Source organism: Maylandia zebra, linkage group LG10 (genome assembly GCF_041146795.1).
Source record: "Maylandia zebra isolate NMK-2024a linkage group LG10, Mzebra_GT3a, whole genome shotgun sequence".
NCBI classification, from domain to species: domain Eukaryota; kingdom Metazoa; phylum Chordata; class Actinopteri; order Cichliformes; family Cichlidae; genus Maylandia; species Maylandia zebra.
This window is the reverse complement of record NC_135176.1, coordinates 16710025-16985867: the sequence shown is the minus strand read 5'-3', so window position 1 is coordinate 16985867 and position 275843 is coordinate 16710025. Positions and strand designations below refer to the sequence as shown.

The 275843-nt window shown below is 39.8% G+C and overlaps 9 protein-coding genes and 1 long non-coding RNA gene across 21 annotated transcripts; 6 read left to right on the top strand and 4 right to left on the bottom strand.

Moving 5' to 3' along the window:
- Nucleotides 1-14245: 14245 nt before the first annotated feature.
- LOC101482226 (rho guanine nucleotide exchange factor TIAM1) lies at nucleotides 14246-65305 on the top strand. 2 transcript variants are annotated; one of them, XM_004550058.4, is made up of 29 exons: nucleotides 14246-14443; nucleotides 28325-28414; nucleotides 29872-30527; nucleotides 31336-31622; nucleotides 32712-32984; nucleotides 33063-33294; nucleotides 34629-34801; nucleotides 35356-35580; nucleotides 37228-37413; nucleotides 39365-39511; nucleotides 39706-39780; nucleotides 42292-42462; nucleotides 43698-43802; nucleotides 44783-44864; nucleotides 45123-45209; nucleotides 47073-47285; nucleotides 48232-48365; nucleotides 56997-57221; nucleotides 57510-57578; nucleotides 57690-57815; nucleotides 58089-58197; nucleotides 58328-58507; nucleotides 58661-58779; nucleotides 58882-58990; nucleotides 60668-60726; nucleotides 61055-61151; nucleotides 61986-62073; nucleotides 62509-62681; nucleotides 62929-65305. In XM_004550058.4, the coding sequence occupies exons 3-29, from the start codon at nucleotides 29879-29881 to the stop codon at nucleotides 63558-63560; spliced, it is 5025 nt and encodes a 1674-aa protein (XP_004550115.3). In that variant the 5' UTR covers nucleotides 14246-14443; nucleotides 28325-28414; nucleotides 29872-29878; the 3' UTR covers nucleotides 63561-65305. The 2 variants fall into 2 exon arrangements, with proteins under 2 accessions (XP_004550115.3, XP_004550114.3); XM_004550057.4 differs by having other exon boundaries at nucleotides 28320-28414.
- A 1293-nt stretch (nucleotides 65306-66598) lies between these two features.
- grik1a (glutamate receptor, ionotropic, kainate 1a) lies at nucleotides 66599-106667 on the top strand. 4 transcript variants are annotated; one of them, XM_004550055.3, is made up of 18 exons: nucleotides 66600-66999; nucleotides 79171-79338; nucleotides 79737-79994; nucleotides 81558-81739; nucleotides 82330-82383; nucleotides 82596-82766; nucleotides 83115-83258; nucleotides 85378-85485; nucleotides 85767-85811; nucleotides 91441-91557; nucleotides 91909-92112; nucleotides 92489-92712; nucleotides 93256-93374; nucleotides 95011-95228; nucleotides 96639-96864; nucleotides 99392-99642; nucleotides 100354-100522; nucleotides 103550-103688. In XM_004550055.3, the coding sequence occupies exons 1-17, from the start codon at nucleotides 66873-66875 to the stop codon at nucleotides 100477-100479; spliced, it is 2742 nt and encodes a 913-aa protein (XP_004550112.1). In that variant the 5' UTR covers nucleotides 66600-66872; the 3' UTR covers nucleotides 100480-100522; nucleotides 103550-103688. The 4 variants fall into 4 exon arrangements, with proteins under 4 accessions (XP_004550111.1, XP_004550113.1, XP_004550112.1 ...); XM_004550054.4 differs by lacking the exon at nucleotides 100354-100522 and having other exon boundaries at nucleotides 66599-66999; nucleotides 103550-106666; XM_012918939.3 differs by lacking the exon at nucleotides 85767-85811.
- A 1380-nt stretch (nucleotides 106668-108047) lies between these two features.
- map3k7cl (map3k7 C-terminal like) lies at nucleotides 108048-121489 on the top strand. Of its 3 annotated transcripts, none has more exons than XM_076889198.1 (5): nucleotides 108048-108482; nucleotides 109416-109526; nucleotides 114482-114552; nucleotides 115569-115684; nucleotides 120598-121489. In XM_076889198.1, exons 2-5 carry the CDS (start codon nucleotides 109451-109453, stop codon nucleotides 120776-120778), a joined length of 444 nt encoding a protein of 147 aa, XP_076745313.1. In that variant the 5' UTR covers nucleotides 108048-108482; nucleotides 109416-109450; the 3' UTR covers nucleotides 120779-121489. The 3 variants fall into 3 exon arrangements, with proteins under 3 accessions (XP_076745313.1, XP_004550110.1, XP_076745314.1); XM_004550053.3 differs by having other exon boundaries at nucleotides 108054-108482; nucleotides 114494-114552; XM_076889199.1 differs by lacking the exons at nucleotides 108048-108482; nucleotides 109416-109526 and adding an exon at nucleotides 109545-109838 and having other exon boundaries at nucleotides 114494-114552.
- Nucleotides 121490-123067: 1578 nt separating this feature from the next.
- Nucleotides 123068-128957, top strand: bach1b (BTB and CNC homology 1, basic leucine zipper transcription factor 1 b). Its single transcript, XM_076889197.1, has 5 exons — nucleotides 123068-123294; nucleotides 123432-123681; nucleotides 124218-125693; nucleotides 126629-126835; nucleotides 126938-128957. Exons 2-5 carry the CDS (start codon nucleotides 123448-123450, stop codon nucleotides 127166-127168), a joined length of 2148 nt encoding a protein of 715 aa, XP_076745312.1. The 5' UTR covers nucleotides 123068-123294; nucleotides 123432-123447; the 3' UTR covers nucleotides 127169-128957.
- A 2784-nt stretch (nucleotides 128958-131741) lies between these two features.
- Nucleotides 131742-137817, bottom strand: rab38b (RAB38b, member of RAS oncogene family). The gene is made up of 3 exons (XM_012918857.4): nucleotides 137419-137817; nucleotides 135603-135880; nucleotides 131742-134214 (listed from the first exon to the last, which is right to left on the bottom strand). Exons 1-3 carry the CDS (start codon nucleotides 137645-137647, stop codon nucleotides 134065-134067), a joined length of 657 nt encoding a protein of 218 aa, XP_012774311.2. The 5' UTR covers nucleotides 137648-137817; the 3' UTR covers nucleotides 131742-134064.
- A 5771-nt stretch (nucleotides 137818-143588) lies between these two features.
- LOC101480670 (nectin-3-like protein) lies at nucleotides 143589-148453 on the bottom strand. 3 transcript variants are annotated; one of them, XR_003024603.2, is made up of 7 exons: nucleotides 148370-148453; nucleotides 146669-146783; nucleotides 146529-146558; nucleotides 145633-145980; nucleotides 145077-145186; nucleotides 144833-144982; nucleotides 143589-144548 (listed from the first exon to the last, which is right to left on the bottom strand). It is a non-coding gene; the product is annotated as a nectin-3-like protein (long non-coding RNA). The 3 variants fall into 3 exon arrangements; XR_003024604.2 differs by lacking the exon at nucleotides 148370-148453 and adding an exon at nucleotides 148223-148361; XR_013100572.1 differs by lacking the exon at nucleotides 146529-146558.
- A 2394-nt stretch (nucleotides 148454-150847) lies between these two features.
- On the bottom strand, nucleotides 150848-173168 carry grm5a (glutamate receptor, metabotropic 5a). The gene is made up of 18 exons (XM_004550051.4): nucleotides 172959-173168; nucleotides 172360-172671; nucleotides 171914-172047; nucleotides 170958-171219; nucleotides 170425-170539; nucleotides 167843-168092; nucleotides 163283-163518; nucleotides 163068-163189; nucleotides 162866-162990; nucleotides 162606-162774; nucleotides 160795-160921; nucleotides 160213-160330; nucleotides 159709-159895; nucleotides 157281-157439; nucleotides 157072-157197; nucleotides 156734-156916; nucleotides 156455-156624; nucleotides 150848-154918 (listed from the first exon to the last, which is right to left on the bottom strand). The coding sequence occupies exons 2-18, from the start codon at nucleotides 172585-172587 to the stop codon at nucleotides 153997-153999; spliced, it is 3633 nt and encodes a 1210-aa protein (XP_004550108.1). The 5' UTR covers nucleotides 172588-172671; nucleotides 172959-173168; the 3' UTR covers nucleotides 150848-153996.
- A 2491-nt stretch (nucleotides 173169-175659) lies between these two features.
- Nucleotides 175660-181659, top strand: LOC101480088 (tyrosinase). Its single transcript, XM_004550050.3, has 5 exons — nucleotides 175660-176561; nucleotides 176812-177028; nucleotides 179707-179854; nucleotides 179953-180134; nucleotides 180314-181659. Exons 1-5 carry the CDS (start codon nucleotides 175740-175742, stop codon nucleotides 180577-180579), a joined length of 1635 nt encoding a protein of 544 aa, XP_004550107.3. The 5' UTR covers nucleotides 175660-175739; the 3' UTR covers nucleotides 180580-181659.
- A 1945-nt stretch (nucleotides 181660-183604) lies between these two features.
- chordc1b (cysteine and histidine-rich domain (CHORD) containing 1b) lies at nucleotides 183605-192353 on the bottom strand. The gene is made up of 12 exons (XM_004550049.6): nucleotides 192156-192353; nucleotides 188530-188579; nucleotides 188390-188446; nucleotides 188066-188226; nucleotides 187457-187557; nucleotides 187189-187247; nucleotides 185723-185793; nucleotides 185384-185489; nucleotides 185116-185235; nucleotides 184954-185016; nucleotides 184572-184773; nucleotides 183605-184343 (listed from the first exon to the last, which is right to left on the bottom strand). The coding sequence occupies exons 1-11, from the start codon at nucleotides 192217-192219 to the stop codon at nucleotides 184594-184596; spliced, it is 1032 nt and encodes a 343-aa protein (XP_004550106.1). The 5' UTR covers nucleotides 192220-192353; the 3' UTR covers nucleotides 183605-184343; nucleotides 184572-184593.
- A 114-nt stretch (nucleotides 192354-192467) lies between these two features.
- Nucleotides 192468-266692, top strand: fat3b (FAT atypical cadherin 3b). Of its 4 annotated transcripts, XM_076889192.1 has the most exons (53): nucleotides 192468-192800; nucleotides 193605-196600; nucleotides 196703-196837; nucleotides 197759-197960; nucleotides 203851-203969; nucleotides 206117-206315; nucleotides 214623-214684; nucleotides 215693-216007; nucleotides 217371-217581; nucleotides 218250-218321; nucleotides 219924-220060; nucleotides 220597-220872; nucleotides 221134-221344; nucleotides 221479-221693; nucleotides 221936-222094; nucleotides 222649-222770; nucleotides 222872-223054; nucleotides 223150-223264; nucleotides 223388-223669; nucleotides 224005-224355; nucleotides 224665-224838; nucleotides 224941-225471; nucleotides 227026-227390; nucleotides 227710-227863; nucleotides 228467-228574; nucleotides 228661-228844; nucleotides 230224-230444; nucleotides 231057-231509; nucleotides 231712-231846; nucleotides 231962-232355; nucleotides 233507-233703; nucleotides 235435-235588; nucleotides 235675-235908; nucleotides 236071-236249; nucleotides 243460-243673; nucleotides 243773-243987; nucleotides 244625-244762; nucleotides 244967-245110; nucleotides 245188-245385; nucleotides 245562-245839; nucleotides 245944-246506; nucleotides 246817-246948; nucleotides 247062-247219; nucleotides 247807-248338; nucleotides 248548-248701; nucleotides 250063-250219; nucleotides 251699-252091; nucleotides 253129-253384; nucleotides 257747-257845; nucleotides 258902-258961; nucleotides 259245-259283; nucleotides 260596-260661; nucleotides 262099-266692. In XM_076889192.1, exons 2-53 carry the CDS (start codon nucleotides 193628-193630, stop codon nucleotides 262854-262856), a joined length of 14376 nt encoding a protein of 4791 aa, XP_076745307.1. In that variant the 5' UTR covers nucleotides 192468-192800; nucleotides 193605-193627; the 3' UTR covers nucleotides 262857-266692. The 4 variants fall into 4 exon arrangements, with proteins under 4 accessions (XP_076745307.1, XP_076745308.1, XP_076745309.1 ...); XM_076889193.1 differs by lacking the exon at nucleotides 258902-258961; XM_076889194.1 differs by lacking the exon at nucleotides 260596-260661.
- Nucleotides 266693-275843: the final 9151 nt, after the last annotated feature.

Here is a 275843-nt window from a genome sequence, read left to right as displayed (position 1 = left end):
AATGGACTCCAAGAAGATACTGTAAAGGTCATCGGGGTGTTTTCTTAATCTCTGAGCATATTGTTTTGGGCTCACCTGTGTTCCCAGTCATTACACATTTGTGTCTTTTGTCCATTCCTGGTTGTCGAATTGAGAGAATAAAAATACTAGTTTAGATCTGTGGTCTCCTAACTGGTGTATAAAGGAATTTCTTCATATTCAGGTTCGTAATGAAAATGCAATCACCGATAAATTGGTAATGGACTGTGCAAAAGTCTTGAGCTACCCTTCATCTCTTTATGTTTTGCATCCAAGGTGCTTTTAAGAGCTGTCCAAGCTCTCTGAAGTTCTTTTTTAGTTTGTTTTATGAATTTTTATTATTTGACATTGGATGCTTTTACACTCACTTTCAGTTTTCAGTTTAGTTCTTCTACCTTTAAAAAGGATTTTTCTTTGTTTGTTAAGCCACTTAAACAAGCGCAACAAAGGCACCTACCTCAAGGGATGAACCAGTATTGTGTCTACCTAACAGACAGCTTTGCAAAGATCATCTTGACAGAGAACAGAACAAAAGTCAGGCAACATCCAAAGAAGAACTCTGAATGTCCTTCACGAAGTCTGGAGCACTATTCCTGAAGACTACCTACCTTGACGTTCAAGCTTGTTAGAATTGTTTGAATTCTGTTTTTGGATTTTAAAATATATTTGCATGTTTGTTTGCTTGTGTCTCAATAAAACACAGCACCTATGGCTGGCTTATGACGTTTACTGCAGTATTTGTGACTTAAGGTACACTCCCCCTCTTGGGATTTAGGCACTACATTGTACGCTTACCGATGAAATTAAAATTGAAGTTTAATTCTAGTTTGAATTCTCATGTTGAGGTATATATAGTAACTCCCCTTTGAGGTTCTGCCGTACTCTAAGGTGAAAGTTCACTTTCCTGTATACTGTTTACCACTGTCTACCACGGGGATATTTTAGAGACTAGGAGCCATAGGTCAGGGGTGAGATGCCATAAACGGTGCTCATCCTATGATGCTATTCTATGCTTTGTAGCCAGACTAATTACAAGGCCCCTGTGACCTAACCTCTGACCTCTGAGTTATGTGTCATGTGATCATGAGAGTGAAGCCACTGAATACTCTCATGATATTTATAACGCCAATATACATTTGTGCTCTCAACCTTTAATAAAAGTAATGTTAAGGTTCATGGTTTTGTGTACTCAAGGAGATGCTTATTATTCTTTCTAGAAAGGATGGCTTTATCTCTAGCTATTAGCATGATCCAAATCTGCAGTTTCGGTATGAACAAATTATTTTTGCCTATACTTTTTCACTCTTATAAAGCTTTTGCGTGCAATTATACTAGCTTTGTAAGTTTTGGCTTACTGTTCCAATACTACCTTATACTTGAGATGTAACTATAGTCTATATATATGAAATATGGATGAAATCTGGCTCTGAAAAGTGAAATTGTTTGAAAATGCATTAGTTCTATGCTGCAGTTGGGTAAGCTTATGGATGCAAAGAGTAGTACTGTATGGTAATAGCATCACTTCCCAATTAATTAATGCCACAGTAAAGACTTTTATTATGAATCTATAGTCTCAATCACCAGTTTAAAGTCTAATGCACTGCAGAATAGTGTTTATTTTATAGGTTATTTTCGAATACAAACTAAGACAGGAGGTAAAGTGGCGGTGTACTTTAGGACATGAACTACCTCATGAGCATGCAGTGTTCTTGATATCATGTTAAAAAGCCACATGCTGCTTGTCATAAAGGGGAAAAAAACAGGGAATGACTTATCTTTTTCAATGATTATTGCTTTTTAACCCATGTTAAACAAATATTGCATTATATATCATAATTTAATAAGACTGTTAAAGTGAAATTAAGTCTTGTCTGTACATTAAAAGTTTATGGAGTAGCAGCTTTGGAGGCTTTATGTATTATATAAATGCGTACACAGACAGCACTTACATTCTGGTCACTATGTTGTGTTTTCACAGCCGTTAACACGACATTTGCATCAAAGCACAAGAAATAAAAGGGACATTTTTGTCACTTATCCACATATTTTACATATATAAATGGATTTGAATAAGTTTTAAATATTACACAACCCTTTTTGTTCTACTAGTTGGTTCATTCAGATTTTCCCCTGCTAACAGAATTCTGTTACGGAAATTCATACCCCCATTAGCTGTTATCAAAGCAAATGTCTATACAGGAGCGGAAAAGGGGAAGTGAATTAAAGGTTTTGCTGCCTGGAGAAACTTTACATTCTGTCTTTATTTGAACTTTCATTCTGTGCTGTGGGCACCTGTGTGTATGTTTGAGATTTTTGCATTAAACACTCTTTTGCGTGTGTGCACGAGATGTCCTGCACAGCTGTGAAGTGTTCCCAGCAGGATATATATATATATGTGTGTGTGTGTGTGTGTGTAGCTGCTCCTTCCCTCACAGTCTTTTTCTTCTTGTTTCTGTCCATTCCAGATAAAGGAGAAAGTCTTGGCTCTGACCCCTACACTCTCTGAGATGAAGGAGGAAATTACTGTGCTAATATGCGCATATTTTGGATCCTTTGAAACATCCAGCCTGGAATTATACACTTCTCACCATGCTTCGCTTAATTATTCATCTACTTGTGAAACGTTTCTGGAAAGTAAAATATGTTCAGGCAAGTTGAACTGGAAGAGAAACATGAGGGCTGCATCAGCTGGGTAATTTCTCACTTAATTGTTTGACCTATAAAATCTCAGAAAATAACATGAGTTATTTAAAATTTGGTTTTGTGCAAACAAAAATTGAAAACCCCCAAATATTTTATTTTTTTCATTAATGCAAAAAATTATAAAACTAAATAAATCAGAAAATCTAAAATTTAAGAAACCGAAGCAAACATGTTTTTTCCATCAGCAACTAATTTTCTGTTGTTAATTTCTGAATGCACCTCTACAAACGATTTAGCCTCGCATGTAGTCTTAGATGCATTTTTCTGTTGTGCTGTGTGGACTTTCTTTTCTGCTTGATCTTCCTCAACTGAGGTGTTTTCATTATTTGTTTGTAAATCAGCAAATACTATGGAACTAAACTCTATGAAATTTGGTGGAAAGGTGGAACACAAGGGGAAAACAAATGACATTAAATTACTTAATTTTGTTGTAGATCTGTGTAACATTCTGAAAACCGACATATGCCATAAGCTCTTGAGGAGGATACAAGACCACTTGACCTCCACTGTGCACCAATATATATCAACTGATGCAAATTAGCCAAAGGTAACCCATAAGCAGTTAAATGCAGTATGTTCTTGTTACATTAATGTAACCATTAATCAGAACTACACCTTAATTGTATGATTAGGCTGTGTTTCCTGCATAGCATAGGAGCATAACTCACGCTGTGTGCACACAAGGGATAGAAATAATCTCTTGCTGGTGTTTAAAGTTATCTCATTAATTACTTGTGGTGCCCCCAGTCTTGTTAGTTCTGGACAGCAATTAACTTGTTTTAATTGGTCTCCTGTTGCTGAGGGAGGTGAGTCAAAAACACCTGCAATTACACAGAGATGGTTAGAGTGAGGGTCATCATTCTGCCGACTGGCTTCAGGTGAACAATCTGTTGCTGGTGTATATGAGCACGAGAAAGGCTGAACAGTCTATCTGTGCTGTATAATTTCGATTTTTTTAAATTGACCAAACTCTGCTAACAAACTAGTTAACTGTACTAACTGATGGAGATGTTTTCTAAAGCAACATCTAAATTACACCCATACAGTTGTTATTCTATTCTCCTTCACTATTTACTTACAATTTCTTACATGAACACAAAGTCTTTATAACAATTTATGTGACTTGATCCCAGCTAATACTGACCATAAAATTTGATGGGACCCAGCTGCTGATCATATGTCATTACCACTGGTGAATTTAATCTTGTTTGCCAGTACGCCAGTCAGCCAGTTACAGTTAACATGGTGAATATCAGCCGATACCAGATCATCAACTCTAATTCAATTTTTACCGTTTCCGATATCATCACACCCAAAATAATACATCATATTATGTCAATCAGTTGAACACACCCGGCAGTCTACACAATTCCACCCTTTTGACCTGATAGGCTCTTTACTTCCGTACCATCAGAGTGAGAACAAAGGGAACTTTGTAAGGTAAGAAAAATCTGCTTAATCTCCAAATCAGCTGGTTGCTGTTTAATGTAAAGGGATATCATATCAGTGATCATGTATATTGGTTGTATATTAATTGTGTTACATTAGATTCCTTTATTTTGTTACTTTAAAAGTCGGTGGTAGTACCAAAACGGTGGATGGATTGGTGATGTAAGTTGAGTTTATGATAACTTGTTTGTCTTTGGTTTTATTTTTAAATTATACAATTAGTCCATCCATCAATCATACATAGGTTTGTGAGTCAGTGGAACCAACTTTGCTGTATTTTTTTTTTCAGGGTATTTTTATTCAATCTTGTGCTTACAGTTGCTCAGCTGTTTACAGTAAATTAGCCTGCAGAGCTCTTAACTTCCTATAGAGCAGAGGCAAAGGTAAAGGCAAAGGATTAAAATTCATCCATCCATCCATTCACTTCCGCTTATCCTTTATCAGGGTCGCGGACAGCTGGAGCCTATCCCAGCTGTCATAGGGCGAGAGGCGGGGTACACTCTGGACAGGTCACCAGTCTGTCGCAGGGCGAACACACAGGGACAGACAATCATTCACACTCACATTCACTCGCACATTCACGCCTAGTGGCAATTTGGATTATCCAATTAACCTATCCCCACAAGCTGCATGTCTTTGGACGGTGGGAGGAAGCCGGAAAACCCGGAGGGAACCCACACAAACACGGGGAGAACATGCAAACTCCACACAGAAAGACCCCAGCCATATGGTGGAATTGAACTCTGCCAGAATTAAAATTATGAATGAAATTCTTTCCATCCCTTCAGCAAAAGAGGATGAAAGCAAGGAGCGAACCCTGGAAGATAGACAACTACCCCCTAAACAAAATCAGAGGGGAATATATATTTTAGGAGCAAAGAAATCCTGTCTACTCTGCACCTCTCCAAATATACCATCGCAAAACTGCACCTGGTGCAAAAGCCCTTGATCTGCAGGCTATAAGAGTAACAGCTGTGACAGGCAGCTCCTGGTATACCTCCATTCTCCTGGGAGTAAACCAGCTGCTACAGATGTTAGAGAGGCAGATAGACGTAAGAGGTGAGATGCTTTATAGAAACCTACAGAGAGATTATGATGTTGAGTGTGAATTACAATCACTTGTGGAGTGGAGTTTTTCCTAAAAATAGAGTTCCATCCATCAGCAGCAAAAACAAACAAACACAAAAAAAACATGGAGAAAATTCCTGCCAGATCAAGTGACTGTCACTTATTCCACACACTGCAGGAGAAATAAAAGACATTGATGTGATATGTATATCTACACAAACTAGTTAAAAGCCCATGAAACAGCAATGAATAAATTAAGCTATCAAACACAGTTAGACTTTTATTTGTTTATTGCTCTTAATTAATATTGCTATTTTATTAAAGCAGTATCATACACGGTTATATTCCTATACTGAATATGAAAACTTGGCCTCCATTCTCATGTCTGTCACCAAATCACAGCTGTGCTGATAGTTACTATGACAACACTCCCTGTTCAGCTTAAACAACATTTGGGTAAAGATTAAAATTAAACCTGTGGATAGAGTGGTTAGTCTTGAACTACATATTATACACTGATGCCCTTCAACAGGATCAGCAGCTGCTCGCTAACTGTGACACTGAAGCCACTGACCCCGAGGTTGTGGTTCAAACTTTTTGATCACTTAATCGATTTAAAGGTAAAGAGGAAGGGCAATTTGACACTCTTTTAAAAGTATCGTATCAAGAGGAACAATCAGTTTGTGTCTGACATGAAAAACAGCTTCTTCCGCTTCACCTCACACACGTAAAGATCAGCATCCATTGCTGTCACATGACCGAAAGCAGCAGATACTTGCGTTAGCAAGAGAGAAACTGAGAGCGTCTAGAGAGGGCCCATCTTTCTATGATGGGGCATAATTGAGATATATGACCAGTGCTTTCCATTTAATTCTACTAACTGAAAAATCAATTCACTAATCCAGTAATTCAGCATCAGATCGCCTGTTTAAATGCCACAGTGATTAGTGTGGAAGCATTTTTTTTGAATGCGAACAATACAGATCCTACAAAGAACAATGACGATAGCAAACATGTCCTTAACAGAACAATCAACAAGTAATCTAATATACAAGACACAATGTTATACTGTTTTTGTTATTATGATATTTGAGATCTGAGCACTTTTCATTTGATGTTGTGAGACATTGCATGTTTTTTTTAATTATTCAGGATAAAAAAAAGGGACAATAACATAATATTTGTTGTCTGTTTATTATTTGTGGTGTCAAATTATCAAATGAAATATTGGCTTTTTCAGTGGCTTGGCAGCATCTTTTAGTGTCGCTAAATCCCATCCTTGTCTGCCTCCTGTTGTCTGCATTTTTCTGGCTGTTTTTACTTTTAATTATTTGTGCTTGCTAGACAGCATAAACCTACCAAACGATGTGTAAGTAGGGTTGCAGCAGTCCAAGTCTGCCACAGACACAGCAGCAGAAAAACACCCTCAGTCCTGTCTTCTTTCTTTTTTCTTTTCTTCTGAGGGCACAATGGCCCTTGGTTTTGCTGATGCATACAGAAAGCTTCAAGTTAGACGATGAGGACACCTGACACTCTACAGCACAATACCTGCCACCTATGCACTCTGGAGGATTTTGTCATTTAGTGTCTGCTTGTTCAAATTTGTATATATTTTATTTTTCTGATGATTTAATTTTAGCACCCAGATGTAAAAAAGAAAACTGGTCTCTGTCTTTGTGTATAGCTTCTCTGTGGTCCCAAAGCTGTGCATCAGTTTATTGTCTGTGCTTGCTGTTCGTGTACATATGTGTGCATGTCTGTGTACATGTTGTGGTTTGTGTAAGTGTGGGTTGTCTCTGTCTCTATGTTCCTCTCTCAGTGGGTGGTAACTGTTAAACTCTTCCATTTGCTGGGATTACTCCTCCAGTCAGTCCTGTGGGAGCAGCCATCAGCCCGTCATCTTTCAGAGCAACACTATACCTTCTGAGGCTTTAATCCCTTCTTCCCTCTCCTTCCCCTCCTTTTCCCACACTCAACCTCTGAACCTCATCTCCAATTTTCTTTTCCCCCCTCCCTCGTTGGCATTTTTTTTTTTTTTTTTGCTGGGGCTGTCAACTTTTAGCTGAACTGGCTAAAACTCAGTGGATGCAGCAGTGATTGCATTAAAAGCTGTGATTTTACACCTTTTAAGATGCTACTGTTCTTAATCCTTTTAGGGAGAAACTGTCGGCTTTTTAGCACCAATCACCAAACTGATAAACAAAATGCTATAGAACAAAAAAACATTTATTTCATTAGTATTAAATATGTGCATTAATTTGTTAATCGTTGCAAAATTCGTAATAATGGTCATATTATACAATAATATCTTGAATGCTGAAACTAAACTTTGCCTGTAGCACTATAGGCTAACCCTGTCCAGTACAGGCAACCCGGGGCTAGATGATGTGGATTTGAGATGGCTGTTTGTTACAGATAAAGAGTGATGCAGTGAGACAAGCACAACTGGAGGACAAGAAAGGGTCTAATTCTGTCTCTGCGGCTTGACCTGGAAACAACCCATACATAAAAATTTCTTAAATGAGCAGGAAATGTGTGTGTGTGTGTGTGTGTGTGTGTGTGTGTGTGTGTGTGTGTGTGTGTGTGTGTGTGTGTGTGTGTGTGTGTATTGGGTGGTTGCGTAGGAGAGGTTTTTGCAGGTGCTTCCATTGGGCAGCTACCAGTTAGCTATCTAAATCATTACTGAAATAATAATATATATGTTTGTAGTTTTTATCAATTATAGTAAGGGTTTATTATTCTGTTATTAGGCATCCTTTCATTGCCTTTGAGTTCTTTCTCATCTACCTTGCTGAGCCATGTTACGTGACATATTAGCACTTTGACAGGATGTCACATCTGAATCCATTTAAAGCCTTGTCCAAGAGTCCCTGAGTGGTGAACTCTTTTGATGTTTGAGGCTGTAACCACACAAGAGTTTGAGCTCATGGGTCTCATAACAAAAGAGCAGTCTAGTGTGTGTATGTGTCAGTGTATGTGAGACTGTATGGGGCAGTGGAAATGATGCTGTGCAGTTTAGTGCTCATGAGGTTGTGACGAGGTCAGAAGGTTATTTTGTGTGCACAGTCATCTGAGCACCCCCCGCCCGCCCAGATGACAGACCTATGGTGCATTGTTCTCCATTTTTTGCTCACTCTGTCTTTGGCTCACTCACTCACACACACACACACACACACACACACACACACACACACACACACACACACACACACACAGATGTCACGTATTATTTTTTGCTGCCGCTTGTTGGTACGTATTTATTTTACAAATAAGCGTAAGTAAGAAAGCTGAAGTAAGCCAAAAGAACATAGAAACAAATACAGTGTTTTCACCCCTCCCATGTCCTGCTATCCCACATAATTGTTTTTTAATCCATCACCATAATTATCTCTGTTCTTGGTTTACATTGAAGGTTATTATTGTTGTGAGTATGATTTCATGTATTTACTCTGGTGATCTGGGCTGAGCTATGCTGAGTGACAAGTGATTATTTCCTGTCTTTTGATCGCTCAGAAAAACTGCACATAGATACCCACAACTTAATTCTGCATCTGGCTTAGTCATTTTGGAGTATTAAGAAGAGTTTATCCTGACTAAACATTATTAATGATGCACTGTCTCTTCAGGTGCCCTGTGTATATTTTAATGGATTACTATGTGGATACAACTGGCGTCTCTACTGTATTAAAGCATCCCTGTTTCGTGTAGACCTCTGTTGAAAGATCTCCATCTCTGCTGACTCTTCCAACACACGTTACATATTTCTTTCCCTTTGCGCACTAATTGACTATTTTAGTCTCATCTCAACCCAGATTCGTGCTCCTACCATTGTGTCTTAAACCCACCTGATTCCAAAATAAATTCATGTTGACTGTAGTGCCCATCTTGTTTAATTTATCATGCTGTTTATCTCAGTATAAGCTACAAAAAGACATATGGTAAATTAGTTTAGTGTAGTAATGATTTTGTAGTGTCTCCAGGGAAAGGATTTGTAGTGGTTCTGCTGTGAGGGTCTAACTGCTACTTCAGTGTGTTATCTAATTAAGGGCTAAACATTGCTGCCAGTGTTTTTCAGTGAGTGCTTTATTAGTATGGACTGAGCTAGCTGTGTGAGCTAACTGTAATACAGCCCATAAATTTACAAAGGGAATCAGGGATTTACTGATTTACTCCAAGGCAGGCCATCAATGCCTCTGTGTTTATGTTTGTCTTGTACTGATTTTGAAACTGTTTAAAAATACTGGGTCTTTATTCTTAACATGACTATGTTGCTAGCTTCCACCTCACTTACAAAGAATTATTATGAACACTCTACTTTTCTGGGCAATCCAAAGTTGCTTAACTCAACTTCACGGAGTCTTCGGCAGATTTAACTGCACTGTGGCAATAGCACACTCCTGCATCTGACACAACAATGATGTAAATGACTAACTCCATTCTTTTAGACAGCAGGCAATGGGCTTACGGTCATGTTTGTCTTTGCTGTAAAAGCCTATTAACAAACCGCATAAGTGCAGCAGTGGTTTAGGAGCAGTAACATGAGAGTGACCAGAATAAAAAGAACAATATATAATGTTCCTGTTCGATAACCACACCGCAGGTAATGAACTAACCTCTCCCACATGAATATTCAATATAGACTCATCGCTTTAGGCTAATGTGGTACTGTGTGACCTTGCAGTCTACGGGAAATAACCAGCTAGCCCATTAGTAATTGTTAACATCAACTCACCAGTATATTTGCTCTTTTTGTCCATCTGCTCCTAGGGGCTATCAGCTCCTAGGCTGATAACAGTGAAGTAGAATTCATTCACTTGCAGCATCTAAAATAGAATTGGAAGCATATGTACATCGCATCCAGTAATGTGGATCTTTATAGTGTTTCTCTTTTGCTGTTGAAATGATTACATGCATAAACATTTATTTTATTGGTTGAGATGAAGATATTTGTCAAGAAACTGAGATAAATAAACAAGGGAAGGTACAGTATGTGTGCTCTATGTGCATACATGGTTGCATGTTGGGGTGTGTATAACCCAGTATACTTGACGAATGGAATAACAAATATCACATTTTTTGCCAAACCCAAGATATCCAGCGTACGCGATATGAACAGTAATCTTTGAATTCAGCTGTCTCATTGCCAAATGTTTATAAAATCAAGCACCTAGCCATGCAGTCTGCCTTTACAAACATTTGTAAAAAAAAAAAAAAAAAAAGGGGTTATTCTAAAATGCTTACTGAATTTAAGCGTGGTACCAGTGCAATGAGACAGTTTGTTAAAGTTCTTCCCAGTAGATAATTCACATTCACACATGGTACTGCTACAAAGTGAAAGCATTTAGGAACCACAGCAACTCAGCCATGAAGTCACACACCAGTATTTACATCAGCACAAACAGAGTGTGATGGGAGCTTCATGGTACAGGCTTCTGTGGATGAGCAGCTCCTGTGTATGTGTCATAATGTTAATCACTAGACAACCATGCAGTCTAACTACTGATGCTCACCTTATTTTAAAAGTCCAGTCAGTCAGATCTGTTGTCACTATTCACGAGTGAAGTTGTGTCTTCCTCTGTAGGCATGTCCATGTGTCTGTCTATTCAACACATGCTTTGTCCACATACTGCTCTACATGTGTCTTTATAGTGATGTCCCCTGCTAATGGAAAATGTAATAGAGACTAGCTATTATGACCCTAAGCAGTGGAAAGAGCAACCAGTAGCTAATATGACTCCTGGAGAAAGGTAGAAGGCCAGGAGGAATGTGCTATTGTGGACCAGCAATGCATGCATTATTCAACAGTTCTACTCGCATGGCTGATGATAATGATTTTATCAAATCTGGCACGGTGGATGTTGGCGGGTTGGGGGTGGGGATGTGCACTTTTTTTTTGTTCCCTTTCCAATACAGTATGTTCATGAATTTCAATATGATATGTTTCGCAACAGAGATGGCAGGAACCATCAAATGAGAAACCGATCTCATCCCGTCAGCTCTTAACTGATATTGCCACCCACACATACACACTGTGATGACATCTGATAAGGATCAAAAGGTGGAGTCTATTGTGCTGAAAGGCCAGCTCAGGTGGGGTGGAAGAGAGAGGGGAAAAACACTTGTGTAGTGGTGCTCCTACCAGTGTTTATTCAATAGAAAACTCTACTGGTCAATGGGCTTTGATATTCATTTACCCTGCCCTATCCTAAACTCTGACACACAGCTGACAGAAGACTGTGTGTGCGTTCTTATTACACAAAGATCCCACCAGATGATGAGTGCAGACAGAGCAAAACAACAAAAAAACACACCCCAACATCCTGATGTTTTTGCAGCCCCCCTACTTCTCTACTTGCATAACATTCTCCACCTGCAGTTGTTGTTTTTACCAACTCTGTTTTCTACTTTTTCAAACATGCCATCACATACAGTACATAACTTGGAGTTATCATTAAACTACTGACTAATTTCTTCCCACTCCTTGGATAATTGCATTACAGTCCAATAAAGGAATGTTTGGGTTGGAGTGTGGGAACAGGTTTCTGTTCATCCTCCAGGACCGGCTACTTCCTGTCTCAGCCAGTTCACAGCACGACACTACCTTCCCCAGTCATGCTGTTAGATAACACGGAAGACTGGGAAGGTAATCGGGTCTGATGTGTAGACAGGGAAACTAGGAGACAGATACATAAGTGGACGTCCATGCATACAATCCTACGCAAAGGAATTATGTCATGCAAGAGGCACAGCGGTGGGATAGTCTCAGTAAGGTGCTGAAATGTCATCATGTGCCTGGGGGGGAAAGTGCTGTGAATGCATGTGTGTGTCTGTGTGTGTGTTTTGTCTGTGCATTATCATGTAGTGACTTTGTACTTGTGACTGTCTCCCCTCTTTCCCCTGTGGAGACTGTATGAGGTCCTTTTGTTGGGTAGATCTGTAACCTCTCCTGGCCTTTGTCCTGACATGTTTGCCTGCATAAATGCTAGACACCTAAACACCAGCTATTTCAGTAACTTCACAGTGCAGAAAACAAAGACAACAGGGATCATTGGCCTATTATATAAATGCGGTTGTCTTTCCTCATAAATGTTCTGTTTTTGGTGATTAAGTTTGGTAATATTAAGAACTCCGAGAGCTCTTTTGCCAGACAGTAAAGAGCAAATTATCTGCAGACAGAGAGACAGTTACTGATTGTTGTAGAGTAATTTACGCATTTTTCTTACTGGGATTTGCAGAAACACTGAGCATATTTTGAGATGGAAAACTTTCACTAGTTCTGGATGAAACTCCCCACTGAATTTCCCGCACAACCGACAAATCAAAAATGTTCCTTTTGAAAAAAATGCCTGAAGGATATTACTTTCTTTCTTGATTGTGCTAAACCTGGTTTTAGCTCCATAAAAGCCCAAACGATCATTTCTTTGCATTTCCTGCTCTTTGATCTTGGCATTCCTGTTTGAATCTTAAATGAATTAGGTTAAAAAAGCATAAAACTATTAGTTACTAAAGAATAAACGAGGAGCCAATTGGGAAATACCTCATTATTGATACTGCTCATTATCATTTCTCAAATCCAGATCCAGGATATATTTAAAGATAATTATTGTTTGCCAAAGAACTGCCTAGAAGATGCTATTGCTGAACCATTAGGGAATAATTGGTTTAAAATATCTCTAATCAATCTAATTCCCCATTTTCTAAATGAATCACACCTGAATAACTCAGCAATAAAAATTAAGTGGTACAAAACAATACTCAAGATTACTCCAAAGTCAGTTGTTCTTTTTTAATGCTCAAGTACTGAGAAACTACTGAGTATGATTAATGTTTTTATGACTTTTTGTTTACTGCCACTTAGTTTTTGAGGCAGAGGCAATCAGTATTAAATACAGTGGGCAGTTAGATCTAAGTCTTACCTAATGATTCGCTTATTTAGTGTCTTACATAGTTTATCCCCAGTTAATAATCAGCATCTCTTATGAAGTTGTACTTAATGACTTATTAGGAACTCATTGATGAATAATTCTTTCACAGTTTTGTTTCTTGTTCTTGGTCTCAGTAATTATGAAGTATATATTATAAGGTGTGTCTGTGTGTGTTTGCTTGTGTTGACCACAAGGCAAATAGCTATCCCATATATGATGTAGTCCTGCAACAGTGATTTGGACTTTGAGGGTCCACCGTAGATGATGTTAATCCAAGCTGACAACCCATTTCAGAAGGCTGCAAAGGTTCAGCACCATGTTTCTTGATATTCAAAATAGTCAAATTGAGAGAAAATAGTCAAAAACATCAGAAGAGACTTAATCCTTTTTTATTTGATACTTGAAATAAGAATGCTGGCTGGGTTATAAAATAGTAAATACAGAAATGATGGAAGAAAAAACAAGATTGCAGCAGAAGCATAACATGAGCAACAGCAGCTTGTGCGAAAGGCTTCAGAGAGACAGAGAGTGAGAGAGAGATGCGTTTTTCATGTACTCCACCACGCAATATCTTCACCTTTCTATTCAAAACCACATGTGCCTTGCAGGGTATTTTACTTTTCTCAAGTTAGCTAGCTGATAAGTATTTCCTGCTAGCTTACCATCAGTAGAGCGTTGGTTTGGGCTATCTATTATCTTTCCCCAGAATTACTTACTATATCAGCCTATCTTTCCTTGCAGGCAAATATCGTTTTCTTGTGTGTTTGTGCATGCCCATGCTTGTCCACTCCACTCCACTGTGCCTTTGTTTGTGTTTAGAACGAGTCCAGAAAGCCAGCAATTAAAAAGAGGACTGGGACATTTAGGCTTAGAGGCACAGACCCAGCATACACGCTGGCAAGCCAGAGGAGGCGAAATTGGAGCGAGAGAAAGAGCGAGTGAGCTGTAGATGAGAGAGGGGAGAAGGAGGGCTGGGTTGGAGCGCATGTGGGAGAGAGAAAAGGGGAAACCAGAAAAAAAGGGGCGGGCTTACACTCAGTACACACACACCCTCCACTACTAAGCCTTCAGTCTGGTGTAGGCACGCAAAAAGACAGCAAGTATTCAAGTATGAGCTCTAATGTGTCTGTGTGTGCGTAAAAGCTGCGCTGAAGTCCGGGAGACGTTTCACTGATGCAAGGATTTCCCTCTTTTTAATTCTTGAAGAGGACGCACACAGGCTGTGTTTTTACCAGTTCAGGGGATTAACTGCAACACGCACGGGGACCTATTAAGTAAAGGTAAAGAGACCTGTTTCTTGTTTTGAGGACGTTTGGTGAGCTTTGTGAGAGGTAGAAACTGTTGCCTATGGTGACTGGCTTTGTGTTATGTGTGATTAGATAAGTTACTAACTGTGTGTAGCACGTGTGCGTCTTCATAGAGTATACGATTTGTGGCATACCTGTGTGTACGTCTTTATGTGTGTTAAGATATGCTGTGCAGTCCCACACATGGTGTGACTACTCTTCTTTGCTAGTACAGTATAGGCTCTGTTACTGTTTGGGGGATGCCTTTTTCTTTCTTCCGCTCTTTAGGTTCTTCCGCTCACTTCTTGTCACACACAAATTGAAATAAATACACGAGAATTGCACAGAAAGCCCATTTTGCTTAAATGCTAATCCTGCATGGCCATTTTATGTGTGACGATGAAAGGAGCTTATCAATCATTAATTTTCTGTGTTGGGACTTTGCCTAGTTTCCCAGTGGTGCTAATTTAATGATGATAAAATACCTTAACAGCTCTGAACCCACAGCACCTGGCAGTGCCCTTTGAGCTGTGGCGTTTGTTCTCTAAGAGTAGGGGAAACACGGTGAGGCGTGTTATATCCAGTGCATGTGTTTGGTTGTGTGCGTTCACATACTGTAACAGATCTGATATGCAGAGTTATGAAATTTCTTGAGATAAAAGTGTCATTACTCTCATTTCAAGATCAAAAGATCAAGTGCTGCTTTCAGTAATTATGGCCTGTCAGAAGCTTGTTAGCATCTGCTCTGTGAAGAAGCATAAAAAGCACTCAGTCCTCGACATTATACCATCAAAGGTTCACGATGGAAGATGTAGAAAGACAGATTCACTGAGAAATTTGGATAAAGACATCAGCCTGCTCTGTGCATGTGCGTATGTGTGGGAATATTAAGAGAGGAGAAAAGCAAAAGAGTGAAGCGGAGGATGAGACTGGCAAAGAGGGAGACTTTAGAGCTACTGAAAGTCTTGAGGGAACAGCAGTTAAAGGCAGATTGGTACAGAAGACTTAGCAGAGTTGCAGTAGGCAGCAATACATGATAAAAAAGTAGGGAAACATTGTAAAGTAAGGGAAATACAGAAAAATTGGTGGGGATTCCTCAAATATCCATTTCCTACTGAACACTGCAGGCATATTTAGCATCTGTCACTCAAACGTGTGTGCATTAGAGGAGGTGTGAGGTCTCAGCTGTGCCAGGATCCAGACAGCAAAAAAATTACAGCGGATCAAAGGGCAAGTAGCCTCTGCTGTCCTTTCCTCCACCCTTAAAATCCCTCTTCGTTGCTGGGAAGGAAAAAAAAACCTTTGGTGGTTGGCTTGAGATTTTTCTCAACACCAATTATCTACTCAGCAGAGACCATGTGAGGAATCCTTTCATTTTGCTGTCATTTTGTTGTTTTGGGACCTAATAGGGAAAGCAAACGCCTCACTGCCTATCAGCAGTATTTACAGTAGATGGTTTGATATCGGTGTGGTTGTTTGATAAGCCAAGCAAAGGGCTAACCCCAAAAGATATCCCTGTTATATAAAGTCAAATCATAACAGCTCAGTAGGCAAACTTTTAAAGAGACTGTTACACGCCTCTCTTCCACAGAATCCCGATAAGAGCTGTCACAGCACATTTTTGAGTCAAACTGTAAAACAAAGAGCTCTACAGCAAATCAATTTCCCCGCTCTGCCTTGTAACTTGGTGAAAAACTGTGTTCATTCTGTTAATATTTGCTTTTCTCTCTTTCTTCTGATGACTGTTAAACCAGATCTCTGTGTCGCTTTCTTGTGTTTTCTTCACCTTATCTGTCTCGCCTTCTTGCCACAATTCAATGCCTCACTTGCCATGAGGAAGTTGAATATTGGCAGGGTCTTTTGAGGAAGCGATCCGTGAAAGGATTTACAGTGACAGATAAAAACTGGTGTGTGTGTGTAAGCGCGTATATATCCGCACACTTTTGTTTATATATATATATATATATATTTATTTATTTATAAAAATGACAGACTTTGCAAAAGCTGGGGGAAAAGAGGAGGGATGGAGCCATTATCCCATTCAGGTTTTTTTGTGTCCATTTACTGTGTACGCAAGCGTGTGCACGGAACAAATATGTGCACATCCACACAACCACACTGTGCTGTGTATACTGTAGGCTAATAATGTGTGTGAGCATGAAAGGGGGATGGGACTTTGTTAAGTGAACCCTCTGGGTTGGTGAGTGTGTGTCTGTTTGTTAAGGTGTACATACTGACCCAGATTGATACACTTGCTCTCATGCTCTATCAGCTCACTTTTAAGGCCTGTGTGTGCTCAGTTCAGAGAGAACATTGAATTTACCGACAGCTTGGATAGGTCTTAATCACAAAACAAGTTAACTTAACAATGACGAGTTTCCTTTGGGGGAAGAGAATTTTGCTTTCTGATGTAGTCCATCTCACGTGACGACATTAACACATATTCTTTATAAATGCACTGATACGTAGGTATAATTAGTGTATTAAATAAGAGTCACCAAATCAACTATACACTCTGATCTTTTCATGTAAATTTCAGTTTCCTGCATACATTAAATAACAAATATAGTATTTTTCTTCATCATCGTCTGTTGTGTGTTGTCTACTGCAGTGAATAAATCTAATAATTAAAGATATAACACACACGATGCAGGAACAGTCTTTATATGTGTCTTATTTTCTAAATTTACCTTTTATCCCTCTTCCTCTGTGGTCCACTCATTTCTGCTGTTAAACAAATGTGGGGCTTATGCTCTTCCCCACCAACCCCACCACCATCCCCACATGCAATCAAGCTGTTTAAATGTTTGTATTTCAGTGTGCGCCTCTGGGTTCTCTGTGTGTGTCTTCTACGTGTGTGTGTGTTCATGTTTCTCACTGTCTGTTGCCGTCATTTGGAGCCAAGTAAGAAGAGAAATATCGCTGAAGTCTGTTTTGGGAAAAGCAAGGGAAAACTGACAGCTGAGGGTGGGGGGAAGTTAAAATGTTGTTTTTTCCCTCTCTCTTCTCTGGCTTCACTGAGTTTCTCTAATTACGCTGCTGGTTCAGTTCCGGCTATACGCAAAAGCAGAGGGAATCCCTTTGCAATGCAGATTGTAACAAAAAAGGCCGTAGCTCTGAAACCGAGCGGGTCAAGATCAAGTGGATGAGATGAATCTGTGGGTTAGTAAGATGAGTTACGGAACAGGGGAAAATATGTTTATGCTGCAAAAAAATCAAAAGCAAAGATACATTTTTCAAATATTCCCCCAGCTCTTCTTTCTGGATAATTTAACTTCCTCAGTTGTATTTAATAAAAATGACTCTAATAAAATCTCGTAATGTCATAAACCGTGCAGTGGGGGTTGATGGGTCACCCTATTAAAGTTGAATAGGTTGGAAATCATTTGGATATCACATATACTGCATACACATCTGGATGTTTCTGGGCACTTGTGAAATATTTGGAAATTATGAAATGCGTATGTGACTATGCGTGATTATGTCATACTAACGTCTTTGCTTTTCCATTATGAAATGTCACTAGTCTGGTTGAGCAGGACTACTTTGTTGTTACCTAAGCACTGCAGATCAGGTGGAGAACATTGTCCCAGACTCCTTAACATTAACCCCCTGATGAGAAGTAAAAAAAGCAGAAGGGATGCCTCTAATTTGTAACGGGGGTCTAAGCAGGGGAGGGGTGTCTGACATGAGCTGGCATGTGCTCTCATCATTTCCTCCCTTTTGTCTGTTCTGTCTGCTGATGAATTAGGAGTTTCCTCCTTCCTTCCTTCCTTTACTCCCTCCCTCATTCTCCCATGCTTTATTTTCTCTTTGTGTCCCTCTTTCCGTCTCTTGCTCCATCATGAAATATTTCAATCCTTACTCTCTGTGTGACAGCATTACCACCCTTGTCATGTCTGCCCATTATCTCTGATCAGTGTGGTGTTCCAGCCCACACATCAGCTCCGGATACCAGCTGATGAGGTTGAAACACGTTTGCGTGTGTGTGAATGCATTTTAGCGGTTAGATTTTATTTTCTAGGGCACCCTCAATTCATAATATGTATAATTTGGTATACTTTGCGATCAGTCTCCACAGGATGTGTGCAGTGTGAGATTATACCTGTCCTTCTAAAGAATATCGTTTCAAAGTGTGTGGTTTCATGGAAAAAGGAAGCTTTGCTTTGAGATAACCTGAACAGGAAAATGCTTTAAAAGACCTCAGAGTGCGAGAGAGGAAATGCACGTGTGTGTGTGAAGTGCTGAGTAGGGATTTAGAGCTAGTATTACTGCGGCAGTGCAGAGAACTTTTTCAATGACTGTGTTTATGCTTTGTTTGCACTGGGAGATTTGGCCTTCCTGGGATCTTTTTTTTGTTTGTTTTTTTATCTCTGATTGGAAATCTTTACTCTCCTGTTTGGAATCTGTTTCTCTGTCTAACTTCACACTCACTGGCTGTATAATTAAAGCACAGGAAACAGGCCACTTAGCCATTGTCTCTTCTCTTTATTCCTTCTTCGGCCCCATCGTTCTCCTCAACCCCCTCATAAGAGCTGGCAGGCGACTCAGTTCTCATCACACAGTCGCACTTTACGTCCCTGCCTGTTGACCTGGAAGTGATGCAGTGGGATATTGCAAGGCAGTCTGAAAAGCCTGTATGTGCATTTGTAAGTGTGTGCAAATATGTACGTGTATGTACAGTATGATGTGTGTGTGTGTGAGAATGACAAAAGCAAGGGCTTACAGGCAAAGCTGCATGACTTTTCTTTGTTCTATGGAGCGAGTTTCTTTGGGGTAAGAATAGAAAAAGCTGTGATGAGTCCTTTATGAGGGCTCTTTCATATTGAGTGATTTTGTTATTGTCCTGTGGTGTGTTAGCTTTTAGGCACGTGAAAGTGTGTGCATATGTGCCTGCGTGATGTCAGGTTGTCTTTGTTGTTCTCCCCTCAGGCTGGCACTCAGATGTCGGTCGTGTGGAGCTTTTACAGGTCACTAATGCACTGACAGAGGAGGATCTATTCACTGTAGCCACTCAAAGTCCAAACAATAACCCCCTAGCTTTAGCCTGCACAAGAGATCAACTCCAAGGAAATGGACCCATTGACCTAGATCCAACCCCATCCTCCGAAGAGATGCCCCATAAGTAACATGCCGTTGATATCCTCATCTCAACAACAGTGTTGTGTTTGCCACAAGATATCTCATCCCCATTGGCTCGAATCAGGGTATAGTAATGTGAGGATCCGTGTTCTAACAAGCCCACTGTGGTTTACTAGTCTTCATGATGTTTATGACAGGTTTTAGAACTGATAATCAGAAAAAAAGAAAGATGACTCAGTCGTGCATATAACCATTAGTTTCAGCCCTAGACTTATTTTAGTCTTCCTGTGTGTGGGAAACTGACCTATTGTCTACTAGAATTACTGGTGTGTGTGGTTTTCAGCTGGTGAAATTTGCAGAACTGGGCGTCGGTCCCCTGTGTCATTCTCTGAATGCTTCACACCTTACTGCCACGCAAGTTATGTTTCTGTTTCTGCATGAGATGAACAAATGGAGAAAGAGACCACAGTTTGTGTGGTGGTAACTGAGATAAACAAATTAGATCATATTGAAAATTATAGTATGTGTGTTGCAAACCTAGCCTTGAAATTCCAGCTTATATTTTCAGCTACTGCCATAGTTTTGTGTTTTTATTTTCATGTTATTTTGAACGATCTCGTCTTCTAATTCCTTTGAATAGTGTATAGGTTTAAGTTTCCCAGAACTAAACTGTATTGTTTTTGGTGGTTTGTGACCTGTGTTGACCCGAGAGCCGGCACAGTGAGCCGATGTTTGCCTGTCACATTCTTCCTGAGCATTTGTTACCCCTGTCCCTCGCTGCAACACATTGTCTCCTGTGTCTCCTTCAAGCTAAACTTTGTTTGCTATCCTTGCTATTGACTCAGGTGCACGGATGCACTAAGATAACTTCCAAATCCTGCTGTTCCCCTCCCCCAACTCCCTCAGGCCTCACTCTGTGCTGCCCATTCCTCTGCTGCTAACATATTTCATTACATTACCTCTGACAGGTTTATACTTTGATGTTTTCCCCCGCTTTTGTCTCAATACCGTCTCTTCCCATAATTTTTAATTTTCGCTTTCTAGTACTCCCACGGTACCCACTAATCTACGCCTTACCTAGTTTGTTGTTGTGCCAAAGCCTCGCTCTTGCTTTCTGGTAATGATTAGGGTAGTACTATAGCTTTAGCAGTAATCTTAATTAAGTGATAACAGTGTTGCTTTGTGTATTATTAACTCTCTTGGCATTACTCTGAAATGTTGAATCATTTTCAATAATATAAGTAAACTTGTACTGGTATAGTTGTAATAATTAAAGATTAATCCTGCTGTTTTTGTTTCACTGAGCTCAGGCGTGGAATTAGCACAGAAGTCCATTTACATATCTGGGTTAATAACCATTTTCAAGCAGATCGTGTAAACTCGTATTTGTTAGAAAGACTGGATCCTATAAGTCCTGTGTAAACAACTCAGTCAAAGAATTACATCAATGTGGATAATCTCAGTTTGTGTGCAAAGATTAATTGTTTTTGTGTTTAATGTGCATAACTCCCATTTTCTGCAAGCAACTTTTATTTTGAAAGGTAATTAAAGACTGCAAACATATTTGAGCTTTTTCATCAAAACAGTAGCAAACTACCAGTTTTCCTGGAACAATTGCTCCCATCATTTTTAGAGACAGTGGTTTGGTCACCTCCTAACTCACTGTAACACACACAATGGCCTCTTCAATGGCTCTCTTTTCTGATAGTCTTGCAGTCATGTCATTACTGACAACAAATCAGGTCCGTTCACGTCTGGCCTACTTTGAACTGACACAACATCCATCTCTATCAGCCCCTCAGGACCTATCAGCACCACTACACCTCTTTACCTCTCGTGTCTCCTTCCGCCTCAGCACACATCATTCTCATCTGTCTACCTGTGGCCCAACACTCGATTCCACCAGCTCCCCGCCGCATTAACAGCCTCTCATCCCCCTTTCACCACCATCATCATCTTTTTTTTCAGACTCTCTTGCCTCTCTCATCTCATCCCCCTGTCTCAACCTCCCACCTCAATCAGTCTACCTTTGCCTAAAACCCTCTTATCCCTCTCTCACACCCACTCTCACTCTGTTTTTTCACCGTCCCTTCCGCCAGCACAGAGCACAACAGAAGTATTACCCGCCAATTTGGCTCCATTGAAAGCACTTTGTGGTTGTCTTTGACTGTTGATGTGTGTCAGTGTGTGACTTCGTGGCAGTGCCGGGGTTTGACTTACATTTCTGAAGATGCTAATATAAAGATTGTTTGGATTTGGCCATGATTTTTTTTTAACCTTGGTGAGGTGATCAGTTCAGACTTTATTCGTCACCACAGTTTGAACCCTTTTAGGCAAGCTTTCTTGTAATTTCAGGAATAGTTTTCCAGGCTTCTTAAAGGATATTCAGAGCTATTATCTGTATGTTCCCTGCCTTTTTTTGTTCTCTGTCAAAATTTCCCACACTGTTTGATTAATGGTAAGGTCCGAGCTCTTGGGAGGCCATCACTGATATTTATGCTTTTACTGTATTGGCAGTGTGTTTGGGATCATTAACATACTGAAAAATAAAAGTGCTGCCAATCAGATGCTTTGCAGATGGTATTGCATGTGTTAGTAATTTCAATTCAAGTCAGTTTTGACAATACCACTGACTAAAACGCAGCCTCAAACCATGACAGAGCATCCGTGTTGCAGATAGCTGTAGATACCTCACTCCTGACCTTTCCTGTTTATATCGCTGATGATTTGAACCCAGACATTTGAATTTATCACTCTGTAATTCCTGTTGTTTTCAGCCAAGTTCTGGTGTCTTTTCCGAGTTAAAAGTGTGTTCTTGACAGCTATCCTTGGACTGAGACTGTTTCTGATGAGGCTTTGGCAATCTGTAGATAAATCAGCTGAAGGGCACGATGCATCTCTCAGGTCAGATGTTTAGTGGAGTTTTTCCACCAAGTTTCTGAAGGTCTTGACTTTTTATCTGGTGGAGATAATATGTTAGGCCTGCCATGTCTTCTGCTGTCTTCTTTCTTACAGCTCTTTGGGATTCACCTTGGTGCAAAAATACTATTATATGCCTGTCAACCTGTGTTATCGTTGCCATTTTTTGGAGATATAACAAAAGAATTGTGGATAAATTGCACATTTCTGCAACAGGCTCCTAGTAACAAATCACCTAGGGGGTCAATTTCAAAAAGATTATTTGCTGTTGTCTGTTATATCTGGTGATCCCTTGAGTTAGGTTCCATTTATGATTCATAGATCAGTGTTAAATGACTTAACAAACAAACAAAGACAATGAAACTGAAAATTAGTGATTGCCAAAAGATTAAAAACTGTGAAAGACCTACAGAAAGACTGGAGAACTATTACCCAAGAACTTCTTTTAAAATCATTTGGAAGTCATGCTCCTTGGAGGCATAATATTTGAGACTTTTGTATAGTACTGTACTTGATTAAAAATAGTAACAGATTAGTTGTATTTTTGCCTCGTCTTGACTCCAATTTTTAGTTTAATGCGTTATTCTTTTTTCATCTTTTTCTCCTTCTTTTGACTCATCTTCCTCCAACATGTTTTCACGCCCATTTCTTTTACTCCTCCTCACATATTTGAAGCAGAAAATCACCACATGAATATTCAGTTGATTGGTTTTGATGACTGCGAACCGATTGTCTGCGCAATCACCATCTCATCAGGAAGGACGAGTGAGCGTTGATTGAGCAATGGCAAAAAAGGGGATGATTTATTAATATTTAACAAACCGCACACGGTAGTTTTTCACGTGCCAGTCAGTCCGCTACAACATGTGGTTTTGACCTTATCATGTCACATATTAACCTACAACAAGAGTCTGAGTTGGATGTAATACAGAGATATCTTGATCTTCTAGTGTAAAAGCCTTGCATTGTAATGGAGGTTAAATTGTGGGGTTTCCTGACTTTGAATTCATGCAGCGACTCCTGATAGTTGAGGTTGTAGCAGTAGCTACAGAGCAGAGCATCAAAATCTACACACTTTCATTGACTCTTTCAGGCTCCTCGCTCAATGGAGAGCGGGAGGTAGAAGAAAATCTTCTTTAAAATATGGTAATCCCTGACTGCACCCTGCTGCAGAGACAGTCAGCTGAAATCTGAGTTAAGGAGCATACAGCGTAAGCTCTTAGAAAGCCAGAGGAGCGTATTTAATGAGGTTAGTGACACTTGAGGAGCCAAGCAGAGTGAATTGGCTGACAGTGAATTCCACTGGCCTTTATCTTTTTTTTTTAAACATGAGCCTCGGTTGCCACACTGACCCCAAATCTCAAGTCTTTTACGTCACATTGCCAATCTGTGCTACATTTTTTTTTCTAGCTTTCCAAAAACATTTTTTTAAGGAATTGTTTTGTCTACTAAAATAAAACCCAGTCTAATTTTCTCCGCTTCTGTGTTAGAGGATGACAAGCAGTGGGGAACATAGTGAATGAATAACAATCATCTCATATCCTTCCACTCCACTTTGTTCTGTCATCTCTGCGTTTTGCTTCTGTGGCCTCAAAATGAAAGCCCTCTTCAGGAAGGAATTATCATTTGTCCCTCGCCAGTTAAAAGAAATTAATGTTTGATTTAAGGAGGCGAGACTCGTGCTTGCAGCCACACACTGTTTGTGTATCTGCATGTGTGTTTAAGCTTAGAATTGGGGCGCGTGCCTTGTCAGATCCCGGAAGGATGAATAGAAGCTAATCTCCCTCTTCCAGGGAATTCTGCTGGTGATGTCTCAGGCAGTCCTGTCTCAAAAGAACTGTGGGAGTGCGGCGGAGCGTGCACTGCCGTCGCAACAATGGTTTAATGCTGATTTTATCTGTTGTCACGCTCTGTTTTGTAATTTTAACTTATTTTTATGTATTTTATGACTATTGTTCCTTTTATTAATTGTGTTTTTTGTAAGGTGACCTTGGGTTTCTGAAAGGCGCCCTCAAATAAAATGTATTATTATTATTATTATTATTATTATTATATTTTCAAAAGCATATCTGACTCTTGTCTTGGCATTAGATAGACGGGGTTCCTCCTCAAATGTGAACAATGTGCCCACCTATGTTTGCAAACAGATGCATACTTGTGAATAACCCCAGTGATTCTTATTCATTTGGACCAAGAGGCTTCCTGCACCCAAACATGCTCTTATTTTGGTAAGTTTGGTGGTTTGCTAACATGTGGTGTGTGCAGGTGCGCATGGAAAAAAAGAGGAGCATAGAGATCCTCTGATAAGGCCTTGTTGTCACATTCCCATGGCAGTCTGTCTGGACTTGTTTTTGGATTGAATTTTCCTCCAATAGTAATTCCTTTTTTTTAACTCCCCAGAGTAAGCATAAAACCTCACTCCGCCAAGTGGGAGGAGAAATGGTAACAATTCAAAGAATGTGAGAGGTGCAGGAGAAAGGCCTCAGGGAAGGGTGATTCCAATAATTACGTCATGTGTTTTAGAGCTTCGTGGGGGGTGTTGTAGTTTGAAGATGTAAAGAAAGGTCAGTCAAGCTGGGAGCTTTTCTGGTTTCAGCAATGTTTAGCGTAGTCACTGTTGCAGTCTTTAGCAGAGATTGGATTTATTTCTTTTGATCTCCTTTTTTAAGCATCATTTTTTAGGTTTTTGGATGAAGCACATCTAAAGAGTGTCGTTAAGGGCTTCAAAGCGGCCCAAAAGCATGTGAGAGACTGTTTGCCGCCATAGAAGTAAATTTGTAAAATACTATGATGTCGTGATGAGTTGTTGTCTTTAACAGTGAGCTCAGTGATTCACTTGTGAAAATTCAGTGTGTCTGGTTGCAACATTTTTTTCCAGAATACAGTCAACACAGTGACGAGATGAAAGACAACAAGTGACATGTTTTGTTTGGCTTCAGTTGCATACAGTGTAGAGCTACATCAGCATCACGTACAGTTTGCGTCTGCTGAGCTGAGCTGTGTGTCACGTAGGGCGGTGCTGTGAGACAGGTGCAGAGATGAAAAGATTGGCAGGGGAGAGTAGGGTGTGTCTCCTTTGAGTGTGTTCTGACAGGCCTTTGGTATTTTTCCAAAAAGTGTGAGTGCATGCTGTGACTCGGAAAAACCAGCTCTCATTTCTCTTGGGATCCTGCAGGTGTGTCTGACTGAAAGTGTGCGCCTGCCTTTATTCCACAGTACTCCGCCGTGTGCCACAGCAAACTACGTTCATGCGTTAGGTGATAGACGTGCGGGCCTATAGGTGTTGAGCAACTGACTAATGCAACAGTCACAATGTGGCACAATGAATGTGACAGCTCCAGTAGAGAGCTGTTATCGGCAGCGCAGGTAAAAGGAGCCTCCAGTCCCGGTAATCCTCGGCCCTGTGTGGTTTGTAGTCAGACAGATGTGAGTGCTGCTGTTTGTGACATATTTAGACAATGCTTACCTTCTTTATCTTCAGTTGTGGAGATTAAATATGGAATTTTGTTGTCTCCAGTTTTCTTTCTTTGTCCCCTCTGTGTGTGTGTGTGTGCATGTGTGTGCTTGATTGCGAGTGGGCATGTGTGCATGGTAATGATGCTTTGGCGGCTGTTGCACGGTGCGCCGTGGTAATACACTCTCCCGATGTGTTAATATACTGCGAGAATGAGAGGCTGAGAGAAAGAGAGCGAATAATTATGTTTCCCCTTTTGTCTCGGCTCCCTCAATTAAGCCTGAAGAGAGGCAGACTGAGCACATGTCTACTTATCCACTTAAAGCTCAGCAACAATAGGACCCCCCAATTTCTCTGACTTTATCTCTCCCTCTCACGCCGTCTTTATTTCTTCCTCCTTCCCATTTTCTCACTTTTCCCTATCAAACTTCTTGTCATACCCCAGTATTTTTTTCCCCTCCCTCTCTGTCTGTACCAGACTCGACCTCCCCCCACCCCTCTTCATGTGTTTCGCCTCCAGCCTCGCCTCACCTCTCAGCTCTACAGGGGTTTAACAGAGAGCTCTCCCTCCTCTCCTTGTTACCCTTCTCCCTCTGCGGTGCCTTGCTGGGGGGCACCGGGAAGAGGAAAAATGAAGAGACTAAACATTTTAGACTGTACACTGCCAGAGGAAAGGCAGTGGTTTGATTTCCCCTGTGTTTTGTCACTCAGGATTGTGTTGTTTGTTTGACCCCTGTGCATTTGTGTGTGTGTTTTGCACCTTCCCGACATAGCCTGTATGTTATAGAATATATGGGTTTGCAAAAAGGATGTAAATTCAGTGAAAGGGTCATCAGTGTTTTTGTGTGTTAGTGATTTGCATTTACTCCACATGTTAATCTATCTATAAAGCACTCCAGCTGAGACAATGAAGTCCTGTTTTTATAGTAATTGTTAAAAATGAACCAGCAGAGGAGCCATAAGCCCAAAATGAATATTCAGCCTATTTTTTTAAGGTGGGTGGGGGGCAGCATGTGGGTCGGCCTCAGTGGGACAGAGGGTGTAGGAGAGATGAGATATAAAGGACTGCATGAGAGGCAGGAGAGCTGTATCAGGGTCAAGTTCAGCTTATGTAACTGCTTCCCACAGCTGGGGTTGGGATGCGCTGCACTAGCCTATCTCGGATGCGTTTGCACACATGGTGTTGTGGTGCAAAGTCAGAGTTGAAAATCCTCTTTGTAGTTTCCATCAGGTTTCTGATCAGATGCCTTCACTTCTCTTATTGTCCTGTTTACTTCTTGTTATCTAAAGTCTCATTTCTGTGTCATTTCCCAGAACTGTAACACGGTTGACTTATTGTTTTTGTGCCCCAGAGAATTAAAAAAAAAAAAAGATTACTGTATATAGAACAACAACACTAATAGAAAAAAATAGCAGCTGCAGTCAAAGTTTAGTAAAATTAAGATTTTACTTAAACCTGCAACATAGACCTCGGGGGAACAATTGATGCTTTTGCATTCGAAAAACAGGTGACTCACCAGATGTGGTATCTCAAAACAGATGCTCCAAACAGTGCGCTAGTGGCCATATGCTTTGAAAGTACATTGTTGTACATGGCAACACGAGGGCTTTCTTCCATCATTTTCCTGCTTATTGGCTTATCCGGCTGCAGTCAAATGCGTTTGCAGCAGACTAACTACTGGGCAAATGTTCACAACAGCAAGCATGTTTGCTCTTGCATTCCTTCACACTATACATAGCACATTATGGAAATCTCGGTCTACTCTGCGCAGCTCAGGGCTGGTATTAGAGAAAATTAGGTCGTGTTGGCATGGATCATTTAATTGAGTCTTAAGCACAAAATCGTTCCCATAGCTTCTTTCATCTTCTGTCATTTTGCTGTTGGTGTGTATGTGTGTGCGCTTCTCTTTGTCTGCACCGAAATAGGGGGTGTTTCCCAAAATGTTTTGTGCACACGCCGGTACACGTCTGCGTGGATTTGGTGGGCAGTGAGTTTCAGGGTAGAGTTAGAAGAAATTGTGGTTGTTTGTGAGTCCCCCCTTCCCTTCCCCCCAAAAAAACCCTTCAGGCTCAGACAATACGTCTTTTCTTTGTTTCTGATGAGCTGTTTATATGTGTGCATTTGATTATTTCTTGTTTCTCTGTCTTTTTTTTAGTCAAACTGCATTATCTTAAAAACCATTGTGATTTATTCCCTTTTATCATCCACATTCATATTCTACAGACCGTCTTATATTGCATTCTTCACAGCTGCCTTTTCAGCTTTACTTGAACAGCTTTATGTGACATACTGGGCAGGTACTCCTTCCTTCTACTTGTCTTCTCACTTCTTCTCTGTGTGCGTTTGACACATCAGGTCACTTTGAAGTTGTGAGAGCACTGCTAAAGATCTCTCTCTCTCCTTGTTTCTGTCAGGGCAGACTGACACCACCGTATGAGGATGTGTGGAGGATTATGGGATCGCAACGCTCTGATGCGGGGAAGCTGGTGATGTGGCTGCTTAATCATCGGTAACTACAGTTTTCACACTTTAATGATGCACAAATCTCCAGAAATAATAGATTTTTAAGGACTGATAGACTAAACAAGCAAAAAAACAACTACTTTTTAAGGCAGATTTTTTCACCAGTGTCTTTGCAGCTCGAGCCCACACTGAGAACCTGATGGTGTGGGTTTGATGATGTGTGACTCTCTGAGGACAAACTGATCCGACAGCCTTTGACTCAGCACTTCCATGTGCTTGTGTAACAGAGAGATTGAGGTGAAGTGGGCTGCTGAGATAACTTCATGATGAAAATAACACAGCTCTAAAGTGATTTCTTTGATTGTTTTGATTCTCTGTGTTGGGAATATAGTTAGTGCATAATTTCAACACTGCTCAGGGAGAAAAGGCGCTGCAGTGCATTTGTGTTGGAGTTCAAAAGTGCACTGGCAGAACACTTAAATTAGTCAGAGTTGAGAGATTTATAACTTCAGCTATTTCATTTTTTTGAATATTTTATAGGCACTTAGAAAAGCAAAGAAGGTTTTGATGCATTATGAACAGCAGGCTGGGATAAAATGGAAAAGCAGGAAACTTTTAACAAACCTTTTATATAATGTGCGTACACATCCAAGCATGCTGTGCAAATCAAATGAGACCACTGATACTTTTGAGCCATAAGTTTTAATGTGCCATCAAACCTCTCATGCAGCACACTGATCTACTTCATTACCAGCAATTTAGATCTTGCAGAGGGCTGGTTCAAACCTTTTTACTTTTAGAAGTATGGCACACAAGGAATATTTGTTTAAATGTTTTGACATTGCAATTAAAAGACAGATTTGTCAATTTAATATTGATTCAGAAACAAGTTGTATATCTAAACCACTACTTTTGCCAGTTGTGAGGTTATTTTTCTTCTTTTCTTTTATCAAAATCGACTGACCTTACATAGATAGATATTCTAGTACAGAATATCTGACCAGGGGTCTGGCACCTGCTTTGAGTATTTGACAGTTTTTGTAGTTGAAATGAACACATTTTAAGGCTACTAACAAAATCTCAAGGCCAGACGCCTCCTTTAACAGAAAGGACTGATTAAGTTTTTAAATCTTTTTTAATTTTCTTATTTAATTCAAACTCTTTCTTCTTTCTTTGATCTCCACAAAGCAAGTCATCCATGTACAACAGATGGCAGATATGCGTGTTGTCTAAAATCTGTGCTGCTACTTGTGAATTTGACAATGTTCACTCACCATTAGATAAGACACCAGCTCCCATTTATGCAATTTGTGTGTGCTAATGACTTTCTGTGATTCATAAACTTTGTGCATACAAGTAAAGATGCAAATATATTATCTTATACCGTATGATGTGGCAAACATTACGGAATAATTTTAAACTACTTTTGTATCTGGTTTCTGATCTTTTAAGAAGAAGTTGTCTAAATTATGTAATATGCAAACTTTATTACTTGATCCACAGTTGAATCATGGGAAACGTGGAGAGTCAAAATGGAGAGAGTAGTATCCATGGTGATGTGCCGAGACATCTCTCCCGTAAGCACACGACCCGCTCACTCCGTGTCTCCAACAAGCAGCAAATCAACCGCCGTTCGAGGCACTCTTCCTCAGTGAAGCAGAATCACAGAAACTCTGAAGCCTCAACCCGTTCCTCCAGCACCCCGAGCATCCCTCAGTCCTTGGTAGAGAACGGACTAGAGTTTTTCAATGCAGCAGATGAGTTTGACAAATTTGGCATCAACCCTCACTGGACCCAGCGTGTCGCTATGACAATGAGGCCGGAGTCCTATCAGCACGATGATGACCCCTTGGCCACGCCGACTCCCGAAACCTCAGAGGCAGACACCATTGCCCAGGATGGAGGAGAGGACTCAACGGGGGAAGGGGACACTATTGCAGAGGAAAGGTTCCTGCAGCAAATGACTGAAGGACCCCGAGAGGGAGCAAGTAATAAAAAGAAGCGATCAAAGTCAGCAGACATGTGGAGAGAAGACAGCTTGGAGTTTTCTATGTCTGACCTCAGCCAGGAGCATCTGACCAGCACAGAGGAGATGGTTGATGGAGGAGAAGAGGAGGAGGGGCAGTTTAGATGCCCTAGAGGCAGCAAAGGCAGCACAGGTGAGAATGTACACAGAAGCAAAAGCATCATATTTACCGGTAGATTGTATAGACCTGCAGAAAGCATGTGTAGTTTTCTCATTCAGAAATGTAGACATCATTAGTGACAGGATATGTGGGGCCTATGCTTTTATTTGATGACTTGAAGTCTTCACCGACATATTTTCTGATACAATAGAATTAAAATATATTTCAAGATTTCTATTTGTATTATTTAAAAAACAACAACAAATAAAAGCAAAAGACAAGACAATGTAGCTGTCCAAAAATAACGACAGCTACACTGGTGATGGCTAATAAGTGGGGGGAAAAAAAGTTCAGGGGAACATGTTCAAAGCTGTTGATTTGATTCAGTGAACAGGTGATGAGGGGGAGGGTAGTGGGAAAATTGCAGGCACTCACTGAGTAGGGAGAAAATGATCTGAGAAAATCTGCTGATTGAAGGTTAGCTGCCATCTATCAGTTGCAGCAGTTCAACTGATCACAGGGTTGTTAGCTTAACTGGTTTTGTGCAGGAGCTGCAGGGGTTCAGTGTGACAGCAGGCGGTACCTGGTAACTCAACCGCTGAAGGTCTGAGCACTGCCATAGGTGGTCGTCTCATTCAGAATAATGTATGGGTTTGCCTCACACACACACAGATTCATAATCACTCAAGAAAAATCACAGACTTTCACTGAAGGACACAGGCACATATGGAGAAGGTCAAATGTTTCAGAGGTAACTGAAAGTACCTGACAGTAATCAGAACTCACCTTGCCCACAAATACACACTGTGCTCTGCAATAACCACCTGTGTGTGTGTTCCAGGCTCAACTGAGAGGGCATCGTCTCTGGACCATCTGTGCAGCCAGCAGAGTCCGGGCTTCAGGGGGCAAAGGAGCCGTTACATAAAAAACTGCAGAGAAGCCGAGTGCGACGGAGACGGGGAAGTGGAGGAGGGTTTGATGTCTCCAGCAGAGGATGATGGTGGGGGGTATGGAGCTTTCACGCTCCCCTGCCGACGCTCACACTGCCTTTCTGAAGGCTTGACTGGGCTCGGTATTCCGGCTACACCTTGCCCTACCTTCCAGGGACGACGCGCACAGACTACTCAGGTATTTCATGAATATATATACCGATAAGTATTGAAAGCAGATGGAACAGGACTAAGGGTAAAAGTCTTCTTGCTCTATTTTTTTCCAGTATTGGAAAAAATACAGACTTCTAAACTTAGAATAATTGAGGACTTTGTTTACCAGTGCTGTCCAGGAAGTTCAGGGGCATCACAGACATGACACCAGTTCATCAAGTAATTAACATGTTGTTGACAACCAACGGAATTTCCTGTCTGTGCTCTGGACTGGTGTATATGCATGTTATATCTTTGCAAATCCAAGCATCCAAACATGTTTGCATATTTGTGCAGTTGGGAAGAGGATTACACAGAAAGATAGTCAGATAGAAAGTCACCGTGGGACTTCTGCTCACATACTGAGCTTTGAACGACAAAGACATTTTGAACTTTGAACTTTATCTAGAGGATTTTCTTTGTCATCTTACTAAAACAGATAAAATCAAAGGGTAAGAGGAGGAAAGTAAAGTTTATGTAACGTTCATGCAGGTAAACATAAAAGCTAAATTAGTAGAATAAATAATAATATCCATGCCTCCCTAGTTGCCGTGCGTCACTGATAAAAACAAAGTTGCTAAACAAAAAGTACCAAAATACTGAACCAAGCTTTTCTTTCAATGCATTCCCAGAACCCCCAAGCACCCTTGGATAGAGATCACCATAAGTGCTTATTATATATTCATCTAGTCAGGCTGAGGGGGTTGTTAGATATAAATAGACTGACAGCACAGCGAAACAAAAAGAAAGAACAGAGGGAGACTCAGTTTGGTGAAAGCACAGAAAATTTCATACTCAAAGTGGAAAGCCTTTTTTTTAAATCAGAAATTCATACAAAAATGAGCACAAAAGGATATTAAAGTGCACTTATGCAACTGCCAACTCATGTATACAAACAAAAGTAAACCCAGAAACCGCTTGTGCAGCCTACGCTGTCAGTTCTGTGTGAGAGAATTAACGTCTTGTGTTATGCAGATTGAAGCTGTTACTTCTCTGTCTGATTTTGTGCAAATAAACCAGTTTCCGTCCATTAATAATGCTTAATCTGTTTCTACCCTGTTTTTCTGGATGACAGGACATCTCTGGTGTTTTAGGCGAGGGGAGCGAGTATGGCGACAGTGGGATTGATGGCGTTGCCCCTGAGATAGATGGAGAAGGAGAACTGCTCTCCCGGCGGTGTAAGGCCATGTCTGCCTCTTTTTCAGTGTACTCAGCTACAGAGAGCAGTTTTTTTAATGGCAGCGACAGTGGGAGCAGCAGCGCTGGAGGAGTTGACGGAAGAGGAGGCGAAGGAGGCAAGGGGGGAGTTTATGAAAATTTCCGGAAGGAGCTAGACAATCAAGCCTGGGTTAGTTACACTTTTCCTATGTTATTAAAATATAGGTAAATTCCGTGTATTTCTAATTCCTTAATCTTTTCTCGTCAGACAAATCGGGGCCGAGACTGCACAGAGGAGGCAGGCTCTGCTGTAAGTGATGAGCAGAGTAGCGGCACACTCAGTAGTATGTATCCGCCTGACACTCTGATTAGCTGTGCACACGGCACAGTCAGGAAAGCAGGGACTCTGGCTGTGAAGAACTTCCTGGTTCATAAGAAAAACAAGAAGGTGGAACCTGCAGCGAGACGCAAGTGGAAACAATACTGGGTTTCTCTGAAAGGTGTTGCACAGATTTTCAGCACTATTATGTTTAATGTTTGTGTTGGATTTTACCTGCGTGTGACTGATAGATAGGCAGAAACTGTAAGGCAGCAGGTGTCCATCCAGCTTCAGTCTGAGTACTTTATGAATGCTTAACTAAGCACAATTGTTAGTACATAAAAATGCTTCTGCACCTTTACTCTTTTGGCTGCTGCCTTTAGGGGTCACCACACTGGATCATCTGCCTCCATCTTACTCTATTTCTAGCATCCTCCTCTGTCACGCAAACCAAGCATGTCCCTCTTCACTACATCCATGAACTTACTATGTGGTCTTCCTCTTTCCTTCCTGCCTGGCAGCTCCTTATTCAACATCACTTTTCCAAAATATCCTCTGCACATGGCCAAATCATCTCAGCCTTGCCTCTGGAACTTTATGTCCAAATCCAACCTGAGCTGTCCTGCTGATCTACTGATTTCTAATCTTTCTATTCTCTCTCCTTCCAGCAATAAAATCTTAGCATCTTCAGCTCTGTCTCCTGTGTTTGTGTCTGCTCCACCGTCTCCAAGCCTTACATTATAGCAGACCTCACTACTTTCCTGTAAACCTTCACTCTCAGTCTTGCTGCTATCCTTATCTCACACATTACCCATGACATTTGTCTCCACCCACTCCACCCTATGTGCATTCCTTTCTTTAACACCTCTCTTGTGCCACATGTTTGAGTTGGCACAGATTTTAAGTTGAATGAACTTGCTGCCGCAATCCGACCGACACTAGCAGCTTCCTGGCTTGTGGCCTCTGTGGCTGGGTTTCAAATGCTTCTGCAACTAAGAAAATAATCTTAATCTCATTCAGATAACCAACCCAAAGCTGTTTAATCTTCCATACACTCTCTCTGCTGTTAAACTACATTCATATAAGCTTTAACACATTCCCTGCCCTTGGTTTTCACCTCTGCTGTCCTCTCTCACGCTCTTCAATGCAGCCTTGCATTTTCCTCCCCTCAGCTTCATCACAATTTAATTTTACGGCGAAATCCATGCCTAATCCGATCCTGTCCTGTTGAAATGCATAAGATAGAGCATCTCTTCTATGCATCATGCTAAAAATAAATCAGTCTTATCTTCATAATGTAATGTTATAGGTTTAGTTGTACTGATAGCAAAATAGGTTCATGTATTAAACTATTACGTTTTATAATCGTTGTTTAAATAAAGTTCAGGGAAAGGAAGGATGTTTAAATTGATTTAAGGGTACTTATTATAACCTCTGTAAAAAAACAAAACAAAACAAAAAAAACATATTTTTGTCTTTTTTTTTTAACTCCTTTCTTTTTGTGCGTTCTTCAAGGCTGCACCCTCTTCCTGTATGAATACGATGGCCGTTCAGGTATCGACCACAACAGCGTTCACAAACACGCGCTGTGGGTGGAGAACAGCATTGTCCAAGCTGTACCTGAGCATCCCAAGAAAGACTTTGTCTTCTGTCTCAGCAACTCAGTGGGAGATGCTTTCCTCTTCCAGGTGAGAGAAGCACTGGAATTTAAAACATCGGCTACTCTTAAAGCTGAGTTGGCATGACAATATTTTATGCAAGTTAAAGTTAAATCAGGTTGGCATTCATGCATACAGGTCAAGTGTTTTTATATCCTGTCTTTGTTATTTGGTGCTACTGTACATACCAGCATCAAACATAAAGAGAAACAGGAAACTGGAAGCTATTTTCCTCTAGGGGATTTGCATGTGGCACACCAATACATGTTCATCATGTGCTGGAGATAGGCAGCCCTGTGTCCTTGTGTTTATGTTTGACATGTTTAAAGGCCACGCTGTCACACCGTGACAGTGATCCACCAGACTGACCATTGTGTAATATTAAAATCTGTCTATTTATATTCATGACAGCTCTCCTCACTGAATGGGAAGAAAGTAATAAAATGATGATGAGATTATAATGACCATTTCCTCCCAGAGGCCGATATTGGAAGTCATGATTAAATTCTTTCAGCTGTCAGTTTCTTTATTTTATCTGCTCACTATCGTTACTCACTTTGTCATGGTCCCTTCCTTCTGTTCAGACATCAGGCCAAACAGAACTGGAAAACTGGATCACGGCGATCCACTCGGCGTGTGCTACTGCTCTTGCTCGGCAGCACCACAGGGAGGACACCGTGCGATTGCTGCGAACTGAAATCCGCAAGCTGGAGCAGAAGATTGATATGGATGAGAAAATGAAGAAAATGGGAGACATGCAGTTGTCCACTGTCACTGATGGCAAGAAGAGAAAGACCATACTTGAGCAGGTATGGGGTCAATCGGGTGGTCGTTTGGGGCTAAAAGTGGAGCTAAGTGTCAAGGAGTCTGACATACTGAAAGCGGTCAAACAGATTAAAGCTGTACATGAGGTGGTGGAGCATTACAGAAACAACACCTATGAGACAAATGCCCTTTAATTTTGTCATATTATTGCAAATTAATAACACTTTATGCCCATAAAATGCGACTGTAGGGAGGTTTGTTATCTCATGGCTAAAAACCGTCCTCACCTCTTTATCTTCCAGTTAATTTGAATGAAAACACCTGAAGGCAGTTTATAGATGTGACTTAAACTGCACCGACACTCTCCGGCACTGAAATCATGGCACTAAATCATCTTTACAGCATGCCGTCATCCAGGCAAAAATGCTCTAAAGCAGCCTTTCCAACCAAAAATGGTTTCACTTATTCCAGCTGGCGCTCATTTAGAAACACATGCGAGTCCACTTGCACGCAGTGCATACAGACACATAGCACACAGGTAAACCTGACTAATCTTTTTAGATTCAAGAGGTCTTTTAAGAACATTGCAACTTTTTCAAATCTTTTCCAGAACCCGTTTTTGTTCAGTTTCAAAAGAACATTGATTTAGGCTTATTCCATGCAGGATGTCTGGAGTTGCTGGTGATGGTAGCCAGTACTGACTGGAAAATCTTACAAAAAGAAAAAAAGCCTAGAAGTGTGGTCATTAACAATAAGCCTCCTTGTCCTAGCAAGTCTTTGCATCTGTCTTTATACTGGTGTTGTTGCATAATGCTCTTTCTATTTCTTGTTATATGTAACATAAAAGGAACTAGAAAGCACTTAATCCTCATCAAGTAAAAGAGCTGCAATTTAAAAGGAAGCACTTTGATTGCCTGCTGTAAAGACATAGTAACTGAAACTGTGGCATCAAAGAAGAAAACAAGCCTCAAGCAGGGTTTATGTCATTGACTGACTTCTTTCAGTTGAGTCACGGAGCTGCCAATAAGGATATAGTTGTGGGAAAAAAAGAAAATGGGGATTAACCACAGAGATAAAGAAAAATAAAAGATCAAAAAGTGGAAAGTGTGGAAATATAATGACATATAAAACATATAAGAATTGTTGCAATTATTTGAATGATAATTATATTTATTTATTTTATCTGTACATATTTATGTAAACTTTATAAATAAATCTGAGGAGAGGTGAGGGGAACAAACAAATGTGAAAAAACATTCAAACTTCTACTTCCGTAATTCTTTATATTTTTTAATTGTGTTAATATTTTCACACTTCCACATAGGTGACCACGGGAACTAATGCAGCGTTAAGTCTAGTTTTGTGTTTCACTGTGAGTGTGTGTCCCCGTGTTTCACCTCCCACGGCCCACCCTGTGATACATTGCACGTAGAACAGCAGGTCACCAACTGGTGGGGGCTGTGTTGGTGAGTAATACCTCTCCACAGGGGCTGCAGTACTCCCACATCTCACTTCTCCTGAAACAGCCGAATAACCACCTAACACAGCGTCGGTTCTTTATCTTTTTACTTTTTGTTGTTGTTCTCATTAGAGATAAAACTGAATAAATCTGGATCTCATCAGCAAAGTTTGTTTATATTGCATAATCACACACGCATGACTTTTTACTCTGTAATCTCTGCTGCTTATAGATCTTCTTGTGGGAGCAGAACTTGGAGAGATTTCACATAGATCTCTTCCGCTGCCGCTGCTACCTGGCGAGTCTGCAGGGCGGTGAACCTCCCAATCCCAAACGCCTCCTGGGCTTCGCGTCACGTCCCACAAAAGTTGCCATGGGACGACTGGGGATCTTCTCTGTTTCCTCCTTCCATGCACTGGTATGATTAGACATGTTTAGTGCTGGTATCTGACTATTCACTCCAGGTGTTTTTCAGGTTGCAATTTTTTAGTAAACTTGATCGGAGCTCATGAATCCAAACCTGAAAAGTCAGACTCACGTGTCTCTACATGTTCCGTGTAGAGATTGCATGAGAGGTTTCCAACTGTCGACCCTCAATAACAGCCCAGCTTGAAGAGTGGGTGTGTTTATCTGCCTGTGAGTGCCTTGTCACATACGCCTACTGAAAGCAAGAATTTCTGCTTGCCTCACAAATGTTCAAAGAAATAGATACTGCCATATACCCCAAGGTTATGAAACAAATGAACAAACCAGGTATGCTGGTTTGATTCTCAGGCCCAAAGTTAGCATGAGCGCTGTAAAGTGGAGTGAGTTTTTATCTGTAACACGCAATTAGCCACAACATTAAAACTGGTGAACAAGTGAATTATAGCAATAATTTTCTCATTATAAAGATTTTGTTTAAGTGATGGAATTTAAGTAGATATAAGTAAGTGCCAGCTCTCAAAGTTGATGTGTTGGTAGCATCAAAAATGTGAAATGAACACCTGCATTATTTCTGCTTTCTGTCATAGTGATGCATGCAAGTTTTTTATTCTAAGTGTGCAAAAACAGCTGTGACTCTTAAGCCTAACACTCAAGGCTAAGGTTACATAGATGGTTTACTTTAACAAGGTTCAGAGATTCAGACTTGGGTAGCAAACACACACCACATATTAAAATGTATCACATACACGCTATCCTAAAAGCTTGAGAGAAAAGTGAAAGCAAAACATTCTACCTATAAATCCTCTCTGAAACCCAAGTTATTATCTCAGTGCTGCAGAATGTACAGAATGAAACCCAACCTGATCTCTATGCGATTGTGTGTCATTGAGCTGTAAGCTCTGCGTAGTATCATCCAAAGAAGAAAGAGCAAAAACGAAGAGCAAAACATGGAAAACATTTCTCTACAGAGCAGTTTTATACGAGCAAGGTAACGGATATGCCAAACATACACTAGCACGCACACACAACATCAAGCACTGACAGTGTTTTTTGTGATTGGTCGATCAATACAAACTCTTTTAGCAAGCTAGCATCCCTGAGGCACTTTCCCACAAACAGGCTTAACACTCTCTGGCCCTTGCTCCCCCTCCTTTTACTGCCTACACCCTCACTTCCTTTGTTTGTGTCTCGCTCCCTCAGTGTCTTCTTCTCCGTATCTGCCATATTTTATACCGTCCTTTTTTATGTCTCTCCTGTCCCTTTCATATTCTTTTTACTCTATTTATTACCACATCCCTTCTGACTAATTTGAAATGTCATTATTGCATCGCTTAAATATGATAAATGTGGCATATTTATAAGGAGAATCACATTTATAAATACATGTAACGCAAAACTACTGAAATGAAATGCAATTAAAATAATTGTTCATGGCTACTAATTAATGAATTGCAAAAATATTCAAATGAACTCATTTGTCTTGCCTAAAGGGAAATATAATTGTTCTCTCTCTCAGCTCTGGTATTCAAAGTTTTTGGTCACAAAAGCAATATTTCTGTTTTTTCCTTCATTTACTTTCTACAGTAGATTTGGGCTGTAATAACAGTATAAAGGCCTCTCATGTGGGGAATGAGAAGATGAGTCTAAAAAGTGGTTTAAGATGTTATGTTTGAAGTGTACGTGTCTGATGTCTGACCAGCTCTATACTAGTGTAATGCATAGTTGCTCATACTATTTGAGCTCTGATTGAACCCAGAGAAGTCAAAAAACGGGAACGAAAAGTTTCCCTGTGCCAAGTCGTAGGTGACTGAAGGGGATTAGAGGTTGAAAGTATTCAGTAGCTGCTGCAAATGATTGCTTTTGTGTGTCAAACTGTTTTCATTCGGGTGTTAAAGGTGTCTGTTTCATTTCTGTTGTGTTTTCTGTAACTGTCACTGTCACAGGTGTCTGCCCGTACAGAGAGCAGCATGAGAAGGCGGAACCAACCTTTCCCTCGCACCTTCAGTAAACGTCGAAGCCGTTTCTCCTCACTCTGGGGTCTGGACACCGCATCTAGGAGAAAGAGCAAAGGACACCCTTCAATTGACCAGGTACGTCTGACTTTGAGTGACTTTGCAGTGCTTGATGTTTAATTGAAATCTGTAAAATTAGATTTTGGTGAATAAATACTACTGCAGCTAAATATTGTGTGTTCGTAAGTTTATGCTTGAAACTGCTTCTTGGTGTCAAAGTAATAACTATACTTATGTGTGTTTTAATTTTGCGGTGCTTTGTGTTATTGCAGGTGTTTGCTGATGGGGCGGAGCCAGTGAGAAAGTCTTTGCAGAAGGTGTTCGAAGACTCCTCCAGTGAAAAATCTGTAAGCTTTTAACTCTGTTTGTGTAAAAACCTACATTAGATTACATTTTGTTGTCGATGTAATATTTTATGTCTGCCCTCTTTTAACATTCCAGAAGATGAAGCAGTTTTGCTGTTTCTGCTGAACATTAAGTAATAGTGCAGCTGAACGTCTCCTCACTGGGTGAAATTAAGTGCTAAATACATATAATCCAGTATCAGCGTGTTCCCACTTCTGCTGTACAGTGCAATCATTTCCCATCAAGAAATTAAAGGGAGTTGACAACCACATTGCGCCATTTACAGTAATAACCTCCCTTAGGTTAAACATGAAGCTCCTCCTCCCTTTATTAGTTTGGTATTCACCACAAATCAGCAGAGTTCGTGTGGCTGTGGACTCATTTCTTCTCATTGTTTGCTTTTTGCATACACCAAGAGGAAAAATCACTGGCGCATCAGATGAATCTTTGTTCTTGTATAATGGGTAATGGGCTTCTTAAGACCCCGAGGCCAGCTACATCACTAGATTTTCCACCTCCTTTCACTTAACTAAGATCCTTTTGGGGCTCTGGCTCTTTGCAGGGTGGGTTATCTAAGGGAAAGCACAAAATCCCTGCACCCTTCTGCACCATTGAGCATTTTTTTTAGGTCGTTTTTAAAGCCCTTGCTTTAATATTTTCAGACGTTTGCTTCTCTCCTCGATGAAGAGTGATTGGAGACATTTGCAGACTCATAAAGCTTTAAAAGCGGCAGAATATCTGTGTCTCTCTCAGCGTCATTGGACAATGCTCAGGTTTATTTGTGTTGAATAAACAACCCTTGTCATCTTCTGCAGCAGTTTTTTAATATTCTGAGCAGTGTGGACAGAGTCCCTTTATTTAATTTGCTTCAGGCAATTCCATCTTTATCAGTATCAAAAAGGCTATCAACTGGAGGGATTTTCTGTCTGCTAATCCCACAGAGACAAATTTAATCTGATATGTTCACATCATTAGTGTTCTGACGTTTCAACAAATATGCAGACATTTGCTACCATAGGACTCGCTGGTTTCACACCATCTGTGTTCTCTTGTAACTGCTGTACTGACCACACTTGCACACAATTGCAAATAATTAGCTATATATCATAAGAAAGAAAAACATGTTTCCTAAGACAACCATATCAATGTAGTTTTCCAGTATGCGACAAATCTATATGAATTTTAAGGAAAAATGTCCAGTTGCACATAGGTTGTATAGGACAAGCCTGCTGGATCCATATTTTATGAGCACTGGTAAAAAGCACCAGAGATGAGGAGAAGAGAAAAGATAGGCTTTAGTCTGAACCAAGCAGACAGAAGCTAAGTCTGCAGCAATAACCTGCTCTGGCAGTGCAGGCCCCCAGTGGCACAAAGAGAGATCAATTTTTTTTTTCCACCCACGCCAGGCTTCAGCTGGCAGTGTATGGGATGACTGTAAAGAAAAGCATAAGATGTAACGTGCTGTAGTTGGCAGTAAACTAGAGCTGGAAATGCTTTATCAGTGGCAAAGATTTTCCTCATTGAGCATTTCCAGCAAGAATAGCTCCAAATGTTCACATCTGATTGACTTTCCCAGCTTTAATTTGCTGTTTGTTCTGGGGAATCCCTTTGTTAGCATAAGCTGGAAAGGAGAGTTTAGCAGGGATCTGAGAACCCCGCCGCCCCACACACACCATCACCACCCTCCAGCAGAGGCATCCTAGATAGGCCAGGAGGGGAGCCAGATGGTGCTGAGCAGGACTGGGAGTTCAGGGAGTTGGGGGAGGTACTACTTACAGGCCCCCCAGTCTGTTGTCTGTCTGAGATAATGTGTGCGCGTCTGTATTTTGTTTGCGCATGTGGCCTGTTTGTGTTTGTGAATATAAAAATGTGCTGTTGCATGTAGTTTACTGTGGCTGTTTCCCTCTTTGTTTCACTTTATCTCTACCACGCAGATTCACACACAGACACACACGCGTACAGATACAGCCAAGTCGAAGTTCATTTCGACAGGGACCACCGGGCCTGATTGTTAACTGCCGGCAGATTGTATGGCGTGAATGAAAGATGGGGAGGAGAGAGCTGATGGAATGATGTACAGATAGGGGGAAAGGGCACCAGAAGGAGAGGCAGTGATTAATTGGAGGCTGGCGTGATAGAAGAATGAAAGAATAAATGTGGATGCTGTTACTCGATAGGTGGAGATATATTACAGATGGGGGGATTAGAAGCCAGCAAGGCGGCTGACAAGGCTGCCAGATTGTTGTAGGTCAGACTGATGGGCCGAAAGGTTACAGATTATGCTTTAAAAACAGTAACACACCCATAAAAATGCAAGTGTAAGCTATATAACATGTGCTACATGCAATGCAAAAAGCTTGTACTGCAGTACAAGTGTCATTACTGAATTACTGTTTGTGAGTTTCACGATTGCATTAAATCTGCCTTGTCTGTTTATGCTTTCTGCCACTGCAGCTGCTCAAAGATGCATAAACTTAAACTTGCTGAGTGTCTGTGCTTGTTTTTATTTTCAGAAGGAGAGAGAAGCTTCTGTGAAAAGTCTTCCTCAGCAAAATGTAGACAGTGATATTTGGGTTCCTGAGTACCTGAAACCCTCCTGGGTGTGTTTGCCGAACAACCAGCCCATCCTGGCCGTCATACAGCCCGGAGAGACAACACTGGAAGTCTTGAACACTGTCTGCAAGGTGGGCCATTAAAAACAGCATTGATAATATTGCATTACCAGAGACTGCACATAAGAGAAATGCATTTTACACAGTGCACTGCATATAATCACCAATGTAACACTGATGTACTTTAGATTGACAGTTTGCAAAGTGACAGACTGCACAATGTTTCCTCTTTTTATTGCATACACAGTAGCACTTTATAATACTGCAAATTTTAGTATTGATCCAAAGTAAATACAGGGCCAATATTGCCAATACCAATACAGTCACCGATACTTTAAACCTGCAAAGGCAGCTGAGAGAATTATGTCATGATTCATGTGATAAATCATCATTAATTAGCAAATTCTCAATGGATTTTATGATCACTAAATCATTTGTGATTTGGAGGCTTTGGAAGTGTGGCTGTCTGTCACCCACCTCCAATATGCAGCTTTATTACCTGCTAGCTTGCAGACGCAGAATGACACACACAGCATTCAAGCGGCTAGGAATGCAATTAATTCTTCTCAACAGCTTTTTCAAAACACAGGCAATCCCCAAGGTATTAAGAAATTAGACACAGCCCTGTAGAGAGGTCAGAATACCATTAAGTTATATGAGGAAAATGAAGATCTGCCATATTACTGTCAGCTGTCATTGTTGACAGCACATTGATGCACATTATCAGCGGTTCATATACGGTCTTCTTCAATGTACATATATGAATTTGAATGTAACCGAGTTCTTTCAGTTCTACTTCTATGACAGTTCTCACAGAGTCACAGATCTTTTAATAATGCTCTTACCTTTCAGGATACACTGTATATTGCTGTCATTCACAGTCCATCACTTGTTTTAACTTCATTACCTTTTCTCCTTAATTGGCTTCAGCAAGAGACACATAATAGGCGTAATATTGCCTAATGACGCAAATGTGCATGCAAGTCACAAACGTAACAGAGTGAAGCAGAGCATCCATCATCATCATCGTCCATGATTTTGGACCAGCATGTTAGACAGCATTCCCCAGCACTATTATTAAAACTCAATATAGGGAATGTCTTTTTGAATAGAGTTCCAGTCATTTGTTGAACTGATGTCAAAGTGGACTGAAATTTGAAGTATCTGTGGTAGGCGGTGGCATAACATTTTAATGACACACTTTATGTTGGTTTCTCTTTACCTTTCTCCTTATTGCCAGTCACCAGATACTTTAAAGCTTAAACATGTACTCGCATGTACAAGTAATATGTTCTTGTTGCCCCCAGACCCATAAGATCGATCCCTCTGGCCACTACCTGCGTTTGAAGGTGCTGGTTGACAACCAAATACTTTATTATGTTCCCACATTTGAAGAGGACATCTCCGATCTGGTGAGGAAATACACACTAAGCCACATTAGATATATATTTTTAAGTAATAACCAGGTGAATATCCTAGGTTTAAATATCCATATAAGTTAATCAAAGACATGCAGCACACATTATTATGCTGTTTGTGTGATTCTAAGTTTATTGCAGTATGTTATTTGGATTTGCCATCTTCTTATTCATATTTTTATTGTCAGATATGGATGAATGCTTGTGCATTTTTCATGAGTTGGTTGCCGTTTTGATTTGCCGTGCATACAAAATCACCAGGATGGAAAAGAAGCACTATTGCATAAACTATAAATTATGCAAAGTAGCATTTCAAGTCTATTGTGTGCACTACGAAGTCGCCGTTTGTGTTTGTGTGCGTCTATTTATCATAAGAACAGTCACACTCACTGAAAGTCCCCACCACCACCGCATTATTCATCTGCTGTAAACCCCAAAACAAATCCTCTTTTTGATTGCGCCTTGTAGGTGATACACTGAAATCTTTCTCAAAGCACAATCATTTTTATAACTCGCTCTTTTCCTCAAGAGCTCTTTTATCTTCCTGCTTTGATCAGTGACTCATTTCACCCGCTTTCATCCTTAGTCTATGATATTACGTTATTATTTCGCCTCAGTGAAGGCTACTACACACTGCGGACTTCTGTTCCTGTCTGTTGCTGCATACACACAGCTGTGTCCATGTTCTAGGCTTTTGTGAGCTCAGGGTCTTGTCTGAGCACCCACTCACTTCATAGCCCTGACCTGGATTTTGACCCCACAACCTTCAGATACAATTGCTTGGCTAAGGAGCCAGAATAATACATGAACCTGTTCATTTCTTATTAATAACAACAGCATGACCTTGACCTTATCTGTCCAACAACACTGCTACCCATCCATTTTTCCCTATATATAGATATATCTATCTCTATTTGTTTGTTTCTCTTTAATTACAATTATTTATTTATATATGTGCTGTTGTGTGTTTACAGCTCTACAAAGAGATTGAGATTTATCCCAAAAGTACCAAAGTCGTCCAGTTTGACAAAGCCGAGTTCTGCAACAACGGATATGGTATGCTTATTTCTGACAATAGCAGTCAGTTCTTGACACACCCATAAATTCTGTTTCAAATTGATTTTCTAATGGACTTCATCTAGTCATGCTTTGTTAATGAATAAAAGGGAATTACCCAAATGAAGGGCACACATGATATGGAGTGGATTTAATTGCTGTGGTTATACAGCAGTTTACGCTGTCAAATAGAAATATTTCAAAGACGACCGAAGGAATTAAATGAATTTCTCTGTGTCTAACTATCTATGTCTGCAGGTTTTTCTGTGGCAGTTTTAGAGGAGGATGGGGTGCAGCAGCTCCAAGTTACTGAAGTGAAAGCAGGAGGAATGGCTTCAGCGAAAGGTACACATTTTATGCATACGTTGACATGTGTAAAGGAGATTAACCCGTTACTGTAGCACACTTACAAGTGATGCTTATAGAGAACGCATTCCCAGCCAAGAGATGCTAGAGTCAAGAACAATGGCCAAAGTGATGTTTTTATGCTTTTATTCTGAAGGCATGACGTTCCAAAACCTTTATCCATAAAATAAAAAAAACAAACAAACCATAAAACAAGAACAAAGAGATTTTATAAGGCGTTGATTTGTGGCTGTTTTCTATTCTACTCTCTGCTTTGCACTGCTGGGTCTGGAGATCAACCCCCCCCCCCTCCCCTTCACCGGTCCCTATCTTCTAACTGAGACAGTGACACTCTAATGGGTTTGAGAAACATATGGCTGCTTGGTAGATACAACACTAATGTATAGAAAATAACATGCCCCAAAACTAAGCCCCAGGGTCAGACCAAGGTTACTCAAGTGTGAGATTGTGCCCTCTAGTGTATTAGCAATCTGAAAGCTGCTATCTTAGCAGGCTGCCAAAAGACACAGGACTCAGTTGATGTTAGAAGTAGAAAAAGATTGAAGCATCCACATACGACAAAGCATCTTATTGCAATCTGGGCACGATATTCTGCTGAATCACAGAGTTAGATGCAGTTTAGTGGGTCCACATGAACACTGTGATGAGCCTGTGTGTATGTGTGTGGTTTATTAACAGTGCAGAGAGTGAATGGGGAATTGAAAGACATCACGCTTGATTTTCTGCAGGGTACATGCAGAAACCAGGCCAGCACTGGACAAGGAGCCCCAAAGGGTCTATTTCTCTCTCACTCCCGCTCTCGCTCTTTCACTGTAATTCCCGTTTCCCCTCCTCACACAGCAGCACACACAAAGGCACATCCATGCATTGCACACAGGCATACACACGCAGCCGTATATGACCAGAGGGGTTATCTCTCTCTGCCCAATAAAGCCTCTGCTACAGCTGACACTTCACATTTCAGACAACTAGGTCATAACTTAAGGCTAAATGTGTGCCTTATGCGTCTATATGTATGTAACTGTGTGTTGCTGTTCTATGAGAATCCTACTGAATAATGTCGCTGCTGTCTCTGTTGCAGCAAATAATTTAAAATGAGACTGAAATAGGAAGATAAGCTCATACTCACAGATGACTGCAGTCAAAACATGTCCAAAAATCCCCTTGTGTGTTACTAGATGAGATGAGGCTGCTGCCACATCTCTAAACAGCTGTCACAGCCAATTGGGTTTATTGATAAGGTTAGCTGCTAATTGGATTGCTGATTGAGTGATGATTCTCAATTAACAGAATGGGGCACAGGTGCTTGAGAGGAGGAGCAGCAAGACAAAGAGCAAGGCTCAAACTGAAGCTATGTTCCAGTGTTTTGTTTGTTCACCTATTGTACCATGAAGAACGTATACACACAGTGGGCAGGACAGGACAGGACAGGAATAGACAGACATTGTACTTTGCCTCTTAAACCCACCCCGTCTTGTTAGATCAGTATTTGCCTCAGGCAAGCAATCATAGAAGGATGCATTTTTGATGTGATGGAACACATTTGCATCTCGGAGCACCTGATTAGTCTCCGAGGTGCTGCTGGGAAGTATGGTGCAAAAGTTTTGTTTACATAAGTCATCTGTGAGTAGTGCTTTTGAGCGGCCCATAGGAATTCTGCTGTTGGTTGGATGTTTTTTGGGTCATGAACTCACAGATAATGCTTTTACTGACTGTGCATTGTTTGAAAACTTTCTCTACAATAATTTATTTCATATTGACTTTGTTTCTTAAACTGTTTTTTACCATATGCTTAGTGAAATTTCACATTTGTTACATTTTTTTTGCCCGATTCTCTGTCAGGTTTGAAAGCAGGGGATGAGATTCTGTTACTTAATGGTAAAGAGGCATCTGCCCTCCAGAAGGATGACATGATGTCTGCATTTACAAACCAAACCCTGACCTTGAGCATCAGCACCCTGCCCCAGTTGGATCCTCGGATGGTGTGCTCCTGTCCACCCCGGCGCTCTGATGTGGAACAAAACCTAGCCACAGACATTTTTTCCCAGAGCCAAGGTAAGGTTTCCTGTCTCAAAAGATTTGGGGATCAGTTGAATAAGCTGTTTGCTTTTTAAAATAATCTACATGTAAGCAGTTTTTCTTAGTTGATATTTATATACTGACATATTTACTTAGACATGCATAGTTCTGAATGAATGACAATAAAGGAAAAAGAACAAAATGATTCTTCCTTTTTTTGTCCTTAGCATTGCATTCACATATCTTGTGTTGCGTGATCATTCACCCTCTAAAACCCAACTTTCTGTGGTGAAAAAGAGAGGTTTCAGATACATCTTTTGCATGCAGTGAGGTGAACAGGGCGATCTACTAATTATGCATGGATGCTGTCTGATAACTAACCTGCAGGCAGCCGCCATCCTTCCTTTGACCTGCTCTTTTTATTTGTGCAAGGGCATCATTTGTATTCCTTATAAACCAGGACTTGCAATGCGCAGCCTGACAAGCTGGCATTGTTTGGAACTCGGAGCAATATGAATATTAATATGAATCCTTCAGCAGCGTGGAGCTGTCATCATGCAGGATATGCCATATGCAAAGGGTCAGATGGAGAGAAAAACACTTAAGCAGCCAGATGGAGGTTATTGATGATGTCATGCTTTGAGGACACAGGTGTATAAAAGAGTTCTTCAGCACAGAGACTTTAAAATGGAAGGAATAATAACTAATTTTACTAAACAGTGATATCATAATAAGAAACACTAAAGGTTATAGGAATCTTTAATTGCTGTCACTTTAATCCAACACAAAGAGGATGCTATTAAATTATTATTTTCATTAAAAAGTTACGACTACATACTTGTGACCTTTTAAAAATCAGCCAGACTCACCCAGGCTCTCAAAGTAAATGCAGATGAAGTGCACAAATAAATGAAAGCAGCTTGGTATAGGTATGTGTATGTGTAGTCTTCTTTGTCAGCTTTGCCTTTTGTCCTTTTTGTAGAAGACATCCTGGATGATGTGTCAGGTTTGCCACTGGAGAGCCCAGATGATACTTATGAGGAGGAACCTTGTCTGTCCTTGCAGAGCCACAGGGATCATCCGGAAGATAAAACTTGCATTGGGACTGGATACAAAGTAAGATATGTTTTACAAAGCCACAGTTTCACACACCAAGCCAGGTAAAAAATTCAGACATGCAAAAATAACAGTTTAGCCCAACAGAGGATGGAGTTTTTGGTGCTCAGTGTTTGATGTTTTGGCAGCTTTAGTCTTAGCTTTCTTAGTCTTTGATTTGTTGCATTGTCATCTTGCAGCCTGACATCTTCGGGGACATTTCTTACATTTCATGCCAGACAGCAAAGGAAAACACAATCATTTGATCAACAATCCAACACAGGCTGGATTTATGTTTGAACAAATTTCAGCAGTCGCTTTGCTTTCATGTTTTATATAGGAAGAGTTTGCCAAACTAAGTCTGAACAAAGCTAAAAGGTTCAATAGAATGAGTGCTGGATGAAAAAATTCAGCAGATACGAGAAGTGATTGACCGGCACACCAGTAAGCCCTAGCATGATACTTAATGTGCGATGCTTTTCCTCAGACTTCTAAAGAAAAGATGCACTATGATCTCATCTCCCCTGGGTTACAATTGATCAAACAATGTAAAAAATGCATCACTATCTACACAACCAAATGTATCCAAGTTATATGTTATATACAAGGTATCTAGTTTAACATTAAAAAAAAACATACACCAATTATTGTTTGTGTTATATACAGGACTATATACAGGAATAACACTATGGGCAAAATTACACATACAAAAAAAGGTGTGTGTAAAACGCCACATAACAAAACAGCAGTGTGGCTATTTTTGCAAAAGGCTGTCACAAAAATGTTGTAATATCAAATTTCTTATTTATTTCTTTAGGCATGCAGTGTGTTTCTCCAGAATAGTTTGTCTTTCCCTCTGCGTGAATGATTTATTATCTCAGCTCCTACAATATCCAAGAACATTGTTTTGCTGAAAAACTCACAATTAGTTGTTTCTGATGCACACTGTGGTGTTTAACTATACCTTTTTAATGAGCTAGTGATTTGCTAATCTATGCCAATCCATAAGGATATGTATGCATGTATATGATGCAGAATACAAACTGACCTTCTTTATTTTGTAGTTTCCCACATAGGGGTCACTGAATAACTGTGAAATGGCATTGTTGGCAATGACCACATGGGTCATTTCCACAGGGGGTCACAATGACACAATAATCCGCTTCAGTTTCTTTTAAACTTGTAGTAGCAAGACACAGTTAAATACGTACAGACACACAACAGTTGATTTATGCTCTTTTTTGTGTAATTTTTCCAGATCCTGTTAAATGCAGGAACGTGTGTGGATTTTCTGATTACTTTGCTTTGAATTGTTTCTGCATGTCACATGAAACCAGAAAAAAAGTGTTGGTCTAAAAAGATGGGAGATTCTCAGTGGATTTTCTGTTGTCACAGTCATAATATATAGGGCATATATAAGCCCAACATGATGGTTACAGTGAGTCTGTGAATCCTACGGATTTAACACTGTAATCATAACCATATTCTTCCTCCGATAACAGTTTTCTGTGGTGCTGACAGCATATTGCATTAGCAGCACCGTATTCATAGCAAAATGTAGTGTGTATGTGTCTTGGCACATTAACAGATGTGCACATAGTACGTGTTGGGTGCGAGTGTGCGTTCTGGAACACTGAACTGGAGACAGGTGAGTGAACAGCATCACTTTCTAATTAAGATTATGTCTGGACTGATCAGGGTCGACGCAGTGATTGCTGGGACAGGCCGTGTGCCATCCACTCTCCTTCTGATACGCTTGTCACTTCCATTACCATGGCACTGTCTGATAGCCAGTAACCACCGGAAACATTTTTTCCTTTTTTGGACCAGTGTTGATAACCTAGGCATGAACAAAGAAGAAAGGGAAGGGACATCGCTGTATTCACTCTTCATTTTGTGTCAATGAGTTTCAATCTCAAGGGAGAGCTAATGGGTGAGGTCAAATGCAGCTTCAGTGAAGACTCCTCCATGATTCCAATGTGCCAGTTGTAGAAGTGAGTGAAATACTTAAAGAAAAGCTTGCCTTGCTCTTGATATAGATGAGACTCTAATTTGAACTCATGATGAAAGAAAACATTTAGTTGAAGATGCTGCACAAAACTTTCTGAAACTCTTCGCAGTTTTTAATTAACATCGAAAATTGCTTTGCCGTTTTAACCTCACAGTTGTTCTTCTGTGTATCTGCTGTATGGTTAAATTCAGTAATCAGTCAAAACTGGGATCCGAAATATATGGCCAACAAATCCAAAGCCTTTTCGGGGAATCGACCTCTTTCAGCCACACAGCCATACAGGCTAATGTACTTGACTAATCGGGATTGTTTATAAGAGGAAAAAATATTCACTGCAAACCAGTAAACAAGAATAGAACACAAGTGTTAAGTCAGTGATCTTCATCTCAGCTTTGTGTCTTTCACCTCCTGCTCTCGTCTAACACGAGCTGTCTGATTTGTGCCCTGCTGCTTTTTTCCATCCTTTCCTTTCATCTTTACCTTTGCTGTACCCCTAATTTCCTTAGATTTTTGATTTACTGTCATATTATTTTCCACATTGAGAGCAACAATGTGACCATGACCATCAGACACAGCAGCTCTTTTCTTTTCATCCAGCACCTTCATCTGCCGTCTTGTTTTGAATGCCCTTTCTTTCCTTCTGTCCTTGTAGTTTCATTCTGATCTTGGGTCTTTTTCCACCCTCCTCCTCACGAACCCCCTGCTGTTCATTACCATAAACAACATGAGGATGCCGTTGGCACTTAAAACAGCCCCGCTCCCTTAGCTCTCCAGCCGGCTGTGGGCACTGACCTTAGCCTGAACACTTGGATGCTCAATCCAAACTTGCCACAGACTGCCAAAACTGTGGCATTTTCTTCAAAAACAAACACACATTCACCCAAACTATTTGTCCTTTCTTTATGTTGATCAGCCTTTTGTTTCTCAAGTCTCCTGTTTGGAAAAGCTTCGAAGTGCTGCGGATTGCGTCTTACCTCATTTCACCCAGCGCCTGCGGTGCCATGGTGGCAGAGGAGTGAGGAAAACGAGGCAAAGTGGGACAATTTTAATTATCCCCACATTCTAATTACTCCATTCTCCACAGTGTTTCACATCATTTAGTGGAGATAAATGAGTGTCTGGCTAGCCGGGGGATATGGGAATGTTCATTATTTTAGACAAAGCACAGAGCAACCTCCCCGCTATGATAAACCGACCAGAGAAAAAAGCGCCGATTTCTCAGGATAACGGTGATAGTAGAGATGTCGGTGATTGCTAGTGTTCTCCAAGGTGTAGTCAGCCTCACTGACAAGTGTGATAATAATTTACAAATGTCTAATAGTTTGGCTTGAGGGCATTTGAAATAGAAAATACATTATTCAGTGTTTGAAGGGTGGTGTGCAATTTTTATCAAGGTTTGTTTTTGATTTATTCTTGATGATATAATTCCAGTTGTTCATTTGGAGTTAGTCTATTTGTTTAATATAATTATTATAGCTTCTGGCTATTATGACTGTATAAGTGGCACAAGTCTTCAGTTATGCTTTCACTTGCCCCCCTTCCCTCCAATCGGGCCTTTTCACCTTTGTCTCAGATGCTGTTGTTCTTCCACAGAAATTCCACTGGAGGGAGCACTGTGCTGATTTATGAAGCCTCTAAGGCAGCAATAATCTTCACAAAGTCAACACTGAGGATGCAGAAATAACACATCAATTTGTATGTTAGTGTTAGAATATTTTGGTAAACACACACCAAGAAAACACATTCTTTCTGATGGTTTTCCAAAATTTAAATAAATTCAAATGTACACGACTTAATCCTCTAATGCTGTGTTATCAGAACTGGCTGGTTGCTGCTGTTTAAGGGAATAAAAAAAGTGCCTCTAACTTTTTTCACCCATTACAACTTTGAGTTGAAGCCTGTAGTCTGCAAATCCACGGCTCTGAATTCGAAATGTTCCTGTGCAGATTTATGAAGACTCATGTCGTAACATAATCATGCTTTCAGATTATATGATTTAAGTCTCTCTCTGTATATCCCATCAGTCCTTGCAGGGATTTATGGATTTGCATGTTTTCCTGATCTCCAGTGAAATTGAACTTCAAGACATATCCTCCTTTCCTTTCCTTTCCTTTCCTTTCTCCTCCCTCCCTCCTTCCTGTCCATGCTCAAATATTGACAAGTAAATGCTTGTTCTTTTAGACAAACACTGTGCAAGGAGGCATTGGAGGCACGTCCGTAAGAATTGCTAGACATTTCCATTTACTTATACGTGTGTGTGTGTTTATTGCATGTCAAAATTCACTGCATAGCTGTGAAATGATGTGTGTGCTGTGCTTCTGTGTGCCAAGTGTGTGGATATGAGCAATCTCTGGTTATTCTGGCTCTCGCTCAGCATGGTTTCAGCTGATGGGTGTTAGAGCAGGTTTGTGCTTGCCTCCATGCTCCTCTGTCATACTAGACTTTCCTCCCTGTCTGTTCCGAGTCAAGGATATAGTACATTTAGTCACTGTGCTAATAAAGACTGCATGTGCTGGACTTGGAGAAAAGCTGCGACTCTCTTTCTCCACTCCAACTGTTGTTTTTATAAAAAGGATTCTGACCTGTGTGACATAGTTTCTGGAAATGGCAAGAACTGGTTTGACTGTGGGATGCATAGTTGATGCATTAGGGCACAAACTTTTTCTGAGTTGGTTTCCACGTGTTCTTTTTGTCGTTATTCTAGAAATAATTGCGTTAACCACGGTATTTCTTAAAACCCATTTCCAAACGGAGCGCAAGTTCAAATACAAGCATGTAGTGACATAAGTCTTTCTCAGCAGTGATGAGTGAGAGAGAGAGAGAGAGAGAGAGAGAGAGAGAGAGAAAGAGAGAGAGAGAGAGAGAGAAGGCAGATGCCTGTTGGAGTGTTTGGCTCCCACCACCCACTGCCTCTTCAACACCCATTCTCTCCTCCCTCCTTTCTCCTCCCATCTCTTCTTACATCTCTCATGAGGGTGTGAGGTTTGATCTTGTTATTTAATGTTTTGTTCTACGCCGCCTGCCACCGCTCCTCTCAAACACCTGGACAGAAAAGTGGAAGAGGCAACGAGGACAGATACGAGGCAAAGAAGAGAGTGGAGACTGGCGCTCAGGGCAGCATGCAGAGACAGCCGGTGGATTGAAAAAATAGAAAGTGATTGGATAGACGCTGTAGGATAAGGTGACATGGGAGTGCTGTTGTTCATTGCAATCTGTTCTGTTCAGTCTGCCTAATGACCCATTTGTTCAGCTGCCACAGTAATGATTTTACCAGCTGCAGTGTTTTGCAGAGCAGGGTGAGTGTTGAATAGCAGGCATCTCCTTTAGCACTTCTGATCAGTTTAGCTGGACAAGTTCGGCAACTCTACATTCTGCACAGGGCAGAAAAACACAGCCTTCCCGGGGCAGAGGAAGAGTGGAAGCACTCTGGAATTGAAAAGCAGGACAGGAAATGAAAACCTGATTTCTCGTCGAAACCTCACCTGCCGGGATGTCCGCTTTTAGGAGAAGAAGAAATTCTAAGCCACCGACTGAATCCATCCATGACATGTTACAGCTGGTGAGCTGTGCACTCTTGTTTATGTGTGTGTGTGTGTGTGTGTGTGTGTGTGTGTGTGTGTGTGTGTGTGTGTGTGTGTGTGTGTGTGTGTGTGTGTGAGTGAGGTGGCTTGTGTTGTGGATGCAATCCCACAAAGGTTAGTGATAATGTCATGGTATTGTACCAGCAATGCTAAGCTTATGCTTAGTGCAATCCCTAGTTGTACAACCCTTTTTAACATTTTATGTAATATTTGTATCTTATGACACATTTTGAGTGTATGAGCTACCCTTTTTTTTTTAGACATTATTATTATTATTATTATTTACTATATCGTGTTTATATCTCAGTGGCATGGGGAGTAAAATGGCATCGATTCTGGACGAGCTAATGACTGTTATACTGCACATTAGAATCTGCCATCGAAGCTTGCACTTGTTTGTTTTGGGGTTTAAATAAACCCCAGATAAATAGTCATTGAATCCTATTAGTTATGCTCTTCACAATTTTCTCTATGTCACTTAGATTGCCAGTGTGAAAGTTAGTTATTGGTCATGGTGCGGCATCATGTTGCCATTCTTCTTCTCCTTCCTCATTCCCCATCTCTTGTCATCTGTCTCTGCCACTGCCCCATCTGCCACTCGGCAGTCAAGGGCGAGACCTCGCTTTTAGGGCCAAAAATGGCAGTGTCATTGCTCGGCTTGTTGTGTTTAGAAACACGAAGGAATTCTCACTGCACAGATCGCAGCACATTCATCCTTGCATGCTTTTCCAGTCCTTAGTATTCTGTTTTCGGTGAACAAGATTTAATGTCTGATAAAACTTGTTCTCGGCGATGTGTAAGGTCAGTTTGGGGAGTTTAAAGGGTCTTTATTGTGGATATGTTTTTTAATGCGGTTATTACCTTTGTAAGCAATGTAAATTATTTGGATGCTACACAAAATTCAGTTACCTGTGTCATTTTACTTGTATTCAGACTTTTAGTTAATTTTGTGGTAAGTGTTTATTATTGTGACTGTAGTTAGTTAGTGATAGGAGGACTGTCGATAATCTTTGTTTGCCCAATTCTGCTGTGCAAACAAGTGTGTGTGTGTGTGTGTGTGTGTGTGTGTGTGTGTGTGTGTGTGTGTGTGTGTGTGTGTGTGTGTGTGTGTGTGTGTGTGTGTGTGTGTGTGTGTGTGTGTGTGTGTGTGTGTGTGTGTGTATAGCAAACTTGCAAAACTGGTTTGAATACCACAATGGAAAATTATGTTTGTCATTGCTGCAGTCCAGCAGGAGACAAGGCATTGAATCAGTAAAGACAAGCTACTTCCCCAGCTGACCAGTTTATGTAAATCAGCTATCAGCAGCACACAGTGAGGTGTACTGCCATATCAGAGATTACAATAAGTAAACACTTTCACTGAACCCATAAAAATGATAGTTTTGTAACATATGTTCTCAAAAGCGCTTCCGTGAGTAACACTGGTGGCATCCTGTTTAAGTAAATGGCGATTGAAATAGGATCAAACCTGTTTTGTGCTGCCTACAGATAATACAGATTTAAACTTGCATCATCAATCAGCTTGACACGACTCAGTTTGTAGTTTTACTTTGTGATGGTTTTAGTGTCTTTGTTTGTCCCTTAGAGTTTAAATTACCTGTAGTTTTCTTCTCGATTACATTCTTTTGCCTTTCTTTAAAGGTTGCTTTATAAATGATTAACATGTACACTGGAAATAAACAATAAAGGTTCAGTGTCATCTCTGGACAGGAGGACTGGTAATTAATGAGATTTTTAGAGTTGAGCTCTCTTATAGTTGGTGTTAGAAAGAGAATCTATAATATGCACATGTACATCTATTTTTTTCTAGATTTCTCAGAAGAACTCAGTCCTTGTGACAGCCTGCCTGGGCTTGCAAAGAAAACTATTGAACTCTGGGTTTGAATTCAGAGACACCTCTTTACCTACAGGAAGTCTGTTGTAGAAAGTATTGGCAGATGCTGGAAAGACTCATAACCATTGGTGCAGCAGGGAGACATGCTGCTGTATTACTTGTAGAACATTAGATTTTTTTTAAAAACACACTCAGCCTGTTGGTTTGGATGCTGCTGCTTTTTCACTTTGTCCATTTTCAATATGCAGCGCTCTGTTGTGTTCATGTTCATAATATATTCTTCTCAGTATTTGGTTCCAGTGTGTAATGTTATGGATGATGTGTGACATGTGTTTCTGGTCATTACTGAACAAGTTCTAAGAGTAATATCAGAGAATGCTGGTTTTATAGTTGCAGAAAAGGAGCAGGAGGCGACAAGTCCCTTATTAGGTCTGCTAACAATCTGAATCTAGCAGGTTTCTTCATGTTTGGTATGTCTGTGAAGGTTCTCAGTCATCCAGGCCATTGTAGTCTAAGGAGCTTGGAAAGAAAAGCTTCTGGACTTCTTTAAGTTGTTTGAAGACGTTTCACCTCTCATCCGAGAAGCTTCTTCAGTTCTAGGGTCAAATGGTAGAGAGTCCCAGTTTTAAACCCTGTGGGAGTATCCCCCCAAGAGGGACAATGGACCCCCCTAATGATCCTCTACCTAATCGCACGAGCCAAGGTGTGAAACTGGGTGTGGGTCACAATCAGCCAAGGTTTCGGGTGGGCTCATTGTGAAACCTAACCACACCCTATCATTTCCTGAGGTCAGATGGCCCAGGATGTGAGTGGGCGTTAAGGCGTCTGGGAAGGGATCTCAGAACTGGATGGCAGACAGTTCTGAGATCTGTTCAAAGATGGTCGTTCACAGAGGACATAGATGGCTTCTTTCTCTTCCTCAAAAGAGGACCCTCATTTGACCCTAGAACTGAAGAAGCTTCTCGGATGAGAGGTGAGGCGTCTTCAAGCAAATTAAAAAAGTCCAGACTCTTTTCTTTCCAAGCTCCTTAGACTTCATGTTTGGTGTCTTTGATACATAGCAGACTGTAGGAATGCGTTTAATGTCTTGTTAATGATGAATGCGTACGTCTAAAAATAAACCTACATATTATAGTCATTTAGTTATTTTATTAATTTTTGTGAGTGGTTTTTAAAGCGGTCCCTTAAAAATTCTGCATGCTCTGCTTCCTTTTCTTTCTGAGCAGAGCACAGAGCAGGTCACTGTTTTCTGCCGCGGCCTTCATGACATCAATCCCCCCGAGTGCCCGATGTCGTCGTCCTCCTCATCGTCTTCGTCATCCCTTTCTCCGAGCCCTGTGTCGGTTTTACCACCCACAGCAGCCGCGGCCACACAGAAACAGCTCTCCCACGCTGACAAACTGCGCAAGGTCATCAATGAATTGGTGGAGACGGAGAAGACTTATGTCAAAGTGAGTACAGGGTCTCTGAAGTGTTCTTTGAGCGTGCCGCAAGAATGCAGCTACGGTCTCAGACTCACAAATGTTTTGCCAAGTGTGTTCCTGTGTCATCGTCGCTGAAATACTTTTGTGTCAGTGTGAGTTATGTTGAAACCCGCAAGCGGTTGACTTCTATCCATTCTTTAAAATCTTTGCAAATGATTCATTAAATAGCCTTCAAATCAACAGACACAAGACATGCCTCATTCCTCCTCGAGCATCTGATGACAGGCTGATCTTGTTTATATCTGTCTCATTCAGGATCTGAACTGCCTAATAGAGCGCTACTTGAAACCTTTGCAGGAAAAGAGCTTCCTGACTCAGGATGAGGTACTCTTCACTTGATATTTATTATCCAAGAATTGAAATAAACTGCTTAGATACCATAACCTATACACGATTTTTGCTCGAAAGTAGTGCTGACAGTGATGTGTGTTGCAGCTGGACGTTTTGTTTGGTAACCTCGGAGAGATGGTGGAATTCCAGGTGGAGTTCCTACGCACGCTGGAAGATGGAATCAGGCTGATGCCAGACCAGGAGAGGCTGGAAAGGGTGGAGCAATTTAAGGTGAATGAATGTTGATTTTAGACCCAACTGCTTCATTTGGCTTCAAATCCTCTAATTATTTTGTCTCATTTAGGGAACACTCCCCCTTGGTACTGCTGTTTGTATAACGCATAATAAAGAGCTTATGTTAGTCAAAAAAAAAAAGAAAAAGTTGAGACTCTTTCTTATTTAGCAGCTTCTCAAAATTGGAATTTCCACATAATGTGCGTTGCCATCATTTAAATGCGATCATATAATCTTATGATTGTATGTTATGCTCGTCTGTTTTTGCAGAAGGTGCTGTTCTCGTTGGGTGGGTCATTCCTGTATTATGCTGATCGCTTTAAGATTTACAGCGCCTTCTGCGCCAGTCACACCAAAGTCCCAAAGGTCCTCGCTAAAGGTAAAAACATTAACAGATTCTTGCCTCATGCCAAGCATGCAGTCACCCCTTACTATTTTTAAAAGCAAGTCTTTGCGTTACCTTGTGCCTTACACAAAATAAATCGGTGTTTAAATTTCCGCTCCTCCAGCAAAGACCGATCCAGAATTCAAGGCCTTCCTGGCTGAGAAAAATCCCAGACAGCAACATTCATCCACTCTCGAGTCTTACCTGATCAAACCAATCCAAAGAGTGCTGAAGTATCCACTTCTGCTAAGGGAGCTCTATTCTCTCACTGACCCGGACAGTGAGGAACACTACCACCTGGATGGTAAGTATCCTTTTTTTCATTGAGCATTTAAAACTGTGGTGAAATGGTACATCATCATCTACTCGCCTGCTACATAGAACTTTGTATATTCAGGATATGGTGTTGGTGAATCAATGATTTGGGGTTTTAACTATAAATATTTGCCCCATGTAGTTGCAATTAAGGCCATGAACAAAGTTGCAAGTCACATCAATGAGATGCAAAAGCTTCATGAGGAGTACGGCGCTGTTTTTGACCAGCTGATCAACGAGCAGACTGCTGATAAAAAAGAGGTAGAACACATTAATGTATCAGCCTTAAGCCCAGTGAATGATCCTGTGACTTATTTGCTTTTTTTGTTAACATGTTGTTTTTTTTTACTTTATGCATCACAGGTGGCTGACCTCTCGATGGGGGATCTTTTACTACATTCTACAGTGGCATGGATAAACCCTCAAACCTCTTTGGCCAAGAGCAAAAAGGACCCGGATTTAGCTGCTTTTGGTACGGTTTTATGTAGATTATACCACCTGAAATTCAGGCTGCCGGGAATACCTCCTTACATAACACAGAGATATACCTACAATATAACAGAGTCTCCATAAAGTGGGGATTTGTTGTACTGATGTTTAATGTGATTACAAACCTAAGCTGATCAACTGTCTACATTTTGAGTTATCATAGGTTTCATTTTCAGCCTCAGCTCTTCTTTATGAATAATCAAAAAAGGTCAATATACAGTTTGCGTCTTTATGCACAGGATAGATTAAAAACCTGTGTAGACCAAGCATTGCTAATTCTAGTGCACTCTGCCATAGATGCAGCTGAAGCTGGAAGTTTGCATAATGGACATGAATGTCATTATTATATTCTATTTTTCATAATTTTAACAGGGTTTTTTTTTTTCATGGGGCAGAATGATTGTAGAACAAGCACAATTAATAGAAATCAACACCCACATGAGGGACTGCAGGTGAAAAATTGCTGTCACATTTACATAATGGATCCAAGTACTAATGCTAAGTAATGTGCCGTCCTGTTTTAAATTGAAATGACGTAAACTTAGATTATTAATTCAGTGGTGCTGAAAGCTACTTAACTTTACTTAATGTCCTTGTTCTTAACTCCCCTTTAGTCCTCACAGTTCACAGCTAGTAGCTTCTCTATCGCAACCCTCAAAGAGTTAATTTGACAACTCTCATTGGCTCAATTGGCACACAGTGCAACGGGAAAGTCTCAGAAACTCAGTGTAGATATGACTGAAGATTAACACAACTCAAGAATATCTCTCGGAATAATCTACAACCCTCAGCGCAGAAGAACTTGGTTCTGATGGTCAGGATCCTTAAGAGGAACCTGAGTTTGCAGCTAACTGCACTGAACCCAGTATAAATTTGAGGTCAGATGAGATAAAGAGACTGGAGGTATGTTGGAGAGATAAAGGTGATGCATTCAACTCAATGAACACCTGCACTGATGGATGAACGGGGCTAGGATAAACATTTTAGAACGGTCTCCACAAATGATGGCAAATATGTGGTCTGTCTGTGAAAGTTGGGTATTTCCCAGGAAACTATTGATGCTGCCAAAACAAGTTGTTTCAAATATGTGACCAAGCAGAACCTGTCATGTATGTAATAAACCACAACTTTTGCACCTTTTTTTATGTCAAAGATGTAAAAATATCATCCCAGAAAATAAACCAGTGTTGCCATGACATTCTTGTTCATCATGAACATTTCTAAACTTATCAGAGGAGCTACATGCAGTTACATTTTTATGAAAGAGCACTTGCTCTGCATTTATGAATACTTTACTGTTTCGTGTGAGGCTTTACTGTCAGGCTTTGGTACTGCTCGGTGCTATTTCAGTTAATGGGCAAATGGACCCAGTCATGCAAACTGGGATCTTTACATTGTTTTTCACTTTTTGGGTGAAGTGATTATTAATGGTGTGATATGCAGTTCCCACACACCTACTCAGAAGTGCCTGGGATGTGTTTTAAAATGCACTCAGCTGAGACACTTTTGACAATAAATATTATATCTGCTTATTATATGTGCTTTCTTGGGCAAGGCGACAGTGAGTAGAAGTTGCTTGTTGCGCAAAGAACGAATGCAGACCCTGTTAATCAATTCTCTCACTTCTTTTCTCCCCCTCTCTCTCTCTGCCCGCATGCAGTGTTCAAAACAGCAGTTGTATTTGTCTACAAGGACTGCTCTAAGCACAGGAAAAAAATTGTAAGTACCTTTTTTGGACTTTTAATTTTAATTGCATTTTAAGACACAGTGATGGAGGGTGCACATCCTCTGAAGTGCTTTTAACGTGTTCTCTTTTTACATTGCATGCGGGACAGAAATAATTAAGCTAATGTTTCATGGTTGTGTGAGGGCAGTTATTGGCAGCTGCAGTAACTGCGTGTGTGCACGCTCCCCATAGTACAGTATAGTAGATACTTGTGTCTGTTCAATGAACCCTCTCTCTCCCTGCACTCTGATGCTCTCTGCTGTCATGTTGATGCACTGCAGCGGTTATGCATTAAATATCTGACCAGTCTCTATCTTTCAGGGTGCATCTCATCGCGGGTCTGGGGGCGATGAAAAAGATCCCATCCGCTTCCGTCACATGATTGCAACCGATTCTCTGCAAGTCCGAACCCTCCCAAGTGAGTATATTTAAATATACTAACATGCAGCAATTTTTAATATTTTCCCGTAGGTACTGTTAGCATTTTGAGGACTGATTTGGAGTTTTACATAAACATGAATGAACTAATTACACCAGAAACACATGGATTTAGTTATAGCATATCTTCAAATAGAAGACCTGTGCAATAAAAATGTATTATTTGACCATTAGTCTATAATGTATGAATGTGTTGGACAACAACATATCAACATTTTTTTTATTATTATTTTTTTTTAGGAAGAGTAGCGATAAGCTCAAAATTTACATTAATAAAAGTGTTTTCATGAAGAAACGAGAAAAAATCATGAAAGGATTTTGGATTTTCTATGTGTTAGAGGCTATGACTTGTTTAATGCATTAATTAGCCTAACCTTAAAGTGCCTAAAGCCATAACCAGACTATCCAAGGCAAAATTGCTCTTTTTTTAGTTTTTATGCCAAGATCATTGAAAAGATCATTTGCATGTTACCCTGTTCCCCAAAATAACCGCGGTTATAAATCAGCATTTTGTGACAGACGCTTAAGATGCTTTGGAGGCCTGTCAGTGATGCTGCTTTCCTCTCCTGCAGAAAATAAATAACCTTTTGTAGACACAACAGATAAATACTCATTAGTAGATCTGCATGCCTTCTTTCTCACATCTTCTCTGTGTCCTAAGTGAACTTTAAATCACCCTCCGGCGATTCAGCCCAAACAAGGCTGTTTATCTGCCTAATGGCCTGTTGTTAAGGGAAAAGAAATTGATGATGGAAATTAACTGAATACTTCTGCAAATGTATTTCACATCTTTTCTCTTCTGGGCCTTTCTCAGACTCAGAGGCCACGGCGGACTGTGAAATTGTCCACACGAGGTCTGAATCTGAAGGAAGACCAGAGAGAAGCTTCCAGTTGTGCTTCAGGTAAAACTGCACATACAGATTCAAAACGTATGAACATGAATAATAAGGTTATTTGTATAGCACTTTAAAAAAACATTTTTTTAAATTAAATGTACATATTTATACATGTTTCACAAAGTCATGGTCATTTTTTCCTGCATACACACAAAAGGCCACAGATAATTGGCAAAAGATTGAAGAAAAGAGAACCTATAGAAATTATTTTTAGTAGTCTTTCAAAACTAGGCACTGATTCAGCTGACCTGATAGGCTGAGGAAGAGCGTTCCAAAGTTTAGGTGCTCTGGTTTTAAAATAAGAGCATGAAACAGTTAGCAGACCCCCAGCAGTTACAAAAATGAAGATTTGTGGGGGGGAGTTAGAACCCCATCAAACTGAAGCTACCTCTCTCTTACAATATTTTCATGGTCTTTCATGTTTTCTTGTCTGATCTGCAGTTCTCCAGAGAGTAAGAAGGACTTCCTGAAAGCAGTTCACTCCATCCTTAGGGAGAAGCAACGACGGCAGCTGCTTAAGACAGAGTGTCTTCCCCCCAGCCAGCAGTATGTCCCATTTGGGGGCAAGCGTCTTTCTGCCCTTAAAGGGGTGCGGCCTACCATGAACAGAGCAGGTGACAGAGTTTGAATATATGTTCTGTTTCAATAGCAATGCAGACAAACATGCTTAGGCAGTAACAGATTGATTATAGTTCTGTATATTACTTTTTATTATAAATGCATCATATTTTGGCATTAATTAGGAAAGACAGGAAAAGTCTAATTTGATGTTTATTTCAGTTAACTAAAATCTTCTCAGTTTAGTTTGGGTTGAGAGTAATGACCTTGACTGGTGACGCCTTCCTGTCTTTCTCTGTTTAGCCTCAGCTCCATCTCGAACGCTAGCTCGCAGGCGGTTGGTGAGGAACCGCATCACCATCGATACCGACTTGGTTTTCCACGGAGACAACAACAACAGCACTCATGAAGACCCCTCGTCTCGTTCTTCCCGCCCTTGCTCCAAATCCGACTTGTCTGATCAACTTCAGCCTTGCAAACCTCAGGGAGAGGACACGGACCGCTGGGTGGAAGAGCAGTTCAACCTGGGCTGCTATGAAAATCAGTGTGAGGGCACCGATGTCGGGCAGGTGAAGGAGACGGACATTTTGAGCGACGACGACGAGTACTGCACGTCTGTCCGAGCCATGTCGACGAAACTGGACAACCTGGAGGAGCAGATGAAAGGACTGAACCTACAGGGCAAAGACATCAGCCTGAATGGAGGAGCAGAGTGTGAGATCACGCAGGAGGAGGACGCTGATCGAACAAAGCATGGGGATGACTCCAGCTTGGTAGACTCCATTACTTCCTGCGGTGCTTCTCTCCCGAGCAGTGCAACCTCAACTTTAAAGGTCGCTTCCTTGAAGCAGTGTGCTGTGGAGGGGGCCACAAACCAGGACCACGATGTCATCTGGGTGCGGCGGGACGACTTTGCCAACAGTGACGTCTTCTGATAGATGATGAAGATTATGTAGGATAATGTAGGAGTCAAAGAAAAGGTGTGAGGACAGATAAAAGCTTTAAAAGTGTAGAATTTGGGGAACCTCAACAAATCCTGCCTGTATCTCTGCACAACCCTCTCCTTCCACCTCACCCACATCCTCCCGTGTTCTGACAATCCTGAAGTACTGAAGCACCCAGAGGGGGGGAAAAAGTAACAAGGAAGTGCAGGTAAACATATGAGGAACACAGCACTGGATGTGCACGCGAGTCAATGAGCAAGCGTGTCTTCATGTGGATAAACAAACAGTAAGTGCATGTGTGCACAGACACAGAAAGTAAAGGCAGCTACTGCACCATGCACACATTTTACAGAGGAGACATCACCACTGAACTGTGACCTTCAGGCCAAAAAGTCTATTTTTCAACACAGGAATGTGGGTGTTTATATTTTTCTGACGTTTGTATTCGAACACTCAAGGGCTGTGTGTTACTTTTTTTTCCGTTTTTTTTCTTCAGGGGCTTTTGGCTTAACGACTGCTGCATAAAGGACGGTGACATCTAACTAGCTTTATTGTGCTTTGTAAAAAAAAAAAAAATTTAACTTAATATCAGCTACACAACAGTGTATAATCAGGAGAACAATAGAGTGCTGTTGACTTGTATAGCTGTATAAAAATATCACTGTCCCCTCTCATATCCTTACCTTGTTCTTTATTTAATTACTGCCTTCAAAAAAATACTGTAATTTTTCAATGTTTACATCGCATACAGATGCCCAGTGTTACAAACTACCTTTTGTGTGTTTGCTGCCAGAAACAAGCTTCTATTTTTCCCTTTGTGTGAATGATGAGTCTTTAATTGTGTTTCTCAAATAAAATGTCTTTTTATTTTGGTAACTAATTGATTTCATCAAGTCCATTATTATTCTGGACTCTTCTTTTTTTTGCCACTGAGGCCATGTCGTCGTCATGTCTGTGATAAATACCAGAGTAATTTCTATAGTCCTGTTTACTTGAATTGTCTCTTGTGTTTGAAAGGACCGTGTTAGTGACTGTACTATAATTTAAAGGGGGGGGCAGTCATGCAGTTGACCAGCTTCACTCAAATACAGGACTGGGCGATTCACCTCCCGTCAGGGGTCACAAATTGAATACTGATCAAATCCATTCTGCTCAGTATTAATCAATAGTTCCAGCTTCTCATGTGGCCCCTTGAGGAAAATTATTTGCCCACAACTGCTCTAATGGATTCAGACGTCATCCTCAGCTTTCATCTGTTGCGTTGACTTTTGTCGTGTGGCATTTTCTATATATATTTCCACTTCTGCGTTACTACTCCTGTCCACCAGGCTGTGCTGTTTCACTTTGTCGTCACAACAATAACAACCTGCTGATTGCTGTGCTCAACATAGTCATGCGCACCTTAATGGATGTATTGAACAAGCACTTAATACCCAACTGTTTGTGTGTGTGTGTCGGGGGGATGTGTAAGCAGCTACGTTTCAGAATGAAGGGAACATGGATGGAAATTATATACTCTCTTCTTAATTCTGTCTTTTTAATGATGAAGCTGGTTTCTTAGATTTTAGCCAGCTGGCTCAGAATGGTCAGTACGGTCTTGAGACTGAGGTACAATCACTTGTCCTTGGAAGCAAATGATTCCCTTTGACCCCCGACCCCATCCCTTTTGTACGTTTAAAACTGTGGAGCATTTTTGATTTTTTTTAAATGTAAAAATAAATCTTTTTCTAAATGTAGTTTGGTGTGAATGTTCCATTTCTTCATTTTCAAAGGAACTCGTTTTCTGCAGCCAACAACCACAATTTATTGTCGCATTATCTGTCGTAATTAATTTTCCCCACAAAGAAGCTGTACACACCAATTCTGTTTAAAATGTATCCTTGTTGTGGATACAAGGATACATTTACCCTTGCTTCTGCTGGAGTGTCAGGTATTCTACATGTGTGGCACAGAAAAAAACTTTACAAGGAGACGACTCTGCTCGGTATTCATATCAGACGAGATGCCCCTCCCCCCCTTTATTTTTTGTCCAGGACCATTGCCCGAGGCCTATTTCTGGAGACGCAGGCTGGTCATTTTCCGAGTTAATTAAGTTTGTCTATAGGCTGTTTGTCAGGGCTCCAGGTTGAGCTAGCTGGTTGTCTTAGATCACTTGGCTCCCAGATTTTAAAGAGCTCGCAAACATCCTGATAAACAAATGTCATTTCTGATGTGATGGGTTTTTGCTTGAGACTTGCAAGATTGTGAGATGCCAGGTTGTTGGTGTCTTTGCCCGTTTTTAAATGTCACAATATTAAGCAGTAGCGCAGAGTTGGCAAACCCCATGGAGCTTTCAGTCAAGTAGTGGACAGATGAGTTTCCTCCACAAGGTAATAAAAATGATTCTCCACCGGAAGTCATTATGATTGAGCCAATTCTCTTTCAGGGATGTTAAAGCGCATTACACAACAATTCGTTATTTTTGCTGCCTTGTGAGAGTCATGGGACTGAATGGGAAGGCATCCAGTGATCCAATCAGATACAAACCTCGTTTTTGCCTGAAGTGAGAGATAATCTGGCCTCTGCCCTGGAACCTGAAGATTATTCTCCTCTCATCAGGACCGGTGGGGAGAACCGCTGCCAATCCATCTACCATGCTCCTTAATCCAAAGCGACTGCAGCCAAACTAGCAAAAACGAGCTGAATCAGACCGCGAGTACCTTCAGAGTAAAAGCTTTGAAAGTTTGACAAAATTATTTCTGATTACCATTAGGAAAAAAAAAAACATGATTCAGTGTGATTCCAAATAGTTGATTGAAATACGGTAATAAATGTCAAAATCTTTATTCGAACGTTCATAACTATCGTCTACACACTTTGGGTCAATGCAGATTTTTAAAACAAGCAAAAAGAAAGAAAGAAAGAAAGAAACTCCATCCATTGCCTACTACGTATTTTTGCAAAACCTCCAGCTTTGAGTTCTATTCTGAAAATGCTCACCGGAAGCTAATTGAATTTAAGCTCGCTTGGCCCGACTCGTGCGCCCTCACTCCCCTCTGGCATCTGCATCCTCGGAGGCGCACGGACTCTCGTGGACGCGTTTGCTGTAGCCCACCGCAGCCAGCTATGTTAAGAAGACGTGACTTGATTTGACTTTGCATGTGAAAGTTGGACACGTGGAAATTGTTGTCGTCGTCTTTGGTTTCTTCTGCGCGATGGAGTGATGCAGAGTGGGATCATCAAATTGGGAATAAAACTTGGGTTGCGCGCTGGCATGGCGCGTCAGGTGTGCCCGGGCTCGTTTAGAAGCTGCTTCTGTCTGTCATGGTCTCGACATTTGCCGTGACTTCGAGAACGAGAGGGAGAATAATGGAAGAAAGAAAGAGACTTTTTGGCTATTTTCTTTTCGCGGCTCAGCTCTTTCTGAGCTCCACGCAAGTCCTCAGAATCGGTAAGCGCAACAGTTTACGCACGGTGCTGATGTCGTTTCCCTGCGTTTGTAAATTGACTGAAAAGTCAGAACGAAAGTCTAGCGTTTGTGTGACCTGTTTCATTTTCCCTTTGAGATTTAAGAACACTCTGGGTCTGCGATGGCCGTTTTGCATCCGAATTTTCAGCCTTTATACACATCGAAAGTGATTGTGCTATTATCATTAATGATTGGGATTAAGCTTCACTGAGGGTCAATACAAAGGAAACGATTACCGTACAGCTTCAAAAAAAAATACTTTGACAACTTTACTCGCGTATTTAAGGAGATCGATTTGCCACAGATTCAGTGTTTTGCATTTTCATTACTATATAAACAGCAATGTGAGAAAGATAGTTTACATAGAAATCAATACAAGATAAATATCCCCTCTGACTAAGATAAAATTAATTTAAACTCACACCTCTGTTTAATTCATCATCTTCACTAGACACCAACTTGCTGGTAAATGTAATTATATAGAAAGTCTTGAAATGCTGCGGATCAATGTGTTTTTAATTACAAATGCTGCAGTTCTGACAGAAACAAGCTCGTGAACAGTTGTTTCACCAACAGTGGGTTTGCACGAGGTTTCACACAAACACGTAAAAGTAATAGATTATTGATTCTTCTCTGGATGTTGTCATGGCTTCACACACTCTTGTTGGAGACATTTTCATTCAAAATATGCCCGCCAGTTATTCTCAATCCTGCTGTCATCAGCTTAGTAGAGGTGAGGAGTCAGAAGGCTACACCTAGATTTGATTAGACAGGAGGAGCTTGGTGAGCACTGAGGGCTGTGTTCATTATCCAAGCATATCACTTTCAGGCTTTGAGTCAGGCCAGACTCGAATATGTGGATCTAATTGACTGAATACATTTAGGATTGCTGTCACTGCCACCCATTTGAATCTTTGGGTTTAGCAATAGGCTAAAGGAGTTATTTTATTTTATATTTTATGCATCTAAAGAATAAATGTTAAAGTTCCATGATGTTCAGCCACCCTTCATTTAGTCATATTTTGCTGGGAAAATGGAAACTAGATGCAGTGATTAATTGAATTATCTGCAAATATGCCTGAAAACACAGTACTTGAGAAGTCTGTGCTATTATAATGAGCTTGAAAGTCTAATTTTTGGTGTGAAAACCTTTATGCTTGAAATTCTTTTGTAATTTCTGTTAGTAGTCTTGAGAAATAGTTCTTTGGGCTTCTTGAGAAGTATTTTTTACCCAGATATGTTTTTTTTTTACTGCATTGGCAGTGTGTTTAGGATCATCATCATACTGGAAAAAAAAATCATTGGCTTCCTCCATGTGATGGTACTTTCCTGTGTTCATAATTCCATCAATTTTGACAAAACCTCCAACACCACTGGATGAAATGCAGCACCAAACCAGACAGTGCCTCCACACTTTCTATGGACTGTTTTCCTTCTTTAAGAGAGACTTCTTGACAGCCACCCTTCCACTGAGATCATTTCTGATGAAGTTTTGTTGATCAGTTGAAGGGTCAGATGCATCTCTCAAGAACCAGGAAACGGGCAGGGAAAATCATCACAGACACCTCACACCCTGGACACAGACTTTTTGATCTGCTGCCCTCTGGCAGATGGTACAGAAGCCTGCAGACCAGGACCACCCGACATAGGAACAGTTTCTTTCCCCTCGCCATCTCCCTTCTTAACAGTTGACCTGTCACACTGCTCCCACTGCCAGACTGCAGCTGCACCTTATGTACATTTTGTAGTATTCATTCCACCTCATTCATTTCTGTAGTTTATGTATATAAGTTTAGATTCATTATCTATAGTTGATTTACACATCTTTGTGTATGTATGTGTAATGTGTATATATAGACACGTGTGTGTGTGTGTGTGTGTGTGTGTGTGTGTGTGTGTGTGTGTGTGTGTGTGTGTGTGTGTGTGTGTGTGTGTGTGTGTGATTTACATTGCTGTGCTTGAGAGCCACCATCTACCGGAACCAAATTCCCTGTATGTGTCTGCACATATACTTGGCCAATAAACACGATTCTGATTCTGATGTCTTATCTCAGTATTTCTCCTATTTCTTAAGGACATGACCTTTAGATACTGTTCATCTACTATAGATAGATTTTAGCCCTGCAGTGTCTGTTCCTGTTCTCACTTTTTCAGTTTCCTATTATTTTTAGTGATACTACCAAGAGATTTGCCAAGTTTTTGTGTAATAATGCTTAGGGAATCATATTTTCGGTGAAAAATACGATTTTATCCCTGTCAAACTGTGTTATCTTTGGTATTTTTGTAAACTCAACAGAAGAATTTGGAAACAAATATGTTTTTGCAACAGACTGCTAGAAACAAAGTCCCTAAAGACACTATTTAAAATAAGCTCTTTGCTAAGTTGCTAAGTTGTTGTCCACAAGGCTGCAGGCCCTGATGGCATCCCCGGGCGTGTTCTCAGAGCGTGTTCTGGGGAGCTTGCAGGAGTGCTCACAGACATATTCAATCTGTCCTTGGCCCACGCTGTGGTACCGGCCTGCTTCAAATCCACCTCCATCGTCCCGATACCCAAAAACTCCAACCCATCTTGCCTCAATGATTACCGCCCAGTAGCACTCACCCCCATCATCACTAAGTGCTTAGAGCGACTGGTCCTAGCACACTTCAAATCCTGTCTCCCCCCCACCCTGGACCCCCACCAATTCGCATACCGCCGGAACAGGAGCACAGAGGATGCAGTCTCCATCGCAATGCACTCTGTCCTCTCACACCTGGACAACAACAACACCTACGCCAGAATGCTGTTTATAGACTTCAGTTCAGCATTCAATACAATCCACCCCTCACAACTCATCAGAAAACTGACAGACCTGGGTATCAGTTCCCTCATCTGCAAATGGTTACTGGACTTCCTGACCAACCGCCCCCAACATGTCCGGCTGGATAACCGCTGCTCATCTACCATCACAATGAACACCGGTGTACCACAAGGCTGTGTGATGAGCCCTTTCCTCTACTCCCTCTTCACCCACGACTGCAGACCTGCTGATGGTTCCAACACCATCATTAAGTTTGCAGATGACACCACGGTGATTGGCCTCATCAGTGACAACGATGAGGCCGCCTACAGGGAGGAGGTGGATCGTCTGGCTGAGTGGTGCGACAGAAACAACCTGCTGCTTAACACCGAGAAGACCAAGGAGCTCATCGTGGACTACAGGAGGAATGCTGACCCACATCCACCCATCCACATTAAGGGGACGGCTGTGGAGCGTGTGAGCAGCTTCAAGTTCCTGGGAGTCCACATCTCCGAGGATCTCACCTGGACGACCAACTGCTCCAAGCTGGTCAAGAAGGCTCACCAGCGCCTCTTCTTCTTGAGGACTCTGAGGAAGAACCACCTGTCCTCAGACATCCTGGTGAACTTCTATCGCTGCACCATCGAGAGCATCCTGACCAACTGTATAACAGTCTGGTACGGGAACTGCTCTGCCTCGGACCGGAAGGCGTTGCAGAGGGTCGTGAAAACTGCCCAGCGCATCGCCGGAGCACCACTTCCTGCCATAAAAGACATCTACAGGAAGCGGTGTCTGAAAAGGGCTGGGAAAATCATCAAAGACCCCAGTCACCCATCACATGGACTCTTCACCCTCCTGCCCTCTGGGAGGCGCCACAGGAGCCTCCGGACTAAGACCACCAGGTACCGGAACAGCTTCTTCCCCACAGCTGTCAGACTCCTGAACTCTGCCTCCTGACATCTGACCCACGTTAAACTCATGGACTGAACATACACACACCCACAATGGACAACTGTACCCTCAAACACACAATAATAACATGGACTGAACCACCACTCACAACCACTAGCACTTTATATAGCCTCTGTAGGAATTATATCTCACTTATCTTAACTGCACTACTGTATAGCTCTGTGTAAATAATCATTCTGTACATTCGATAATCTTTAATCCTACAACTGTTTACACCTTGCATAGTTCCCATTCTGTATAGCTGTATATCCCAGATTCTGTAAAGTTATTTATTTCATATTCTGTATAGTTTTTCATATTTATATCCTGTTCATATCCTGTACATAGCTTGTACTCACTACAGCCTGTACATACTTATAGTTATAGAATATTCACAACATACTTCATACCGTGTACATTATAACATACCATAATAGACCCATTTCTGTAATATACTCACATATCTATATTATTGCTAATATATATTGTAATATATACTGAAAAGCCCAATCTTGTATGTGGCCTGATGTTTCAAGTTTCCACATTACATTTGTAAATTGTATATTGGATCTACTATGTATTTAAGTTGTACAGTGAACCCACATTTGGTAAAGAGGCACTTTGGTTCTTCTGCAGATTAATTGGACAATATTGTCTCTTGTGTCAAGCTCAGCAAAACTATACATCAGTCTACAAAGCAGAGGTTGCATGTTTAAGAAGTGAAGAAAAAAATAAATATGAGACATTTCTGAGTGTTGGGGGTGGGACCTGGGTGTTATAACAGGTTGCTAAATGGTTGATTTCTAAAACAGAGCTTACATTAGCCAAGTGGATTCCAACCTGTCAGCTCCAATTATTATTATCTTTTAATAATCTTCATGCCCACACATTTAAATTTTGTTTTGCATGCACAGCATTGGTTCCTGTTTGTTGTGAAGTCCAGCTGCACATGCACATGGTTTTATCATCAGGAGTGTAGCCCTTGGTTACACATTAAAATTCATGATAATTCAGGACCGATGTGTTTAGTTTTGGTGGGTCAGACTTCTTAAACAACACAAGCCCAGAAATAATTCACAACTCCAAAACATTTACATACAGATAATATCAATGTCTTTGTGTGTGTGTGTGTGTGTGTGTGTGTGTGTGTGTGTGTGTGTGTGAGAGAGAGAGAGAGAGAGAGAGTGAGAAGAAGAAGGAGAAATCAAAGAACTGCAACGTTTGGCTCCAGGTGTTGCCATCTATTAAATCGATTTGCTAAAGCTGAGCAGGAGCTGTAACCTACATTTATAAACAGAGGACCTGATTAATATTATAGATTACCTGATTTTATTCCAACACTTAAGAAAAGCTATTAGGAAAATGAATGAATGTCTTCTCGGGCAAATTACTTCATTTTGGCACGTTATTGGCTTCTCTTCATTGGCTTCATTGTTAAATCTAGAAGTGCATTCAAAAGCTTCTCACAAACAAAGTTTTAAATAATGTGACTCCAACATAAAGACCTCATAGTATTATATCATCCCAACAGAGAACTTTGCTCACTGACGCCAAGCTTACTGATTACTGGATTTCCAAAAGTAGGAAGGAAGCCAGAGCTTTCAGCTGTCAGACTCTTCTCCTCTGGAAGCAGCTACCATGTGGAGTACAGACAAACACGCTCAAAACTTTTAAAACTTTATTTGTTGATAATTCTTATATGTCTGGATCAAGTGACCCTGAAGCATCCTTATTATGCTACCATAGCCTTAGGTTGCTGGAGCACACCCCACGATGCAATATGCATTAGTTGCCTACGCCTCTCATTTCACTCCTGTCATTAAATTTTTTCTTCTCTCTTCCATAATTTGCATCTTTCCCTTTTTTTTCCTTTTGCCGCAGCTGGTTGAGGAGTAAGGGGAAAAGAGGCACTGGTCTTGCGAGAGGTTTTTGTTCATGTTAAAAGGGTTTTTTCTTCCCACTGTTTCCCCAAGTGCTTGCTCATAGGGGGTCAGCGTAGGGTGGGGCTCTTGGTTAAAGTTTTCTCTTTGGTGCCTTGAAGTGTTATATAAATACTATAGATAGATAGATAGATAGATAGATAGATAGATAGATAGATAGATAGATAGATAGATAGATAGATAGATAGATAGATAGATAGATAGATAGATAGATAGACTATGGCTAAATGAGCTCTGTCAGAAACACAGTTATCAAGTAGGTAGCCAGTATTTTTGTCCTTGAGACATAAGAAGAAGCTGCAGTCATGAAACTACCTGACTGACCTTATTTATTTGTATGTATTGATCCTCCAGTCTCATAAAACTCAGGATTGCGAGTAATAAAGTGGCATCTGTACATGTCCAGCATGCTGGCAGAGAGACTCTGTCGGGCATGATTTCAGCTATAAACATATGGCTTTCATATCTCAAAACCAGGGCCAAGATATGGCAAACGTCAACTAATAATTTATCTAAAGTCTCCTTCTTAGACGTTTATGTATTTTAAATTTGTCAAATATAGAGGATGTTGAGTGTCTTGGCTTTGATTTTCGAGATTTCTCTCTGTTACTAAGCAATATCAGACATCATGACATCATTTGACCTCTCAGAGTTTTTGCACTTGTATTGAAAATGTTTTTAAAAAACTCGCTCGGTTGACACAGTACACCATGACTTCACTCCTTGCCCTTTCGGTGCCCTTGCAGTAATTTCTTGGTGTTGTTTCTCTCTGTGTCTCCCTATTTTCTCTTTCTCTCCTCAGTTTTTACTTCCCCAATTGCACGTTTGCCTTGTTTGCCCGTCACACAGCTCCCTTGATTTGCTCTTGAGAACAAAATGTTTCCTATATTTTTCCTCAGCCAGAACGACAGTGCGACACCTGAGGCCCCTTTTATATCCTCCCAGATGTATTTGCCCTTACCTGTGGCTTCATAGCCTGTCCAAAGTGTGTGGCAATGACTGTTTTCAGAGTAACTGATGGCTGTAGTTTCTGTCATCGTGAGCAAAAAGATGAACTCTCTTACTCATCCAGCTCAGTGATCTTTCGGAAGTGTTAGAAAGTGCCACCTTTCATCTACCTCTGGTACTGAGTGGCAGTTTGACGTCTAACTGCCCTCCGGTGACTCAACTACAGTGTGTGCCAGACAAACTTCTGCAAACAAATTAGGACTGAAACAGCCGTTTTAATAATCATGAATAAGAGTAGAGAAGAAGACAAGAGTTAATGAAAGGCAATGAAAAAGACAATAAAAGAAAAAAAGAAAAATATAGTTTCTTTTACAGTAAAGTAAAAATGGTGAAACACCTTAATGGATGTTGCTGTTTCCCCCAGTATTCATATTTATGTGGCAAAAAGGCTTTTGACATGTAAAATAGCCACACTAGATTTTAGTGGCAGTCCCCGGGACAGCTTGTTACAGCTTTAATGACTATACTGGCTTCAAAGAAAATTGATTTCTGCATAAGAAAAGAGCGCTAACCCATCAAAAACAATCGTGACTGACCAATAAAATCATTAAAATAATGACTGCTAATTTGTAAGGGTTACCGAAGCCACATTATTTGGATGGCTTCAGGTCTGATGAAAAATCGGTTAAATCGATCATCATTTGGAACTGTGTTGCATAAAAACAAATTGGGACTTTGATATACTGCAACACAGCAGACTAAGCTTCCCTCATTTGTGCACACAGTTTGTATCCAGATTGTGCCAGAGTACTGAAATATCTCAGTAATCTTTATGCAAATGGAAAATGAGCTCATATTGTCATCAGATCAAACGTCTTTTTGATGAAAAAGGAGAATCTTGTGGCAGTTCACTAAAACACATTGTTAACGTCTTGGGTTTTGTCTCTGATCTGGGATTTTTTTGGTATCATATTATTGGTCGTTTTTTATGGCATCAGAATGATCATTAAAACACTGCTGAATAACACCCATCTTAGAAAAGCACTAATTTTCTCTTAATAAATTAAAAAATAACTTAGATTTTATGTTTATGGTCACCCTTATCTACACAACCGCTGTTCAAATGCATTTATAGAGCCTGTAGGTCCCCCGAAAACCTTTCACGTCCATTTATGTGCCAGGCAGAAGCGCATTCCTGTGACAAATTATTCTTCATTATTGGGATTATAAACGAATGCTTTTAGTGCTCTTAGTTACATGAATTCATTTGCAAGGAAAAACACCTTGCTTAAAAAAAATATATAACTTTTGTAAGTGCAGCAATCATAAGCCACAGGAGAGTTCAAGCTGCTCTCCAAGAAGGAATCACACATGACGGATGTAAAACATAATTGTTTGTAATTAGAGAGCAAAGTGAAGATGGATCATTCACAGTTCTTCATGCACCGACACAAACATATTTATCTCTCCGCAGTGGGTTGGTGAAGACGCTGATCAGGTCTGCATGGCAGTCTGGCACAAAGATCAGATTTATTCTTGAGTTTTTGGAGCATCAGTGGCTACTCAGACACACAGTTTGTGCTACTGTTTTCCTCTGATTATAATTGGATTTGGTGTCATTTATAATGATTTATTTTAGGGATCCACCAATTGTGAAATTCTATGCTGATACTAATGATTTGCTGGGTAGAGGATTCAATTTGGTTACTTGTTTATTTATTTTTGATATCAGATTATTAGATTTTGGCTATTTTTTTCAACCCCATTATGCAGCAGGGGGAAACAAACAATAGCTGACCTGTTTAAATGTGACTGTGAATTTTATGCGGGTGCGTGGGAATCTGTGGTGTTTGTGCTCAAATTAATATTCATTAAGCATGCACAGAATGCTAACCGTGGTTTTACAGATAAGTCATTTCTTATAATCCTGGAGTGGGCATTGAACCAATGCAGACCCAGTGAATACCATTGTTCACTTGGATTTGAAAAGCCTTTGTGTTGCATTTATAAGTGAATGCACCAATAACACCGTTTTTGAAATCCAAAAAACATAACGACTTGTGAAGAAATTAGTTTTTTCTACTTTTAAAGTCCATTTCACTGAGATTGAGATGACATAATTATAATAATTAATAATATGCTTTCAGAAATGTTCGCAGCTACATCCCATAAAGCCAAACTTTTTCTTTTTGCTCTTTCTTTTTTGAGGATTTGTACAAATTGAAGTGATAAAGCACAGCTTGATAATTTGTATGTTTTTACCAGAGTATTATTCAGTTGTTTGACTCTTTTCTGCCTTTTTGCTGCTCGGAACTTTGATATTTTTTGTACAGTATGGTGTAAAAGTCTTGAGCGATCCCTCATTTCTTTATGTTTTGCTAGGAAAATGGGAAATAGGTGCAGCAATTTGTTATGAAATGCATGTATAGTCCAAAGCTCTTCTTTTGGATGTTTGCTGCCCTTTTTCCATTCTCTATCAAGATGATGGAGGCCAGTTCATGACTGACAGTGTTATACTGTGTGTAAGTACGATTTTACTACATTGGTAGTTTGTTTGAATGACAACAAAGTTGTTGCTAATAAGATTTTGTGACAGGCTGCTAGTAACATAAATATACCAGTTAAAATGTAAAATTGTTGCTTGAACAATAAAATGTCTGTAATGTGCAGACACAACACTGGTTCGTCACTTTGGTTAGATTAGGTTTCTTTCATAGGTCAGTCTTAAGTGGCTTAAAAAGAAAAGAAGGGAGAATCCTCTGAAAATGGTCAGGTACAAGGAATGGACAGAAAACTGGTGACAAATCAACCAATGACCAAAACAAAACTTTAAAAGATATCCAGAAAGCCCGGAAAAGTGTTGCTCAAGACCACTTTTAAAAAAAACTTACAAGAATATCCGGTTGCTTGGTGTTTCTTGTTCTTACACACCACTCTTCATTTACAGTCATCTTTAGTTATTATTTATCTCTGTCTCTCTTCCACAGTGTGTCTTTTGTCCTGTCTCTCTATCATCACTCCCAACTGGTTGTGGCACGTGGCTTCTCGTCTCTGAGCCTGGTTCTGCTGAAAGTTTATTCCTTTTAAAAGGGAGTTTTTCTTTCCCACTATCGCCAAGTGCTTGCTCAAAGAATCTTTGATGATTGGGCTTTTCTCTGTATTATTGTAGAGTCTTTACCTTACAATATAAACCATACAGCAGACAACTGCTGTTGTGATTTGGTGTCATATAAATAAAGCTGAATTGAATTATTTAAGGTATTGCTTCTCTTCTGTATGCTGCCTGTCACCATATCAGCATTAATATCATAAAAATTCAAATATCTTTACAACATCTCAGCTATAATTTAATGTGATTTTGTGGATGTAGTGAAATCTGCCCACTCCTTATTTTATCTCAGGCTGTTGTTGAACACCATCCTTGGAGCTAAGCTCATTATCTGCTTGGCCTTGACCAACACCACACACAATGTGGTGAGCTGTATTGTGAAGCGTGACAGCCTATTGATCAGTGATACAAAATCCCTGATCCACAGGGTAATATTATTCACATGTTACAGTACTGTTTATTTTAAGACATGCAAACCCATTAACTTGCATTTGAAAACCAATAAATTTGTAGAAATAAATAAATTGCCCTAAAAATGTTACAATGTTTTTTAAATTTCATTTTGTTTTAGGACCGGGCCAATAATTCAATATATAGATAATAGAACGTGTTTTAAATCAAGAAACTGCATCTGCAGTCGCAGAAAATTATCCTGGTTATCTTTGTATTATTACAGGTCATTGGGCTTTTCTTTGTATTATTGTAGAGTCTTTACCTTACAATATAAAACGCATCGAGACAACTGTTGTTGTGGTTTGATGCTATATAAATAAAACTGAATTGGTAAAAGTGAAAAAACCTACTAAAAGACTAACAGTTACTTCTGCTTTTCCTGACTGCGATGCCTTGACTCATCTCAGGAACTCCATAGCCTTTTTTATTTCTTGCCCTTTCACACAGTGGAAGTAATTATACTTTCATTTCATCTGCCCTTTGAATTCACCCAGATCATTGGATGTTGACGAGGAGTTTAAGGGCAATTTCTGTCTGAACAGCAATGTTCCTACAACGTTACATGCAGCTTTGGGTCTCTGCAGTGTAAAAGTGAGAGTGGAAGAACAAGTACTTATACGAACCATCCTTCCTGTGTGAGAAGCAATAAGTTCAGAATGTCTTTTATGGCCGGTCACAAACTTTCGATTATTTACCTCAAGCTCGTAATATTCATCATCATTATCATGCGACCATGGCAATTTCAATTTCCTTCTCTGCTTGTAGAAAACTCAGGCTGAAGGCAGTGAAACTTTAACTGTGCGCATAATGGATTTACAGCGTTTTTATGACTCAGAGATATAGCTTGCGTAAAAAGAAAGTAAAATGTGACCACCATTAATGCAGAAAGCAGAGAATAGATGGTGTAATTGTGAAGAGGCTGTGTTGTTGTTGTTGTTGTTGTTGTTGTTGTCTTGTTGTTGATTTTTACAACAAGTATAGGACTTCAACCTGTCTATACCATCTATTAAGGAAAAGAAGTCTATGTTTTGTCTACTTTAATATCATCTCCTTATATTTTGACATGGCACATTTATCTCTTAAAATGTTCTGTCATTGTTAACTGTTAATAATGTTTCCATTCATAACTTTTTAGAATAGAATAGAATAGAATTCAACTTTATTGTCATTGCACATGCACAGGTACAGGGCAACGAAATGCAGTTTGCATCCATCCAGAAGTGATATAGATATATTACAATATATATTAGCAATAATATAGGTATGTAAGTATATTACAGAAATGGGTCTATTATGGTATGTTATAATGTACACGGTATGAAGTATGTTATGAATATTCTATAACTATAAGTATGTACAGGCTATGAACAGGATATAAATATGAAAAACTATACAGAAATGTTAACTATGCAAGTTATAAACAGTTGTACGATTAAAAATTATCGTATGTACAGAATGATTATTTACACAGAATAAAAATACTTTTGCTTGTCAATTTGTGTTTTACTATTTAGACTTAGTCCATTCATTATTATTATTATTACTATTATTATTATCCTATTATCTTCTACTACCAAGACTGGATGAATATTAATGACTTATTAACATTTTTAACAGCTTGAAAAGCTGATAATATTGTGATGATAATGTTATTAAGTGCTTATAATTCCAAAATTGTTTTTTCTAGTCCTACTGGCGTTGCATCTCATCTATATAACATCTTTAATGAAGCTGTTACCGAGAACAAAGCACATCTTGACTTTAATTCACTTCAGCTGCTGACTGAGGTCATGATGTTTGGTCTTCTGGTGGTGGTTTCCTATGTTTGATCAAGTAAAATAAAGTGAAACTCAGTGCAGTAAAAGTGGTTTGGTGCAGAACACGTATGCACTAGGTGCGGTCTTTTGCGGCTGTCTCCTGATCTCAACACAAATGATTTCTTTTTAACCTTCTCGTCTGTCTCAATGTTCAGGTGGGATTTTTGAGACCCGAGAGAGCGAGTTAGTGAGTACGGACGAGCTGGCCTTCAAGTTTGCTGTTAACAACATAAACCGCAACAAGACCCTGATGCCCAACACCACTCTTACCTACGACATTCAGAGGATCAACCTCTTTGATGGCTTTGAGGCTTCCAGGAGAGGTAGGGAGTTAAAGTCTAAAACGCTGACTTTAACTAGTTTAAATGCATACGTTTTCCGCAAAATCCAAAAATGAAATGTTACTGGTAGATTCAGTATTTATCAAGCACATAAAGAACCACTAGCTTCTGGTTAAGAATCTGGTTAAGACGGACATGTTTTTTTGACAATTTACTTGTGATCACAATGAAAATAATAGCAAGCTATAATTCTGTCCTGTAGCTGGAAGACAACTTACTTTTTAAATCAAAGTCTAATGCTATCCCTTTAAATTACATAACCAATTTAACACTTGAATTTGGAAGCACATTAACAGTCTTCACCTGTAATCAAGAATCATCTGATTGCAACAATCAAATCCATCCAGCTGCTTTTCTGCTGTTCTGTTTTTTTCCACTAGTGTGTGACCAGCTCGCTCTTGGGGTGGTTGCTGTGTTTGGCCCCTCTCACAGCTCCTCGGTTAGTGCTGTTCAATCTATCTGCAATGCTCTGGAAGTCCCTCACATACAAACACGATGGAAACATCCATCGGTGGACAACAAAGACACCTTTTTCATCAACCTGTATCCGGAGTACACCGCTATTGCCAGGGCCATCCTGGATGTAGTCACGTTCTTCAAATGGAGGAAGCTAACGGTGGTCTATGAGGACAGCACAGGTAGGCTCTGTTAGCTGTTGTAGCTTTTAAAATTGATTCACAAGCACTTGATTAATACATTACTTCAAGGATTCAAATGTGAAGAAGGTCAAAGAGAGCACTTTTAAGATACAGTCAGGTGGTTTTGGATTAAGTGAATTTGTCAAAGCTATTTCACTATTTTTCAGTTTATCTGTATGCAATAAATCAGTATGCTCAAGAAGAAGATTAGCCAATTCTACTGAGCTAACAACAGCCACAGTCATTGTGATGTTACCTGTTGCTGCACAAAGTCCCATTTTAAATTCTCAGTTTTCTCTTTTTGGACATCATCACCTAATTCTTTAGAGCCAAAAGCCAAAAAACCCTCAAAAACCTAACCTACACTGTTCAGTGACTCAAATTAGCAGAGACTAAGTGTGCTAAGTCATTGCAGCCACTCCCTAATACTGATATATGATACAAATACTTTATATAATTGGTGAGTTTGAAGAAAAGAAAAAAAACTGCTTTTCAAATAACTTTAGTGACCAAAACTCCTGTATGCACCTGACTATGAATATTTATAATTCTGCCATAATGGTCCTTGCTAATGGAAACACCTGCAAGTGTCCGTTTGAGTAACTGCAGTATTTTAGTATTTGGAGCTTGGGCCATGAGTTATGTATGTGTGCATGTATTTTATGTAATTTGTTTATTTTTTTTTTGCCCTGGACGTTTCTGCTTGACTGCACCTCAGTGATTAATCGCTCACAATATCTTATTTCCATTATGACTTTGAAAAATAACTTTTACACCACGTGACAATAACCAGAAGTGCTATAAACATTTATCACCCAGCTGTAAAATATGAATATAGATATTTGTTTAAAAACAAAAAAACATCGTTTTAAGTTTCAAGTTCAGTGTTTTAATAATATTTGACTGAAGACAGCATTTTATCTTTGATTTTATTTCCTCCTGTAAGGCTGGTTGTCAACCTTAAAATGGCATGGCATTTAAAGTGAAGAACTGAGAGGGATAAGAGGTCAAAGGAGCTAGCTGGCGTTTTCTGGACCTGGCAACATATTCATATGTCATGGTCGTAATTACAAAATAAAATTCTGTCTTACAAAGTCACCTCCATCGCGTTGGCCAGTGAACCCAATCTGTGACAGGGCACCAGGGCCTCATATCAGACAGCTGCCAATGTTCCTGCCCTCTGACTTCCAACTGCAGACATCCAGACCACAACACTGATAGCCTCCACATCCTGCGGTTTCCCATAAACAGCAACTGCCCACAACACAGAGAATATGAAATTCTGTTGCTAAAATGTCATAGCTTATAGATTTTACAAAGATTTATTCTTCCTGAAATGTCACATAAACACACACCTGCGCATTTACACTCTATTGTGCATGTACACGTTCAGGCTACAGGAAAGCAAGGCGTGCGTCCAGCTTATGTAACAGAATAGCGATCAGTCTGGGGAGAAGCTAAAATGATGTAGTGTATGTTTTGTATCTGACCACAAGAAGGAAGTAACAATTAGAATTAATGAGGGGGAAAGTATAATTTACTGTTTTTAACTTTTTTTAAAAGGTCTGATGCGGATGCAAGAATTGATCAAAGCGCCAGCAAAGTTCAACTTGAAGATCAAGATCCGCCAGCTGACGCCGGGTAACCAGGATGCTCGACCGCTGCTTAAGGAACTGAAGAAAGACAAAGAGTTTTTTATTCTTTTTGATTGCTCCTACCGCATGGCTGCTGAGCTCCTTAAGCAGGTCTGTGCAGTACTTTATCTAAGATTCATTTCAGTAGTTTATTTGTTTAGACCACGGATTTTACACCACATTTATTTATCTTTTGGGGGACAGGGGACGGGACGGTGCCCCGTGCACTGATTCCTACATACAGAGAGCTGAGATCGTCTTGCATATTTAATAACAACCCATTTCTGCTGTCCTGGTACTTGCTGGGTTTCTCACACTACATTTGTATTATTTGCTTGTGTTGTTTCTGTATCCATTGTCTATTATTAAGTAATAATCAATTTGTTTCTTTTTTTTTATCCAGATAGGTTTTGGTGTCAATCTTACAGAAACAGAAACTTAGAAAAACTTTCATTGTCCTTTTTATTCAGCTTCGGGGAATTCAGCTATTTAATTCATACCTAAAGACTGATAAATTTGATGAATACTCTTAAAGAAAATGCATGATATATTTGACGTGCTGTGCAAGAGAGAAATGACCTGCCAAATTACTTTGTTATCAAGCTCCTACATTAGCTGTAGCACTGGAGAAATCATGATATTAAAAAAAATAAATTGTTTGGCAGTTTCTTTTTCTTACTTTATTTTTTCCTTTGTTGCAGCTTTCATCAATGGGAATGATGACAGAGTACTACCATTTTTTCTTTACAACTTTGGTGAGTTAGAAAAATGCACAGCTGAAGTTTTATTATAGTTTTTTAAGGCGATAGTAGGCAAATAAGTAAAATAAAGATCTGCGTATTCATTTTTCCTTTAACTGGCTTTTTAAATTTACTGGTTACACCTTGAACCAGTCCTTACATTTGTACATAACAGCACATCCTTCCTGCCATCTTGCACCTTTACCTTCATCTTGCATCTCTTGCAGGATTTATATGCCTTGGATCTAGAGCCATACCGCTATAGCGGGGTCAACATGACTGGTTTTAGACTGCTGAACATTGATGACCCTTGGGTCGCATCTACAATGGACAGGTGGGCCATGGAAAGACTTCAGGGTCCCAAACAAGAAAGTGGTCTGATGGATGGAGTCATGACCGTAAGCTGCTGTTATTTTACATAACAAACACCTGCACCTGCAAAAAGCCACATCTGTTCTATAAGCTGCATCATACAGTTGCAAACAAAAAAGTATGAGCTAACATGTAATGCTTTTGTAAGCTTAGTAAGAATTGAAATGCTGATTTTCTCAGTTATATTCATTTCATCGTTATAGCCAAACATTATATGTTTTGCACATTTTCCCAGAGGAACTTTTAGAGTTTTTAGAGCATTTTTATCTGCAAAACCTGCTCTCTTGGTTTCATAATTTAGCTGTTTACAACTGACATTTAAGTGCAATTTTATTACACAAAAAAGCAACTTTCTCTCACTGCATCCTCTACAGACAGACGCAGCTTTGATGTATGATGCCGTGTACATGGTTGCTGTCGCGTCCCAGCGGGCCACTCAGATGACCGTCAGCTCCCTGCAGTGTCACCGCCACAAGCCTTGGCGCTTTGGTCCGCGCTTCATGAACCTTTTTAAAGAGGTCAGTGTTAGATAAGTTATTGGGAACTTAAAAAAACATGCAAGATCAGCAGCATGGCTTAAGGAGCTTCAATTGCCTTTAGCCTAAACACGATGCATTTTTGATGCATGTTTGTAACAGATGCCTCAGATGCAAACATAAAAATTTACCAAAACTGGGTGTCAGATCATTTCTTCTGATATAATATTTTATAGGTCCCTTCTGACAGTCCGCGCTTTGCCTCTGAAAGCTCGCAACATGAAAATACACGGTATTTATGTACTTATAAGTTTAAAGCGTGCGGCTCAGCCCAACAGTCAGACTTGATGCCTACAGACAGAAATGAGGCCTTTGATGCACGAGTGTTTTGATCTCTTAAGTCTTAAATCCAGCAGAGGACCGTTGCCTGCCACGGAGAAGGAACATTATCATTCAGGCGCCTCACTCATATTTTCCTCTTCATGCCCCCCGTCTTCCTTCTCTCACACTTTTTCTTTATCTTTTCTTTTTTTCCCCAGCATCTTAGTGGCTCTCCTCTTCAGCTTTTCATTTTGTTTTCCACTGCTCATTTTTTGAAGCATCTGTCCTCATGTGCTATTCATCACTTGATAATAGCCTTTTCGGGGGGAAAAATCCAATAGTGATATTTCTCTCACTACACTCAATTAAAAAGCACTGCTGACAAGAGAGCACAGAATATGAGGACACAGCTTTTTTTCTTAGTCAGCTTTAATCAGGAAACACAGAACAAAGAGCCACATTGCACACTTTAAATGTTTTAGACATGTCCGTTTCTACAGTTGTGTGTTTTTTGTTGAATTTCTTTGAATGATGCTAGCAAATTACACTTCTGGCATGCATCAAAAGATTGTATTCAGTTTTTCTCATTATAAATAAGTAAAAGGTGGAGTGAACTTACTTTAACTTAGTTTGTATTTTTAGTACGCAGTTAGAGCAAAGGTTTGGGTAGATCAGAGAAAAATGCACATTTTGTGGATTTTGGCCCCAAACAGATGTTAAAAAAGAGTTTTTTGTTAAATGTGCATGAAATCTGCAGACAGATTAGAAACGGCAAAAGTCAGGGGATGACTGTTGCCACAGAATGTCACAAAATCGTATGTAAGCCGGGGTGGTTTTGCAGACAAATGCTTTGGATAGATGGAGTCAAAAGTGAGCTCTTTGGCCACAATCAACAAAAGTAGGTTTGTGAAAAAACAAAGGGGAGAAGAATTTGTCAGAAGGACAAAAATATTATGCTTTGGGGTTGTGAGGCAGCCTGAGGCACAGGAAACAGTGCAGAGATAGAGGGAAGAAGGGATTCCACTAAATCTGAGTAAATTCTGGATGCAAATGTGTAGTCGGTGAAGAAAGTGAAATGAAAACAAGGCTGTCTGAAAGGACAATGATCTAACACAGACCTCAGACTCCACCATCAACTACTGCTAGAAACACAAGCTGAAGCTTTTGGAGCAGTTCTTACAGTCCCATGATTGAACAAATCTGTGGGTAGATCATAAACCTGTTGTTCCTAATAGACAGCCCTAAAAATATCTCAGCACTTGACGTGATCTGCAAGACAGACTCGCAGACAGTTCCTAAAAAGGCGACACATTATATGGTTGCATGTGGTGCAATTATTTTTAATGTTTGTGAAATAAAAAGGAACAGTCCATTAACATTTCAATTTGAAGTGCTATAGCTGTAGGGTTTATATTTGTTCTCTTCTCTAATAAAAAAGAGGTGCCAGATGTACCTCCATCACAGTCTGTCAATAATCAGGACAAACAAGAAAAGAATGGTATACATGCAAAGCAAAGGGAATCATCCAATAGGAAGTATATTCAGAAAAAGGTAAAATATTTTTGGTTTTATTTGATTAAGCGAGAAAAAAAATGTATGCATATAATTGCTTTGGCTATTTTAAACAAAAGCTTTCATGCGTATTGAGACTACACAACCTGTTGATCTTCACTTGTTGTGATCCCGTGAGCCTTCAAGCTTCCTCTCTTCTTGCATGGACCTCCTTCACTTCTCCTGCAAGCAGCCTGTTCTAGAGTCCGACTTCCAAAGGTCTGGATAGACGAGGAACTCAGATGGTCTTCCAATTCTCTGTAAATCTCTCTCTCTCCCCTTTTTGTAGGCACAGTGGGATGGACTGACAGGGCACATTGTTCTTAACAAGACAGATGGCCTGAGGAGAGACTTTGATTTGGACATCATCAGCCTCAAAGAGGACGGCATTGCCAGGGTGAGCACAGAGGCCTGGAACAGCCAATTACAACGCTCTCATGCTGCTTTCGCACTGGCTTATTCGTTCCATTAGGGCATGTGTTTGTGTTTGTGTATATGAGAGACAGAGCGAGAGCGAGAGCTGATTAGTCATTTAGTTTTCTGTACTTACATCCTTTTAAAACACACTTACTAGCTGTTTTAGATTGTCCAGCCATGAATATTAATAATGCTGCACTAACTGATTATTAATTTCCACGCTGTCTGTGCTTCACGTTGCTCTCATCACAATTCCTAAAGGGTGTTGTGGAGGGCGGAAGCCGCCTCACGAAAAGGTGGATCGAGGTTTGTGCCAGTGCCTTGTTTGGTGGAAGCCTTTGTTGTTTGCCCCCTCTTCTTGTTTGCCCTACTCTCACTCTACATGCCGTGCACCTTGCTGCTCCCTGCCTTGTCAACTTTGTCTCTCTTCACTGATTTTGTGTGCAGCAATGCCATGTGTTTGACGTTTCAGTTTTTCCCCTGTTTGGGTGCAGGCATTGCTTTGACACTCGTCAAAACTTTCAGGAAAAAAAGTACAAATTTACTTTGTTTAAATGCATATAGCTGTACCTCCATTAGGATTAGGAAGTAAGTGCTGCAATTTCACATTCTTTGATGGCAGGAAAGACGTAAGCAAATATATAAAAATAGCTCTCTGTCAGCTACTAAGCTATAATTTGCTTCGCTATTAGATTGCCTTCATACGTACTTTAATGGAAATCATGCAGGTTACACTCAATAAGGGCCACATGTTTTTGAAAAATGATATTTACTGAAATTTTTCTTCTGAACACCACTAAAGAGGACTCTAAATCACATATTCAAAGTGCAAACTTTAAGCTTTAATTCAAGAGGTTTAACAAAAATATTGAATTAAAAAATTTAGTGATTAAAACTGTTTTTATACATAGTCCCTTCATTTTAGAAAGATTAAATATAATTGAACAAACCAACATAACTGTAAATATAAAGGTTGTTTCTAACATCTGGATGAAAATCATTTGCAATCAACAATTGCCTAAAATCTAGAATTCAATTCAGCTTTATTTCTATAGGCCCAACTCACAACAACAGCTGCTCAAGGAGCTTTATATTGTAAAGACCCTACAATATTTAAACGAAAGAAATGCCAATAATTATATCATCCCCTATGAGCAAGCACTTGGCAGTAGCGGGAAGCTATTTTTCTCTTCCCATCATTCTGGTATAAATACATCTTTGTTTTATTTGTCCAAATAATTAGTTTCACAGCTGTGCAGGCCCCTTTAGATGTTTTCTTGCAAAGCCTAATCTGGTCATCTTGCTCTTGAGTGTCATAGATGGTTTGCACCTTTTTGTAAAGCCCGTGTATGTAATGTTATACCTACCCGCTTTTAGGGTGTTTTTGACTTGGTTTGATGTTGTGAAGGGATTTTCTTAATCTTGGAAAGATTTATGCTATGATCCACTTTAGTAGTCTTCGGTGGTCTTTCGGGGCTTTTGGTGTAGCTTGTCAGTGCCTTCTTTTTAAGAATATACCAGGTTGTTAATTTGACCACTCGTTAAGTTTTTGCTATGTTTGCAATGTTTTTTCAGCCAAATGATGGACTCCTTCACTTCACTTGCATTAACACATCTTTGGACCTCATATTGAGAGTTCAAGTGACCAGTTACCAAATACAAGTGAAGCACTTTGAATCAACTCTAGATTTTTAACTTGTCATGGAACAATGAGGGAACAGACCTCACCTGGTCATGAGACTGGGTTGTCATTTGTCCAATTAGGTTTCAGTTTCTGAACATGGGACACAATGTATAAAAATGGCTGTAATTCCTAAACAGCTAATGCAACACTTTGGTTAAACTTCTTGAATTGAAGCTCAAAGTCTGCACTCCCTGTGGTGCTCTACAGAGGCGAAAACACAAAAATGTGCCATTGTCCAAATACCTTTAGATTTATTTGTACCAAAAAGAATCTGATAAGCATAAGCAACACCTCATCTCAAGTTTAAAAACTTTAAATCTATAAAAGGAGTAGATTTACTTTCCTGGCCTTTGATTGGCACAAAGAGCAGAGTTATAACACCCTCTGGTGCACTGATTATACAACAAATCAACTTCATAACTCCATTCAGATTCCTTTCTAGTTTAAATTAAATTAAATTTTAACAGCAATTATGCAAAAGCAATGCTTTGATGATTGAAAGAGTGAATGTTCGATTCATTCATAGCACCTGCGTCTGTCTCAGTTGTCAGACAGGTATGTAGGCAGGCAGGAACTGTCAGTTTGCAAAAGCTCTGATTTATTTGTAATTTTAATTCCATTCAATACCTTCAGTCCTCAAAAGCCTCACCTCAGAGGAAATGCCACTATATAGTAAGCACATCACATAAATTGCCTGGCTTTATGGTAATAAAAAATGAATTATCAGTCCGTTGCAGTTGTGTTAGTTCTTGGGCACTGGAGTGTTAAATACACTCTGAAGAGGATGATGAGACAAAACAAAGTGAAAGTCTCTTGAGGAAAAAAAAGTATTTTTTTTTAAAAGTTGTTGACTTCCTGAAAATATATATTTTTTTCTCCTCAGCTTTCTTGGCCTGGCTTACTAAGTCTGTGGTAACGGTTTTCCACTCTGATTTGGTTCTGGATGAGGATGAGCGTTAGGATTCACAGATAACATTTTCCTCACAGCATATATGAGCCAATTCATGTCAGTTTTTATAGCACACTTAGTTGTTGGGAGCTCCTCTGGTGTACACGATAAAATTGCAAGGCTATACACAGAAAATCCATGACTCGGGGGTTTTAAAGATGCTGGCTGCATGCGGTACGGATGTCCTAGGCTATATTTTAGGATTAATTTCATTGACTTGGCTCGATTGCTCTTTTACCTAAACTTCAAACTGTGCAATCATACTGTTGATATTCGACAGAGGAGAAGCAGCCCTCTACAACAGCATGTAACGCAAGCTAAATGATGCAAGACCAAACAATTTTAGACCAAAATACTCTCCACATCTTTAATATTCTCACTCTGACAAATTATCTTGGAGATTGAGGACAATGCAATTAATTCAATCCATCCCCACTCACAGTGTTCCTCATCTGCAGTGTCCACAGATAAGACAGATTTATGGTCCCTTGCAAAAAGTAACTCGGTGGAGATATGGAGTGCTTTTAGCGAGGTTATAAGTGAACACATTTTCCATCAGTCGGACTTGGTTAACAGAATAAGACAGAGTGTAATGAAGAGTGAAAAGCATTTCATCTTTTGGAATAGGTAATCCCACCCAGCCATTTTCAGAAAAATAAATTGTAAAAATAAGACTGTACCTTCTGCAGAGCTCAGTTTAATGAGAGGTACTGATGCGTTCACTTCTCTTCATCCTCTTAGGCAGTGAATGAATGGAGAGGGCATTGTTTCTGAATAAAAATACTAAAAGGCACATTTTTGTTCACAGAATGACTCGCCAGAGGAGAAAAGCTTATCTGGCACTTACTTTAGTTCTATTAACAATAAGGCCTAATAATTTAATGTTCTTAGCTTCATTCCAGACCTGTCATGACCTTTGCTAAAGCAAAGGGAGTTGAAAGGTTAAAAAAAATCCAGCTGCCAGACATCTGTTCTAATCTGATAACTGTCTGGATTATGCCGCCTGGTCTGATGATTAAGACAATCTCATTCACCATGTTGTCCTCTCTTCCTCCCAACCCTATCTACCCTTCTTTTTCTCTTGACTGCTGGTGTAATTTCCCTTTCTCCACTACTTATTTAAGTTTACTAACTGAATTTTTTTAAAATTAATGTTTGGTTTTGATATTATTTTTTGTAGTTATTAGAAAAAAATGGTCAGAAATGTAATAAATCCAAATTAATGCAAAAATAATTTCCCAAAGCCCAGCGTAATATCCTCAGATGTCTTTTCATGTAATGCTTTTCATCATTTAATTTCATGATCACATAAATAAAAAAGACAAAAAAAAAAATCCCAACAATTCTTATTGTTTTTGTTTTTTTTTATCTGAGATGAAGCATAATTGTTCATTTTAATTAAAAATGACTTTTTTGTCACGCTGGTAGTCAACTAATTGTTTCAGCTCATTGTTAAAATGACAACATGGAGAAAAATAAATTGTTTAGCAGTTACTGGATGGTATTGTTGTAACACGTTTGCACTGTAGTTCTACTATTCAGTATTATATATTTATATATTTAAACTGGGCTTCCCTTTTGCTGTCAGCAGCAGTTATTTCAGGTTAAAGTAAAGGATGTATTTCAGTAACATATTCAGTACTGTGCAAAGGTCTTGATCCATCCCACATTCCTTTATGTTCTTTGTATTGAAACATGTTCAAACATGGAAATAAAACAGGACCAGCGTTTTTATAGTTCTCCCAAACTTAAAAATCAATTCTTGATACGACCACCTTTATTCTTCAACACGCAGCCTGAACTCTCTTAGGAAAGCGCTTTTGTAATTTTTTGAAGTAGTCTTAAGGAATAGTTCTCCAGGCTCCATTATAGATATTCAGAGTTCCTTGGATGCTGCACTTTATTCTGTTCTCTGTCAACATGATCCCACACTGCTTTAATAATGTTGAGGTCCGGGCTCTGGGGAGGCCAATCCATAACCGATAGTGCTCCATTGTGTGTTTTTCTATCCAGTTTTGATTTTACGGCATGGCTTCATCTCTCAGCATGAATCATTGTCATGCTGGAAAATGAACAATATATGGATCAAATGGGGACCCAGATGGATCTCTCAGGTCCTGTGTCAGGTCTTAGCTGGATTTCTTTTCCTATTATTTAAGGGAAGAAATAATGCTCATCTTCTGTGGAAAGCTCCTCGGTCTGCCACATCTTCTTTTGTCTTCTCCTTTTTCATCTGATAGCTTTTTGAGAATCAAGTTGTTGGAAAAATACTATTTTATATCTTTCAAACTGTGTTATCTTTAGCATTTTTGTAGCTAAACATAAGAAATGGAAACGAATGGTATGTTTTTGCAACAAGCTGATGGCGTCTAAAGATATAATTTAAATTGGGTTCTTTGCTCACATGTATGCTATGTGTATACACAACCCTGGTTCATCCCTTGAGTTAGGTGTCATTTTTAATGCTTGAATGATTTATAGGTCAGTGTTAAGTGGATAAACCAACAACAAAAATAATTTATCTAAAAACAGTCCGGTACAAGGACTGCACTGAAAATGAGTGAAAAAGCAGCCAATGTCCAAAGAAACTTTAAAAGACCCTCAGAAAGCCTGGAGAACTATTCCTCAAGACCACCTTTTATAAAAAACTGCTCAAAAGTCAAGCATCTAGGTTGCAAAATACAAAGAAATGAGGGGTGGCTCAAGACTTTTGCACATCACTGGATGCTACTCAAATACGAGTGCTAACTGATCCAATAATTGTCATAATGAAATTGTTGTACTCAAAATCTGTTTGGTCCAAACTGCTCCTTCAGTTTCATATTTGCTGTATATAAAATTACATTTTTTAGCTCTTTGCCCAAAATCATCAGAGCAAAGCTCAGCAAAGGGAAAGGCTGTAGAATAGTGAATGAAGCAGAAAGTTGAAAAGGAGGCAGTGTCAGGTCTTTAAACCTTTATACTTCTTTTTCATTTTTCTGTTCGGCGAATCAGAAAATATGATTAATATGCGGTGTGTCAGAGCAAGTTCTATTTTCCCATTAAGATCTGGAGATTAAATCAACTTCGTTATTCTTTATTTTTCTGAAATAAGTGGAGTAATCAGTCAGCTTATTTTCCTGCACAGGTGATCGCTAATCATAAAAACGCAGCGTTGTTTAAAGCTTAAACAGAAGTAAAGGTCAATACGCTGCAAAACAGTCTTACACAGAGACTCCAGAAGGTGTCAAATGTAACATCCTGTGTTTGATCAAAGGAGCAAATGTGGTTCAATAATTCTGAAGCCCTGTTTGCTTTTGCAGATTGCTGTGTGGAACTCGTACAGGGGGATGAACCTGACGGAGGAGTCCAGGCGCGACAAGAATAACAATGTGACAGACTCTCTGGCTAACAGGACTCTCATTGTCACCACAATACTGGTGAGTAGGAAGGTTAAACAGAGGACAGCATAGAAAGAAGAAGGGAAGCACATGTGAGATATGGTTAATGTAGATAGGGGGAACAATAGATGGGAATGCAATGAAAAAGGAGAAGGATACAAAGACGGAAAGAGGTGTTTAGGAGATGTGGCTGCACAGTTTTTGTCTCGTTTTGTCAGCACAGAGCGAAGCCGATTCTTTATTAATCCCGTCCATAAAATAATTTGCACGTGCTCATGCAAAGGATCTACAAGCTAAAATAACAAAACTAGTTCATTTAGGATACTAAGCATAAAAAAGGGTCAGAATAAAGAATATACCATAAAAAGATGAATGTTTTGTTTTACACAGGAAAATCCTTACGTGATGTTGAGAAAGTCAGACAAGGAGCTGGTTGGGAATGATCGCTACGAAGGCTACTGTCTGGACCTTTTGAAAGAGCTCTCAAACATCTTGGGTTTTACGTATGAAGTCAGACTGGTGGCTGATGGGAAATATGGAGCCCAGAATGATAAAGGAGAGTGGAACGGGATGGTCCGGGAGCTGATCGACCATGTGAGTTACTAGATAAAGTGTAAACCCCTCAAATTAAATTGGGAAATAAAGTAGAGTAACGTTTTCCACGGTTGAATTCACAGATTTCATTCAAGCCTGTTTGCAGGCCTTGTTTAAAGACCAGTACAAGCTTCTTTCTTTGATAAAAATCAATGCTCCCTCTGACTATATTAACAAGGCTTCTAACAAAAACAAAGCTATCTGACCAGAGTTATGAGCTATAAATAAATATTACATTGCTTTCTAACAGTTTTCTCAAGTAAAGAAAATCTTTTAACGAGGTGTATTCATCATGTGAATACTGATGCACCGATGAGAGCCCTTGAACAGTGCTCACTTTACCTGCAGTGGGTTACTTTTGTTTGGTGTTTTTTAGGTTGCAGACCTTGCCGTGGCTCCCTTAACCATCACCTATGTCAGAGAGAAAGTTATCGACTTCTCCAAGCCCTTCATGACCTTAGGCATCAGTATCTTGTACCGGAAACCTAACGGCACCAATCCAGGCGTGTTCTCATTTCTTAATCCCCTGTCTCCGGACATCTGGATGTACGTGCTGCTGGCCTGCACAGGGGTCAGCTGCGTCCTCTTTGTGATTGCCAGGTGAGAGGATGCACTGATGCTTGAGGGGACGAGCTGAGGTGTGATGAACTGTCCAAAGCCCCAGCTCAGCTCTGCCACACTCTTCTTTGGTTACTAAGGAATGCCACCACAGAGCTTTTTAGAACAATAAAAAATGGGCGAGCCTGACAAGAATCACAAATCAGCTGTGATGTTTTGGCTCGACTATATTTTAGCAAATTTCTGCTACTCAGAAATAACGGAGAGTGTGCTTTTAGCCATCAGCTGCCAGAGTGGATTTGATTGTGGCTGTTAAGTAGCTGGGAGTAATTGCAAACTCTCCACCTTTTTCTACGGTAGTACGAAAAAGAAATCTGCCAGCTGGTTGCACCTTGCAACCTGTAAGTGACAATGAAAATGTGAGACTCAAAATACGTGTTTTGCATTCTGTGAAAGTGCAGATTGCACTGAAGCACTAATGGAAGCCTGTTTTAATGTGAACTGCATGACTGAATTATGATTACCTGCAGCACACTGGTTCCGTACTTCTTTTAATCTCGCTTCCTTTCTGTCGTTGTCTTGCAGGTTTACTCCTTACGAGTGGTACAACCCACACCCGTGCAACCCGTCCTCGACTCTAATTCAGAACAATTTCACTTTACTCAACAGTTTCTGGTTTGGAGTTGGAGCGCTGATGCGGCAAAGTAAACTATTTTTATATAGTCGGTTGATGAAATTGTATGTTGACTGTCAAATTAACAAAATGCTTTGGTATGTACGGTGTCTTTGACAATCATGAAGAACGTGTTTCTGTTCAGACACCTGGCAAAACGTGCATTTACCAACATGTGTGTGCTTTAAAATTTTTATGCTATTAGTGTGTCCCTGCAGTCAGATCAAATCGGAGGCCACCTGGATATTATTCATTTGGGGCTCTATAATCATTGACTCACTTTGGAAACAACCTTCACTGCAGTTTTTGGTAGTTCTGCAGTGGCTTTGTTTTCCCCCCAAAAAATAATAACCTAAAAATATTTGTGCATTCTTAAATTCTTTTTTAAAATATGGTTTTCAGCTCAGACAGATTCGATCTCACTCTTTGTACACTATGTACCCGGCAGCACACAGCAGACAGACAGTTAGCACAACGATGGTGAACATAACAAGAAACATCAGTTAAATGTTTGATTGAAATTGATCAGGTTAGGACACAAGCACACACAAACCAAAAATGCTATTGTTTAAAAAGTTAAAACTTTACTAATAGAAGCAGCAAAAACTGGGGTCTTACTGCAGAGCTACAGTAAATGAAAACCCTGCACAGCGGCTCGGCTGTGAGCTGTTTAATGCCAAACATCAATATTTTCCTCCTATTTTCTTTGAATGCCCTTTCCATGTATCCTGGCTCCAGTTCACATGAATTGCATCCAAACCCTATTATAAGAATTATGTTGCACATCATAAGGACTTTATCTCTCTAAAGGCAGGAGATTTGGGCAGGCAAAGTCTGGCGTGCCTGATTGAGTGGTCAGCAAACCTACTGACAATATCAGCCGAGTGCAAGCCAAGTGTAACTATCAGTAAGCTATGTGTGTAATTTGTTAGCTCTTTAGAAAGGCAGAAAATGAAGAGATGAGCAAGTGGGGCTCATTTTGGATTCGTGCAAATTTCAATGTTGGTTTATTTTCTTATCTGTAAATCAGATTGCCGATAAAGCTTTAATTACATGTCTCCTGCTGCACTGATTCCCTTTCAGCATTTATCAAAAAACAAGCTCAGGCAGGTTTTATACTCTCCGCACTGTATTCTGCATATGAGCTTTTTGATGCTGTGGGTTCTTCTCTAGAAGCACATTTAGGGATTCTTTTCACTCAGAGTGAATAAAAAAACGAGCACAGATGAATCCAAACCTCAAACCCTAAAAGTGGCAAATGTATTCTCCAGTTATCTGAATATGTTTTCCCCAATTTCCTTCAAATAAAAATATAAAGCACTTTGCTTATTTTGGTGCTTAGGTGTTGCACTTCATTACTTTTTACATGTGCTGCTACATTTTCTTTACTTTCAGCTTTCCTTTGTCAGATCTTCTAAAGTGTACCATTGTATTTACTGTGAATCTCACAATTAGGATTAAGAAAAAATATTGCGATTAAGAACAATGTAAATCGGTTTCTCCCATCTTTTAAACATGCAAACAACACCTATTATTATTCTAGTTTCACTATTCTGATATTAACAAAATGATTCCTGCATTATCAACATGTTTCTCACCTCCCTTTCTTAAACCTTTACCACATGTGCTCGTTCTTAACCCCTTGGTTCTGTTTTCCGTGCTTCCAGGCTCAGAGTTGATGCCTAAAGCTCTATCCACACGTATAGTTGGTGGCATCTGGTGGTTTTTTACCTTGATCATCATCTCATCCTATACGGCCAACTTGGCAGCCTTCCTCACAGTGGAACGAATGGACGCACCCATCGACTCAGCAGATGACCTGGCAAAGCAGACCAGGATTGAATATGGTGCAGTTAGGGATGGATCCACTATGACTTTTTTCAAGGTAAACCTGCTGTAGTGTCTAGTATGAGGCTTTTAGAAATATGTGACGCAATACGTATTACATTATATAATCTGTCTTTCAAGGGCTTTTCTCTCTCTTTATGTTTATATTAAGCTATATGTTTTCCATGGTGACGAACTGAATATGTGGTAATGCTGCTGGAGAGGAAAGTGATTTTTCACACTGAATGCAAACCATAGATATTTGATTTTTGCATCCTTTAAGAAAATGTTTTGTTATCTTTCAGTAAAACTAAGTGCTTGCAAAAGGCTGTTTGTCCATCCATTAATCTTTTTCCATTTCTCTCCAATTTGGGGTTACATGCGGGCAGCAGGCTATACCAACTGTGCAAAAAGCAGGATACACCCAGGACAGGTCACTGTTGGTTAATCACAGGGAGACAAAGAACCATTCATATCTATTGCCAGTTATCCTAATGAGCATGTCTGTAGATTGTGGGAGGAGGCCAGAGAAGATCGTCAGCTGGTTGGTGGATTCAAACCCAGGATGTTATTGCTATGGGGTGACAGTTCACCCCATAGCAATAACATCCATAGCAATATTTCATATTTCTTAAAACTATGAGGTTTTAATATATTTAAATACATAACTCAGGAGTCACAGTACCAACCAAAATTAACATCAGCCATTGGGCATAGCCTTAGTGCCTCAACACTAAATTTGTAATTTACCTTTGTCAAAATGAGTTTATTACAGTTTCTCAACATAATTCACGGGAACAGATACTTCTTAAAATCATATAATTTCCTTTCTGTATCATCCTGCATTTTTGCCAAAATTCTGTTATAATGAAATTAAATAAAAATAAATAAATAAATTCTTTCATGGCTGGTGATGTGAATCCATCAAGAAGGATTGTATGATGGGAAATGGAGAAGATGCATATCGAGAATTTGGGAGTGTCTGTGTTGAAGTATACGGTAATTTGTGAGTTCCTATTATATAATGCATTAGTGTACTAGTGTCCTTGGGTGGGCTGTCACTTCCTTGCCTCACAGCTACCCTGGCTCTGTGCCTCCTGTGGCTCAGCAGGGGTGATCCATGCACGGCTTTATCCTCGCAGATTGCAGCCAGTGATTATGGCTGCCTCGATAGGAAGAAGCAGGCTGTGTTGATGGCTTGAACAAATTGAATCAGCTGGAGGAGATTTAGAACACAGCTGTCCCATTTTCTCTGACTGAGCAAAGCGAAACACACACTCACACACATCGACTGAGACTCCCGCTGAAACACAGTCCCACACAGCTTGCTTGTTAAACTTGTATGCATTTATGGAAGCGTTGAAATCCAGTTAAGCACATATAACTGCGCTTGTGTAGACACGAACGCACAAAGTCTATTTTAAACACTGTACACTTTTTATTAACTTTTGGCTGCTTTGCTCCTTAGAAATCAAAGATCTCCACTTATGAAAAGATGTGGGCCTTTATGAGCAGCAGGAAGAACACCGCTTTGGTTAAGAACAACAGAGAAGGTATCACCCGCGTCTTGACAACAGACTACGCCATGCTGATGGAGTCCACCAGCATCGAGTACATCAGCCAGAGGAACTGCAACCTCACACAGATTGGGGGTCTCATAGACTCCAAGGGCTATGGAGTAGGAACACCTATTGGTAGGATGAACAAGAAAGATGTTTATGCCTCAACATCATCTTTGTCACCTATCTCCGAATGAAAAGCCCCTGAAAAAGTAAAGAAAAAAGTCATGTAGAGTCACATATTTTGAATTGAGAACTCCTTGTGTTTGACATATTTCACTGCAGCAAGACTCATTTCTTATTAAATAAATATATCAATTAAAGCAAGCCATAGACAATTACTGCATATCTTCAAGCACAACAAATTAAATTCTGATTAAAAGATCCTGGTGGTCTTATTTTACTTGAAAATATTTTTTATAGAAACGTCTGTAAATGAATGTTTTGCATGAGAGATAGGAATTTTTATTTCATTAGGAATTTGCATATTTTTCTCAGGAGTTCAAGTGCAGAGCAGCTACCCTTTATCCTCAAAATGCAAATACCCTTCCATCAGAAAGCTCTGCCAGCTGTAAGGCTTTAGGCCAGTTTGTTAGAATTTGAACTGGAAGCAGGTCAACCTCTGCACTTGATGTCAGGAGTGTTGGATGTTTACTCAAGCAATACTTAATATATATCTCTCTTTCTTCTCTTCTCTTATCAAGATGCAAAGGTATTGCAACTGATGTAGGTTTGAAACCCTCCGTCAGAGATTCAGGCTTATTTGATAACAGCAAGCCAACCTGACAAGCCTGTTAATTTTCACTCTGCTGCTCCTGTAGAAAACATTCTGCATTGTTGAAAATATTAAAGGCCACCACAGAATGGAGGAGCATCTGTAGCATAGTATGACAGAGAGGGCCAATAAACAGAAAGCCTCCCTGGGTAGTTAAGTTGGCATTAACTGTTCTTGTACAGGATTTTTCTAATCCAGTCCAGTTTGATGTTGACCTATTATTTCTCTGAATTCAGTTTTACTTCCCTGCTGGCCAAAAAAGCACAAAAATGAGATGTGCATAGAGTGGTAAAAGCAAGAGAAATGACAAAGCATTATCTAGGAAGGCCAGACCAGGACCAGTCTCTCTAAATACTTTTTTTGCTGTTGTAGTGGAGAGTAGTGGTTTAGTGTGTTTGGTAGGATGTTTTTTTCAGAGCACGGGAACTCGGTACATGGTCAGGTTTAGGTTAAAGACATCCTTAAGAGATAAACACAGATGAGCGGCTCACTGCTTTAGGCTAAATCCCTCAGAGCAGAGGTAGCTGTGCCCACGCTGTGCTAAAAAGTTAGTCCATTCAGCGCTTTTCTCAACTGATCAATAGGCTCTGATAGAGTGAAAGTTGTGTATGAGTGTGGAAGTATAGCAGGAAAAGAGGGGGGATGCAGAAAATAACAGGAAATAGTGATTATAGGGTGTAAGAGTTCTTAATACTGTTTAAGAATTCTTAAACCTTATATATATATATATATATATATATATATATATATATATATATATATATATATATATATATATATATATATATATATATATATCACGTTTATTGGCCATGTATATGCACAGACACATACAAGGAATTTGGTTCCGGTAGATGGTGACTCTCAAGCACAGCAATGTATATCTCAACAATCTAAGCAACACAATTCACCCACACACACACGCGCGTGTGTGGATATATCAAAGACTGTCGACTAGTTTTACTCAATAAAAATGTACAAAACTCTGTATACTGCAATGTAAGCTCCAACAAGGCAAAACAACAACAGAAAGGACAAACAAGGAAAAAAGTCTTCTTCCAGAGCTGGTCAACCTGAAAAGCCCAGTGTAGTACAGACAAAATAGTTATTCTGGGAAATCTTGTGTGCAGCCTGTAGCCATGTTCCTTCTTTCTTCGCAAACTAAACACAACTCTTTTGCAGCACTTCTCACAGGCCAAAAGGTGTGACACACTGTTCTCGCACGCAAAAAATACCTTCCAAATTTAGCGGCTGGAGAAAGAAAGATATTGGCAGTGTTTAGTTTTTAGAATTTTTAGTTTCTTGTCATCTCAAACGCGTAGGAAAATAAAATAAAAATGTGCAGAGTCTCATGCAAGTGGTGACTGCCATCATGTTCACATGCATGTGGGTGGAGTTGCAGCTAATTGTTATTATTATTCCTGTTCTGCTAATCAAATTATGGTGAATCAGGTGGAAAATAATCTTCATCACTTAGTATTACAGACTTAGATCACTCAGATAAATTCTGCTTTAACATGAGAATGTGCCCTCCCCATCACATAGGAATGATTTTTTTAAAAGGGCAGACGAAGCACATGCAGGACATGTTTTGACTTGCATGTGACATATTTTTTTTGCATGTTATGTCTGCAAGGTTATGACTGAGTCTTATGTCACATAAAAGTAAGGCTCCAGTTCTGGGGACTGTTGCTGTTTCTGAAAAAAAAAATACTACTTCAGAAAAACACAATAAATATTTATATCCAATTTAATAGCATGGATATTTAATGCTAGATAATGGTATTCGTCAACAAATAATAATGAGCAAATAGTGGCATATAAATGTAGTGATGTAAACTGTAAAGATTGACTTTAAAAACTTTTTTCTACCCTCCCTCTCACCAGGTTCTCCTTACAGGGATAAAGTGACCATTGCCATCCTTCAGCTCCAGGAGGAAGGGAAGCTGCACATGATGAAAGAGAAGTGGTGGAGAGGAAACGGCTGTCCAGAAGAGGACAACAAGGAAGCCAATGCCTTGGGCGTGGAAAACATTGGCGGTATCTTCATTGTCCTGGCTGCCGGTCTGGTTCTCTCTGTGTTCGTGGCCATTGGAGAGTTCATCTACAAGGCCCGCAGGAACGCCGACATAGAGGAGGTAAGTGAGGTGATGCTATAAACTGCTGTGTGATGATGCGAAATGACCAGATTAAAGGTTACATTTTGCTCTGAGTAGAGGGTTGGGTTTTTTTTCTTTTCTTTTTTTAGAAAAGACCTAGTTTTTCTGTAGATCGTTTAAAAGCAGAAGTGATTAATGTCTGGAAGTATGCACTGACAACGAGCAAAATTTTGTTCATTCCTCATTCTGCGTGTTGGAAGGTATGTTTTTTTGTTGAAATCAATGGCTCATCTGAGTGATATTACTCAAATTAAAATTTGCAATTGCTGCCGGTGTCTTGGCTAGACAGTCATTAGAATGATTTGTGACTTATTGCTTTGACACAGTGAATGCTAGGTTTTGATACAACTAGAAATTGTAGTCAAATAAAACACAAAGGTCTGTATGGGGTGTTTTTTTTATATACTACAAATATCAGTACTGGATTATCCTTCAGTTCACATGATTTTAATCTTCTTTTTGGAGGTAACAAATATATTTCTCAAGAAAAGCATACCATTTCACACGTAACAAAGGCAGTATTATATCATGAAAGATCAACAATGCCATGCGCATGATTCGTGTTTTCAGTCTGCCTTATTTTTCTTTCTTTCATGTTGTTTCCATATTGTTATTTATTATCAGAATATTTTTTTTCAAGTTTTTCTGTGTTATCTTTTCTCATCCATCCCTTTTTTTTCTTTGCATCAGGCATTTTGTTTCTTTTATGGGGTGCAGTCTCGTCAGTTTCAGCGCCGTGGCTCCACCTCCTCCTCTGGCACTTCCTTATCTACAGATCTAGAGAGTGGCAGGCTACTGGGCGATGACACTGAGTAGCCATGACAACACAAATACAACACATGCTCACTCTTATTGATAGGTTTGTAACCGGGTGTCCTTCTCCCTGCCACTGTTCCCAAAATATGCCAGCATAGCTAAACCTTCAACCTTCAGCGTCACCTAATCCTTAATCATTTCTATAGTTGACCCTTTTTTCCTTCAGCGTGTACCTGCAAAGTGCTTGTTTATTTCCAAAGTGCTCCCACCACCCTCCCTCATGCAGAGCTTAATAAAATTATATAGTTCTCTAGAAACTTAACAGTACAATTTCAGTAGTTGGGTTTACAGTACTTGCAAGTGATTTCTGTGGCATCGTGCTGGCGTGTCTCCGTGATGACTTGCCCTCCCCTCTCATTTGTATGCTGTTTCTTATCTGTAAGGAGCAAATTAATGATTAGAGCCTTAAAATACAGCCTCCGTTCCAGAAAGCACTCAAAATAGTTGCACATTTTTGGTAATGTGGAGTCTAAAAATCCTAAAAATTCAATATAGCTTTAAATTATAGCAACTAGTTTTACAATGTGCATTAAGTGTGGCACTATAGGGGAGACCGGGGATAGTTGTAATGTGGGTCAGTTGTAAGACTTCCAATTTCTCCAATCAGGGCCAAGTTTCAAATGATGTGATTCATCCTGTACATGCCCGATTCAGTTCTTCTATCACATGTGAAAAATTAGCACATTTTGGCAAACACAGACAATCTAAGAAGATAAATAGTAATTTTTTTAAACTTTATTTCAACGTTTAATAGCATTATCTGCTTTGCAGTTAAACTCATCAAACCTAAATCATGTTATTTGTATGTCTATGGGGATATATTCTGTGTAGGTCTTTAGTGCTAATGTTTTAGCCGTTGGCTGTAATGTTAGCTAGTTCATGGCTATAGGAGTCTGGGTCATTTGTAAAAGAAAAAATCTGGGTTAGTTGTAACAATAATGCAAATGTTACAACTTACCACACTACTACTTTAACTTATATTAAACAAGTTGGGGCAACGACATCAGCAGAGAGGTTCACTGGTCACCTTTGTATATGCGGTTAATGCCATTGGCAACACAATTCCTCCAATGTTTGTGCTCCCACACATACGTTATGCAGACCACTTTGTCAGAGATGGGCAGTAGGAAGTATTGGTAGTGGAAATAAATCAGGATGGGTGCGAGAAACAGATTTCCTCATCTTTCTGAAGCACTATGCAAACCACACCAAGGCCATGAAAAAAAGTATTTCTTCCCATGGACATTGCGATGGAATTGCGATACTGGCGCACAACTACATTTTTTCAGCTTCATTGTTATGTTCAAAAGTTGGTGCAAGAGTTGTAGGTTAGGCCCACTGAGCCAATGAGGCCAAACTCAAGGAAGACCAACCAAAATTAATGAAATATTCAGTTTTGAAAATTCCATAATTTGTTTTAGGGGTTGGAAAAGCTAGATTTCTGCATTCTGTCACACACACATAGCTACATAAATGGCTCTAAGTGCATTCAGGTGTTGAATAACAAAGATTACATGTTAAGATTTTGTCAGTATCCTTATTTCATTGCGTTACATTTTACCCCAGGATATGTTACAACTAACCCAGACTATGGGGTTAATTGCAACACTTCACTCTTTGTGTTTGAGGCCATACCATGTAATGAGTAATTGTGCTGCAGAGAAAATAGCTGCACTATTTAATAGCAGAGACATGTAGATACTTTGCATTACATTTTGAATCCACCACCTTAAAAGAGCTTCAATTTACAGACAGAAATGTCAAAAATGTTACAACTATCCCCGGTCTTCCCTACTGATGTTTTCTTCACTCTGGTTAAGTACCCTTTCTTTTGGCAGTGTAGTCTCAGTAGACCTTTGTGTATACTCTCAATGCCTTTTGGGAAATCAAAAGATAGGAAAACTCATTTGAATATTTCCTCCTCATTAAGCTCATTAGTAGACTGGTTTGGTTGGCTGAGGTTAGGATAGCAGTGACTGAACAATGTGTTGAGTTAAGATGTCCCTTGACACAAATCCGGGGCCAGAAGTAAAGTCGTCCTTTCATTAATAACTTATATTACTGCAGAGAATTCTCAGCGAGGAAATGATGGATGGTATTGCAGAGGAAAATAATTTTCACTTTATCCCTGGACTGACCTTGTGTTCCTTTTCTTCTCTGAAAGGCAGTATGAGAGTGAATGCAATATTCAGTCAGATAAAGCAAATATTAACTACTACTGTGAATTAATAACTTTACTACTGTTACAGGGCATACAGTCGGTGCATGCAACGAGTGCATATCCTATAACCTACTTAGTAAATTGATAAGATACTTAAATTATACAAGAATGAACATTGTATTTAATGTATGCATATCCAGTGATAAATTGGTGTTTTCACAAGTAAAGTAAATATAACTTTTTTGTTGTTGTTGTTGTAATCAGGTATGATTTTGTTTTTACAACTAGTCACCAAAAAACTTGAATTGTCAGTTGTTCAGGTCAAAAAAGAAGAAGTTTTTTCTGGTATTCATAGGAAACCCATACTAGATCAAGAAGCCCGAAGCCCAAGGATGGAACAGGAAGGTTTTCTTCTATGTTGTAAAGCTCAGCAGATAAAAGCTGGATGACTTTCTGCTGTGAATTATGATTTCATGAGCACGTCATCCAGAGTAGGGCAAAATAAAAGGCAAATAACTGTGATTGAAGATTAATGTGTTCAATGCAATGTACTGTTCTACAGATTCAGATAAGCCTGAGGCTTTTCATTTCAGATGGCCTACTTTTTTATAATTTCAAATGATTACCATACTATAAATCCATAGCTCCCTGCAATAGAATGCACAGCAGACACTGTGCTTTATCTCTGTCAGTAATTGGTTTTCATGATGAGACAACAGAGTTTATAAATGTTTCACAACTCTTTCAGAGAAAATTTACAATATATGTGAGTTTTCCCATTCCTGGTCACCTGACTCAAACCAGTTCTCTAATTCATCTTCACCCAAACTCCTAGTAGCATGTATCTACTGGAAATCAGTTTATTTTGGTGTCTTAACTCCGGCCTTTAATTCTTTATCTCTCTGGCAGTGTGTGTCTTTTAGCGCCGTGATGGAAGACTTGGGGATCTCCCTGCAGTGTTACAAAGGCATCCGGAGGAGGTCACGACCTCACGGCGGTGCGAGGTCCGCTTGCATCTTCTGTCAACCCAAACGTACTTCAAAGAGGGAGGGAGCGAGACGAGATTCCAACACTTAAGCTTTGAATCAGAAAAGAAATGGAAATGCAGAGACTGGTATCAGTTCTCTTATTTTTTTGTGTGGGCCACCAGCAGCTATGACGTTATTTCCTGAGCACCTGTAGACTGCTTGTGTATGGATAACGCATTAAATACTGTACCGTAAATGTAGTTGACAACACTTTAGCCTTGTATCAACATTAATAATGTTAAAACAGGTGATGACCGCAAGAATGAAATCCCTGTCATAGTGCAAACCATCGATGTTCCCTCATGGCTGTAGTTTGGGTTAAGGCGTCCGCAGAGTTGAATCTGCAGACTTTATAGAACCTCCCATCGTTTAATGACAAAAATTCACTGATTTTAACAATAAAATGACTTTTGCATTTTTTTAAATGGTTTAAAAATGATTTCTTGCTCTCGTTTCTTGCTGGCAGCAGTGTGTGTGCGTTTCTTGTAGGCACACACTGAAGTAGCTTCAGGGAGGATTGCTGAGCCAACGCTGACCTGCGAAAAGAGATAACGACCTCTAAGGAAAGACACAAACACACCTGCTGTTTTATAGCCTTCCAGTACCAGCATCTCAAACATCAATCCTGACACACAGACACACACACAGACTCCTTACAAACACCTGTGATCATGATGTCATCCCGGAGATGGATCAGAAAAAAGAATATAATACAGGGAGAATGGAAGGACAAAGTGAAAAGGACGTTTTATAATGCTGTAAGCTGTAAGGAGGTCAAAGACAAACACAGTTTTTTCCTTCCCTTGAGAGTAACAGTCTTGTTTTTCAATAAGCCTCCTTTTTTTCAGCGTGTCTTTGTCAAATTTGACAACGTGAGGAGAAATCGTGTCTTCCAGGAGTGACAGTAGATCCCAGTGGATGTTTGCATGCCACAATGAGATTTGTTACATTTAAGTACATTTTAAGCTTGACATACACGCTGCAGTAGACCCATCAGCAGATTTAGAATTTACAGCACCAAGCCTCAGACTGAACCATAAAATTAATAAAAGCCTATATTTTGGAAATACAGAATATTCCCATTAGTATTCTTTATAAAAGCTTGGTTTTAGGGATGGAGGCTTATGACAGCTTCATTTAAATTTAATATTGTTTGACTACTGTACACATTCAGTGTGTCTTTATTCCCCTCTCTTACTCAAACAAGAGATGTCTCAACTGACAGGTGAGGATTATGCTGATGAAAATGTTCTTAGGAGCCTCAGCAGTATTATCTCTCAGCATTACTAACTAATTCACGCACCCCTGCTGGAACTCTACTCCTGAGGACACGGTGAAGGATACCAACTTTGACACTTGACACACATCAAACGGATACCCCGGCACAGCACTGATTAACATATGTGACAACAAAGTCTTTACTGACAAATCCAACTCTCATTCCCCTTTTGGTCAGTCCCCACATTACAGTCAAAGCTTCCCCATATCAACTTTTGTTCCTGTCCTCTTGGACTTTTTTTTAAGATCAAAGACTGAATAACCAGCTCTTACCCAACCTGTGTACTTTTCATGACTGTGTCCTCCTTTTACCATTTGAGGCTTTCCGCTCACCTGCCCTAAACTCTAGCTGGGTGTGTGCTCTGTCCACCTTTGTGCCTGAAGCCATCTGCTGTTCCTTTCTTTCAGTTATTGTATAAACATTACTGCAATCGGTTTTAGAGTTAACTCCAGAATATTTCAAACCAAATGATAGTAAGGAAGCAATTCCAAGGGGACAGAAACTAAGACAAACTGTTAATGGATCATCTTAAAGTTTAAGTCTTGATAATGTCAGGACATTCAAAACTGACCTTCACTTCCCTGATCTTAGCAGCTAATGCAATGACATTTCAAACAGGACAGAGCACTAAATGCTGTAAATAGCTTATAAATTGTTGGAGTCAGAGGTTTTGTGCTGTCGTTTCTCTCTGTAGACTCTGTATGCTGGTTTGTGTGTATCTTGAGAGAATTCGACCAAGCGTTTCTTAATCTCTTCATGTAATGAGTTTTCTCTTTTTTGGTATTCAGATTAATTCTGGGATTGGGCTCAGTCCAACGTAGCGTTTGGTTGCCCCTAATCTCCTAACCCCATAATTCTTAATCAAAACCAAAGGCAGTATTTTTTTTTTATCATTATCTAATCCATCACGAATGAGGCCATGGATTACAACTCCAACCTTGGCATGCTGCTAAACTGACCGTTATTGCTAAGCCAGGATGTCCTCACCTGACTAATGCTCTGTTGTCTCTGGCTTAAACTCTTCGTCGCAATGATCTCAAAGCACAGAGCTCTCAACCTGGGGAGGTGAAAGAGAGATGTGGAGACATGAAGGGATTGTGGCGTCTGTCTGTTTTTGCTGTCAGTAAGTTTGAAGTTGTGGGGGAAGAAGAAAGCTGTCAGAAAGCCTTCAGAAAACAAATTAAAAAAAGGGTAAATTACAGAGCCTGCTGTTTTCCATTCAATGCCAAAATGGAGAAGTAGAATGCACTTTCTCTAAGGTGGTTTTGAGAGTCTTTAACAAAGAACAGGAAAAACTCAGCAGGACAAAGTTTAAATTTGATTTCATCACATTTCTGGAGAAAAGCTTGTTTCTCACCAATTTAAGTCCTTCAGACCTGTCAGACTTTGTCCATGTATTACAATATAAAGCTCTTAACTGTACATGCAAGTACAGAAGGCCCAAATCTAAATAATGACTGCGGAATAAAAGAGGCACAGACATTTGAGTGCGTCCCATCCATCACAATGTAATGAACAGTCTCTGGGGCTGATAAGGCACATCTCTGTCAACCTTCCTGTCAATGAAGACAAACGAGAGGGAGGAGGACTCTTAGAGGCGCAGAGCATTATTTATCTATCCCCTTCTGTTTCTCCCTCCCTGCGCCTGCCTTTCTCTCCTGCTATGTGAAGTCCTGGCTGCAAAAATCCAGGGTGAATGCTGCCATCTGCTGGTGTGCAGGGGAACTGGGCTTGTGAATAAAAAACTGAAAACTTTTGAAAACCTCTGCAGTTCTTACACGTATGGAAGCCCGTTTCCGCCACTAAAAAAAAAAAAAAAGCTAGTATCCATAACTCGAAATTTCGAGTTATTTTCTCGAAATTTCGAGTTATTTTCTCGAAATTTCGAGTTATTTTCTCGAAATTTCGAGAAATATAACTCGAAATTTCGAGTTACTTTTCTCGAAATTTCGAGTTAGCTCTGCCAATCAAAAATATACGTGAATGAGGTCGCTTTCTTGTTACCCGGAAGCATATGGCGCAGGACCGCGCACTCAAAAACGGATCCCAACAAATTAAAGTATGTTTGCTGATAGTAACACCATGTGATTCAGCTAATAACACAGGGATTTCATCATTTGTGAAGCCAGGCTGAAAACACTCAGCAATCTGTGCATTCACGACTGGATGTAATACCGGTAGCTTAGCTGTAGCATTTGTAGCTGAGGGCTTCAGCTTCCGGGTAAATGGAAATGACGTCATTCACGTAGATTACTGATTGGCAGCGCTAACTCGAAATTTCAAGTTGCTTTTCTCAAAATTTTGAGTTAATATGTCGAAATTTCGAGATAATAACTCGAAATTTTGAGTTATGGATCCTTTTTTTTTTTTTTTAGTGGCGGAAACGGGCTTCCATATACACGGGACGTTCAGTTATTTATTTATTTTTTCTTAAATAGACTTTGCAGACTCAAGCTTTATCTGGCGCATATTATAAATATGCTGGGATTTATAGTTAGCGTCCGATTTAGGACCCCTCTTTATGCATTTTCAGTAAAGCATTTTACATTTGAAAGCTTCATTAAAAATTGGTTCTCCGGTAAAAACTCTCTATGTCTAAATGGCTTTTTGGCTTTTAAATGGTCCCTATGCTACTGGGTCACAGCACAGATATTTCTAGATACACAGTTTTCCCTTTAATTCTCTGACAACGATGGGATGATGAAACCCCAACTTTTAATTTGTATCTAATACAATAAAAAAAAGCATATATCATTCTAAAGCACAATGTAATATTAACTTAACCCTTATCCACTACCAGTATACAAAACATGTTTTGTATACTGTTAGGTATACAGGTATTAGGTGCACCTAAACAGTGTATCACCTAACCCTTTTAGGTTTGAGCTGGAGGCTACTGCAACCCCATAAATCAAAATATAAACACACAAGGATGCCCTGTTTTGTCGTCCACATGAGCTATCATAACACGAGATGCTCGTTCTGAACAACTGCCTCACTGCACAGCTATTGCAAAGCCCAACACCATCCGAGCGGTGTGACCGTGTCACTCATAGCAGTGCCGCAGCTATGGGCATTTTTGCGGGCTAAAGTCATGTCATCTGAGACTTTTAATTGGGCCCGGGCCGCCACAGGGGGACAGCGGACGGCATTCCTCCTCTGCCTGCGCCCTGTGTTGCTCTTCGCTGCGTGGCTCTGTGGATAACATGCACATGCCTGCGCAAACATGAGCTGCTGGAGTCCCTCTGACTGTCACTAATGTATTGACGCCTTGGCTACGTGCTGGAAAACGTAAACTTTGATAATTACAAAATAATAGAGTTATAGTCTCAAGATAGCGGAGGTAAGCTCTCGAAGAGACAGTGGTGCCATCTTTGCTGGGATTTGCGGATTGACGGCTGAGACGCCTTTCTTCTGAAGAGACCTCAACATTGACCTCACGGGAAGCGGACCGAATCGGTGTTGAGGACTCACACTGCTACCTGATTTAAAACTTTAACACTGACTTTTCTGCGTCGAATTCTTGCTGCTTCAGGTAATAATGACTTGTTGGCACAGACGGTGCATTTCAACTGTTGGGTGCGTGCAGAAGAGGTGCATATTTATGGAATATCCTATAGTCTCCATCACAGTTTTGATTAAATAACGTATAATACGGTTGCATTTAGATGCATCACCTGTGTTGATCTGTCGCCAAAATCGGACCTTCTGTTTCCCTACAGAAGGACGCATTATGGTTTGAAAGAATGTTTCTTTGCAGTAGAAGGTCACTGAGGTGTGTTGGCTGAGACAGTGAGTGTACCAGGGTTAAAGCAGGCAAACGCACTGTTATAAAAAGCCAGTACATTCACTGGAAAGCGGAATGCAAAATCCAGACCTCAGAGCCAGTCTGTCAAAGCTCCCAAATTATTTAATCCCACAGCTACTCCAAATGCATGATGAAACCGACGGCTGTGTGCCTGTATGTGTGTGTGTGTGTGTGTGTGTGCTCTGATAGGGCTCCTTTGTAGTGGTTTTAATATCAAAGGGTTTGCTGTACACCTGCTGAGTTCAGTGTTTAGTTTCTCTGGTGAGGTAAAATCACATTAATATGCTGGGATAAAAAAGAGTTTGTGCGTTCCATGGCAGATAGAAAATTTCTAGTTCTACATTCCTGGTCTTACTACCGATTAATCTGCTGATCTGCTGAATAAGCTGAGATGTGGAAACAGTTAAAAAAAATTATGCCTTTGAATTTCTTAGACAGAAGGAGACATTTAAAATCAAGAAAATGCAAATTTCACATCATAAAACATTGAAAAGATGGAAACTGCTACATTCATGAAGCTGGAAACTACTTTCAGTTAGAATCTCTGAATTTATTAACAGTCTATTCGGATTTCTTTATTTCTTATTAGCTGATTAACTAACTGTGTCATTGTAGCATCATCACTTGTCTCTCATGGGGTCATTTGGCTTGTGTTAACAGCTTTGTTGTGTGCCTGTGACCTTACAAAGGGATAAATGATCACCTCAACCAGAAGAGTGTCTCCTGATAAATCTGAAGTTAGAATTGCCTTCAGCCTTGATGACAACTCAGGTAAACACACACAAATACATACTGTAGGTGCACACTCATATTATGCTTAGTTCACTGAATTTGGAAAGTTACTTTAAAAATGATAACACGTTACCGATAACTTCTGTTGTCAATGTAAGCAATCTTTTTAATCATTTCAATAATTTAACAGTCACTTTATTTTTTATAACAAATTATTTTAATTTGTGAGAAAACAGAAATAACAACAACTTTCAGATGCTGTAGGCTGTAGTCTAGGTGTTTCCTCAGGTTTGCCACAGATGGTGTGCATGTGGGCCTGTGCAGGTGCTATTCCATCAGGGATGGTTAAATGTGAGTTATACAGCTGTCAAATCAAACCTTACCTTTACCACCCTTACTCTAAAAAATGCTGACTTCATGTATAGACAAAAGTGTGAATCTGTTATAGATTGAGGAGTTACATTATCCTCCAGTACGGTCAGTGCTGTATGTTTCTCCCAAGAGCTTAAAACACACTAAAAAGCAGCATAAGAACAAATATATATCACATTGTCCAAAGCTATGTATCCACAAGGTAAAATAACACAGTTTTATGATGAGCTTATAGTTTCTGGTGCACATCAGTACTTCCAGTGTGTGTGCATTTTCATTGTTTTGAGGTGGTTGCGTGCCTTCCAGTTTTTATGAGCTTGTAACGTGTAACCTCCGTCACAAGTCTGTGAGCACCTCTGTCTCTACTCTCTAAAATGATCAATGCAGATGACACAGAAAATGGCAGGAATTGTGGCTCAGCAGTGCATAGTGGGTATTGATTCTGGAGAGTATGCCAGTGTTATGGTTATCTATCAGCAATTTGTTGTCATTGTACAGACCTCAGTCCAACACTACATTACAAGGGCACTAACTGTGGATGTGCCCTCCACGTGCATTACTGAGTACTATGAGGAGTACTATAAGCTAAGGAAATTTACATCACTCTAATCATAGCAAATGCACACATATGTTCAAATGCTTCGGGTATAGCACTGGCAGGTTGTTTAGACCATTTAGGATTTATTTGATTGGCAGGTGGAGATTAGTAGCAGTTTGGTGCAACAGTTAGCACTGTTTCATTTCACCAAGAAGATCCTGGTTTAGAGACTAGCAGCCTGCTGTGTGAAGTAGGCAAGTAGGTTCTCTCCAGCTTCCCTCCACAGTCCTAAGACATGCTTGCTAGGTTTAATGTTGTGAATGTGACTACCTGTGTTAGCCTTGTGATGGCCTGGCAACCTGCCCAGGATTTAAAGCACCTCTAGCCCAGTTACTGGTGGAATAGGCTCCACCTCCCCCATGACCCTGACTTGGAAAGCAAATTTTCATAGAAAAGGCCAAATGAAAAATTGTCAAAATGTAAGCCTATCTGTCAGCCTAGCTACGATAGCTTTGCTATTTCATTTTTTGGAAGGATTCCTTGCACAGCCGAAAAACTGCAAAGTAATGGTAACATGTTAAATTCTACAAGTACTTGGATTACTGCACCTGTGTAATCACAAAAAATTGAATTAATAAATGTAATCAGTCTACATTTATCTCACGGTAACTGTAAACAGATGTAAATGTTTACTTTGTATTTTTTTATGTAACTGTTAAATTTAACAAACACAACACCAGCTATCGAATGACACACGCACAAATCTGTGTTGCAGTATCCGAAAATGAAGTTAACACATTATTTTGAGGATAGTTACGTATATAGCATTCAACACCAAATAAATCCCGAGGTTCAACTTTCACTGCATTTCCAGTATGTGGGGAACATGTGAATGATACAACCCGCACACCCTGTGACTTTAACTGTCTTCATTCTTCTACACTGTAACTGAGACAGGTGCTCTCTCTATTTCTGTATGACCATAGCATATTAAAGAAAGAAAAAATCACACGCGTTTGTGTATGTGCAGCTGTGTGCTTGCATGCATCTGCATGCGCAAACATATACAAGTCAGCTGATAGTCCGTATAATATTCCATCATTTATTAGTACAAACATAAACAGTTGTCTTTGTCCCTAAGTAACACACACATACAAACACCTACACTACCTATGGTTCTAGGTGCTGTCTGTCAGGATATTTTACTGCAGTGGGGCCAGGCACTGGGACAGCAGCTGCAACTATGCAATGCCAGAGTCGGGTTTCCTCTCTAATACTAACAGTGTCCCGCTGCCTGATTCACTGTTCAGCTTTTAGAACACTGGTCTAAATTTATAAGCAGTTAACAGTTCCAGTCCAGCTCCACCCTCTGATCCCCCCCAATCCCTTGTCTTTCTCTTAGGAAACAAGATGAGGCCACAGAAGAAAGCAGATACTCAAATATGTCTTTCAACAGAGACCGATCGTCTCATGATCATCTGCTTGTAATTCAGTGTCTCTTCCTGAATTATCATTTTTTTCATTATACTATATCAATATCCATTATCATTCATATCCTCCTGATAACTGAGGAAAAATGAATCTTCCCATTGAATGTTTTTTGTGATTTCCTTTCTCTATGGAGCTAAAAGAGGCCACCCAAACGCATGAGATATCAATGGAAAGACCAGAGTGTCCTCTATTTAGTCCATCTTATTAGGATAGCTCAAATAAGTCAAAAGATATAGACCAAAAACAATTGTTTATTACAGAGGACATAAATGAATAGGATGGTTCTCATGAGGATATTATGAGGATAACATATATGGATGAATGGATGAATGGTCACAGAGGTCTTTGCTGTACGTAGGTGTAGCTCTGGAGCTGCTCAGACTCTAAACCTCCAAAGTCCAACTTTGGATCTTCCCTTGGCAATCATGTTGTTGTGTCTTTGAACTCATGTTTCTCAGCAAGGGGGCTAAGAGCTGTGCTCTGTTTGGGGATCATCCCCTAGGCCTTTCATGGCTTCATGCCTGGCATAGTTATAACCCCACACTGTGTCAATTCTAAGCATGAGAACTGTATTTATTCCACATCATAATTGCCCCCATGGTTTTTGGCAGGCCGTCTAATTCTCCTGCTTTTAGAAGGTTGCATCATCCTGGGATTCTCCACATGTGTTCCACAACTCCAGGGGGGCATTACTATCAGGGCAGAAGCTGGGGCAGACAACCTGTCTGTTTCTGTCTGGCTTCCTATTTATCTAAACCACTCGCTGTCTATACATGTGGTCTGTTTGTTCTGCTTACTTTGTTTGCCCTGCTTACTTTGTTTGTCTGCCTGCCACATAGATGTCCCTCTGTATTCTTATCCTGCCTGTCTTTCAACCTGACATCTCATTACTCCTGTTCAGTAAGAGGACGTGGCTCATTTATAAGTGCAGCACTATGTTGCTATGTTGTGGTGTCATACAAGAGACCCATATAGTGTTTCAATTTTGGCCATTTTATGAGCCGGAGGAAAGCCTGTAGAACAAGTGGCGCATCCAAGGAAAACACTGTTATCTGTCTTTTTATGGGAAAAGTTATAAAAAGTTATAACTAAAAAAGCAATAACAATAATAATATTGACACATTCTTACTTTACTGGCACTAAATTTAGCCATTAATGTTACCATGCAGAGTTTAAGATTACAAGTTTTCATTCACACTTTCTTTTTTTTTTTTTAAGAGAGGCCTTATGCTTCAGACTGTCCTTCACCAACAGCAGGTGAAATGATAAACCGTGCATTGTTTGTCTTCAAGGTTTGATCATTTAGAAAGTTCATACAGTTCTTGATTTTGCAGTTGTTGGAAAATTATTAGTTTTGTGCAAATTCCAAGCTTCTGTAGATGAATTATGATAAGACCTGATATATATGAGTATCAGAAGGAAGGAAATCAGCACTGGGTGACAGTGATCAGTAACAGGAAGAGACTTCTGAGAGAACCGGGCTGGTCCTGCTGTGAACAGCTGGAGATGAGGGGGAAGAAAAGATAGAAAACAGGAACGGTGAGGAATCATGAACAACTGCAGAACAAAATGCAAACTATGGGAGACAGCAGACAAGAAAAGTGTAATCGTAAAAGCAGAGAGGGTGTCTGTCTCCTGAACCCACACTGGGAGCTGGTTCCACAGGAGAGTCCTGATAGCTTGATAGCTGAAGGCTCTGACTCCCATTCTACTTTTAGAAACTCTAGGAACATAAAGTAAGCCTTCATTCTGAGAGCAAAGTAACACAGTATAGTGAGACACTGAAGATATGACGATACGTCATCATTCAGGGATTTCAACAGGATTTTACAGGCTCAACCGAAGGCTTTTCATTGAGGTTTTAGAACAGCCAGATAACAGGTAGTTAAGCCTAAAAGTAGGGTATACGTTTTAGTTTTTCAGCATCACTCTGAGACAAAAATATTTCTAATTTTATCATATTTTCCATGGATAAAGGCAGGTCTAGAGATTTGTTTAAAGTCAAATGACATATTTTGGTCAAAATGACACCAAAGTTGAGCTCATTCATACTTTTACTTTTACTTCAGTGTATTTCAGGTGAAAATGTTGTAGGTTTCGGGCAATTAAAATTATCTGACATCTGCAGTTACCGCGGTTACTTATTTTTAGGATTTTCAGCTAAACGTATAACTTCTCTGAAGAAGCATTTTACATATTGGAATACTAAGCAGTGTAAATTCGCATCACCATCTCAGATTTACATGTGGTATACAGTATGTTAATGCATCATTAATACAGCAATTAGCACTAAATAAAATACACAAAACCTCTGTGCTATTCTGAACAGTTTTTTATCATTTAAATTCTTTTGTTTTTTCAGTTTTCTTTACAGTGTTTTCTGTTTACATCTAGTAGACTCTAGTAGATCTATACTTCTACTAGGTGGCAAAGGTAGTATAATGTTATAAGTTTTATATCATTTGAAAATCTACAATTTCACTGTGACAAGCTTTCTTTTGCTATAAATGTATTGTAACATTATTTTGTAATGTTACAACATTATGTTGCGCAACATTGTAACATTTTTACTCTAATTAATTCTAAATGAAAGATGTCTCAACAGATGTAAAAGATGTGGAGGACCTCTCCCAGACTTTCCCAGATCTTGAACAGCGGCTACAGGTATCTGTTCACCATGCTGCATCCTACAGCAGTACTGATGCATTTGTTTGCAGTACAGCACACAAGAGGATGAATACAGCAGAAAATTCACAAAGCTAAGAATGTATAGCACTGCATGTGGATTTCATTAAATTGCTTTAATCTCACTGTTGTCATTGTTATTTGCTCCATATTGTACAAAGTTACATCTATAAATACTACACAATTTCTCCGACAACATTTTTACTGAGGTAAAAGAAGCAGATCAGAAAATATGTAAAAAATAGAATAGAAAATAAACAACAGTTGAAAAGAAAAAAACATACATTGGACATTGCTGGTTACAAATAAATTGGATACTGCTGGGATTTTCCTTCAAATCTCCATTGTAGTCAGGGAAGCAGTTGAATCTTTAAATATGAACCAACCTGGGTTGTAGTAATCAACCTCTGTAAATTGAAAAAACAAAACAAAAACCCAATTCACTCTTTGCCCTCCCCATACGGTTAGTGTTGTCATTGAATTATCCTTCATCGAGTATCATTGACAGGGGCACATAAATTGTATGTGGAGTACCAAAACAACAAGAGTATCAAATGATAATGGTACCAGACCATTAAATATAGCTTTCAGACAGTGTATTATTACACACTACATACAAAGAAGAGGCTTTGGAAAGTTTGGAAAGTGTTTTCTTGTTTACACAATATACACATATTAAAAGGATAACTTGTGGGACCTTCTGCCTTATTTAAGACAGGATTTTAGTGGTTATAAAAAATAAATTTACTCAAGCTGAAAGAATTAAATTAATCTAATTGGCTGCTAACTAAATGTTCTTCTCAGATATGATGATTTTAAAGCAGATTTACTCTTTTGGACTGTTGTTGAGACAGCCAACAACAAAACTGACGGCTCAAATTCCAAGAAACCGTAAAGGACACGGCGTACCATACTCTGATATGATTCAGAACTAATACTTCATCTCTCTCATGTTGCATGCTTTACATCTTTTATTTCTCTCTGACCTTTTGCAGCCAGTGCCTCCTTGTGTGTCTCTGAGAGAGAGCGTTCAGGTGTACAAGGAACACTGCAGGATGGCAAGAGAGTTCCACCAGGTCAAAAATGAGATTGCTGTGCTCGAGGATCGCAAGTAAGGCACTAGTACAGTCGCTTCCATGTTAATCGCAGCAACCCTTTTAAGCCATGTTAAAATACAAAGTCGAAGCTCCTTGTGACAGGGAGCTTCGACTTTGCGCAGCGTATCTCACTCCAAATTAGAGTGCCAGGACGTGTACTACTGAGGTCGAATTATTGCTTAAATCTCTCCGAACTCTCCAAAGATTTAGGAGTTCAATTCCCACTATAGCATTACATTCACTAAAAATAGAACTGCAAAGTATTTTGGATCAACATGTCCACCAGATGGCACAGTTAATAGCCTGTATACAGTATTTTGCATGGAAACCATCAAGAGCATTTCCCTTAACATGTTGTTTTAAAGGGTGATAATTTAAGACTTTCAGGTGTATATTTCCATTTTTGTTTTTTAATTTAATTCTTTCTAATTTTGTTAGAAACAACATCAAGCACATGCGAAAATTACAGTGTGCTAGGTTTCTTTGATTAGTTCAGAATCATCTACTGGGAGGATATTACATAAAGTGCAGCTCTGGTCAGGTTTAATTGAACAAGAACTATTGTAAGCTTTAATACACAAACTCATTGTATGTTGGCATAAAAGTGGGGATGTGTCACACGCACGCAGTTGACAATGCACCCTGTGTCCCCAGCAGCTGCGGGTAGTTTTAGCAGTGGGATTTTCATGGGCCTTACTCTTACCCCACCACCACACCTACATACACACACAGACATGCACTGACACAACCGAAACCACTTCACAGTTCCTAAATAGAGAACAGCATGCGGACTCCGACTTAGCCTTGAATCTAGACGAGGTGGGTAAGGCTGGTAGAAACTCCTGTTTCTTCACGCTAGCAGTCGGAGACATTCACGGTCACATTTATACTACACGACAATCTGCTTTGTAATGCTATACTATAAAATTTGATATGGTAACTTAACTTTAAAAATGTGCACACTGTTGTCCTCAAAAATAAATAAATACCTGCAAAAAATGAGGTGCAAGTTATACTAATTTATTTTGAGTTTGCAGTAAATAAGTTACATGAAAGTAGCGATACACCAAAATAAATGAGCCTGTATACTTCTTTAAGTTAAATACACTTTATACAACCAGCCCTAATTTTAGAAACAAACTCAGAAAGTCAGTCCACATGATCTAGTTTGGTTTAGATAACCAAAAGAACTTAAACACTATATTTACATATTGTGTTTTAAGAGACAGAGATCTCATGTTGGGTTACATTCATGTGTTAGATACAACATGCACATACAGGAAGAACCGGTTTTTAACATACGAGCCACAATCCTGAACATGAGCACTAGCCAGGACTCCTTCAGCTCCACAGTCATGGATGCCTGCTCCACTTAAACCTTCACAATCTTCTAAACCACACAAACATATCCCTAAAAAACAAAATCTAAACCTGAAACAACAACAGTACTTATTCAAACACTACTTATCAAGCTTAATTTTAACATTAACACCCCCATGAGTTCTGTCATTGAAGAAGTTTTAGAATCAGTATATGTCGGCTTTAAAAACTATTGCAAATTAAGCTAAAAGCTTTCATTGACATTAAGTCAGTACTTTGTGTTTACGGCATAAGATTTTCCTGATGTTGAAACTTCTCATTAATAGAAATGTTTTTTTCACCAAAAGGAGGATATGCTTACTCTCTATTCTGAGCATTAAGAGAAATACATCATACAATACTTCCTTTATGGGGAAGTGCACACAGAAAGAGGAGGGCTTGAGACATACAGTGAAGTTTTGCAAGGATGACTACAGGAACAACGCTTTAACACAGTGGGGAGGGATTTTCCAGGACGTACTGCTCCTTTTAGTCATTCTCAGACAAGTACACACTAGTTTGATGGAATTCATATTTCATTTACCTTCCAGTTTCTAGATCATCTCTACGTTCAGTGTTTTTGTTGCCAGTGGATTTAGCCTTATTCCAGTAAGATACACAAAAAGGTTCAAAGTTGGTCAAAGGGAAATACAAGAGTTTACAAAAAGTTCTTTGACTAATATTGGGGCTTTGGTTTTTTGTTGGGTTTTTTTTTTTTGCGTGTGATGAAATCGTGACATGGCAGATTATGCAAGATAGAGGAGCTGACAAAACTGGTTTTATAGCCAATATCTCAGACAGTGTGTGAGATATCGCCCCCTCCCCCCCAATTTTTATAAACTTTGGTACACAAAAGTAACAAACAGATGCTTTAATAATAAGTTTATTTGTATGTATAGCACTTACACATGATTTAAAAGTACTTCACATTTTAGATTAAACTACCCAGTAAGAAAGCGTTCATGTCCCAACATACAAACTCGGTTGACACATACAGTATTGCTTTAGTTCATACACACTACCATACAGACAGGTCAATTGAGATATTAAGCCTTTGTGAAACATCATATTGTAATACTGCAGGAACCATAAGCACTTTGCTCTTTTTATTCAAGCAACAAAGCATCCTAAAAGTTTTGCTTACTAATTCAGATCAATTTTCAGTCTGATTTAGTCTAAGGAACTGAAAAAAAAAGAGTGTGGCTGTACATGCTTTCATCATACTTTGCATACTTTCGTGCTTGCATCATATTTTCAACCAGTTTCTTTGTTTGTGGCTCACACATTTTGTTCAGGAAATAAATTGTGCAGACCTGTTTTAGAGTGTGATCCAAGACCTCAGTGTATACCAGAGCTTCCCTAATACCAGCATTTCAACAATTTAAAGTCCACTACTACTCTCAGTTAAGTATGCTTCTCACTTAATGCTTTTATCCCATTAAAACTCCTCACTCTACCTGTTGTGGATAATACATATCATTTTTCTTTTTTTTTTCTTTTGTTGCTGTTCTGTAACCTAATAGTAGCTGTAATACAACACTCACATACATTCATAGATGTCAGGGCGTTACACGTAGAACCACACTGTACACATAGCATGTCCATGCAGTACTGCTGACAATGTCTTTCAAAGTCCAAAGGCTGTTCGTTTTTTTTTCGCCAAAGGAAGTCAGATCACGCCGTCTAAACCTGCTCTACAGTGTTTCAGTTCGGGTAGCTTTATTGAGGATAGTATTTATATTTGGTTTAGGAGGTTATTGTGAGCCCACATGGACTGGAATAAGCGTTCCAGTGGGCAGAGAAAGATTTTATTTCTGTATACATCATTATGCCTGAAGAAAACATTAGAAAGGGATGAGGTTTTATTGAAAAGAGTAGCTCTCGGAGGTGCCATCAGTATTTTTTATGTTATTTAATAGAATACAAAGGATGGAACAGAGTTTATTTACATCTTCCAAAAAACGGATGCATTCTCCAAATGTAAAAGAAATCTATTAAAAATACATAGGAGCGGGTTTGTGGTAGCCACCATGTTCCTCTACCATATTTGAATACAGTGCCTGGAAAGGACATCTCTCTTCCCGCTCGTGCTGTTTTACATATGTGGCTAGAGACCGGCCACATACGTAGTAGGCAGAGGAGAAGTCAAAGGCATTTGTGTGCCATGCAGGGACATTTGATCCATGCTTGCACCTTCAGACTCAAGATATGACTCATTATACCTATGTTTTATTGTCAGAGGAGTCCCCGTTGTCTCTGTCATAAAGGACAGAGACAACACCACTGGCCTCTTAATAAAATATTATCCTCTTTCTACCTCTTCCTTCCAGCCTAATCTCCCAAATTGAAGTCAAGGCTCTAACACATAAAAACATGCATAAAAATACTTATTTATTCCCAATATTGTCGCAATTACTTATTGTCAGTAGATTAGACAGCTGACAACAGGCTAAACAACAACAGCTGATTATAAGCTAACATTATACCAGCTAATGCTAGGAACTTAAAAAAAAAATCACACTTTCCCACCGATAAACAAATTGATTAAACTCTCACATTGTATGAGAATTTATTCACTAAATCCCAGAGTGCAACAAAGTTACGTCCACTTCAAAGACAGTTTCACCAGTCCTGGCTAATAGCAACTAACATTGGCTAACAGAGGCTAACATTAGCAAAAACAGCAGTGTTACTGACAGAAAAATTCAAATATCCACAATAACTCATCTCAGTATGAATGGTCAACAATGAGCTCTGACTCATTGACCTCTATTGGACTCCTTTCACAAAGTTTTACAGCCTTTTCCAGTGTAAATAAATGTGGATGCATTGACAGCTGAAGTAAACAGTGGACTGACAATCTACACAGATAGTTTTTCCTCTATCTACCGAGAACTACCGATATGAGGTACAGGCTAAATTTAATGTTTTGCATCTTTCTTGGCTGATTAAAACATGTTTATCCTAAACCAGCCACATAGCTAGGATTATGACTGCAATCTGAATCCTACTGACATTTAGCAGTGAAAAAATTTACACACTGTAAGTTTAAGTTAATAAACTGTGATCTTTAAAACATTTATTTTGATTTCAATCCATTTCAGTGCCATCATGACCATGAAGTCTTTTTGTTCAGGGAGCCAATAATAATGTACTTATGCACAGATAGATCTTTGATCTGTGGCACATAAGCCTTGGAGCGCTCAACATACTTTGTTATCTGCATTTATACCACTCATCAACAAACTATATTTTCCTACATGTGGAAAATGTTGTGAATAATACACAGTATTTACTTCCACATAAAAATGTTAGTTATTTTTTCAGGTCTGTGAGTGATTTCCCCTCTTGGTCCTTCCTGTGAGTTTGCATTGTTTCTGTGTTTATTTTGGCTTCCCCCCCAAGTAACCAAAAAGCTGAGTACTCGAAAATGCTCATCTGCATGAATTTGAGAAATCTGACTTTTCCATGAACTGGGAACCTTTCCTGGGTATTTCCCTGCCTCAAACCGAGTTTATTCTTGGATGTCAATAACTGGCTGTTAACATTTTCCCATTCATCCATTTAGGCGCAAGTTGCTGGCGGAAATGGTGGAGGATGAGAAGGTTGCCATGGAGATCGCCCATTTGGAGGAGGAGTTTCGGCGTCTGACAGAGGAGAACCGCACCTTGGTCACAGTCCATAAAGAGCGTGCTAAGCAGCTGGAAAGGCTCTGCGTTAACAATCGAACGAGGCAAGACTCCTCGTGACCTCGGCCAGAACCTAAGACCACCAGACTCTAAGCTGACACTAGGGCCAGGAACCAGGAACAAATACTCAGCTAGTGCTCGTTTTACGCAGTCACAGTCTGTGAATCAGCTAATTACACAGAAAGCTGTGGTTTCTATTCATGTCTGAGTCATTTGTTTGAACCACATACATGCAGTTATCAAGTTGTTTTAGTGATTCCACCAAGCTATTACACACTGCCAGTTAACTGGGTACTGCTTTGTCTCTATATGATTATGCATAACCCTCCTGGTTGCCAGTGGAAAATCTAAAAATACAATATTTCCATACATAGTCAGTTGCTGTGACTCTGATATCTGTCTTAGGTCCGGTGGAGACTCAAATGTTTTGTCTGAGATCTGCTGAGGGAGCCAAAGGTGGTACGATGTGGTCCAAGTATTTTATTTAAGGAGTGTTTAACCTCCTCTCCCTCTCTCCTACACCCAGCTCATGGATGAATGTTTCACACACTGTCAGGCATCTGGAAAATATAAGTATTTGTGAAGAACAGAAATATAATGGGTGACTAAGTATTTCACAGTATATGCTGCAACACAACACTGTAAGACTTGTACATTTTCTTTTTTTTCTTTTTTTTTTTGAGGTAGTGTATGTAGTAGAAACAGGGAAATGTACAGCATGACGAACTGTTGGTTATTGTCCTCATACAAATAAAATGTGTTTTATTTTGACACTCGCATCAGTTCCCTATTTTCATTTCTCCAAGCCAGTGTTATGTGTGTGTTTTTATGTCCATAGTGATTACAAAGAAAAGGGAACTAGATTGTTTTTTTTATGTCAAGATTAGATCATTCTGGAGTTATGAAACTGTCATCTGATTGGCTGGTTTGACTCTTGACAGGCTTCCCTGTTTCTCCAAATCACGTGATATTAGAAACAGCACTTTGTAGTTTTGCACTGCTGTAGCTCCTCCATTCACTGAAGCTGTCCCTTTTCTTTACAGAAAACCCATTGTCTACAGTAACATTCACACCATTGTCTGACGTTATGACTTTTCACCTCCTATCACAGCAATTTCATCAGTATTTTCTTGGCCAGTAAAAGTTGCTGACACATATAATTATATTAGCTATTCAGATACTGTTTGATGCATAATAATGATAATGTGTAATTATATGGGGCAGCGGTGCTCAAACAGGTGCCGTGTGGAACCACTGGAGGATGGAACACAGACAAGTGGGTGAAAAATATGAAGTGAAACTGATGTGATTTTTTTTTTTTTTGGGGGGGGGGGGGGGGGGGGGGAATAATAACCAAACAACATTTTGCTGACTGGATCTTCTTCTCTTTTTTTGCAAATGATTCATGGAAATTGTTGTGTGTGTGTGTGTGTGTGTGTGTGTGTGTGTGTGTGTGTGTGTGTGTGTGTGTGTGTGTGTGTGTGTGTGTGTGTGTGAGTGAATTGGGCACTGAAGAAAAAAACTTAAAAAAACCCTCATCTAAGACATATCACAATAAGGGTGCAGAGTATTTTACACCAAACATAAAGCCTACCATAAACTAGTAAAAAGTAGATTTAAAGTCATTCATAAAAACACCCAACAGGAGTGGAGTGTAAAACACAAGGCGTGTGGTGATGCTTAAAGTAGAGCCATGTAACTTCAATGATGAAAATAAAATGCAATGCAATAGGCACAGCTGTGACAACTGTTCAGTTCCTGTACCCCTGCCAGCAAAGGTTTTCTGTGCCTCTCTCTGGTACAGACGCATTTGCACTGAGCTCACACAAACACTTGGTGCTTTTAAAAACTGCAGCTATGAAGCAACACGGACCTGCTGGGAAACAATAACCGTCAGATTAGTCCCTCCTCCCCTTTTTTTCACCAAGAGGTGTTTGTCTTTACGCTTTATTTTTTCTACAACAACCGCGTCTCATAATTCACTGTGTATGCAAATGGTTGAGTAACTCCAGGTAACCTTCAAGCCAAAGATACACACGGAAAACAATATCCTGTTTAAACACGAGCTTCGCTTCCCAGCCTGCCCCTTAATCTGTGAATTGTCCGCTCAAGGTACGTGTATAAAAGGATTTTCTGAGGAAACAAAGCTGTTGGTTTACCAAACAGATCTGAGGGTGGGATTTGGTAAGGACGGGAAAACTGCTTGCTCATCCTTTATCAGCAAGAGTGCATGAGTCAGCGCCGCTCTGATACACCCAGGGTTGTTACAACACACATAGGCAAGCACACAGACGCACACTCCCTCTATGCCTCTCCCCCTCCTCCTCTCGCTCTCTCTCTTTCTCTCTCTCTCTCTCTCTCTCTCCCTCTCTCTCACACACACACACACACACACACAGGCCATATGACTGAGTCAAGCTTAGATTTTCGTTTGTATCTGACTCGCGATAAGGATTTATGGGAAACATAGTCCGGTTAGACAGCATTCCATGTAGAAAAAACATGTGTGTTAAGCTTGCTGGGACTTAGTTACACACCCTAACCAGCGCGGAAATCTACTCCAGAGTAAGACTAAGGTAGGCATGCTTTCGTTCCTTTGTTTGTGGTTGTGTTGTATTTTATGAAGTAACATTAAAAGTATATCATGTTGTTGTGACAGAAGGGAACTGGTGAACTCTGACGGAGAGACTCTGTGTGTTTGCTGTACAAACAGATATCTATCGGTGGCCATGTCTGCCCCACGGTCGTCTATGTTTACATTCGAGTCCACCGCTCATTCCTCCCATGTGCTGAGCTCCCTGGACGAACAGCGGCGGCGGGACGTGCTGTGCGATGTCACGGTAGTGGTGGAGGGCCAGAGTTTCAGAGCCCACCGCTCGGTGCTCGCTTCCTGTAGCGAGTACTTCGCGCAGAGGATCTCCTCATTCACACAACATGGGGCGGTCGTCACTCTTCCCCAAGAGGTGAGAAATCACGTCGTGACGCCACAGAGGTCGAAATTATTACACATGCACAAGCTCACGATAACAAAATGTTTTCTGAAAGTGAAGTGAGAAAGGCGCTTGTGAGGCTCGTTTCCTCACAGGTAGTCGCAGAGTTGGGAATTTGTTTGTTGTTGTTTTTTTAAATAATAAATGAGACCGACTGTTGTTTTAAAACGCACGGAAGCGCCAACATATAATCTCTGGCGTCAGTGGACAAATCCATATAGGAAAGATCAGGTCAAACCGGTTAGTGGCTAAATTTTGGTTAAAAAGTCAGACTTAGAGTACTTTTTTTATTCAAGTAAAACCTGCTTTCATAGACAGTCAGAGACTGTCATCATATTAACAGTTAATCCTTTTTATTTCCCGAAACTTCTTTAGTTGGCATAAATCAATCTATTTTCACATGTGGACATACAGTACTTTTCCCTTCATCGTCTACTCTTACAGGAAGTACAGAATTAGGCAGAACATGCTCTTTTTAAAAGAAAATATGTATTTGACCTCTTTTACAGGTGACAGTCACTGGCTTTGAACCCTTGTTGAAGTTTGCCTACACGTCCAAACTACTCTTTGGAAAAGAGGACGTCCTAGAAATCCGAAACTCGGCGGTCATTCTTGGCTTCAAAGACCTAGATGAGGGATGCTTTGAGTTTCTGCTCCCTAAGTTCCTCTCCACCACCACCAAAGGTCCTCCTCCATTCAAGAGAAAGACCTGTTGTAAAGAGAAGAGCAAGCGGCCGCCTTCAGAGGAAAACAGCAACACAGACTCTGACAGCGTATTGTTGGATGAAAAAGAAGTACAACCAGTTGCTGAGTCATCATGCCAGCGGGAAGTGGTTCAGGACTGTAACAAATCAGTGAACAACAAAGTGGGAAGTCAGAAGAGCACAGACACAAGTGCACTAGTAGCTGAGGGAACAAATGACAGTTTTATGCAGTGTCCAAAGTATCGCAAGTTCCAGCTAGCTTGCGGGAAGGACGCTTCTGTCACAGAGAAGAGCCTGGTCAAAACAACAGGGGTCAGGAATGACTGTGTCATCTCTGACTTGCCGTGTTCCAGCAGTGCAAACAGTAAGAATGAAACTAAGACTGAAATCTCTGGAAATTCAGTCTTAAGTGGCTACAGACAGAATAAAGGAGGGACTGATGAGCCATGGAAAATTCAAATAAATGATGGGAAGACAGAGAACTGCTTGGGCCGAGCGACAGCTCTTATGGTTAAGAAGAACACAAATGAAGGAGGGGGCAAATGGAGCGAGAAAGTACGAGAGAATGATATTGAAATGGACGACGGGCTAGAGGGTGCAAGTGCAATCGCCTCCTTGGAAATATCCAGTGTCCAGTCAGACTCCTCAGAGTCAAGCGCAGTGCTGACTGAGAGGTCATCAGGGTTAATGCTGCACCATGGCCCTCAAAGGGCCTTGAATGAGGGTCCTGTAATCTGTAGACCACTGAGGCAGGAAAGGTTTTGTATGGACATTGAAGAAGTAATAAGCCCTATTGTACGATGGCCAATCTCCAGTCAAAACAAGGCAGAGGATAAGATAGAGGGAGAGGGGAAGAGGGTAGATAATGGCTTTCAAGAAGCAAGAAAAGAAGGAAGCAAAAATGGAAGAGTAGCCTTGCCTGTAAATAATATCACTGCGGAGAAGGAAATGGCTGAGAGCCTGGCACGGCAGCTGGGATCTGATATAGACCACTGTCAGCTCAACTTTCATGACCCCAAGGGCGGATGTCCCACCAATATAGGGGCCCAATGCCCACAGAGCACATCTTTAGAGTGGCCGAAGCATAACACCCCCAAAACAAGCTGTCCCCTTTTCCAGGATCTGGACCAAAGGAAATATTCATGGAAAGGAGAAGGGCTGTCTGAGTGTGAGGGGGCATCTCAGTCAGGTGTGTCCTCCTTTAACTCGGGGGAGGACGGCGACTCGGAGACAGAAACGGAAGGAGACAGCGAGTCCTCCGCAATAGAGAGGGCCAGGCAGGTGAGAAGTTAAAATGAATCTCTTCTCCTCTGTCCGGCCCTGCTTAGCCACGACACCTTCTTCTGTAGTTCACGTTGTTCAGAAACTGCAGTGCCTTGAGAAGCATCACCACCTTGCCTGTGGGTGACTTCACTGTGCTTGTTATAGATACCAGTTTTTGGCACATTTTATCATATTCAAATTTGCTTTCAGGCAACAGAAAGGAGAGTTGCCGTGGAGGCTGGTTAAAAATTCACCCAGCTGCGTGTGCGTTGGGACCGTGTATATGCGTCCAACCAGCTGGTTCAGAGTCCAGTTTAGCTTACATTCACAGCTCAGCCTGTTGAGTTAGTAATAAGTGTGAGTCAAACAACAAGTCTGAAGAAGCTCTCAAGTCCAAGCTGACCACTCGGATTGGACAAATAAGGCAGTGAGTGTGCAGACGAAGCTTTTATTTATAGTAGATAAAACAGTACATGGCTGATACTGTTCCAATATTTCCTGTCCCAGTTTAGCAGCAGCAGGTTTTTAGAGTTAACAATTAACACCTTGGTAAAAATGTAACTCCTTGTTCACTTTTTTTACCCGTTTACACCACTTACAGGAAGTCCCACAAGGGACTTTGACTAAAAACAAAGTAAATGAATTAAATTAAATTCGATAAATTAAAATATGCATAGCCATAAGAAATACACACTGGCCGTAATCATTTCATACCAATAGAGAAACAGTTGTGTTTTTTCTGTGCCATCCTGTTTTTTTGTGGGTGTTATCTAACTTCCAGCTTTCTTTGTTTATTTATCAAAGCCTCTTGTAAGACAAACAGAGACAGTCCTGTGTTGTGATGTTGCGTAAAGATTTAAAAGTATGTCATTAAGGAACACTCTTTGTCTCATTTTAGAAACGATGTCATGTAACATTTTCTTCTTCTTTTTTTTCCTGCTGGGTTTCTTCAGGTGCAGCTGCCATTCTCTGTAGACTGGATAGTGGAGCTGAGCCGAAACGACTTCCAGCAGCTGCTAAAGCAACATGCCTTCACGCGTGAACAGCTGGACTTTGTCCATGATATGAGACGACGCAGCAAAAACCGCCTCGCAGCTCAGCGATGCCGCAAGAGAAAACTGGACTGCATATATAATCTGCAGTGTGAAATCAACAAGCTGGTAAGTATGTTTCGTTTTGTTTTTTTTTAATCAGTAAATTTATCCAAAAGATGCTCTCGGTCGTGCTAATCGGATTGTGTGTTTTGTGTATGTGTATCACAGAAGACGGAGAGGGAGAAACTGATGCTGGAGAAGAGCCAGTTGAGCCAGCTAAAGTTGAAAACGTGTCACAGTGTTTCTGCTTTATGCCAGAGGGTCTGCAGTGAAGCAAATCTACAGCCAGAGCAGCTGCAGGTGTTAGCCAAGTACACCTCCCCAGACTGCCCTCTGTCCTCTTTCTGTCCTCACACAGACACTCTTCTCTCACAGCATGGGTTGCCACTCCAGCCATAGGTGTCCTCTGTGGGTGTTGAACAGTATATGACAAATGAGGAAGCTCCATGAAGTTCCAGCAGGGACACAGTCACTGGACAACATTGACTTTAGATACAGAACAAGCACACTGATGTGGCGATACAGGGTGTCAGAGGACTGCGGCTCCTGAGGTTTTTTATTTCAAACTGATTTTGAAGCCTTACTGTAACCCTTCTCATACATTATCTGAGGGCCTTTACTGTGTATTGTGGCCTGTGTGCAAGCTCCAGTATGAAGCAATGGCTTTGCCAAGTACGATTTTAATTGTAATCGAAAAATTAATTTGCAAATAGAGGACCACAATCAACTGCATTTTTTATTAACTACCCTTTGATTTCCAAATGTATATCGAGTGGGCGGGAATGTGTTCCTTGTGTTTAAAATCATTTCGATTGTCCACCGGTTAGAAGTCCTTCGATGGCTGTAGCAGATGGGTTTTTTTAACACTGTAAATAGCTTACTATAGTTGAATGTCTGGGGAAGCAAAGCAACACAGTCAGGGAGACATTTATAGTTTTAACTGTAACCGAATGGGGACATACATTTATAACATGCCTCACTGCCTGACTACCTCAGGATGACGTGTACATACTTTACAACACAGGTCTCAGGTGTGAACAAGACTATTTGGCCAAAATTACCTCTTGCCGAGGGTGTTGGTTCAGCCCTCTTACTCAGAGTTAAACACACATCAGCATTTTGCACCAAAACCACGCAACTCAACTAACAAAACAAAAAGGACTTGACATAGTGTGGCATGTTTACTTTTTGTCTGGCTCTGTTTTCTGGCTGTCATTGTGGTTTTATATCATCCGCATTCCACAATGACACAGCTCTTTTAAACTGCAAACGCCTCTCACAGTTTTACTGTAACTCAGTGAAACACACCTCAGGAATTTTAGCTGATTCTTTAGCTCCACTGCGTGAACAAAGCACGCCCGTCTGAGGAAAGGGTGGAATTAAAATGATTGAACCAGCCTCCATGTTTGTCTAACCTTTCACTAAATGGAAATATTGTAAGTTATCCACAGCCGATAAAGTTATCTTTATCGTTCGTATCTAAATTATTGGAAAAGATCAATAAGCACGCAATAAATAACGCAGTGATAGATTCAGATGTACAAACTGTTTTATGGTTGTCTTTTAGACTTTATTCTAGCAACTGCACTTTTTTTCCCTCTATTCAGCATTCCGTTTATTAATCTGCTTTCTGTAGTGTTTAGCATTTGTTGCTTTGCAGCTACTCTTCTGGTTTTTCTGTTCACTATTTGCTGTTATTATATGTTTGCATTTATGAAATTGTTGTCACTCATAATAATCACCTGAACGTAGCTGGACTTGAACTGATTAGTGTAAAATGTGATTTGAACAATAGTGTAAATCAGATATGCTGAGTAACCACACTGTGTTTTCGATGACAGTAAGCTTTGAGGGACGATGACAAAACAATCCTTTGCTTTCTCTTTCAAGCTGACTGCACACTGCACAAGAAATGCGTGATAACTTAGGTGCGTATTGCCCTCTAGTGGCAGTATGTGTGTTTATGCAATCATTCCACTAAGTACAGACGAGTAGTTTGTACTACATTGAGCTCTTCTATTGATTGTGTGTGTTTTTTAAGCCATGTTCCAAAAGTACCGTTTCTTTCTATGAACTTTTGCAAGTGCATTCCCGATTTTTCTTATTTTTAGACCATATGTAAAAACAAACCAAAAAAAACCCAATATTAAACTGAATAAAGAAGCATAAAGTTTCCCAAACAGTAAAATATGTTTCTTTGTCCTTCACTTTTAATCCCGGAAAACATCAGTAACGTTAATGAGATGTAATATTTCTTAGCATGTATGACAGATAGCTGAGCTTACGGGGTCTTCAGAGGACTCGTCTTTCAAATTGGACAGACATATTAATGATTTATTACTACACTACATTGTTAATATTAGTCCCTTTAAATTTGTAGACAATCTCTACCACTTTGTCTCACCTCTGTGCTTTTTAATCTCCTGCCTGATCTTCCTTTGTTTTCGCCTCTTTCATCACTGCCCCTTTCCCCCCTTTTTTCTCTGTCAGGAGGCTGATTTAATTAGCAGCGTCTTTATGTCATCTCTTAGTTTTCTTTTATGTGAGCAAAAACAGCACGATAACACTACACCAAGGTTTTTTAATTGCAGCAATAACAGTCATTCTCACAGCTTACTCAGGGTGAAAGAATGTATGAAAATGGGTGCAAAAGGTCAAGTGGGTTAATTTGGCCAAATTGATTGGGTGGGAACCGACAAACGATAAGTTCCAAGGGCTTAAAGATGAGGAAATCACCTTAAAGCAGGTGGTCCTAAGCCTGGGAAAGATTTCACGAAATGTGATTAAGTTCAAAATCCAGTCATTCTCGAGTGGCTGCACTTTTCTTTCTTTCTTTCTCTTTGTCTGCAGAAATTGGACAGCTTGGAAATGCACTGAATGAGTCATATTTGTTTACGACCCCAGTTTATTGCAAGTAAAGTTTAGGATTTGTATAAAAATACAAATGTAATTCATATGAACTGTTTCACTTCTCGGTCACTAACTGGTATCTGAGTCTTGAAGTAAAAGCAGCTGCAATGTGCCTAACGTTACAAGAGGTGGCTCCACATGAACAATTCTTGGCAGTGACCACAGGGAGAAAGGCACTGTCAGATCATCAGACCAAGTCATTTTTATGATCTCCATACTCGTAACTGATTTATCAAACTTGTCACATGAGATTAATTAAGGTAGCTGATTGTGTGCTGATAAAGTACAGAGTGATCTGTTTTAATCAGTGTGAAATGTTTAAATGTTTTTTTTAAAGCAGTTGTGATGACAACTTCAGCGTGTCTGTTGGTTTACCTGCACTGACTCCTTGGTAACCTTTTGTTGCTGTAACATTTAAGTGTCTCTTCGATCTTCTCTTACTACCACCTTCTCTCTCTTCCTGTCTCACAGAGAATATATGGGCATTTTCTGTAGGTGGATCTTTGGCAGAGCCCGAGAGCCACACAGTGTGCCTTAATGTGCTCATGATTCCAAATTCCAGAAATCAAGAGTTAAATCTACCCCATCTCTCATCACACAGTGAGTTTAAACTTTAAGAATAAACAGAGAATGAAATAAAAATGGCCATTTGTTTTATTTTGTATGCCATATTTTGTGACTAATAACCTCAAACAGCTTTTCAGTGATTCATTTACAGATTGGTGACAAATTAAAGGAAAAAACAAACCCTGACCTGTTTACAGTCGAGGGCTGTTTTGCTATTTGCGGATATTTTTCTGGTTTGATTTGGGATCTTAAGCATCCTAAGTGACAGAAATGCCATGCTGTGTTTCTATCCTGCCCCCTGACAGCACAAGACAGTACAAGAAGGGTCAAATGAATGGTATAAATATGAAAATTATGATTTAGATGTTACAGCCTTCCAGAGTTAGACAATCCTCTTCACCATCACCGTCAGAACATCAATTGGAGAACATAAGATTTTTCAGGACACCTGCACAAAGTAGTTTCCTAAATAAAGAATTGTGTTGCTGGAGGTTTCATAGAGAAAAAAATACAAACCATTTTCATGTGTTTTGGACTTCCCCACAACTCCAGCAACACTGGTCTCAGCTAAAGATAGCTATAGGAAGAATATTTAAGATAACAGTCCCCTTTTCTTTTGAGATCTTATATTTACGTTTAAGAGCAGATACACTGGATGAGTTCGAAAACAAATATCTGTACAAAATTTAATTGACTCCGACAAGAAAATGGTGAAAAACTGGATTATTGTAGTTCACGACATTTACATGATTGAGAAGCTGACATTTATTTTAAGACAGGAAAAGGAAAGGAAAGGAAAAGGAGTAATGTTTAAGTCTTGGGATCCTGGATTGACGATGTATTATCATTTAGAGCAGATACTTCCGCTCTCTACTTGCTAACCTCCTCAAAGTTATGTTAATATTACCTTATTTACTTACTTTCTTCATTGATGTTGGGTTTACATGTGTTATCAAAGAAAATTATAATGTGAAAGCTGTTGTGGTGTGAATAGCATGTACACCCCTGATTCCAAATAAAAATTTAAATAACAACAACAACAAAAGATCAAATGGGTGTTTATCCTTTGGAAAAATACATTTCCATCCCTAGATTGCTGCTCCGCAGATTTATAGACAAAAGACAACTGAACCTCTTCTGGCTGGAAGCACATGGTAGCCCAGTGACTTTCTTTATCTTATTTTGTCCTTTGTCACTTTTCTGGAAATCCTGTTTCGTCAAAATACAACTTGATGGTTTTCAGATAACTGAGCTCTAAAATGCTTTGATGCTTTCTTGGTAAGGATGCCTTAACATGCCACAAGCAGATGACCTAATCTTCTAAACCCTCGGGCAGAGATTAATCAACAATCATGTGGCTTCCTTATGAGAATCTTAGAGTCCTGATTCAGCCTTACACACACACACACACACACACACACACACACACACACACACACACACACACACACACACACACACACACACACACACACACACACACACACACAACTCAGTGTATAATTTTTATTAAACTAATAAAAGTTAGACACTGATTTTCTGTTCACTGTCTTACAGTGGTCCTCAGAGTGATCAGAAAATAAATGTTTGTTCCAGGTTAAAGTGGATGAATAAAATCATTGTTTTATGAAGTTTTATGAAAGTGTTAGAAAAACAGATAACATGGTTTATATGTGTTAACTGATTTCACAGCTTTAAAATAAATACACAAGTACAATCTGCACACAGCATAACAACTAAAGAAGGGATGTTAAGTCTTTCTTTGCTTCTCAAACACACCATACAATGACTTCTCACAGCACATTTTCCTGTGCCTGTAAAGTGTAACGCTGCCATTCTGATATCATATGAGAGATGCATGATATTTAGACGCTCTCATGATGAGCTAAAAAATGTGACATTTTTCTGTGGAGAGGCCCTTGTTTAAATCCACCCTTATGCAAGCTGTAAATAACCAATAAAAACTCACACTACCACATGACACTGCCATATAAACCTCAGTCAGCTATGAAAGCAACCTCTCATAGTACATTTGCAGAAATGCCAACAAACCAAACAATTAATTTAATCCAGATTAGTGGGCTGATCCAGATCAGGATATGAGAGCTAACTTAAATTTATGTCTTAATTCACAGAAGAAGAAGAAGAAGAAAAAGAATGGCATGAATTGAGAGGCTAATACTAGCAAGTAGTACACAGGAGCAGGCTCAATGCAAGGCAACTGGACAATCAGGTTAAGTACTAAATCCCACAGTATGTAGAAGATGCTGTATACAGTATCTGCATAATGTACCTAATGTATAAAATGTAAATCAAAGAATAGAAGCAAGCAAAAGGAAAAAAAAAAAAAAAAAAGCAGAAAACATACAAAAGAAAAACTTCAAATAGCTAAGCGAGTAAAAAACACAGTGAAACAATAAAAAGAAGAGGAGAACAGGAACAAGGATGCAGAGATTACAGAAACCTGCCTATATGGGTATGAGCGTTGATGTGTGCCTGCAAAGAGAGAGAAATAGCTTCACAAAGATGTTGGAGGATACTCCAAAAAGACTCCAGTTACCATGGATACAAGGGGTTAGGTTCTGATGAAGAAAAATTACATACACAGACACTTAATAATCACTTCTGATAAAAGTGTGACTCAGGAGGTAGCGTGGGCCAAACTAACACTGTGAAGTTTTGGTAATCGGAAACTGATGGTTTGGTCCACGGCTCCAGCTGAAATGAACTGAACTGTCCTTGCGAGTAAGATGCTATGTGAGTGTAGCTTGTAGTGTAAGGCACTGTGAGAGATCAATAACAAAGCAGTCCATTTACCATTTAGATGTTATAAGCCTAAAACCCAGTGTTTAGCAGTATGACAACCACTCCCCTACTATTGACAAAGACATATGTCTGGGAAATCTTTGACCACATAAACTTGAATTGCTCCAGCACGTCTGTTCCATGGCCATAAAAGTCTGTTTACACCAAGCAGGCTCCAGGATGTTTGTGTGCCTAAAATATTTCACTCCACTTCTTTGCAGCTTCTTGCCACAACCAAACTGTTATTACAGATATAACCAACAAATTAAAGTTCGTTAGTTGTGTGACAGATTTGAAGCAGTTTATCTTGATACATTACCCAATGTTAAATACTCAAAGTTAATTATATAAACAACCTATTTGATTTTTTTATTTATTTTTTAAAAAGTGAAAATTTCACATCATTAGAAAATAGCAAAAAAATAAATAAATAAATGGGATCCTCTGAAAGAGGTCAGTACTGTTTTCTTTGGCTAGTGCAGATGTGTATTTGCATTGAGTCCTTTGGGTGTGTTGCATCAAGCGTATCGGGAGAACTTTCATACCATTCATGAGGTGAAGATGTTGCCAGTGTTTTTCCAAAGCGAGCTGTTGTTGTAAGAGTAAAAATTTAATTAGGTTAAAAAAAAAAAAAATAGGCAGAGATGACCAGAGATTTGTGTCTATGCTCTCTGGCTCAACACACCACATCGTGACGAAAAGCACAGACAGCAGTGTTATTTCATTATTCCGGCAGAAACTTCACACTCGCAGCATGGCACGTTACAACAAAAAGTGTTAAATAAATGAGCAACTTCAAGTGACTTCAGTCTGCAAGCTTTGGTTTGCTCCTCAAAAGCGCAACAAACTAAAATGTTCAACTCTAGTTTGGACCAAAGAGCCTAAACTGTTCCAATCGTTTCATAGTACACACCACCACTGCTCCCCTTTCCTTGTAAGATTCAGATGGCTTTGCCTCTTAGTCCTGCTGTGCATCCATTCTTTTTCAGTTCTCACACTGATCTGTCCTTTCATTATTTCAAGCAGCCAGAGCAGCTCATCTGCCTGTTGGACTTGAGCTGCGGAGAGATTGTGTCGGGTACCACAGTTTTCAGGATGTCGTTTTCTGTGGCCATGATGTGCTTGACTAGGAAGTTTGCAGCTTCACTGATGTTGAGATTGTCCTATATGAGAGAGAAGAACTCATTAAAACAACGTCCCAGTTTTGTTAACCTTGTGTCAGAACACTAACAGAGCATTAGAAGCATTTACATGATCCCACCTTTAAAAATGTGACCGATCGGACTGCTTTTACCGTCACAGAAACACCATCATGTATGTACGTCTTTAAATAAATGCAGTAAACGTTCTTCTGGCTGCTCCACATAAGGAGTGGGTACATCTGTTTGTATAGTCTACCTCTGACACTTCTGGGCAAATCTGCACCTTATAAACTTTGACCTTTCAGAATGTCGAGTCTTGATGCCACAAGCAGCTCCAACACATCAGTGTCAACAGCAGATGTGTAAGTGCATGCGATATTAGCAGAATTCTATGCAGCAGCATAAAAGTAAAACAATTTTACGGCGTTCTTCTGGAAATGTCGACAAACACACCGAGTACTGAGCGTGAACATTTTATTTAAACCTAGTAATTTAAATGGTCAAGATCGCAGAACACCAAATGCATGTATATCATAACTACAGCAAATTATATGGTGCCTAAAACACAAATTATCCAGCACATTAAGCAGGTAGAAAATGTATATGTCATCAAACTGAGGTTTTATAATGCCCACTCAAGAACAGAACTGAAAACAGTTCTGTTTTGATTGGAAGCAGAACTCCCCGTAGGATGTGGGAGTTTTTGAACACCAGACAGTTAACAATAACTTATGGAATTTCTTCTAACCCTGCACTGTAAATGTATCTCATGAGCATATAAAAGCCCAGTTAGCTCTATGGAGATGATCATTTCTGACTAAAGTGACCAGAGTGTGACTCAGAGATGGCTGGGATTCTTTCAATCCTAAACAGTGCTTATATTTTGAGAAGTATCCCTAGATGCACTCTTGCTCGGGGTTGTATGTTTCTTTAATGGTTGCTCTGGGAAGTAACTGATTACCTTAGCTTGGCTTCTCTTCTGACACTTAGGAACAAAGCTAAAAAAAAAATAAATCTCTGTTTCAGTCAGATAAGACTATTTTAAAATGACTGATTGATTAAAGGAGCACAATATAGTCAGCATTTGGCATCTAGGCTCTTGGCTCATTATTCCCTGCTAATATATTATATGTAAAATTAGGGAGAGATGAGTCAATATCCCCCAGGGCTTACAGTTGGGTGCTATGGTGCTGGTGGAGAAGGATGCAGGGAAGCTGTGGCTACATGTTGGTGGGAGAGATGGGAACTATAACAGCTTAAAAAGACTTCCAATAGGAAGGGTGTGTCTGTTATATGATGTTAGGAAAATGAGGTATGTTCTGTGTTTGTTTAAGAATCTGTTTCATTCCATACTTCGGAAATGACTAGCAAACTGTAGCAAACGTATTATAACTGTACTTTGATCGCACCTTGGCAGAAGTCTCAAACCAACCGACAAAGCCGTGGTCCTTGCAAAACTGGTCCATTTTAATGCCATTGTTGGTCAGCTCCCTGCCCTGGTCACACTTGTTGGCCAGCAGCACGGTGGCGATGCTCTTTCCATTAGCCAGCATTAATTTAGAATCCAGATCTTCTTTCCACTTAACGACAGCCTCAAAGGTTGTTGGCCGTGTCACGTCGAACACTATGAAGGCCCCCATGGCTTCACGGTAGTACACTCGTGTCATGTTCCCAAAACGCTCCTGACCTGTGATTCACAAACACAGACAAACACGGAGATTCATTCATTCGTAAGACAGCGTTGTTGTTGCCAGCATCAGATCCAATGACAGATTTTCATTGTTCTTCCTGCATGTTTGCAGCAAAACAACTAATACAGCTGACTGCAGTCAGCAGTGCCTGCATTCCCATGAAACAGCACATTCCTGTAGTCTTACCATCATGTTGCACATAAACATATGGCCAATGTGACTGCTTGATTTGCTTAATTTAGACATGCAATTTGCAAGTAGGTTAAAACAGCATTTATCCCTGTACGCATGTGAAAAGTCTATATGGAAGATGTATGCACGTGGATGTACGTGGGTTCATCTGAGCTTGTGCAAGAAATGAAAATTAGAGGAGCAGGTTAGCTGTTAACAACACATTCCCTCAGAGATGCGTGATGCAGTCTAATTTGACTTGTTGGTCCGGAACAGAGCGCGTAGGTGTGTGCATCCTGCTTGCTGTGCAGGAAATGTCCTCTCAGCAGAAAAGTTAATACTAATGGATGGATGAGAGGCCACTTCTGGCTTTAATAAAAGCTCTCTGAGAAAGACAAAGTGTTGCCATTTACCATCATAAGTAAGGGGAAATTGATAGCTTCCTCCTTTCGTGCAAGGCTGTATATAAATAATTGCCATTGTGTAAGAGAAGTCACAGACAGATGTGTCACATTTGTCACTTGACAAACTGTCATTCAGTAAGCCTAGGGTGCGCTTTAAAGTTTTGCATGACTTCCAATCAAAGCATATGAAATGTATTCCCCGCATGATGAAAAGAGGATTAATGTTTCACTCCTCAGTGCCTATCTGCCCATCTGGATTAATTCAACCAGGTAGACAAACTAAATCAGATGTGACTTACTATATTTACTTGACCCTGACATAATCATTTAATTTAATGAAGAAAAATTAAACCCATAAGGCATGTACCTCTGTGTGTGTCTCACTTTGCTCGTTGTGACTGAGTAAGGTGGTTTTGTTTTTTATTAGGGCTACAAAACACTCCTGTAACTCCTTTAAATCTCCCTCACATGGCTCTAATCACATGATGCAACATCATACCTTAAATGAATGACTGAACAACAGTGTGCTGGTCTTGTCTAAGCAGTGTGTGTGTGTCAGAGAGAGAGAGAGAGAGAGAGAGAACGTGGGTTGTGTCAGATACCAGCTCTCCACAGTGACAGTGCATCTCTATGTTGTGAACGTTTCATAAATATAGAAGAGTCATGCCTCGTTGTCACTTAGAAGATAAGTGTTATCTACCCAAAGGATCTTTTTTTCGGGAACTAAGCAGCACTGCTACAAATTTTCTAACTTTTTCTTCCTCCACTAGTTCTTTTACATTTCATATTTTAAAATACCAAAAGGAGGAAAAATGGTGTAAACGGCGTATAATACAGATCCCTTACACCCGCCATAAACTTTTGTGGAGGAAAAGCAAGTTGCCAGTTTATTTGGCCTGCTGTCACACCTACAGACAGATACAACACGTAACACACACTCAGCTTCTTCACTGCCCTACCTGCAATGTCCCACAGCTGGAGCCGCACCGTCTCTGAATCCCAGTTTAACACTTTCAGGGCGAAGTCAACTCCGATCGTAGCCCGGTAATTAGTGGAGTAGGTGTGGTGGACGTAGCGCCTGATGATGGAAGTCTTCCCGACCCCCAGGTCTCCGATGACCAGCACCTTATACAGGTGCTCTTTCCGTAGACTCTGCATACCATTGGAGTGTGAAGGATAGTTGGTCATCCCACCTGTCAGAGCTCAGCAGCGGTAGCAGTTTTCAGTAACTCTGACCTGGCTCGAGTGCGTTCCCCTGGTCTCCTGCGCGTCTTTCTCCGCCCTCCCTGTGGCGGGAGTGTGTGATTGCTGTGGGGCTGTGTTTGGGAACTTGTGACCTCGCCTCGCCACTCTGAGGAGACGTCAGTGAAGTAACAAGACTTTGCGAGTGTCTGTACTGCCCCTTTATACAACGGGTTAACCGTTTACGTGCTGGCATCACAAGTTCGTCTGACCGTTAAATATTAACGAAACTATAAGCACTAACAAGAGCAATACCCGAATCTTGCTCTTAAAGAAAACAAAAATTACACAACAGACACTGGTACCGTTTTGTATTGCGGTAGGGTAACTGAGGATAACTTTTAATTGAGAACATCACGGTGTTCTAAACATGGACCAGCCAAGGAGCAGAGGTGGATAAGTGAGTCTGTATCAAAAATACTCTTAGTGATTAGTTTTAGCCAGTTAACAGAAACGGATTTATTCTGTAACTTCAAATTTGAACCACATTTGAATTGGATATTCATCTGTTTGGGTAGTTGCTATCTGTTCTCTGGGGGAATAAAACAAACAAAAACAAGTGCTGGCATATACGTACTTAGGTTGGTTGCAGAAGTATACAATGGATGCAATAATATTAAATGCTTTAATAGGATCTACATGGATGCATATGCAGTGAGACTGTGAATCTACTGTACATATGTTCCTGCAAACCCAGCCCTCATGCCTTCAAGCCACATTATGTTATTGTGTGAATATAAAATAGTCTGGAGGAGTGTGAGAATCATCAAATGCCTGTGCGTGAGCTCAGCCAAGAAATATATGTTTGCATTTTTATAGCAGTATGCATAGGAGGCTCAAAATAAATAAAATAAAAAAAATTATGTATTGTATCTTTATTTGTTTCAGACATATAAAACAAAAAACAATATATACACACTACATATATTTTCATTTACAGATACGAATATATATGTAGATATACACACACACACACACACGTATGTGTTCAGATAAACAAAAAATATATAATGAAATAAAACAAAATCGTCTGACATAATGTAACAATGTTTGGTCTGAAAAGGAGTAGGAAGAAGTATGAACATACTTATTAATTCCTACCCCTGCTCAACATCTTATTGATCCCACATAATTCACCTAATTCCCATCATCACATACTCCACACGATACACGAGGAGAACCTATATAAACTTGGCTACCGTGATTGATATAATTTGATATTTTTATACATACAATGGGTGATCATCTTTATCGGTATCATATTCTTCCAAAATCAGTTTTCGAAGTATTTTCATGAACTTACTAATTCCTGAGCATTGCTGTAGATCTATAGTAAAACTATTCCACAGTTTTACCCCATAAATAGTGACACAAAAGGTTTTAACCTTTGACCGTGCTTTAAGAATCCTTAGATTCAATTTCCCCCTCAATTCATAGTCTCCTTCTCTGTCATAGAACATCCTCTGTATATTTCCTGGTAACATATTGTATCTGGCCTTGTACATAATTTTTGCAGTTTTATATTTTATAAGATCCATAAACTTCAGTATTTTTAATTTCAAAAACATGATGTTAGTATGGTCTCTAAATCCTGCTTTATTAATCATCCTGATTGCTTTTTTTTTTTAATTTTACATATTGGTTGAAGTGCAGTTTTATATGTGTTTCCCCAAATTTCCACACAGTATTCCAAATATGGCAATATAAGTGAACAATAAAGTACCCGGAGTGATTTGGAAGGCAAAAAATATTTAACTTTACTTAGTACGGAGATGCTTCTTGACAGTTTGGCTTGTATATGCTTTATGTGAGGTTTCCAGCAGATTTTGTTATCTATTATCACACCCAGAAATTTTGTATCCGAAACTTGCTCTATTTCAACATTGTTTACTAATAATTTTGCTCCTGCATCTTTTTTACAATTTCCGAATAACATAAATGTAGTTTTTTCCAAATTTAATGATAGCTTATTTCTATCAAACCATGTTTTCAGTTTAATCATTTCTTGTGTGACAATTTCCAAAAGCTGCTGTAAGTTCTCTCCAGCACAAAAAATATTTGTATCATCTGCAAATAGAATAAACTGTAGTATATCTGATGTTCTGCATATATCATTGATATAGAGGATAAACAGCTTTGGTCCCAATACTGACCCCTGCGGAACTCCACAAACAATGTCCATACACTCTGATTGATATTCCCCAATTTTCACAAATTGCTGCCTGTCTCTCAAATAACTCTTTACCCATTCTAACACCACTCCTCTAATGCCGTAGTACTCCAGTTTATCAAGTAATATGTCATGATTAATTGTGTCAAAAGCTTTTTTTAGGTCAATAACTATACATTGTCTTTTATCTATATTGTTGGTGATATTTTCGATCAGTTCCATTAATGCCAATGATGTTGATCCATTTGATCTGAAACCATACTGACTATCCTTATTATTTTGTGTTTATCTATAAATTTGTCAAGTCTATTACTAAAGACTTTTTCCAGTATTTTTGAAAATTGAGAAAGTAGAGAGACAGGCCTATAATTTGTGAATTGGTGTCTGTCACCATTTTTAAACAGTGGTGTTACTTTAGCTGTTTTCATTTGTTTTGGGAATGTACCAGTTTGTAAGGACAAATTGCAAATGTGTGTTAAGGGTTTGGAAATGCCCTCTATCACTCTCTTAACGATTTCCATATCAATGTCGTCAGAGTCTGTAGAGTTTTTTGTTTGTGATTTCCCAACAATATCAATGATTTCCATTTCTTCCACCACCGTTAAGAACATTGAATGAGGATTGCGGTCAATGAGTCTAGTTTCTTTCTCTACAGAATCTGTTATATCAGGAATTGTTTCAGCCAAGTCTGGCCCAACACTTACAAAGAATTTATTGAACTCATTTACTACATCTCTCATATTAGTAATATTTCTATCATTATTTGCGAAATACGAAGGATAGTCTGCCTGCCCCGAGCCCTTTTTGATGATGGTATTTAATGTTTTCCAGATCCCTTTAATATTATTTTTATTCATAATCAGTAATTTTTCATAGTATTCCTTTTTACATGACCTTAAAATACTCGTTAATTTATTTTTATATTTCTTATATTTATTTTCAGCTTCTGTGCTTCTGTTCATTATAAATTCTCTGTATAAGGTATTTTTCTTCTTACATGCATTTTGCAATCCTTTTGTAATCCATGGGCACTCTGCATATTTTTGTTTTTTACTATATTTCTTTACTGGGCAATGACTATTATATAACAGTTTAAATTTTCCTATAAAAATCTCATAAGCTTTATCAATATTTTTTTCCTTATACAGCATCTCCCATTCTTGCTTGAGTAAATCACTTTTGAATGCGTTTATTGACTCTTCTGTTCTCACTCGTTTGTATTTTATTGTGTTTTGCTGTTTAACCTTCCTGTAATTGCTGTTATACACTATAAAAACAGGTAGATGATCACTGATGTCATTAATTAGGAGACCACTTATGGTTCTATTTTCTATTTCATTAGTAAATATATTGTCTATTAGGGTTGCCGACTGTGCTGTAATCCTGCTGGGCTTAGTGATCACTGGAAAAAGTCCCAAGCTATACATTGTATTAATAAATTCCTCTGTCGCTCTCTGCTTGTTTGGATTTAGTAGATCTATGTTAAAATCCCCACAAATGAACATGACTTTTTGATTTGTCCTAATGAATGTTTTATCTACCCACTCCTTAAAAATTTCAATATTAGAACCTGGTGTTCTATATATACAGCTTACAATGACATTTTTCTCTTTTCCCATACTAATTTCTATTGTTACACACTCTAATATATTATCTACCGCCACCGTCATTTTTTCTACCATCTTGTATTTTAAATTTTTATCCACAAACAAGGCCACACCACCGCCATTCTTATTCTTTCTATTTGTAAGATTTAATCCATCTATTACAAAGTCCTCTCCTTTCTGTTTATTAATCCATGTTTCAGATACTGCAATCACACTGAATGGATGTGTAAATTTGCTTAAATATTCCCTTATTTTGTGAAAATTTGCATATAAACTTCTACTATTAAAGTGGATTATAGATATTTTGCCGTCGACCTTGACAGTTTTGTTGAATTGTTCTTCAGTATGATAGTAGCAGGTATTTTTGATGTTAAAAAAGTTCAGTTCTGGATCAATGTCCTGCTCTGTGAAGTGTGTTTTGTATTCCGTGTTTACTGGTGAATTTATCTCCTGATTAGCAATCCTTTGTGGTAGCAATGTATAATTCCCAGATAATGAATTAATTGATTGTTTCATCCTTGAATACGTTACGCTTTAGCTTCCGTTGTTGTCTTCTATTACCTGCTTTGATGACTGTAGATTGTTTGTCCCGCTCCTTGCCTTTGTAGTCAAGTGACCTGTTAATATTTTTCCAGATCCTGGATGCATTTGATGACCAGCACCTTGGCTTCCTCCGGTGTACCGTTGAGCTTTATAAATATTTTACAGTTTGCAGTCCAGGTGTTCTGAATTTTACCCAGTTTCTTTAGGTATCTTGCTTTCTTCGCTATGTCAGCATTGGATTTGGTTAGATGGTCATTCATGTAGACGTTCGATCCTTTTAGTTTCCTCCCCTGCTTCAGCAGTGCATTCTTGTGTTTCCTGTTTACAAATCTTATGATGATAGCTGGTTTATCACTAGCATTTCTCCTGGGCAAGGGGTGGCATGCCTCGATGTTATTACAGTCCAGGTCGATCCCTTTCGACTGCAAGAAACCAGCTACTTGTTGCTCCGCAGAGCTCCCATCCAGATCTCCTTGCTCCTCTTTACTGCCAGCAGTCACAGCCCGAGCATATGACCGGGGTTTTATGTACAGCCCTGTGATGATCACGTCGTTCATTCTGGTATATTGCTCCAGGTCCGTGACCCTGCTCTCCAGATAGACGATCCGTTTCTCCTTCTCTGCATTCTGGTTACGTAGCGACCTTATTTCCTCGACTAAGTCTAGGATATATTTCTGTTGTAGCTTGATAGCCGATGTTTCCTCAGTTAGAAAGTCCAATGACTTTTTGATGTCCTCAATTTCATCGGCGTTCGGTGTTCTCTTAGGCCCCATTGAGCTTGTTGTCTTGCTCGCTCCGTTCACCGTCTTGTCACTGTTGATTTACTTGTTGGTGCCTTGCTAGAGGATCCTGGGCCCAGTGGCTGCTGGAGGATCCTGGGCCTGGTGGAGCAGTAGGATCCTGGGCCCGGTGGCTGCTGGAAGAGCCTGGGCCCGGTGGCTGCTGGAGGAGCCTGGGCCCGGTGGCTGCTGGAGGAGCCTGGGCCCGGTGGCTGCTGGAAGAGCCTGGGCCCGGTGGCTGCTGGAAGAGCCTGGGCCTGGTGGCTGCTGCAGGAGCCTGTGCCTGGTGGCTGCTGCAGGAGGATCCTGGGCCTGCTTGAGATTAAATCAGTTCATCCCCTGAGAAAGAGAATCCTGGTACTACTGCATTAATATTTTGCAATGCCTGCACTAGTATCTTTACTTGGTTATAGAATTTAAAGCCCTGATTTACTAAAAGCGTCAGCGCTGCACAGACCAATCATCTACTCCTTATTCTGGCTGCTAACGTCCTCCTCTGTCACACCAACCCTCTGCATTTCTTAGCACAGCCTTTTAGAGTTTTCACATACTGAGCAAATGCAGAGCTTTATGTTGCTTCAAAATATTACAATGACAAAACTTTTATTTAACTTTACAAGTGTATAGTTTTAATTTCCCTTTGTATTGCTGTTTGACCCCTTTGCAGAGTACAGCTGCAGCCTGCTTAGCATTGACAAAACAGGATACTATTTAGCTTTCTGTCTAGCCATAAAACAAAATAACAAAATACAGAGAAGGTTAAATTCTTAAAAACAATATCCATCATATTCCTGGTTTTTGATCATTTATTGCTCACACGTATTTACAAAAATGGCACAAACATCAGACCTAAAATACTATGGCTAAAATAGTTGCAAAGCTAATTGCTTGTTTGTCCAAAAGCCTCTTGTAGCCTTTGTTTTTCTCAGAAGAGATAATTATACAATAAATAATTTTAAAGTGTTTTTGTGGATATTTTGTTGACTCCATGTGGGGGTTTTTCACATACTACTCTAAAGAGGTATGTGCCACTCTGCCTAGACATCTTGCCCCACATATAAAATTTTTCAGTTCCACCACTGACCTGTGGCAATGGGACTGAAAACACCTGAATTAGAGATTAAGTGATGTAACCCAATACTTTTGTCCACGTAATGTTTCTATATGAAGAATTTATATGTTGCAGAAATGTAGCATTTGTGGTTTATTGGTCTGTAAAACTTAGTAAATCAGAAATACAAATTATAATAATAATAAAAAAAAAAAAGAACAATTGTGGAAATTGGATCAGAGCATATACAGGATTATTTACTCAGGTTTTATGTACTTGTATTTTATTTAATTGTTGGTTTATAGCTCAAGGTACTGAGAAATATATTAAAATTAAAAGTAATTGAAATCATCAACAGCTACAACTGCAAAGCTATATACACAAAAATAAATCAACAATTGCCACCTCATTCAAAAAAAAAAAAAAAAAAAAAAAAAAAAAAAAAAAATCCTGAAAACACCTTTAGACAGAGCTACATTTGCAAAACTTCTGGTTTGTACTGGTTTCTAATTAGTAGAGAAGACATGGTTTAAACCCTACTCTACTATTACTTCACTTTTCAGCTAATGAACTGACATATTTCATATTTGAATCTGTGTCAAAGATGGGGAAAGGCTCTGTTGTAGTCTTGCTCTACCTTGCAGCTGTATACTTGACTAAAGCTGGAGGGAGATTGAAAGGAGGTGGTAGATCCATCCTAGGAAGAGACAGAGCACAAATATTGACTTGTGGCTTTGTTAGACAGTTACTTGAATCTATAAAGCATGTACAGGTATTGTATGCACATCTATTGGCTATTTTGACAGATATCACTATTTTTTGTCTTTCACAGAAAAACCAATGTAAGCAGGCATAGGACATTTAAATGAACAGATAGTAAGACTTTTACCCGTTTTGACTTGAGGCTTTGATTTTATAGTTTAAATGTCATTTATTATGACACAAAGAGGCAAAGAGCAGCAACGAACTGAAGACGCTCACCTGTCTTCAAACTTGTGGTTGCACTGTGACCACAAACTCTTTGCGCACACGTTTGCTTCCTGTGTTGACAGTCAGTGTATAAATCCCTGCCTTAGCATCAGTCACCCACCAGAGCTCCAGAGATTCAGTCTCTGACAACACTTCATCATTCTGGGGCAAAGCATGATTATGTAGCACATAAAAACCTTTTATTTTGAAAAGAAGTCAGAGTTAAATTCAGTTTCAAATTCCAAGTTTCCTTTACCTTGGTCCATCTGTACTGTGCGTTTGGAAATGATGTGCAGCGAATTGTCACATTTTCTCCATTTTGGACTTCAACAGTGCCATTCACATCACACGTTATTTTAATGTCATCTATTGAGGAAAACATGATTAATTAGATTTGTTGATCACACAAAAAACGTAAAAAAAAAAGAATTTAAAAAAAATCAACTGAGTGATGTGAAAAGCACATTTTTGTAATATGTCTTCTGCCAGTGTTGTGATCACAACATCCCTTCCGCTGAACAGAAGAGTGTGTTGTGTCGTGTGTTATGAGACAATATGAAAAAGAAAACTGTCTTTTAGCAGAGCTCCTAGATTTGTTGTTTTCATTCTTACTTGGATTTGCTGAGTAAATAACTGCTGAGATTGGCAGAGACTGAGTGCTCTGATGAAACCACAAGTAATGTGAAATATTTACAATACAGCATTAGATAGAAAGATGTTGTGTATTTCTATTTAAATATTAAATCCAGGGTGGTCTACAAAGTCTGGTTTAGGTACTTAGATATGGCTTTGTGTGTACTAGGTTCTCTTACCTTTGATTATTAGCTGTGTTTTAACCTTTTTGGATCCATCAGGAAAGGTGGCCATGTCACAAACATAGATGCCTTCATCCGATTTCTTCACATCAGAAAGTTTTAGATGGGAACCCAGTACATCTGTACCGTTTTTCTCAATCTGGATGGTAATATTTTGCCAGAATAGATGGAATCCATAAAATTGGCTGTGCAAACCCAGCTTTGTAGTTTTATTTGTTTCCTTACTCCATTCAATGCTGACAATCTTGTTATCAGTAGCATTTATTAAAGTGCAGGGTAAGGAAACATTCTGGCCCACTACAGCTTCCATCTTTTCATAATGGAACAACTCAACACCCTGGATCCCTGTCAGACACATCAGATAGAGTTAGAAGTCAATATTGGTATCGAATACCCATCTTTGCTGATTCATCATAACACACAGGCACGCACAAAAGGATATATACAGAATATAAAGAATTACCTTGACTGATAGAATTAGATTTACTGATCACACAAAAAACGTAAAAAAAAATAATAATTAAAAAGAAAAAGTCAACCAACTGAGTGATGTGAAAAGCACATTTTGTAATATGTCTTCTGCCAGTGTTGTGATAACAACATCCCTTCCGCTGAACAGAAGAGTGTGTTGTGTCGTGTGTTATGAGACAAGTAATATGCAAAAGAAAACTGTCTTTTAGCAGAGCTACTAGATTTGTTGTTTTCATTCTTACTTGGATTTGCTGAGTAACTAACTGCTGAGATTGGCAGAGACTGAGTGCTCTGATCAAACCACAATACAGCATTAGATAGAAAGATGTTGTGCATTTCTATTTAAATATTAAATCCAGGGTGGTCTACAAAGTCTGGTTTAGGTACTTAGATATGGCTTTGTGTGTACTAGGTTCTCTTACCATAATGGAACAACTCAACATCCTGGATCCCTGTCAGACGCATCAGATAGTGTTAGAAGTCAATATTGGTATCGAATACCCATCTTTGCTGATTCATCATAGCACGCACAAAAGGATATATACAGAATATAAAGAATTACCTTGACTGATAGGAGCAAGGAGCAGAAGAGTGAGAACCATTCTCAATACATTTCCAGTCATTTTCAAGGTCCCGATACTCATTACGGCCAATCAGGCTGAATGTATTGTGCCTAACTGAGGAAAGACAGAAACAATACACTGCCTGTTAACTGAGGTTTGAAAACCGGGCAGCACTAGCAGGATGGCTTGTCGTTACACGAAGCCACACAGAGACTCATGTGTGTATTTCTGAAGCTTTGTGATTAAAAAAAAAAAAGTTAGTTGTGACAAAAAGACACAACAAATTCAGAAAGCTGTTGATGTTTGATTTCAATTAAAACCACCTGTCTAACGTACATTCCTGCTTCCTCTCTTTTTGATCCTCTAGTACAGGGGTGTCAAACTCAAATACACAGTGGGCCAAAATTCAAAACTGGAACAAAGTCGCGGGCTAACATTAATATTTATTGAAAATAAATAAATAAATCTTCCCCCAGATATAAGAATGAATCTTTTCTTATAGACTCAAACAAGTTTTGCTGAAAAACTGAATATGGAACAAGCAAAGCTTAATACTAAACTATATTTATTTTTTTATATATACACATATATACACACACATATATATGTATATGTGTGTGTGTATATATATGTATATGTATGTGTGTGTGTGTGTGTGTGTGTGTGTGTGTGTGTGTGTGTGTATATATATATATATATATATATATATATATATATATATATATATATATATATATATATGCGCATGCTGTATAATACCAGTAGGCCAGCTCTAATAGTAATTTGGTATGGCTTCGCGGGCCAAATATAATTAGGCTGCGGGCCAAATTTGGCCCGCGGACCAGAGTTAGACACCTATGCTCTAGTAATATTACTGACTTTCTCTTTCCACTGTCATGTTTAGTATGGCCAGTTGAGGGGTTTGTCACTTGAGTGTAAAAATACAGCTATGATAAACATTATTTGTATACATCAGTGTATGCTTTTCAAAATAAATATATATAAATATGCTAAAAACAGAAAGACAAAGAGTTACCCAAAATCAAGGTTTAAAAAAAATAAAATAAATAGTTTTCACAGAATCCACAGATCTCAAGCTCAAGGGAGAGAGTCATCTGGGGACTAATATTGTAAAAGCTCTGTCACCTTTAGCTCTCAGTATTGTATGACGCACAGCCAGCAGGCCCTGGCCATATCAGCTCAGGGACATGCTGGGGATGTATTGATGAAAATGTTCACTGAGGTACGTTGGAGCTCGTTCATGCAGAGCTCCAAAAGTCAAGCTATGGGTAGTTAGCCAACAATGAGACTGTGGAGACTAGTGGCAGACGGGGCCGGCTATACGGTGGGTCAAAAAAGGGGCAATGCCCTCTTAAACAAACGTCCTGCCCCCTTAAGTCAACTTTCTCAACTTTTAGAAGTTGACAAAGAAAATAGATTAATAATAGATTACCCACAAACTGAATATGGACAAGGTTTACTACAGTAGCTGAAAAATCCGCTTGAAAAGGCACAAACGAGATGATAGGTTTCACGTGTCGTTCGTTCTTTACCTCCGTGCACTCTTTGTACGCAGGCTACCACAGCACCCCCAACTAAACATCCTGCTAAACGCAGCTTGCCCCCGCCTTCAAGTTGAACTGAAGTTGATAAAGAGCCCATGTCAAAGTATTGTGGTTAAGTTAAATTTATTAACCTACCTCTGAGATGAAGTGCAGCTGCGAAGAACGTACTTTCTCCTGTTTGACTACGGCAGGCAATGAGGTGCGTTTATTGTCTGTCTGTCAATTTGAGTTTCCATGAAACCGCGATAAACAGGTTGTTTTTTTTATTACTATGCCAACCCTTTTTAGTTTTGTAAGTACTGGCTATATTGAGAGGTCTTATTTTATTCTTACTTCATTTTGAAAATTTATTTGAATTAGGCCATCCAATTAAGATATATTTTATGTTGTTGGTTGTAAAGATCTGGATGGATATTTTATTTTAGTCTTCTATTTCTATTCTTTTTATTTTTCAAAACATTATGAATTCTCTCTCTCTCTTTTTTAGAACCTACCCTTTTTAGTTTTGTTAATAAGATAAGATAAGATAAGATAAGATAACCTTTATTAGTCCCACACGTGGGAAATTTGTTTTATCACAGCAGGAAGTGGACAGTGCAAAAGTTATGACGCAAAAATTAGAATACAATAAGAATAAATACAGTACACAGCTGTACAGAATAGAATAAAATAATATACTATATACAGTAGAATAAAATAGAATAAAAATATACAATAAGATAAAAATAGAATACGAATGCTATATACAACTGAGTAAAAATACAACGATGCCAGAAAAGATTATTGCACTTAGTGTTATTGCACATGTGTGGATGTGTGTGTTTGTTCAGTTAAAGTCTTTGTTGTGGAGTCTGACAGCAGTGGGGAGGAAAGACCTGCGAAATCTCTCCGTCCCACACCGTGGGTGCCGCAGTCTCCCACTGAAGGAGCTGCTCAGTGCTGTCACAGTCTGCTGCATGGGGTGGGAGACGTTGTCCAACAGGGATGACAGCTTAGCCGCCATTCTCCTGTCACTCACCACCTCCACTGGGTCCAGAGGGCATCCTAGAACAGAGCTGGCCCTTCGGATCACCCTGTTCAGTCTCTTCCTGTCCCCAGCAGAGATGCTGCCGCCCCAGCAGACCACACCATAAAAGATAGCAGAAGCCACCACAGAGTCATAGAAGGTCTTCAGGAGTGGGCCCTCCACCCCAAACGACCTGAGTCTCCGCAGCAGGTACAGCCTGCTCTGCCCTTTCCTGTAGAGGGCGTCTGAGTTATGAGTCCAGTCCAGTCTGTTGTTCAGATGAACACCAAGGTACCTGTAGCTGTCCACAGCCTCAATGTCCATACCCTGGATGTTCAGTGGTTGCAGTAGAGAATGCTTGTGCCTGCGGAAGTCTACCACCAGCTCCTTGGTTTTACTGGCGTTGATCTGGAGGTAGTTCAGCTGGCACCAGTCCACAAAGTCTTGAGTATTGGCAAAAGTGTGAAGTGTTATTGTTGGTTTTGAATATATTTGTTAAAGGCTATCCAATTGAGGTAAATGTCTTTTTTTTTTTTAGTTGTTAGAATCTGATGAGCAATATTTTATTTTATTTTATTTTTGTTTTTTTGCTTTTCTGTTTTCCCTCTGACGGTTTGCCACCTTAATGTGGTCAGGGGTTTTTCATGCCATAGTGACCATAAAAGCTAGACCATCAGTAGCTTAGCCTTCAGGTGGGACACCCAAGTTGGTCAGGTCTTAGGGTAGAGGCCTGACAAAGTGCAATCCACTTACATGACAAAAACAGTTACCCAGAGTAGGACTGCCACGATATTCGACTAGTCATGATTACGTTGACTATCAAAATCGTCAACAACTAATTTAATAGTTTAAAGCTTTATAACATCCTGAAAGACGCAGGAATAAGTAGTAGGATTTAAGAGTGTAATAACGGACTGAAACAGAAGATAGCAGCAATGAATGTACAAAGATGCCAGCTGCCGTTAAACGCCAAAGAAGAAGAAGAAGAAGAAGAAGCAGTCTCTGGTATAGTAGAAGCTGTGTCCAAATTCAGAGTCTGCATCCTGGAGGCCGGATTTGAAGGCTGATTACGTTACAGCGAAGCGACGAAGGCTGTCCAGATTCAAAGGCTCTTCAATATGTGGCCGACAAATGTGTCCTCTTTTTCCCCAGATTTTAAGCATGGGTCTGGTGTATCCTTCGTGGCCCAACCTATCCCAGAATTCATATTGCGGCCCAGCCATTTCCAGTTTCCAGCAATGGCGACAGCTACTTAGTTTTAATATTACCCTTTCTGGGTCACAAAATAAACTTTTAAGATACTTTTAAGAATGTAGCTGTGTAAACTTCAAATATCTGCTCGATTTATCAAGATATCACATATTTGCAAAAGTGCTCCGACGTTTTCGGAGACGTCTGTTACCCACTAGCTTGATAGCTAGCTGGGGGTTCAAGGCTCACTAGAGCCGGCGAACTCAGGTTAAACATGATAACTTCAAAATGTTATTGTTTTTTTTTTCATTCAGTGTTTTATTTGTTCTTGAATTAAACGGTTTGGCTGAGATTAAAGTTATAGTTTTCAATCAGCTGAATAAACATCAAACAGAAAACCGATTAAACAGAAGTGTGAGATGGTTGAGAATTTACTCCAGTGTCCTGTTATAAAAAGAACACACCAGCACAGCTCAGGTTTGCAAAATTACATCTGAACAATCATCTCTAGGAAAAATAACCTGTGGACAGGTTAGATCAATGTGGAGATGTTTGGCCATAATGGTACCACATATGAAAGAGAAGCAAAACGTGTATATCGACACAAACACCTGATAACAACTGTTAAGCACGGTGGTTAAGGACTGATGATTTATGCTCGTTTTGCAGCCACAGGACTTGGTAAACTCCTCTGTACATTCTACAGTCAAATGTGGGGCCACCTCTCCGACAGCTTTGCTGAAATTGGCTCATGCCAAGACAATGGTTCAAAGCACAGCAGCAAATCCACAACAAAATAACTGGAAAAAAAAAGAATCAAGATGTTGCACATTTCAAGTCTGGACCTCAATCCAATGAAAATGCTGTTAAACCTTAAGAAAGCTGTCCATAAACAAATGCATGCAAACCTTGTAAAGAACAGAAGAAGTGAGTCTTGGATACCTGAAAAATGTCTGGCACTCACATAATCACTGTGATTAGTGAATATGAATTACTGTCACTATTATTCCCAATTCTCTCATCATTTACAGTTAAATGAAAATAAAGAATAATCACTTATTTTTTCTTCCAGAAAGAAATTAACGCACAGTAACCTGCATTCCTACTAAAATTTAGGAATGTAGTGGAGACTGGCTGCAAGCCAGTTAGAGCCCTAAGAAAGCTGTTTATTTACTTACTTTACTTTAAGCTTATTATGCTCCAACTATGAATAAACCTTGCCCGCTATCTTTTGAACTCGTAATCTCACTATAAATTTTTGGACTACAGTGTATGGCATACAAAATTATATCACGTTATTTAATAAAGAACGTCCTAGAAATGCCTTTTCCCTTAGGTTTCTAAAGTATTGCAGCATGATTTGACAGAAAGGGTGCACACGATCCAGTTTTCAGTGTTAAAAAGAGATGCGACTCATTAAAACATTGGTTCCCCAAACTGTGGAGCAGCCACCTAATCCAGTAGGGAACAGAAACCCACCATAGGGATTTGGTCAGCCAGAGGAAAAATACATTGTGGAAAAAACTCAGTTGCCAAACCAAAACGACAATAAAAACATAAATTCCTATAAAATGATTGCCATTTGTTAGTACTAGTTGTGAGTTATACAGAGATATTACATTTTACTTCAACTTTCTAAATATTAAAATTTAATCACTATTGTCATATTCATTATGAAGCATTTCTCCATTCCTTCATTGTAAATAAGAGCTATTAACAATAATTTACAAAGCGCTAGTTTTGAATGGAAACCTTTAATGCAGTAGAAGACCAAGCTGTGAATTAAATCTGCAAATCGGATAAAAAACATAAGACAACCATTCTCTAAATCATGTCAGAAAATAGTGGCATATATTATAATGAACCTGCATGACTGGTACAAGCTGCATGCATGCATATGTGGCGACTATCCATGAACATTTTTTTTATATTAAAAAAACATACTGCACATTTCAAAAAAACATAAACGCATTCCTGTCTGTATGGAAATATCAGACAAAACAAGAAGATAGGGACTGAAGCCAGACTGGAAATAGTAAAAAGAAAAAGGTCTGATAACCAGACATATGTTAGCTACCATGTGAGTATCTTCAGTTACATTTTAGAAGCTGAAAAGCTGCAAACCTATGAATCCATATTATTCTTGACCTTAAACCTCAGAGAGGCAGAAGTGCAGACAAAAAAGAAGAACAAAAAAAGCATACCAAATGAATTAAAATATTCAGGCATAAGAAATTTGAATAGGCTTACAGTAAGATTTTCAGTAGCATATTTTACATAACCACAAAGTAATTCAATGCACTGGCACACATATAAGTAAAAAGCAAGGCTTAAAAAAAACTTTTTTTTAGTAGAAAGAAAAATCTGGCGCAATTTAAATTTGCTTCTCTCCTCCTTAAACTAATCTTAAAAGCACATCAATATCACTATTAGTATTGTTACTGTGCTACTGTATATATTCATAATAGTATTTTGACATTACGATATTAAAAAATAAATCATTACAAACATACCTCAGAGAGTGTAAACAAATCCTGACATCATGCAAACTGGAGACATTTTGATCCGCCACATGACGACAGTCATTCAGCACGTTACAGCTGAACACATCCTGAGGTGGAAGATCAGTTTGGTCCACTACAGATCTTGAAACTTATACATTCAACTGAGTCACAACTAGATCAAAGAATTAAAGAAGACATCCAAGTAGTCCGAACGCTGTTTGTGGGTTAGACACCTGATGAACGCGTCCACTGGGAAAATGTCTGACTTCCTTGAGACATAAAAAGCTTCTGTCCTCTTGGGATAGGAGGTGTTTGATCCTCAGTACATGAAAAAGGTCACTGAGAAAGAGAAAAACCTGATGGCTGATTTGCAGCATTTGACCACTTTTCCCTGTTTAGCATCAGGATACAAAATGCGCTCTCATGTCTTTTGTGATTGGCAGTAAATTGTTTGATTTTCGCATAAATACCTTCTTGCTTCTTCCTACAATCTGGATCCAGCGGGGTCTCACAATATCACATGTTAGGGCAGTTTTTCAGTAGAAAAAGTGCATAAGGTCAACAACAAGCGATAAAAAAACACATTTACTCTCTATGTTAATGATAAAAGATAATGAAAAATATCCAAGTAAAACACAATCATATTTGATGTTGGGGTTTTGTAGTAATTTTTAATTTTTCTAAACACCTGGAGTCCCTAGAACAATAGCCGTATCAAAGTTGTCTTTGGAGTTTAAAACTGAGTTTGAAACATGTCAGAAAAGCAGTAAAAAGTCTTTAAAATGCCCTTATTTTGATTTCAGTCCAATTTTTTAAATCCTTCTATTGGTATTCCTCTCTAAGTCCTTCAGTACTCAATGAGGTCATGTGTGGGTGTGCCCAGTCGCAATCTGAAAATAAGCATCTGTTCATTGAAAAAAACCTTAAACATTCATAATATCCACATGAAGAAAGGCATCAAAGAGATTGGTCCAGTGGGAAGTTTTGTCTCTTGGAGTTTAAAATACTCCCTGGATAGAAGATTTAAAAAGGAAAACAAGTTGTGGGAGGGGGGTGCAGGTTTAAAGAGAGGACGAGCTCTGGCTGTAATGTCTCAGCAGCAGCTGGTCATATTCAGCCTCAGAGGCAGGGGACAGGGAAGGGGGAGAGCTGCCATTGGAGCTCAGAGATGAGTCTCTAAATGGAGAGGGAGGCGTCAGAGCCATGAGCTCCTCCATATCCTTGGCCCGTCTGCTACTCACGCAAGTCCCGGCCAGGTGCTCATAAATCTTACCCGCTGGTCGATTCTCGCAGAAACTGGAGACAGCTGTTACCTCCGCATATGTGGTGACGGTGGAGGGTGTCTGTCTGTTCCTGGGCGCGAGGTACTGAGGTGGACACGCCGTGGTGTCTGCAGTAGCAGCAGGCAGAGCAGTGGTGGAGGGTGGGCTGACGGTGGCTCCCCCTGGCAGCATCATGGTATTTAGCTCACTGATGTTGGCAGTGAAACGGTTAACCACACTACTGATCTGGTCCATGATTGTGGTACCCTGAGTTTGGCCGCCAATCATCCCTATGCCAATGTCACCCACTCCTATGATGCTAATGTCTCCATCATTCAATGCACCAACACCTTGGCTGTTGTCCCCGCCCCTTCTTCTCACCCCAGCGGGGTGCTCGGGTAAATAGGTGGGTAAAACTTCTGCATCCTCGGCATCCTCTCCTCCCTGATGACACACCGCCTTCGCTGCATGCTGACTGATGGTGGGCAAAGGTGACTGAGAGGGTGTGCAGGTGAAAGACTGAGAAAGCTGTGGCTCTTCGTACTGCTCCTTGACACCGTTGTCTGCTGGTGTATCCCCATCTTTAGAGAATGGCTTGATGATGGCTGTCTGATTTGCCTCGACTGGATCCTTTTTCTTCACGTGAAATGACATCCTCTTCCACAGGTTTGGTCTGTATCCACGCTCATTCTGTGTCCATGTAACTGATTTCCCATTGGAACTGAAAATCACATGAATGGCAGTAAGTAATCTCATACTTATGGTGTAATACTGCAAGTTGTCAGTAAATATGTAAGTATTTGGTGTAAATATCTGTAATTTATTTCAACATCACACCAGGGTTTTTTTTAAACTATTATAATCCATGATGAGGGTCATATTCCAATTCCTCTCACGAGTATTTCTACTCTCCTATGTTCTATCTTTTGCCTGCTGTGTAATATTAAGTCTCTTTGCATGTTCTTTTATCCTTCCTCGAAAGAGAAATCCTTAAAGGCAGTGGGGATCCTTTGGGAGTGCGTAACCCAAATGAGGTTACATATTCCCAGCTCTGGGAGCAGTTTTTCTTGGCTTCATATTCAGCCTGTTGCAACAACTTCTGCTCTACATGTATAAAGCTTAAAGAAGAGATGTGGATGGCTGTGCTCTTAGCTGTACTATATCTAAGCAGATCTTCCATATCGTTTGATGGACTCATGAACAGAAACAACTAAAGAAGGTGACTGTATTTTCTTCTCCAATCAGCAGTTAGTTAAACCTCATATCCACTGTATCACCCCAGCTGTCTGTAGCTGTCCCATTTTAGCTTCAGCTCAATCATATTTTTATCTTGTTGTACACTATGGGGCGATCGTGGCTCAAGAGTTGGCAGTTCGTCTTGTAATCGGAAGGTTGCCGGTTCGAGCCCCAGCTTGGACAGTCTCAGTCGTTGTGTCCTTGGGCAAGACACTTCACCCGTTGCCTACTGGTGGTGGGCCTGGTGGCGCCAATGGCAGCCTCGCCTCTGTCAGTGCGCCCCAAGGCAGCTGTGGCTACAATGTAGCTTACCAGTGTGTGAACGGGTGGATGACTGAATGTAGTGTAAAGTGCTTTGGGGTTCATAGGGACTAAGTAAAGTGCTATACAAATACAGGCCATTTACTATGGCATTGCAAATGTGGCGTGCAACTCCTATCAAACGTTATGTTTTTTTATCGAAAATATCATCGGAAACTGTGCCAATATGGTCTCATATTGCTTGTTATTATAAATTAGCAAGCACTAAATATAACTTTAATTTTAAAAACATAAATTGATTCAAAGATTTTATCTCACAATGCGTCATTATACAGTTGCTAATGGAAAAAATAAGCCACTACTTAAGGAGTTCACTCTAGTTTAAATGCTATGGAGAGTAGGAAACACTTTAAAAATTCAAAACAGAGGTAGTCCTACAGTACATGACCTCATTTCATCTCATAGCCATACCACCCTGAGCATGCTCAGTCAGTACTTGGATGGGATATCACCTGAAAATACCAGATGCTGTAGACTTGGGGCATGTGGCTCAGGTGGTAGAGTGGGTTGTCTACAAGTTAGAAGGTTAAGCCAAGTTTATCATATTACAGTCATCAGAGTGTGTGTGTGAATGTTAGATACAGCCCTTGAACATAGACAAAATGTTAAACCTATTGATTGATAGGCTCACAGCTATGTTAATAAAATCTTTGTTTGTTTATTTTTATCTCTATATATATACGTTAATGCCAGCTTGTACCTTATGTTGTCCTGCGTAGAGCCACGACGTCGAAACAAGTTGGCCATGCTGCTAGAAGATTTGCCAGATTTGGCAGCTTTCTTAGCATCGCCCACATGCATGCGCACAACTGTGGATGTGGTGAAAGCGCTGCGGACATTTTTCTCGGGCTTGGCGAGCATGATGTAGACCTGATAATGGAAATGAGCAAGAAGGAAGTGTAAAAAAATGTGTGAAAAGGGATAGTGCCAAACCAAACAGAAAATCTTTAGATTTTTAGGGGTTTTTTTTCTTTCTTACCTTGGGGACAAACATGCAGCAGAGAGCCACTGTGGCACTGAGGCTGACACTAAAGCACATGGTTATGATCTTGTAGTTGGAGCCAAAGTAAATTGGAACAAAGGCCAACCAGATGATACAGGTGGTGTACATGGTGAAGGCAATGTACTTGGCCTCATTAAAATTAGCTGGTACATTACGAGTCTGTGTGGGAAAAGGGAGTATGTACATTTTAAAGCAGGGCGTGGTAAAGTAAAACGAACAGTACACAGGAAAGAAAAGTGAGTAACAAAAACATATAAAAGTAACCGAAAATCTTAGTAAGCCTTGCATTATTGACTAATGCTATGTTGAAGTACCTTGAAGGCGTAGAAGGTGCAGCTGAGGATAAGCAGGCCATTGTAGCCCAGCGGTGCTACCACCCCCAGAGTGGTCAGATTGCAGATCAAGTGCACCTCACGGATACTGGGGTAATCATAGATCACCTAAAGAAAGGAAGAAGCTTCTCTAGTTGTATAAATAAATGTATATGACCATTCCCCACATTACAAAGGAAACCCGCACATACCTGTGGTGGCTCTATGATGAGAAGTGCCACAATAATCCCCAGCTGCAAGAGTATGAGTAGGAAGGCGATGACCAATTGTGCGCAGGCGGACATAAAACGCGGTTTCTTGGTACAGATCTTCTTTTTGCTGCCTGCCAGGATCCGTGCTATGCGGTTGGTCTGGATCAAAAATAGATCAAATGGTTATGCAGGCTTCAATGACATCGACTGTGGAGAATACATCTTGCACTGATTCATGACAATAATCCCCTTCCCAGTTCTTCAGCAGCAACCTCAGCCCACACTCAGACCCTCAACTTCTACCATGCTTCTCTTACAATTGGCTATCATTCAGTCTCTGGAGGTGGCTCTCCCAACATTACTCTAGAGTTGCCATTCTATTTATGCTTGAAAACATAAGACTACAACAGTAGATAAGCAGTTTGATAAAAAGTGGTTTATAAAGAGAAATTTAAATGAAATTAGAAAGCCCTTGCTCTGTCAAAATTATAAAGTCCTTTAAAGTCAGTCATTTGGGACTCATAGAAAAAACATCTTCTTTGAGTAATTTCGTCTTCCATCCCCTGAAGCTCTCTACGCACTGCTCTTGAGCTAAGGCCACATGAAGCTTGGAGGTTTGTAGCGACTGACTCTGCAGAAAGTTAGGGGGGCTCACTGTGCCCCTCAGTGTCCACTAACTCCAATTTTACATGGCCTTACACGTCATAGCTGTGTTGTTGTCATTCTCAATTGCTACCACTTTCATATAATACTGCTTACAGTTAACTGTGGAATATTTAGTAGTGAGGAAATTTCGCAACTAGTCTTGTTGCACAGGTGGCATCTTGTCATGGTACAACGCTGGAATTCACTGAGAGCGACCCGTTCTTTCACAGAAGCAGTCTGCATGCCTAGCTGCTTGATTTTATGTACTTGTGATGATGTAAGTGACTGGAACACCTGAATTCAAGGATTTGTACAGGGAAGTGTATACCTTTGGCAATATAGTGTTGTACGTTTTGCAGGCTTGTTTTGATAACTTCTTAACTGTGCAGCTCAATTCCAACATGTTGTTAAACACTGAAAGTGCCAGTGAGAAAAAATGTGACAGTAACTATTACTGTCACAGTAACTACACTCTTTAGTATACTGTATATTCCACAGGTACAGTTAGGGATGGGAATCGAAAACCGGTTCTTGTTGACAACCGGTTCCCACTGTTTCAATTAATTTGAATTGTTTGTCATTTTTGCAAACAATTCCCCACGTTGCAGAGCGTCATGTACCTGGCAGGAAACATGGTGCCTAAGCGGCACAAATGTTTGGTTATACTTTACGAGAACGGATGACAACAGGACAACTTGCAAGATATTTCATTTAAGGAAGGAAACACTACGAATATGCAAAAGCATTTGCTCACAAAACAGGCGATGACCTTAAATGAATGTCGTGTTTTTAATTCCGCTGCCTAGGACTAGTGAATCTCAACCCAGCAGCAGTGGTAACGTTTGCACGTCCTCTCCCGTTAGTGCGGCAGGTAAATAATCAACTAACAGTGCATATTATGTTAGCGCGATCTGCCTTATTACAAAACCTGCCATTACTGTGCATTGCATTTAGGTGACCATGATGAGAGAGACAGACAGAGTCAGGCTCAGATGCTGCCAGTTCTCGCTGCAGTCTACCGGTAGCGTCTCCTTTTAGGCCAGGATAGACGAATGTCACCGAGCAGTGACTAAGTTTGTGGTCAAAAGCTTGCATCTATTTGCCACAGCAGATGGCCCCGATTTTGTGAATGTGAATGTGTTTAATTGTAGGCAGGGACATTACTGGATATTCTTGTGTAATTGCTACAGAATAATTTATGTTATACTTTGTTATTGCTACAGACAAATACTTATTTTATTATTTTACATTCACAATTTTTTTTTTCTGGGGACTCCGTGACACCCCATCGAAGAGCCATAGGCTGTGGATCTCTTAACATCTCACAGTTGGGTTACTCCTAAATTTCTTGTTCAAAGAGAAGATATAAAACAAAGTTCTAAGCTAATCGACCTGTGTCTTCTCCTTTTTTAAAAACAAGAATCGATAGGAGAATCGATAAAGAATCGAATTGTTAAACAGAATCGAAAATGGAATTGGAATCGTGAAAATCTTATCAATTCCCATCCCTAGGTATAGTAGTGATAGAGGGATGGTGATATAGGGAAAATGTGATCAGAAGTACACATATAAATTTGATTTTGAAATTTCTGATCTTAAAATTAAATACTGTAGAATACCTATTTTAGTGCTTAAAAGAATAAGCTGATTTCAAATGCAGCTGATACACAATGAGCACCTGTTTTAACCCACTTAGTTTCATAGGAAGTGAAAGAAGACGCTAACGTGCATATACTTTATGTGCTTGTTCCCCTACCTTCTGATAACTAAACAGAAAAAGTACCTTGGTGACGAGAGCAGAGTAGCTCATGGCAGGGGACAGTCCGATTCCCAGCCGCTGGAGGTAGCAATAGACAATGTGCGGCTTTGCGATAAGACTGAAAGTACACAGGTAGCCCAGACATATTCCTGCCAGAATAATGTAGCAGAGCTCCCGACTGGATGACTTGACCACAGGAGTGTCCCAAAACCTACAGATAAATGAAACATCTAGATTCACATTGCTGATAAAAGATACGCAGAGCACCGCAGTGACTGTTTTACTTTGTCTAATTAAATGTTAGTCATACAAAAGCATGAGACATTCAATACCGCAAAGGATGTATTGCATATATCACTAACAACCAGTTGCAAACAGGGACATCAGACTTTAAAAACATCTACAGAGTCGCAGTAAAACACCAACAGTAGGTCAAAATAAACTGATGTTAGCCCTTGCTAGTCCTGAATATGTATGTAAACATCCTGTGCATTCATAGTTAAATGTATAGATACTGGCTCCAATTACTTGATGAAAACAGATGTAACAAAAAGTGTAGCCATGAGGCCCAGGCAGGCAAAGACTACAGCAGCAATGGGCTCTGGATCCCCCCAGCGGACATACTGCACTGGAATTGGCTCACAACCTGAGGGGTGCAGAGAGATCATGATTAGTGAGAGAAAAAACATGAAAAGTTTCATTCAAAAATGTGATGCATTTGTAAACGAAATATTAAAACTAGTGTATTTATGTATTTTCATGAAACAGGCAACAGACTGTAGCTTACTCCAGCAACAGATTTTCACTCATGTTGCAACACTGTGGGCATCAACAATGTAACTGTTGTGTGTAAAATTTAGGAAAAAATATTTTTTTCAAACTAGAGAGGAAATAAAATATGATAGGACAGTTTACAAAGAAATCTGGATCTAGGTCTCTTTATATGTGAATACTATCTCTGTGCAGTAGTGTGTCTTTGTACAGAATGCTAGGGCTGTTAACGGATGTGGTCCACCGTCACTGCGGTGGACCCAGATTTCGTGGCTCCTCTGACCGCTGCGGAAACCGTGTAAGTGTAAGTGAAAGTGCCACAGATGAAGTAGTGCATACCAGTGAGGTCATCTGTGGGCCAGGAGCCAAGCTCACAGGCTCGGCAAGTGTACTCATCAAACACGAACTCGTTCTCTTTGCAGGGAGTGCAGGTCCAACAGCAGCTCACCTCTCCTTTACGGATCACCTGGAGACACAGACACACCAGTATGAAAGACTGGAAAGGTCTCAATGCTCCAATGACAATTTCCTGTAGGTAATCTTACCCTCTGACTGCTCCACATGCTAAGAAAATGAGAATTTGTTCACCAGGGGAGCAAATGAAGAAGAAAAAAACGTCCAGAAGGTAATTGAGTCTCATTGTTAACAAAAAACTTTCCTCACCATAGCAACACGTATATGAAGAAGTGTAGCTGGAAAAGGAAAAGTGGAAGTGCGGAGGGTTAGTGGTTAGTGGTCTGGAGTTTTAATCAGAATTACTAAAATTTTTGTGCGGAGTTTCCCATTTCCTTTGGTTCTGCCGCATCCTCTAATAGTGCGAAGGTAGGTTGCCTTTGTGGGTGAACATGATTGGGAATCTGTCTGTGTAGGTTCCCAGTCATCCAGGTCATGACAGTCTAAGGAAAGAAAACGACTGGACTTTCTCAAATTTCTTGAAGACGTTTCACCTCTCATCCAGAAGAGCTTCTTCAGTTCTGAAACCAAATGGTGGAAAGTCCCAGGTATTTAAACCCTTGTGGCACCACTTTTAATCATGTGCCCCACCACATGAGCCAAGATGTGGAAAAAAAAGCATGGGTCACTACCACAAGATCCGAGCGGGGGTTGAGGCCTCTGGGTAGGAATCTCAAGACTGCACTGTAGGTGGTGACAGTTTCTCTATCCGTTAATGGTCGTTCACAGTGGACATACATGGCCTCATTTACTCCTTTTACTCCCGGTCCAAAATATGAACACTGGCATCCTCAAAAGAGTGACCTTTACCCTTTAGATGTACAGCTGAGTCTTGTCCACTCTAGGTGACTGTTTGTTTTTTCCAATATGGAGGTTATTAACAATCATTAACACAAGCATAAACTTAAGAGCAAATCTGAAATGCTTGTGAGAGGTGATCATATTCTCGTTCTATTTCTTTCACTACATGTATTTTTCAGCCACTACAGGAAAACTTACAAGCCTATAAAATGCCATATGTTGTCATAGCTCTACAACGATTTCCCCACAACAGTTGAGATAAATAAAGGTGGTATGGTATTCCAACAGGCTGCTTCTGTAGCGGTGCACTGCTCCACATAAACAACAGGGTGTCAGAAGTAAAGAGGGATTCATATTAGAACTTAGGGGAAAATACTGGAGAGGGACACTTCAGTGTTCTTCGTGATTTGAATTATCTGGAGGAAGCTTAAAAAGGTCCAGATGGGAGATGATAAAAGCTTGAACAAAGAGCTTTGCTGAATCCCTGGCAGAATACTCGAGGATCTGACTGGACCAGTTTTAGAAATTGTGAACCCGTGGGATCAATTTAAGGCTGCTGTGTGGGTCGTGTTTTTTCGAAAGGTTTCTTCATTATAACTGTCCCGAGTTGTCTGGTCTGTGGTTAAATGTGGTCATATGGCATCATGAATTATGAGCGGCATCAAAAAGAGAAAATGTTCATAATCCACCCTTTAGTTTGATGCACACATTAAAATCAAGTCATTTGCATTGTCTTTTGGTTTGATATATGATCTTGTCACGATTGTGTGTACAACTATTGCTACAAACTGTAAAAAAAAAAAAAAAAAAAAGCAAATACATTATAGATTAAAATTTTGAGTATTAAACCTTAGAGGTGTAACTCTGGCCCTTGAGTGCGCTGAACGGGTTCATACCTTAATCTGTGCCTTCTGGCAGGGCTCAGAGCAGACTGACTGGATGATTTCACTGTTGTTGCTCCAGATTTCTTCATCATTCATCTTTAGGCCACCCTGATCCCAGCTTCCCACATGGATGTAAGCGTATTCATCTTCACCTGTCTGCTTGAAGTTCATGATTTCATACCTGAGGCAAGCATGCAATATAAACACACATTAAACAGCAATTTATGCTTTTCCTGCCCCCTTTTTTCTGCCTTTGCCATCTCAGGCCTTACCTGCCGGGTGAGTCTCCATTCTGGTCAAAGAGGATGGCCTCCCCAGATACACCAGTAAAGTTGGTTTTCATCAGGAAATCTAGCAGCTTGCGACCATCAATGGGACGCATGCTCTCACACAAACCCTGTGGAAGAGAAAGTGATGTCACTGCTGTCATAACTGATGTGAAAGCACTTAAATGTTTTCTATCAGTCCTCATACCTTATATCCTGGACAAAGTGCTTGTTGCATGGCATGTAGGCCATAAGCCATCGAATAAATGGCATTTATGACAAAGCCCATCTTGGTGTCTTGAGCATATTGATGCCGCAGAGACTCTCTCCCTGTGGACAGAAAGGAGATAGACAATAGAAAACCCTTGTAATGATAGTATTTTACTGATTCGTTAAAAGTGTCTAAGTAGGTGTTTTACTAACAAGTGCAAGTGCGGTTGTAAGCAGTGCTCTCCTGTGGATGTCCCTTCAACCTGCACTGGAAGCGGTGCTGCCAGAACTCGGGGAACCAGGGGTTCCTCAGGTTAGCGTCAGGCTTCAGGTTCAGGTAGTAATCATCAAACCAGGTCACATACGCCGACTTTAACTTTATAGTGATTCCCCCGGCTGCTTCCTTCTGGTAGCCATTAGTCACATCATACCTGTCAGCCCAGCCATCGCTGGACAGGAGGAAGGGAAAATTAGAAAATTATTATTTTTTAAATTATTTGCTTCATTATTTATTTTTATTATTTATTCTTTTTATTTCATTTTTTGGCTTATAAATGTGAGTATAAAGTATATAAAAACATAGCTAGTGGGACAGCTAGTTCCCAGAAAGCATTCAAAGGGTGTAGTGCACACAGCAAGATTTGCTAAAAACTTGTTATTGCCTGTTATCTGTTAAGCACAGCTGGAAAACTTGACACTTTACACCAGAGAAACAAATTGAAAAGGGCTACACTGCAAACTGTAAAAGAGACATCTCTTTAAAGCACCATTCAGGACTATCAGATAAGAATTATGCCTTAAACACATTAGTACAGCGAACCTGGAAATCGAGTGTGAATGTCAGCGATATAGAACCCTGGTGCTTTTCTGCCAAGTAATGCTTTTCAACCCCTACCTACCTATAAATATATATGGATTTTTATATGGATTTTTCAAAAGCTGCCCAAGGGCAAGAGGCATCTTATTTCACAGGTAACAAATATTTTCCAATTTTCAGCAAAACTGACAAATACAATCATCACACCAGGAATCAAGAAACTTCTGAAATTGCTTTTTAGATTTCTGAGACTGTCACAGCTGAAGGAAATTATCTGCGAAGCCCAAAAACAAGAAACGTGATCATATTTTACTTCTGTTATTAATATATTTTCCTAAACTTGTTCTATAGATTCACACTCCTTCCGAGTTTGCCTCAAAAATAAATCTGGGTCAGTGTTGCAATAAGCATTCATATGTTTTCCTATGAGCGCTTGCATCTATGCTTTTAACATGATCAGATCGTGTTGCCATGGCAACTATGCAGTGTTGAACTGCTTCCCCCTCCTCACTGCTTGCAGATATCTTGTAGTGGATTTAGAAAGTAACATAACACTGAATTCACGATGGATTTTTTTTTTTTTTTTGCTGAAAAGCTGTTGTGTTGATAATAATTTATTGGCACACAATTGCTCAGACTGGAAGAGACCAGAGGTGTCTTCATAAATGAATGACTGAAATGAGAATAACATTTACAATGATGACTCAGATAAGCCAACACAAGACTTACAAAGTTCTAAAAAATAAAGCATTTGTTTTAAGCATTTTCTATTGTTTTTGTTTTTTTTATTTCCCTATTTTATTCTTTAATTAATTTCTCAGATTTTAACAACTTGCATCTCTGCACCAATCTGTTACTATTCCTTTAAATCTAACTGTCAAGGTTCATAGTATATTGGAACTCAAAATTATGACAGAAAATATTTATTTTTGTTTGGCGAAGGACCTTAAAGGTCCTTTTTCTTAAAAAAAAAAAAATCCACCGCCGAATAAACTCCAAACAAACATCAGCAGACTGCAGTGTCTGCACATCTGATGTGGTGTTTTTTGAAAAACACAGAGGTCTTGGAGTCAATAAGCTATATCTATCAGTGAACTGCTTGAAAAGATTTCTACTCCCATCTATTATTATCTCTCCCTCTGGATACTTGTCTACAGTCAGAAAAAAGGCAAAAAAAAAGAAGGGTGATTACACATCCACGCATGTGCATACATGTAAAAATGCACACTTCACTGACACAAACAATTGCACTCTTCTAACTGAAAAAAAGAAGTCATTTTTGAAAACTTCGCTAACCGAGCTGGAGTTACACAACAGTAGTGTGGGTGGATTTTTTTTTTTTTTTATGAGAGTGAGGTAGGAGATCATTTCATAACTCATCCTTAGAGAAGCAAGTACAGAAATGGTACACTGGCATGAAAAAGGCAGAAATGGATATGAAAAGCATGGAGGGCTTTGACTCTGGATAGTTTGAATCACACTTGAACGAGAGCTCTAAAACCCACACATCGACCTTGGAGGGCAATATGCTGTATGCAGCATGTTGCTACACCACCTACAGCCTGAAGACTCACATAAACGTGCAAGGATGTGCATCCACAGACACACATACACACACACAGATACGTGTGAACACACATCGTTTTCTTATTTCACTTTAAAATACATGTATGAGCAGATTTTTATGAGGAAATACTTTAGAACTCCTCACTTCTATAAAACAAACTTGAGGCCACAAACGTTCCCATATCTAAAATCTGAAAATTTAACAAAACACACATACAAAAAAAAAAAAAAAAAAAATTCCAAACCAGCTGTCTGACCAAAAGAAAAACAAAAAACACTCGTCCCACAAACAACCAGTCCAATGCATCACACCAATTTGCAGGTGAGAAGCCAGTCAGGGGTTGGGTTGCTATGCTAACACTAAAAACTCCAAGTGATTAGTTGGAGCGCTTTGTAAAGGAACTGATGGAGCGTGTGTGTCATGAGTGGGCAAAGAGGAATATGCAGACAAAACAAAATAAATGAAAAATAACCTTTTATTTGGTTCAAAGACTAAAAATGGCCCAAACTGGAAAATCCAAACTCAGGCATAAGCATGTGGCACACGAGGGACCAAACACAGAATCACAAACAGAGAGAAAGACTTGACAAAAAGATCCAAGAAACTAGAAGGGAGGGCAAAAGTAAACCAAACACAAAGAATCAAATATTAATAACACAAACTCTAAATCCTCAAAGCATAAATAGTCACAACACGATTACTAATCAAACCACAAAACTTTAAACTGAAGCTAAACCAGAGGGTATATAAAGTAACATTTCAAATGGCAAAAACTACAGGCCAGAATCAGCTCTGTAAAATGTAAAAGCTAATCTATCTAAATGAAGAGCAAGACACAGGTCAACCTCAAACAGTGGCCATTAACTTATTAAATTATTTTGAAATTCATCCAACAGTACACCCATCCAACATAGTTGACATTCCCACTTCTAGACCACTAATGTGACTAAAAATAGGGAGTGTACTTATATAACCTTTTGCCTTTATATACAAATGTGATACATTTTCATTTATCCATAGATATCTATCTACATGAGCTCAGTTTGGCTGCTGATCAGATGCAGCTGTATAAAACAGGCTTAAGTACCTCAATTTAAAAGCATCCAGTCTAGGCATGTACTGCAAGGTGACAGATCTTTCAAGCTAATGAAAATGATCGTTTGTGGAGGCAGCTAACAAGAAATGCAAGAAAAATGTTGAGTGATGTTAAATACACATCACTGAAGGACAGAACTCATAAAACGCGTGCTCATTAATGCTTGCATGAATGCATCAAAAACAACTGGAGACAAATCTGACACCTCCGCAGTACGTTTCGAATCTAGTCACCCTCATAATGAGGGACATCTTAACAAATTAAGCACAAGTTTTAATAATGAGCACATTTCAACAGCACAGCTACCTGAAAGCTCTGTATGGATAACATAGATGGTAGAACACAGTGTTTTGCAATATGTAGTTCAAGGTTATTTTATGTTTCCTGCTGTCAGATTTGAGCGACAGCCTACATATGTAGCTCCTAATGAGGAAAGGCATTTATAGACCACCAGGGACAAGAGCGAGCCAGAGAGCTAAACCTTAAAATAAAACATGTTATTCTCGGAGAGAGTGAAACCTCCTGCTAAATCAACCACCTCTTTCTGCTTGTTTTCTCCCCTTGTGTATCTAATTGAATGCTTTCCTCCCTGCTCGGTTTTCACAATCTTTGACAGTTTCTTCATTTAACGTATCGTTAGAATGATCTATGCATTAAACATAGGCCACATCAAGAGCAGATTTGATGTGGTATGGTGCGAGATCTCTTATAATGATGACTATGTTTTAACATACTGGACATCAGGAAAACAATGCTTTATCTAATGATTAGACTACTCAGATTTTCTTATAAAAGGGAAACAGAGTAACTGGAATACGTTGGTCTGGCACTATTTACTGTTGTGACAGCTATAATAATAATAATAATAATAATAATAATAATAATAATAATAATAATAATAATAATAATAATAATAATAATGTATGGCTCTGTTACCTTTTTCTCTATATGGAGCTGCAGTAGCAGTAGTAATTGAAATTTAATAAATGTTAATATATTCACAACTGAACTAAAAATGTGCAAAAAAGATGTAAAAAAAATACCTTTGATTCCATGATGTTGATGGATGCAATGAAAACACTGATGATAGCAAGGATAATGATGATGTTGGTGATGATGACAGGAAGACAACAAATCAACAATCTTCTCTTGATGGTGGATATCAGAAGAAAATCTGTATTGGCAAGTAGCACATGATACTAAGAGGATTTAACAGCTTCTGATAACAGCAAAAACTCCAACAGTTAAGAAATGCAGTCTAAAGAATCCTACATACCAGAAGTCGCCACTCACCTTCCAACGAGGACGAACTCTCCCACTAGGCGTTGTCGTCTCATGGCCATCAGTATCCCTCGGACTGTCATGCCCTCACAGAAGCAAGCCACAACCCTGGCTTTGGGTAGATGGCCTCTGAGTTTCTGCAAAAGCTTGTCAAAGCTTTGCTCCCCTGCATTGCTGTATATCTTGTCAGAGTGGGCAATGCAGATCCCTTCTTTTGCTGCCATGTCTTTAAATGCCTCCATACCGCTCTCACCATAATTACCTGTGGAGGTAACCACATGAATGCAATGGTGTTCATAAAAACATAAAAGCTGGGGGTCTGTTAAATAGTTGTTGCTAACTTCTTCTTCTTTTGACTGCTTCTTATCCCAAGCATCCTCCTCTGACACAACAACTCTTTGAACATCCTCCTGCAATACATGCGCAAGTCTTCATCGTCACATTACCCCAGTTCTTGAAAATTGCTACCAGTACACTTCTTCTCCATTCCTGAGGCATTCTACAGGATTGTGTTTAAAGATCTGGCCAAAAAGTCCACTGTCATCTCTCTTAGACATCTCCACACCTCCAAAATGGTGCCAGCATTTTTTCCATTCCTCATCCTCTTCATAACTGCAGTCTCTTTTTTCTTACTAATCTTCTGCGCTTCCTGCTTCACTGACTATCTTCCATCTGTCCTCCTCCCTGTGACATTTTATTCATCAGCTTTAAAAGTACTCCCACCATCTTCTCAGCAAACTCTCTTCACATGTTAGTACATTTCCATCTCTGTCCTTAATCATCCGAACCTGCTGCACATCCTTTCCAGCTTGTGTATCATTCTCATCTAAATTTCAAATTTATCTCTGACTTTTCCAACAATTTTGTTCACATTACTGTACAACAATTGCTTCAGCATCTTCATTGTGATGTTTCTAACACATTTACTGCTTAGCCCAGTTGTTTTTAGTGTGCTGACACAGATACAGATGAATGTATGAACACTTGCGTAATGCCAGCGCAGCACTTGGGAATCTGGTACATTTCCCCCCCAATTACAGGAATTGTCAGGGGTTAAACTTTTCTGTTTTTGCTAGAAATCAGGTCACCTACTTTCTCATGCTTCGCGAGGATGCTCTCCCTCTGACACTATTTGAAATATTTTTTTCTATCACTACACATGAGTAACGTTGCTTGCGTTCTTGAGTGGCAGCAGCAACAGTTTTAAATTGATTTTCTGTGCTTTAGAAATGATTAAATTCTCTGCCATTCATACTAGTGATGCTGTATTTTATATACACTAAAATTGCTTTATACTCTTTAATGTTTCTCTGTGTTTGTTCTAACTTTCCAAGAAACTGGTTAACCTTCCATGGGTCTGAGAGTCTAACTTTTAAAAGACTAATAATCAAAGCTCACTCCATTTCACAGATATTTAAAAGTAAAGACAACCAAGGATGAATATTATTTATATATATATAACTTTCCAGAGTGGCGAATGCCTTCTTTAGCTGATGTAACTGGTTCACAAAATTGTGGAAAACTGTTCAGGTAATATATATATATACATACATAGGAAAAAATCGAAGTGTACACATGTAATTACACATGTAATTACATTCATGAAATAAGAAATAGAAAGTCAGCTGGATAACCCCCATTGTGGACTACATGTTAAAAAATGCTAGAAGAATAGATGTAGTGTAAACATCAGACTACTTTGGAGAAGAAAATTCAGCATGCAAAACACACTTACTTTAAATCCTCCCCTACAGTAGATTGGTAATTATACAAAAAAAAAAAAAGAAGAAGAAGAAAAAAGGAACAATCCTGCCTAAATCTGGCACTTAAGAGCGATTTATTTCAGAATTGTATGTCCTGGAGCCACTGAGACATTATAAAAGAGGCAGTAAATATATGGAAACTCTTTTGAATAAAGATAAGAGTGATGCATTCGGAGTATATTTTCTTGTGATTAGTTAATGTTTGTTACACTGACGTTTGCTTTTTGGGGAGTGTTGTGCATCGCAGCCTGGTGTGTCATTGTCGCCAGAGGACAACAATAAATATGAACGTTTATTACTTTATTGCTGGAACATTAAGTAAAGTTATATACCTGCTGTAAGAATGTTAGGCAGAAACTTAAGCATTAATGAAATCAGGGGACAACGCAGCCTGATACACAAACAGTTCAAAGCTTGTGACAGTGATCAATTTATATTTTTTTAATGATCAGTTGTACATTAACAGACAATGAATTTGCCTAAAAAATGCACATTGATACATTTGTAGGCGTGGATGTAAAGACAAAAGCACATTTCAGAATTATTGCATCACAAGGCTTTTTGAATTTTTCGATATATACAGCTAAGCTCCTTTTGTTGTGTGTTGTGCTTTTTTTTTTACACCCCCTCACAGGTAAACTTAAAAATGCTTGAATCAGATGAATGAATGGGGAGTCACGTGCTTCCTGATGACTAAAACGCTTTAAAATAGATTCTTCAGATGCAACTGGAAAAGAGCTGTACCTGTATGTATATATGTGGTCTTTGGCAGGAACAGAATAAAGCAGAATAACAGAAAAAACTCTAACACTCTGACATACACAGTCTTACCTTCAGTGTGTATTGCAGACACGTAGCTCCAGTTGTATCTCTTGACAATGTCCACCATTGCTCTGGCCTGTTGCATATCTGATGGTACTACTCTCATGAAATATTTATACAGGCTCTGTTGGAAGGAATTTACATGATCACCAGTCTGGCAGTTTAGCTGGCTTATCTGCATGCAACAGCTCGTCTACTAGTTTGCATATTCATCCCTTATAATCTTTACACCATACCCATCGCTGTGCGCTAGCTTAAAAGCAGATTCTCAAAATTGAGATCACGTTTTATCAAACATGATGTAAACCAAGCTGAAGTTTTTAGATTGGTTTGTGTTTTTGTATTTTACATGAAATTCCTTTTTATCAAAACAAAAACAAAAAAACTCAAAGCACTAACTGTTTTTTGTTTTGTTTTTCTTCCCTGCCACACTTGCCACGCATGTCCTCACACTTTGATGAGGACATGCTTACTGCTTTGTTATTCAGTGTGGATTTAAAGTTTGCAGCTCTGTTGTTAGCGAGTTTGTTGACTAGCCTTACCTTGTCACTGAGATCCATGCTGGTGGCTGAGTAAGCTATCTGTGGGATGTTGAAGAGCTGGAGGAGATTTTGCACCTGGATGGCCACAGAGCTGGAACCTGGTCCAATAAGTCCCACAATAGGCTTCTTCCCCTGAAGAAGCATGCTCCCTCCTTCTGCCGTGCATCTGCCCTGGCTCTCCTCCTCGTCGCTGGACACTAGTGTGTCCCGAATAAACTCAATACTCTGTTCCAGTGCCACGGCAGAGTGCCAGCACGAATCCCTGGTGTAGAAAGACTGAGTTAGCGATCACACTGTTTTGGCAGGAATTATGGGAACATGAGGTGAGGATTGTACAGTCTGTGCTTCAGTGATTTTGAGGAAACCACTACACAAAGACAATTTCAAAATTCCTCAGAAGTCTGGAATTCAATGTTTAGGAAGTCTGCGCTAATCAGAGCAGATCAGTGTCTTTTAAGGTCTTTATAGTACAAAATTCCCACTTTGTTTTCCATGAGCTGTGTCAGGAAACACAAGCAGGTCATCACAAGCAGGCTTGCTGATGACTTCAAAATGTTGCTTTTAAATACTGCATTTACTTCAAAAGAAACTACAGTCTACCCTTACCTGTCATGCTGCTTTTGTGGCTCAATTCCTCCAGCTACGGTTCACTTGCTTGCACTCAGCCATCTTCAGAGTCTATTTGAAAGTTTGCTTGGTTCTCCTCTGATGCCTATAAACATCTCCCCCATGTACTTTGATACTGTCTATTCATTTAAAGCAACCAAAGTTTAGAAGCCTTCTTAAAATATCTTTCTGTGTTTAATATAATATTATAATTGATCTCATAATGAACCAGTCTGTAAGCCAAACCATCAGTTGAATAAAAATTCTTCATTGTGTAAATATTGTGTAAGGCTGACAACAATGTCCTGCTAAAACAAAAGGACAACACAGTGAGCTCTGTCAGTGCTGACCTGATCTCGCAGCCCAGGCTGATGTTGGGAAGGATGGTGGGGTCTGCATTAATTCGGTCCAGAGTGTGCATCATGGCTTCCACTCTCTGGATCCCGTACTGCTCACGGACCGCACCACACTTTCGCTCATGGACCTGATCAGCACAGATGGATCATTTACATTTGTGACACTAACCCCCTTAACGCCTAGTGTATGTGATTTCCCCCTTTTTTATCAATAAATTGCAAACAAAAAAAAAACAAATGCACGATGGAGCAAATATGATACAAATTAAAACTCATATATGCAAATATTAATATTTTATTTGTTTTAATTGTCAGAAGGTTCAATAACCACTCCTGTTTTGCAAATTTTAAATTTTCTGGCGTTTATTTTATGACTCAGACTTTAAAGGGTTACACTGAGATGTGTGCAAGCATATGCACATAAACACATCAAAATGTACCTTATCTGCAGGTGGTTGGTGGTGGACAGAGAACAGAGCTCCTATGATGATATCACCAGGGATATGTGCCAATACCCTTCTCTCGTTGTTCTGGGCATTGACCCCAACCTGGTCTTTCAAGCCCAGCCAGCTCACATCAGTTCCCAGCAGCACAGCCACCGCTAACAGCCGCACATTCAACTTCAGGATGTGTCCCATCCCCGTGGTCCTCGTTACACCTCCCGCCATCTTCTGACCACTTATAGCTGAGGTTCAGCTGAGGATTTTGCGTTTGGCTTTGTGCTTGTAGAGCCAAGGGCAAGGGTTGGATTCCTGAGCAAAAAGCATTATAGAATTATTTTAAAACATAAAAGTTCAGACAGCATTTTTAGGTACGATGAAAATGAAAAATGTTTTCACTTTTTCTATGACATCCAGTTGCTGTCTGTGGTGCTGAAACGCCAATGCATCGTGTAACTTGGGTAAAACTGACATAGAGCCAGGTGTTTCAGTGGAGTACTACAACCTACTTAAAACTCGGAAATCTCCTCTGCTTTAATAATTCATCAACAGCCACAGAGTGCTTCGCATAAGCAAACTAAAAGATAGCTTCAGCCTACCTTATTTCTGCCCGTGCAGATGATATTCCTTCCGAGATCGTTTCCATCACCAAGGAGCAATTTTTAACAAATAAAAAGCGCGGCGCACTGCCTGGTTACAGCACACTGCAAATAGCAGCAGATAATGCCCGTTATTGGAACATGCTTGACTTACTGACGCACACGACAGCCCCCCCTCCTACTCCTTTACCACCTCCTCCTCCACCAAAACAGTGGAAAGCATGGAGCAACAACAGAAGGTATAACGATGGAATTCTTCTACAGGGGAGCTACTTAGACGCACTATTAAAAGACAAAAACAAACGTGTGGAAGGGGGGGAGGGGTGAATGAAGGGAAAACAGAGGTGGGAGATCATTCGCGTGCCTTCCTGTTTTAATTGTTACCACCTTTTGATGAAATCTGCATAACTAGACGGCCCCCGCTCATTTGAATTTTTAACAGTTCATTTCCTCTGATTATATAAAAAGAAGTTTTAATAATTGTGTTTTGAGCCCATTCACAAATCACCATCTCAAAAATACTTTACTTATATTTGAAATTTAAATTCATCATTCCAAAATCAGACATGGCTGGAGTTTGGACTGCATGGAAAATGACAGTATCCACAAGAGAAGAGGAGATGAACTGATTGTTTCTTGGAATTCAACTGCAGCTTTTTCCCTCTCTTGCTTTAGGGCAGAATTTTAAATCACAGGTCTTATTTCTACAAAACTGACACCTCTCTCTGTTTCACTGCATTTCTTTTAATGACATTCTGTTTTCGGAATAATAAAAAGGGAAGAAAGAAAGAAAAAATAAACCTGTGGCGTTACCATGCAAACCAGCCTGCAATCTCAATGTTGGAAGTAGAATCCAAGACATCCCACAACTTGTGTGTTGATCATTTTCACCTCAACAAAAAGGGCGTTTAATATGCTGTTTTTGATCATCTTCATCATCTGCATCTGAAAATAGGGGGAAACGTATAAGAACGGTGGGATTCCCTAACTTGCTTAGGGAATATAAATGTGAAAAAATAGTCACAGATTTGTTTGATTTAGTTACTTGAACGCAACACCAAGCTTTAAGAGACCACACTTTAGCTATTCACCTTAAAACACACACACACACACACACACACACAAGCCACGACGTCAGAAGCCAAAGGAATAGATTTTGATGAGAAGATATTTTGCAAAATTCCATCTGAGCTATCAAAATCCAGAAATCAACGCTCTCATATGTGTACACAGGCAAATATAGAAGCTAACCTGTTCGCTGGTGTCCGATTTTGGTGTTTTCCTGTACATAAAGACAATTACATCATAAACTGGTAACCTAAACGTGCAAATTGGCGCATTAAAAATAACCAGATTGCAGGAAATTAAGTCTTTGATGCTCAAAATTATCCGGGGGAGGATTTCCCCGGATAATTCTGAAAGCCGTGTAAATTTGTCCACCCCCATTTAATGTCGCATCCAATGCACAAATGAAACCTATGCACACATATATCTAAGTAACTTACAAGTCACAATCACCTATTTACATCTTAGTAATTTCACCAAAATATGGGTGCATTTTCTACAATGTGTCAGTGAACTCGAAAAGAGTATCTGCTCCTGAGCTGAGGCTTATTTGTTGCCTTGGGAGACGGGCAAAAAGAAAAGGTAGGCCCAGTGAACGAGCAAGACGATATTTATGGCTACGTAACGCCCTCTGGTGGGGACTCGCTTGTCGACAAGGGTAATGTCCCAATCCCGTGAACATCACATGAAAATTTTTCTGCAAAGTGAAAAAGTTGAACTTTCCAGTGACGTTGAGATAGCAGTGGAGATAACACAACAAACATTTACCGCTTCTACTGAAAGAGCACAATAAAGCTTTCTATAATATTACCACAATAAAGCTATTGCTTATGGCAGTTATCTTATCAGCTCGTCATATGAAGTCTCCTGTGTTGTGCACAATGGATCGTGAAACCGGGTTCAGAATCATACGACCACAGATATTAAACGGTAAAAAATCCACAGGGGACTTTTTGGAGAATGCTTGGTTACACAACAGTCTACATATAAATAGCCTATACCACATACTAAAGTAGGAGGTCTGTTTTTTTTAATCATATATGCAATGAAAATGTTCATCTTTAGTGCATAATTTGAAGTTATTGGGTTATTTAGCAGTTATTACTCACTGATTTACATTCATGTCACAAAAAGGAGAGAAAAGACAACATGAAAGCAGATAAAAATATGAAAATGTGTTTTATGTTTGCTTGTCTTTGTTCATATTTCTCCTGTGGTTTGGGTACTGTCATGGTGAGTTTCATCCCGTAATGGCAGGAAAAACTGTTCATTTTAGTATGTGAATGTGTAGATCATGAGTTTGTTTTGTTCTCACTATTAGGGCTGTGCACGCAGATAGAATCTGAAACACATAAACTGTGAAAATAAAGAAGAAAGAACACTGTTCTGATGTAAAAGTGGGCATACAGGTTTATCTTGCAGTAGACTCATCAGATAATCAAAACCAAAAAAGCCCCACAAGCCATAATTATTTCAGTTTTACATCACTAAAGTCTGCAGGCTGTAGGCTAGATACTGTTAATCCCATTCAAAGTCTTATTTTTCATGGTAGAGTGCATAACCTCCCCCACCCCCATCCCCTGAAGTGAGGTGGAGCAGCATGTGACTGCCTCTACAAAAAAAACTGGTGGGGGTATTGGGCGAGGATTTCAGCCAAGAATTCATAACATTTCTGGTTAATTTCTTGGTCTTGGTCTAACGTGAAAGATTGCTGTAATGTGGTCTCTGGAAATCATTTGTTTTCTTCTGTGTTTTGTACCCAGTTATCAACAGTTCCCCCGCTTGTGCGCAACTCAGGAAGCCCTGCGCACCAAGGAGTGCTGCCCGCCTTGGGAAGGAGACGGCTCGGCCTGCGGTGCCAGCTCGGGCCGGGGCACCTGCGAGGATGTGGTGGTCTCTGCGCACCCCGACGGGCCGCAGTACCCCTTCTCGGGATTGGACGACAGAGAGAAGTGGCCCTTGGTTTTCTACAACCGCACATGCCAGTGTACTGACAACTTTATGGGTTTTAACTGCGGGGACTGCATGTTTGGCTACTTTGGTGAGAACTGTAATGAGAGGAGAGAGTCTCTGAGGAGGAATATATTTCACCTGTCCAGGGCGGAAAGACTCAAACTCGTGTCCTACTTGAACCTGGCCAAGCAGACAATTAGCAGGGACTATGTTGTGGTGACGGGAACCTACAGGGAGATGCAAAACGGAACCAACCCGATGTTTGCCGAAGTGTCTGTGTATGACGTGTTTGTGTGGATGCATTACTACGTGTCCCGGAATGCGCTCTTAGGCGGGCCGGGGAATGTGTGGACCGATGTGGACTTTGCCCACTGGGCGCCTGCATTTCTCCCGTGGCACCGAGCATACTTGTTGCACTGGGAGCACGAGATCAGGAAGCTGACTGGAGACACGAGTTTCACCATCCCGTACTGGGACTGGAGGGATGCCCAGGGCTGTGACGTGTGCACAGACGAGCTGATGGGGGACCGGAGCACACAGGATCCCAGTCTTATCAGCCCCGGCTCGGTCTTCTCATCCTGGACGGTAAACGCGTTCACTTGCTCTCACTTAATTAAGGACGAGACAACCTTTCTTTACGCATACGGCAATTTTTTTAAACATAAAATATACAATAATCAACTATACAACAACTGCAATAATACAATACTGCTTTTGCAGTCAGCTTTTGGTCTCATACAGTCAACTCGGAGTAGGACTATTTTCAAAGTGTTCTAATTTCAAACACATTTTCTTTGCATGCTCTGTACTGTTTACTGTCTGTCTGCATCCACAGGTCCTGTGCTCCCAAGCCCAGGACTACAGTGCCAGAGGTGTGCTGTGCGATGCTACAGAAGAAGGGCCCCTGCGTCGTAACCCTGGAAACCACAATCGCAATTTAGTGGAACGACTACCAACTTCAGATGATGTGGAGTTCACGCTGAGTCTGACCAACTATGACACCGGACCAATGGACCGCAGTGCCAACATGAGCTTCAGAAACACTCTGGAAGGTCAGATAAGCCTGACCACATACACAAACCCAGACTGCAATTTACCTCTCTGCACTCCTATTTTTCACTATCACTCATATAGTCTTTGCTTTTACTGCGTTATTTTGATTCTCTGCCTGTCTCTGGGCACCTGAAATGTGTAGGCTGCCCTCGATTTCTTTGGTTATTTGCAGTTCATTTTGAGGCCTTTGAACTGATTTTTGCACATACAGTGAAAATGAAATTTGATTAAAATTAACCTCAAATTGGGGTCTCCAGTGTTAAAATTCACTCAGTAAAATGCATCACAAACCCCCCCCCCCCAAAAAAAACTAGTGTTTCTTGGGTTTACTATTATATAATACCTGTGTAGGATTAAAGTACCTTCAGGATTACAGCAGTGTATTTCCACAAATTCAGCTGTCATAGAAAGAAAGGGACTAATCGATAAACATTTACAGAAATGTGACAAAATAAAGTTTATCAGGTTGTTCGGACATGATGTTCCACCCAAACTGCATCAGTAACTTTGACTGTAAAAGCATCTTGAACCCTACTAGAAGGGATGGAAAGATATTCCCTTAATGAGCGTTTATGGTGATAACATAAAGCTCTGTCTAGCAGATTCGTCCAAAATCCTCAATAGCTGTGCAGTTGTGTTGAGAGCTGTTCCCTGCAAGGGCCACACCATATGATTTACATCATTTTCATACTTGCCAAACTAGTCAGTTAGCCCACATAGATCATGGAGAGTGCATTGTCATCCTCTCTTTTAAAATGTTTCATAAAAAGTGATAACTCAGAACAGTTTATCACTGTTTTGCAGTGATCCTTCCTCTTAAGGAGACAAGTGGATAGATAAACAGATCCACTCTATCCCCTTACTAAAGGGCTTAAGGTTTAAAATTTATCCGTACATTTCCTTTGACTGGAGCTGTATAGCTATATAGCTATAGCTACATTTTCAGACTTCTGCATTGAAGTGACATGACTTATGTAAATAAAAACAGAATTTAATTTTGTGTAACATCAAAAACCCAACTACATGCTACTACAGTGGGGCAAAAAAGTATTTAGTCAGCCACCGATTGTGCAAGTTCCCCCACCTAAAATGATGACAGAGGTCAGTAATTTGCACCAGAGGTACACTTCAACTGTGAGAGACAGAATGTGAAAAAAAAAATCCATGAATCCACATGGTAGGATTTGTAAAGAATTTATTCGTAAATCAGGGCGGAAAATAAGTATTTGGTCAATAACAACAATACAACTCAATACTTTGTAACATAACCTTTGTTGGCAATAACAGAGGTCAAACGTTTACTATAGGTCTTTACCAGGTTTGCACACACAGTAGCTGGTATTTTGGCCCATTCCTCCATGCAGATCTTCTCGAGAGCAGTGATGTTTTGGGGCTGTCGCCGAGCAACACGGACTTTCAACTCCCGCCACAGATTTTCTATGGGGTTGAGGTCTGGAGACTGGCTAGGCCACTCCAGGACTTTCAAATGCTTCTTACGGAGCCACTCCTTTGTTGCCCGGGCGGTGTGTTTTGGATCATTGTCATGTTGGAAGACCCAGCCTCGTTTCATCTTCAAAGTTCTCACTGATGGAAGGAGGTTTTGGCTCAAAATCTCACGATACATGGCCCCATTCATTCTGTCCTTAACACGGATCAGTCGTCCTGTCCCCTTGGCAGAAAAACGGCCCCATAGCATGATGTTTCCACCCCCATGCTTCACAGTAGGTATGGTGTTCTTGGGATGCAACTCAGTATTCGTCTTCCTCCAAACACGACGAGTTGAGTTTATACCAAAAAGTTCTACTTTGGTTTCATCTGACCACATGACATTCTCCCAATCCTCTGCTGTATCATCCATGTGCTCTCTGGCAAACTTCAGACGGGCCTGGACATGCACTGGCTTCAGCAGCGGAACACGTCTGGCACTGCGGGATTTGATTCCCTGCCGTTGTAGTGTGTTACTGATGGTGACCTTTGTTACTTTGGTCCCAGCTCTCTGCAGGTCATTCACCAGGTCCCCCCGTGTGGTTCTGGGATCTTTGCTCACCGTTCTCATGATCATTTTGACCCCACGGGATGAGATCTTGCGTGGAGCCCCAGATCGAGGGAGATTATCAGTGGTCTTGTATGTCTTCCATTTTCTGATGATTGCTCCCACAGTTGATTTTTTCACACCAAGCTGCTTGCCTATTGTAGATTCACTCTTCCCAGTCTGGTGCAGGTCTACAATACTTTTCCTGGTGTCCTTCGAAAGCTCTTTGGTCTTGGCCATGGCGGAGTTTGGAGTCTGACTGTTTGAGGCTGTGGACAGGTGTCTTTTATACAGATGATGAGTTCAAACAGGTGCCATTCATACAGGTAACGAGTGGGGGACAGAAAAACTTCTTACAGAAGACGTTACAGGTCTGTGAGAGCCAGAGATTTTCCTTGTTTGAGGTGACCAAATACTTATTTTCCACCCTGATTTACGAATAAATTCTTTACAAATCCTACCATGTGAATTCATGGATTTTTTTTTTCACATTCTGTCTCTCACAGTTGAAGTGTACCTCTGGTGCAAATTACTGACCTCTGTCATCATTTTAGGTGGGGGAACTTGCACAATCGGTGGCTGACTAAATACTTTTTTGCCCCACTGTATGTTTGTCAAGCTGATGAGACCCTTTTCATTTTATAGGATTTGGAGACCCTCGGACGGGGTTGGGAAACAGTTCTCGTTTGGGCATGCATGCTGCTCTACACGTGTACATGAACGGATCCATGTCTTCAGTGCAGGGCTCTGCGAACGATCCCATATTTCTGCTTCATCATGCGTTTGTTGACTGGTGAGAGACAGAAACACCTTAAAAACACAGAAAACCGTACATTTCCACTCAATGCTTGAACTTAACACTGGTACTGTATTTGTTTTTGTCCCTGTTAGCCTTTATGAGCAGTGGCTCAGGAGGCACAGACCATCTCCATCCCAGTATCCGGAGTCAAATGCTCCTATAGGGCACAACAGCGAATACCACATGGCACCAATCCTACCTCTGCACAGGAACAGAGACTTCTTCATTTCCAGCAAAGACCTGGGATATGAATACACCCACCTGCTAGATGCTAGTGAGTTACCCTATGATCGCCTATGCCAGTTCCTTCTTCTTCTTATTGTTCTCGTCTCCACTCATTGAATTTTGCCCTTAGGGGCTTAGGTCATTTACTTATCTTGGTTTATTGAAACCTAAAAAGTAAACTCTACTGTTTTCCCTACTTTGACATAACCAGCTATGTCCTCTTTGCAGGTCAAAAGCTAGCAGAATCATTGCACCCTTCCCTCGACGAGTTGCGGGACGTGTGGCCGTGGCTGCTTCTTGCAGGGCTTTGTGGAGGAATTTTGACAATAGCCATAGCTGCTGCGGTCCTAACTACAAAACGATGGTACAAAGGATCATCCTGGTTGCGTGCTAGAAGCTGGAAACATGCATTTGCTCTCCCTGAAAGACAACCACTTATCCGGAGCAATGAAATAGAGGAAACCAACCAACATAACTACCAAACAACTATGTGAAGGCAAAGCCTGTCTAGCTTAGCCTTATCGATCTATGAATTTTAATATAAAAGCACTGTGAATTTTTACTTTGAACTATATGCTAACTAAAAACAGCTTCTATGATATCTGATATTTCCAATATATTTAACTGTATTACAAGTGGGAATAAAAACCTGTGCATGCAGTAACTTTCAAAAATGGATTATGGGCCATGTTAAGCTTTAAACATGTTCCTCCTACAACTGGTATCTTGTCAAACTCTACCAAGAAGATCATTTCTGACATGGTCTTTACAACGTTTATGGATTTTTTCAAGGGGCTGTTCCACAGTGACTCGTCACATTTATTCTCTAGATTTCATACAGTTTAGTTGATTACCTTGAAAATCAGGTCTGGAGTGTGTTGCATCAGCCATATATACACAAACATTTATTATGGTTTATTAAAAGCATGTCATGTGCATATATACACAACTGCAATTCAGAGTAAAGAGAAAAGTGTTTCATCAGAGCCTTTTTTTTTCTTTGTTATGTTTATGTGGGAGTTGACTGAACCACATTTTGATTAATGTTTGAATTGATTCATGTTTGTAATGTGAAAAATGTTTTTTGGAAGAGAGAGAGAAAAAGTTTTATCTGCTTAAAAGTGAAGAACCGAGACTTCAACAGCAACGGGATTAGGTTCAGATTTCTAACCTATGACGAATGCAATAGATTAAAAAAAACACAGTGACATTTGTAAAAGTCCTTGCAATTCCAAAAGTCGATGCAGTTCAAAAGCTTCTTTTGAAAGGTCACACCTACTTTTATCTAAAAAAAAAAAAAAAAGCATTCAGCTTCCCACACTCGTTCACTCATGAAAGAGTGTGAGATTAAAACAAAACCCTGTTCTGCATATGTTATACACCCATACGCCAATTTATTAGGTACACCTATTCAGTTTCTTGGCAACGCTAATATCTAATCAGCCAGTCACATGGCAGCATATCAATGCATTTGCGGATGTAGAAATTGGTCAAGATGTCCCGTTTGAAGTTCACAGCGTGCATCAGAAATGGGTGGAAGGAAACATGAGTTTAAATCATCTGTGTGAAACAGAAATATGCTTTTGTTCTGTAGCTATGAGACTGAATGTACACTTGCTGACCACTTAAATAAGGTACATCTCTTTATTTATTTATTTTATGCATTTAGGCATTTAGACATAGCAAAGGTGACCTGCTGAAGTTCAAACCGAGCATCTGAATGGTGAAGAAAGGTGAAATAAGGATTAAATGACTTTGAATGTGTCATGGTTGATGGTGCCAGACATGCTGATGTGAGTGTTTCTGAAACTGCTGATCTACTGGGATTTTCCCTGCACAACCATCTCTAGGCTTTCCGATGCTTTCAGAGAATGGTTGGGAAAAAGAAAATGAGTTCCAATGAGCTTTGCCAAAAAATGCCTTGTTGACATCAGAGGTCAAAGGAAAAGACTAGTTCAAGCTATTAGGAAGGTAACAGCAATTTAAATAACTATATTACAAAACAGGGTATGCAGAAGGGCACTGCTGAATGCACACGTTAAACCTTAAAGCAGATGGGCTACAGCAGAATAGAATAGCCTTTATTGTCATTGTACAGAGTACAACGAAATTGGAGTGCCACTCCCTTGGTGCAAGATTCAATAATAAATATAAATGTAAAATATAAAAAGTACAATAAAACAATCGCAAGTACTCAAACAATAGTAAGTACGATATATACAGGATAGCAGCATTAATATAATGACAGTATGAATAGCAGCATGATATAATGGCAGTGACGGTACGGTATAGCTAAGCAGGTTCAATTGTTTTTGTGCTTATTTACTACGGTGATAGCTCTGGGAAAGAAGCTATCCCTGAATCTGCTTGTCCTGGTTTTATGTGACCTGCACCGTCGGCCTGACGGTAATAGTTCAAACAGTTGATTGCTGGGGTGAGAGTGGTCCTTGATGATATTGCCAGCTCTGCTGAGGTACCGAGAGTTTGCAGTGACCTCCAGGCTGGGCAGAGAGCAGCCAGTGATCTTCTGGGCTGTGTTGATGACCCTCTGCAGTACTTTCCTGTCCACAGCTGAGCACCCTGCATACCATGTTGTTATGCTGTACGTTAGGATCCTCTCTATGGTGGCTCTGTAAAATGTCACCAGCAGCCTCTCCTTCAGGTTGTTCCTCCTGAGCACTCTCAGAAAGTGGAGACGCTGCTGGGCCTTTTTTTACCACCGCCATGGTATTTGCAGTCCAGGAGAGGTCATCAGAGATCTGCACGCCCAGAAACCTCATGGAGTGTACCCTCCACACAGTTCCCGTGAATGTAAAGTGGGGCCGGGTCTTCTCTGCCCTTCCTGAAGTCCAAGATAAGTTCTTTAGTTTTCGTGGTGTTCAGTTGGAGGTTGTTAACTGAACACCACTCAGTCAGTCTGTTGACCTCATCTCTGTAGTCCAACTCATCCCCCCTTGAGATGAGTCCAACCACTGTGGTGTCATCCGCGAACTTTATGATTGTGTTTGAGAGATGGGTAGGGGAGCAGTCGGATGTGTAGAGCGTAAACAGGAGGGGACTCAAAACACATCTTTGTGGAGACCCGGTGCTGAGTGCCCTGTCTGAGCAGCAGACAGGGTCACTGCTGTGAGCCAAGAATGGCTAGTTTTATGTTGGCAAACTTTGAGTCTATTAGTACCAAGTGATAATTGTTAATACCACAGCCTACCTGAGCGTATCCACCCTCTGATGGACACTTCCAGCAGGATAACACATCTCATCACAAACCTCAAATTATCTCACACCGGTTTCTTGAAAATAGCAACGCGGCCTCAATTTAATAGAGTACCACTGGAATGTGGTGGAATGGAAAATTCACATTATGCTTGTACTGATGCAATCATGTCAATATGAACCAAAATATCAGGAGGGTTTCCAGGTCCTTGGTGAATTTATGCCATGAAGAATAAAGGCTGTTCTGAAGGCACAAGGTTTATTTAGCAAGGTGTATATGTTAGAATTCAAACCATAGACAACCACTCCAGTTTTAAAATGTAATCTCAGAAGTTTATTTATTTTTTGGTCAGACAAACTGGTTCCCTTTCCTAGAACTTTACTTTTCCATTGCTTCTCCTTTTGCCAAATAACACTTCATACAATCTAAGCCTAGACACATGCTTTCTAGCATAGCATTTTATGATACAATATTTTGCTTAAAATACTTTGTATTTAATTGGCATTACAGTACATCCTCATTAAAACCACACTACTTTGTTTTGACAAGAAATAAGATAAATACAGTATCTGAAAGCAAAACTTGTACAAAATTTACATTGAGTGTAGTGAAGTAAAAAACATAATTTGGAGCAAATTTACAATTTTTACTGAGAAAAGTATGGATAGTTAGAGTGCATCTCCAAAGTATATCTCAAGATAATTCAGCTGTGATAGTTCTCGTCTCACAATTGATTCAGAATACATTTCATAAAACACAAGTTTGGATAACATATTGATGTAAGCGGACAAATCAAGACAATCCGGGGCAGCTTTTTGGTCTGATGTATTAAATTTATGAAAAACAAAAATGATTTTATTCCTGAAAATATGAGATCTGGTCACAGCCACGGTCCATTAGTGTGACATGGGTCTGCATGGGTGTGAAAGTGAGCAGAATTAAAACTGACAACTTATTTTAAGGCATGATGTAATTTTCCAGGGACTTCAGTGCAATTTAGCTGGGACTTGACTGGAAGCCTGCTGAAACTCAGTTTTTAAATCACTGTGGAAAAAAAAATTATATATTAAAAAAAAAAATAACGAAAGATTCTGTTACTACAAGTTGACCCCCCCCCCTGGAAAAAAACCCCCACAAGGGAGGGAGGGAGAAAAATCAAGTTCTTTAATTTGAAAAACAAAAACACTGATGTTGTCAAAGAAAGGCTAAAGTTAAAGAGGTAACGAATTAACTGTGAGGCATGTGACCTTGGGTTCAGTTAAACATACACACCGTGTCTTTATTTTCAATCTTATCAGTCATCTTCATCTTCATCCTCGTCCTCACTGTCAGATTTTTGCTTCTCGCTCTCCTTGGGTGGAGCAGGAGGAGGAGGAAGGTCCAGACGGGCCCAGGACATCGCCTCGGACTTCTTCATGGCTACCTCGATCTTGGCCGCCATCATGTTCACCAAACTTTTACTCACGTCTATCACCTGCAAGACAAAAGACTCCGTTAACAAACAGGGTGCGAAAGAAAAAAAATGAATTAAAAAAAATTGAAATTTGCTATTTTTCTTGTTGGTTTCAATTACATCACAATTAAAGAAAATAAATGAGTTCAAACTGAATGAAATGTAGTGCAGACTAATAACATAATAATAAATAAGACTTACTCCCCAAAGGCTGATTTTCTGCTCAAATTCCTTCTCTCCATCAAATATAATGTGTATGTCGAGCTGAAGGAGAAAAGCAAAAATCAGCATTAGATAATAAGAAGGAAAAAAATCCAAACCCAAGATGTTTTGATATGAAGAGGAACGATCGGATAGACTCACCGTAGTGCTGTTGGCATCCACATAGCTTAGCTCTGGGACTGCATTCTTGGCATAGATAGAAATGATGACCTGCGTCCCAGTCTGGTGCCAGTCAAACCGACACGGGACCACCTTCTTACCCTGTAAAGAATTTTCATACAAGACAAATGTTCAAATTCAGCTCTTCAGCCTCTGCCAGCAGACACCACTAGATGGAGTCACAGGTGAGTTTCCTTTATGCAGGCCTGCACACATAAATGATTACTTGCTGCCAAGCTGGCACACCTACCGCATCTTTTTTCCTCCATAGATGTGTTCCCTTTGTACAGCCCTCTTGAGAGAGGAAGGTATTAAAGTCTGAGGTTTTCCTTTTACAGCAGCTCCAGTATTTCATCCTGGAGATGCAGGAAAGATATAACACCTGCTGGATTTTTAGCAGTCAATAACTTGTCACTCAAGAGAAAAGGTAAACAAGACTAACAGGAGAATCATAATGGTGCCTTCATGTTTCTTTTACAGAGAGCAGATCTAATATTCCGCATTAATGTAAGAAACACATTTGGAAAGGAATCGGGTGAATTTAACACTCTCTACATAATAATTTGAAAACGCGATAAGTAATACTAACCCTTCGTGAAAGATGGGAAATCCAGCATGGTATAGGCACACATCCGAATCACTTGCAGGTCCTTCAAAACTCTGAGGATAACAAGAACAGTTGAGCCCTCAACAAACACAAACACTTTTTTTGCTTTTTTGTCAGGCGAAAAAATGCAAATGAGGCAATTAGCTCTTTTTTAACCATTAAATGTCTTGAGTTAAAGTTTAAGAATTCCAACTTTGTTACTTCAACTCTTGTTGAGTCTGAAGGCACCCAACAACAACTTCCTCAACTGTCCTGCTTATAAAAATCTAAAGCTCAGCGGGGGAAATAATTATTTGATGCCCCGCTGAATTTGGAAGTTTGCTCACTGAAAAGAAATAAACAGCCTCCAATTTTTATAGTAGTTTCATATTTAATGGAGAGAGACAGAATATCAACCATAAATCCATGGAAACAAACAAACAAAAAAAATCCCACATTACATAAAAGTTAGAAGTGATTAGAGTGTAATTCTAATTAGAATTAAGTATTTTATTCTGATACTGTCAAATGTTGGACGAGAACCTCCTTCAATCAGCCAGAACACTGAAGATGAATATTCCAGAATTACAAAGACCCAAAATATACTGCTAACACAACAAAGGAGTGGCTAGCTGGTCTTTATACCCCAGTCCTATAGAAAATCTATGGAGAGAGCTGAAGCTTGGAGTTGCTTATTAGGAGCATAGAAAACAAAAGGACTGAGTTTCTGTAATAAGGCGTGAGAAAAAAAAAATAAAAATCACTTCTGAGATATGTGCAAACCTGGTGACCAAATACAGGAAACATCTTACTGCTGTGCTTGCCAACAAGGGTTTTTCCACAAAGTACTAATTCATGTGTTTTGGGGAGATTAAATACTTTTTTCACCCAATGACATTCAAAAACAATTTAGAACTTTTATGCATTTTTTTTCTGGAAATGACAGTCTCTTAATTACTTTGCAACTCAGCAAACGATCATTTCCACTGTAATAGTCTATGTACCAATGTTTTAGAAAAATAGTTCCTGCTAAAAAAGTCCAAAAAAGTACCAATCCAGGCTTCTACAAAGACCCAATCTTATGGATAAACTAAAAGCAAGAAACCCTTGAGAAAATGTGTTGTGGCTTTCAAGCAAACAAGTTAAAGTACAATTATGTAAATCACTACAATCCCACTCTAAGCTTCTACTACGCATGTCAATGACAATTTTACTCAATTTCTGTTCTAATCTTAGAGTTTCTGCTCTGACAGACTCGATTAGCTTGAGCCCCCAAAAACTTAGCTTTATATCTATCTCAGAGAAAATGCAGAGACAGAGGAAAAAGATCCACTTCCCCCTTTTCAGAGAGCAGTTTTGCAATACTATTTATCACGAACAACTCGGAATTACACATATACTTACAAAGAAACAATACAACCTATGAAACAAATGTGACTTCATACATTAAAGCTGCTGTTAGTACTTACTTTAGTACAGCCTCCGTTTTTACAGGACGTTCCAATTTTGATCTCGTCACTTTCTTCCTCTATAAAGACAAAATAATTGAGCCCATGAAGAAAATTATAAAACAGTACATTGACTCTTATGAAGCTTTAACTCAAATTCTATTATGTGAATGACACAGACGATGGCAGCTTCCCAGCAGAAGTCCTACTGATACCATCACCTTTCTGTCTAAAATGTAAGAGGTAATGAGAGAAACAGAAAAATACAAAAAACAAATTCAGCTCTTACCTTTTGTCTCTTCAGCATTTTCAGTTAGTTTAAGTTTCTCCAGTGCCTGCTTCAGAGATGCAGAGACTTTATGCTGCAATCTCACCGCTGGCTCATCAGGACTATAACAACAAATATATATTAAAATACTATAAGGAAAACAAAACAAAAATGTGCTTCTGTGTGCAGTAATCATTTGGAAGGGTGATTTTTGGTGCAAACCCAATCTAGGATCTATACTCTGCTTGAGAAGGGCTTTAATATTTCAGTGTTAAGTGCTTGAGCCTGTCCACTTTCTTTTAACAGTGGGGGAAACCACCCAGGTTATAAAACAAAACCCCAAACCTTGGTAAGAACACTTCAGAGTATCCCGTTGATGCTTAGCTTAGCATTGAAGATTTAAGTCCTAAAAATACCCCGTAAACAGAGCTTATTTTTCATGACAATTTAGTTGCCTTGACTTTAGATTTAACCAAACAGTAATCCGTTCAGCCTTAGGTCCAAGTGCAACACAGAACACACACACACACACACACAAAAAAAAAATGACAACAGAAACATGATGCCTCCAGAAATGGCTATCGCTCACATGAAAGCATTAAAAAACATAAAAATATGGCTGATGCCAACCTTGGTCTGCATATCGCCTCCTGAGGTTTCGGTGCAGAGATGATGTACTCATTAAACTTTGGCTTTTGGTCCTCTAACTCCTTCTTTTCTCCTGAAGATGTCACATCTGGTTTCACCGGCTCAGGGGGCTTCTCTTTGTTGTGGGGACCTTTTGTACAGCCCTGTGAGGAGAAGGTCACCGTGTTGGACTCGCACAAAATAAAAGCTCAGGCTGTTTTGGCCATGGCAAAGGTGCCAGTCAATAACTATGAAACAACAGACAACAGAGACATCACCATGGAGAATAGAGCAGAGAAAACGACTAAGGTTAAACAGAGAACTTACAACAATGCTGAGGAAGTCTGAGAAGTCAGTAGTTCTTCTCTTGCAGCAAGACCATCCCTGAAGGAAATAACAGAAACATTAGCTTTGATCAAATAACAGGAAGAAGACACAAGCTAGCTGTGCATTTTCGGGTGCTTTACCTTCAAGGCATCGTGGAATACTGGGACTCCTGGATGATAGGTGCAGCCATCTGTGAAAACAAAATGCATCTTTGATTAACTTTGGGGAGAAATCATGTAGTTGTGGGAACAATGACTGTTTACAAGTCTGCTCTAAATAGCCGCTGTGGAAAAGTGTACGTTTGTTTTGAAAAATGCTGACTGTAGTTGTAGAAAAGTAGCCCGAACGCTTTAGGGAGCTTTATGTAATGATGGGTAGTTTGCAGTCAAGTTTGGCCACTCAGAGTATTTATTAAAAGGTACTCAGAATGATTTAAAGACATAATGCAAAAAATTTGAACTGACATTCTAATATGTGCATATGTAAACTGTAGGATTAAAACAACAACAACAACAACAACAACATATATACCAATAACTACAAGAAGTGTTTACCGGAAAGACAGAATGGCATGAACATCCTTAGTGTTCAAAAAACAAATTTTTATTACTTGAGCAATCTACAAAGCACAAAGTACAATATATACATACACATTTAACCAATATATTAAAATGAGTATGACTATTTGAAAATAACAGATTTGTGATGCACTTTAGTCACACTACCATCATCATTATTTGAGGTTTTACTGTAACTCGTATTCTATTTTCATCATCTACTCTTTAAAAATAAATCGCTGCAGAACGAATAAAGGAAATTGGCCGGTGGGTAGGGCTGGGCGATATATCGAGTTTTTAAAAAATATCGATATATTTTCATACGAGATATAAGATGTGACAATATCGTTTATATCGATATAGTCTATGTTACGTTATAATTATACTTGTGGAGCCGCAGGTTTGCCTCTCTTTCGTCCACTTTTGTCTCTACGCAACGTTACTCGGCCTCGCCTCTCCTGCACTGAACACAACTCCCCCATAGCTTCACCTGCAGGCAATGACAAGATGAAAGCGGAAAATCTCCGTTAGCGAGTTACCGTGCATGGGGCTGGATGGCGTCAACGTGTTAGCGAGCTAACCGCGCTAACGACATGCAGCCCAGAGGGGCTGCACGGCCTAAAATCCTTTCCTTTTCTCAAAAATCGACAGTGCGCCTTATGTATGAATTCTGGTTGTGCTTACTGACCGCGAACCGATTTTATGTGGTACACAGCGCTCAGCAATCTGTCAAAAAATGTTTTAATATGACTTTGCTAAGCTACGGAGCTGCACCGCTTGATGGATTGTCGGAGAATTACGGCTACAGAGGAGGAGCCTCGCGGAGTGATACGTACTGTGTGTGTATAAGGATGGCACCTGTTCAGAGACGTGGTACAGCTGTGAAATCTGTCTCTTTGTTATTATGCTCAGCGTCTATTAGTTTACATTTTGACTGCACAATTGTGAGCTTTTTGTTATGCACAAAAACAACATTGTTTTCTTTTATTTATGGACCATGATTATTTAATATATGCTGATAATTTATTTTTGAGTAATATCTACGCTGTATGTAAATAAAAGTGCCCGTGTGACATCTGGGACACAGTGTGACTAAGAACTCTCTTTTTGTTCTTAACTTATGGCTTAAAAAAAAAAAAAAATCGAGATATATATCTTATATCGCCATCCAGCTAAAAAATATCGAGATATGAATTTTGGGTCATATCGCCCAGCCCTACCGGTGGGTACCATAAATCAAGCATTTTCCCTGTAGTACAGCCGGAGCTGTGCCCAATCTGTGCTTCCTGACTTTGACACACCTCTTGCATACCTCTGAAGGTAAAGATAATATACTCTACCGTTATGAGAAAATTAGCATCCCATTAAAATGGAAATCAGACTGGACTCCTACACAGGGGGTGTACACAATGTTAGATTACTTGAGGATAGAGGTGGACCATTCTAAAGAAAGGAAATAAGTCACGTTGAGGTTTCTGTCGTGGGAGCTGAAGACAAAATTGCGATCTTGAATTTTATTTATTTATTTTTCAATGTGGCTTCATATAAACACAAACAACACATCTGTTACAAGGAGAATGGTGTGGCTTATAATGACAGCGATCGTCTTCCTACTCCACAGTATTTGTGGGTTTTGTAAGGTGACTGAAAATGCACATTTTTTAAAGAAGACAAAAAAGGGTAGAATTTAATTAGTTATCCTTTACATGCATGAAATATTAATAATCACAAATTCACCATATGTCAAATAAAAACTGGACTTTAACTGTATAACAGGCTGGAAACACCAACTGATCTTTGGGCCTCCTTTAAATTTTTAAGGTCTATGTCGTAGATCTATATTTTGCTAAAATTTAAAAAAGGTGTTTACATGTACCTCTTCTGGGTACATGCAAACACATCATGTTTGCCTGTGTAAAATGTCCTGATTTCTAACTGGTTGCTCCACCTGCTCTCGCTTTCACATATCGATGTTTAGCTGCTGGCAGTGAACACTCTGGGCTCAAAACACAGTTTGGCTTCCCTCAAGGGTAAGCCTGGCAGTCAGAAAAAAAAGATAATGATAAATACATTGCACTTCTTTTCATTCACTGTGTGTATCGCGGAGGAAGTAGTTTCCCCCTACTAATTTTACATCTTTGACTGTCAAGGGAAGACATGCGGGATATACAACTGCTTATTGAAACATGCTCCAAGTACAGAAAACACTATCAAATATAGAAACCATGTAGGCTAACCAGCAGATGGAGTATCATCCGAGTTATGAGAATGATTATTAGTTCAACTTCCAACATCAGGGTCAGACAGCCAACCTCAGTAACCCCAAAAGTCACAAGGGAGCTCATCGCTTTTAGTTGGTGCATGTCAGAGTGTTATCTGTGTTTGTAACTGATTTAATCACAAATACGTTTCATAATACAGAAGCACTTGTTACCTAAATGTGCATGTATTTACTTGTATTTTAAGGTTAGCCCCCCCTCCCTCCCCGTTGTTGTGCTGGTATTTTTTAAGGCTTTTCTTGTATATATTTTCTTGCACACTGTGGTGACTCTTTTAATAAGTAGTTAACTGCCTACTGGTCCCACTCGTCTCTTCAGTTTTCTCTTTAAATTGTTTGCATTGATTATGGAAAGCAGTTAAAAGCGAGCTAGCATCTACTTTCTTCTAAAGCCAAGTGGAAAAGTTCAACGACTCACAATAATGAATAATTCAGTCACATAATTACCAGCCGGATGAACTAAGATCACTATAAGGGATGCCGATTGTAAGCAAGTGATTAAAACTTCCAACGTTGAATTGAAAATGTGACTGCCGCATTCACACTACTTGTATGGCTACACATGTAACGTTGTATACGTGAATAACGATCTTTAGATACTTTATGTGGAAGGAACCGGCTTTCTGAAACTTTAAACCGCTTACAGCGTCCGCACAACCGTCCCGCAAAGTCTAACGTTGCCTTTTAATCGCAGGAGCTTAACATGCTAACTACAGCATGATAAAACTAACTCACAGAGGGCCCGTGTGTTATTTATCAGATATAAAACGAAGGAAACGAATGAATTAAGTTGAACAGCTAACTGACATAAGGTTAGCAACACGGGCCCATCGGGCCTGCTCACGGTAGAAATTTCCAGATGATGAGAGGTTAGCTTGCTAACACTCAGGGAACATACAATGGACATCGATAGTAAAGTAAGACCACTCACCGGCTGGGTTATTTTCTGGATCAAATCGTTGTCCACATCCCTTATTATAACACAAAACAGACATAGTGACTGGTGGGAGAAGTACAACGAATGATCAGATTTCTAACTAACCACTACAGAGCTCGTGTGTCAGAGAGCTCGCCGCCGTTTGCTTTAAGGTGTTGAACATTACACTTCCGGATGTTGTCGGCTGCACTCGGCAAAGATCGGCGCTTGCCCGCCACCACCTCCAGCCTGTGAGCGCACTCCGGTCCCACACAGGCGACAGCTGATGCTGGCCGCTTCCAAACTTGCAATAAGCGACATCTTCTCTGGTTCACATCTCTCTCGGACTTTAACCTTATAGAAAACGAATGTAGAACTTATCTAATCTTAGTTTGGTTGTAACTATTGCAAATGCAAGCCGGGATAGCCCTCTGCACTCAGGCTTACAGTTATCAGGTGCATGGAACGGGGGCAATAGCTATATAGTTTTACGAGGATAGCTGCAGTGTACTAGATAACTGCCTATCGGGATATATCTAAAGGCTTTTTTTCGCGCATCCATAAGCGGCCATTTTGCCTTTCTTTCTTTTCTTTTTTGTAATTATTGAGTGAGAATGGGACAGGATTTAATTTCACTGATTGCATCGGTTTCATCTAAAGGTAGGTCACTTTGCAATGTGTAAGTGAAGTCTGTACAAATGTATGCAGTACCGGTACTTAAGCGACACACTGTAGCAACAAAGTGTAAGTTAATAAACTCGTGGATTTTGCAGAGACGCGTTTCACTGGATTACTGCAGGACACGATTGTGCAGATCTCCCGGCATAGCCTCTCAGCAGGGATGTTGATGTTAAATCGCTGGATTGTGATTGAAGATTTATTTATTTATTTATTTATTGCTGGTACAGTCCTATCTATAGATCCGATATATTTCAGTGTTTCTCGAAGTTGAGTCACGATCATGTAGAGACAGCAATAAAAATTTGTAGGCAACAGAAGAAGAAAAGATTTTTAAACTTCTTTATTTTTATTATTTTGCCCTTTTTGTTGTCTGACACTTGTTAAATTGGTTTTTTAATTGGTTGTCTGTGCTTTCACAATGATGTGTTTGTTGTAATTATGTTCTACTTTCTGAAAATATCACAGCCCTGCTTGTCTCTGTTAAAGGAGTCTTTATTATTATGACCCCTGTTATTTTATTTAGATGACATGATGTGTTTCTGTGAGACTGTGCAAATGAGCTGTGGTTTGAAGTTGATTCGTTGCTTCACAGCCTTTCTCATTGTTTCAATGCAAAGTGTGAGCATCATCATATCAATGTAGTGATAATAACTCCCTCTAAAATGTTTTTGTGCCTGATCATCCAAAGTTTTTTTTTTTTTTTATCAGCAGAACACACATTCCTACTGAATGACCAACTAAAATCAAGTCCTTTATTTTAATTGTGATTCTTTCCAAATACAGGGTGACTGGATGATGGGATAGTGATGAAGCCCAATCGGTGGGGAAATATGCACCCCCTGCCCAGCTTCTCTCTTCCTTTCCTTTTTATTTTCTTTTTCTTCTTCCTCTTCATATGTTTCCACTCAACCCGTGCCCAGCTTCTGACAGATTCTAGAGCAGGGCAACGCTTGCTGCTCTTCACTCAGCCTGCATATAATGTGTCCATTTTTGAGAACTCTGCTGCAAGAACCTATACCAAAAGTGAAGCCAAAATGGGCATCATTCTCGGGCCACCTTGGTCTTTTGAGATAAAATACTCCATTGTGTTGGGAGACAGTGAAGGCATCTTTCAGGCTGAAGATTTTGTAATGGGAGATTTTTGTTTTCTCCGCATATGCACTAATGGAGGTAGTGGTGCTATACTGAATCGGGAAGTACAGGATAATTACACTCTGACAGTTAAGGCCTCGGCCCCAGGAGGCCTAGAGGCTTTAACCACTGTTTATATCAAGGTCTTGGATACAAATGACCTTCGACCTCTATTTTCCCCAACTTCCTACGCATTTGTTGTTTCTGAGAGTGCCCCTCTGGGTGCCAGCATAGGACGTGTGACAGCCACAGATGCTGACGTAGGCTCGAATGGAGAGTTTTACTACTTTTTCAAGAATAAAATAGATCTTTTTGCTGTTCATCCGACGAGCGGGGTCATCACCCTGACTGGTCGACCAAGGATGGACAAACAGGACCGATTTGAGCTGGAGGTACAGGTGGTTGACAGAGGGATGAAACTCTATGGGAACAGTGGTATCAGCAGCACAGCAAGGCTTGTACTAACTGTGCAGCGAGTAAATGAATTTGCTCCCGTTCTTAGTGCAGTCGCTGTTGTTCCATCGTGGGAAGAAAAGAATCCCGTGTATGCAGTAATTAATGTGGAGGACAAAGATGAAGGAATATCCGGAGATATAGAGTGGGTGTCCATCATTGAGGGGGATCCCTTCGAGCAGTTTGTGGTTGATCGTTCGCCTGTTGGGAATGAGTACAGAGTTAAAACGTCGGAAGCTGTCAGCTGGGATACATTCCCCTATGGCTGCAACTTAACATTTCAGGCCAAGGACAGAGGTATGCCTCCCAAGTTTTCTAATACCCAAATTGTTCAGTTGTTGGTTACAAAACCGGACCCAGTGATGGCGAGTTTTGAAAAAGATGTTTATATAGTCACGCTGAGTGAAATCGCTCCCCCAGGCTCTGTTATAGCGGTGGTGAAAATATCCCCGGCTCCTCTGAGAGTCAATTACAGCTTCAGCAACCCTTCAGATCCAGTGTACTTTGATATAAACCCTTTGACTGGAGTTATTATGACCACCAGGCAGCTTACAAGGATATCACAGGATTTCATGGTGATGGAGGTAGTTGATATGATAAGTGAGCAGCGAACAAGTGTCCAAATTCAAATCGAGGATGCTAATGACAACTCTCCAGTGTTCAACAAGCCATTCTACAATATTGTCGTCAACGAGAGCGTACCTGTAGGTACTGTTGTCCTTGTGGTCTCTGCTGTGGATGATGATAAAGGGGAGAATGGGTATGTAAGTCACACTATTAGTGGTGAACAGTCTCTTCCATTTAGCATAGACCAGAAAACAGGGGAGGTGAGAATTACTAGAGATCTGGACTTTGAATCATCAGATGATATCTACACTTTCGCAGTGCGTGCCTCTGACTGGGGTTCACCCTACAGAAGGGAGAGTGAGGTTAATATCACCATACGTGTAATAAATATCAACGACAATCAGCCTCTTTTTGAGAAGGTTTCTTGCAGAGGGATGATAAGCCGTGATTTCCCTGTCAACCAGACTGTTGTCACCTTGTCAGCAATTGACATGGACGAGCTAGGACTAGTTGAGTACAAGATACTCTCTGGGAATGAGTTAGATTATTTTAACTTAAATCCAGACTCTGGGGCTTTGTCACTGAAAAGATCGTTAGCAGTGGATAGTTTAAAAAGTGGTGTATTCAACTTCAAAGTTGTTGCAACAGATGGAGAGATGTTCTCTGATCCCACATTTGTGAATATATCAGTGGTGAGGGGTAGGATTCCCCCCAGAGGGTTCAACTGCAAAGACACAAGGGTAGCCCAGCTTTTGGCAGAAAAAATGCTCTCAAAGGCATCTGCTATGGCTAGACCGAGACCAGATGAGAGCTACACAGATATTTTCTCTACGAACAAACAGCCTCCACAGTTTGAAGCCTTGCCTACAAGCATTCTCGTGAGAGAAGACCTCATTCCCGGTGCTAGTGTATTTCAGGTGCGAGCGCGAGATGGTGACACAGGCTTTAATGGCCGCGTTCTCTTTTCCATTTCTGATGGTAACAAAGAAAACTGCTTCAATATAAACATGGAGAGTGGGCTGATAACTATACTGCGGCCACTCGACCGTGAACGAGTGGATCGTTACTTCCTTAATATCACCATCTATGATCAGGGCATTCCTCAGATGTCCAGTTGGAGATTACTGACAGTGATCATTGAGGATACAAACGACAATGACCCTCAGTTTTATCAGGACAGCTACTCTGCCCTTGTTTCAGAAAACTCAGCCATTGGCATGGAGGTTATAACCATCACTGCATTTGACAGAGACATGGGTCAGAATGGACAGCTCTCCTATATAATGCTCACCAGTGTTCCTCAGTTTGGGATTGACAGTGAAACTGGAAGTGTATTTGTTGCTAGCCAGCTGGATAGAGAAACATTTCCAATATTCATATTGAAGATTGAAGTCAGAGACATGGCTGAAAGAGGCACTCGAAGGTCCTCAGTGACTACTCTAAGTGTAATCTTGGAGGATGTCAATGATTGCGCTCCAGCTTTCATCCCTACCAGCTATAGTGCTCGAGTACTAGAGGATCTCCCGCCCGGGACTGTGATTACCTGGGTGCAGGCTCAGGACCCAGACATTGGACCTGGAGGACAAGTTCGATATTCCTTAATCAATGACTTTAATGGCACTTTTGAGGTAGGTGATGACACAGTGTGAACAGAATCTTGCACACGTTAAGATTTTTATTTTTACATTTATTGAAGTATAGATTGTTTATGATGTAATTCTTTTTTATAGATCGGTCCTATAAGTGGGGTATTGAGAATTAGAAAGGAGTTGGACTTTGAGAAACAACAGTTTTTCAACCTGACGCTGCTTGCTGAAGACAGAGGAATCCCCAGCCTTAGGAGCCAGACGTTTGTGGAGGTAGAGGTGCGTAGCACACATGCTCAAATATTCTACATCTCAGGGATCACCATAGCAGATCATCTGCCTCTATCTCACCCTATCCCTAGCACCTGTCACATCAATCCGCTACATGTCCTCCTTTACTTCATCCATAAATCTTGTGTGTGATCCTAACTGGCAACTCCATATCTAACATCCTTTGTAAAATAATTTCATCATCCCTTCTCTCCACACATCTAAACAGTCTCAGGCCTGCCTCTCTGACTTCGCTTCCAAACTGCTTAACCGGACCCGTTCCTTTGACATGCTTTTTTCTAATCTTGTCCATTCTGGATACTCCCAGTGCTCTTCAGCTCTGCCACCTCCAGCCCTGCCTCCCAAATGCAAATAATCAATTTTGTCAGCTTACATTATTATCAATAATTTGGGGTGTTAAGGTTCCAGTCTTTTTGTTAGTGCCACCGTCTCCAAACCATACATCAAAACAGGTCTCGCTACCATTTTGTGAACCTTCCCTTTAACTCTTATTGTTATTCTTCATTGGCAAATCACCCCTGAGGCTTTTCTCCACCCACTGCACTCTTTTCTTTACCTCTCTTGTGTGCTGTCCAGAAAAAAAATCCAATGATCAATTTTGTCAATTTACATTATCATTGATGATTTGGTTGGTTATTTTCAAGGTTGCAGTTGTTGACAAGATGTCCAATTGTATTTTTTTAGATCTTTCTTCCTTTAATTCTTCACTCATTTTTATGACACCGGTTAGATAGATGATTAAATGCGTGACAGCATTTAGCTCACGGTACATTTAACTTCCAAGACAGGGAATAACGTGTACAAAAGTGAAATATACAGATGGTCTACTGATGCCACACAATTGCATACTACAGATAATATCACACAGTTTTTCTGTCATAATTAATGTGCACCATTACATTTCTTCAGGTGGTGGATGTCAATGAGAATTTGTATGCGCCTTACTTCTCCGACTTTGCTGTGAGAGGCTCAGTGAAGGAGAACTCTCGTGCAGGAACAAGTGTCATGACTGTCAACGCTAAAGATGACGACAAGGGACGAGATGGCGTGCTGAAGTACTCTATCCAAGGTGGCAGCGGCCTGGGCACTTTTACGATTGACGAAGACACAGGTGTGACACAAGATCAATTTCTAAGCCTATTTATGTAAAGTGAAAATCCAATAACCCATAGTGCCATGCTTAGAATATCAACATCTAAGTTTTTGCATAGGAAATATTTTCACATGCCTTTCAAGATGGCTTGCCTAGGTTTTTATTTGATTTGTTTAATTGTAATTTGTAGAGAAAGTATGGCCACTTGTCAGTTCTTGAGTCAATGTGAAAATGTTTGTTACAGAAAGAAATTCAAAGAGCGTGCGAGGTATAGCGACAGTCACTGTGTTAATGGGGCCTCACGTGGGAGCTGTGTACTGGGAGATCATTACTGTAATGAGGGCAGCATGGCAGCCACATTGGCTGGGCCTCAGGCCGCTCTGTACAACTCATCCAGTGCTGAGCGGCTAACATTGATCAAGGCTCTCCTGCACAACAGCCCCGTCCTTCCCAAGTACGGAGAAATCACTATGACTTATTTAAGGAGGCCTGACCCAAAATAAGCATGCACACTCCAACTTTCCTGCAGTGTGAAACTGCTGCTGAAGACATGTTGATCCAAACAAGAAGCCATGACTCACTCACCCAGGGATAAAATGAATCAAATACCAAATGTGAAAATAGGACGCCTCATTTTAGTGCATATTGGGTCATGTACTATAGCTGTGCAACTTAAATTTTAGTCTTAACTGTGAGTATTGTCTGAATGTTAGGGGCTAACTACTGAAGATAGCGCAGATACAAATGCACAAAACATCCACAGTGCCTCCCCCTTCCCCAAAAAGGTGCATGTCATTAAATGTAAAACTTGAAAATTAATAACATGAGCACATCAATAAGATCTTACAATTTGCTTTTTTTTTTTTTTGTTAAATCAGATAAACAGCTGTGTTGTGGGCACATGGATGTATGCTTAAACATTTATAGCTACTGTCATCAATACTTTTTCATGAAAACCTGAAAAAGTGTGACTAAGAACTCTTTCTTTTCCACCAGTCATGATTGCATCATTGCAGTCTCTGCTTTTGTCCATCATACTGAAGCTTTTAAACCTAACAGTTCAGTGTCTGTCCATGGTGCTGAAATGCTGAACCTTCATGCTGAAACCAGACCCTCATTTGCTCTTCCCTACATATAGTGAATGAGACTTAATATACTTGCAGGTAGTGAGCCTTCGCGTTCTCTTTCTTCTTCACATGGCAGTTTTTTTCTAATCCCATCTTAAAATAAATATACAGCTTTTGCAGTTATCGCTGTTGTTTATATTTTATTTGACACATCCATATTTTAATTTTGAATAGGAAACCTAGTTTCCCAGAGTTAGTATTGCCTGTCAAACCATTCACTGCATACATGAATAGTTTTAAATAAAAGCCACCAATCACTGTCTAAGCAGATGTGGCAAAAGTAAACAATACAACAAGGACAGGCGATGATCATGTTGTGATCATCATGCTATTAGAAAACTGTGCATTAAATAAAATGGTTAATTTTTGTAATTGCAAGCTTTAAACAGCTACATTTATATATTTGCATACTCTATGTATGCTGTGTACTCATCAGCAAAACAGTTTTACAGTGCATGTACTGATCCATACAAATGCCTGTAATAGTATTTGGGGTTTTTATTCCCTGGAGTATTAATACCTCAGTAAGGAGCATCAGAGCCAGTGAGAACGTTTACTGAGTGTAGATTTTCCAGGGGAAATCAGACTGCTTGTTAGAGCAGAAAGTGAAGGGAGAGGGAAGTGGAAGTGAAGCGAAGAGAGGAAGGAAAAGCATGCAGGGGAGTCAGGAGTACATAAAAAGTGTCAAAAGAAAATACAGCTTTCTTCCTCCCAGACCTATATATATATATTTTAATGTCTTCTGGAAAGTTTTTCTTTTTATAACTTAGAGTTTTTTTCCCTAAGCATGTGAAATGCTAATGCATTTTACTATCGAAGGACACGATACAGTAAGAACATGCCAAGTTTTCCCTTATCATCAAGTGCTTCATTTTATCGTGTAGAAGTCAGTGTTGTCAGGCACGGACAGAGTAGCACTGCTTTGTACTCCCACCATGCATTTAGCTGCCATGTTGAGTGGCTTTGCTCTTGCTGCTTGTCAATCTGTGGCTCTTAGTGCCAGAACTAAATATGTGATGAGAGAGTGAGATGGACAGTGAGTGAGAGTGAAAGGGACAGAGAGAAAAATAGAAAGAATGAGAACTCTCTTTTGTTTAACCCGTCTCAGCTAATGCACCCCTTACTCCCACCCTCACTTGTAGTTTGTAAATCAGCTCTTTGATGCATCATGCATAGCCCATGACACCCCTATTGTCAGTCATAGCTGCTGTTAATGAGTGCCCTCTTTTCCCGCGTTTGATATTTAGATGTTTAAATGACTCAATCATACGTGGGTGGAAAACACATGGGCTAACAGAAAAGAAGACGGATCTTCTCTGGCTTTAAACCTTAGCTCCCCTGCACTTTGAACAAAAATTTGTATTCCTGTCATTGGTTTGGGTGGAAAGCAAGCCCTGCAATTTCTCATTGGACAGCTGTCAAACGCCACTGCTCCTCTATTAGTGGGTTTGCAAGCTCCAGGATTTGTCACAGTCAGGATAAGGCATTCTTTAAGTTACAAGCAAACACTTTTAAAAAGCACTCAGTCTTCATTTATTAAAATGAATAGGCCATATATTTTTCTGATGTCCTCTTTTATAGCACATTCAGAGCTATTCAGTTGTGTCTCAATAGAGAAATGCACACAATATTTTGTCATCAATCTTAGGATCAATTATTTGATATGGAGACATTAATTAAAAAATGGGATCACAAAACCTGTTTCTCAAGAATGGGGATGGTGAATAGATGTGGCAGATGGATGTAAACCCAACCAAACGCTGAAGTTCCAGATTAGAAAATGTGCTGTGACCCTTCAATTTTTTTTGTTCACTATTTGAAGTGTGTTATTTATGGTGAGAATGGATGCTGTCGAGTCAGATTTATATTGAATTCACTGAATAGTGCCTGTCGGTCTTAAAGTTCAAAGAGCTTTGGAAACAGCCAGCTCTGTTTTCCTTGTCTCTCTGTCAAGCTGTCTGACAGAGATGAGGTTTGAAAAGGACATGGTCAAGGACGACAGGGTAAGGGTGTATCTTAGCAAACACTTTTACTATGCATTGTGTGTGTCCTGGGCAGCGGCTTAGTCATAATCAGACATACTGCCACTTTCTGGCATAGTCTGATTTATTTGTGTGTACCTGGGGATGCAGATCTTGTGGATGAATTGAAGGCAAAGTTATGCAACAGATCTGCCGTATGACAAGCTTTCTTTCCTCCAACACCACAAACAATTATTAAATATGTCTGAAAAGATAAATCGCTGTCTTTTTCAGCATATTGAGAAAGAAGAACTGATGTCAAACTTGTTCTCGGGTTTCTTTGAGTACTTTGTTGTAGCATTGAGCATGATACTCCAGGGGTTGGAATTCCTAGAGTTCCTCTTAGAGTTTTGACTAGAGGCGTTCATTTTTTCATTTGGTTAAGTGAAATGATACCCAGTTTAGCCTCATTTTTGCCCCAAAAGCCAAAATTTCTGCTATATATATATATATATATATATATATATATATATATATATATATATATATATATACACACATGTGTATGTACATATATATAAATAATGAGCTTATATTCAGATTATGTACGGATGATCTGATGCACTTAAAAGGGTTTAAAGAGGTGTTTCTGCTCTTTGGTCTGTGCAAGAAAAGAAAAGAAATTATCGTAAGTATAGCCATCTGAGAGAACCACTACTTGTGTTTCAGACCATATTTTCTAAGGGGCAGCAGGAAGCTGGGAAGCCAAAACACTTTGTCTCAGAAAGTACCGTAGATAAATTGAAGGGCTGCATCAAGGCACAGCATAAGATAAATAAGGAAATGTGAGTTAATGTACTGCTACTTTAGTAAAGTCTGAGATTAAAACATGGAGCTGGAAATGAGCACAGTAGATCACCTTTTCCTAGCACTTCTTTAGTTATCTATAAAGCAGCAGCTTTTCTTTTATGGTACCTACGGTACTGTGCAAAGTCTTTGGCCACCCCTCATGCCTTTATATTTTGCTTCCAAGGAGCCAGACCTATAGTTTTTAAAGTTGTCTTAATCAACAGTTATGCAGACTTTCCGAAGGTCTTTCAAATTTTTTCTTTGGACGTTGGCTGCTTTTTCACTCACTTTCAGCCCAGTCCCTGTGACCATTTTCAGAGCAATGTTTATTCTTGTCTGTTAAACTACTTAACACTGGGCTACGACTTAATAAGCCTTAAAAAGGCACCCAGCTCAAGCGATGAACTAGTGTTGGGTTTAAACATTAGACAACTTACTAAAGAACCAAGTTTAAATTGTATCTTTAGGAACTTTTTAAATAATGATGCAAAAATACATCATTTGTTCCAATTTCTTTAGTTTAATCTACATAAAAATGCCATCGATTACACATTTTCACAGCCATGAAATAGTGTTTTCTGCACCAACAATGTAATTACTAAATAGCTTTTAGCTGAAAACTTGGCATATTTCAGTATGGTGTTCAGTGTTTCCTTAAAAAATGGACAAGTGGAGGACAAAAGAAACATCTACAAGGCATCAACAGTATCTGAATGTTATGTCCTTTAGAAATAGGAAAAAAATCTGGATTTTTGCAATGTACTGTAAATGGTTGTGGCTATAGAATTTTTTAATGATTAGGAATTTAGCATCACAATAGGCTAGATCATCCAACTGCCAATACTCCTGTGCAGCCATTCTTATATAATGAAGAAGATCATAACCATGAAATAAAAACATTAAAAAAACAAATTAAATTTGAGCTTGCTCACCTGCCCAAGTTCAGCTTGTGTGACAGCTTGTTGGGTTTAAATGTATGTAAACCTAAGCACAAATGCTGTGCATGCTCATGCTGTGCAGGCTCTCTATGTCTCAAAGGAGCCTTTATTTAACAGGAGCTTGCAGATCTGGTGAGAGTTTGTGTTCCTGAGCTGAAACGTTTTTTCAGCCTGCGTGTTTCTGTCTGACTTGTCTTTATTTTTTACTGATAGAAATGATACTGCGAGTGTTAGTGTTCTTTTTTTTGGATTTCTGCAATGTATACAATGTCACACTAATGTAACACATGCCGTTGTGTTTCTACAATGTCATACTCTTGGGAGCGGATAGAAAAGAAACAAATGAACCATAAAACCGTAGACCGTGTGTGCATGTGTCTTTTTTTAAATGGTTTTGTGAAAAGTCCTGGATGACGGATTTTCTTTTTTTTTTAAGTTGTGTCCATGTGTCAACCATTGTAAATATTCTCTTTGTCCCCGAAGAGGTCACCAAAACTGTCAGCTACTCATTTTCCTTAAGGCCACTAAGCACACGCCAGTCAATATATGTGAATGTCTGGGTGTCTTTGTGTGTGCATATATATGTGTGTGTCTTTATTGGTGTAGGGCAGCTCAGGGTGCATTTAGCACTAAGCAAATAGCAGTGGGAGCAGTTTGGTCAGTTGTGATTAGCCGTAGAGAAGCTGAAACATTGAAGGTGACTACAGTGGCACCACTAATGCCTGTGAATGTCACTGAAGCCAGGACACAAAGTTTTAGTCTAAATTTGTGTGCTTGCCTCTGGAAACTTAGTATTCAAAGACATTCCTAAGAGATCTTTTAAGGATTGTAATGTATTTTACAGATAACAGCCAGTTTCTCTCTCTCTCTTTTTCTGGCACTCTCTCTCTCTCTCTCTCTCGCACACACACACACACACACACACACACACACACACACACACACACACACACACACACACACACACACACTTAATAGATAAGTATTCAAAGCCAGGTAAAAACTGCATTAATCTTTCTCTCTGCTTCAACAGGGGTGATTTACACTTCTGGTATCCTGGACTGTGAGACCAAAGACTCCTACTGGCTGACTGTCTGTGCCATGGACAGGGGGGTTCCACCTCTGTCAGCTTCTGTTGAAGTCTTCATCCAGGTATAGAATCCACTGCCTATTGAATCATTATGTTAAATACATTTACCCACAGACTTTTATAGCATTGAACATAACAAGCAGATAATTTTCCCTTGTAATTTTAAGCCTTAAATGGATGTCCTCAAAGTGCGCTATTACTAAATACACCTGGTACATGCTGCTGGTAGCAGTTTGGATGTCTTTTTGTCGTCAGAACTGCCTTATTTCTTGGAGACAGAATCAACAATGCTCTATTGGACTGAGAGCTGGTGACTGTGCAGGGCATTTGAGTACAGTAAACTCATGTCATGTCCAAGAAACCAGTATGAGATGATTTGAGCTTTGTGACATGGCAGAAGATGTGATCACTGTGATCATAAAGGGATCATCATCAGTCATCATCAATACTCAGAAAGGCAGTGGTGGTTAAACTATGTGGTGATTAAACTATGCTCTGTTTGTGGCCCAAGATCTACAAAGGAAATATCTCCAAACCGTGACACCAGCAGTCTAAGCTGTTGACACAAAGCAGGGGCGTATGCTTTCATGTTTTTTAAGCCAAATTCTGACCCTGGTGAGGCCATACGGGCTGTAGCCTCAGTTTCTGTTTCTTACATGGCTGGAAGGGCCCCAGTGTGGTCTTCTGCTGCTGTAGTCCATCTGATTGATTGATTGATTGATTGATTGATTGGTAATTTATTTCAACATGTGAACAATATACAAGTACATTTAGAAAAGAATCTGCTTCGGCGTTCAACCTGTTGTGCATTCAGAGATGTTCTTGTATCCTTCTTTGCTGTATGGAGTGGTTATTTGAGTTACTGTTTCCTTCCTGTCAGCATATCATTTTGACCTTGTCTACATGCCTTAATGCATTGAATTGCTGCCATGTTTATGCCATGGCTGATTGGATATTTTCATTAATGAGCAGCTGAATAGATGTACAAAGGGCCAGTGAGTGTAGATATAAAACAAAAAAACAAAGTTCAAGTGATCTTTGTATGCCAAGTGCCATTAGATGACTGGTACAGCAGTCTTAGCCATTACTGAGCTTCTGTAGACAAGAAGTCTACTGGGTAAGATTGTTTTATATTCAAAATATGGTTTGCCAGTGTGTTACTCCCTTAATTTCACTTCCAGCATATCCAATCGCATTTTAATTGAAAGTATACCAGTTTTAGGTCATTTCAAGTTTATCTGTGTATTTATTGTACATGGAAAAATCATATTTAGTTATGCAGGGTACAGTTATGCACTTTTTATGCGTAACTTCTCGTTAACTACATTAAAATTATGTCAGGTTATAAACTTTTCAGCTTTTTTAACTGTAAAAGTAGCTTATTTTTCAATGGCAGTCACTGATAAAAGTTTACAGCCAGTCAACGTTACCCTCCAGGGTAATTTTGATGTTTATACTATAAAATTCTTGTAAAGCATTACATCCAAACAGTATGATGCCAAACGAGTGTGTTACTCTCTTGATTTCTGTACTCAGCACTCAGTCTGTAAGCAAGAGATACACTGTATGGGAATTCTCTGCTTCAAGTTTTTTCTAATTTATTTGCCCTTAAGTTTTTCCACCGTCTAAACACTCAAATACACACATAGTTGCTACATCACTGCTCCCCCTTTGGGGAAGAGTTCAGCTGTGTATAAAAGGGAAAAAAAGACAAGCAGCCTTTTCTGGCTTCAGGATATCCACGTGTGGTTATGTGAGTGGGTGCTTTACTCCCGGCCTATTCATCACATGGAAAAATGGGGAGATTAATCAGGCACAGGTGCTTCTGTTCACCGGCTGAACTGTCTTGGCTCTCTGTGCCTTCCAGCAAATGCTCAATCAACCCACTGCTTGCCATAAATATTCTAGATCTATGCTGTTAGAAGGGAAATTAATTTGGAGTGTGACATCTTTGACATTTTCTGGCAAATATATTTCCATTTTGTGATTGATAACATATCAACCCAGACCCAGACTGATTAACAAAGATACTAAAATCACAACAGAACAATATTATAGTGCGTGCAAATTCAGAGGGCTACTATCCATGTATTTGTTGCCATTCAAAGATCCAACTCAAATGATGAATATTTATTGCCTTTTTCTCCTCTTTTTCTCCTCTTTTTGCTTTGTTGTTTCATGTCTTCTTTTCTTCTTTGTCTCTGCTCAGGTAGAAGATGTCAATGATAATGCTCCCCTCACCTCAGATCCTATCTACCACCCGACTATCATGGAAAACTCTCCAAAGGATGTGTCAGTCATTCGTATTCAGGCGCAAGACCCCGATCTCACTGCTATACCCAGTCGTCTGAGTTATCGTATTACTGCCGGCAACCCGCAGAATTTCTTCTCTATTAATCCAAAAACAGGTGAGGTAGTGTGTGATGTGGTACTAGTGGAGTGGAAAGGAATGATGAAAGAAAGAATGGCCCCTCATAAATGCGCTTCAGGCATTTCATTAACAAGCTGGGATTAAACAGAACAACAGATATTACACAGATACGAGCTGTATGACAGAGAACAAAGAAATGAACTGTATCTCGCGTAACAGCATGCAGCTTCTACCTGATACTCCTCTGAGCTATTCACATGTTCTATTCACAGCAGTTATATTTGATTGTTTTTGATGATATGTATTTAAATGTTAAGCTGAAAAGGTGTAGAGTTAAAAAAAAAACTGATGCTGGCTAAATGTTTGAGGAGTATTACTTTCAATTTGGAAATAGGATTTATTGAGATAATACCAACCCTGACAGAGGTTCACCATAAGCTCTCTATTAGATATTGGATCAGTGGAGGGTTTTAAACATACTGGGCTTATGAAATTATGCCCAGATAGCCTGTTGTTGTTTATTAAATTTGCTTAGAAATGCATGAGAAATTAAAGTCAGTGAATGTGTATAAAATATTTTGTGAAAGCATATTGTCTGCGATTAATTGAATAATTTTACTTCTATGCCAATATACTGTTATATTATAATATATCTGTTTGTGTGCGGGGATAAATTCTAATTGCGTGTTAAAACATGCTGATTTATGTATCAGTCAGTAGATATTTCATTTTTATGCAGTTTAATTGGATTGGGATGAGTGCATTTTTAAGGTGCGCCACTAATTTGGCATTGAACTCCTATAAATAATGTCAGAGTTGTGATGGATGCTTTGAGAGAGAATCAAAATAGAAACAAGAAAAAACAATCTTGTTTTGGTAATGGCGCTTATATAGCCTTGAGTCATACGCTGTTTCTAGAAGACAGACGTACCCCCACCATGCTGTCAAACATTAGATTGTTGGCTACTGTCTTGGACCCAAGAAGTATTGTGGCCATCGTTTTTTGTGGGGGGGGGGTTTGTGAAGGAAAGGTTGAGAATCAGCTAATGATACCCATGAATAGCAAGCTTAGTTAGCAAGATTAATCTACAGTTCTTTATGATGTGAGATAGGTTATTAGTTTTGGCTAGCAGGAAAAATAAGCATAGAACAAAAAAATTTTGACTAGGGATGTGTGCAACTGGTTGACTCAAGGTTTAAATGTTGCTATCCTTGCCAGTCAGTGCCAGAAATACTAGTTAATTAAGTGTACAATTTTAATTCTACAATGGCAGTCAGCAGGGCTGATGGTTGAGCCTCCATCTCTCTATCTTACTTTGTGCAAGAAAGTTGTAAACAGATGACAGTTGTTTTAAATGTGCTGTTCTGCAATACTTTAATACAACAAGAAAAAAAAGTTGCCGTATGTTAGGCTTTGTCAGGATAAACTGGAGTATAATTACATTACAAAAGCTAGGTGTACCATATTCTGCATCTGGATTTGGGTGCTAGCATTGAAAAAAAAAGCAAGGCTACTGCAGCTATCAATGCTATTAGCCAAACTCTATAAACTAATCAGACTTTGTGAGTGTGCACAATGGTATACACAATGCAAAGTTCATTTAATGCATGATTTGATCAACAAAGAATGTAATTAACATTTTCATATAGCTCCTAAAATGCACATGAAATATTTGTTAGGTCAATGTTTAATTTTGTCCTTTCAAAGAAAAGGACAAGATATTTTAGAGTTTAAACAAGACAGCGCTGCAGTTGTGACTAAAAGTGACCATTCTGGTGATTAAACATTTCTTTGTGCTTAAAGTAGTAATACGAATAAAGACAAAACCTGTTATTTGTAGCAAACCTTGACTTGAGGTTTTTATGAAAAATGGATGCATGACTTTTGGAACCAGCAACTGGCAAACCCCTGGAGACTCAAGTAAAATGAGAAGTGGGCCACAGTGGTCTAGTAATCAAAGATTTGGTCATTTTCAGGCTTAGTCTGGAGTCCCAACTGTCACTGCCTTAAATTTATCAGGCGATTTATCAAATTTATCACAGCTCCCCTGAGGCCACAGAAGGCTGTATATATTTCTTCACATATCTGGTAGAAGATCTGTAAATAGACTAAGTTGCAATATGCGGGAACTTTAGTTTTCTGCATTTTTTCAGATTTGTATTGCAACCTTTTAACTTTTTTGTGCACTTCTTTTTACACACGTGTGTCTGTATATGCAAAAAATCGTATTTAAACATTTACACATTTGAATTTCATATGCATTTTTAAGAATTTCTTAAAAGAAGCCTGACAACTGAATATCAGCTCGCAGATCCTTGTCAAACTCTCCCTTTACTTTTCACAGAGCTTCTGTATAAAAATGCTCTATAGTAAATATTCAGACAATCTATTTTTAAATGAATGATCAATTTATACTAATATAATGGACACATTTGAAAATTAGAAGAATCACTCAAATGTCTCTGAAGAATACAAATATAATCAAAGAAAAATAAATACATAAATGGTAAGTTTGATGTATTTCAGTTTTGGCTGTCAAGTTTGTCCCCATGCATTCTCAGTACAAGCATTGCTTGACGCTTATATTAAAGAATTATTGAAGAGGTAAAATGTTTTATTCAAATCTAGTAGGAAAAAATGTGAAGTCTTTGCCATCTCTGCCCTAGATTAAGTAGTGAGTGTTCTAATAAACAACAAAAGGAAAATTTCAGCTGTTACAAGGACAACTTTTCAGATTCAAAGAAATGTCAGTAAAGTGTTCTGAAACCAGGAGCCTATAGGTAATGCAGCAGGATCTCAGTGATCAAGATTATAATAGAAAGATTTCACTAATAATATGCTGCTGCATGTTCACCTTGTTTGTAAATGTTAGGGGAATTTCCATGTGGCGTCCTCTAATCCTCTGAATATTCCTCTATGCATTATGGCTATAATATTGACATTATGTAGGGAAATGGAGGGGGCTGAAACAGGGTGAGGGGACTAATATTGATCCTATTAGCGAGACGCTGATCCTCAAAAACTCATTACTATGTAAACTGTATCCAACACAGGCATTCTCAAACATAGGTATGGTCGAATAGTCAAAAGAATTTCCCTCCTTTTCATAATCAATTTTCCTTTGATGTTGGTGGAAAATGTCACGTACACTAGACACATAAGACATGCCATATTGAATACAATGTTCAGAAGATCGATTACAAAATATGCATCTTACTTAACCTCTTTGCTAACCTCATTTGCATACAAAAGAAAACAAGCAGTGCAATATTATATATATATATATATATATATATATATATATATATATATATATATATAATTTTAGTTTTTTAATTGCGTGTGTGTGTAATTATGCATGACTCTCTGTTTAGGATTTTTAGAACCAAAGTAGAATTCCATCATTTAGCTTAACCCCACCCCGAAACCTTAGACACACCTTGATCAATTATTATAGGTCACAAAAGCTCATAGAAATCTGTGTTTTTCATGCAAAAAGCATAAGAAGCAGCATTACATGCTACACAGTGCAATGTTCATAGTTCAGCTGCTGATGAAAATTCAAAACAGTTAATGGAAATGGAAAATGCATCTATAAATAACATTTAAATGATCTGCATCACTTTGTCAGTTTCATTGATCTTTTTCACGAACAGTCGGACGGGTATGTGATGTAATTATCTTCTTTCCTTTCATAAAGGATAGCCACGTGTATACTACACTAAAGGAGGTAATAAAGGAAGCACTGAGGCACCGTCCCTTAATATTTCAAGAATTCAACTGAGATACTTCTGCGTCAGTTCCCTCACTCGGGAAGCTTAACTGTTTGACTGCAAAATGTTGTGTACCTGTAACAGTGAGTCAGAGTGAGTCATTGTGAATGTTTTAAAGTACCACTGATGTTAATGCTGTCAGTGCAGGTTCAAAATTATACTCAGTTAATTTACTTTTTAGCAGATTACAATACACATGCAAGAGCTGTATCTACAAATAATGTGTGTATGTGTCAGAGAGAAAAGAGACTCTGTGTGGTCATTTAATCAATGGATTAATTGGTTACAGCTTTGTTGGGTCTGTTGCAGTGAGTCAATAGAGATGACGCCACAACCGCAACATACAGCTGTATAAAAATAATTTGCCTTTGTGTGTATGATTGTGCGTTTCTGTGTGTGTGTGTGTAAGCTGTATTTCTTTTGTGCCAGTGTGCATGTCACAGGGGAGAGTTTCTAGCCATCTGAGCCCAGTTTTCTGTCTCTGTCTAAAGACCCACAGTATTCTGTTATCTGTTACTCATTAATTTTATACATAGAAACTCATTGATGACAGTATTGTTTCCAGTGTGATAAATGAACTACAAAAGACACACTGGGTTCCACCAGCTTGCCAAAGCCCATTAAATAACACAAAAAATATGTTTTCTTTTGTGGATAAACTTGACTCTGCAGCTTTAGGAAAACAGTCACAAGGTTTGAATTTGAATGCATCATTACCATAATTTCTATTGTTTTGTGAGTGACAGTGCCACCGTGTTAGTTTGGTAATAAGACATGCATGAATGGGGAGATGCATTCAGTTTAAATCAATCCTCACTGTTTGCACAGTCAGAAACTTTCCATGTACCAGAGTGATTTCATTGGATAAACAAAATCTAGCTGATTGATTTGCTTTCAGGATGCAAGTGGCAGCAAAAACTATGAACCTGAACTGCTGAAAAACTTCTTGAAGTTTTAGATTGTTTTTCAAAACTAGGTTTGGGGTGCTTCAAAGTAATATATTTTTCAGGTTTACTCTGGAAGTGTCATTTTGATGGGTTTGAGGTAGCACAACAATTCCCAAAATGTATTGAAGCCAAACTTTGAATGAGTGCAAAGTGTGTAAATGTGCTGTGACAGCTTACAGTGCTGTCAGTTTGTCTCTGGCTGAGTGAGTGAAGCCTACCTCCTTTGGGGAGGAAAACAGAATAGATAAGTGTTGACACAGGGTGTTAGATGGAGTGCTTCTTGTAAAAACACGCATGTTTGCAGAGTGCCATGGTGGCTGTGTGACCTTTTTTTTAAACAACCTTCTGTTCGATTGAATTGGTTTTGTTATGCCAGACACTTGGGTACACACACACACACACACACACACACACACACACACATATATATATATATATATATATATATATATATATATATATATATATATATATATATATATATATATATGTATGTGTGTGTGTGTGTGTGTGTGTGTGTGTGTGTATATATATGTATATATATAGCCTGAAAATGACCATATGTATGTCTTGCCCTATGGTGTGAGGACGATCATGAGGAAGTTTGTGGATCAGCCTAAATCTTATTAATGTTCTTTAAGTGGGAAATACACCCCTCATAACACAGTATGTAATTTTGGATTGCCCACAAGGTTCCACTGCTCATGAAGGCAGATACAGGCCCAACTCAGTTTGTCAGTGGACATTTAAATGATTCAGAGAAGGCTTGGTAGAAAGTGCTGTGGTCAGAAGAAACCAGAATCAACCTTTTTGACATCATGTGAAATGCTGAGTCTGACCCAAAAAACACAGACCCCCTCAGTCATTTATGGAGGTGGAAACATTATGCATTGGGACTGTTTTTCTGGTATGGAACAACTTCTCTGCATTGAGGGGCCAATTGACAGGGCCACGTAGCATAAAATCACGGATGAGAACCTTCCCTGAGCCAGAACACTGATGAACATGGGTTGTGGATGGGTCTTCCAACATGACACTGACTCAAAACAGGCCACCAAAGTAACAAAGGAGTAGCTAAAGGGGAAGTACATTAAGGTCTTGCCTAGCAACTCTCCAGACCTCAATTCTATAGAAAATCTGTGGAGGGAACTGAAATCTTGGAGTTGCCAAGTGTCAGCTATAGGATTGTCTGTAGAAAGTGTCTGTAAAGAGGAATGAGCCAAAATCCCTCTTGAGCAACGCAGTATCACCGACAAATGTGTAATAGACATGCCAGTCCACCGTATCCAGTTCACAAATACATATTTCACTTAATGACATTCAAATCACTTTAGAATTTGAAAGTTTTTCTTCAGTATTTTTAGTTTTTTGTCTTTCTCTATTAAAATGAAACGAACCATAAAAGTTGTTCATTTCTTTGTGAGTGAACCAACTTAAAAAATTATCAGAGGACCAAATGATTATTTCCCCCACTGTAAATATGCTACTTATGAATTCTCCCCATTGAATTCTTCCTGATTAGCAGACACGTGACAAGAAGGTTGGCAACAAAATTTAAACAAATGATAGAAAATTTTAAATAAAAAGGGACGTGTAAAAAGCACGTTTTCCACATTATGTTCCAATATCAAACAATAGAGGGAACCAATGCCACTTAAATAATGTATTGCTGTTGTATCCATCACGTTAACCTTGTTGATTTTTATTTTATAACATAAAGCAAAACCTGTCAGTTTTGTGTAATATGTAAAAACAAAAAGTCATAATTTGTCATTGGATCAAACTGTCTTTGGGAAAATGACAATCTTTCTAATGAATCGTTTGATTTTGATTTCTACATCTTAAAGGGATTTAAAAAAAGGAAGATGTTCCAGTATGAATACTTCAAACTTGAAATTAAAAATTAGTTTTTTTAGTGTAGCTCGAATTAGAAAATAAATGAGGTGTTATGCGGGTAAGAAGAAAGCGGTGAACTGAAGTTTGTATAATGATTTAAGACAGACCACTGGACCATCACTTTTTGTGTGTGCATGTGAAAGTATGGGTGGTGAATTTTCAAATTATTGCTTCTTTGTCCAATTAAAACTGAGTGTAGTATGACTGCAGATGTGCTGCAAGCTGTAGATCATTGATTTTTATCAGAGTTGTTATTCGCGCCGTGTTCTGCTGAACAAGCCCCTCCTCCTCCTTCCAGTCTGTCTCCCAGAGCTCATGACCGCTGCTTTAGATTTACTCCTAATTTGCTTAATTGAAGTTAGCCTGCATAACAAGCTCAAGGTGACACTGTGATATGTGCAAGCTTGTGAATGTGTGTGTGTGTGAGAGTGTGTGGTGTGTATGTGTGCGCACACCAGGATTTTAGTCTACCCATTGAGCGTTTACTGCACAGCATTTTAGGCACCCAGACTAATCCTACCCCTCTGCAACGCTTCATTACACCGAAACAAAAACACTCAAGCACCACCAGTCACCAGTCAAGCACACTTGCTCTAATAACTTCACATAAAAGTGCACGCAGAGGGATTTCTGTAATATATACTTTTTAGTTATTGTGTGTGTGCGCTGTGTGTATATGGATGTCATTAGTTGCACAGACATGCTGTTACTCTTTAATTATAAGCACCTGCTGTGAGTGAAAAAAAGGATACTGCAGTACAACAAAGAGAATTATTATTTTTTTTACTGAAACAAGAATCATCAGTGACTTTTTCCCTTTTGCATTTGTTTGTGCATCTTGGGGTAAAATAGCTCCAGGCTAAGACAAATGTTGACTTACGGTATCTTAATGTCCCGAATCTGCTTATAGATCAATGCTTATGTTTCTTCCTTAGTTTCCTTGTTTGTACGAGTAATGTCTGAGGAGCTTTTTGTTTTATTTCCAAAGTTTTTACTGACTGAATCTGGCAGTTATTAAGAAAATTCAGTTACTTTGCTGTGGCTTACCTTCCTATTAGGGACAAAAAGCATGTGGCCTCATTGTAAATCATTTAGGCAGGCAGCGTTTTGAATAAGCAGTGGGAAAGGTTTCAAGGAATTGAAAGCTAATCAATATAGCATACTATGAAAAATCCTCAGCTACTATGAACTAAGTGAAAACATGGCTGTATGTGCATATATATGTGTGTGTGTGTGTGTGTGGGGGGGGGGGGGGGGGGGCTTTTTAGTTGTATAATGAAAGAACGTTAATAGTTAAATCAAATAATAGGAAAAAAAATAGCATCAAGAGAATATGAAGTTGTCATTGTGTCTGATTTCCAGTGAAGCCTGATACAGTTTGTCACACCATCCAACCATCATCTGAATGAAGCTGATCGATCAAAGCTATTATGTCCTGGTGGCTTGAAAGCCAACTAAATGACCCTCAGTTATCCAGTACCGTTTGTGCTGAATGTGAATGGCTCAGTTGGGGTTGTAGTATGTAGTTTTTTTGGTGATGCTTACATGCATGCGGGCTTACGCATGCATAAATAAAGTGACTCTAATGACAGATATATATATTTTTTTCTATAAAGCCAGTGCATATTGTCATGTACAGTAAATGTATAGTGCAAGCAATAAAAGCAGTTTTTATTTGTTATATACAACTTTGCTTTTCTTTTTCTTTTTCTTAAAATGATTTTTAGGTCTGATCACAACAACAGCGAGGAAACTGGACAGAGAACAACAAGCTGAACACTTTTTAGAGGTACAGTAAAGCCTGAACCGTATTCATAGGTTCATATTGATATTATTTATCCAGGCCTGCCACTTGCCATAACCTACTATTAACAAAGACAGGGTGGAGGACAACCCTGGCAGACCCTCAAGGCTCCATAAACTGTGATGAATGGCTGTAGTTTTGGGCCCCAGGTTTGGGATTTTCTAAATGTAATCATTCATCATTGGTTATCTTCTCCACTCAGGACGGGAACAGGGAGGAGAGGAGTTGGTCTGCCCAGCATTTGATAAGTGCAGACACTAGGCATACAGATAGCTGGGTGATTACCATTTCTGTTGCTCCTGCAGCTCTGCATACAGATGAACCTGATAATCACAGATTCTTGACTTTGTGGACATGAACAAACTTCTATTCCCCCACACTTCGCTTACAACTTATTAAATGCCATTGAATTCACGAGCACTTTGCCTTTCTACAAAATGGAATGAAATAACCTGCAGTTGACCCACACGATTGCACCTGTGCGCTTTTGTTATGTGTTCTATTGTATGCCCGAATTGCCAATTGAGTTGTCCAGACTCATGCTGCCTTGTTTAGCTCCCATACTTAATAAATGTATGGCAGCACACTACAAAGTGAAAGAAACAGTAGAGAGAAAACTGCCAAGAAAATATACTATTGTGGCCAACTTGGAAAGAAACAAGTAAAGAAGTCTTTGTTAAAACATTGTTCTGAATATCACCCATGCATGCCACCCACTGCTCAGCCTGACTGCTTATGCTGTCTGTATTAATAGCCTAGTGAAGAGTCAGGCTGGCAGCAATGGTGTTCACCCCTATCTGATCCAATTGATCCGTGATCAGCCCTCTGCCACCGCCTCCAGGGGATCAATAATACAAAGAGATTTCCCGTGAGCTCAGCTCCACGTGGCCCTGCCGTCACACAGCATGAGCAAGATTTACGATATCAATAAAATGTATGTGCTCCCTAGTAAAATCCCATGCATTTGTGTGCTTGTGTTCACGTTTTTCCCAGATTACAGTAATAGATGGCCCGGTGACCACACGCCAATCTACTGTGTGGGTCATAGTTCACGTCCAGGATGAGAACGACAACCCGCCCACCTTCCCAGAGGTCACCTACCGCATCAGCTTGCCCGAGCGAGACAGGAACAAACGCGGGGAACCCGTGTACCGTGTCTTCGCTTACGACCGTGATTATGGCGCCAATAGCAACATCACCTACAGCATCATTAGCGGTAATGAGGACGAAAAGTTCAGTATCGACCCCAGGACTGCTATGGTGTCGTCAAAGAAGATGGTGACAGCAGGCAGCTATGACATCCTCACTGTGAGTCTCTCATATCAAATATAAAAGCTATCCTCGTTTTTAAAAGGAAAGCCTGTATTTGAAATCTGTGGGGAGATATGGCAGACAAAAGCCAGCACTCAGTAACAACAGTCTAAATTGCTGAAACGGCCTTCCTTGAGATAAGACTTTAAGGCACAGTGCTGCTTTTTTTCCATGTCTTGAGTGCTGCGTTTTCAATTCCGTTTCTTACAAACTAATCACAGCCAGTGTGCGCTTGTTAGCTCCTAAGGCTCTGCTTTCAGGGAAAGTTGGCAGAAGCAAACGCAGTAACTTTGCCATGTTTCAAAAGCCCAGGTACTGGAGCACACACATTATTCTATTGCCAATAAATTCAGCAGCAGAGTGGAGGGGTTGTGGGGTGGAGTGGTGTCGATGGATACTAGGTGGCATGATAGATCTTAGTTGATCTAGCATGAAAGGGTACTTGTGGTCAGACTAATATTACAAACAAACACAAATTGCATTTTTTGCATCCATATTTATACACTGGCCAAACTAGTATTGTATTTGTGTTGGGTGCGAAAAAGGCAGACCAAGCTATTGAAAGCCAGGTAGTGAGGCTCATCTCATTAATCTGCATTTGTTGGGATCAAAGTTTTTGTATGGATGGGATGTTATTGCTAGGCTATAGATGTAGTTAATCCACTCTAGGGGCAGTCAGTCAGTGCAGTGGTGATCAGTATAGATTATGATTGTAGGTTTCGTGGTCTATGAAGTGGAGAGGAAAGAATTCTAATGTACTCAAAGTTTTTGGTTGGCCTGAATACATGCATACTAATAGCAAGTAGTGGTAAGTCCTCCATTTGCTTGTGTTGGTATGGTGGCCCTGAAAGGTTAAATGCATTGCAACTCAAAAAACAGAAAATAGAAAAACACTGTAAAATCAGACAAAACACAACAGAAATGGAAAGAAAATTAAGCAAACATCATGAAACGAAATAAAAGTGTTTCTAGAGGGAAACAATAATGTGGTGGAACTACTGCAAAGAGTAAACGGCTAATACCAAACGTGTATCTACAATATTATATGAATCATGTGATTTTAATGCACATATTGATATGCAGCTTTTTCTTCTTTACATTACCGATGAACCCTCTGCTTCGTTTGAGTGTGTCTCAGTGCAATCCTTCGCATGTTTTGGTTTCTGTCACTCTCACAGCTTGTTTTGTTTCATGATTTGTTATTTGTTTGTTTGTTTTTTATATTTCTGTTGTTTTTCATTCAGCACCCTGAGGCAACTGAAATTGTCATTTTTCTATTTGCTGGTGGTTTCATAAGTTGCAGCCCATTTGATCTCTCAGGGCTACCAAACTAATTTATCTATATTGTTCCTTCTCTTAGATAAAAGCAGAGGACGGTGGCGATCCGCCATTATGGTCTACTGTTAAACTTCATGTAGAGTGGATTCGTAAACCTGCCCCCTCACCAGTGCCCCTACTGTTCACCCAGCGGTACTACAATTTCTCCATTTCGGAGACAGCTACTGTTGCCCAGCCAGTGGGAGTCGTGGCTATCAGCCAGTCCAGCACACCTGTCTGGTTCACTATCATTGGTAAGAAAATTAATATAAGATACTGAACTAACAGAGAGCCAAAGGACAGTACATACTCTGAATTTTCTCATAAAAGTGTCCTGGTTACACTAATGAAAAGTTACAAAGTGTTTCTTGATAGTGAGTTAGTAATAAATTGTTCTAGTTTTCATCATTATTGTCTTGACTCTGGTAAAAAAAAAACAGATCTCCTCCCTGGTTTTTAATAGAACAACTAAGGAATATTAACTTTTATTTGATAGTTAACATTAAATAAAAATGTAGAGCTGTTAAATCAAGAAAATATGTTTAATATTTAATTGTTCTTTTTTTAATAGACAGAGAAAATGCAATGTGCAAATGTTTTTCCCAGTTCATTCTTAGTGTTAATGTTAGATGAGTAATCGTACAGAAACGGTTATTCATATTTCAGATAGTTTTAAAAAATAAAAGCATTGGGGATATTTTATTTCAAACTTCCAGAAGTAAGCTCTTATCACCCACCCTTAGCTTAAGTATTCTAATGAAAAGTCAATTTGTATCACTTAGTGACACATATATATGTAAAAACGTCAAGAGGTCAACTTTGCAGTGCTGTATATAAATCATCCAAACCTTTGATCACAGGGATATTCAGACTTCATGAATATTTATATTCTCTTTTTTCTTTCCTCTCTCTCACCTTTAAGGCGGGCGCCCTGCCAGAGAAATGTTCTACATTCCTCAGAATGCATGTGGAAGAAACTGCTCGCTTGACACAGGTCGGGTCAAAGCTAATTTTGCCACACCTTTTCCCCCAAATGCTGCAGGTTTGAAGAAATTAAGGAAATCAAGGAAATGTAGCACGCAGTTCCATGACCTTGTTTAGCCAAAGGCAGAAGTGATCGATCTGAGTTTGGAATAGTAATCTCACACAGCTCCACTAATACTATGCAGTATCATTATCTCTGCCCACACAAGACAGGTTTGTGCTATTAGTTCAGCTACATTGTAGCTACTTTGGAAAGTTGCTGCATTTCTGATAGAAGCAGCCTGTAATGATACTGCTCCCCCTTCCATAAGGCCTCCATACAGTATTTTTTATAAAACAACAGGCTATTTTAATGTTTCCACTTAAGGCTGAATTCAAATGCACCTCACTGTTTTTTAGCAGTTATGGATAAACCTTACAGTGACTAAAACAAGTACTAAGAAATGTGAGAGGAATTGCTCTTACAGTATAAATGACCCTTCAGAGATTTAGCACCCACATTTTCAGATGCTCCTTAGATTTACAAAACTTCACAGAGCTCTAGCCCAGTGCTTTACTGTCAAGCCCGGCAGCATTAGTATTTCGGATCACTCTCACTGCTTTGTGCATCATTGGTCAGCCACTGCAAACAACTGTGGAGCTGAAACTGCACTGGAGCGTTTAGCAACTAAAGAGGCAGATTGTATTCCTCTGGTGGAGACCAAAGCCAGATCTGAAAATATGGGATACTTTGCTTACATTTGTTAGGGGCCATGTACAGTTTGAGAGTTTTGCATATAATTGCTTTTTTGTACTGCATTTCTTTTGAATCACACTAGAGAAATATTTGTTCTTAATCATTTTTATGGCACTGAATGTGATTTTGTGATATAGATAGACAGAAGAGTTTGATTCTTATACGGCTTTCTTATCGGGCGTGCTCTTTCTGGATTAATAACAGAACTCTGAGGCATCATTCCACCCTGACAGGAAAAGAAACTAGTGATTACATGCTGTAATTTTCTTTTTTCTCAATGCTGTGAGACTGATCCCTCGTAGTGTTGAATTGACCCACTGCTCTGCCATGAAAAGTAGAACAAAAAATAAATAAACAATGTGAGATCCTGTATTTTGCTCCCACTCAACACGCATCAGTGGTTGTGTGAAAAATGCCCAATCAGTATTCATATGCTGAGGGGTGCTCAGGCTCCCAGATATCTCGGGAGAGAAGCTGGAATGAGAGGAAGGATGGTACCGAATACCTAACACATATCACTCCCCTCCCTCACTTTAATCAAACATTAAGCCTTTAAACTGTACACTCGCCGCCCGTGGAAAAGACCCTGCTGCAGGTTTTTGATCTCTGAGATGGGTTGTGTTTTGGAGTGATAAGACAGATGTTTGCGTGGCTGTTAACAGCTCTCAGGCTGCCAAGTGGGTTTGGTGCTACATCACATTGCATTTCAGTTCATTTTATTTCACAGTCCCTCCAGCTCCAGACGAAGGCACCTGGCCAAAACAATTACACAGTAATAACTTAGAGCACCTGAGTCTTATATGCAGTGCGAATACTAAAAGGCTGACACTAAGTGTGTGTACGGGGGATGGGTGTGTGTGTGTTCATTTATTCCAGGGAGCTTTGACATGCAGTTTGACCTCCAACTGGGGGTGGGGACTCTAGTCGTGGCCAAGCCCCTTGATGCGGAGGTGCAGTCTGTGTACAACATGACGGTACAGGTGACAGATGGGACCAACTTTGCCACAGCACAGGTACACAGAGTTTTGATTTGTTATGCACTGGCGCTGCCTCTCATACGCCCCAGACCCACATCAAATTAAATTATTGTTCCTTCTTTTCACGGGGAACTGTTTACGCTCAGCTTCGCTTCCTCTGCTTGCGCTCGGTTTTTCTGAAATTATCTCATACTGACTATGAAATGTGCTTTTGTTGCCCTGCTTTGACATTCCCTGTGCTCCTGCTGTCGGGGCTCCCCTACTGGGTATATCTTGTAAGGGAAATCCTTGATATCAGAGAATTAATGGGATTACTCTGGACAAATAAAGGTCAAGATACAAAAAGAACGTCATGCCTCTTGGAGAACGCTCGCTCTGGCTTACCAGTCTGCCATTAATAGGGCCTTGTCTTAATGCAAATAGTGTTCAGTTGTGTCTGAGCCTTGCATTTACTCTACAATTGGATTGAGGATTGTCAGTTACCGAAGCTAATTCGACTCCAAGTCTCCTATCACTGTTTGCCACTACGCTGACTATGCAGATTTCCCCTTTCCTATCTCTTCATCATTCAGGTGTTCATTCGAATACAGGACAGCAACGACAACCCTCCAGTTTTTTCTCTACCAGCTTATGATGTCAGCGTATCTGAGGACATACCAGTTGACATGGAGCTGCTGCGGGTCAGAGCATCGGACATTGATGAGCGTGCCCGTTTGAGCTTCTCCATCTATGGCAGCGTAGACCCGGCCAGTATGAGGCTGTTTAGGGTCAATCCTGGCACAGGAGTTGTCTATACTGCAGACAGGCTCGACTATGAAGCCCGGACACAGCACATCCTCACTATTATGGTGGGAAAGGAAGCATGGATGACAATCTGTTCGTGTGTGTGTGTGTGTGTGTGTGTGTGTGTGTGTGTGTGTGTGTGTGTGTGTGTGTGTGTGTGTGTGTGTGAGCTTGGATGTTACTGTGAGTCTCTATGCGCCACTGTGCTATCCAATAAATTATGTCCGTTTTGGCAACTGTGTCTGCCTCACTTAATTTTTGCTGATTTTGTTCTTTTATCACCTCGTACAGCTCTATCCATATTCATCTCTCGTTTGCTGCTTTAGGTCAAGGATCAGGAGTTTCCATTTAACCGTGACCTAGCTCGTATCCTGGTGGCAGTGGAAGATTCCAATGATAACATTCCCTACTTCACCAGCACCGTATACGATGCTACGGCCTACGAGACTTTTTCTGTCGGCACGTCTGTAGTGCAGGTGACGGCCCTAGACAAAGACAATGGGATTAATGGGCAGCTCACCTATACTATAGAAGCAGGTACGGTCCAATGTGCAAGAAGATTATTCTCCTTTTGATTTGTATCTGTGCTTGTGTTTTAAACAGTGTAGTGACCTGTGATTTCTTTTTGTATCCTCCTTTAATAGTGTCTGTAACCTTTCTGCTACTTTCAGGTAACACCGGTGGTGTGTTTGGCATTGATAATACCACAGGCCTTATCTTCATTGCCAAGGAACTGGACCTCACTTCTTTAGGCTTTTACACCCTCAGTGTGCGCGTCACAGACAGTGGATTTCCCCCATTAATGGCCACCGCTTCAGTTCGCATTTCCTTGATCCTCTCAGACTTCTCCAAACCGAAATTCTCTCAGAAGGAGTATCAGGCTGAGGTAAAAAAATAAAATAAATAAAAAATAAAGTTAGAGATAAATTACTGTCTGAAGGGAGAAGGCTGGAGAGGGTGGGAGAGATAGGAGGAATAAAGACAGCTTGGAGGCAGTATGTGTGTATAGAGGTTAAATGTCTAGACAGATATACAGGAGGTAAGAACGGTATTTTTCAGGAAATGGTCTATACAACTCACTCAAGTTCTGAAAATCTACCTGTATATTTCTGCTCTTTGGCTTTATAGATTATGGAGAACAGCAAAACTGGAACTTACGTGATCACTGTTAGCGCCCTCAGCCGCTCAGCACTCATTTATGACATCACCAGAGGCAACGAGGAGCGCTGCTTCTTTATTAACCACCATACCGGTGTAATCACTACACGCAAACCGCTGGACTTTGAGGTTTGTTAATGTTTTTTCTTTTTTGGTTATATATTAGATGTAGATGTATAGATGCTTAGCAGTCAAACAGTGGGTACGAGGGGCTTCCGTTCTGTCCCAAGTGCATTTTGTAGGTGTGCCTTTGACCCAAATATATAGTCAGTCATAAAGAATTATATTCAGCCAAAAAAAGCAACAGCAAACAAGCAGTCCTGGAACAGATGGTGTGGCCCTCAGAGCCGTAATCAGCATTACATCTAATCACTCACTGTGATTAGATGAGAAAAAAGTAACTGAGAGTGCATAAATATGCAGAGGTTCTCCAAGATGCTTCTAACAAGCTGTCATTTCAGTCACTTGTTTGAATATACCCTGAGGACAAGGTATTGTTGGAAAGGGAAAGGATGGTAACATGAAATATTTATGTGATTTAATTTCTATTTCCAAAGATTTATAGCATTATTTTTAAAGCCACTGTCACGTTCTTCTTTATGCAAAAAAAAAGCTGGCTTTACATCGGATCTAAATTGAATTAGTTTTTTAAACAATTTCACTGGATTTCTTTGCTTTGCCAGCAAACAACATCTTACTTTCTGGTGGTGCGTGCCCTGAGCATGGCTGGAGTGGAAGCCAGCACCTCCGTCATCATACAAGTAGTAGATGTGAACGACAGCCCACCTGTATTCCAACAAATCAGGTATTAGTTGTTGTATCAGTTGTTGAGTGTTAAAAAGTGATTTTCTCGACCGACCTAAGAAATATTTGACTGACATCAGCGTTACCTTTTTCTCCTAACAGGTATGTCGGCGTAGTCAGCGAGGCTGCTCCAATCAACAGTGTGGTCCTGGCAGAGGACGGTAACCCTTTGGTCATCCAGGCAACTGATAAGGATCGCAACCACAATGCCCTGTTAGTGTTCGAGATCATAGGTGAGACTGCTCGGATGTTCTTCAGCGTGGACTCTGGGACTGGATCGATCCGGTAGGTGATAATGCTGTGCAGAAGTTGAATCACTATTGATCTGATTAATTTCCTTATAAGTTGATATATAATGGGTTTGTTTAAATGATTTTTAGAACGATTGCCAGTCTGGACTATGAAACCTTCTGTGAGTTCGTCTTTCGGGTTCATGTTAGAGATAGTGGCCAGCCTCCACGGGATGCTGACAGCCCAGCAGAGGTACTTATAAAGGTAAGCAAATAACATATGAATCAGCTTTCATTGTCTCATAAACAACTCTTGACTCACTTTGAGTTCTGCGTTATCGTAGTCATTTCTCAACATTATTTTCACTCCCTGTGTACCACGTCTTAGGTGATCAACATCAATGACTCGCCCCCTAAGTTTTCCCAGGACACTTACGAGACAATCCTCTTGTTGCCTACCTACATGGGTGTAGAGGTTCTTAAGGTTAAGGCTCTTGACCCCGATATGACCTCTGACCCCACACTTAACCCTGACAAGTCTATCACACCACAGCTGCTTTACTCTTTGGTGGATAGCAATGTGGAGTTCTTTTCTGTTGAGCCATACACTGGACTTGTGACCGTCATCAATCAGAGCCTCAATAAAGACCGTTATCGCTTCAATGTGAAGGTAGGTCTTTAGTGGACATGACATACCATTTGAAAGTCTTTTCATCATTCTGCTATCTGGACTAAGCTGGGCAAACATAATAATGATTTCCTCCAGAAGGTCAGATTCCTGGGTCAGTGCAGAGTTGTGCACATAGAGCCCAAAATTATGTGGTGACTTGTTACGGGATACATCATCTGCATGACTCAGGATTTTCTGACCCAGGATTACATCCAGAATTATTTTACTGTTTTTATTAAGAAAATAAGGGCAGTCAAATTGAGCTAAGAAAAAAACCTCCAGCATTACATTCTCTGCCATAGCTAATTCTGACTCATTTATCTTCTTTCTTTAAGGTTTGGGATGGACGTTTTTCCAGCATGACACTGGTCACGGTGCTTGTCCGAGAAGCTATAGACAGCGGAATTCTCTTCACCTTCCCAGTTTACTTTGCCTCCATCCCAGAGAACATACCCAATATCACCTTAGCGACTGTGGTGAGCACAGTTGGTCACCGCCTCAACGAGCCACTCAAGTACACTCTGCTGAACCCCGTTGGGCGCTTCAGCATTTGGCCCACTTGTGGAGCAGTGTTCACTACCGGTGTGCCTTTTGACAGAGAGGAGAAGGACAGTTATGAATTGGTGGTGGAGGTCAGCAGGGAAGATGAAATATTGAGGGTGGCTAGGGTGATCGTGCAAGTACAGGTAGGTATGGAAATCATCTGCCTGCAAGCATGCTTCTAGTTGTTGCTTTTTCTGTCCATCCTTCACACTTACAGTAATGCAGACTTGGGCGTATTGGGGCAGTCATGTGTTTTCAATTCTTTTGGTTTAGAATGCTTTAAATACGTTTTACATTGTTGCTTGAATGTGTTTTTGTTATAGACTAATTTGGTAGGACAGTGGTGCAGTGGTCAAGAGATTGCGGTGCAGATTTTGTGTTGCTGAACAACATTAACCCTCCTGAGCTTTAAAATGACCCCATTATGTTTTTCTTAAAATCAAATCTTCTAGGTGGAGGATGTAAACGACAACTCTCCACAGTTTGTGAACCTTCCCTACTACGCTGTAGTGCAGGTAGAAGCACAGCCAGGATCAAGTGTTTTCAGGGTCTCAGCTACTGACAAAGACTACGGTCGGAATGGACAAGTGACGTACAGCCTTAAGGAGCAGCACAGAAACTTTCAAGTAAGTAAAACATCTTCCCTCATTTTATATGGGAGGCTGTAAAATGTTATAATTGTGCAAATTCATGAGTTGGACTGATTAATGTCTATAAATCCCATGCAGGTGCACCCTGTGACAGGAGAGCTGACCTTAAAGAGAGCCTTCGAGGCAGATTTATCTAACGCAGAGTACAAACTGATCCTCGTGGCGACTGACGGTGGCTTCCCTCCTCTGTCCAGTGAGGTGGAGCTGCCTGTTAGTGTAGCAAATAAAGCTATGCCAGTATTTGACAAGCCTTTTTATGGTGTCACCGTCAAAGAGGATTTGGATGTCTCCACCTCCGTCTTGTGTATCAATGCCAGTAGTCCCGAGGGCCAGAGCGTCATCTTCACCATCACAGATGGAGACCCATCCCTCCAGTTTGACATTGGCTTCGACACAGGAATCATCCGTGTGATTTACCCGTTAGACTATGAGACCACACAGTATTACCGTTTAACGGTGAAGGCTACCGATACACTGACCGGAGCTAAGTCGGAGGTTGATGTGGACATTGTCATGCTGGACGTGAACGATAACCCACCGCTGTTCCTGAACACTTCATACTCAGCTGTGCTCTCTGAGAACTCCATGATTGGAACGCCCGTCTTACAGGTGTGTGTGTGTGTGTGCGTGTGCGCATGCCTGTGTTTGCTGAGTTAGTCCAGTGTGTACTCTAACTGAATGAGTGTTTACACTTAAGAGTCACTTCAGCAGCATTGCAGATGGCTCATTTATTCATGGGAAGATGGTGTGATATTTGCCTAGAAATTTCCCAGTGGAAGTGCTTGACCTTTAATACAATAGTGCTCTTTTTTCATTCGGGAACATATTTCTGTTTACAAGATGAGAACATCATATGATTGAATTTGGATTTTTCTCACATCTTTTTAAGTCAGTCAGCAAAATACTGTAGGCCCGTGTCCCTTTTTACTAGCATTAAAGTGTAAAAGAAACAGATTTAAGAACAGAGGCTTATAATCACTGAGCCTTAAAATATGCTTTGCTCTTGCTCTGTGGTACTGCAGTATTGTTTACCATGTGGGTCGTATTTAACCTGATCAAAAGCACATCTCTGCCTCAGCAGTCAAATAACAGATTTCTGGACATCCAAGAAGGGATGCCAAATGGTTTGGTATCAGTACATGAAACAGTCGCTAAGAGATGACCTAAGTTTCTGTTTATTAGCTCTGAATGGCTATAATGGGCAAAATATAAAGATAACGTTGATAAATTAAAAATCTTGGTGGTCCTCCTTGGTATGAAGGTCAGCTTTTTCAACTTTAGTGAAAATTGGGGAGAAATGTTTGGTCTATAAATGTACGGCATCAGTACGGCAACCACATCAGTTAAATTAACGCAAATTAAATTAACATAAGCTTGGTGAACTGAGTTTTCCCCAGGTCGTTGATGAACAAGTAGGAGATCTGACTGGCGCAGCCTGGTGAAACAGTGCGGCCTCTCATTGTTTTACAAGACAAAATAATTGTTTGTTTAAGTCTAAGAAACCAAAATGCCAAAATATATTTTTGCTTATTTCAGTGACCTCTAGTGGTTATGTGCTGTGTTTTTTGTAGTTTCTCAATATCAAAATATCAGTTTCTCGATATCTATTTATTATAGGTACAGCTGGCCTTCATATATTTGAAAATCAGGCATATGTTTTAAAAGTTAACTGCACAAACTCACTTCCAACTTTGACCCAATTGTGGCATTACATTACTCAAGTCACAGATATAAAAAACAGGGGACCAAATTTCAAAACCTTTTATATTTGTTTAAAAGAGCTGCACAGACTCCGACAGAAGTAAAAACACTTGGAGCGCTATGACCGACTAATCAGATTTTCTGTTTGGCTTCCATATGATTGTTCCACCTCCTTCTTTAACATTATATCACAACTTTTAATATTTTTATATTTTATTACTTTATTTCTGTAAATGTAGTTGTATCTCAGCAAATGTTCACGCTGAATGTTAAACAAATGCTTTGACAAGGTTTTACATGTCTTTCTATCCTATTCTCAGTAAAATCTGGAACGTTATTTACTTTTTCAATTGGCTGCAGTGGTGGTGTTGTACCCACAGAGTATGTGTGGGGTAAGCAAATCAGCCCTTATCTTGAATAATGCATGAGGCAGGACACAATTGAATGTAACTCTCCGTGTAGGTGTTTGCCCAAGACCAGGACACAGAAAAGAACGGCGTGGTGAGTTACCAGATCCTATCTGACATCTACAACAGCACCGACTACTTCAGCATCGACAGTAACAGCGGGCTGATATACACGGCACGTCTGCTCGACTATGAGCTCATCCAGCGCCACAACTTCATTGTCAGGGCGACGGACAGCGGAGACCCTGCCCTTAGCAGCGATGTTACTGTCTCTGTGACTGTAACTGACACCAATGACAACCCACCTAATTTCAGCCAAATGCTGTACGAGGCCTTTGTCAGCGAGCTGGCTCCCAGAGGACACTTTGTGACTTGTGTTCAGGCATCAGATGCTGACATCTGTGATGCCAGTAGGCTGAGGTAAGGAAAAAGACGCTTTGAGAACTTACCGATTCTGTGTTTTCTCTGTAGACTTGATTTACCTTTGAACCTAGATGCAAATCCTCTTTAAGAATTTTTCAGATTGTCACCTCTTGAAAAGCACAGTGCAGTGTTTTGGTTTGCTAAAATCCCAGTAATCCTGGTTCAGTTTCACACGAGGCTTTATTTAGATTTTTCTCAAGCAGTTTTGGCTCAGCACCCCCTCAAGACAAGTAGACACTTGTAATTTGCAGCACCTCTTGAGCAAAATAACTTTGTAGACCGCAACACAAGCTCTCTCTTCTTCCTCCGCCTTCAGGTACAGTATTCTCTCAGGAAATGAGAAAATGACTTTTATGATGGAGCCAGATACGGGGGTGCTTCGTCTGTCTAACAAGAGGAGACAAGGCATGAAACTCTCCTATCAACTCAATGTGTCCGTGTCGGATGGAGTCTTCACCAGCACTGCTCAGGTGAGACAACTTTTGGCAGTTACGTATTCGTTCTGTCAGCTGATTTGGTCTTTTTTTAAGTCTCAGTAGTCCTTATACACAGAAAATGGGCTGACCTTCTTCACCGGCCTGTCAAAATTATTACCAACCTTCGCTGCTGCTCAGTGTAACTGCTGTTTCTCACAACTGCCAGCTCCACAGTGGGAGGTTAATGTCTCGCCATATCAGATTTACTTTGAGGATAAGCTGCCAGCTGGAAAAAATACTCACATCTGTCTCTTAGTGGTAATTACAAATGGGAGATTTGAGGGGGGGTTGGGTCATATATCACACATTTCTGTTGCAATAACACATCACCCCATTCTTAAAGTTCTTCTTCTGACATGCATGAAATATGTGTGCAGCAGTTCTTCACGGAGGTGTCAGTATCTGTGTGTAATCCGTGTGTAATTCAAATCAGTAACTAATTGTTCACAACCCTGGTGTTCTTACTACTGCTTTGCCTTTTTGATTTGATCGTGTTTGACAAATCAGCCGGTGATGTTTGTTGGGATGGCAACAGCAGCATGTCAGCAGACAGTGAGGATAATGATGATGGAGTGATGTTGCGATGGTGATTCACAGGTGATTGTACGTGTCCTGGGAGCTAACCTGTACAGCCCAGTATTTAGCCAGAGGTTCTACTTGGCTGAGGTCCAGGAAAATGCACCGGAAGGGTCAAAGGTCATTCAGGTAATTTCACTTTTTCAGTGCACTGAATTAATGAATACAAAATAACACAATGAGGAATATTGATGAATTTCTGTGTGGACATACAGGTCCGCGCAACAGATGAGGACTCTGGACTGTACGGACAGATCACCTACTCGTTCATCAACGACCTGGGGAAAACTCAGTTCACCATTGATGCAGATGGGGTCATTTCCACTGTTCAGAAATTAGACCGAGAAAACCCTTTCAACAAGGACATGGTGCTAACTGTGATGGCCCTGGATGGTGGAGGTAACTGTTTCCCTAAAAAGCCATCTTCAAATCAGCTAATATAAGTAGAGATTCTCCGATTGCAATTTTCTTGGCAAATTTAATTTTCCTGTTTTATTTCTCCGCATGACCAAATTTTCTTTCTAATAAAAATAACTGAGAGCATATAAAAATAAAAATCAACTTTTCTTCAACACAAAATATTTTTAAGTTTAAAAAGTTTATCTAAGTTATTTAACTTTACAGTTTCACCCCAAACTGCTCTCGATGAAATAACTGAAAATAAAGAACTCTGCTGCTGGAAAGAGTTATAAAAAATTGACTGAAATTGAGCTGCTGTACACCCACCTTTACTTGGCCTTCACCAAAAAAAAGCAGGTGCAATAGATTTATATAACAAAAGTTGGTTACATACATCAACCCTTTCCTCTTTTTCACTTGTCTTCACAACTTTCCTGGTAACTGCATTGATGCTTCTATTGCTCATACAATTTCCTTCATTAGCTTTTTCTTTGCGGGGCTGCCCCTGCAGTTTACTTTGGTAAACGAAATGCCATCATTCACTTTCGGGAACGTCCATACTAACCATGCGTTAGCATGTTGCGTTGAAGGTGCATAGACTTTTTTCCTGTTGTGCATCGATTCATTAATCCTAAATCGATTTTTAAATATATATGAACTATTCCAACAACCGCCAAACAGTTAAAACAACAAATGAGAGCAAGTAAACGGATACCGCAAAAAGATGTAAACAGAAACTACTGAAAGCCGACATCTCACAGGTTCCGAAGCTGAGGGTTTCCTCACTCTCCGAGCAAAATACATTGAACCAGTAGCAAAAGAAGATCACAACTACACTTCACATTTGATAAACATCGTCATGAATTCCCTCTTTCTTTGGCAGTTTTGATGAAATCACACTTCCTGCAGAGCTCTTTCACTCTCTCGGTGTACTTCAAGAACAGTTTCCCCATCTTAAATCTCTGTTTTCTGCATTATTTGCTTGCTTATTGCACACCAGTCTACCATTGTGTTCAGCGCTGTCGCACGCTGTTTTTTTGTTGTTGTTGTGTTTTGTTTTGTTTTTTCAAAAATGACCTCCGACAAGAAAGCCTCATTTTTGCTGTTCAATATTGAAGAAATTTAAATTTTTTTTGCCAAATTGGAAAACACTTAAATGTCTCTAATAAAACCTCTGTAACTGTAATGTTCGTTTTTTAAACTACTGCAGAATATTTTAATACTTCTGACTGTCTGAGTCAAAATTGAATCAAATCAAATCAAATTGAATTGGGACCTTGTGAATCAGAATTAAATCAGCTATAGAAATCAGTGATAATACCCAGCGCTAATCTGTATCATTTGTGCATATTAAATGTATGTGTGTTTTTATTTTCCAGGCCGTGCATCATTTTGCACGGTACGGGTGGTTCTTGCAGATGAGAATGACAACGCCCCCCGGTTCAGAGCAGTGGAGTATCGTATGAGCATTAAAGCAAATGTTGCCAAAGGTTCTCTTGTCACTCAGATCCAGGCCACTGACCCAGATGCTGGGTCTAATGGAAGGATCACATACTCACTTTACAGTGAGGCACGCCTATCTCTGGTCGATGTTCTGGAGGTCAGTGCATGTTGCTTTTCAACTTCTTTTTGACTGCCCTTTGTAAAAAGAAAATTAATATCTATGCAACACATAAAATCACATAAAAATGCAACCACATGCAATCTGCAACAAATTGATTTAAAACTCATTAAAGCACAAACTCTTTTAGCGGTAAACTTGATTTTCAATTAAGGAATGTTTTCACATGACCCTCCGTTCCCACTTCAGGGGATTAAAAGCCATCTGTTTGCTGTAGATTATGTATTTTTAATCATCTAATCAAAATGATGTTGCATTAGGGTTGATGCTTTGGTCAATTTTGAAAATACAATTAAATTTAAATAAATGTGGGCTATAAATGAATCGAAACACCATGGGATTAAAGGAATATAGCTGCAACTTATAAACACTGTATGTCGCGGTGAAGCTTGAAGGGCATTGCGGTTCAGTTTGTGCGCATAAAACCGTGACGTTCTCCTTGTATTTTATTAATGTTAATCAAAATGATATAAAAATAGCAACAACTTTCGTGGTTTGGAATTAAACACATAACTACAAATGTCAACAGTTTAAAAAAAAAAAACTCCCAAAAGCTGATTTAAATAGCCTTGTGATTTTGCTGGTGTTCAGGTGGAGCCAGACAGTGGCTGGATGATGACTAAAAGCACAGTGGACCACCTCCAGGGCACTGTGCTGTCCTTCTTTGTCAAAGCCACAGATGGTGGTTCTCCGGCTAAGCACTCCCTGGTGTCCGCCTTCATCCACGTAGTCCCTCCAGATGCATTCGTTCCCTCGTTCAGCCAGCCTCAGTACTCCTTCACCATCCCTGAGGACACAGCGGTAGGAACCGCCCTGGGGTCTGTGTACATGGGTGCTGGACAGACCGGGTTCTTTAGTGCAATCGCAGGGGAGACGCTTGACAGCAACCAGGAGGGGACCTTCCTGGTGGAGAAGGAGACTGGTCTCATCCGTCTGGTGAAACCGCTAGACTATGAAGAGGTCAGCATCTTCCGCTTTAAAGTTGCAGCAACAACAAGACGAGACCTGATTGAGTCAGTCTCCACTGTAGATCTGGAGGTTAAGGTTGGTACCACAATGCACTGCAGAAGGATAGCATTTGCGTTCTGTTTTTCAGTTGAATAGGGAAATGTGCATATGCAATTATGGATTTTATGAAATAATTGCAGATTTATGTGATAAATTAATTAAAATAGTAAGAAGGGGGTAATTGTGCTGTCTTTTCATTTAGACTTTGTTCAGCTGAAGCAGATTTATTGTTTTATAGGTTCTGGACGTCAATGACAACAAGCCGCTGTTTGAGACCAGCACCTATGTAGCCACGGTGATGGAGGGGATGCCTGTGGGGACCAGAGTGGTCCAAGTGCGTGCTCTTGATCCAGACTGGGGCTCTAATGGGCAGGTGTGTGACAGTCAGGTTAAACTGTGAATCATATGTTTGTGAATCTTTAAAACAAGCATTTTTCTAAATTCAGAGAGCTACAGGCGCTGCTATGCATCCTTTATTTGAATTGCAGGTGACCTACAGCCTCGGTCCTCTGCTCACCTACAATCTAGACTTGACAAGGGATGCCAGCTTCTTCTCCGGGCCTGTGTCTACCACTTCTGTCTTTGCCATTGACAGTAAAACAGGTTGGATCACCACAGTGAGTCAGATGGACCACGAGGCCTGCTCCAGCTACAGCTTTGAAGTAGTAGCGTCTGATCTGGCCGAGTTACTGCCTCTCTCCTCCACCACAGTGGTGACCATCACTGTGTCAGACGTCAATGACAACCCGCCACTGTTTGAGAGGGAGCTGTACCGAGGTGCCGTAAAGGAGAGCGATCCCCTCGGTGAAGTGGTGGCCGTTCTGAAAACCAAAGATCGAGATGGCACGGATCAAAACCACCTCGTCAGCTTTTGCATCACTGGTGAGGACACTGAGACAACTAACAGAATGCTGTCCCGCGCACTCTGCTGCAGTAACTCTTCATCTTGCAATGAGATGAGACTGTGCTGCAAAGGTCAAGTTATAAATTAATTTGAACTGATATGCCAAAAACAGCTTTCCTTTAACTTGTATTTTTTTTTTTTCATTTTAATATTACAAAGTGCCCATTATACTATGAAACAAAAATGCTTTGTAGAAAACCTTAATCTACACTCATGTGAAGAAAAAATAAGTTTTTGCACTATGACAGCTGGGACGGGCTCGTGGCTGATGGATAGAATTATCAGGCAGGTGCTTCTAATGAAATGCACTTGATGAATTGATCATTCTCGTTCACAACCTTAGCTATTACTTTATGCGTTCGCGCTTTAAAAAAAAAATGAAAATAATAAAGAGCATTGCTTGGCCTCTCCAGAAAAACTCTGACCTTGATAATGAGTAAGAGCACGTCCATTCACAACACACTGTGTGTTAATGATTGCGGATGATCGTGGCTCAAGAGTTGGGAGTTCGCCTTGTAATCGGAAGGTTGCCGGTTCGAGCCCCTGCTTGGACAGTCTCGGTCGTTGTGTCCTTGGGCAAGACACTTCACCCGTTGCCTACTGGTGGTGGTCAGAGGGCCCGGTGGCGCCAGTGTCCGGCAGCCTCGCCTCTGTCAGTGCGCCCCAGGGTGGCTGTGGCTACAATGTAGCTGCCATCACCAGTGTGTGAATGTGTGCGTGAATGGGTGGATGACTGGATATGTAAAGCGCTTTGGGGTCCTTAGGGACTAGTAAAGCGCTATATAAATACAGGCCATTTACCATTTACCATGATGTATTTTGTCCTTGTTTTCTGGCATTTAAAAAATACAGATCGGCCGAGTGAAAGTGTCATAAAAGGTCAAACTTTTAAACTTTGAAGGGCCACGGCCGCTGCCCTACCCGTCTGGTTTACATTATGAAGATGGTTATTGATTGCACCAAAAGGTGCCTGCATCATTTTTTATGTGCGGTTGGAGAGAATCTTGTTCTCATTCATCTTGCGAATGAGTAATGACTCGCAGTTTGTTTACATTTAATATAATACATCTTCACTCCTTTCTTCACTTTTTAGTGTCAGCGCTTTAATTCTCATCTGTATGACCTCCAGGGGGAAATCCACGAGGAGTGTTTGGCCTGGCCCTTGTGCAGGGGGAGTGGAAGGTTTATGTGAGTGGTCTGCTGGATCGCGAGCAGCAGGACTGGTACCTGCTCAACATCACTGCCAGCGATGGCCTTTATGTCGCTCACACCGCAGTGGAGGTTACAGTCATGGATGCAAATGACAACAGACCCATCTGCAACCAGGTCAGGGATAAAGACAAATGGAAAGTGTGCAAAATGAAAATATGCAAAGTAAACAAACCAAGAGGAGCTTGTGGAATGTATAGAGCATTGCAGAGTAAATGGCTCTATCTGCTGTTTGTCTCCATATTCCAGTTAATTTTCTGTCTATAAACAGAGAGAATGCATTGCTTGTGACCATGCATGCAGTCATGTATGCTTGTTATTGAAAAGATAAGTTAGGGCATTGTGTTTGTGGACTGAATGGGGAAAACAAAAGCTGTTTATCAAAGAAGGAATTTTTAATCATTTTATGTCTCATTTAAATTGTTTTCTTTTTCAATCCCAATGAGAGCGTCAAGAGTAGTGGAGATTCCCAGTTCCCCCAATGATGAACTTTCTTTTGGGTAATCTTAACGCTGGCTTAGCTCTGAAAATTCAGCTGCGTTGAATAATGTTCAAATCTGCATATTCATGACTTGGTAAAGAAAAGTCTGTGGCTTCACGAGTAAAACTGGATTTGCTCACTTCAAATATTGATACTTTGTTCTAAAGTGCATCGAAGTTCTAACTCGCTGCAAATGAATTCAGCCAAATTGTCTTTGTTTTATATTTCGGGCCAAGTGTTGTAATTTATGTATAAACTGACTTTTCCATAGTGCTTTTATGGAGTGCATAATGCAGTCTTAATCTAATAACGTACTAAACCGATGAATTACACAAGTTTGAGAATTTACACAAATAAAAGACAGTAATCATGATAAAGCCAATTAAGTTGAGTCCCTTGTGCTATTTCCTACCTTCCAACGCCAACATTCACCCTACATTTAGAGTTAGTCTCAAAAAGACAATCTAGGAGAGGAAAATCTTTATGAATTGAGAGAATAATTGGACTGTGAAGTCTTCTGGGGGCTCTCCTTTCATTTAGTAAAATTCTGCAGTTCTTCAGTTTCACATAATTAGTTGAGAAACTTTCTTTTTCCCTCAAAACTCTAAACTCCTTGAAATGCTCCCTGTTCTCCTCTGATAGTCTTTTTTTCCCTTCTCGCACGAGCCAACACTATAACTACAAAGTGATTAGTCTGACATTACATGGCGACAGCAGCAACTGGATCAAAATGACACTCGCATTGCCACAGAATGAACTCTAACTGCTGTTTGGGCATCTTTTCTAATGGTTTTTTTTCATAGGAAGATTAGTAGTAGTAGTAATAGTAATGGCGTTTTTCTAGTAGTAACGATTTCAAACTCTTAGCTGGTGCTTGCTCCTTTCTTGTTTTTTTTTATTAAGTGATTAATCAGGATATAAATATTAGAAAATCCCCAATTTAATGCTTTGAATTTTTATTTTGTTCAGCAAACAAAAATGCAAAGATGATATAAAACAAATTCTTGGCATTTTTCAAACCTTTGACTGGTTACTAGGTGTTTCACCTTTATATATTTTAAATCTGAACGTTAGAAGATTCAGCAGAGCCAACAGAGCAGGGTGGGGTGTGCTAAAATGCCGTTGCCGCTGCTGGTCCGTGTTTGATGAAATTGTGAGGCCACTAAGCTCCATTTCTCCAGTCAGTCACTGGCAGAAATGGACACCGGGTGATAAAAGGGAACTTCTATTAGCTGGAATAATGGATCAAGTGCCCAGTAGTTGGATGTCTTTTTAATGTATTAGACAGATGCATTTTTTAACTAGAATGGTTAGTGTTACTATTACTGTGCACTTTAATTTCTGCATATGCTTTTGTGTTATCACAGGCCGTGTATAGCACCTCTTTTCCTGAGGACATTCCCATTAACAAGGGCATTCTAAGAGTGGGTGCAACAGATGCTGACTCAGGCTCCAGTGCTGAGATCCAGTATTCACTGTTTGGCATTGGGGTTGAAGATTTCTACATGGATGCAAACACCGGTACATTTAAATATTTCATTTCAAGGGCTTGTAGCAAAAACAAACAAACAAAATCTCTTTTTATACCTCCCCATTTATGCCCTTAGGTGAGTTGCGTACAGCCATTGTGATGGACCGGGAATTGGCCCCCAGCTACAAACTCATCGCCCAGGCAACTGACGGGGGAGGCCTGTTCTGTCGCTCTGATATTTTTCTCAAAGTGTTAGATGTCAATGACAATGCCCCCCTCTTCTCATCCACTCATTACCTGGCGAGCGTGTATGAGAATGCTTCGCCTAAGGCTTTGCTCACCCGTCTACAAGCCAGCGACCCAGATGAAGGTAAGCTGCTGTTAGATAAGTAATGTCAGGCAGCGATGATGAATTCAGAAAGTTTTAAGCTTTAAATTATTTAAAAATAATGTGCTGTTTGAGTGTCCGAGCAAGATTATGAGCCAAGATGTAATATATTGTGAACAGTTAGTATGAATGTGTTTTTTCCAGGTCTCAACCGTACAGTGCTGTATTCTCTGGTGGACTCAGTGAATGGGTTCTTCTCCATCGACCCGGTAACTGGAGTAGTAGTTCTGGAGAAGTCTTTGGACAGAGAGAGCCAGGACTCCTATCGTGTTCGTGTGGAGGCCACTGATCGAGCTGGACAACAGGGGGCGCTCTCCTCACAGGTTGGTGGGTAGTCCAAGTGACCCAGATTCAGTATTGATTGTGTCTACAATCAATGTTAAGTCTACCAAACATTACTGTAGGAAATATTTACGCCTGATGCTCCTGATACAAAAAAGCCACTTGTTCTGAAATGAATGAATAATTGAAAGACTAAATAAAATAATAAATAATAAAAATGCACTTTTGAACAAAACTGACATTTATAACAGTGTTTTGCAGCATTTATGTTTTTTGGGTAACATAATCTTGTTTTTCTGAAAAAAATCAAGTGAATAACACATGATCCTTGAAGAGATTAGGTAAATCCCCAATTAGATTTTAATTAAGATAGCTCGTAGTCATGTGAACCGTGTGGAACAGAAAAAATGACGCAGTTACAGAGAGAAGTGGTGCAGAAAAGGTGGAAAACAGATATGTGGCAAATCTGAAACTGTGTTGTGTCTCACAGCGGCTATTTAAAAGTAAACTTTAATTTTGCTCATTCACTGACCATAAATGCTGGGAATGGCATTATTTTTAGGAGTAAGTGTCACTTTCATTACAAATATAGAGAGGAGTAGTTGTTGTTCTGTTACTTGTAGTAGATGATTGTCATAGCCACAATGATATAAAAGCAAAACTACAGTAATAGGATTAGTGGCGTCCTGTATTAAGTAGCAGAGGTGTGGACTCGAGTCACATGACTTGGACTTGAGTCAGACTCGAGTCATTAATTTTATGACTTTAGACTTGACTTGAAAAAATGTTCTAAGACTTGTGACTTGACTTGGACTTTTACACCAAAATTTAACATGCATATTATATAGAGATTGAAAATGTGACGTCATTCACGGGTAGAACCGCAAAGGATTCTGGGAACTCGTGGCAAGCGGTACTAGCGCACGCAGGCTTTCAATTAAAATCAGTTATACAGCGATAAAAAGAAACACAAAAATGTCAAGAAGCTGTTGTATTATTAACTGCAATAGCCGGTCGCATGACAGCCACGGGAAGCCGACGGGTAAAGAGATCGGTTGTTATCGGATTACGTCGTTGAAGAGAAATTGTTCAAGCCATGTTTCCGAAGTAACAAAGACGCGACGGGTGGCCTGGATTGCAGCCATTCAAAGACCAATTATAACGTCCCAGAACACTCCAGCTCACAGGTTAGTCTGCTCCAAGCATTTACACGAAGGTCAGTGTTTTTTAGTAGTTAATACGTCATTTTCATAACATAATTGGTGATATAGGTTACAAGCAAGTCTGCCGCTGAACAGAAATTGTGGCGCTATGCCCCTTTATTTATTGTGCATAAATAGTGAATTGTCCTGACACAATATTGCGTTTCACTTCTGTTATTATGGTACATTGACAAAAACATATACTTTTATTCACAGGATAAAACAGTTGTTTTGTATCACTAATTGTCCAGTGCGATTACAGCATACAGTATTGTTGTCACTGCTACATTTCTGTGATGAACCAGAAATTATTTCCACTACTAATTAATTACCGTTGAGCTCAAAGGTTATATTAATAAACGGTTAAGGAATGTGTATTTATGACGACGATTTGTGAGATTGGTAAACTTATGATACGTACGATGGTCTTTCGTTCTACACGGTGCATTTCAAGGTCCTGCACCCATCCGTCGGTAAACTGTACCTGGACTTGTTGCAGTGACCGGAAGTTACTAAACTTCATGAGTGTATGCACTCACTCCAAGAACCGTATGATTATTAATATGCATATAAATAAAGAAGCTATTTTGTGCAAAGATGTCAACTGTAAGAATGCTGTGCATAAACATTTACTCTGCTCCATGTATGATGATATAGTGACTGCTCTGTATAAAAGTGGCACACTGCTTGATAAACAATATAAGCATAAGAAACCTAACATCAGACCTGGCTGGAAAGAACATGTATCCATGTACCATGATGAAGCTCGCATAGCTTATAAATGTTGGGCCATGGCTGGAAGACCTAAACAAGGCCCAGAATTTGAACAGAAAAAATGTGCGAATGCCAGATATAAGTACGCTGTTCGCTTTATAACTAAAAATGAGCAAATGCTAAGAGCAGATTCTTTGGCCAGGAAAATGCTGTGTAATAATACGGCAGATTTTTGGAAAGAGGTGAAAGCTCTTAATAACTGTAAACCATCTCTACCATCAACTGTTGAAGGTGTTTCTGGGGCAGATAACATTGCAGCATTATGGAGACAGCATTACAGTGCGTTGTTTAACTGTATAAAAAGTGAACCATATGAGGACAATCTTGACATGAGTAATGACACAATAAGTGTAAGGACACATGAAGTATATGAAGCCATTCATAGGTTGTCTGATAATAAATCCTCTGGTTTGGATCACATCACTGCAGAACATTTAAAACATGCTAGTGTAAGGCTAGCTCCTCTTTTAGCACTCTGTTTCACTGGGTTTATGATTCATGGCATATTACCAGACTCAATGCTGTGTATTTTACTGGTACCAGTTATGAAGGACAAAGCTGCAAAAGTGAGCTGCTTGGATAATTACAGGCCAATTGCACTAGCCAGTATTTTATCTAAGGTGTTAGAAAGAATCTTGTTTGACAGAGTTAGTGTGTTCATCTCTTCTCTGGATAATCAGTTTGGCTTCAAAGCACGGCACTGACATGTGCATATATGCACTCAAAGAAATAGTCAGTTTGTACAGGGCTAAAAATTCATCTGTCCTCATGTCTTTCATTGATGCCTCTAAGGCTTTTGATCGAGTGAACCGCAGAAAACTTTTTGATAAAATGAAGAGATGGGGAGTTCCTCAGTACATCGTGAGGATTCTCTCTTACTGGTACGCTCATCAGAACATGCAGGTTAAATGGGGAAGCAGTATTTCTGCCCCCTTTGGTGTCAGCAATGGTGTTAGACGGGGTGGGATTTTGTCTCCAATTTTATTTAATTTGTATGTTGATGATTTGTCCATACAACTGAGAGCCTGTAACACTGGGTGTATATTAGGTAAAGCACTGATAAATCATCTTATGTATGCAGATGACCTGGTTGTTTTTAGTCCAAGCAGTGCTGGGTTACAGGATCTTCTTAATGTCTGTACTGAATATGGTGTGCAATATGACATTGAGTATAATGCTGCTAAAAGTGCTGTTTTGATATGTAGAACCAAGCAGGATAAACAGCTAAATTTCCCTTTGTTTAAACTGGCACAAAAAACTCTTGAAGTTCATAAAAAGGTGAAATACCTCGGTCACTTTATTACTGAGCAAATGAATGATGATGATGACATATACAGACAACGGTGTAAGCTCTATGTGCAGGCAAATACTATTGCACGCAAATTCAGCTTTTGTTCACTTCCAGTTAAAGTGGCTTTGTTTAAAGCGTATTGCACACCGCTATATACTGCCCCCTTGTGGTCATCCTACAAACAATGTAGCATGCAGAAGCTGCATGTTGCATATAATGATGCGATGAGAATCCTTTGCAGGATACCTAGAAGTGGTAGTGCCAGCCAGATGTTTGTAGCTGTGGGTGTTTGGACTTTTAAAGCACTTTTAAGGAAGCTAATGTTCAATTTTAGAGAACGACTGGATGGTTCGAGTAACAGTATAATTGTAGCACTTACAGATCCAACAGTGAGTGGTTCCCGTTACTCATCCAGTCTCAGAAAGCACTGGTTAAAGTGTTTGTGTATTTATTGATTTATTTTAAGTAATTGTGTTTTATGTATATTATGGTTTTATGTTTTTACAAATGTTTTAGATACTTATTTATATACATATATATATTTAATGGTGTATACCTTGTGTTGGGGGGGGGGGGGGGAGTGTTGTGTGTGTGTGTGTGTTTTTTGTTTTTTTTTTGTCTTTTTATGGACATGAAGTCTGCCAATTAAGATTGAATTGAATTATAAAGATCCATTAGAGTGTTCATCATATCGTCCTATATCACTCTTAAATGTAGATTTAAAAATACTGTCAAAAACACTTGCTCTCAGGCTAGAGCAACATCTACCATTGTTAATTTCTCCAGATCAGACAGGTTTCGTGAAGGGTAGGCATGGTTTTTTCAACCTGCGCAGGTTTTTGAACATATTACACACCAAGTCAACTACAACCCCTGAAATTGCCTTATTACTCGATGCTGAGAAGGCATTTGACCGGGTGGAGTGGGATTATCTGTTTTATACTCTGCATAAATTTGGATTTGGCCCTAATTTCATTTCATGGATTCAGTTACTTTACTCCTCACCTATGGCACGTGTTAGAACAAATTCGTTATTCTCTTCTTATTTCCCACTTCTCCGTGGTACGAGACAAGGTTGTCCCTTATCCCCTCTTCTTTTTGCATTATCAATTGAACCACTGGCGATTAAACTGCGAGCTGACAGTTGCATTAAGGGCATCTTCAGAGGTGACCAGGAGCACAAAATATCCTTATATGCTGACGACCTCCTGCTGTATATGTCAGAGCCTTTATGCTCTCTTCCCCGTGCTCTTGCCATTTTTGAATGTTTTGGTAATATTTCAGGTTACAAGTTGAACCTGCATAAAAGTGAACTTCTCTGTGTCAACTCTATAGCCAGAAAGATTTCATTTTCAGGTTTTCAATTTAGCGTTAAATCAGGGTATGTGACCTATCTGGGGGTTAAGGTTACCCACTCATACAAAGATCTTTATGAAAGAAACTTTGTCCCGCTGCTTAAAAATACTGAGACAGATCTTCAGAGGTGGAACAATTTACCACTGTCATTAATTGGCCGCATTAATTCTATCAAAATGAACATACTTCCCAAGTTCCTTTACTTATTTCAATGTATCCCATGCTACTTACCCAATAAGTATTTTATAACACTGAATAAGCATATCTCTGCATTTATTTGGAATGGCAAAAGTCCACGAATTCGTAAAGATTTCATGCAGAGGACTAGGCCAATGGGTGGATTAGCCTTGCCAAACTTTCAGTCTTATTATTGGGCAGCAAATATTCGTAATATGCTGTACTGGATGAGTAATGTTACTACAGAGACTCCAGCTTGGCTCCAAATTGAGTCATCCAATTGTGGCAAAATTTGCCTATCAGCTTTGTTGAGTTCAGCTCTCCCATTAGAACTATACACCTATAAACGTAACCCTTTGTTGTATGACTCGCTCAGAATCTGGGTGCAATGTAGGAAAAGGTTGGGGTTACACTTAATGTCAATTAAAGCACCTATCTGCTCAAACCATATGTTCCCACCCTCCATGATGGACTCTGCCTTTAAAATAAGGGAAAGTAATGGCCTTAGAAATATCAAAGACCTTTTTGTAGATGGGATTTTTGCCTCATTCACGCAGCTCCTGAAGCAGTTTAATGTTCCTCGGCAACATTTTTTCCGCTATTTACAAATTCGTCACTTTGTAAAGAGTCGATTTCCTTCATTTCCGGAACTACCTGAGGAAACTTCTTTGGATAAAATTATTAATATAAACGTTCATAAGAGAGGGGCGATTAAAGAAATCTATGCTATACTATTAGATCTTCAATCTCCTTCTCTCTTCATCCTTAAAGCACAGTGGGAGAAAGACCTTGGGATGACTATAACAGATGAGCTCTGGCAATCTTTTCTCCAGAGGGTACACTCTTCTTCGATATGTGCCAGGCATGGGCTCCTTCAATTTAAGGTCCTACACCGATTACATATCTCCAAGGAAAAGTTAGCCAAGTTCTATCCAGGAGCTGACCCTCTGTGTAACAGATGTAAAGCAGAAACAGGTTCGCTCCTTCATACCTTTTGGACATGCCCCAATCTTCATACCTATTGGGTGTCTATATTTAACACTCTGTCAGAGATGTATAACGTTAAATATGAGCCTTCTGCTCTAACGGCTATCTTTGGGGTGATACCTCAAGACATCACTTTGCCAAAATGCTATTCGAATTCTATTGCCTTTGCTTCACTTATCGCAAGGCGCCTTATACTTTTAAGATGGAAGCAGGAAGCTCCTCCCACACATGAACAGTGGCTTGCGGAGCTCATGAGGTTTTTACATTTAGAAAAGATGAGATATACACTGGCAGGTTCAACCACCAAATTTCTTAGGGCATGGCAGCCATTCTTGATGTACATGGAAACATTTAAAATGACCACCTTATCATGACCAGATACCATATCTCTATATCGCTATCATAGCTAACTGTACGCTGAATGTCCCTTATACATTTTATTTTTCTATTTGTTTGTTGTTGTTTGTTTGTTTTTTGTTGTTTTGTAGGGGTTTCTTTGGTTTGTTTGTTTGTTTTTTCCTTCTCTATTTCTGTTATCTTTTGGGGTATTGTAAATACTGAACAGCAAACTACTGTATGTTCAATGTTTTGTTGTTAACATGCTGCTGTGACTGAAAATAAAATTTATAAAAAAAAAAAAAAAGATTGAATTGAATTGAATTGAAATAAATATGCTAAGATGAGATAGCTGACTTCATCTAACTAGCAAATGTTGTCCAGGCTACGTTGGTGATACAGTTTTTTTTAATGTGTATGATATTTTTGTCATGCGATTTTAAAGCTGGTCCTACAAGCGCATCCAAGAATAACATGCAGCTTATCTCAGAACTGTCGGTGAAAATTATTCTTGGAGCTAGGTTTAATTGAGCTGCATTTTAAAGAGGTGCAATTTCACAATTTGTGTATATTTTCTAAGTTCACTATTTTGTCATGTGTTGAGAAAAACACAGATTTTAAAATTACATGGTCTAATATTTACATTTAGCATAACTGCAACATTATTTTTTCGTTTTTTTTTTTAAAGACTCGAAAGGACTTGAAATTCAAAGTTTCAGACTTGTGACTTGACTCGGACTTTTACACCAGTGACTTGAGACTCGACTCTGACTTGCCTGACATTACTTGAGACTTGACTTGAGACTTGAGGATAAAGACTTGAGACTTACTTGAGACTTGCAAGACAATGACTTGGTCCCACCTCTGTTAAGTAGGTGGAACTTGTGACTCTATATTCTATAGAGTCAAAATAGCATTCATCTAGTAGCCACCAAACTCTCTCACCCTATAGCAGGCACAGATTTTAGTTGGTTTTTGCCTCAGCTTCCTATTTTATTACTAAAGCATATTTTTCTGTACAACTTCTGTATGCGCTTGTGGTCCCTTCTGCCTTGTGGTGAAACGGCACTGAAAGCAGTGCAGTAAAGTGGTTAGGTGCTGTTTTACAGTCTTGTGTGTCTTCCTCAGGTTTATTTGACCATTTTAGTGCTGGATGTGAATGACAATGCTCCAGTCTTCCAGAGAAGAGACTATGCTGTAACTGTCCCCGAGGATGTAGCCGTGGGAACCGAGGTGGTGCGAGTCCTGGCAACAAGCGCTGACATCGGACCTAATGCTGAGATCACATACAACATCCGGTCGGGTAATGAGTTAGGAAAGTTCACCATAGACAGGAAATGGGGTGAGTAGATATCTCTGTGTGTGGCTTGTGCCATGTTATTGTGAAATTTAAAAGCAGGGAATTAAAAAAAAATGAATATCTACTGATATGTGTGTTAAGGTTCTATTTCAGTGGCTGATGATTTGGACTTTGAGGTGTGTAAGGACTATTATCTCACCATCGAGGCCTGGGACAATGGCAACCCTCCTCTTAGCACAGCTACAATGGTAACCATTGAACTTATGGATGTCAATGACAACGCTCCAGCTTTCAGTCAGGACATCTACAATTTGCTGGTCAGCGAGGATGCATCTGTTGGGCAGACAGTTACAAGGGTAAGATTTAAGGCCAGATTTACTAAATGGGGCAAAATAGCCTATCACTCCAATAGAGACTAGTTATATTTAAAACAGGCTTTAGTAATTGATAGGCTCTGATGTAGGACTGTAAATTGTGTGACAACATTTTGACATCACCTTCTATAGCATTCTTGTATTAAGACAACTTAAATAACTTCAAGGGGAAATCTGAAAATCAAATTTCTATGCTCTTCAACTCCAGTACCACCGTATTTTCGATTTTGTGGATTAATCTTGTGTATCTGTGATCTATATCTCACGTATTGTCAAAGTGCACACTGCTGAGTTTCTGTATATCCGCCACTAAAAACAGTTAAGTGTTAGGGCATGGCAACCTCATGTGCTGTCCGTGCTCCTGAAACTAATTTGAGTGTAAAAAACCCTGAATTGGATGAGTGGAAGAGAATGGATAGATGGAAAACTTTATTCGACTTTATTTTGTTTTTTTATTAATGCTAATACATTGATCATGTTGATGTCAATCTAATCCTGACTATTTTCAGGTTTAAAGTCAGTGTTGTCATCCCTTCGTTCTCTTTGGTCTTTAGCCAGTTTGTATTTGACCCCAAGGAAATCAGGCCACTTTCTTTCCCTCCGGGTGTCTGTTTTTTAGGTAGTGGCTGAAGATCTGGATAGCCAAGTGAATGGGCGCATCACCTACTCTATCCTGAAAGGTGACCGAAACAACCACTTCTGGATTGACCCTGTAGCAGGACTTCTCAAAGTCAACAAGAAGCTTGACAGAGAACTTGTAAGGATGCATGTTTAAGTACAAAATCTCATAAACAATCAATTGTAATTTTCTGGTTCATGAGCACAGTCAGGACAGAAAATACCAGGTCCCATCAAGGTCAACGCTCAATGAAATATCACATTATGCGAGCATAAGAGTGCTTGCCACACTGCCTGATGTACATACAGATATGGCAATCACATTCTCTTCTTCACCGCCTAGGTGTCCAGGTACTCTTTGTCGGTACAGGCGTTTGACAGTGGCTCTCCTGCGATGTCCTCCACAGTCACAATCAACATCGATATCTCTGACGTTAACGATAACCCCCCAGTTTTCAATCCTCCCAATTCCACGGTGGTCATACAGGTACATTTGTGCGTGTTTGCTGTCTATATTTATATTATTAGTTCAATGTTGTCTCAACTTCACTTTCTTACTTCCAGCTAAACCAAGCTGCTGGCACCACCCTGCTCCAGTTATCAGTCAGCGACAAAGACTCCCCTAAGAATGGTCCACCCTTTGAGTTTCGGATCAAGTCAGGAAATGAGGGAAACTTCTTCTCCTTGGACCAGACTGGGACTCTGAGGTCTAACCGTGTGTTTGGCCCTGAAGCCCCCAGAGAATTCACTCTTGAAATCCAGGTTAGGAACTTTACGGTTTTAAAAAGTATCCTATTTAATATGAAGACTTTTCTTTTATGGAGAACTTTAACACCAGTGTAAATTCAACCCACTAAAGCAAGACCTTATTATTACTGTAGAACTTTCTTTGCTGTTAAGTGTCATTATAACTTTTTTTATAACTTTGTCTCTCTCAGGCAACTGATTCTGGCAAGCCTAGTCTCTCCTCCTCTTCCTGGGTATTTCTGAGGGTCATTGGGAACAGTCAGTACAAGCCGACTGTCTCCCCTCTGGAGATCTTCATCGTCATGGTCACGGATACCTTTCCAGGTGGCCCGATCGGTCGGATCTCTGCAACTGACCGTGACCTGAGTGACGTTTTGTCATTTACCCAGAAGCCTCAGCCCAAGAGCATGTTTAAGGTCAACAGACAGGATGGCAGCATTGTAGCGCTGCCAGGCCTGGAACCTGGCAGGTGAACGCTAGACCACACAAACACACAGGAAAACAAAACACTGATATGGAAAAAAGAAAACTTTTTGGTGTAACAATTCAGTATCTTTTCTTGCCTTTTCTCAGGTACCAGATGAACGCTACAGTGAGCGATGGACGTTTTGCTGTGATAGCTGACGTTTCCATCCAGGTCGAACAAGTGACAGATGTCATGCTGCGTAGCGCTCTGACCCTACGTTTCAACTTGCTGTCTCCAGAAGACTTACTTAGTCGCTACCTTAGCCAAATTAAGCTAACGTTACGGGGACTAGGTGGATGGAAGTGGTCACCAGGGCAGCAGGATCCTCTTCACATACTCAGTGTACAGCCAGTGATGGGGACATCGGATGTGGACCTGCTTCTAGCCATGGAGAGGCCAGAGACGCCGGGCAGTGGACGCATGGCTGTGTTCTACTCCCAGCAAGAGCTGTCTGCAAAGCTGGAGGAGGTGGCAGCGCAGGGTCAGATTCGAGGTGTGCTAGCTGGGGCTGTGGTGGTGAGCAGCACTTGTTCTGGCGAGCTGGAGTGTGGGGATAGAGTGTGTGAAAACACACTTGTGATGGACGGGAGCTCGCCTGTCACCTACAGCACAGAGAGGGTCAGCTTGGTGTCGCCTACGTTCAGCCGCAAAGAGACCTGCACCTGTCCCGGTTTGTACTACACTCATTTTTGAACCTTCACAGAGTCAGTGTCACAAACACGTATCATCAGTTCATGAACGGCATTGGTTGATAGTTTTCATGTAAAAATCAGTAAAATCCTGAAATATCTGAATGAAAACATGCAGAATTTTTGCTTATGTAGTATACATTTTGCATTCTATAAAAAAGAAAATACAAAAACTACAGAGGCATATATTATGCATGTAAATATAAATAAATTAATGAAAGAATAATGTAAATCTGAAGGCTTTTCACATGATGACAAATAATATTTATATTTCTACCCCTTTTCAAACAGGAGGGACATGCCCCACCCCTGTGGAGCTCTGTGAAGGTCAGTCCTGTCCAGCTGATATGCAGTGTGTGCGTTCTGGTCCTACTGCGCCATCTGTCTGCCAGTGTCAGCCCGAGAGACTAGATGACTGTGCAGGTGTGTTTTGGCATGCCTGCAGTTTGTATAACTTCTGTCTTTTTGATTTAGTTTGATGAGGTTTAGTGTAACCTGAAACTTTTCCCGCTTCTCTGTGTGTTACAAATGTGCAGGCCAGACCTCGCTGAGTTTCTCTGGAAACAGCTACATCAAGTACAGAGTGACAGCGAGTGGCCAGAGCGGAGAGATGAAGCTCGGCCTCAGGATCAGAACACTTCAGAGAAGAGGAGTCATTATGTTCACACGGGTTAACCCCTGCACCATGCTTAAGGTACAGGTTACAGGGCTATGCTTTTTTGGGGGTCATGCAAAACACTGGCTGCTCATTTCCTGTTAGAAGGAAACATGTTTCTCAGTATATGTTTTTTAGAAAACATCATCAGGTATTATTCAGAAGATATAACTTTTTGTTATATAATATCACACTTCACCGAGTTCTTTTGATTCCTCAGAGGCATCTGATGGAAGACAAAACACTGCTCAGTAGACCATTTAACACTTTATTATTTCTAGAAGGGAGATGCGTCCTGCATGACACGCTGCTGCGGATCTCAAATTGGTGTTGTGCCACTAACAGTTTTATTACAGAAGCTTTTTAACTCTAATCTAAACAACAGTGTCTCAGTAACTTCCACTAGAGATGGTCGCCTCTTATCTACACTTTCCCAGGCAAGCGTGAGTGAGAGTCTACAGCTTTCTACTCCCCAAGGACATGTGGTCTCATGCCTTTATTTTTCAGGGCTGTGTCCACTTAATACTACACTATATAACTTTATAACAGTTATTATTAATAAGAAGCATAGCATTATTGAGGCACTGCAAATTATTTAGTTCCAACACTTTTCTTTCCTTCTACAGATTGAAGGCGGTCGACTCTGGTTTCAGTTGGACTGTGACAACACCCTTGGCATTATGGGTATCTCTGGCAGACCGATAAATGATGGCCTGTGGCATGCAGTCACTTTGGAGCTGACTATGAACTACACTCTCCTGTCACTGGATGACAGCTATGTGGAACGTCGCCGGGCAGCCAGAGCCCCGGTTCGTCTTTGGCCTTTGGCACCAGATTCATCATTTTTCTTTGGGGCCCAAGTCAGGCCACTAAATGGGCAAGGTGAGAGGCCAGGCCCTGGGTCAGGGAGGAGCCAGGGAGGGCCAGGGCTTGCAGAGCGTGGCGTAAGGGGCCCTCCGAGAGCTCAGGACGGCTTCCAGGGGTGCCTGGGCTCGCTGATGCTGAACGGAAATGAGCTGCCGCTCCAGAATAAAAGGAGCCGTTATGCTGAGATAGCAGGGCTCAGCGAGATCAAACTGGGCTGCGTGCTTTATCCAGATCCATGCGTCAGTCAGCCCTGCCTCAACGGAGCAATCTGCAGTAGCCTTCCCTCTGGAGGTGTGTGTATATATACAAAAAACATGATCATGTGTATGTGCCTTGCTGTGGGACACATTCATTACTTTGTTTTTACTCTGTTTTTTCAGTTTTTAATCATTTTATTTTGATAACTTGTTGTTGTATCATTGATCATTATCATTTATTAGAATTATGCACAATAGTTGATATTAATTATAATTTTCAGACATAAAATATCTCTTCCACAGGTTTTATGTGCACTTGCAGTGTTGGATTCACTGGGGGGCGCTGTGAAATTGAACTGACATCCTGCATGCCAAACCCCTGCCAGAATGGTGGAGACTGCAAGCTTGTAGGCAGCGCATTCCTCTGTGGCTGCCCTACTGGACTCGGGGGACTTATGTAAGATATAATAGCCTGGAATCGCTCACACTTTCTAGCCTTAATAACCGGCTGTAACAGCAGTGTTGACAAATGCTGTGTCCTGTTTAGAAAGTATGTAAACAATGAGAGCCGTACGGTGCTGATTATTAAGATACTCAATGTCTGTATCTCCCTCCCTCTCAGTGAAAACATGAAAGAGCATGTGCTGGACTCAAAATCCCATTCATTAGCCCACATTAGTTGTTATTGGGGGGGGGGGTTAGTGGTTCTAATTTAATTCTGCATAATTTTAGTTGAAAAGCCCATAATCATTCTCTAGCTGTCTTCTTAATTACAGCTTAGTAATTGCCTTTGAAATAACCTCTCTGCTCATGCGGCTGTTCCACAGAGCCACCAGCAGAGGGCACTCTTCCCCCACAGAGGAATTTTTTTGTTTTGTTTTTGGCTTTTTTATGCTTTTGACTTGGATTTAAAAATTCATTTGATTAATTTAAATTCAATTATCCTTACACTAATAAAACCATGGAATAAAAATGTATTGTTTTTTCAGGCACCAGATTGTTTATATCATTAATAATTAATGTTAAACACAGATTGAAACCAAACAAATAGCTGTTGAATTCAGTTGACTGTGGAGTTGTTGTTGTTTTTTTCTTCCAGCACTAAAATATATGCATTACAATAAAAAAATACAATATAGAATTTTGTTATGGAAAAAGCCAGAAAACTTGACATTTTCTCATTATTACTCATCTATTTCATAGGTTAATAAAACTAATGTGAGACAACTTCATTAACTTTTTTAATTATGGGATAAAGTATTCATCGTTTAAAATAATAATGAGAGGATATCACTGGCCAGCACATCCAGACCTTAATGAGTATTGTGTGTATAATTAATGACTAAGCTGTGACCTGCACTTTTATCATTTAAAAGCAAAACTTTGGAAAGTTCTGTCATGAAGCTTTCTGCAAAATTCTTCCGTCAGATTTGCAAAATGTTTTGAAAATCCCATCAAAGAGAAAATAATTGAAAAGAGAATTGCATGTATCTTCCATCCGCTGCACAGCAGGACACCATGCTTGAAATGACAAGCTGAGATGAGCATGTATGTGTCTGCAGTAAAATTACTTTTATGATGTTCAGCTGGAATTTGCTTCTTCAGTGGGAGTGTGTGTTCATGTTTTTTGCATTCATGCATAATTCTTTAAATCAGAACCGTCTAAATGTAAATAATGGGGAAAATTCCCAGCATTTGGGAAAAGTTTTAAATGTTTTAGCTCACTCTCACCTTTGCATTCTTCCTTTTTCTTAACTTTGATAACATCATATTGCGGCCCCCCATAGCGGCTTTACTTACTCGTTTTTGCTGCCACAGATGTGACGACGACGTCAACGAGTGTGACCAGGAAGCGTGCGGAAATGGAGGAGAGTGCGTGAACACATTCGGGTCATTCTACTGTAACTGTTCAGAAGGGTATGAGGGTCAGCTGTGCGATGATCTGACGCCTGGTGATCCTGGGGATGACACACAGGTAGCGTATGAGCGACGCTTGGAATTGGATTTTTGTAGATGTTACAGAATAAATGAAAAAATAATCGAGAAAACTCCTCGAATTGTTTTTTTGTGCATTCAGCTCGCACCTAATTGGACTTGGCATACACAGTGAAATTGAGAATTTTGAGTTTACAGCAGCCCCCTGGAAGGCTTATTCACCAACTTGGTATCTTTGTTCCCACAGCAGATAAATGAGAGTGTAGTAATGCCTAAATTGCTGTTTCTATTTGAAGTTGCTATGCTCTTGAATTTATTGTGCCATATACCTTATACTGAGACTGCAAACCCAATTAATGTGGCACATTATAAGAAGGAAGGTACCTTCATTAATCCCTGGAGGACTGCAGCAGAGTTGACAAAATCTAGTAAGCTTCTTTTACAACTAATGTATGTTAACTTTGTTCTTTGTTTGTTTGTTTTTCTTTTTAATTGAGTGCTTGCATTAGAGATAATGTATAATTTTATTGCCAAAACTTATTCATCACGCATTGCATTAAAACAAAAAAGCTGTGAGCTCAATCACTCCCTCCAAATTGGAAGACCATAAAATGTGCTCATAATCTTTTGGAGTAGTGAGTGCATAAGGGTTGTAAATATACCCAGCTTTAGATGATGAATTTTCCCGATACCAACATTTCATTTACTTCAATACTCAAAAGATGCTTTGTGTTTCAAAACTTTGCTAATTAGCGTCTCAGATGTAGCGATGAGATTCTTATTAATCTCATGTTTAGAGTAATAACAAACATTTAGAAATTGTTTGGGGGTTTAATATGAGCCCCCTTTGATAGTATTAAACATTTTGGGGGTAAACTAACTTCACTATGTTCCTCTCAGGTCCTGTGAATTTTTCCTATTTCTTAAGGACATGACTTTCAGATACTGTTGTAGATATTTATTCTTTTGTCATTCACTTGTCCAGCTTCCTCAAATATATATACACCATGCCAAGATATGCCTATTTTTTGGCTAATAGCTCTCTGGGAATCTGCTTTTTGGTGCAAAAACAGAATTTTATATCTGTCAAACTTTGTTACATTTTCTGTTGTTGGACTGAACGACTGGGAACAAACGATGTGTTTTTATAATAGGGTGCTAGTAAAAAATGCCTAAAATTTAATTGCAAATTGATTCTTTGCTAGGTTTTCTGTTATATGTGGGCACGGCACTAGTTCATCCTTTGATTAAGGTGTCTTTTTTATGCTTGAATGATTCACAGGTGAGTGTTAAGTGGCTTAAGAAAAAAAAAGCACTTCATGTTCATGTTAATCATCTGACAACAAAGACCTTTTTTATGAAGTGAATTATTTCTAAGCTTGTTCTTCTTTCAACTTTTTATCTGTGTATTTACTGATGACCTTAGAGTTTTTCTGACACTTAACTGTTTGTTATTCAACTAGAAAAAATTATTATAATATTATAATGTTTTAATCATTTTACTTTTCTTGTTGTGCAGGCTGAGCCTCTGTCTTACGTTGGACCAGGAGAGATAATTGGCATTGGAGTCCTTGCGTTTGTCATCATTTTCCTCCTCATACTCTTCATCGTCTTTAGGAAAAAAATCAAATTCAGGAAAGACTCAGATCCAGGCCCCGGTGTTCAGACTGGGATGGGCATCTCGGCTATCTCCACAGAAACTAGCTACATGCTGCACAAGACTGGCATGGGAGCAGAAGGGATTGAGTTTAAAGCCGTTCGTGTATCAGGCTCACCAGCAACCACAAGCACCTATGGTGAGGTGGGAGGCAGCAGTGTGGGCCCTCCCCAGGTCATGGTGCGCCCAACAGCCCACTCCCCTCTACCAGGAGGACTCAGTGGTGACAGGACCACTTCCAGTGAAGGCAGTCAGGTGTGCATAGCTTGTTTGAATTATGATATTTATGTGTCTGCTTTATAGTAAATGCTGCGGAACAGACAAAACTGTGACAAAGTTAAATAACTGAATATGTTCATACTGCTAATATCTAAAAAAAATAGTTGGTCAGACCATTTAGGAAAACACATGAATAATATGGTTGCTAAGCAGGAATGATATGCTTTAAAATAAGAGTATTTAAGTTTTAATATCAAACTATAACAATGAGCATCCAAAGTAATATCCACTTTGTATGACAATTTCAATATTTGTGGAGCATCATATCTCCCAGCTCATCAGTCCCTTTTGACGATGCTGCACTTCCTTAATTTATCTGAATTTATATTATAATTTAAAAGAAAGAATATTATTTCTTATATTAGTCCTATTTTTTAAAAACAGCCACAGTGTGCTGGAGAAAGAATACATGGGCTCCACACACAGCTCAACTATAAAAACTGTGTTTTTATGGCAGGAACTAGGTTTTGATATCAAATATAACACAAGGACGATATAGGTAGATTAAAAAGTAGTAATGTTCCCAGCACATTCGCTCTATTATGTAGATAATCAGCTTACAGGATACAGAAAGTCTGCTCACATTTAATAATCATGTTCATGTCTTCTTTGTAGTCAATTCTGCATGTGATGAGCTAAAATAAGCTTCACAGCAGCGACTTCATCATGTGTGTGGCCCTTCAGATAGGGCGATGACCCAGTTCTTCTTTCATGGCAATAATTAAGAAAAACAATTAATGGTATCAGAAAATCAATTGGAATTGTTGGAAATATAAAACAGAAAGGTCGTACACCGGTGCAGAATATTGTATTGTTTTTACAAAAAGCAATCATTTGATAATTTATGTATGTTTCTGATTGTGCGTGTAATTGCACAAAGAATGAAATAATGATTTGTTTTCTAATAACGCATGAAATCCTGTATAAATTTGTTTGCATTTCGAGTTTCTGAATAGTAACTACCTGGCTTGCCCTTACCCGAACTTTCTGGGTATTTTCTTGTGTCTCTGCAGATTAGCAGCTTCCTCTCAGACATGTCTAATGTCCGAGGTATGGCCAATAGGCGGGGCGTCGCAGTGTGCAGTGTGGCACCCAATCTCCCTTCAGCATCTGCTTGCCGCTCAGAGCATAGCCCGGCCCACAAAGTGTCCTGGGAAGGCGAAGAAATGAGGGAGAAAGAGCTGGAGAGGGCTAGAGATGAGAGAGAGGAGGAGTGGGGGCAGAGAGCTTTTGAGCTGGAGAGAACACAGAGAGATAACAGTCCACAGGGTAAGACTGCAACAGTCTGCCTGCAAACACACACACACACACACACACACACACACACACACGCATGTGCGCACACAGCTTCTAACCTGATCAAAAAGGCAAAGAGTACACAGGCCATGAACACATTGTGTTACACCAATACCACCATCTTCACTGAGAGAGCTCATTTCACAGTGCTCTATGCCTTTTGATCACACACATCAAAGAAAATGGCCCAGAGTAAGCAAGAGTGCTTAAAAAGTAATATTTTCTATTTTGCTATCATTTCAGTTTTCTTATTTATTTCCTAGGAGCAATAATGGGTAATAGAACTTTCTGTTACACTGCTGAAATTGGCAATTATGTCCACTTGTATCAGGATAACTCTCTTGGATCTTGTGGGCACTTCTGTTTGAATGGTCAGGGTAATCAGCCAGAACTGATGTCCTATGTTCTTGTCCTACTTTTGCAAAAAAAAAAAAAAAAAAGCAAGAAAGAAAAAATAAAAAATAAAGTTCAGTTAAAATCAAAGTAGTTGGAACACTCCCACACAAAGTCACCCAACTTCTCTGTCAAGTTTCCCTCTTTTTATTTTTCCTTAAATTTGCTTCACACCTACCTTTGTCAGCCGTACAGGCACCAAACCGAAGGAGAGAAGAATGTCATTGTAATTCAGCATCCGTCTGATATTTTAGCTGCCAACACTCTTCCCAGTCTGTTCTCTGTCGATGAAATAACCACGTTGCATTTCAGTGCGCAGGTAGGCGTCAGATATTTCGATCCTTTGTCCAGCCTGTTGTGTGAATAATACAGCTTGCGGTGGGAACTTCCTGGCTGTTAATTATTGATTTTTTCCTGTAGGAATGGGAAATAGGTTATTTTATTTATTTGGTCCCCCGCTGAGTGTCTGTAGAAAAAAGAAAAAAAAGAACCAGCACCACCTACTCACATTTACACCACCAGTCTATTAATTTAATGATGATAAACCTTATAGAAAACTGACCTCAAGATTACTGTGTTAATGACTGCAGTGTTAACTGCCAGGTTAACTAATCAATTGCAAATGAGTTTTGTAAGTTATTTACACCACGACAGCCACAAGCAAGTGCAATAATGTGTATTTCAATAACAAGGCCACAAGTCAAAACATGAAATAGTTACTAACCAGGGAACATCCCTGTTAGTAACTATGGTTATTTTCTGTTACTACCCGTTCGATCATAAATAAATAAAATGGGATGAATAATTAAATACTTGGAAAATACTCTTTGAACAAATCAGGCCTCATACTGAACTCTATAGTTTGGAGTTTTTTTGGTAACTGTTGGTAACTCTTCAGGATGTCTTCTTCATGGAGGAGTATTTTAAACACTAACTATGAACTGTTTCACTCACAGGAAGTCATTTCTGAAGACTGACATTGAAAAAAAAAAGGTTTGAACTGTACAAACTCTGTTTTCCCCTTAAATACTCTTTTTCCATGTATGTTTGCACTTGTTACGGTAAACTTTTGCACCTATTTCTTAGGTTACTTGCAAAATACTAAAAAGTGAAGGCAGACTCAAGACTTTTAGCATGTTCACAGGAGGACAACATGCCACAGAGATTAAAACCTGGTTCTAAAAATGGTCATTTCTGCTCTAAAGTTGGGTGTTTCAGAGTGAACTGATCGAGGCGTGACCTCTGGAGGTGAATATTGAAGCCAGTGCAGATGTGCCACAAACTGCAGTTCCTCTAGCTGTCACAATAGGCTGGCTTCAAGAGAGAGCTATTCCCCATATGCTTAAAATGTCCAACTTTACAGCATGTTTACAGTCTGGCTTCTATGGAATGTTTCAACTCTGAGAGTTTTTTTTTAACTCATCCATCTGGAGTTAGGAGCGCGGCCGCTTTGACTGACATTTATGTTTGATTTTGCTGAAAATGACTTTGAGTTGAAACTGTTGGATTGGCTCTGTTTTGCTTGGTAATTGTTAGTGTTTCAAACTGAAATGCTGAAAACTTGTCTGGAAAAAAACATAAAATAAGAAGGGAGCCAAATTGTAGACTGTATCACTTAAATCAGCGTAACATTATATTTTACTGAACTGGCTCGGCAAAGAAAGTAGTTTGGGTGGGTCTTAATTGTAGGAACTTGTAAGAAAAAAAACAGAAAGAAAGAAAGAAAGAAAGAAAGAAAGAAAGAAAGAAAGAAAGAAAGAAAGAAAGAAAGAAAGAAAGAAAGAAAGAAAGAAAGAAAGAAAGAAAGAAAGGGTAAAACATTTTTGCTTTTTCCAAAACCTGATTATATTAAGTGTCCCCTTGCCTGCATCCTGAATTAGACCTGTGGCTGCTGCACTGTCTTTCTTGTTTAGTTTGATTGATGGTACTGCCTTACTGATCACATTCCCACAGGAGCGTTTCGCTTCTTCCATATGCATTGAACCATGACTACGTAGCTTGAGCTCAGAAAGCTGAGGTTGATGTCCAGACATCCCGGCCCTCGCGGACACGGTTGCAGAGTACGGATTTGGTCACAAGATGGGCCGAGCCCTGAATGCTTGCTTACCAAACGTGAAGTGAAAAACAAGATTTTTGAAGATTTGAAATTCTGTCACACCTGACCTGTCAGACAAGGGTAAACTGTTGTGTTGTTATTATGAATTTACACCCACCCACCCACAGGAACAACTGTGTGCTGGGATGTATTAAGGTACAGCTGGAACTGCGGGAAGCAATTGCATGACATAAAATATTTGTATAGTCTTCTTGAAAAATGTATTTTTCTTGAGACGTTGCGTTAATGTGACACTGGCATCTTTGCTCCAAAATGAGCTGAATAAAAAGACTTTTGATTTACTTTTTTGACTTGATGCCATATAATTTGTTAGTGCATCTTTGTTTACTGTGACTCAATACAAGCATCTGGAGAAGAATTCATCTGAAAAGATGCTCATGAGGAAATATTCAGAACCCAGACCATTTATTGCCAATCAATGATTCTCACATTAAGATCCATCGCTACATAGCAGCAAGGCAGTAAAATGGATTTAAATAGCTTTCTATTTTCTATTTCTCTCTTTTTTTCCTCTCTGTTTGTTCCATCTACTAAATAAAAGCCTATTTAGTTTTCCCAAAAGTTTGCTAAAAGTTACTTTTAATCACATCAGCAAAACTGGCTCTTTGCATGCAGTTTTATTTTGCACAAACAATTGATCTCACAGCTCAGCCTTTCCACTCTGCTGGTCCTCTGTATTTCTTTCCCAATTTGAGCAAAAATGAAGAAAAAAAAAAGACTTCATTGCTTCTACATAAGGGGCACCTGGTAGAGAAATTCACCTGCTTCTGGCTGTGTTGTAAACAGTCTTTACAGCTTATCTGAAGTCATAAGTACCTGCTACGGACCTCCGGGCAGTTGTTTGACAGTCACTCAGAGGACACTTGGAGTGATTTGAAGGAAACAAACCTTCAAATAACAGCTCGGCAAAGGCACGAAAAAAGACCACACTGACTTGTAATCGCCAGTTTATTTGAAATGATGCCTCTGCAGACGTAAAGGTTAAGGAAAACTGGAGATATTAGGCCTGGTAGATTTCTCCAAACAAAATTTAATTTGATTTGTGTGCGCAGACAAAATTGCAGGGTTGTAACATAAAAGAAGACCTTTGATTACCACAGTATGAAAAGCTTGACCCAAAACAGAAACCTACTTGCCACCCTACCCTGTAGCGCAGTGACGTTGTCATGCAATTTGCTCTATTTTGCTTTTTTTCTTTAAGCAGTTATTCAGCAGTTACATAACCACCAGTAACTCGGTGGTCTTCACCCCCTCCATGATAGTGCTGACAGCATTAAATGGACAGACCTGGATTTGCAGTAGGTGTACTGGGATTTGTGGAAAATGCTGTACATCAAAGCAGCGAGGAAGCCTTTATGGGAAAAAAAAAATCATTCTGCAGGTCAAATATGTTTTTTAAATATGTTCTATCTGAGTCAAAAGTAGATGAATAGCAGATTTAGCCTCGCTCTTCTAACTGAACACAGCCAGCTAGAAAGAAAATGAATGGACAGGCGGAGTGACGGATCTGTGGACACATTTTTTCCCCATGAGTGCACTGAATGAACAAAGTAGAGAGTTTTCGGTCACTCTGATCCTTTCTTCTTTTCACCCTGATAGAAATCCAACTCAAAGCTGATGCGAGGTTATTTTAGCTCAGACTTTAGAAGCTTCTTATTAGCCGAAGTTAAGCTTTTAAATGTAAATACAGCACAAGCGTTACTGAGCTTTTCAGATCTGAACGGTTCGGATATCTGAACACGTCTTTCAATTCTGAACCTACATTTAATTTACCATGAGTGAAAGTTGCTGATGTGAATGAGTGTTGTTTTGTGTTTTTACATTAGACGTGTCGGAGCTGGCGGACGGGCTGGGGTGTCTCTCGGACTCCACCTCTGAGGAGCACTCACTTAGCTCCTACACTTCAGAGTCCTTCGATGACAACGGTAAGACTCTAATACTCAAATTAACTTAAGCGCATTTTAATTGCCAGAAGTTTGTAGGTAATGTTCCCCACACCAGTACCTTCTTTGTCCCACCATCATTTTAAACTCCTTCAACTAAAGCCTGGAACTTTCTGCAGAAAAAAGTCCTAAAAGTGGACAGATTTGTCAAGCATTCTCACTGAAACATGTAATTGTTTCTCGGTTTACCAGTGTCTTCCATCTTCAGTCTGTCCGCTGCTTCATGTTCTGCATGCATATCCTTCTAACCTTGTTGTCTTGCTGCTGCTGTTGTCTTTGCTCGCTGTTTGTGCGTGCTGTTCTTGCTTTGCTCTTGGTTGCCTGATGCTGTTGTCCGTTAGATAGACTGCCAATTATGTGTTGCTTGCTGCCACGTGTTACGTCTTGTGACTGTATTCAAGCAGGGAGTGTTTTAAATGGTTTCTGAATGTGTGCCGCCGTCTTTTAAGCATCTGACATTTCTTTCTTAGTTCCCTTGAGAGGGTTCGCCTTTCGCAGGGCTGTCACTGTGAATAGGAATTAGTTCCTAATGAATTGCCTGGTTAAATGAAGGTTAGTGTAAAATCAAATGCTGGGCCTGTAGTAATTATTGAAAAGCAGGGTGATATTAGAGAAGTGGAAATGCTTTAATGCAACCAATATGCACAGGTTGCCTGTGCATCTTTTTTTCAAAGCTACAATTCCCAGATAACTCGATAGCATTGATTTTCCACTGGCTAACTATAAGAGGGTGGAAGTCAAGCACCGTAATGATGCTGATGTGTGTGTGTGTGGTTGTGTTCTTTACATAGGAAATCTATGTCAGTGCTTTATTTCCTGTCTAATTAGTGTAGCTGCAAAGAGTCCTCGCTTTCTTACAGGACACCCACACACACACGCGCACGCACAGACACCACATGTATATAGACACGTTTGCAACATGCTTCCTCCGTGTTCTCAGCACCTCTGAGTCACCTCCACTGTATAAAACCTTGCCCTGCTCATGAATGCACTGAGATTATTTCCATTTCTTCTTCTCTCTTTCTGTCTTCTGCCTAGCCTCCATAGTGACAGTGATACGTCTCGTCAATGATACTGTTGATAACATTGAAAGTGAAGGTATGAAGGAAAATCCTCTGTTAACTCCCCTGTCTTCTTTGTGTCTGTCATTCCGACGCCAACATATTTGTTCAGCGGCAGAGCAAAAAGATTTACTGAATGCAGCCGAGCCGCTGCCATTCAGCCCCCGTTCTTATTACGAATTAAACATCCTGCTTAGATTTCTAATATTTGTTGTCAGTTTCTGACACCGGATTTCTCTGTGTTTCAGTTTTTCCCCTTTGGTTTCTGGGTTGTTTGTCTCGCTCTGTCTCTGACTTTCCCTTTCTCTCTGCCTTTGTAGTGTCAAACATGGACAAAGAACAGCGGCGTAGCAGCCCTGGTGAGTGAGATGCAACGCAATGGAAAAACATCTTATTAATTTGCCATTTCTTTGACTTTATTTGTCAGGGGTGAGAACCCACAACCTGACTTTTTGCATCCTTTGCAGTATTGTCTCTGAATACTTTCATCAGAGCCCAATAGTACAGATTACTATGTCTATTTATGCCGACTCTATCCACTCTTTGAATGTCAATGCAGGCTTCCAGTTTCCGATTATGTTTTCTGACCTCGGAGGTCGGGAAAAATAACTGGAATGTGAGTCAGTTTCTGTTGCCCTGTGTGTAGCAAACAGTGTAGGGCTTTCAGGTACAACATTCAGGCAGCTCTTTGATGAAATAAAAATATTATGTCCAGAGATACTTTTAAAACGTATTCTGCTTCATAGTTAATTAAGAAATTTTGAATTCTGATGACTGCTAAATTGGGCGCAGCAGTCCTAGCTCCAAGCAAAGCAAAGCTTTCACCCCGGCCTTGCAGAGGGTCTCAGAGGATTAGGGGCACTTTGAGCTAAGCCTCACATCCGCCCAGAACAGCAGAGGAGAAGGCAGCTTCAAACACTTTCTTTTTCAACATTTTTTTGGGGGGGGAATCATCTACAGTCTGAACACTGACTTTCTGCTCTTAGCGAATGCATGGCTTTCCTTAAACAAACACCGGGGCCGTCACAATCCAGTTGCACCTATCCTTTAAGATCCCTACTCCGCTGTCAGTTGCTTGTGCTACACTCTTGCAATCAATATTAATTGGCTCATAGTTACCAAGTCTGTTTGTTCTCGGTTGCATGTAATTTACTAGGTCTACAAAGCATTTCGTTTCCAACCCAGAGCAAGAGTGTGTTTATGCCTCAGTCACTGCCAGCCTGCTGAAGCACACGCAGCTTCATTTCAGACAAAGATAATTAAATGATGTTTGTTCAGTGGGTTTTTTTTGAAGACATCCTTTGGATTCAGAATTTTCTGTTTTTGCACAAAACATTTTTTTAATAAAGTTTTCAATCTCACAAGTTTATTTTCAAGCACAGCAAGAAGAAATGTGAAAAAAGCGAATCTGATATATCGTGGTATTTTTCCATTTTCTGTTTTTGTATACAGTTGCAGCATGATTGTGTGCATGTATTATCTATTATGAATTGTGTTTGTGGGTATAAGCGGTGTGCTAAATGGCTCTCTGCCAGCTTCCCTCTCTTGTTGTCGAAGCGTGCTTTCTTCTGTGTCATAATTCGCCGTCTCCTTTTGCATTCACCGAGAATTTCATCATCAAAGGTTCGCCGTCCCATGAGATATTTGTTTTGTTTCCCATTTTACTGACAGCGAGTCATCACCTGCAGAGCAAAGATGAGATTTGCGTAGAGTTCATCAAAGAGTACATTGTGGATTGTAAGAGCATTCTTTTTTCCCCCCCTCCCTTAACCCTTCGTTAGAACATTTTTTAACCAGAGACAGATATTTGAGGCAAGCATGGCATGGCAGTAAGATCTCGTTGGCATGGCAGTCCGTTAGATATCTGTGTCCACACATGTGTCATGAATTATATAGTAGTGGCTGGCATAAGCACAGTAATTAAGTGTACTCTCTGTCCCACACACAGGGTGACCCCTCTGCCTCCTCTCACTTCATCAATATGATATTTTTTCCCCTCACAGCTCATTAACCTAACCATGAATTATGCAACCTGCATGCTGTAGTTTGTAGGAAGTTGTGGATTAGCGGGGAGTTCTGTGTCAGTCCATTTAGCAGCATGAACTGAAATCTAAAATAAATAAATAAATAAAATGTCGACTAATTTTATTTGCACATTAATAAAAAAGTAAATGAGAACTGGAGCGATTACACGAAGCAAACACGCTGGAGAAATCCCACGGAACAAACAGAAAGCCCCACTTACTGGCACTTTGTGGGTCTCCTGCTACACCTCTCAAACATGCAGCGCACACATGCACACATGCACACACTATCATGCGTGTTTCATTTCTTGTGCAAAAATAAACCCAATCAAAGGTAGAGATAATAAGCATGGGGACAATTTAAGGGGAGAAGCAAAATAAACACAACAAGCCAGATAATATGCAAGCTATTCGGAAATGGGTTCAAAATTGATAATAAAATTGGCAACTTTTTTCCAGATGTTGGTGGTTTTACACCTTGAGAAAGCTTTTTTCATTCATTTTATTTATTTTATTTGTCTTTAGTTTTTTTTTTGTTTTTACAAGGGCAGCGGTAGAAGCGTAAGTGAAAATGAAATGTGTGTGCAGCTGTAAGAATCACAACAGTCCTCCTATAACAGATGCACAGAAGTGTAGTTACTGGTGTCACCACTCTCTACCTGCTGGAGATAAGATTGCAGCGATACTGCTGTTTTAGATGAGGAGTTTATTTACCGATGGACACCTTTCGCCGGCTGATCCTATTAGACTGATTAGATCTGAGTCTTCATCACACTGTGCTGTAACACTGTGGTTCTTTAACTTGTATGCAACAGCTGAAAAAAGTTCATGCTCCAGATTTTTTATCAGTTAATAGCAACAATAAATGATACAAGCTGAATGAGGTCTGCGTGATAGCATCGCTGTGCTTTTCCTACATAAATCATATTTTACTGCAGTAGATCTGTGTCCCACCGGTGGGACCACCACTGTAGTGCACCCTAATGCACACTACAGTAAAACTATATGCTTCCAGTGATTTAGAAGCAAAGATTTTTCCATGGAAAAAGACATATGTTGCTATTACACCATGTTAAGTTCCATTCCTTTCTTAGATTGTCCTTAAATCCATGCTGTTTATTACTGAAACTATGCCAAACTGTATTTTCAGCATACCGCTGGGAGTCTTCCTGTCAGACTTCAAGCTGGGTGTCGCCATCACGACTGCGTCCACCTGAGTTAGGATCCCATTATGAGCTTAATGACACCCAGCAGAACATCAGACGCGGAGGCAGCACGCACTCTCTGCAGCTGGACTACAGGGTGATGGGCTACAACGCGGACAAAAGCCGTGAGAGGACACAGGAAACTGGGAGGAGGACCTTTCAGTGGGAGAGGAATCAGTCTGGAGAGTGGGAGAGAAAACACACCCCGGACAGAAAAGAAAAGAGAAGGTACAAGGAGGAAGGAAGGAATATGAACATTAGGACCAAGGACATGGAGGGACACCAGGACCACGGAGATCAGCAGCTGCAGGACCAAGACAGCTGTGACGACAGCTCCTCGCCCGTGTATGAAGAGTACCAAGAGTCCAGACATGATCCGGAACAAAATGAAGACACGGAGAGCCTTTATGATATTCTACCCCCAACTCGGCGAGCCTATGAAGGATATCCGTCCAGTCCCCCAGGGCTAAACCTGCACCCAGCTCAACTTATGCCCCCCCTCAGGGCCTGGGACTTACAGACAGAGGAATGGAGGGGATCACGGGAAGACCATGGAGGGCTTGGCTCTAATAGTCTGGCAGGTTCTGGGGATGAGTTAGAAAGACTACTGAACCTGGTGTCACTGAGAGCCAGGAGAGCCACACGAATAAACAGAGCCTCTACCAGATCTGAACCTGCAGCAGGCTGGGATGGGCTGAAATGAGCTCACGCTCAAAATAAAAAGATTTTCTGTTCCTTTGCAAATCACAGAGTGGCGGTGATCCTCTCTGGTTACGGTTCACATTTATAATCTACTCGAACACTGGTCCACCACCTAAAAAAAAATAATTGGACAAGAATGTTAACATACACACTTTTATTATCCGACATTATTATCCTTGTGTAAACAAGCACTAATCCACCACCAATCCCCTGGCTCATTTGTAAGCGGGAGGAATAAGAGGAAATATATGTGTCTCGTCACAGCTACACCTTGGCTGCCATTGGCTCTGAATCAGTGCTTTTACATGTATTATTTAGAGTCACTGAAGAAGAACATTTGGAGCTTGTTTTAGATCGCGTACCCCTGTATGTGCAAATTTTCAAATCATGTATTTCGTTCATCGCTGTGTCGGATCGCACATGTACTGGCAGACAATTATTTTGTTAACTCAGCCGTGCAATACTTAATGCATTTATTATTTTTTACTGACGCGCACTCAGGTTTGTTTTGCAGGGAGCTTTTCGCTCACATCCCACACAGACACGAGAGTATTAAGATTACCTGAGGTTGATTTTACACAATCATTTAATTTTCCTTTGTGGATTTATTTATTTATTCATATTTGTAGCTTTGCTTATGAGTCTCTTCATGAGCACATGTGTTATAGTTACCTGGCCTGTGTAGATATGATTAAATACAGGACTAAGGATATATTTTTTTATTTACTGAATCGGCTATTCTAAGTGAGTAGAAGGACACAGAGCTACTTATTAAAACACATTAATTTAATCAATATGTACATAATGTAATTTGAATATATTGAAGCTTTAGCAGTGCTTCAGGCAGACTGAAGCCCGCTTTACACCTGGTGTTAATATGTGAAATGAATTTCGGGGCATTATGTGCAGAACGGCTTAGAGAATTGTGTGGACATGCAACCGTGAAGTACAGAATCACTCACCCAGGACATGTGCTCATGGTTGGCTCGCTGATAACGCAGTGTAAATGCTGCTGCATTCCCAGTTCACACACAACAAAGGGAATGCAAATGAAACTAAACTCCACGTAACGAAGCTTCGAAACAGCGCTGTTCTCTGAGAATATTCCTAGTTGACTCCTAGTTGGCTAGGAGTAATTAAAGATAAACATATTCATGGTAGCTGTTCGGGTCATTTGTGGATTTTTTTTAAAAAGACACACCGTGTGCACAAAAATACACACACCTCTTCCCATGCACAAACTGGTATTTGTAAAGGAAGAATGTGTGGACCGTGTTCGTACTCCAGACCGTGACAGACCATCGTGAGGCAAGCCCGACAGAATGGAGAGAAGATGAAAAATGAACAGAGACAGAAGTGAAGAAAAACAGCCAGTTTGGCTGAGCTTGCATTCCCTGTTATCAATATATATATTTCCAGCTCATAAACGCATCATCAATAACTTAGCCTCTGCACACCACCACAGTGGATTTTAAATCAACCAGTCAACCTGTGATTGAAGTGCAGACTTTAAGCTTTAGTTCAAGGGATTTAACAAAAGTGTCCCATTAATATTGTTTAGGAATTACTGCCATTTTAATAGACAATCGCCTATATAGTTGGGTGGTTGACTGACAAGCAGTTTTATGACCAGATGAGACCTGTTTCCTGTTCATTTTATTATAAATTAAGGAGGTAAAAAAAGAAACACGAGCAGCTTTCAGTTCTAGATCTTTTATCTCCCTGAAGATGTTCTGTCAGATCTTCAAAGAGTCACTGTGATGGTGTACAGAAGCAAACAGTGAAACAATGTCCAAATACTTATGAACCTACAGTAACTGTATATGTACCATTTACAAATTTCAACTTGATCAGACCTTTCCATGTTCTGCTTGTTCTTTCTCATCTTCTTCATCATCTTCCTCTTATTATTGTTATTTTTTTCGGTGTAATAATTGTGGGTGCTAGCTGTATATGATGGCCTGCTTTCCTCCTGTGATCTGATGTACTTGTTGCCTCTTGTTTGCAGTCTCCGTTTTTTTTTTTCTGTCTTATTTTGTTTTTACTTCTGCCAGGATCCTCTGCCCTGAACTTCCAGAGGTGAAAGCTTTTTTTCTCCCATCACTAGTTTCTCTTATGTTCGTGATTCCAGAACTGAGATCACCAAATACACATTTTAATTAGTCCACGACTCATATTAGTGTCTCAGTCTCAGATTTGAGGAAATTGCACTTCTTCTTTGCTGTGTTTTTTTTTTATAATTGTCATGTCTAATCACTGCTTGATTTATATGCAAATGAGGAATAAGGGAGGATTTACATCATTCATTATGAAAGCTCTAAGTGGAAATCATGCACATGTGTAAAGTTTCGCTTTGATTGAGATTTATAAAAGAGCACCATGTGTAGGCACGGGTTTCCAAATATGAGTAGAGGAATACAGATTCACTCGTAAATTTGCATAAACTTTTATGCATCTGGCTCATGTCAGAACTAAAAGCCACCTTCATGTCACAGTTACTACGCTCATCATCTCATCTGGTAAACATGCCTTTGAGAAAATGCTCAGCAAACAATATATGTACATCAAATTGAAAGACAGAGTAGATGCTACAAAGTAAATACAAGCCGTCTATGTCTCTAAGTATGTAGTGAGAATCCAAGGCCGCACTTTTGTGTTAAATTAGCGCATTTGTTGTTGCAAAAGTGGTTTTCATTGACAGAGTTGAAAGATACTGTGCCGATGGACTCTTTGGAAATACCGTAACATCCAGCAGTAACAGACACATACCAGTTGACATGTCTTATTGTGATCAGGTTTAGTTTCACCTAATGTATTTTGTGTCTTATAATAGCATCGTCCATCTATTCATCCTCTCTATCCAATTCCTATTCAGATGTACTCTGTATTTGGGGGGCTGAAGCGTGCCACAGCTTGCACAAAGAAACATACCGGACAGGTCAGACTACAACATGGATAAACACATTCACACCTGTGGGCACTTTACAGTTTCCAGTTCACCGGGCCTGCATGTCTGCAGACTGTGGAAGAAAGCTGAGGCACCTAAAGGAAACCCACAGGAATACCGTGAGAGCATTCAAACTCAATACAACAGCTTCCACAGGCAGAGGTTTGCAACCCAGAACCTCAGTGCTGTGAATCAACGCTGCCAGCAACTGAGACATCTTTGCTGTCATCTTTTTATTCTTTATTGCCATCCACTGCAGTTGAATCATCTCGCAAACTACCATTCATTCCTACAGGATCATAAGTTATTTCAGGTCACTCACATGCTGAAGCGCAGCGCTGCATGGGTGTTTGAGTGGCTGCGCATTAACAAGACTTGAAGAATGTTCCCCAATCAAGGAGATTCACGTTTTATCGAGAATGAGAGAACGAGAACGGCATTTGTCCTCGGGGCGAATGTGTAATGGGTGTGTTATAGCAGGTTAGCTAGATCTCAACCTAGACTATGTGAGATAAATAATCCCCATAAAATATTTAATCCTATCAAGTCAGTCTTGTCATGCCTCTTATGTTTTTCTTTCCCTCCCCACCGGAATCTGGCAGATTCATTTAGCGGAGCTTAAAGTTGTCAATGTCCTGGGAAGACATGAAGGCATAATAATGTCCCCTGAAAATGTAAAGTGCACAACGTGTTTGATCAGTTAAACAATAAATTTCATTCTGAAATCATCAGAGGTGATTTGAAAAGGCTGTTAGGATCTTGGCTTAGATTCCCTTGCCTCTATACGCTGTCAACAGTTGAGCAGATTTCAGCATAATCTTCGCATTATGCCTTTTTGTTTACCTCAGGAACTGAATTATTTGCTGACTTGAATACATGGATCCAGCTTATTGTGTGGTACTCTTTGTTCCTGGGAGTTTATTTCCATTCTGACCCATTGCGATGATGAAATTATGCAGACGGTGCATCTCTAAAAGGCATGTATCTGTGATTAGATAATCCTTTGGCTGTCTGCATGGAGATTTTTTAAGTCCTGTTCCTCGGGCATTGAAAAATGCGCCCAGAAAATATTAGGCACAATTTTCAGGCTTCTGTGCAGTTCCTTGTGCACTAATGCAGGTGGTATTACATGAAAAGTGGCACTGCACAAGAGCCAGGGAATTGTTGCAAGGGTATATTTTAAAATTTTACTGTGCACTTAAAAATAGTAATATTACAGTTACCATCTGCAAATGAAGTATGTTTTTTATGAAAACCTTTATCAAATATGAACATCTGGCATTTGCAATCGGGGAAACACCTAAAAGAAGACCTATTACCCTTTCCCCTAGTTTTGATACTGTTACAGAGTTGCCACAGAAAAACAAAGTTTTGGATAATGAAGTGTGGTTATGTGTAAGTAAACCATAATCTCAGGTCTCAGACTGCTCAAATGCTCATTTAGAGTTTTCAACCCTTTTGTTTTTAGGGGCACTCAGCTGGAGGAAAGGGAGCTAAAGTGCAGGTTGTTTCAGGTTGAGAATGAACTGAGAGCTCTACCAAGCCCCAGTGCAAGGTAAACAAGGTTTGGACACGTGGAAACATCAAGAGCCTCGGGTATTTGGGCATGCACATCTGCACAAGATCCAAATTAGTGCGACTTTAATGTCACAAGGTCTCCTACTGTTGAGTAGAGTGGCATTTCTTAGTAGCTTTAATTGCATCACTAAAAGGTAAGAAATTAATTCTTGATTGTTGACAAAAAGGTTGAAGGCAGCCAGTCTATGGCCCTAACTAACAAGGACACACACAAAGGAATCTTTGCGGTTTTTGATTATCCTCCCGACCCCCCGCGGAGTTGATACACAGACTTTCTCCTTGTTGCCATCCAAGCCTCCTCGTATAAACATCACCAAGCTGACTACCTGCCAGAAAGCATTCCCATGGCAACCAGGCATTTCCCCGATTGTGTTTTATTTTCTCTGGCACATACAACACATTTTGGCCAATTAAGGGTTGTGATGTGTGTCTGTGCATTTTTTTTGTAGTATTAATGCATGTTTTTCCCCTGCATGTCGCTCAACACAATATACATGACCTCAAAAAAAATAGCATGTTTTTATTTTTAGATGCAGTGCCACGCAGGAGAGAGTTGTTTAGTAAAAGATTATCCACTCACCCACTCATGTGTGACAGATATATATGTAGGTGCTATGTATGCATGCACTGAGATAATGTGAAGTTACAAAGGGAGCATCACAGACTGTATATAAAAGATGGATGCCACCCACAGGTTAGTGAAGTCCTATTTACAAGTCTCAAGCTAAAAAATTATGGCTGTCACCATCTTGGTATTTGCAAATTAGACACGATGAGTGGAGGTCGATCTGACTGAGAAACTGAGGGACACTGCAGTTGTTAATCATAAGGGAGGATTGCCTAAAACCTGCCCTGCTTTATCATCCTGTGTGACTATCATGGAGACCAGAATTTATAAAGTTAAATTAATGTTAATACGTGAAAATAGTAGGAACATTACAAGTGCCAAAATGGTAACTGAGGCGGAAAAAGCAAATCAAGCACTCTGTGAACATGTTTAACATATAAACAACAGCTGAATCAGCAACACTTAAACTTAAAAATTAAATATACCATACCAATTATTTATTAAGATCTTTAAAATTTGGTGTCTTTGATGTTTACCAATCAGTCAATTTTGGAATAATTTGGGATTTTCTCCAATCTTTACAGGGTCAAAACTATTCATACAGGCTCAGATGTATGCATACATGATAACTAAAACTTGTTTAAATATCCCTTAGAAAGTTATATCTCCACCAGATGCTTTTGGCAACCATCAATAGGCTTCTGGCATAATTCTGGCTGGATATTTAAATAAGTCGGTTTCCTGGCACCTACACAGCTTTTAACCCTGGAATGAAATAGGATTGAGGTCGGAGCTTGAGGAAGGCCATTCCAGAAGCTTAATGTTAACCTACTTTATCCAATCCTAGAGCAGATTTTGTTTGAGATCATTGTCTTGTTGGGACACTCAGTTGTGTCCAAGTTTCAACTGTCCAGTGGTTGATTCAATTTAATTCAGTTGTATTTATATAGTGCCTAATTACAACAGTCGCATCAAAGTGCTTTATACTGTAAGGTTTACAATAATACATAGAAAACCCCAACAATCAAAACCCCAACCCCCCAACACCCCCATAAGCAACCACTTGACAACAGTAGGACAGCCCGTTCTCACTCCCGGGGCGTAGTATACTGACGTTTTGTCACGTCCAGCAGCGTTCCCGAGGAACTTAGGGAGTGAGAACGTGTTGAGTAGGAAGGAAAAACTTCCTTTTAACAGGAAGAAACCTTCAGCAGAACCAGGCTCAAGGAGGGGCAGCCATTTGCCGTGACTGGTTGGGGATAAGGAGAGGAGAAGTGTAGAGACTAGAGTAGTGGTTAGACTACACGCCTTTGGAGCAGAGGATTGCAAGTTCGGTGTCTGTCCAGTAAGGGTCCTAAGGGTAGGCTAGGGTAGGGCTAGAGTAGGCTAGACCCATGCTAAGTGATCAACAAGGTTCGTGTCAGGTGTTGAGGAGGCATCAGGCACCCTGATGAGAAGAGAAATACAAGATTAGGAGAGGACAAAAGACACACCGTGGAAGAGGGCCGGAGATTATTAATAACTCATGCTTGAATGCAAATTGTTGTATAAAGACATGGTGAATGAAGTTTGAGGTGAAGCTGAAGAATTCAGAGAATTTGACCACTGGTTCAGTCTGCTATTCTTCTTGGATTCACTTCAGTGAGTTTTGATTTTCCAATTGTTCTGAATATTGGTCAATGAAATGAGTGCAAATTAGTGATGTGCGACACCACTGATTTGCTTTACGGTCCGATACCAAGTATAATTCAGGGTGGCATCGGCGATACTGATCTGATACCGATACTTTGTACAAAACCTTTTTTTTTACTGTATCTTTTATTGTACCTCAAATTATAGCTTCATAATGATTACAGGACGTCAGATTACTTGTTCTTATCACTTAATAATGCAGAATTATCATACAGAAAACTGAAGTTGTGCGCCATTTGAGCATGTTGCCTGCCTGCAGCACTAAAGGACTCCTCGAGAGTCGTTTGTCTCGCCCTAGCAGCACCTGTCCCCCTCCTCGTCTTTAGTTCGCCTCAACATACGCTTGTCATATTCTGTGATATGATTTACTCTGAGGTGTTTGACGAGGTAAATGGTGTCGCCACAACACCTCACTTTCTTGCCACATGTATCACAAACCGCATCTTGGCTGTTTGTGGAGGTAAAATACATCCGCACATGACTCCATTTACGCCCAGCCATTGTTGTGAGTGCGCACGCCAAGGGGCTGCGACACATTTATACAGCCGTATTTCGCACATGACTATTAAAGGCGGAAGATGAAGTAGTTCCTTCCAATGTAGACAATCCAAATGATATAGTTTCTTTCCACTCTGTTCCTGTTAATGATAAGCTACAAATTTACTCTACATTACTAAAATATCGATATTTTAATGTGAGAATCAATTCTAGAACATAAATGACTGGTATCGGAGGAATCGATATTTCAGTATCGATCCGCACATCAGTAGTGCAAATGCTTTTTACAGTCACTAAAGATGTATGCTGTAGACATATTCCACCCTGGAAAAAGAACAGTTCAAATTAATCATTAAAAGTTAAACATTTTTCATAATATTCATGTCCATCATCAGTGTATTTAACCTTCTGACCACAAATGCATGGTCTGATTGCTCTGAAGGAAACTCTCAGTTATCATGTAGACTCTCCTAGACTGGATTTCATTTGTTTAACCAAGTGATACACTGCATTTTATCATGTTAAGCTCAGCACCAGCAGAGGTCCAATTTCAGCACTCCCATCATCCAAGACACCAATATGTGCTTAGCATAGGTATCAACCATAGCTAATCTAGCTAATGTTAACATCTGTTTGTTTAACTCCTATACTGTGTGCTCAATTACACAGTTTCCTGTTCTGCTTGTCATTAGACTGTGCAGGCATGAAAGAGTGACACAAACGGGATCCACAAATGTCTTTACTTTTATATCAGTCCGTTTCTCATTTCTGCTAAAGTTCTGATTTTACAACATTTAAGTTGTCAGACAAAATTAACGTTCACACCACTTTAAGTCTTGGCTGATGTGTGAATTTTGCAAGATTCACATGTTAAATGCCCACTCAGGGATAAAGGTGAAAGGACATCCTTGCATCAATGCAGAGGGGGAAAAACAGTGTGTTTTGTACATTAAATAATGCAAACATATTTCCCCCCAGATAAATATAAGCCCATTAAGGGCAGTTTTACCAGATGCCAGATGTCCCTGGTGAAATAACTCTAACATTTAATCAAATTGTACAGCTGTTTTATTTATTGTTAATTTAAGTTTTACCTTATAATCCATGTATCACATACAATTTCCACTGATGGTCAACTGCTCACTGTGTTTTATCATGCAGAATTTATGCAGTTATGTTTATTGCTGTGCATGCTCATCTACCGAAGGCCCATTGTGAGCTAGGAAAAGACGTTCAGTTTTTACAACCAGCCCTGTGTTGGCTAACAGAAAGAATGCAGGCTTAAGGCACTTCCGCACTGGCTTCACTTTTCAGACCCAAAAGCTACATTCATCTTTTATGCACAATATCTGGGAAGACTGCATGTCTGCGTGCTTTAGGTTTGGAAGAATAAGAAAGAGTATCTTAAAATTGTTTTCTTTGAAAGAGTATTTGCAACATGTGCATTTTACTATATAGAGCTATAGCAGTGTTTCCATGAAGGCAGTCATTTTGCCAGTGTTTTTTTTTTTTTTTTACTGAGAATATCATTTTTGAGTGAAACGATTCATATATCTTTTAGTGAATGCCAGTTTGTGTCAGTGCAATAGATGGAAATAGCTCATAGTTAAATGCTGCCTGGTTTGTTCCAGCTCTGTTTTCTCTCCCTGCAGGAACCATGAACCACAAAAGACTCAAACAGGTACAAGGCAGAACTCAAGGGAGACAAATCTCTATTTTCCTCAGCCCAGGAAAAATTTATGCGCTACAGTGTGTTCATAAAACTTGATGAAACTTGTCACTGTGGGAGACATTCTAAAACTTCTATTACCAACTTTACAGCCTAAAAATAATCAGCCTGTTTTGCTCCCTAATGTGATCACAACACCTGAATTTATGTTTCCTCTATTACCCCTGCCTGTCGTAACAAGGCAAAACAGAAAATAAGATTTTGTCAATTAGCATAATATGCTAAACATTTCTCAGGTGAGAAAGCCAGGTGTCTCTAAAAAGGGGCAGTGGTACGTCAGCTTTTTCTGAATTATTTCCTGTTTTCAATTTAGGTCTTTACTGGAAGAAGAAAAAATTTAGGGGTGATTACCCACAGGACATTACCCTGATGTGCATAACCTTGCACAACATTACTACTGCCTCTCGCTCAGTATGAGGTACTGAGAATAAACAACAGGAATATAAACACACACCACAAATGTCCCTGCGCTGTGGTAAAAGAGAGGCGAAACAGTGCAAGCAGTTTATTCGTCCAGATTTAGAGCTCATTAAATTATGGTGACAAAGGATTGTGCAACATGTTCCAATAACTTACACTGTCTCTCTGACAAACTTGTTTGATAACCATCCCACTTGTTTAGCGTATTCCAAGCACGCTGGTGACAGGCACGGGGTCAAACTAAAGGCAAACATGAGGGGGTGTGAGGGAAACAAGACATAGAAAAATAAACAAAAAGTGACTGTTGTGTTTATTCATCGTGCATCAGGGGACACTGATGAGGACCTGCCAGTCCCTTTAGCTCTGCTGGCTTTTCATTGGACCAGCTGGCATTTATACCACAAAGTCAGCTAAGCCACTTAAAACCGCTTTCTACTCCAACATTTCCTATTTTTCTTCCCTTTCCTTTCTGCTCCTTTTCTTTTAACAATGAATTTCTTCATGATCTTTCTGGACACAGCAGGGAAGAGAAGAAATGGACAGAAGGATTAAATGATGTTACATAAAGGAGAAAGGGATTGAAAGATAGACCGTGTAAGAAAGGCAAGAGATGAGTAGAGGAGTGGGAAAAATACGAGAGATTACCATTCCCCAGTTCTTGCTTATTGAGGGGTAGCTGTGTGGGTGATTATAAATCCACGCTGTTTCTCAGTAACACCGGGATTACACACCCGGCCAGACCTAATCTATGTGCCTAACATCTGCCTCTGATGAGACACAAACACACTTGCGCATGCACCAACACACACACACGTGTGCACACCAGCATGCAGACACATACCTGCACGCAAACCCACCCGTGACCACAGTGATTACAAACGCAGTCAGTGTCTGGAGCAATTTCATCTCATGTATTTTATATACTTTAATAATATGAGTATGATCTGACAGAACATGCCTGCACGCTTAAAACAAGGCAACAAGGGGAAGAGGGGAAATGGAGTGGGACTAGGTGACGTCTATGCACATGTGCGGGGATACGAATTCACATCAGAAAGCCGCTCTCGGCCGTGTAGGAAGCTGTTTACCAGCTCTATCCCATCACTGCCCTCCCCCTGCTGTTTTAAGAGATTATTACTAAGGCAATCCGCTGGCATATGCCTGCAAAACTGCTATGTGCGAGACAGGGATGTTAACCATGCACTTCATGTCCTTTATTGGATTTCCTTATGTGATGAAAGTGTATAAAGACCATCGGATTATGTCACATTTACACAACATTAAAATGCAGTAATTGCCTCAAACTTTGGGACATTTCTTTGGCGGGGAAGATTTCCCTCTCTTGGCCACTTACTGCAAACTACACAAAGACCACAGAAAAAGCTGAATCCCATTTTCCGGGATATATTTTTTTTACCCTTCATTCATCTTTGCTCGAGCCCTAATATGCTGATATGCAGGGGCCTTCAGTGTTAAGCTGTTGGACTGCATTACAACACTTCTCAGTTTGTTCTGATCTTGTAAAAAACTGCTGCCTTAAAGAGAGGTGAGACAGAATGATGGATCAACAGCTGCTGAGAAATATGGCTGCATCATGGGCTTCAGAGCTCAGCTTGTTATCTTCTCTGGCTCTAAGGAATTGGTACGCTGTCACCTTTAAGATTGCTGAGATCTGATTTAGCTAAGAAAAAGGGCTGGCTTGTGTTGTTCTTTGATCATCAGGGTTTTTATTTATGCCAGCAGAATAAGCATCAAGATTTGCTGATTTTGCTGCAACTTTAAGACTTTTATTAGGCCCTTGTTAAACGATGAAAGCGTGAAATGCCTTTGCTAGGAACCTTTACAGTTCATCTGACAATTCAAATGTAAGAACAATAAAAACACAATAAGATAAACACAGAAACATGTGTAGAAGACAAAAGGCGAGCTAACACCTTATTAATAATGGTGAAGTAAAAACGTCAACCTCTTCCAGTTTAACCTTTGCCTCAGTTCCAGTTTTCAAGCTGTGGTTTAAAATGATAATCTAACAGCATAAATTCCAAATCCAGATTGTACCAAAATCTCTTTACGTGTTATTTGGCTCAGGAGCCGTTTCCACTAAATTTCATACAGGATTTTTAAGCTTATGAGCCCATAGCTCTTTTTTTAAAAGGTCTTTGGAGGGATCTTTCCTATGAATTATAGTTGAAAAATACAAATAATAATAATAACCAGCCACACCTGTGAATATTTGTCTTTTTTAATGACCATTACTGCCTGTACCAAATTCAGTGATAGGTGAAAACTTAAAATTTAATTTATGCATTTAATAATTGTCAAAAATTAGTGAAAATTCCAATCGAATTTTTTTTGCAAAATCGATGAAATTCATCCTCTGGGACCACAGGTGTGAGTCCAAAATTTTAGATCTCCAAATCTGTTCTCAAAAACACTGAAGACTAGTTTGGCTATTTTTATGTTCCCACATCTTTAAATGTTTTGGAAACAACAAAAAGCTTTCAGTCCCATCCTAATATAATGATGACATGTTTGTATGCTCAGTATCTGTATGTACCCGAACTGTTTGGGCCAATGAAACTTTGCAAGAACTTTGTCACACATACAGCAATTCACTATGCGTTTGCGTTTTTTTTAAAGATTTATTATTGAGATTTATTATATATCTCTCTTCACTTGATTTTCATGTATATTACATTCATTTCATCATAACCCTGCAAATGAAAATGTGATGTTCCATTTTTCTTTTGCATTTGTTCACGTTCACACACAACCATATATATATATTGGTGTATATATTTTTGGTTTTCTGTTGTTAAATGAATGTAGCAGCGCTTCCTGCAAACCTGTTGTCAGTTGTGTTACTCAAAGATTAGATTGTTTATACTCATGAATACAATCCAATTATGGTTACGCTTGTTATATTTATTTAAATAACTCTCAAAACAACATAAAGTATAGACTCTATGCCTTTTCTTTTCTTTACACCTGGTACCTCCGACACTTGTTTTCATGGCACCATCTGGTAATTTCCAGAAAACTCTCTGCGGAACAGTGGCTTGTGTTAGCAAAGACTGCGTTATCAATATTAATAAGCCATGTTGTCATGAAGAGTACAGCACAAAGAACACGGCCATATGGAGACGCTACTGTATGTTACTGGCTCTTCTAGAGGGCTATGCTAAAACCCACTTTCTTTGATGAGATTCTCAGTACATTATTCATCTACATCCTCATTTCTGCGCTTATTCCCATAACATTAGGGTACACTGCCATAAGTAAGTGCTAAAAATCTTTTTTTTTCTAAAGAGTATATATCAAAATAGGACCATTTATGGATTCAGATAGGGTTATAAATTGTAGGGTACTTGCATTTTTTTCTTTCTTTCTTGCTTCTTTAATAATCCTGGATTTATTATTTTTATTTTTACCTTAAAAGCCTTTCTTAGTGTTTTCTTTACTCAAAGGCTTATATGACAAAACTCAGAGGTTTAAGGTTACACATCACCGTGCTGTGCTGATAAAGGAGATTTCCTTGTAATTAAGAATGCCTTGA

Excerpts from the sequence above, each read along its gene's own strand:
- chordc1b (XM_004550049.6), bottom strand. The coding sequence starts at position 192,219 with ATGTCTGTTTTGTGTTATAATAAGGGATGTGGACAACGATTTGATCCA. Across the intron at positions 188,227-188,389 it reads CAGACTTCCTCAGCATTGTT|GGCTGTACAAAAGGTCCCCA; the intron begins GTAAGTTCTCTG and ends TTCTCCTCACAG. Across the intron at positions 185,017-185,115 it reads TGGATGCCAACAGCACTACG|CTCGACATACACATTATATT; the intron begins GTGAGTCTATCC and ends TTTCTCCTTCAG.
- fat3b (XM_076889192.1), top strand. The coding sequence starts at position 193,628 with ATGAAGCCCAATCGGTGGGGAAATATGCACCCCCTGCCCAGCTTCTCT. Across the intron at positions 245,840-245,943 it reads CCAGGCCTGGAACCTGGCAG|GTACCAGATGAACGCTACAG; the intron begins GTGAACGCTAGA and ends GCCTTTTCTCAG. Across the intron at positions 253,385-257,746 it reads GAGAGATAACAGTCCACAGG|ACGTGTCGGAGCTGGCGGAC; the intron begins GTAAGACTGCAA and ends TTTTTACATTAG.
- map3k7cl (XM_076889198.1), top strand. The coding sequence starts at position 109,451 with ATGATCACCTCAACCAGAAGAGTGTCTCCTGATAAATCTGAAGTTAGA. Across the intron at positions 109,527-114,481 it reads CAGCCTTGATGACAACTCAG|ATGTCTCAACAGATGTAAAA; the intron begins GTAAACACACAC and ends TCTAAATGAAAG. Across the intron at positions 115,685-120,597 it reads GCTGTGCTCGAGGATCGCAA|GCGCAAGTTGCTGGCGGAAA; the intron begins GTAAGGCACTAG and ends TCATCCATTTAG.
- grik1a (XM_004550054.4), top strand. The coding sequence starts at position 66,873 with ATGGTCTCGACATTTGCCGTGACTTCGAGAACGAGAGGGAGAATAATG. Across the intron at positions 67,000-79,170 it reads CACGCAAGTCCTCAGAATCG|GTGGGATTTTTGAGACCCGA; the intron begins GTAAGCGCAACA and ends CTCAATGTTCAG. Across the intron at positions 82,384-82,595 it reads ATTTTTTCTTTACAACTTTG|GATTTATATGCCTTGGATCT; the intron begins GTGAGTTAGAAA and ends CATCTCTTGCAG.
- bach1b (XM_076889197.1), top strand. The coding sequence starts at position 123,448 with ATGTCTGCCCCACGGTCGTCTATGTTTACATTCGAGTCCACCGCTCAT. Across the intron at positions 125,694-126,628 it reads CAATAGAGAGGGCCAGGCAG|GTGCAGCTGCCATTCTCTGT; the intron begins GTGAGAAGTTAA and ends GGGTTTCTTCAG. Across the intron at positions 126,836-126,937 it reads AGTGTGAAATCAACAAGCTG|AAGACGGAGAGGGAGAAACT; the intron begins GTAAGTATGTTT and ends TGTGTATCACAG.
- LOC101482226 (XM_004550058.4), top strand. The coding sequence starts at position 29,879 with ATGGGAAACGTGGAGAGTCAAAATGGAGAGAGTAGTATCCATGGTGAT. Across the intron at positions 39,512-39,705 it reads GACACCCTTCAATTGACCAG|GTGTTTGCTGATGGGGCGGA; the intron begins GTACGTCTGACT and ends GTGTTATTGCAG. Across the intron at positions 44,865-45,122 it reads GTTCTGCAACAACGGATATG|GTTTTTCTGTGGCAGTTTTA; the intron begins GTATGCTTATTT and ends CTATGTCTGCAG.
- grm5a (XM_004550051.4), bottom strand. The coding sequence starts at position 172,587 with ATGGCGGGAGGTGTAACGAGGACCACGGGGATGGGACACATCCTGAAG. Across the intron at positions 163,519-167,842 it reads GAGTTCGTCCTCGTTGGAAG|CGATGGCTGGGCTGACAGGT; the intron begins GTGAGTGGCGAC and ends CCTCCTGTCCAG. Across the intron at positions 156,917-157,071 it reads GCACCTTCTACGCCTTCAAG|ACTCGTAATGTACCAGCTAA; the intron begins GTACTTCAACAT and ends TTTCCCACACAG.
- LOC101480088 (XM_004550050.3), top strand. The coding sequence starts at position 175,740 with ATGTGGTCTCTGGAAATCATTTGTTTTCTTCTGTGTTTTGTACCCAGT. Across the intron at positions 177,029-179,706 it reads CTTCAGAAACACTCTGGAAG|GATTTGGAGACCCTCGGACG; the intron begins GTCAGATAAGCC and ends TTCATTTTATAG. Across the intron at positions 180,135-180,313 it reads CACCCACCTGCTAGATGCTA|GTCAAAAGCTAGCAGAATCA; the intron begins GTGAGTTACCCT and ends TCCTCTTTGCAG.
- rab38b (XM_012918857.4), bottom strand. The coding sequence starts at position 137,647 with ATGACCAACTATCCTTCACACTCCAATGGTATGCAGAGTCTACGGAAA. Across the intron at positions 135,881-137,418 it reads CCAGCTGTGGGACATTGCAG|GTCAGGAGCGTTTTGGGAAC; the intron begins GTAGGGCAGTGA and ends TGTGAATCACAG. Across the intron at positions 134,215-135,602 it reads GGTTTGAGACTTCTGCCAAG|GACAATCTCAACATCAGTGA; the intron begins GTGCGATCAAAG and ends TCTCTCATATAG.